The 224,139-nt window shown below is 43.4% G+C and overlaps 10 protein-coding genes across 20 annotated transcripts; 8 read left to right on the top strand and 2 right to left on the bottom strand.

The window, feature by feature from the left end:
* Positions 1-29,971: 29,971 nt before the first annotated feature.
* LOC308111047 (ras-GEF domain-containing family member 1C-like) lies at positions 29,972-50,735 on the top strand. Of its 2 annotated transcripts, XM_080465758.1 has the most exons (14): positions 29,972-30,321; positions 42,178-42,393; positions 42,583-42,705; positions 42,901-43,038; positions 44,822-45,043; positions 46,390-46,464; positions 47,140-47,238; positions 47,528-47,630; positions 47,737-47,816; positions 47,906-48,001; positions 48,103-48,198; positions 48,289-48,412; positions 48,548-48,620; positions 48,723-50,735. In XM_080465758.1, exons 2-14 carry the CDS (start codon positions 42,184-42,186, stop codon positions 48,745-48,747), a joined length of 1,464 nt encoding a protein of 487 aa, XP_080321884.1. In that variant the 5' UTR covers positions 29,972-30,321; positions 42,178-42,183; the 3' UTR covers positions 48,748-50,735. The 2 variants fall into 2 exon arrangements, with proteins under 2 accessions (XP_080321884.1, XP_080321883.1); XM_080465757.1 differs by having other exon boundaries at positions 30,262-30,321; positions 48,289-48,620.
* Positions 50,736-51,156: 421 nt separating this feature from the next.
* tmem126a (transmembrane protein 126A) lies at positions 51,157-52,768 on the bottom strand. Its single transcript, XM_080465863.1, has one exon. The coding sequence runs from the start codon at positions 52,658-52,660 to the stop codon at positions 52,043-52,045; it is 618 nt and encodes a 205-aa protein (XP_080321989.1). The 5' UTR covers positions 52,661-52,768; the 3' UTR covers positions 51,157-52,042.
* Positions 52,769-53,533: 765 nt separating this feature from the next.
* Positions 53,534-60,395, top strand: LOC308111102 (dual specificity protein kinase CLK4-like). Of its 4 annotated transcripts, none has more exons than XM_080465847.1 (13): positions 53,534-53,782; positions 54,864-55,024; positions 56,467-56,701; positions 57,301-57,397; positions 57,694-57,760; positions 57,878-57,994; positions 58,079-58,245; positions 58,340-58,434; positions 58,521-58,650; positions 58,730-58,812; positions 58,900-58,979; positions 59,070-59,160; positions 59,819-60,395. In XM_080465847.1, the coding sequence occupies exons 2-13, from the start codon at positions 54,873-54,875 to the stop codon at positions 60,008-60,010; spliced, it is 1,506 nt and encodes a 501-aa protein (XP_080321973.1). In that variant the 5' UTR covers positions 53,534-53,782; positions 54,864-54,872; the 3' UTR covers positions 60,011-60,395. The 4 variants fall into 4 exon arrangements, with proteins under 4 accessions (XP_080321973.1, XP_080321972.1, XP_080321975.1 ...); XM_080465846.1 differs by having other exon boundaries at positions 53,646-53,782; positions 54,864-55,033; XM_080465849.1 differs by lacking the exon at positions 57,301-57,397 and having other exon boundaries at positions 53,647-53,782.
* Positions 60,396-61,007: 612 nt separating this feature from the next.
* On the top strand, positions 61,008-177,605 carry col23a1b (collagen type XXIII alpha 1 chain b). The gene is made up of 30 exons (XM_080465864.1): positions 61,008-61,673; positions 62,201-62,270; positions 148,604-148,648; positions 152,592-152,626; positions 158,818-158,844; positions 158,959-158,985; positions 160,976-161,002; positions 161,676-161,702; positions 165,591-165,650; positions 167,410-167,526; positions 170,813-170,839; positions 170,979-171,005; positions 171,080-171,133; positions 171,237-171,296; positions 171,417-171,452; positions 171,555-171,632; positions 171,820-171,843; positions 173,817-173,861; positions 173,975-174,019; positions 174,108-174,188; positions 174,288-174,341; positions 174,472-174,537; positions 174,645-174,671; positions 174,755-174,814; positions 175,291-175,362; positions 175,456-175,482; positions 175,569-175,622; positions 175,930-176,016; positions 177,206-177,244; positions 177,523-177,605. Exons 1-30 carry the CDS (start codon positions 61,380-61,382, stop codon positions 177,523-177,525), a joined length of 1,695 nt encoding a protein of 564 aa, XP_080321990.1. The 5' UTR covers positions 61,008-61,379; the 3' UTR covers positions 177,526-177,605.
* A 6,054-nt stretch (positions 177,606-183,659) lies between these two features.
* Positions 183,660-186,914, top strand: rack1 (receptor for activated C kinase 1). Its single transcript, XM_080465860.1, has 8 exons — positions 183,660-183,940; positions 184,396-184,567; positions 185,257-185,404; positions 185,702-185,797; positions 185,969-186,079; positions 186,169-186,309; positions 186,502-186,612; positions 186,801-186,914. The coding sequence occupies exons 1-8, from the start codon at positions 183,832-183,834 to the stop codon at positions 186,864-186,866; spliced, it is 954 nt and encodes a 317-aa protein (XP_080321986.1). The 5' UTR covers positions 183,660-183,831; the 3' UTR covers positions 186,867-186,914.
* Positions 186,915-187,599: 685 nt separating this feature from the next.
* On the top strand, positions 187,600-190,673 carry nme5 (NME/NM23 family member 5; the record flags this gene model as incomplete). 2 transcript variants are annotated; one of them, XM_080465861.1, is made up of 5 exons in its annotated part: positions 187,600-187,759; positions 189,174-189,379; positions 190,060-190,160; positions 190,245-190,363; positions 190,465-190,673. In XM_080465861.1, 5 exons carry the CDS (start codon positions 187,640-187,642, stop codon positions 190,540-190,542), a joined length of 624 nt encoding a protein of 207 aa, XP_080321987.1. In that variant the 3' UTR covers positions 190,543-190,673. The 2 variants fall into 2 exon arrangements, with proteins under 2 accessions (XP_080321987.1, XP_080321988.1); XM_080465862.1 differs by having other exon boundaries at positions 187,640-187,759; positions 190,245-190,367; positions 190,465-190,526.
* Positions 190,674-191,696: 1,023 nt separating this feature from the next.
* hnrnpaba (heterogeneous nuclear ribonucleoprotein A/Ba) lies at positions 191,697-195,249 on the top strand. 2 transcript variants are annotated; one of them, XM_080465857.1, is made up of 9 exons: positions 191,697-191,913; positions 192,445-192,727; positions 193,154-193,322; positions 193,414-193,572; positions 193,656-193,787; positions 193,874-193,964; positions 194,080-194,238; positions 194,364-194,449; positions 194,920-195,249. In XM_080465857.1, exons 2-8 carry the CDS (start codon positions 192,477-192,479, stop codon positions 194,432-194,434), a joined length of 1,032 nt encoding a protein of 343 aa, XP_080321983.1. In that variant the 5' UTR covers positions 191,697-191,913; positions 192,445-192,476; the 3' UTR covers positions 194,435-194,449; positions 194,920-195,249. The 2 variants fall into 2 exon arrangements, with proteins under 2 accessions (XP_080321983.1, XP_080321984.1); XM_080465858.1 differs by having other exon boundaries at positions 191,855-191,973.
* A 794-nt stretch (positions 195,250-196,043) lies between these two features.
* phykpl (5-phosphohydroxy-L-lysine phospho-lyase) lies at positions 196,044-199,794 on the bottom strand. Its single transcript, XM_080465850.1, has 13 exons — positions 199,603-199,794; positions 199,404-199,522; positions 199,122-199,281; positions 198,958-199,032; positions 198,786-198,873; positions 198,580-198,696; positions 198,414-198,496; positions 198,098-198,320; positions 197,706-197,860; positions 196,951-197,040; positions 196,738-196,871; positions 196,559-196,603; positions 196,044-196,215 (listed from the first exon to the last, which is right to left on the bottom strand). Exons 1-12 carry the CDS (start codon positions 199,659-199,661, stop codon positions 196,560-196,562), a joined length of 1,347 nt encoding a protein of 448 aa, XP_080321976.1. The 5' UTR covers positions 199,662-199,794; the 3' UTR covers positions 196,044-196,215; position 196,559.
* A 422-nt stretch (positions 199,795-200,216) lies between these two features.
* Positions 200,217-206,007, top strand: LOC308111105 (protein FAM53C-like). Of its 5 annotated transcripts, none has more exons than XM_080465853.1 (6): positions 200,217-200,264; positions 201,236-201,402; positions 202,234-202,480; positions 202,582-202,642; positions 202,732-203,564; positions 204,338-206,007. In XM_080465853.1, exons 3-6 carry the CDS (start codon positions 202,397-202,399, stop codon positions 204,587-204,589), a joined length of 1,230 nt encoding a protein of 409 aa, XP_080321979.1. In that variant the 5' UTR covers positions 200,217-200,264; positions 201,236-201,402; positions 202,234-202,396; the 3' UTR covers positions 204,590-206,007. The 5 variants fall into 5 exon arrangements, with proteins under 5 accessions (XP_080321979.1, XP_080321978.1, XP_080321981.1 ...); XM_080465854.1 differs by having other exon boundaries at positions 200,249-200,788; XM_080465852.1 differs by lacking the exon at positions 201,236-201,402.
* Positions 206,008-207,071: 1,064 nt separating this feature from the next.
* ctbp1l (C-terminal binding protein 1-like) lies at positions 207,072-220,062 on the top strand. The gene is made up of 11 exons (XM_080465851.1): positions 207,072-207,151; positions 208,120-208,167; positions 208,542-208,686; positions 211,493-211,647; positions 212,526-212,670; positions 212,763-212,969; positions 213,119-213,333; positions 213,886-214,016; positions 214,865-214,992; positions 215,123-215,240; positions 217,969-220,062. Exons 3-11 carry the CDS (start codon positions 208,626-208,628, stop codon positions 218,153-218,155), a joined length of 1,347 nt encoding a protein of 448 aa, XP_080321977.1. The 5' UTR covers positions 207,072-207,151; positions 208,120-208,167; positions 208,542-208,625; the 3' UTR covers positions 218,156-220,062.
* Positions 220,063-224,139: the final 4,077 nt, after the last annotated feature.

Genomic DNA, 224,139 nt, shown 5'->3' with positions numbered 1-224,139 from the left:
GAACTTCATCAAATATTCTACAATAGATTCTCTTTTATGATTTTATTAAGCAGCCTGTAAAGTCTAAAGATGAAGATTAGGATGTGTAACAAAATATTGAGAAAAGAGCACAGGGTTAAAACTGAGGGTGAATGAAAGAGCAAAGTTTATGTAGTAAAAGAAATGGGAAGCTGTTGCTTTAATGTCAGCACACGAACGCAATCCCACTCACGCAGGGTGATTACCTGCTTTATGTGGAGTGGAGCCTCCACTAAAATGCCTCACGAGGACACGATGTACTTGCAACTTCACACTTCATTATGTGTGCTGCAGTCATACATTTCTCAATTCAGACTTAAACATTTCCGTGTCGTTTCTGGCTTTGACCTTATTCTCACTGCGACACTAATGGCGTATGAGTAAATGGAGGCGAAAACACATATTGCTGCAATTTTCTGCCGATCACAGCTCACTCAAGGCTGTTTGACAACATGAACTGATTCATAACGATGCTGAAGTGAACAGACTCCAAAGCAGGCGTGTATGCACCCCGCCATTAGATATTTACCTCCTGATCATAAGAGAGACAAGCGAGCAGTTGATTTCACCCCTGAAGCTTGCTGCCGCGGCTGTTTCGGCTCCACAGCTGCTGTACAGTACGTCGCCGGTGTGCTTAGGAGAGTGGGTAAACTAGACAGCGAGACTGGAAAGCAAAAGATGAAGCCGGGTGAAAGTAACGCTGAGAAGAGCCAGAGGCATATGCTGAGTGTCTCTATTTCACACCAATGTCTCTCTCAGTGGGAGGGCTGATGATCACATACCCGACTGTCTACTTCTGTGTGTGTGTGTGTGTGTGTGTGTGTGTGTGTGTGTGTGTGTGTGTGTGTGTGTGTGTGTGTGTGTGTGTGTGTGTGCGTGTGTGCGTGCGTGCGTGCGTGCGTGCGTGCGTGCGTGCGTGCGTGCGTGCGTGCGTGCGTGCGTGCGTGCGTGCGTGCGTGCGTGCGTGCGTGCGTGCGTGCGTGCGTGCGTGTGAGTGAGTGAGATTCCACACACCTACCTCCTCCAGCCCTGCAGGCACAGACAACATAAGCCATCTATAGAAAGTTCACTTGCTATTTAATTCATGCACAGTGGAGACTTGTGCTACAAATAACAATAACTAAAGATTCACAGAGCAATCATTTGCTTCCTTCTCCGGGTGGTAATTCCAGCCCCAATGAATGCTATGGGAAGCTTTTATAGTACACAAAAAGGGAGCCCAGTGCTCCATCTGTCGCACCCAAATCCCAAAGCAGCATCAATTCCTCCCTGACAAAACATCCAGGTATAAATAGGAAGAGTTTTACCTCCTGCAAGATGTGCTTATGAGTAAGGTGGGGGACCATAAAGCGGAGATTGAATAAGCCGAGGCTGTTCTTTTAATGTACCTGCTGCTGCAGGTACCCACATTCATCAGATACTCTTTAAATTCTCTCACACGATGACAGGGAATAGGCTCATTCAAGCTTACAGAGAATCCATATAAAATGAAATTCTCTTTCTCCTCCTCTTTCTATTTAGTCTCTCTCTCTTTCTGTGTGACACAGATGCTCTCTCTCTCTCTCTCTCTCTCTCTCTCTCACACTGCTCTCTCCTCCTAAATTCCACTCTTTCATATCCATGAAGGGGCTTTTTGAAGATTTAACGATTTGGTTCCTATCAGAAAATGTTTCAGGCAGAACAATTGAATTATTCTCTCTTTGCATCAGAGGGAGGGGGGGGGGATGAAGGAGGGCGATAATGTGTTTTTCTATATAAAGTGGACTCATTTTAGCGTTTGTTAAATGTGTCATTCGTTTTCACTTTGGTTGTAAGAATGAGCAGTGACAAAAAAAGAAAAGGAAAAAAAAAAAAGGGTGTCTTTTACTTTGTTTTTTGACTGAAAATATCGGTCCGCAAAATTGCACAACTGCACGAGGGCGCTCACGTTTTAATGTCACTCCGCATCTGAGCCACACTATTAGTACTATTGCTGATTATATAACTGTGGTGTCCACAGCTGCCTGTGTACACATCTGCTGTAGAGAATATTCAAGCCCATGAAGGTTGTTATTACATGCTGTGTGACTACAGGACCACCATCATTCACAGCGCCGTCGGTAAATTGTATCACAGCCCTTTTTTTTTTTTGCCTTGTTATTTGACAGTTTAGAAGCTGCAATATTACATTTGTCTTACTTGTTTTCTTCCCCTTCCGTCTGGCTCACCCACAGTTCCTCTCTCGGTAACTCTATCACAATAGGTCTTTTTTTTCCCACACGCTCACATTATCACCGTGGGGGGAAAACGTACGTTACTCACGCTGCATTCGTGGGTAACCTGGAGGCGGAAAAAAATTTCCTATTTCCCAGTGGGGGAAATGCATCTGAACTCGTTCAAGTGAGAAATTCCCTCCGGTAAAGTGGGACGTTTGGAAGACTTTAGAGAAGCTGATTTGACATCATCTCTCCATTTGTTGATGAAAGTTTATCTCTAATCTGCGCTGTGACAGCGGGGTGTGTGTGTGTGGGGGGGGGGGGGATGTATGGCTCGAGCAGGTTCAATCCTACACCTCATCCTGTCCACACGATGTCCTTGAGGAAGACACTTAAATTGCTCCCAAAGGATGGACTGAATGTCCTGCTTGGCAGCTGTCAACCACTGGTGTGTGAGTGTTTGTGTGCGAATGTGATTACCAACGCAAACCAGCTTTGGGAGCAGGTGAAAAAGCACTGCATTAGTGAAATTCATTTACCAGATTGATCTCTTATTGGCTAGACAGAAATGCCGTTTACTAACGTGTCATCTTCATTAGGAGTTTATTTGTTGTTCCCTTTGGAATAAGACGTTTTCAGACTGTGTTTTTTTGTGCAGTTGGCCTGCAGACTGAGAATGAAGAGTTGTGCTGGTAGGAGGAAGACTTTGGTTTCACAGTATAACAGCCTTTCTCTAATGTTTTGAGTATTTCCAGGTTCTGTTTTGAATTTTCTTGCAAACACATTTGTTTTCACAGTCAGTATCAATATACAGTATATGATAATATAATATTGTCAATGTCAATATAAACGTAACATATTTGAGTTGCAATACATTTTTGCCGGGTCCAGAAAAGCCCTGAAGAGATGTCTCATTTTCATTTTAATACCGTAATAGTTTTCTTCACTCCATGTGTTTTACATTTAAGGCCTCCAACAAATTTTCAAAGGGCATGAAGGTGCTCCGTGTTTTTTTTTGTATATTTCCCAACAGAAAGTTTCAGAGCAAGCTGTGATTGCTGGAGTAGCTGGAGGCATTATTTATTCCACAGCATTTCCCTCTTGCTCGTTCTGACTTTCTTTACACCATCATCAAAGCCCATTTTGTCACATTCAAGCAGCGGTGTCCTCTCGCTTTGGTCTCTTTAATTGCTCTCTGTGTTTTGTAAGAGGCTTCATTAAAGAAGAGGCAACACCCTGTCTCACACACCCATAATGACTATCCCCCTGGATCTTATTAGGCCTCGTTTTCACTGAATCAATGAGGGCCTGGAGAAAGATTACCGAGACTTCTTACCCTGATCACCCAGCAGTTAAAGACGAGATGTGTAGTCGTTATTTAACCATTAGATCCACATGGAGACATGCGAGGAGCGGAGGAGGCACCAAGTCAGCCAGACTACCACAGGCAGAGTGGAAGTAATGAGAAAGAGAAGGGAGACGGGCTGAGGAGACGGAGGAAGGCAACAGAGTGAGTGTCAAAAAGAAGGGAAGAAAAATCATCTAAATTAGCTGATTGAAGGGGAGCTGGAGGAAGAGGAAGATGAGGAAGCACACAGAGACGGAGAGCGTGGAGTATGTGGGCCAGGTCTCTCTAAAGGTTCCTGTCCCGTTAGAAAGGCCTCGCTGCCTCGTCTCTCAGAGCAAACCATGTTTGAATGGACTATTATTTCAGACAGTTTGAGTCCTTAAATCAGGATTTATAGCTTTTATGTTTAGAACTCCAAATTCGATTGAGCACATCTCAGTGTGTGCCCACTATGACAATGTGTCGGTCACTATTCTAAAGGACTGTGATATGATTTGGCCTGTCTCCTATCAACTCAGACAAAAGAGAAGTCTGCGCCGCCGCTCCTCTCCCTGACTTCCACCCTTGGTCCTCCTTCCTCCCTCGCTGCCAGCAGTCATTTCTCAACTACCCATTAACTGCACCAAATAGATGCCTGCAGGAGGAGAGGAAAAGGTCCTCACTCTGTTAAAGAGATTTCCTGAGAGGTGGGGAGAGGGGGAATCGGAAGGGGGGGGGGGGGGGGGGTCGGGCAACAATGAGAGGCCGATTAAAGAAAGGGGTGAGGAAGAGATGGCTTTTTTTTTTTAAAGGTAGATTGGAGGGGTACAGGAAGAGGTGGGTGGGATGGCTTTCAGTTTAGATGGAAACACAACACAGAAGATTCTTCATGACCTAGTTTTCTCTTGTCAGTCATTATGTTCCTCTCTGCCATTTCCCTGCTACTGGTCACTGATTACCTTACTGTATGGCCCCGTGTTCACTATGCATGAGGTGGCGGCTTCAATCAGAGCACTTCACTTTGTGAAGGAGGTATGCTGCAGCTTTTATTTTACAGGAGAAAAGAAAAGCAGAATAGGGCATGTATGGGAGAGAAAGTGCCCTTTTCAAGCTGTAGTCCATTGAAAGAGTGACATGAATAAGGTTGTTTTTTTTTTGTTAATAGAAAAAGGAAGAAAGATGATATGGTGAATTTCTGTCTACATTTTCAAGGAAATGGGTATCACCTTTATGCTTCAGTGCAGGTTGAGTGCCTTATGACTTGAACATTGTCAGATATTTGATTCTCCTCTCGGTAAAATGTGTCTCATTACAACTCAAATTCAAATGTCAACTCGAAATTGGAAAAATACATAATTACAGCTTCACTGAGTTGAAAATAGTAATGAGAAACATCTGTGGTGCCTGGGCTTCCTCTGGCTACTCTGGTTTCATCCAATAGTCCTAAAACAGGTTAAATGATCACTCTAAATTGTCTGTGTGTGTTTGTCCTGCGATGGACTGGGTGGTCCAGATTGTACCATAGTCGGTAGGGATCTGCTCCAGTGCCCCTGCAACCCCTAACAAGATGAGGTTTTATATATAGTGGAAGTCTGGATGGACGATATAGAAATGTCACCTGAACAAAATATGTCACCAGCCCATCCCCACGGCCACTCAAGCGTGTCCAACGTATTCTCCTGCCTCCACACATTCTGACAATATTTCCACCAAAGTTTTTTTTTTCAAGTCAGATGAAAGGATTAGCTCCATATTAAAAGAAAGTCGCTGAGGTCAGCAACTGAAAGCCCAGCGTACATTTGGTCTCCCTGAGTCATCGCCGTTTACATTTTTTTCTGCACCAGTTTCACACTCTTTTGTCATGGACTTCTCACAGAGGTATAGTTTAAATGATGAAATGCCTCTGGACCATTTCCACAGAGCTAGAAGTGAATATTGCTGGAGCATTGAGAGTTCCCTTAATTACAGCTAAGAAGCACAGCAGGCTTTTAGGCGAAAAGCAATGCCGGTGGCTTGTTTCTGAGGTGCCAATGAGAAATGAAGTCTGATTCCAGATGGAGTGACAGATTAATGTCGGTAAAAGTAGTAACAGTTTCACTATATTAACCAGATTTACGGCACAATTTGTACTCATAGACTTACATAAATGTCTGTGCAGTCAATAAATATAAATACTAAGAACAAGGGAATAACCACTGGGAATTTTGACCAGAAAATTTGACATAAATTATTGTCTCTCATATGTATTTTCCAATTATTGCCTTCAAATAGGGTGTTATACTGAGAAACAAATTAGAGGAATGGCAGACTTTGCAGTTATACTATGAGTGTAATGTAATTTACTTCCTCTTTCATTAGAAATTGGCCCTTTGTTTGTATTCTCTTGTTCCCCATAGTGTTGTACTTGTTTATGATGAAATAGACAGGACTTTACAGCTCTGGGTTGTTACCACAGCAAGAATAGTTCTTTCCTTTCCTAACGATGATCTTACTGTATGAAATAGCATTACAATGAAATATGTATGTTTTGGCCAACCTTGCGCCTTTGGAGACTGGTTAAAGTGATTCTTCCCAAGTCTTTATTTCACTGTTTTAACCTTTCCAGTAAAGTAATATAAGTGCAGATTGGGCTTCTCCCACTTGTCTCTGTCCTGTTCTGTGCTCCTCGACCTGAAACGTCGAGGTCTGGTGCTCCTATAAGGAGGCTCTCGTAGTCCAAGGCAACGTTAAAAAAAAACAACCCTGTAAATAAAATCTCTCGCCCCGGAGCTCAGAATGAATTTATAGATCGCTCATGCATCAGAAACTGGGACGTATGCACACCACACCACGCTGCACGGCTCTCTGGGTAATCTTGGCGGCTCAATCTGCTATCACCCTTGGGATGAAGTGGCGCTTCATTTTTCTAACACTGTCTAATGTAAGTCAGACTCACACATACACAGGCCGAAGGTGTGTGAGCACATACACTATATATGAGAGGTCAGGGGAGAGACCATCACACGGTGCTTCACCACCACACATCATCCTGGAGGCTGCGAGTAGTGTTTACGTTGAGGCTGCGCAGAGGTGGTTCGTGTATCGTTTGCGTATGAACTAGAAAGTGACCTCTCTTATGTTACAGTAGGAATGGATTCTCGCCAGGTGCCTACTTAACTATGGGACCAAAGCCTGCAGCGTCTGGGTGTTTGAAGGCGGGCCTTTCAACTGATGTACAGCCAAAGCTATAGAAAGCTGGAAATGGCCTGAATCTCGATGGAGGTCTGGGTTCGGACTCCAGACGCAGTTAGCCTGTCTGCCTCTGTTGCCCTCGGTGCTCTCAGCCTCCTCTAAACTCACAGACTGAGCACTGAATTAGCTCAGTGCTTTTACTTCTTCCTTGTGTTTTCAGTTGTCATCCACTCCTCTTTAGATAACCTTAAAACATTTCCTGTAGTCAAGCGTGTGTCACTGTTTTACATGTGCATTAATATACTGGTTTAAATGCTAAAAGCTTCCAAGATGTCCTTTAGGTGCTGGTGAATGTGGAATTATTAGCTGCATAAATCAACCCAAAACAGAGAGTTTATATCCCTGGCAGACACGTTGCTATGACAACTTAGCATGACTGAGGGATCGGTTCAAAAGAAACATCCATCAACTAAATGAATGAAAATGAATCAACAGTTACGTGACTCATAGTAAAGAGTCGGTTGAACTGGTTAGATGGACGTTTTAGTGTCTTATTTTGTCCGTGTAGGGTGAGGACTCATGACAGTAGTAGTGAAGTGAAGTCAAACAGAGAAGCAGGTGGTCTTTGTAAATCACCAACACTCGCAGTAATACTTCATTCTGTGAAGGCTGGCATACAATAAACACAGGATGTAGCGCAGTATGAATTCACCTGTGGTCATTCACAGTGGAACAATGGGGGAATTGCCGGCCGTGTGTGTGTGTGTGTGTGTGTGTGTGTGTGTGTGTGTGTGTGTGTGTGTGTGTGTGTGTGTGTGTGTGTGTGTGTGTGTGTGTGTGTGTGTGTGTGTGTGTGTGTGTGTGTGTGTGTGTGTGTGTGTGTGTGTGTGTGTGTGTGTGTGTGTGTGTGTGTCACACTTTTTGCCCCCCCCAACATGCATCCCCCACATCATCAAAATGTAATATATATGGAAGCAAAGCTGACAGATATTGACCAGCTCTGTGTCGGACTCTCCCGGGTCTTTCTGAGATAGAAAATGATCTTGTAACCGCCTCACATGTCTTCACCATTTCAATCTCTCTTCCTCCTGACTCTCACAAAATCAGTCTGTGAATGCCTCTCCCGCACACGTCCATCCCTACGCCCACGTCTGAATATTTGTTCTTCCTCCTCCCCGATGGCCTTCACCCCCACACCTCGTCTCTGCCAGAACAATCTTCATTGCAACTGTAACTTTCCAGTTTTCCAGAGAGTCGTCTGTAGTATTGACTTCCTCTGGCCTCCTCACTTGTCTCATATAGATTGTTTTGATGCAATACTAATTTGAAATCAGACTCTGTGCTCAGTCTTTACTTCTTGTGGTGAAAACTGTATCGTCACCAAAGAAAGGGTGGCCCAGAATAAAAGGCATGTTTGGGCTTTGGTCTTTGTGCTACTTTATTTACAGTTGTACTGCATAGTCACAATACAGCTGAATGACGGTCACATGAGGAGTGAAATCATCACTGAAAATATTTACACATTTAAGTGTATTTTTATTTTCGTGTTTTCCGAACATTGCCTAGCCCTTGTAAGTTTTTGATGGCAAAGTACAGAACATAGATCAGATCGTAAAATGTATTGCTCTCTATATACATACACTGAATTTACATGTCAAATGTCAAACGATAGGCCTTCCAATGCAAAAAAGTGTGACAAGTGCAATAGTTGCAGGCTATATATAATGAAATGTCTTTCTTTGTTTATTTCTACGGCATCGTTCAGATAAGGCTGCAGGCAATTTAAAGTGCTGAACAATGTTTAAATCATAGTAAATAATAAGGAACATCAACATGTTTAACATAATTAAAACACAATCACGAATAAATGATTAAAACATAAAAGAAAATGTGTCTGAATAGAGAGCATAAGCAAAAAGCAACAGCAGAAATAATTGCAACACATTATCTCGTCATGGAGTGACATGTCTACATTTCCTTTTATTTTATTGCCCATGGACCCAAAGCAGCATTTCCTAAGATTACCTTTGAATGTGAAATGTATGAGGAAGTCCGTCATTCAACCACAACATGTGTGACAAGAGTTTAGGTGGAATTGTGTGAATTTCATTCTGAGGATGTTAATGCTTGCAGCACTGTTTTGTGTAAATAAAGAAGCATATTCTTCACTGCCATTTGCAGTTTGTTTTGCACTAAAGATGTCAGTCATTTCCAGCTCACACAATTATACTATTTCACCAATTAGCAGATTTGTTAGTTTTTTTGTCTTCTTCTTTCTCTAACGCTCATTCAGCCTTTATGCCTCTGAGCTTCGCCGCCTCACTGCAGCAGATTGTTTCACTTAAAATCTCACGAGCAGGCATAGTATGTTTATAAAATACCCGGTGACAGAGTGCTTAATGACTTGGAGCTATTCACACGTACATGTCAGCTTTAGCATGTCAGCTAATTCATCAACTGTCACACCGCCACATCTAAAACCGAACCCCTGCCGGTTAGCTATTATAATGCTAATGGTGTGGAGTTGGATTAGATTGCTTTTTTTTTTTATTTTGGTCAGCTCGAGCGATTCTCTTGTTATGCCATAGCAGACAGCTGTATTGCTGCAGCGGCTCCGCTTTAAAGGCAATACGCCATCGACAGGCGATAAATGAGGCGGATCCAAGCTGCCTCTCATTTGTATGACAGGAATAAAGATGTCCCCTGCAGCGCTGGCAGTTCTAGCATCTCTCAGAGTAGCGGGCTAATTGACTGTAGATGGTCAATCTCGGTTCAGGACACCTGAAGTGTGAACGACACATCATCATCAGCTACACAAAAAATGCATTGTATTTGTTCAGAACTGGCAATATGTGTCTTTGTAACATGGATTCAGATGAGAAAGGAGCACTGAAAGCATCATTTAGCTTTAAATGAATGCAACACACTTTAGCACACATACTGTATGAGCCCCTCGGGGGAAGAGGCCTCATCACAGTCCTGATGGTCCGCCGATCAGAGATCAGTGGGAAACCACAGATGTCACAATGCTTTTTGACACACAACAGATCTATTTGTAGCCCGAAAGAAAATCCACTTTGTGCTCATCAAACATTAGTATATGCATTAGTATAATAGATGCAAGTAAACATGCGGCATTTGACCCTGCACTGCAGCCAGTCGATTTTCTCTTTGAAATAGCATACGCAAATTCACCATATAGGTTTTATAGCTGTTGCTCAGTTGGTAAAGCAGGTTGGTAGTTCCATTCTCACATCTCATGCAGTCCATATGTCAAAAGAAACATAAGTCACTGCTACTGTGTGGGTAAACGGCCAAATCTGCTGCTAGATAGATAGATAGATTGATAGATAGATAGATAGATAGATAGATAGAGCAAGCGTAATGTAATTTTTATATAATTTAATTTCACTGCAAACGTAATCATTCTCATGATGATGTCATTTACTGTGAGGCCTCCTGGCCCATAGATTTGGGGAATTGGAAATGCATTATACCATCAGTGTGTGTGTGTGTGTGTGTGTGTGTGTGTGTGTGTGTGTGTGTGTGTGTGTGTGTGTGTGTGTGTGTGTGTGTGTGTGTGTGTGTGTGTGTGTGTGTGTGTGTGTGTGGGCATGCATGAGACCACACACCGGAAACGTCAGCATAATGAACTGAAGTCTGATTATGACAAATTGGAGAGCAGAACCACGCCCCTCTGCACAATGAGATTAGCGAGGCATTAGAGGTGATGTCACATTTAAGGGCTTGGTGAAAGAAACGAGGGAGTCGTTACTGGTTTTGTGCAGCAGACACACACAGCACTCTAACTTATCATACATGATGTAGATTTGAATATTTTAACAGATTCAGGAGCAGATTTATGACTAAGTTCTGCCACCTAAATTAATTTTTTTTCATTCAGTAATAAATAGTTTGACATTAAGTTGAACATTACTTTTTTGCATTAGCACAATACTGACATTTGTACTGTCATCCATCATCCATCTTTTCACACTCATTGGCCTTCTGGAATTGAAATTCATCTATAATACCGAGAGCGAATCATATAATGAATCACACAGTTGTCTTGTGCAAACTTTTTGCTGTTGGTAACAAAATGTCCTGCTAAGTCGGCAGTCTGTCAATATTTCAGTAAAATATTCAACTTTTCACTCCGTGAGAGTGAAACAAATGTCGAGGTCTCAGCAATATCTGTTGGCACAGTGTCTTTATTTGTTGTTCCGACTAAACGAGAACAAAGTGAGTCTTGGTTTTCCCGTCTCACTTCCTCTCTCTCTCTCTCTCGTTCTGTGGCCAGACGTGTTTTTTTCTTTTTTATTTGTCATCATCTTTCACTGGCCAGACTGCGGTCACTCGCTGACCCTGGCCCTCCAATGGGGAGGGGTGCTGTGTGCACAAGAGATAATGTAATGAATTGCACAGGAGCACAATCAATTTAAAACATGAGCTATACAATCCCTCTCTCTTTCGCTGGTGCGTCCTCCCGCACGCACTCGCGCACGCTGCAGGTTTCATGCGATATGGAGGCTGTTTCCACTCAATAACATGTCCCTGAACAGCCTCCAGGCCTGCACAGCTCCTTCTGTACATCAACCAGTTCCCTGAAGTTAAAGGAGGACTTGTGTCTCACAAATGTTTGTTTTTTTGTTTTTTTTTTCAAATGATGGTCTGCAGGAATCTGCCTCATAAAATTAGCCTCCTAAGATGCTAAATGAGGATCGTTGTTTATGCTGATTGGAGCACATTTACATGAATGACATTGCAATATAGCTTAAAGAGAAGACAAACAAGGGTGCAGGGCATAGTTATCCACTTGCTGATGTGGGATGTCATGCAGGGAGCCGAACAGAGCGGAGACTAATCTTTCACCCTGGTGCAGTGCTACCAGCTGTCTCCCCAGCCCCAGGAATGAAGACAGATAATAGTCAATGGCTATGATCAGTGAGAGCGGGAATTCATTTGCGAGTGTAAGAGAGTGAAAGAGAGAGAGCGAAATAAAGAGGGCGGAGGGATGTGTGTGTGTGTGTGAGGGCTTGTATTACCCCGGTTGTGGGGACATAATTCTGTTTACGCGGTCCCTTTGACAGGACCAGCGTCCACTTTGAGAATGAAATGCGAGTCAATATAACGTCGTCTGTCATGTCGTGCTTTGCGTGCGTTGCGGACACACTCCAGCTGTAGAGCAGTGATAGAGAGGAGTGTGCCACGCTGCTTTTACAGGCCATTTCACCGGGCCCCTCAGTGAGCACAGCCCGAGCCTACAGAGATGTCACACAGATAGAGGCATCCATTCATGCAGCTCAAGAAACCCAAAGTAACGGATAAAGGAAAACATATTGGCTGCAGGGTTCAGAAATGTGGCTCGACTGCTGGTAAAATCACATTGCAACACCGCGGTGAGTCTTCATTATTACAAGAAACTGTGTGTTAAGGCAAATCAACTGTGAATTACTCACTAAAAGGTATGATGAGCTCTGTGTCTTTATAGCTAGAAATAAAACCAAGGTTGGGGCAATGCATGTTATGTATATATATATCTGTATATAAATATATCTATCTATCTATCTATCTATCTATCTATCTATCTATCTATCTATCTATCTATCTATCTATCTATCTATCTATCTATCTATCTATCTATCTATCTATCTATCTATCTATCTATCTATCTATCTATCTATCTAGATATACAGTACAAGCAGACACACATGGACTACAAACAATTTACAAACACTTTTTTAGGATGTGAGAAAAAATCCACAAAGGCACAGGGAGAACATGTAAGCAATCACTGCCATGCCTTTTTCTTTTGGTACATTTTATAAAAAATAAAGTGGTTTATATGACATTTAGATATCCATGCCACTAAAAACTCCACACAACCACCTTTATGTATCATATTATCCATGCAAGTTGATGTTGCCCGTTCATATGTATAATTCGGCGTTCCCATGTCATAAATGCAAAATATTTCCTCACTTATGATGCGTTCACTACCTTTTCTTTTCTTTTTTCAAATGTACAGTATGTTGGTGTTTCTCAGCGTAATCAAACTCAGTAATCCTCCTTGTAAAAGCACTGTGATGTACTGGTGGAATTATAATTAGTCTTATTGAGGCAGCTCTCAGAGCGCTTTTGTAAGTGCTGGCTGACGCCTTGGCAAAGATTCACGTGGGCCATCTGGGCCCATGTGAGGTACAACTGAAGCCATGCTACCAGTCTCCTTTTCATTATTTGTCCACTGATGGACAATAACAAGACTTTAAAAAATGCATTGTTTATGTAATTTAGTTTTTTGTTCTGGTGTTATTAGATTGGAATATAATCAAATCTAAGAGAAGAGCATAAAAGCACATTTGCTGCAACTGGATTGGCTCTCATTTATTTACCTAATTTTCTCTTTGTTTATCTGTAAAGCATTGAAAGATTAACTTCTCCCCAGCGGGATTTAATCCCCACAGGCAAACACGACTGGCAGAGAACAGGAATTTAAGCAGTTATGCAATAAATGGGATGTCAAACGGGAAGATGCCCTTTTTAAAATGCTCCCTCCGCTCTTTGAACCCGAGGAACATTTCAGAGGCCTGAATCTGCTGACTCATTACTGCAGGCAGGAAAATACTACACACTACGAGGATTCGGAGCCACGCATGCACGCGAGTGTACACGAGTAATCCCACAGCGCTGTCTCTGTCAGCCTCCAATCAAATTGAGCAGCCACTGCAGCGGACGGCACAAAAACAATTTAGCTGCCAGTTAGCTGTGGAAGTGGTGAACAACCATGAGATCACTGTGGCTGGAAGATTTGTCGAGGATCTGTCAATTCAGTTCTGAATTACAGACTCCCGCTCTCTGGGAATACGCACGGATAGATGCATCGTAGAGGGGAAGGAGCAGTCGCCTGGAAATTAGAGGAGCACGCTGACATCCGGAGAGAAACACTCACACATTAATACGAATGCACACCGAGTCACGGGCGTCAAAACGCATGCACAGATGATGAGCACACGTGCGTAAATACAGGGGATTCTTTGAAGAGGCAGCTACACTTGCACAAAACACTTGCACACACACACACACGCACACACACACACACACAATAACATAGCAAACACATGCCAGCGAGAGTGGGCTTTCAATAGTATTTTGGATAAGCTGCCCTGACTGATTGGTGTGGGTGTGTGGGTGGTGGTGGGCACAGAATCTTCAAAGAGTTATTGTGGAGTGATGAGATGGGCACGAAAACAAATCCTTGAGATGAGGAGTGTAACCTTTTGTGCCTCATCCACACACACATATACGTCCTCCATGCAACTATGACAGCTATGTTGTTATGCAATCAGCCTTGTTATTGAAGCTGTCAGAGTCTTAAACCGGCTGGAAAGATGCTCTCTATACATAGACGCCTCTTTCTGTTCCTCCTGCACCAGGCCTACACGCGCTGACTCACCGGCAGTCCCACACCACTCGTCTTAAAGATCGACAAAGTCACAGCTAAACTTAAGTGGCACGACTTTGACGGCTGCTTGAAAAGGCTTTGCCCTCTTATATGTGACTGTTGAGAAATATTAAAGAAAGGAATACTGGCACAAGGAGAAAGTAGTAGAAATGCAACGCTACACCGGCAACTACTGCTTCACAGCTCTTCACCATAGTAACCGCTCTGGTCTCTGCAGGAAGGTGGGCCATTGCTGCAGGCTGAGTGGAAGTGACACAAACAAATGACTTTGCTGGAACGGATCACACCAGAATTTTCTTTTCTTGGCCTGTTCATTTGCATTTCAAACTGCGTCCTCAGGATGTGGGTATTTCAGTAGTAAGATTGTGCATTGTATAAGAAATCATATCCACGGCAGTCACACAGAAAATCACAGTAAGACTGGCACGACTGCGTCCAACGATAAAGATCACCGCCGGGTTTATCTTATTAAAGGACGGGATATGTTAATAAGCCAATCAAACGATAGCTGCGCACCATTCAAATTATTTATCATGAGGGAATAGTGTGACGATCGTATGATATATATGGATTTTACAACTTTATCATGTTGGAGCCTTTAGTATGAGATGGGTTTTTATCATAATAATAAATAGTGAGAGTGGGACATGCACTGAGGTGAATATTTAGCAACACCTTTTATTACCGTACAACTTGTTCCAGCGCATTCAACTAATCCACCCACACACACACACACACACACACACACACACACACACACACACACACACACACACACACACACACACACACACACACACACACACACACACACACACACTCACACTCTCTCTTTGTACCAAGCAAGAGCTCGTCTTTTTTCATTCCTCCTTGGCTCCTTGTCATTTTCCCCACCTCAGCCTCCTACACTTCTTCTTTCCGCCTCAGCTTATTTCCACTTTTCTCAGTTCCCATGTGCGCTTTTTATTCTTAGCAATACAGTAACCACGGGTCCTCTCACGATGGCAGAAGTCAGATGAGTAACCGGTGGATGACAGCTGCATGTGCCCTGTGCTTTGCTGCACTGTCGGTGCTCGATAACAATGCTTGTGTATTTCAGATATTGAGACGTAACGGAGGAACTGAGGAACAAGACGAGGCTGCAGCTACGTTGTCAGCTCTGTCAGGCTGAGGAACAGTGAAGCTTTTTTTTTTTTGCAAAATGTTAATCCCAGCATGTTAACACACTCAATCATCAAACGCAGTTGTGAGGAGGCATGTTTGGATTTATAAGTACAGTCATTGAAGTTTGAAAGTACAGCTGTTTGCAAAAAAAGGAGTACTTGACTAACTGTTGTCATGGGAGAAAGTAATTACACTCACATCTTTGAATAATAGTTTGTGCCTTATATTTACAAATTACCTTATGTAATCTGTTTCACTCCTTGCAAAATCATAAATTCATACAGAGAAACATTTGGAGTAATATCTGAACAATTCAATCTGTTTTTATCATTCATTAATCTTGTCAAACCAAGGAGGAGTTCTTATTTATCTTTCAACTGAGACAGGGTTTCTGCATGCAAGTGACCAAAAAAACCAAAAAAGGTTCAACCTCACCAAATATTTAAAAATCAAACAACCACCTCCAAAATGAATTAGGTTCTGCTGGCATTGCAAAGAAGAACAGAAGAGCAGGTCGCTTCCCTCTACGTCCAGACCAACCACAAACTCACCCATAGCAAAGGAAACACGACTACCGGATCCACAAAAAAGGAAGTGAAAAGAAAACAATAGAAAAGACATCAGGTTACACTCTACCGCGACCCGAGAGAAACCAGAGGGACATCCTGCTCTATGGTAACGTTTCTTTATTTTTTTCATTTTTTTATATTCCTGTTTGTCTGGTAAATGTGCTTTCATCATAACTATAATCGTACAGGTAAATTGAAATGAATGTTTTTGACAATTAGCTCTTTTACCTTGAACAATGATCAACAGTCAGTATTTATAATGATCGATTTATCTGTTTCTGCCTTTGATGTTAGTTTTGGTAAACAGACAGGTAAAAACATGATTTATGGATGGATGGATGGATGGATGGATGGATGGATGGATGGATGGATGGATCCGCCATAAAGTAATTAGGTTGCCGAGGCGTATTCAATGAGAAGAATGCTGACGTGCTCCTCCCAGCAGTACACTGTCGTGCAGACAGAGAAAATGGGTGACTGCCTTTTTAGCTGCCAATCTGCGGGATTCTAAAATGAGACTGTAAGCAGGTGGGGGTAGGTATCCACAGAGCTTCCTTTCCATTAAAGTAATTAGAGGATAATCAGGACGGGGACACTGCTATCCCCCCTTTCCGCAGCCCTGACACAGACCTGTTGCTAGGAAACCCACCAGAGGGCCTGTAGGAAGACTATCAAAAACAAACAAGCCTTGTGCCTGATGATAAATTCCTTGCATTGTGGAAGGTATCACTCAATGATACACTGGCAAATGCAGACATGGTGATGTGATGGAGATGTTGAGCCTCCCCAGAGGTGGGAAATAATGCCTGGGGGTGTTAATGGATCACTTTCATTTCTTCATACAAGTGATTGCATTGGTTTTAGTGAGAAGCCAGGTTATAAAGGAAAATGGAGTCGGAGGCTTCTTTTGTGTCTCCCAACGACTGCTATTATATACAGTGCCCAGTGTGCATTAATCCCAGTAATAACAGAGCAGCATGCTGGTAATGATGAAGAAGAGGGGAACCACATGGGCTAATTATTACACACAATGAGACGAGAGGCTTCTTCACGCATCTTATCAATCTCGCCCTCATTCATACGCCTTTCGTTTTCTTTCTCCTCTTTCTTCCCCTCCCTCGCCCGCTTTGGTGTTCACAAACAGCTCTTCATGTTTCCTAATTACTGATTTTCTGTCATTGTGAGTTCTCCCAGTCACGTCGAGTGAAAAGTCTCGCGGATCTCGCCGGCGCCGGGATTTATGCAAGAACAGTGGGTGCAAAGCATGACAAGGGAGAAAGTGAAAGGCAGAGAGCAGGAGGAGTGACAGCATGCAGGGTGTGATGAAGCAAAGAGAGGACAGACTCCTGGAACAAAACAAACAAACAAAAAAAAAAGCCGTCAGCGATGTTACTGTCAGTGTGTGATTCACGTGAATTACAGCAACCACCGTGACAGCAAATGCTGCTTCATGTGACTCCAGATTTGTTTTAAGGTCAGACTTTTTTTTTATTTTAGCTTGGTCAGAAACTGCACCAGTTCAAACACAAAGTGTCACATATTACACTTATTACACAATAAATAGTTGGACTGTCCATGTGCCACACTGTAGAGGTACTCTTAGAGCGTCTCTCTTTGCATAATGCAGCACGAAGGATCACAGTCGTACACCCACTCAGTGCCCTGAGGACTTCTCAGCAGCTGTCATGACTTGGAGTGCCGCTCACATCATGACGTTCATGCTGCAGCAGGCAGTTTTATATAATAATCTATGGACTATGGATTCCCTCATAATGTGGAGCCATACATGTCATGGATGACCAATATAAGGGGCTCTGAAGTAATGGCTATAATGGGACGTCCTAATGCCCGTGCATGCCCCCTGCCTGGGTTTATCAAAATGAACGGTACATTTGGATTCTTTTCTGTCAGGCGGTTCACGTGTCTTTTGTCCCTCCATGTGATCTGTATGCATGAACTGTCTCTGTGGCACGCGGATGTTGAGGCATTTTTCACTGCAGAGAGCACATTTTCCCTCCACGCTCGCTGATGCTCTCAGAATTACTGATACGTGTGCTGCTGACTAGAAGTGACCAGGACAGTCGCCAGAATCTGTGCAAACGAAAATGTGCTTCGAGTGGTTCAAAATATTACCCACAATTCCTCACCTTTGACAATCCATTTTATCCTGCTGTCACTGCTGGATGCTGACAAAACCCCCTCAGGGTACAACAGCCACACCACAAGGGGAAGACAGAACATTGTTGTCCCCCCCACAGCACTCTAAAATATATTTGCTGGGATCAAACAGGAAATGTAATGATTCTTTCAATCGAAATCAAATATATTCATACATTGAATTGAATATATGTGTGGAGGGTTTGAATACCAGATGTAATGCATATATTTTCTGGATTTTCAGTACTCAACATTAAGTAAAGACTAAAAGTGTTTCAGTGCATCACTTACGTAGACAGATTAACGACGGGTTCAGAGAGATGAGTTGTTTAATACTTTTAAGGACCATAACATTCGTCTTGACCGATTATTCAGCTGACAGACATAAAAGACACTCCTCTTTAAATTCAAAATGGCAAAAAATGTCTAATGAACTTTAATTGCAAATGTCTAATGAATTGAACGCTGTAATTGTTTCACACCTGGTGTTGTCCACAGGGCTGAAGTCAGGAGGACAAAAGGAAGAGAGAGCATACCTCCCACCACAGCTGGTAATAATTATTATTACTTACGAGTATCTGCTGCACATTATATCATTATAGCAAGACTTTATCAACATAATGACATCTTGCATTTTTACCTGATATGATGGAGCCGTGCTAGTGGGGATCTAGAAGCAATCCTATACTAACTATAATATAATGGAGGGCCCCTTTACTGAAATCATGGAATACTTATAGGAGTGTCATGGTCTACATATGGTTACGGTTAGTTTAGGGGTTAACAAAGCATTAGAGAGTGTAAACTAACTCTGCAAGAAATCAATATAAGTCAATGTAATGTCCCCATGAGGCAGGAGTGTTAAACACATGGACCCAATGCCATAAATAGCCAATAAGGGGTTTGATCGGACTTACGAGATGAACTTGAAAAATGTACAACTGTTTGTTTTTTTTGAAAAGACAGCAGTTTATCAATAAATCGTAATGTTACTAATCAGCCATGCTGCTGTGAAGGCTAGTTACCATATACCATACCACATAGATAGACAGAATTAAATATGTACATTTGCATTTATTTTTGCCCTAAAACTGGAGCAGGAACCTTTGCCGTTATCAAAATTTATATGCCATTATGCAATCATGTCATCCTCTGACCCATTTAATATAAAAATTGGGCTGTATGTGGATCCAAAAATAAAATGTTTGACACTCCTGCTGGAAGTCTTAGAAACTCGCAGTGTTGGCGTGTGTATGTTTGTGTGTTTCCTTCTGGATCACAGGAGTACGTCGAGTGTCTCCAGTGAGACTTCCCCCTCAGTGCAGTAACCATTTCTAAGCATCCGGAAAGATGTTCATTACCCACCCGTAATTAGACATGTCACATACCTGCTGAACAAAATGTGTGAACTGCTGTCAGGCCCGACAGGATGCAGATGTGCGTGCATGTTTATCTACACGGAGCCGTTTTTAGCGCACACGTGCATGTCCGTGCTCGCAGAACCAATGAGTGTGTGTGTGTGTGCATGTATGCAGTGCCTCGTGAGTAATTCGACAGTCACACATGTCCACCTGGTTCTTCTTAATTATCACTGCCGACAGCTCAGCGTCTCACCTCGCTCCCTCATCTGCTTCTTCTCCAACACGTCTGGCTCCCAACAGGGAGATAATGTACTTCATGTCAAACAGCAAAAACAGAGTTTAGAGCAACAAAGGAGGCAGGGAAGACTTAAAGGATAAAACTGCTCAAATGCGCCAATGGGACTCAGTAACATCTCAGATGAAGCAATGTGCAAAGATGTAAAGATGTCTGGGACTGAGAAAATATTGTAATATAAAAAAAAAATACAATTATTATATTCCAGGGAATTTTCAGGTCTTTGGCAGACTTGCAGAAAGATATCTGTTACGTTCAATCAAAAACAAGGTTATGACCTGTGAGCACACATGACAAGGAAGTTATTTGTCAAACTTGCTCACACCTTTGAGTCATGTTTGTCATCCCTTCTTCAGAAGAGTTTCACTCTCTTATCTCCTCGTGGGAACTCACCTCCTTCTGTCAGGGAATCTCATGAATCTCATGAGTGTTTCCCCAGATTTTCTTTCCCCATTTATTTATTTTTTTTCTTTTGTGCTTAAAAGAAAGAAAAGCTCAATGTGTTTTATATATCAAACACTCGGAATGTGCAGAATGGATTTTAGATGCCTCTGCAAAGATCCAACAAACGACAGAGCTTTGGAGCAAGAAGCCGCCTCAAGAGACGACGGTGTGTTTTTCTTCCACCTCACAGGTAAAATCAGCAGACGGATGACTTTTCAAACCTTCGCTGGATGGGATGGACGGGATCCATTTGAGTAACAGGATTGGATGGGATCAGATCGAATGAGACCAGACTGGTTAACACTAAACTGGACCAGACTGATGTGATAGAATGAGACAGAATCTGATTAGAATATGTTTAGTGAGCTGAAAAAATACATGATGCGTATATTTATTCAGGTTAATCTCCCATTTTTATAAAAACAAAATTGTAAAAAAAAAAAAAAAAAAGGGAAAGGAAGTCAACAAGATAGGACAGGACAAGATGGGATGGTGCCAAATTGGTTTGAATTGGATCAGAGAGGAGAGAACAGATTGGAGGTAAACTAGATTGGACACCGACATCAGATCGACTCCGATCAGAAACGACAGCAGGTACATTTGTTCAACTTAACACAGAAGCTTGTGCAGTCATGTGCGAGTGTTCGAAAGCACCAGATAGACAGTCTAGCAGTGAGTCATTCCTCACACCTGGTTCAGTGTGATAGATACACACATTTGTTCAGGAGCGATCCGGGACTTGTAATCAGTACTTATGAAGACACGGGAGCAGATTATTAGACACCAGTGATTGTAATAATTGACTCAGATGGATGATGTCATTGCCTCCATAGGGAAACTGGTTTTGAGGGTGATGTCACGGGTTCCGCGCTAATCACGTCCAGTGTTCCACGTCGGTGTCTAGAAATCTCACCGGATTGGCAACAAGCTCAGCGCATGATGTCATCCATCTTGCTTGGCACTGGCCCAATTGTGCCATCGGCACTGCTTGCGTGAATGATGAGCTGCGCTAATGGCGACGTTGTGAGAGCTGATGCTTAGTGACAACGGGAAAGCCTGACAGAAGGAATGAAAGAGAGAGAGAGAGCGGCGAAAGTAGGGTCACTTTAGCCGACGGAGCGACTGCCTCCAGGCTGTTGTTTGACCTGTTCCAGCTGCCTTTTGAATCAGAGCCTCCTACCTATGATCGCCGGGCCGCCGAAGCACTAAACTTAAGTATCATGTGAGAGAGAGAGAGAGAGAGAGAGAGAGAGAGAGAGAGAGAGAGAGAGAGAGAGAGAGAGAGAGAGAGAGAGAGAGAGAGAGAGAGAGAGAGAGAGAGAGAGAGAGAGCACACACAGAAATATCCCCATTGTGAATCAAACGCAGGCCCCCACGCGCGCTGGCCTGCTTTTCATGTCAGCTAATGTCGCAGCGTAATAATAGTGCACAAGAGCACGGCATGACAGACTACGAGATGCTGCCACAGTTAGAAACATGGAGGACTCGCTGTGCACACTGTTTGCCTGCACCACTGTCATTTGTCATAGGAAATGTAGGATTGACTAAGATCTCACCCAGCACTTCTCTCTCTCTCACCAATCTGAGGTGACAGAGATGGAAACGGAGTGTTTCAGCAGAGAAAACCCATCTGTCACCGTGGCAACGGGAGCGGTGGGAGGGGTGTTATCCAGCGGAGACAGAGCACAAGCCTGTCAATCACTCCACCTCCTGAAGCGTGTGGTCGTAAAGTGAGAGGACGGAAAGTGGATCAATAAGAAGGAAGGAACAAATAACTTTACAAGTGGACCGAGATTGTCTGCCCGCTTTTGATTCACACATACCTGTCGGATAGCAATTGTTGACTCCACTGTATTCCAGCACATGAAATACTCTACCTTCTGTTGGCTATGACATTCTGTCATTATGACCCAGGGACGGAATTCTCATTCATTTTAAAACAAATTAGTAAACATTTTTGGAGCAGGAATACTTTCACTGCTCTTTTCAAGTATTGTGTTGAAAAGCAGGTCATATTTTCCAGATTGACACCGTCCATTCTTGCTTTTCCTCCAGATAAAGAAACGTCTTGAAAGTTATTTCTATAATGGTACATCAGAAAAAAAACAGCAGCAGTTGGGGTAGCCACAAAGTTACATTGATGACACGTCATTTTAACAAGGAAATACTAAATGAATAAGATAGATACTGAAAAACTGAAAATAAATATAAACAGGACAGTGATGAAACTAATTTCTTTGGGTTTTCACGAGAAGGACAAAGGGATGTTTTAACCTGAAAATCTTCAAATGCTCGAGGCAATAAATTCTTCATTTTAACATGAACATAAAAACGAGTTTAGATACAACCTGTAACCACAAAAACATTTGCAGCTGAGTTACAAATACAAGAACGACTTACAAAGTTAGAAAGTTCCAATCACATACTGATGATGAGCATATATATATATATACATTTCCACATCTTCTAGTCTATATCTGTGTGCTGATCAAGTTATGCTGTGATCATCTATTCAATTCACTTTGTCTTTACTTGTTTCCCATGTGAATCAGATAAAATTCAACTGCTGTCGAACTCGGCCTTCATCTTTCTTGTGAGGCAGTGATAATTTGTGAAGAGTGTCAGTGAGACGTGCAGTATATGCACAGAGCGTGCTCGGAAGCCTTGGAGATACACGATGGCATGAACCAAGGCTGTCAAAACTGATCCCTGCATCTTCACGGTGACCTTGTATGAACCAATCAGGCCTCTATCCTTTCTCTCCATCTCATGCTCAGCATGAGACATGACACATGTCAGAAACTGTCAGGGACAACCATGTCAGAGTAGCAATGATGCCCTGAAATCCCTGCATGCACAAACGAAACCCTGTAAAAAAAAAAAAAAAAAGAAGAAGAAAAAAAATCCCAGCATATCATGAGACTGCTTGACGAACAAGAGTACACATCTCCTCCCCTTAGTCTTGCTGAATATTGCAGCTGACAGGGATTTGGATCGGTTTTATTTGTATGTCTGTGTCTTTGATGGGGAGCGGCACAGATGTCAGCGAGAACATCAAGACACTCTTCTGTAGTCGGAAAACCTCCAAAAGCAAGACACAACCCTGAACATTCCTCAACTTTAATAATTTGAATATTTGAGACAGTATTTTCCCATCCTCTAACACACTTTATTTGATATAGAATGGCAGGTTGCTGGAGTCAATCCAGCAATTCACAGTATGAGGCGAGAGTCCTAACCTCTACATCACTGTGTTGCTCAACAAGGTGTCCAATTCCTAAAATACTTTCTAAGTTATTCAAGCTCTTGTCTATCAGAAAAAAAGCGTCCCTGACAAGGCAACACATTTTTTGTACATGGCCATGTAATTCCCTGATGATAATAATTTCAAAAAAATTAAATAAAAAAAAGCCACAGGCTGAAGATGGAATCCCATCTCGGGGCTTTTTGCTTTGGGTTGGCTGCAGACAGACAGACAGACAGACAGACAGACAGACAGACCCCGTCCATCCAGCAACTGAAGGATTAAGATTCCTGCTTGAAAAATCAGTGTGAGATTGAATGGCAGGTACAAACTATAATAACCCACAATAACATTGATTATTGTTCCTCTCTGAAGGAATGGTAGGGGGGAAAGTGGTGTGTGGGAGGGTGAGTCTCTGACTAGATGCTTGTCATCACATTCTCTTCTGGTTGCTAATGACAAGCAACATGCACAGGTGAGGAAAGAAAACTCAAGATGAATGAGCCCTCTCACTCTCACCCACACCCACAGACGTGGGAGATCAGAGATGTCACGCTGAATCATTCAGACCTTTACTAACAAAAACTGATTGTAATCACATCTTTCCTTGTTCCCTGTGTCTATCTCTTCTCTTCTTCTTCTTCTTCTTCTTCTTCTTCTCTGGACTGGAATGATTCAGCTTTGTGCTGTCAAAGATTTGTGCATTTCTCAGCGTTAGCAGCAGATCTTCAAAGACGTTTAGTCACTACAATCCCTGTGACAACGACTGGCCTTTGGATTTTAGCTCCTGAACCTGTTTCACAAGCTTACAGGAGGCAGAGGAGTGAAATATCACTGCGCTTTAAAAACCGTGGAGAGGAGCCGCTTCTTTTGCTCCTGGTTGTACAAGAAACACAGTCAGTTGAGCTCTCTTGATTATTCACACGTGTAAAGTACAGATAGCTCGTGTCTCGGTGCTCTGTACCGACACTGTCAACATGGCTTCGACTGTTGTCAAAGACCTGCGCATGACACTTGGAAGCGATGCCCTAGAAACCAAATATAGCATTGATTTAAGAGATTCCACTTGATTGGAAGAAAGTTTGGCATGTCAGTCTCTGACATGCCAGAGGAGAAGTTTGTCGAGTAACCCACCCATGGACAAAGTTAGCAGAAACATGTGACAATCTTTTATTCACACATATTTCAAATAAATTACCAACAGGTTTTTATCGACACAACACATGGCTGTGCATGTTTCACTTAGGTGATCTAATTATGGATGGATGGATGGATGGATGGATGGATGGATGGATGGACAATTAATCAGTTTAGTACAGTTTTCACACTCATTGTCAGTTTCAACAGGATTTATCATTTAGTAATAAAACTAGGAAATAACCAACATTCATAAGATCTTCTACTTTTCTGATACTTGTGTTGTTTGTTACACGTTTTTGCCTCGACTGTTCTAGTTCATGAAAGGAAAAATACTTTTTCTTTTCATTTCCCTTACATTATTCACTTAATTTACAAATTTACAATATCAACACTAGTTTGTCGCTTCGAAACACTTAATTATCTACATGTTAATTATGTTCAATGTGTCAGACAAACTGTATTGTGAGACTTTACCTCTTGTAGCGCTCAGCACACCCACCACAGTAAAATGTGTTTGTTTTTTTTTTTCTTTGTGACTTCCTCGAAAATATCTGCATGAAATGAACAAACATTATGTCTTTCTTTAGCTTCTGCTGCAGGATTTCCTGCACATGCTTCCTTAACTACATTCTGATATTGCTGATAGCATGTGTTTGGGACCAAACTGCAAACCGTCCCTATGTGAAATTCAACCCAACCACATATATTGTGTTTAGCTTTTGGTGCCTGTTCCAACAATATAATTTGAGGAACAACTCTTCAAGAACATTTGACCATCTATTTCAGAATGTATCATCACTCCTTTAATCTTATTTACGGAAACATTTTTTGACCGAGCTCCATTTATATGACATATTTTGCCATATTCAACATACATTCGATTGCATGCAGGAGTTGTGTCTTGTGCAATACTGAACTTTATTTCACAACATGTATGTTCAGGAACTGTTGCCGGAAGTTCCTATTATACAGTATATCAGCATGACAAAGCAAATAAATATGACGCAATGAATACAGATATTTGTTTGTTCAGCCATTCCCACAATCTTTACATTCTGATTCAGGCCACAGGCGTGGCAGCCCTGCTCACGAAGCAGCATCAAAGGAATGAAATCGGTGCTTGTTAGTTTAACTTAAAGCTGCAAACATGTTCAAATCCTTGGTTTTGAGGTTACCAAGGCTCAAATGACATTTCTTCAGTTTATCCGTCATTGATTAGACTGATGCCTCTCATTTGTCGTATATGTAGCCAATGAGTGCAGACACACTCTTTGATATCAATATTATTCATATTCAGAATTTATTAAAAAAAATTCCATGAATCATTTTAAACTTAAAATCCTTAAGTCCAAGCAGCATTCTCCAAATCTCTCTGAGTCTGAGCGACATGGATCATTTTACTTTATGCCAAAGATAGAAATCAATACATTGTGGTTTGATTTCATACTTAATCCAGTTTAGCACCTCTCTGTTCTCCCACTGCAACGTCTTTCCAGGTTAGAAACCACTGATATATGGAATCAACTTCAGATCATGCTGCCCTGACCTTCTCTGTCTGAGACTCTGTCTTCCCGGTCTTCTTGTGCGTCTCTCAGGCCTCGTTACTGTGTTTGTTCGCTTCTTATTACTTCCCAGATTTGCCTTCCCAAAGAAGAGGGCCTACAGCTGAGAGTGTCAGACGACCCTCCCTCTGCTCCTCTACTGCCACAAAGGAGCACTCTTGTTTTGTCACCTCATTCTCTTCATTCCCCTTTTCTGAAGGGGAGGGGGGGGGGGGTGCACAACCCGAACCATTCAGCGACAAAGAGGCGCCTGGAGACAGGAGGACTGATTGGCCAGGGTGGCAGACGAGACCTGGCACAAGTCTGGATCTGGCACTCAGAGCGCTTTGGCCAACTTCTCTCTTCACAAGAAGCAGTGGACGAACAAATGACAGACAGCAAAGGTCTCTCAACTCCCATCCTACCAAAGCCTCCAGGAATCTGTCCCGTCAAGTGTCTTTCTTTTCATGATGTGTGCATCTCTCTCTCTCTCTCTCTCTCTCTCTCTCTCTCTCTCTCTCTCTCTCTCTCTCTCTCTCTCTCTCTCTCTCTCTCTCTCTCTCTCTCCTCCCACTCATCCTCTGGCAGCTAGTCTGTCCATCCTGTTGTACAGAGAAGTGTTGCAGTATCACATTGCACTCTCCACCAGAAACCTATAACATCCCCTTGTTACGTTATGAATGCTTCTCTCTGAGCGTTAGAACCATTTTTCTGCTCGCGCTGAAACTAAGAGGGTCAAAAGCATTTGGCTTAAAACCTCATTTGTGTAGAATAACTTGTCGCCCCATTTTGACATGATTTATATTTGTAACAGATGCAAAACTGATTTCACTTTGTTTTGGTACACTTTCAGTGGCATAAATAATGAGTGTGCTTCTGGCAAGGCATGTGAGGCCCTGCAGGAGTGCCAAGGAAACAGAGTTGTGAGGGAAAAAAAAAAAAAAAAACGGGGTGGGGAGAGGGAAGAGGCACAAACAGAAGCAGGAAAACCTAAGAATCACAAGTCGCTGAGAAGCAGACAGGCAGCAGCGCAAAAGCAGTGGCTATGTCCTCAAAACAATAGTCTACAGAGAAATGTTGTGACATTTGATGATTCAGTTATCAGTATTTCTTCTCCTCGCTCTTCCTGTAAAACCTATAATGCTTGTGGCCTGAGCCCATAACTGAATTTGCTTAGTCACACGTCAAAAGTAGCTGCCTAAGTCTGTCTATAGCTCATCTCACTAAGTGCTGCAGTTTCTGTGAAGATAATTCTCGTGAACACAGCCTTCTCACCCAAACTTGATTATCAGTGCGATATTTCATCTTCACCTGTCAAGTTTATTAACGCCAAATTTCTGATGTGGTTCTCTCGTGCCAGCACCAAGCAACAGCTTCTGATACAGGCACGCTGTGGGTGTGATACATTGCATGCAAAAGAAAGAAGAAGAAGAAAAAAAAAAGTGTGTTGCACAGTTTGAACCATTGCATTGTTAATGTGAATGCTGAAATTTGCATCCGTCGGTGATGCTGTTGTGCTGCATGTTGTGAACCTGGTGAGGAGGGTGAGAAGCGGAGGCAGCGTGACACTTTTGAATGTATTTGTGGAAGCCGTCGCTGACATTTTAGAAAAGCTGGCTGGGAAGTGAACCATTGGTCATCGAGCAGGAGCAACACAACAATTTGGCGATGTAGTCACGAGCTGAAGCTCTGTTCAGATGACAAAAGTCACAAAGGCATAACGATCTCTGAGTCTCCTGAATATCTGAGGCACAGCAAATGAAGCTATCTCTCAACATGCTCTTAAACACATTGATTCCATAGCTCTGTTTTTTTCATGTCCGTCCTCCATATGCCGTTTGAATCATTGTTGTGTCAGTATGTGTGCACGCTGTGTCTGTATAAACCACGTATGTTCACACCATAACTCGGTGGGAAATCACCCTTCCATCTGGGGAAAATCATTTTGTTTCCAGAAGAATTGCCGTTTATTTCAGCATTTAGATCTTTCGGTGAAGGACAGGTAAATAGACTTCACTGGGCCTGTTCTAAAATAAACATTTCAATGATCACCAAAATCGTGAAACTAAACTCAATGTCCCATGCATCCAATTCGAATCAACACTCTCTTTATGAAGTCTACCAAAAGCAAATGTGTGAATACACGGCAGTCACTGTTCAACCTTCGTCATCGCAAGATGCTGCACCTGCTTCTTTGTGTATGTATATAAATACAGGAGGGAGATTTATCTGTGTCCTCTGCTGCAATGTCAGGCACAGATTTTCCCCTCATCCAGAAGGTCCAACAGCAGGCGAAGCCCCGGGGACATCAGCTCACGCAGCCCCTCGTGGCCCGACAAGGACCTTTATCACTGTGCATTTCAGCCGTTTAATTATTTCTCTGTGTGTTAGCCTCTCTGCTTCTTTAACTCAAACATTTACCCTTTTTTTTTTTTTAACTGACAACTCCGTCGTGCAGAAACAGAAACACGTGAGAAGCCAAGTTAATAACAAACAAGACCCCGCTCCCTCACCCATCAACACACATTCTCAGAGGTCTGTAGATAATCTCCTGGTTGTTCGAAATTAGGTTAATGGTAATAATTAACTTGAGTTAAAATAAAACCCAACATGCAACCTCTTCCTTATTGACATATTGAGAGATGACCATTCAATTCAAGGGTTATGCCAGTCAGGACAAAGTATTAGAAGAAGGTCTGCCTGGAAATTACATATGCAAACGACAGCTCATTTATATCTTCTAATATGCCCACAAGTGTAAAGCTACACTGATCTCAAGACTATCTATAATAGCGCGACTCATTAGAAAACCAAATAACTACTTTAAATATATTGAATTAACATTGTGCTTCTTGTATTTTGGTATTCAGTTTCTGACGTCTATATGCAATTTGGCCAACCTCAGTGAACAACATAGGCTTCATTGAGATTATTACTAGGTTATTACAAAAGAGGGTAAAATAGGTGCAGTTGATAGGATGAAATGAGACAGAAGCAGAAACACATGGAGGTGTTCGTGTGAGGGGATGAAAGGGTGACAAGAGTAGTACGTGGTTGTATCACTGCTGCTCAAGGCAGCATCAAACTACACACACTGAAGGAAAGAACAGGAAATACACACTGCCTTCAAAATAGAGGTTCTCTCACTGTGTACACGCACTCTCTCACACAGAACGTGCAACAATAATAAACACAAAAGCCTGAGTTTTGCATTACATGTGTCCGAGCACATGCATCCAGAATAACAGATTCAAATAATCTAAAAATCTGTTGCTTTTTTTCTCGTTTTGGTATTGGTTCTTTCAAAATAGGATTTTTTGAAATTGGGTTGTTTTAGATGACCAGCTGGATTTAGTTTCGGGAGTGTGACCAGGAGCCCTGATGGTGGGTTAGAAACTAATCCTGAAGTGGAGTAACCCAAACACTGGCTTCGTCTATAACGTTCCCTGCCTAAAACAATAGAAATCTGAAGAAAAGTATTGGGATTAAAAAGCCTTTATAGTGTGAAAGAGAAATGAGGAATTAGTTTCTCAAAATAAATCATTCATCCTGACAAATTCTTGAAACCATCGACGCTAAAATAGCCTTTTTAATTTTAAAAACTGTAGTTTTACGGGAAAAATTTAGGAGATCCGGTTCAATAAACCATTCTGTGACACAGAGCAGTACGAGGCAGTTCAAGATGGATGCATGATTTCCTAAAATAGGAACTAAATGAACGAAATTAGAAACTAAATCGGGTTTCGACGTGAAATCCCTGCGCTGTTGGGTTTTTCCACCTGCGCCCGGGGACTTGTTTTGAAAACCCGAAAGCGGAAGTCACGTTATTATGTGTGCTTGACGGGTGTGTGAGTACTCCGCCGTCCTCTCCTCCTCCTAAACCACTTGCTCCGAGGACGTGTGGATGTACTGTGCGGTCCGCCGTGTCTCCGTGGCGCAGGACGGGACGGTCGCCACGCCTTCAGGGACGCTCTTCACACGGCGCAAAGCTTCCGTCTGTTCCCTCTCCCCACCGGCAGCCACTTGTCCACCGCCAGAACATTTCATTCAACATCTGTCCACGCACAGCAGGCGTTTCCCCCACTTCCATCCACCAGGCTGCGCCCCCGGAGTCCGGCTCTGTACTTGTTCCGCGGATGCGTGTTGGACCTGCGGCTCACTGACCGGGGGAATTCCTGCTGATTGGAATCGGAAACACTTCGGATCAAACATGGGGATCAGAGTGTAGAGCTGGTAAGACGCGTTTCCCCGCACCAACTACCACATTAATTGATTCTGCGCTCACGCCCACAACCTGCGTGTCTTTGTGCGTCTCTGCGCTGGTGCGCGTCTTCTCCCGCTGGTGCGCATTTTTTTTTTCTCGAACGCACAACACTTGCTGCGTTTAGAACGCCGCGACGTCACATTTGGAAGTTTTTACGAGCAGTGGCGATGACGTCACGATGCTGAGGTGCCACTTGCGTCACTTATTTTTACTACGATAACAGCGGCGTGAGTCAGCGGTGTGTGGAGGGGAACCCGGCTGCTTTTACTGCGCCTTTTGCCCCAGACACGTTGAGAGGAGCAGTGCAGGGGTGTTTCCTTCACACCCCGGGGGCCCCGGGCAGGAGACACCCTGGGGTGCCCCCAACAGTCCCCCTGCAAAGGCCTCGGTCTGAAATTATCGCCTCCGTCTATTCTGCTTATTTTTGTGATTTTTATTTATTTAATTGCTTGGTTGGTCAGACACTCATCTTTGGGGCATCATCCCAACATGTTGCTGTCTTGGGTGATTTCAAAATTGTGTCGTTGGTATTGATGACTAGGACCAAATGTCTGTTGTCTCTGGAAGGCTCCCTTCTCGCCACAACACGGCAACAACAAGCAGGGGGATTCTTGACATATCTATCGTATTGTCATTGATATTATAAGCTGTCAGCTCTCTCTCTCTCGAGGGCGGCCCTTCCAACTATCACGTACTTCACCCTGTTGCAGTGCCTCGGCAGAGGACGATAGAGGTCTGACTGCAGGTGACCCTGTGATACTAAAAACACAGACTGATAGCTGACAGTCACCACGTGCTGCTGTTGTCGTGGACATGCTTCGGTGAACGTAACGCAACGCTTATCTTGTTTAGTGTTTTATGCCGTTACACAGCGACCGTGTAAACTTGATGCTGATTAACTCAAACACTGTTTTCCTTTTCTTTGAAATATTTGTGGCTGCCTTCAGAGACAGGAGTGGAACGAACAGGTGTGGCCCTGTTCACATTTTAAGCATGTTTTCTTTCCGCTGAAAACATCTGCATCATCCACTGAAGCATCCATAAGCAGCTTTTTTTTTTTACCCAACGGCAATGCAGCGGCTTCCCATTACAAACCAAACGGATTTGTTATCTCTCTCTTGCAGCTTCCTGCAAAGTGGATGGAAGTAAGACCGGTTCTGTCAAAAATAAATAAATAAATAACCAGTTGGGTGGGGAAAATTGTGGCTGGAGCTGTTGCTGCTACCAGTAACGCCGCCCGTGCTTCAGGCTTTCACTCCCACACCCCGAGCTCTACTCCGTGGAAATGAAACGATGGAGTAGCCATCATGTTTGTGTGACCACGCTCTCGCAGTATGGAGGCCGTATCAGCTGTTCTCACCTCTCTCTCCGTACGTGTCATGTCCTACATCTTCACTTCCTACTCCTGTTCAGGATGCGGAGATGTCCTACATCTTCACTTCCTACTCCTGTTCAGGATGCGGTCCTATGAAACGTGTGCTTGCTCACTCTCACCTTCATTGACAGAGGGCTTCTGAATGCACAGCTTATTCTGTGTCATGACTGCTAATGTAGAGCAGGGAGCAGTTGAACTATGCAAGTCAGTGAGCTGCTGCCGCTTCAATGTCCATAAGCGGTAAATGATTTTCCGTCCATTATTAACACCTTATGACATCGTATGGCAGCGATCAAAACCTGGTGCAGCTGTTTGTGCTGCTGATTCTACATTTCCCCCGATTCTGCTGACGTTGTCTGTGCCGAGCCCATAAAGCCCTGCTGCCCCGAGCGACAGAATGACTTTGAGTTGAAACAACGGCTTGCAGGTAGATGGAGGTTCCACAGCGATGAGTCAAAGGAGCAGGGGTCTGTCAGGAGCTGCCGGTAACAAGCGTGCAGGTACAGACACAGACCCCGACTCGTGTTCCTTCCAATTCAGGCCGAGTCTGCAGAGAATAACAGGTGTGCTGTTAATGAGGGCACCGGTCGGTTGGATGAGACTTGAAGCGAGGCGGGTTCCCAGAGAAGTGTGAATGGGAGCTGTCGTAAAGAGGGAGAAGGCAGGGTCTCTCTGGGGCAGGTGGACCGGGAGGTAAACACAGTAGCTGTTCGTCTGGAAGCAATGACTGCTTTATCACCATCACAAGGTTTATGGCTGTGTGTGTGTGTGTGTGTGGGGGGGGGGTGAACGCGTGTGTGTCTTGAAGGAATCATAGATCACACACTGTTCTACTTTACGGACATGGCGGAATTCCACTACGAGCTTGTGGCTGTGGAATTCAAGCACACAGCTACTACGTCTAATTGGTAAAACCTTCTGCTCAAGGAATTCCTACTTATGCGCTCATCGTCATCCCACAGGAACACTTTTAAACTTAATTCATTACCGAGTCAAACGGAATGAATACTGTTTGGCTGTTGTTGTTTTTTTTAATGTAATAGACTGCCTGTGCTTTTTTTCTTCCATTTTCCCATCAGCCACCATCTCAGTCATCCGAGTGTATTTCTCCCCATTTGGCATGAACACACTTACGGAATTTCCCACCACCACTTGTAGATCGTCAAGTATCTGTGATATGTCATTATTTCCCTTGACTTTCTTCACACCGTACGGAAACTACACTACTCAGGAAGGGCTGACGGGCCTTTGGATGTCCTTTGGCGGCACAGCAGCCTTGCCACTGACAACAGGGGTGATGAGACTGATCGCGTTGACAGGTCACGTCACGTCGGGGTTCGCATGTGGAATTGTTCAGGCTCGGCAGCCCGGACGAGAGAGAGAGAGAGAGAGAGAGCGAGAAAAGAAGAGTTTTGATGGAATAAAAGAGTGGAGGAAGTGTCACTCTGGAAACACAACAGGCATCTAATTACCTCCCCACAGGAGTCTTGACTCCATGGAAACGCTCGGCGCTGGCTGGTTGTCGCGGCCGCCACACAGCCTGCTTGCTGTCATATGGCCAAATATCGGCGGTCAATCGTGGATTTGGCAGGTTCACTTAAAGCAATGGAAGGTGATGAGATCCCTGTTGTAAACCCTGGATATCATTTATAGTACTTAACAAATTGTGTTGATAACAAAAAGTAGAATTCTTCAATTGTTGGTTTCAACTTACTGCTGGTAAACGTCTGCACAACAACTTAAGCTTAGAAAATGTGAGAATTTTTTTTTTTTAATTAGTCAGAAACCATATTTATCTACTCCCAAGTGTCCTGTGGAGTTATTTACAGCTCGTACGACCATGAAGCAACGTGTTTCATGGTCGAGGTCTTTTTTTGATCCACATGAAGCGCACAAAAAAGACTTTTAGTTTCAAGCTGGTTTGATAATGGAGGCAAAGAACTGCAGCAAGGCACCAGTGAGTGAAGTGGAGGGAGGATTCCAAAGGCTGAAGAAACTTGATGGAAATGTTGAAAATATTGGTTTCCCTCAGGAAAGACGCATCGAGATATTGAAAGCCGGATCGAAAAGGAAAGGATAAATGCATCATGAATGTGAGTCATTGCATGTGTGTGTATACAATCAGCAGTCATTATTCAGCTGTCACTTGGTCGAGCAAGTCGTCTTTCAACTGCAAGGCTGTGGGCTTGATCCCATTGCTCCCCCATAGGTTGAAGTGTCCTTGAGCAAGACACTGAACCCCAAAATGATCCCAATGGATGGACTGAGTGCCTTGCGTGGCAGCCGTCACCATTGGTGTGTAAATATCATTAACGATGGAAAACACTTTGTGGGCTGCTGACTCAGTGGAAAAGCTTTATACCAAAGTGAAATCCATAAAATCTTTTTTTTTTTTTCTTCTTCTCCCCCAGAAATTAAGTAAACAAGAAAATTAAGAAATATAGACCTGAAATAGAATGATCTCAAAATAGTAGCAAAAGTAGAGAATCATTTTAATGTGTATTTTGACCGACATCTTTCTTTAATCTTATGAAAACAGATGAGGCGTGTGAACTGATCAGGCCATAATGAATATACTTTGACATCAGACTTCAGCAGTGACACACTGCGTGGCCTCTGCCAGCGCTGGCCGTAATGAGCAGATAGATGGACGTCACTAGGAAAAGAGACAGTCCTAATGAAATTGGTAAGGCTCAAGTGTCAGCTTTGCGTCGGTTAACTTCTCAATCATTAGTTAATGGATGAATATTGAACAGGTCTGATTGGACTGGATTGGCTGCTGAGGTAGAAACACTGAAATGTTCATTTAATTCAGCTTTTCTGTTTGGATACACTCAATTGTTTCACTTCATTTTTCTTTCGTATTTATTTCCAATCACTTGGTGAGATGATGATTTGTCACAAGTGATGCTTGAAGTAAAATTTGGATTGGCTTTCACCTTGGCTGTAGCAATGCAGTTCATGACTGTGTGTTTATGTTAATAATACATTTATTGCATGTTTTTGTTTGGACAAATAGGTTTAGCAACCCATCTTCCTTTCTTTGGTTGTGGAAAAGTCTCTTTTGTCTGATTCCCTGGTGAAGGAACATTGTATGAAGGTCGGTTGTAAACTGGAATTTAAAAAAAAACAAAAAAAACACATGGCCGTGTTTTAAAGCATTATATGACCATTGTGAATGACAGATTTAGGGCGCTCAAGCCTCAGACATGTGTTATGTTCTCACCGAGAGCCCGTCTGTGTTCAGCACCAATTATCTCTAAGTAACCTGATGAATTGCCCAGACGCATCATGTCAGAGACCTTCAATTCATTTTAATGCTCCCATTTTCACTCGCAGCACAGCGGAGAAACGGGGGTGGAAGTGTATTTTCCACACATGTGAAGTGGTCTGAAAATGGAGTCGGTGCATAATGATGCTCCACCTTTAGGGTTGGTCTCAAAAACAGCACTTTTTTTTTTTTTTTTTCCTTTCAGGTAATGGTTTTTATGTAATGATAGTTTCAGTTCCATCTAAATGTAAATTTCAGTCAGTTCAAAGTTTGAGACCAGAGATGAGAAGTCTGCAGTTATCACTTGTGTGACACTCTTTGTATCACGCTACATGTTGATAAGTCAATTAAAGACAAAGTATAGCTGCGTCCTTTCATAACAGTTGGTCAAGTTTTTGTTTAGTTTTCTCCAGTGAAGAAATGACCTCACTTGAAATTCAGATGCACTTTGGCTTTCACAACCCTTTCCTAAGTACACACACAAACCGAAACACAAACACTTGCATGCTCTCAGCTGTGTCCAAACTCGCTCGGGAGTCGGGAATGAGGATGGGATATGCGCAAGCTGTCTTCCTGCTGCAGGATCCCAGTAAGCTTTGCATCGGAATTGATAGAGCCTGCGGGTGCGGAACAGGTGCCAGAATATCAGCGTGACCTCCGCCCAGACTCTACAGGGGAATTCCAATAAAAGGGATTTGGGGAGTGTGTCCCTGTTGAGCCCCGACTGGGATTCCCAACCGCTCTCGGGCGCTCGCCTCAGAGGGAAGCAGAAAAATGGGTGGGGAGGCGAAATGCCTCAACTGTAACTCAATGCTGTGTTTGGCTGCTGTGTGGGTGCAAGTTTGCATGCATGTGTTGTTTCAAGACACAATGAACTCATTTGTTCTCGGCTCCACTCCTCCTCAAACTAATACACACACATACACAGACACAGACACAGACACACGCCGTCACCCAAACAATCGTGCGCTGGTTTGATTTTTGTTGCAACGCGTGTGCGGTGACATGTGTGGTATTTTCGCAGCCTCTCAATCGTCAGCTGTGCCAGGCAGCCGCTGTGCAGCCCAGCAGCCAGTTTGGCTTTGCCCCTTGTATCTGGACGCCAATACACTTTTGGGCTCATGTAGAGACTGGGGATGATGGAGGAGGCAGAGGGCCAAAAAGCCCCCCCCCCCCATGCCACCAGCTCCCACTGGGAGAGCAAGCTGCTGCAGGGCCATCTGTACCGGCGTCCACATGAAAAAGTAGGGCGTGTATAGGAAGATAAAGAAGGAGGGGCCACGGTGGAGGGGACATGTGGAAGGGGAGTAAGAGGCTAGAAGAGGCGTTTGCTTTCTTTTAAGCTTGTGCTATCATCAGACTACTCCCTTTTTTTCTTTTTTTTTCCCCCCCAATAGTTGCAGCTTTCAAAGAACACTTGAGAAATTCAGGCCAGAGCTGCAATACTCTGTGGAGCCCAAAACAGTGTCAGGACCCAAAAATACACAACTATCAGCTTTTTTTCAGAGCACAGTCTGGAAATAGACACGGCGTGGAAATTATATCGCGTTAAAGGTGTCAACATGTGGATCCTGATTTAGATAGGAAGTGTTAAAGTATGGAAATGAGGTGTCGAGAAGGGAGCTGGGGAGTCACATGGCGAGGTTTGCAGAGGAAAAGATGAGTTCAGTGAGTCTGACGGCAAACAAGTTAAACACTCTGGGTGCCGAAATGCTTTGCGCTTTATCTAGGTTAGGATATCACTCTCTCAAGCATGAACGAGGATTTTTACTTTTGTCTTTAGCTTCTTATTTCTTTTAACGGTGGTCTCTAAAACTAGCATGTGACCATCCACCCAAAACCACGTGTCATGATCTACTTCTGAATTAGAAATGCAGTCGCGTCACGTGACGGTTTCACTTGCAGTGCGGTGTTTCTTGGTATTAGTATATCATCCTTTTTACTGAGAACATGAGCGAATCAGTCCCAGTGCCTCCCACATGAGGATGTGCAAGAACCGAAATAAAGTAGTGCCAGTGCCCATGAGCACTAACAAAAACCCGTGTGGAAAATTAGAGTTTATTTTTGCCTGCGTCTTTCACACTGGTTGCTTCAATCTTCTAAATATAGAATGCAGTGTATTTGTTTGAAAATGAGAACTGTACTTGCATACAAGGAAGAAACAAAAGAAGAGAATCCCTCGTCGAGCTTGTCAGAGATCAAGGCCTGCTGATGCAGGAAGGACTTGGATTGGCTGTATCGTTGGTTTAATCCTGAAGGACATGACGTGAATTTATTCAGGCTCGAGGGTAAATGCCACAGGCCGTACATAAAACTGTTGCACCTATTTCTTTTGCGATTTTAGAAGATAAAACGGGATTCTTGTTGACCCAACTTTCCATTCACGCCTACTTTTGAGAAATACAGGTCATTTTGAGCCCGAAGAACCTCAGTTCTTCTCCTGCGTTGGACTCAACTACACAGAAATATGTGTTTTACTTGATGTACAGTATGCGAGTTAAACATGTGGTATGTGATAATGCGGTTGAATATTGCGATCACAATATGATTTGTACGAAATGAAAATCCTCAGCTAGAAGATGTTAACATCTTTGTGGCCTAGGATTTATTATTCTGAATAATCTCTTATTCCTTACTTACAGCAATAGTGGCCAAGATGTATTTTTGCATTTTATTAAACAAACATTCAATCAGATTCACAGCTGCAGTTCCAACAAGCAGCATTTCAGAAGCAGTGCAGTTTTTTGACTTTGTTCTTTTTGTATTTTTTTTTTTTGTGTGTGTAAATGTCTGCTGCCCTTTGGTACTCCAACAAATGTTATTTTTTAATTAATCATAATTCATTACACTTTTCTTTCATATCTAAAATTGGCACTTCGGATTTTTCGAGCACAAATGCACATAATCTTCTACCATTCAGTCAATAATGATAAATGTTCACTATATTGTGCAGCCCAATTGATGACAGTGAAAAATAAGACAAAGTGGTGTCAAAGTGAGCGAAGCCATCAATCAATAATACAGCAATGACCCCAGATGGACTTTGAATAACTACAAAGATGCTACTGTACTCCATCTACCCCGCCCTCCCATCCCCCACTCTCACCCCAATGAAACCTTTCTTCTCCCCCTTTGACCCCTGACCCCATCATGGTCCAGGTCAGGTAGTGGTTCGATGTGCTCAGAATGGGCCTCTTCAGTCTTAATGGAGAGCCGTCTCTAATGCTGACTGTCCTCATCCTTTCACCCCTCAGTGGGAGAACCGATTTGTCAGCAGTATACACACACACACACACACACACACACACACACACACAGTCGGACACAGTATTGTAATGTTTGGTGAAACAGGTTTTACAGGGAACTGAAATGGAAATACAAACCAGTGGACAATGATTAACAGAGCGATGGAGCAGTTTGACAGCTTCAAGCTGCCTGCCCAAGTGAGGAATGCCATTATTTCAACAACACACAGCATGCATAAGCAGCGAGACGGTCAAGGGTGTCTGAAAAAGACTGTGTGTGTGTGTGTGTCCAGACGGGGCCATTCTGTTAATCATATAGAACAAAGAAGGTGGATCCCCTGATGGCTGCGATAACAGCCTTACAGAATCACAAGACACACACACACACACACACACACACACACACACACACACACACACACACACACACACACACACACACACACACACACACACACACACACACACACACACACACACACACACACACACACACACACACACACACACACACACACACACACACACACACACGCTGAGAGGGCCACTAACAATGACACTCCCCCAGCTGTCTAGACGGAGAGCCGGGCTGCCGTTGGCTGGCTGCTGGAGATCTCATGGGGGATTAGAACACACACCAGTACACTCACCTGTTCTCAGCTGCTTGTTTCTCAATGCATTTGTTCATGCAGCGTTGATGCAGTGTGACAGACGCAGAGGGAGCAGGGTGTATCAGGAGGTATGGAAACAAGTTAAACATAGAGTACAGCTCTGGGTGACTTCTTCACACTGGAGGAAAAGTGCTGTAAGCAGTGTGGGTTTAAAATAATACTTCTTGTTGTAAGAAGGTTCAGTCCGAGACAGGAAGGAAGTATTACTATTTTAGTTGTTGCATTCTGCGGTTATGAAACCTGTTGATGTGTCAGTGGCTCATGCTTTGTCCTGAAAGTTAAAGTGTTTCATTCCCTTCTTTTGAGTGATCTGGCTTGGCTATTGATATTGAATTAAAGGCTATAGTAACCCCCTGTCTCTTTATATTTATGATAGTTTAGTATATACACATAGTACTTGTGTGTTTCATCCTTTTCATGTGCATGCTTTGTCACTGCAGTTTTCTCTGATTTCGGCAGGTCACTTGTATTTGTGCGTTTCTTGAAAAAGGTACAATGATCCAAAACTGGTTCCATGGACGTTGAACTCTTGAACAAAAATTGTAAACAACCACTAGTCTCGTCCCACAGATTTGGTTTTCTCAATACGCTGTAATTTACTCCACTGCTTCAGCCTCTTCAAACAAACTCCGACTGTGGTCTGGCACACTCCCACACTGATGTTCCGTCATAGGATGTACACATCTGTAGAAGATTTACCTGACTGACTGCAGCTCTCGTTCTGTATTTCAAGTTCTTTTTGACTGATTGATGGAGGCGCAGTGCTGTGATGAAATAATGAATCCGAGCCAGCTCCAAAAATGCTGGAGGCAGGCGCAGAGAGAAGTAAGGGAAGTAGAGATTATCAGAAACGATAGAAGAAATCATTGACAGTGTGGGCACGTAGAATGAAACCAACAGTCACTCTTATACATGTATAAATACAGACTCAGAGACAGATGCGTGTTTGCATATTTGCATCCATGAACTGCAGAATTGAATCTCATAAACACCAGATAACGTGTTTTCTGTCAATCCTGACATATAGGAAGTTTCCTTTAGTGACCAAGGTTTTCCTGTTTGCGTCATTATTATAAAGGCATGTTGGATTTGTTCATTTCTGTGTATCAAGCCTGGTCTTCTCTGTGGACGTGTGCTGTAATCCAGTCAGAGGAGGTCACTGCAAGGACATCCCAGTCTTGTTTGTTTTGGATCCTAATCTATACAATGACAGTGAAACAGCTTAAATGCAATAGCAAGTATTACTGTTCTATTTATATCCCTTTTCCCCCCAAAATCGTCTGGTCAGAGAGACACTTTACTCCTCACTCTTTATATAAGTGTATGAGAGCCGTGTGCAGTGCAGGGCTGCGATCATAGCTCTGAGGGGCAGACACGGCCCGTCGGCCCCCGTTAACCACAACTCATATTAAAAGAGTTATGGCTGGGGGTGTCAATGGTGCAAGTAGGAAGGAAGGCTATGAAAACAGAGCACAGAAAGACAGATATCCCATCCCCCAGCCTTGTGTGTGTGTGTACAAGTGCATGAATAAGTGCTCACTTCAGGATACTGGTAAGAACAAAGGGAAACTGGACCACTCTCAGGAAACTTGAGACATGAGCTGCTCTTCTGCAAAGCACTGTGTGTTTGACCTTTTACCCCAGGGTCCCATGACACCGATTTATCGCGGCGGGACCTGAAAGTCTCCAAAGGATAAATGGTGGTAGCAAACCTGGAATAATATCAGTTTTAGGAAGGTGACTGATGTGGCGGGTGAATGCACATGAATTCTTCCGTTTAGTTTTCATGGTTTCTGTCCTGAAACTGTGCAAATCTTTGAAGCATTAGTTTCGAAGTACCTTCTGTAAAACTCTGCGATATATTGCATCTATAGGTAGGCCAGGGGGGTGTATGAGTGCATTGTACACACACTTTGTCCCAGCTCTGGCTGTTGTCTCAGCTCCAAACAAGAAGAAGAATGTGCAATGTTTACATCTGAAATAAGTTCCTGTGAGCTGCTCAAGGCCTCACCATCAGCATGTGGGTTCGGGGCTTTCTTATGATTCCTGCTGCCAGAGAGGATCCGAAAGCTTGAAGAGACGTGGTCATCCTCATGAGAGACGCGGAAAGTCACCGGGTTTGGTTCGTGATCGCAGAAGCAGATTGATTTTAAAGGTGGATGTAAGCAATCAAGACAAAGCATCACTGAATGAGTCAAATTATTGCTGTCTAATTGATTCGCTCAATATGAGCTGAGGTTTTTCTCTTGCAATTTTGCAACTTGAGCATGTGTTTTTAAATGTGATTAGTGATGTCAGTAACTTCCCCCTGAAGGATTCCAGTCGTCTCTGTTGCGTGTATCATCCCCTACTCATCTACTTTCTCTTCTTCACTCCTTTTCATTACCGCTGCAGCGTCGGCCCGTTGAGGGAAGACGCGCACAAGATTTTCTCGAACGTGTAATTCAAAGCACTCGTAAGACAAAGACATTCAGGGTCGTGATGGAGGCCATGCGATCGCTCCCGGGCAGCAACAGTCGGTCTCCACGGCGACTGACTGACCCATTTTTCTTTTTCCTCATCTGTCAGTGTGGGCGTGTGAGACGGGGGTTGGGAGGGACCCCGTATACCTCAATCACTGCAGTGGGTCACGGTGTAAACGTGTTTGTGAAAATGTGCTGGGAGGAAAAAGGATTTGATCAGAAAATACGTTTGTTTGAAGAGCAGATATTGTGACCACGCTTTGTTTGAATCTTCTGTTTGAGAGTGGAAAAACGCTGACCTTTTAGGTAATTTATGCCTCAAACAAAGAGACACTTGTTAAATACAAACTTTGTCTTTGGTACTACAAATACACTCAGAAATCTTGCCCTCTTTGCACACACAGCACAAGAATTCACCGGAAAAGGACACTTCACTCAAAAAAGTAAAACTCTCTCATTGTCATATTGTCCAAAAACGCCTTAAACGTTGAGAATCTTAAGCTTTCATCTGCGTCATAGAAGCGTTTTCTCCCCTGAGACGCCACAGAATCTGTGAGACTACAGATAACTCCAACTGGAGCTTAGCAAACAGAGGATCTCCTCCTATAAACCTTTCACTACACAAATAAACACTGGGACATGGCCAGTAAAGGCGAATTGACCTGCGGTGACCTGGCAGGAGGAAATTGTTCATTTTCCCTCCGACAACAAGTGTGCTGGCACCGAGTTTCCTTTTCACGCTGCCAAACCTGAATTCTTCCTTCTGTCCTCCTGACATCATTTTCTCCGTTTGTGTTTCAGTCAGGAATGCCCCAGACTGTGTGCTCAGGCACCATGTTTACCACTCCCAGTGGCTTCAGCCCTCATCTGGCCTGTGCTGAGCCTGGGGAGGAGGAGGAGGCCCCGCAGGAAGGTCCGGGGCCCGGGGCTTGTCTGGCCGACGGACCCCCGATCACCTCTGCCTCTCTGGACACGCTAATCCAGAACCTGGTGCCCACTGCCGATTACTACCCCGAGGTAAACAGAATTCTCCCTCAGTGACTCTGCCAGCCTAAATTCATAGTGACAGTGCTGCCATTTGGATTATTAACCCCATGTTTCCGTTTGAAATGCTGCTTCGCTTCCTTTAATTACAGAAAGCTGAAGTGTTTTTTTATCGATGTTGTGGAGGCGTCTCAGTGAATATCTCTTTCCTTCCTCTGACAGAAAGCCTATGTGTTTACCTTCTTGCTGAGCGCTCGTCTGTTCATTCCTCCTCCGGAGCTGCTGGCCAGGGTGTGCGAGCTGTGCATCAAGCAGCAGCAGCTGGATCAGAGCCCACTTGATATGGTCAGCACTGCACCACACATAAATACATATTCCTGCGTTTAAGCCACCCAGCTAATGAATGGGGATGGTATCGAGCACGCTTGTGTTCTGCACACCAGTGACCACTGATGCCAGCATTTTACGATGATGGTGTGTTGAACAGTTGAAGCTGCAAGTACAGGCAGCTGTAAACTCTCTTTGCTTTGTCAAAAACAGGCGAAAGTACGGAAGTTTGGGCCTAAGATCCTGCAGCTGCTGACAGAATGGACAGAGACGTTCCCGTTGGACTTCAGGGACGAGAAGATGGTCGGACTCCTTAAAGACATAATACACAGGATAGCCCCATGCGATGAGGTAAACAAAAGATCCATATTTGCACTGATATATTGATTCTGTTCTTTATGTTAAGATTTTTTGGGGTTCCATTTTCCATCTTAAATTAAGGAGAGAAAAACCTGCTGTTGTCAGTTTTTGCAGAACAGGACTGGTGATTTTGATCCACGGTGTAGCTGGGGCCGGTATAACATTTATAAACTGCAGCTTAAAGTGAGATATGCTCTGAAGGGGAGCTAAATTTAATTATCATCTCTGAATCTGCGGTGGATGATGGAAAGAGCCGGAGTGTCAGAGTCGGCTGAGCAGCCAAAGCCCAATTGTTACACAATCTAGCATTACAGCAGAGAGGAGGAAGGGATGTTAGAGGAGTGGCTCTATCCGCAGCCTCAAGGGAATGTGAACGGAGAGATGGATGGGTAGAATGTTGGCGGGGGGTGGGGGGGACATGGAGCAGAGACAATGGTTGAGGAGGCGGGGGGGTGATAATGTCAGAAGGGAAGAGGGGGACTAAAGGAGCAAGGTGAAGAGAGGACAGGGAGAGTGGAAGGGCAGGTGGTGATGAATGTGCTGCTATTTACAGCTGGCTGGGTGTGAGTGCATGTGTGTGCATACATGTGGGAGCTCTGGCTGTGGGTCATTTGTGAAGCAGACTGACCTCACGGCCCCCGTGAGCAGTCACCCGGAGGGAGGGGCATTGCAACACATTCCTGGATTCATCACTACTGCAGTGTCAAAACCTCCAGAATGTGGTTAAATACGCCTGAAATATTACATTGTAGTCCTAACTGTTGAGCTCATTAAATTCTTAATAACATCATTACATGCTGTCAGCATGCCTTGCCTTTGTGCTAAAAATAAAGATTTTGATTTGTACTCTTACATTTGTGGAGATTAAATATTCTCACTAATCTCTGGCCAACTACACAGCAGGGCAGCCACAATTAACACATATAAGAAGCTCTAAATAAGCCAAATACACTGGGCACAGGGCAAATTCACAGGAGTGTGAGGCGAGTTTAGCAGGGATGTTTAATGAGGGATCATATCATTTATTTATGCAATTGTACCACACATTGTTGCAAATATATAGACTTAATAGATATCATGACAGTCTACCAGTGGATGTTGAGAAATTGTGGCTGAAGTAGTAAAACTCCTGATAAATACAATTTAGCCCAGGATTAAGAAATGATGATGTTTTATTTTAAGTCGAACCATTTTTTTTTAATTTAATTTCTAACTCAAAACTATATTATAAGTTGAATTATGGTTTTTGTCATTACTAATAGTTAGCCTGGCGTTTCCATGCTGTGTAACAGTAGTCATGTGTGCATTCATATGATTTTACTTTGTTTCAATCACATAAATTAAAGATCAATAATGTCTTCAAAGTACTTGTGACTACACTAATGCAAATAGATCACACAAAAAAGTACAAATTTTTAAAAAAAAAAGTCAATCAGATCAACTTCTGAACTGTACAAAAATACATTTTTGTACATTTGTACAAAAGTAAAAATAATTTTTTAGCTTTATTGATTCATGAAGCAATTTGTAAGGCCTGGGGGATCATTGTGGAAACCATAGTATACCATAGCAGCTTCATCTATTGTTTTAGCTGTGACTAGAGCAGTCCCAACCTGGCAACCCCGAAGCTCTCTTTTTATTAATGCTCATCACCCATCTACACCCATTAATGAATTATTCAAAGAATAATCTCCTCTCCTCTCCTCTCCTCTCCTCTCCTCTCCTCTCCTCTCCTCTCCCCTCCTCCCCTCCTCCCCTCCCCTCTCCTCTCCAGGCGTACTGGAAAACCCTGAATCAGGTGCTGCAGAAGCTCACCCAGAGGCTGGCTCTGATGAGCCAGGGGGAAGAGAGCATTGTCAAGGTCTCCCTCAACGCCTCATCCATCGCTGACAAGCTGGTGGCCTTCAAGACCAAGCCCCCGCCCATCCAGAAGGACATGCTCTCCATCTGCAACGACCCCTACACACTGGCACAGCAGCTCACCCACGTGGAGCTGGTGAGGAGTGGGGAGGGCGGGAAGGAGGGCGGAGGAGAGACGAGCGTGGGTTATCCAGAGGTCAGGGAAAGAGATGATAATAAGGATGGACATGAGGGGCAGGAAAGATCTTAGACGGGGGTGCAGAGGCGCTTTGAATGGCGAAGCGTCAGTGGAGATTTAGTCCACATCGAGGACATAAACATGAAGTAAAAGACATCAAAATAGAAAGGAAGGAATTAGATGTGGCCTTGATAGATGAGTTCAAAAGAACAAAAAGAAAGATCGATGGAAGCCGGTTATAGTATAAATAACCTTGATTATGACTTCTTGGTTATTCCAGTGATAACTTATTTTAAAGAATGAAACAAAGAAAACGATATAGTGAAACGTCCATGAACAAAGGATTCAGCAGTGTCCCTCACGCTGCATGCATGGTGCCTTCAGTCTATTCATGTGTGTCTTGATGTGGACTTGGGGTGATTGTGTTTCTGCATGTGTGTGTGCGTGCCTGTGTGTGTGTGCATGTGTGCGTGCCTGAGTGTGTGTGTGTGTGTGTGTGTGTGTGTGTGTGTGTGTGTGTGTGTGTGTGTGTGTGTGTGTGTGTGTGTGTGTGTGTGTGTGTGTGTGTGCGCGCCTGAGTAAGCTTGTACCCTTGTCTGAGCAGTGACATCACCGCAGAAATCAGTGATGTGCCTCGGGCTTCAAACAAAGGAGATAAAACTGCTGTTGATATATGTGACCTGACAGCTTCACACTCTCGCCAACACACACACACACACACACACACGCATGCGCACACACACACACACTCGCACACACACAGTGGAGCGAGGGAGAGGGAGAGGCAGTTTTAGACAGGCATGTACAATGCACACATTTTGAACGTTACTTACTCTCAAAAGATATTCACCAACATGTTGTTACTGGTTCGAAAGAGATAAAAGTGATATGACTGTGCTGTCTGTGCAGCGCCGCTTTATAGCGCGGGCCGGGAAGCGTCTCGTGAGTCATTTTGATTTGCACGAGTGTGTGAGTGTGCAGCTGTCTTTTAATAGAAGCGAATATTGTCTCAGATGTCGCTTTGAGGAAATATGACTCCAATGAGTCATTACTTCCTCTTATTGATTGCCTTCCATTACCAAGATGAAAGAATTATGAATGGGACTCCCCCCCCTGTTGGTGCATGTGTGTCATGTAGTGTGGACATAAATGTTTACACAGTCAAGCTGAGGGACTTAATCTCACGTTGAGGTCAGATTAAGCCTTTAGGGGAAAAGTCAGATAAGAACTAGGATGCCGGCTTTGGTTAAGTCGCTACGAAATGAATGCAAGTCAATTTAATATCCTGAAATGTGTGTTTCCAGGAACATTTGAGTCACATTGGGCCAGAGGAGTTTGTCCAGGCTTTTGTTCAGAAGGACCCATTAGATGGAACGCAGGTAAGCATTTATGTTGTTTTCTTTCTGTATTTTTAAGAGCAACGAGGCTATAAGAATTGACCTTTAGGGTGTAGAGTTGTGCCGGAGCTATTCTAATGGCAGGTGCGTCCTGGACAGTCCATCACAGAGAGACAGTCCCACACACTCACGGTCACACCCACACGTGTGAGTTACAATCTAATCTCACGTGGTTCCGGACTGTGGGGGGAAATCGCTGTGCAGCCTTGTTGTGTTTCTGTGCTCCAACATTTGATCAGTCTGAATGCCACAAACACCTCCTCATTATTGAATATCGGAAGCTGCACAAAGCACAAAGAGGCATTTTCCCAATAACTGGTAACTGTGTTCACTTTGATTCCACAACCTCACTTGTTCAGAACAGTTTCTTTTCATTTTTGGCAGCCGTCTCATTAACGCATCTTCTCTCCATCTGTCCTTCCTCCGTTATTTGCTCTCGGTATCTCATCTCATCATTTTTTTTTGTGTTAAATTTCCGCTCCTAGCACACTGTCTTTGTCATTTACTCTCACACAGGGGGTCAGCCTGTCGACAGATAATTAGTAAAAGTAGAATTCCCTACGGCAGCAATTTTTTACTCAATCGTCGGTGTGTGTGTGTGTGTGTGTGTGTGTGCGCGTGTGTGTGCGTGTGTGTGTTTGTGTGCACAATCAACAGCCATGTTTCAGCGACCAGAAGAAGAAAACCACCAACCTGGAGGCTTATGTCAGATGGTTCAACAGACTCTGTTACCTGGTGGCCACGGAGATCTGCATGGTGAGTAGCACAAGATACTTATATTGTGGATTCAGTATCTAAACCATAAGGGACACTTATAACACTTATAACGAGAATAAAAACAATGTTTTACCTGAAATGTGAAAAGTTATTGGAGTAATATTGTCACGTTTCATTGCCATAAAGTAATGGAGAGATTTTAACAGGACATCACTGCCTCCTAGTGGATTTTTCTGTTATTACAGTCACATTCATTTGGGTTTTGGTCTTTAGAGAACGAAAAATATGGTCGACTGTTAAGTAAATCAATATAATCATTTTTGAACAGCCAGCAAAGAAGAAGCAGCGGGCCCAGGTGATCGAGTTCTTCATCGATGTGGCCAGGGAGTGTTTCAACATCGGAAACTTCAACTCTCTCATGGCCATCATCTGTGAGTCGTCTGCGCTACAGTGCCTGAGCACTTTTGTACTTGATATTTCCCTTCCTTCTTTCCTTCCTGCCTTTGTACCCGTTGTAAAATCTATCTCTTCTTGCAGCTGGCATGAACATGAGTCCTGTGTCACGGCTGAAGAAGACCTGGGGCAAAGCCAAGACGGCCAAGTTCTTCATTCTTGAGGTAAAACGCCGTCCCAGTGTTCTCTGCGGAGACGTACATGACAGGTAATGACTCCAAGCTGACGGCTTGTTTCCTGTTTGTTTTGACAGCATCAGATGGATCCCACAGGAAATTTTTACAACTACAGGACCGCCCTGAGGGGCGCCGCCCATCGCTCCCAAACCGCCAACAGCAACAGAGAGAGGGTGAGGCTGCCGTTCCTCTGACAGCGAGCTGGCTTCAGATTCGTCTGTGTCATTTCTACATCTGAACTCAATTTGTTTCCCGGCCTCCACCCTCTCCGCAGATCGTGATTCCCTTCTTCAGTCTGCTGATAAAAGACATCTATTTCCTGAACGAAGGATGCGCCAACCGGCTGCCAAATGGTCACGTCAATTTCGAGGTGAGGCTCCCTCGGTTCTCCACGACCTGCCTCGTTTACCGACGAGCCGAAAAAACAACCGCTCATCGTTTTTTTTTGTTTCTTTTGAAGAAATTTGTGGAGTTGGCCCGGCAAGTCGGCGAGTTCATGACCTGGAAGCAGGTGGAGTGTCCATTTGAGGAGGACGGAGCCATCCTGCACTACCTCCACACCGCTCCCATCTTCAGCGAGGATGGTGAGGAGCTGTTCCATCCATATGTGTTAGCCGATTCACGATGCCGCAGCAGGAACAATTACCAAAGGCCTCCTCCACCCACACCTCCCTTTATTATTAACCTCCTCTTCCATGTTGTTCCTCCCCCGTTCCCAGGACTTTATTTGGCATCCTATGAGAGCGAGAGTCCAGAGAACCAGGTAGAGAAGGACAGGTGGAAAGCACTCAGGTGAGGACTCATCAAACCGGACTTTGTTAAGGTCAAAGTTAATATGACGTCCCCCGTCCCGTCCCCTCCTTCATCAACTTCCCGCCTCTTTTCTTCCGTCAGGTCCAACGTCCTGGGAAAGACATGAGCCGCGGCGGCGGCTGACCCTCCGAACGACGAGGGAGCATGAGTTCTCTTTGCACTAAACCGGACTGTGAAGAAACCTAGCTGGTACTTAGGTGTTTTTCTATGAAATAAACATAGTGAATCAAAAGAAACATGATGAACAGGATTCATCAGAAAGAGTGTAAAGAGAAGAGGGAGAAAAAAAAGAGAGCGAGAGAGAGAAAACAAACATGTTACAAAACAGTGAAGTGAAAAAAGTTAAGCTAAAGAACAAAATGAGGTACAGTATGTTGGAGAGGGACACCACTTCCCCTCCCCCTCCCTTCGATGTGCGTTTGCTCTGTGAAAATGTTTACTACTAGGGAGAGAACAGTTACAGGGAAATCCACTTTATACAATGACGCCGTTTGTTGTTTTTGTATATGCTTCTCCGCCGACCCGTCCTCTCGTCCCCTCTCCCTTTTGGTCCAAAGTATTTAATTTCACTCTCCGATTTCTCTTTATTGTACTGTAATGACACTTCAAAATGAAGGGGCGCTGGCTAGCCCGTGTCAACCCGTCACATTTTAGAGGTCTAAAGAAGGAATGGCGACCATGGGGCGTGTCTGAGGAGTGAAAAGACACGACGCCTCCGGCATTTTATCTGTTCATCTCATTTCTACGTGTCCGTGTGTGTGTGCGTGAGTGCGTGCGTGCGTGCGTGCGTGCGTAATCCATGTGTTCATACATTCCTGTCTCTCCATATGGTCGCTGTCTTGTTCTGAATGGGTGTAGATACCTCTGTGTGGTTGATCTGTACCTATAGTATATGTTTATTTATTGTATTTTATTTGACAACACTTGATGGGTGGGGGACTGTGATCTGGGGTTTTTTTTGTTTGTTTGTCTTTTTTTGAAGTGTTTACTCCTTTTAAATTGTATTGTGCCATTAATGGAAGGAAACTACAAGTAACCGTCGCAAACAGGAGCCAGGCCGGGTGTAGATTGTGTACAGGTGACATTGACCCCGCATCTTTCTGCTCTTCAGGAAGTTTTTTTTTCTCTGACTGATGTTCAGTTGTTTGATATATTTATGGATATTTCTGTGCTGACAGATGTATAGTTTTATTTTGTAACTTTCCTTTTACTGAGTTTGGAGTCCAGCGGCATGCTACGACCGGCGTTTTTAAAGGGGCATTAGTGTTTCACCACCCTGCAACGACGACTACTGCAACACAGACTCCGCAGTGATGGCACATGGTGGCGTTTTGTGGAAGGACGGCGTCAAGATTTGGTTATTTCTGTCTCGCTTCTCATGTAAAGGGGGAAACTTGTGCCATACGATTCACTGGTTGTCATGACAATTCAGGGTCCCTTTGACTTGAAATGTGCTTGTTTAGTGGTTTTGTGGGATTGTCACTGAGTTTTGCTTTTGGCAGTTTTGTTGTGATTCCGGAGCCATTCTCGGCGGAGGGAGGAGGAGCAGGGTCAACCTGAACTTTGTAATTATAAGCTTTTTGAAAACGGTCTTATTTCGTTGGCTATTATTGATTGATGTCAGTGTTTTCTCCTCAGAAGCACCTTTCCCGCTCTGTAACAGACTTTAATTCTCCTTCCTCTTTTGCCACCATGGACTTACTTTCACTGCAGCCCATTCCTCAGATATGATTATTGAGAGCCAGAGATGTGATGTCAATTCTGCCATTCAAGGTGAAGACGTGTTTTAATGAACATTGCCTGTGCTGACTATGTGTTTGAAAAGACAATCGCCTACATGACATATTATCTGCTCTTTTTAACAGTGTTAAAGGACTGGCGAAGTCCCATCTTTGAATTTTTGCTTACACATACATTGTTATGGAATGTATCTGTGTTATGGAAGTAAGATGCATTCGGGGTTTTTTTTTTTGTTTGTTTTGTTTTACTTCTTTCCTGAGTGTTGAGGCCAAGCAGACACACATTTGGCTTTGACATCACTGCAAAACTTGTGACTGGTTCCTCAAGCCTTTAATAAAAAGTAAATCATGCTTCATCGCCTGTCTGTGGCTCACTTTGTTTTTAAATAAAGTACATCGTGTGTTTCAATCAAATACTTATTTTTTACTCTTTATTAATCGTGATTTATTCAAAATATTTAAAAGTTAAGACAATGGTGCCGGGGAAACGGTTGCTGCCCTCCTGTCGCCCCAGACGAACCTGTGAACTGATTCAAAGGTTTTATGAAGCCCATTAATAAAACGATAAATATAAACTGCAACTGTCAATATTTAATTACTGACTTATCTTATTTCGTTTACAATACTTGATTTCTACAAGACTAGTTACTCAAATCCACATGTATCAATAACAAATACCTCCGCAAATGGATATCGCATGTATTTGACTTTGATCGTGTTTTCCACTATTTTACAAAATGACTCAATTCTTTTTATTTTTTAATCTTTTTAATTCATTGTGTAGCTTCAGATAATTCCCTGTTTGGCTGTAATTCAGCTGATTGTTTGGAGGTTACAGGTAATAATTCCACTCCCCTTTATATTGAATGGCTTCTGTTGATGTGGCCTTTGCAGGTTTTCACGTGAAAACATTTGACACGTCCTCGTGAATTTTCACAAAAATCATACGTACTTTGTTAATTTTCTTTTATACTGTAGGGCTTTTTTTCCCCCCGCAAGGTGGTAGGAACAAAAGCAATGTTAGTTCTGGCCGGTATATGTCACACTACTAGAGAAACTCAAGTGCAAACCTCCAAAACATCAGATTAAAGAAATACTTCATTCTGTTCTTGCAGCAGAGAGAGAGAGAGAGAGAGAGAGAGAGAGAGAGAGAGAGAGAGAGAGAGAGAGAGAGAGAGAGAGAGAGAGAGAGAGAGAGAGAGAGAGAGAGAGAGAGAGAGAGAGAGAGAGAGAGAGAGAGAGAGAGAGAGAGAGAGAGATAACGAACGAACACAATCCTCTGTGGTTGCTCAGACCTGGACAAAGGCTGTGGCCTCATGTGTGCATCTTCTGCAGAGGCAGGCCACCGGTCCATCACAGGACAAACTCAGTCACACACTGCCACAGAAAGGCTGGGCCGAGGTTGAACCCACAACGCCACCGTGTGGTCGTCTCAAAATCTCATTTTCTCAACGTCAAATTTACCACATTGCAGTGAGATAACAAGACATTGTGACCAAATGATGTCGGACACTGACACAAAGCGAATGAAAATTGTTGAATAATCATGATAATAATGTTGCCATGCCAACACACAATTTTTGCAAAAGAAGCTTACACATTTTATTTCTGTGGAAATAAATTGATTCATGTTCAGCGTAAATATTAAAGGTGTATTTCTGTTCAGTCTGATAGTTCCTCTTCCTTTTGGCCAAATGTGATCTGAACCAATTTGCTGTAGATGTCCAGGTGCTTGGAGGACAGGTAGGTGCCAAAGAGGACCTGCAGCGGCAGGACGAACTTCATCTTCCTCAGGACGGGTCTGGACAGGTCCACAGAGAAGCGCAGCAGCGCGCCTTTCTCCGGCAGCGGCGCTGTGGAGTATCTGGACGCCAGGCCGGCGTTGAGGGGCAAGGCCATGAGGATGGGGTACACCCAGCCTCCGAACGTCCCGACCAGCGCGCCTCGCAGCAGGCAGCAGGTGGGACAGTTGAGGTCGCCGGACAGCAGCGGCTGGGACACCGCCGTGTTGTACAGGGCGTACGTGGTGAGGAACGGCAGCACCGCCATCGGCAGGCCGGAGGCGAAGCGCGCCTGGCTGACGTTCAGAGCTCTGCGGTATAAACTGTTGGAGACCAGGCCCGCCAGGGCGGCGTTTCCCCCGAGATACAGCGGTCCGTAGAAGAAGAGCTTCTGATCAATGTCAGGCAGCCGCTCGAAGTTCTTCAGCAGCATTTCGCTGATCACCACCCGGTTCAGCGCCTCTCCGGAGAGACTCGCCTTCGCTGTGTTTTCCGACATGCTTATTAAAGTCGGTTCAAAGCCACAACTCGTTTAAATTACTCCTAAAATGACAAGAAGCTGCCCAGGAGCAAGGACGCAGGGCGCAGACATGTTTTACCCAGGGTTCATAGTGAAAGTAGGGTTCTATTCTGCCCTGGGTACAACCTGACAGGCAGAGCCCCGCCCCCTCTTCCAAACTTTAAAAACAAACACACAGTATAAGTATGAGTGTGTGTGGTTGTTGATTTCTCAGTGTGTTTGCCCTGTGAAGGACATGCAACCAGTCTCGGGTGTATTCTGTCCATTGGCTCCAGCCCGGTGACCGTGAATAGGGTAAAGTGTAGAAACCCAGCTTCAACTCATTAAAAAAAAATTTTTTTTTAATGTTATCTTTCATCTCTCAAAAAGATGTCAAGCACCCCCCCCACCCCCCCCAAAAAAAATACAAAGATATGTCTCTTTCTCTTCTGATTTAATAGCAATGCCCTTTTGACTATTTATACCTCTCCCTTGTATTTCTTTTTATTTGTTTGCAAAACAAAGAAACAAAAAAGGATAAAGCAATATAGGAAATGGCTTCACCTCATTTCACATATTACAGTACTCATCCATTGTAATAATCTAAGTATTTAAACACCTTTCAAACCATTATACCAGGGCTTGATAGACTGGAAACATACCATAAGAATTTAGTGTGCCGGAGAAATTAAGATATAGCCGAAGCAAACAAAAATACTTATTCATTCAGACCTGGACTCTCTTTATAGAATTTATTGAGAATGTACCACTCACTTAACAACACTAATAATACAATAGCATCATATGGAAGACCAACTGGATTTGGTTGGCTGATTGTGACGGTTACACCTTCCGTCCAACCTTCGAACGTGCATATTCACAAATTTATTTGAAAGAAAATAAACACGCAAGGAGCTACCGCCCTCTGTACCTGACAGTCTGAGCTCAGGTTGAAAATTCCAGTGTTGAGTGGGCGGTGCGTCGCCATAGCATAGAGACTCTTGCATAAAGAAGATTCCAGACGTCGCCATCTTTGTACACGACAAGTCCGACTCGGTTTCCGAGTGTTTTGATCATAACCAGTAAACTTCCACTTTTGACCATCACAGGTGTTATTTGAAGGTAAGAGCAGTTCTCACAGTGAAGCTTATAAGCTGCTTATTTGCTTTTTCTGCAGTTATTTTGCCTCTCTGCTTTTTGCTAACATTAGCCACTTAGCTTCTGTGATGTTCGACGACTCGCCAACATGGCAGCCGTTTGTTCCGCTGTTGGCTTCGTCCCTACAACGTTATTTTTTTTCCATAGAATAGCGCCTTTTGTACCTCATCGGCACGGTGGTATTGTCTTCCAACCATCTAATCAAATCCCAAACTGCCTTTGTTCTGTGTGTAATGTGTTCGGCTGTTGTTTTTTTCGTCGATGGATGCAGCCCTGTCGGGTGTGTTTGCGGCCTTCACGCCCGCTGAGTCCATGTGTTGATCATAAGTTTCCGCAGGCCTGAAGTGAAAACGACCTACTCGGTTTTGCTAATCATATGAAATTAGGACATGTTAAAGTGTCTCAACAGCCCACCGTTGTTTTCTGCAAAAAAAACACAACGTAAATAAGTAATTTAAAATCTTGTTTTTTAAAGTAATTCCATTTAAAACGGTGCAATGTTGCATTATGTAAGAATGTATATATGATAACGTATTATGATGATTCTATACAAAGTGTTTATTTCCGGTGATTTTGCGTACCTGGTTTTTAAAGCTTCCTTGCGGTTGGTCTTGTTTGTTGACATTGAGCACGATAGTCATTACCACACACAGGTCAATGTGTGCACTTGTAAACGAGGTTTTATGTCGGCAGGTTTTAATCTTTACGAGCAGAAACCGCTCAAAACTTGTCGAGGAATGTACATGCCACAGTATTCTGTTTTATATCCGTGTGTGCTTCCTGTAGTAACTCATGGGCGCTGTACACAACCAGAATACTCTGTAAATCACTGGTTGACCCAGAAGAGTTGTTTGTATGCAAACTCACTGAGAGCCGGGATTAGTGAGATTAGTTCATGGTAAATGCAGTGCGACAAGATTTTTTAAATATGAGGATACACGTTTTTTTATTGGGTTTTTTTTAAAGCTTGCAGGACTTCTCAGTTTTTTATTGCACTTTTGTTAACTATTGTATTAGTACCTCACCATTTTTATTTTTTTTCTAGGTTTTGCAGATGCGTCACTTGAAGCGAATGCGTTCCCCTGACGTGTGGCTGGATGAGTACACCTGGGAAGAGAGAATGGCATTCCCCAAGAGGAGGAAACGAGACTCGCACAGCAGTGAGAGAGAAAATGGATCCAGAAGAACTGAGCGTCATCATAAAACGTATGAAGGGTAAATATCTGAGTGAAAAGCTCGGCATTTTGAGGTACAAGCATATTTTGCCCCTCCCGTTTTTGTCAGCGGGCCAGCTGCACAAGACCTTACAACTGTTAAAAAAAAAAAAAAAAGAACATTTAGTATAGTTAAATGTTTGTTTAAAAAGCAGATTAATTTTGCAGGGCTGCTGTAGCAAGTCACATCAGATTGCCATGTGGCTGGTGAGTGTATGGAAAAATCCATCAGTCTGAATTTTAGAAGGATAAAATTAGATAGGGCCAAAATTTGAAGTATAAACTACTGGCATGCCTTTTTGATGTGATAATCAGTTTTAGACTGAGTGCAGACAAGATATTTCAACAAGTTGTTGGTGTCTTGATGAGCAATTATTATTTATTTTATTTATTTATTTATTTTATTTTTCTACAAAGTGGCTACACAGCCCTTCACAGCTCACGTGTATATATTCAATTCTTTTTCTTAGACAGGTTGTTGTTGTTTATAGTCCATTTCGTACTTTGCGATTTAGATTGCAGAACACAAAAATAGTCCTCCGTGTGTGTATTTAACTTTGTTTTTAACACTTTTTCACCACAAGATTTCTTCAGTGTTGTGCAGTTCTAGCTTTCTGTTGTTATGGAATGCATGATGGCCCATGAGGTTTCGATTCAGTGTTTGCAGATCTGCTCTAATTTTAATCCTGTAGAGAGGCAGATTTGTCCCTGGATGACAACTGATACCAGCAGGGTGCCAAGGCCTTCTGGCTTTCTTGGTCTTTTTTAGATGCCTAAGAGTCAACGTGAGCAGATTTTGTGACGGTTATGTCAAAATTCTAGGTATTTAGTAGTAAGGCGTATATAACAACTTCAGATGTAAAAGGAATCTGTCGTTTTCTTGGATTTCTTGTTTTGGCCACGAATGGGTTAAGGCGTGACTCCAAATTTACAAGTGTAGAATCTCAGATTGTATTTCGCACCATCAGGTTGTGATGAAGATTTTCTGCAACTTTCAATATCTTCCACTCAGCTCTGCCAATGTGACGCCCAGTCATGCATACGACATCTCCAGGAAGAAAATACTTTATTTACCGTGAAGGGTGGTGTTTAAATTATGAAAAAAATCTAGACATTGACGGCTTTTCGTTGGTATCTGATGTTTTTATACTCATAAAAGTTGTATGTGTACGGTCGTAATTTCTAAATTACCTTCTCAACCGCTATTGACCACATGGCCAGGTGTTTGGTGTCAGGTAAATCAGTATGTTGCTAATTACAAATGTTACATAAAAGGCTCGGGGATAGGGTGTCAGGTAAAAGGCGGACCATTCGCACCATCGCAGCCACTCCTCATTTTAAAGCCTGACAACAGTGAAGAAACTGGGCCACATCTTACCTGACTGCCCTGTTGTGTTTTCGGTTTAACTGTGTGTCGTTTTTGTTTAACTGCAGGCATTACCTGGAGACCCGTAGTCAGAACCAGAGACTGGATTTTCACGAAGCCTACATCTGCGACCACAGATTTGACATGGTTTGTGATGAGAACAGTCGTGAAGACCTCTGCCGAGGCGAAGCTCTCGACTGGCACCACTACAGCAAGTCGTCTGGTCGCAGTGCGCGCAGCCGGCGAAGCAGGCAAAGGGACAAAAGGCACAGACGCAGCCACTCCCGACACGGGTCGCCCTCGGTACGAGAACATCCTTTTCTTCTTCCCCTCCCCTTTGTCTATATCACCAAATCAAAAGGGGTTGTTATTTAGCCAAAGCTTAACACCCATATCTTTGTCTTTTTGTATCTGAGACGTACTCCTCACTGTTAAACATTATTTCAAGTAATGACATGTAGTGGGCTGGGGTGGCACAGACTGTAAGGGGACCCAGTAATTGAGCTGAGATCTGTTTGGGTAGTGTTTTCCCAAGTAGAAAATTGACATGCATAGAGGGAGTAAACCCCATGTAGAAAAAATGCTATTCAATCACGTTCAGTTTTTTTTCTGTACTACTCTGAGAAAGTCTCTCATCTGAAAATCTTGTTGCCATGTTTTTCTTCTGTAACACACACTATGTGGTGGCTGCCGGCCTATTTCTCTGATGGGGCTGAATTTGAATTTGCTGCTCCGTCCTTCCGTCCATTCGCCTGGTGGTGTTACTGAACGGGCTGAATCTATCCACCCCTACACCTCCCCCCCTTGGCCCGGTTGAATGAATGACGATGTCGCGTTGTGGTGGCCTGGTGCTGGCTGATGGGTTATTGATGTGATGGCGGATTGCGGCGGGTCCGGTGCAGAGGAGGAGCCATCACCGCAGGAAAAGATCCAGGAGTGTTGAGGATGATGGCGAGGGTCATCTCATCTATCACAGTGGAGACATGCTGAGAGCCAGATGTACAGAATATATACCTTTTTTTTCTACTGTTGTTCACACTTTGTCTCTCTTCACTCTCTTGTCTGGTTTTTATTTCCAAACATTCATTTTTTTGAGCTATTTGGGCTTGTAGACGTAAATGTTTTGGTTAGATTATAGCTCTGTCAGTGTAACATTAAGTTTTGATTTATAAACAGAAGCCTGTTTTAAATTTGTTTTGCTAAAATGAGAAATGTAACAGGCAGTGAATCAGCAAAAGGGCAGTGCTTCACTTGTCAGTGCTTGACGTCTAACTTGAACTGTCTATTTCCTGTAGATGAGATTGTGTGCACACTAGGAGAGGGTGCCTTTGGGAAGGTCGTTGAATGCATTGATCACTCCAAGTAAGTATAAATAATCAAATGCACTCACGCTTTAAGATGGGGAATCTGTTTTGGGTTTTTTTAATTCTAATTTGTTGACTTTCTTCTCAAACACTTTTTTTTTCTTTTTTTTTCCAGTGACGGGGCTCGAGTAGCTCTGAAGATCATAAAAAACATAGACCGCTACCGTGAGGCAGCTGTGTCTGAAGTAAAAGTTCTTGAACAGTTGAAGTCTCTCGACTCTGACAAGCGATAGTAAGTAACCGATAACGACACGAGGAGCGTTTCTATGGTCGTATCCGTGTTCTAACAAGCACTTTGCTGTTCTTTCTATTAAAGCGCGTGCGTACACATGCTGGACTGGTTTGACTACCACGGTCACGTTTGCATTGCTTTTGAGCTGCTTGGCCTCAGCACCTACGATTTCCTCAAGGAAAACAACTTCCAGCCGTTTCCAGTCGAACACATCAGGCACATGGCACATCAGATCATTCGAGCCGTGCAGTGTGAGTATGACAAAGCCTTTTTAAAGAATATTGGGTGTTTTTGAGGGGAAAAAACTGCTCACAGGTTTAAAATGTATGAATTGTTTTCCTTCAGTTTTGCACAAGAATAAGCTGACCCACACCGATTTGAAGCCTGAGAACATTCTGTTCATAAATTCAGAATACGATATGGAATACAACCGTGATATGGTAAGTGTACTGAATAACTGAAGTTTTAATCTTTTCTTTCAGCCGTGTGATCCTCATAGTTTGTTTTTGTTTATTTTTGCCTTTAGAAACGAGATGAAAGAAAACTAAAGAACCCAGATGTGAAAATCGTTGACTTTGGTAACGCCACGTACGACCACGAGCACCATACCTCTGTGGTGTCGACTCGTCATTACCGCGCCCCTGAAGTCATTTTAGGTGAGTGCTGTTTGATTTGCTGCTCCCGAGCCTCTCAGACGGGTTAAGAATAGAGATGACTGGCGGACGTGTCTTTCAGATTTGGGCTGGGACCAATCCTGTGACGTCTGGAGCGTCGGCTGCATCCTCATCGAGTACTACCTCGGATCTACTCTGTTCCAGGTAGGGGGCAGCAGAGAGCACAGTTTGTCTCAATAGTCTAGTTGTTACTTTGTTTGATGAGTTATCATGTTTTGTTCTCGCAACCAGACACACGACAGTAAAGAGCATCTTGCTATGATGGAGAGAGTCCTTGGCCCGATCCCCAGAAACCTCCTGGAGAAAACCAAGTAAGAGCTCATGACTGTTCCAGCACACCTGGAATGACGGCTGGTTCCTGCAGCGAGAGCCCAGTCTGACGCTTCATTTGTGTTGTACAGGAAGCGGCGGTACGTTCACCGTTACAAGCTGGACTGGGACATGCACAGCTCCTCTGGGAGATACGTGAGGAAGCACTGTAAACCCCTGAAGGTGAGTCGACGTGTCGAGGCAGTGAGGAGAGACTTCCCAGCACGGAACTCTAAAGACTGCCACATGTGGCATGCACGTTCCAATATTTACAAACCTCTGTCATTACTGACCTCATGAACATCTGACGCCCTCTCAGCAGAACTTGTTATTTGAGGAAAGTTTATTAGAAATAAAAAAAAAATCATTCCTTCAACCCTTGATCTGCATTCCTGCCATTTTAAAGCCACGTGAAGATTCAGGAAATGATTCTGACTTTTTAAGCTGCAGGATTAATTTGCTTTGTAGTTTAGAGTGCAGCAATAACAGACATGAAGCTACAGATTATGGTTTAGAGGGAACAGAGGTAAGGATACTCATTTCCTAGAAAGTTAGTCGTCCTACATCTTTGTCCTCGCCTGTCAAAGTTTAACAGGCTACAGTTTGTCACATCCAACAAGGAGTTGATGGAAAGCATTTCTATGTGGACTTTCCAGGGCAAAAAAAAGTTTCTTTAATTTGAAAAATCATCTGTTAAATCAGCATCAGAAGTCTCGACAATTGAAGTTTGACTTTATCCCAATACTTCTCAGTGCAGTCTGTCTCTACATGGACTTTGTAAGTTATAATAGTTCACATATGTGACGTTAAATCAAAGTGACTGTTTTGCTTCTTCCATCAGCATTACATGGCATGCAAGAGTGAAGACCACCTGCAGCTGTTCGACCTGATAGAGAAGATGATGGAGTACGACCCGGCCAAGCGTCTCAGTCTGGAGCAGGCCCTGCGACACCCCTTCTTCTCCTCCTACCACAAGAGCAGCAGCAGCAGCAGCAGCAAAAGGAGCCGCAGCAGCAGCAGCAAGAAAGACTGAACTCCTGAACGTGACCTTTGTTACGACGCCCGACTCTCTGAGAGAGGTTGACTTTACTGACTGCATCAGTCCACTGCCCCGCTCCGCTGTGATTCTCAGTCTCACTCAACATGTTTCCAAGCATAGCGTGTTTTCCTGTAATAAATTCCTCAATGTCATGTTGTATTTATTTGCTCTCATTCAAAATGATTGAATTTTTTTTTTTTCAAAAAGTTTCTTTTTTGGTGATGTTTGTTTCTGGTGATGGTTGTTGTAGCAACTCTTAATTCTGTCTCACCAGTAATTGAAGATTGTAAAACAATTTGTACATAGTTTTGTTCACATCTCTATTTGCTGGTTATGTAAAATTTGGTATTCTGTATTTTCAATAAACATGACAGTAACACATGCGTTCCAGTGATTGGTCAAAGTAGGTGCAGTAGCTCGGTTGAACCACACGGTGGCAGTAAATAGCCTGTCAGGACTGAAGTGGTCTGAAGTGACAGTTCCGTGGCCATCAACACTTCACATTTACTAAAGCTTCATTTAAAACCCGCTTGTGAAATGGAGATCAGGCTGATTAAAGGAATAAAGTTGAGTTCTTTACAGAGAAAATACAAAAAGTGTGAAACACTGAGGAGAAAATATTTAAACTTGAGTTGATCCACTTGTATAATTATTCCCGCTTCGTGTATAAGAAGGGAATATTTGCTTAAATATGTTTATAGCATTATGCTCTTCATACTTCTCAAGTGCAGTTTTAACCTGCTTAACCCTTTTTGAAGTTTTTTGTTTGTTTGTTTTTAAAGTGCAGAATGGCTTCTTACAGCCGGATGAGCTATTTATTTAATTTTATTCATCGAATTGACTATTTCCCCTCCATCGTACACGAAAGAGCTTTTCTATCCCTGATTGGACGGAGCTGATCAGTGATCAGTGTCACTCAGCTGTCAGCCTGCAGCCTCCCACGTGGTCCGCAGAGCGGGTGCGTCTCAACCAGTTGAGCGTGCAACTTTTTAGGAGGACAAAACAATTGGACGCGTCGGTAGTTGCGCTTTCACGTGCGTGTAGGATACTCTCTAACGGGAAACCACAGACCTGCACGTCAGGAGGCGTCTCTCTCTCCCCTCTCACTCTCTCTCTCTCTCCCCTCTCTCTCTCTCTCTCTTTCTCTCTCTCTCTCCGGTTGGGGTCCAGATTACTCCCATCTGCGCTCCTTGTGAACCCGGCGCGCGCCGCCTTCAGCCTCCAACTCTAATTCAGTGCGTGTCGAGCCGTCAGACTGGTTTGTTGTCGCGGTATTCAAAGGGAGCCTGGTTATACTTCGTTCGTCACCAGATTCTGGTTATTTTTCCTTCATCACGAGGAGTTTGACTCAAAAAAAACCAAAATGGATAAAGACAGCGACTCCATCGCTGAGAGCAAGACGGCGTGTCAGTGCGCCCCGCAGTCGGTGGTCCAGCGGTGGATGCCAGGTTTTTCCATCGCCCTGTGCCTGCTGATGTCTCTGAGCTCCATCACCGTGTGTCTTCTCATGAGCTTCAAGACCTACCAGCTGGAGAACCGACTGCAGATGGAGATTGACAGGGCGTCCATCTTCCAGCCTCCACACAAGTCCGGACTGAACGAGGATGGGACCCTACCTTCAGATCTGAGAACCCCCATCGCAAAGTTCGTGGAAGAGGTACACGTCTCCTGTTCTGGATATTATGGACAGTTGTTGATGAATGCATGTTTTGTGCCTGCGATCATTGCGCGGAGCCACCGCTTCCATGTGCGTAAACCGTGCGTAATAATAAGGAACATGTGCAGAGAGATTTTGCAGATACACAAACAGGGCACTTTTTTTTTGGCAGCCGTACGCTAATTATTCCCTGATAAATTCCTTTTAAATGCAAGACCTCAGGGATCCTACTAACATGCAGCTGGCCAATTAGTCTGTGGTTATAGGTCTTTATGGGGTGACATGACCACTGATGATGAATACCAACCTGTAATCTATTCACAGGCACACAACTTGAGCGAACTCTCCTCAAATAGAGCAGCATCTCCTACTGTCTATGGTAGAAACAATGATTTGATGATGTTGGTTTTAGAGAAACATCCAACAAGCAACATAAAAACTGAGTCCCTATAAACTCTGCTGTTGCAGTAATAACCCACACATCAATGTTAACCTGTCGCTGCAATCTGTTTTTTGTGTGTTTGCAGAAAGTGGTGGGTCTGATGCCGAGATTACGGACAGCCCGGGATGTTGGCCAAGAGTGCTCCTGTCCTCCAGGTACCGTTCTTTGTAGCCTCACTGCCGTCCTCTGAAACAAACACCGGTCATCAAAAGGCGATCTGTGTCAGTCGGTCTCTCGTGCTTCAGGCAGCCCACAAACAACTGTCGGCGTCTGCTTGTGTGACCTTGTTCCTTCTTTGTGTGGAAGGTCTCTGTACTGAGACAGCAGGGCTCAGCCCTCAGCAGGTCAGCGGGGTTTGGGACGTCCAGCCTGCAGCCCCGTGTCAGAGGGGGATGCTCACTTTTATAGATGGAGCAGCCGTGTGCCAAGGCTGGCCACGTTTGGCTCGTGGTGTTGGTTACAGGCGTCGCAAGAGCTCCTGGGATGGAGAACATTGTGTGATGCACATCATGTTACACACGGATTCCCATATTAAGCTTGTCGAATGAAAGAAAAATCAGTATTCATGTGTTCTGGTAGGGCATGAGCTTCTTTTGGACTGAACTGCAGATCAGCTGTGTATTTAACGGTTAAAAAGAGCTGTTACAGCCCACCTATAAGTTGTTTCTAGATACCCCCCCTGCGCCTGCCACACCAGGTCGTGTTGTACTGAAGCTTGCATTCATGACATTCCTGTTTCAGTAACAACAAAAAAAGAAAAGAAACGAAAAACAATTTGCAGTTTGAAGTGGAATCTGGCCGTCATTTTCTTCTTGGACTCATGTCTTTCCCTATATTAGTGTAATGAAAACTTTACGCGGACGTTTTAATCCCTACGACGCTTATCTGCAGACCTGAGGGAATTTTCTTTGCGCGGCTCTTTGTCTCTTTCATCTCGGAGTCTGGGTGTGAGGAGCCTCTCACAACAAGAACAGGTGAAAGTGTTCACAAGTGGAATTTCTGGCCCACTTTCAACACATTCTGTTTTCCAGTCTGAGGTCTGCTGCGCTGGGGTTGTTCGCTGCTCTGCGAGAAGAAAAAACGAAAAAATGGCCGTTGAGCCTGTGAACTTACTTGGTTTGCTTTTTGGATGCAGACCCACTTTCATGAGTCGGCATATTAGAAATGATGGATAACTGATTCCAAGCTGATCAGAATTCAAATGCAGTGCACTTTTCTGCTGAATTTTCGTGTAATCGCCTCATCAGATGACATTTCCGTGTCAAATATTGCATCCAATTTTCCTGTCAATTTCACCGAACTGCTGTATAATCGAGTGGTTTTGGCGCTGACATGCAGTCCTTTCACAACCGTTCAGAAAGTCTATTTAAAGTCCTTCTTTGCAGTTCCTTGTCTCTAGATGTGGTGTGTGGCAATTTGAGGGAAACAAAAGGCTTTTTTTGTTGATGTTTATTGCGGGTTTGATTCAAGTGAATGCCCGAGGACTGTTTTCTCATTTCTCGGCAATTAGATTGCTCAATACAGACTTGTTAACATTTCTACAAAAAAATGTGTTTATTTCTAAAGGGAGACTTTCCAGTCAATAAACTTTCTCTTATTCAACTCCCAGGGGTTTGCATGTGGGTACGTAAAGCTGTGCATGTCACTGCTGTGAATGCGTCCGTATGCATGTTTTTTTCTTTCTTTCTTTTTTTTTTTTTTGCAGTTCACCTGCATTTTGCCAGTTTACAGTTTGCAAGTGGCTGCGTGTGTGATGCTTGTGTGAGTTTTGGTCCCAGGGCCTTTGAGGGGCCGACAGAGGCATCTCTCTCTCAACACGACACTGTAAGAAGAGACCCCCCCCACCCCCCACCCCCCAATCCCCCCTCCCTTTACCACCAACTACTCACCACCTGTAACTTGAATCTCTTACCATCAGGATCACAGGCCAGGGTATTTCTGCCTGTATGTGTGTGAGAGACACCTCACCACACAGCAGCGGTGGCATGTGTGCCATTAAAGCCGTGCCCTCTGCATCAGAGCGCTCGCCTTTCAACATGCATTTGTACAGGGGCCCAAGAGGGGGCAGCACCTGCGCAGCAGCACTGAAAACCATCATGTTGAGTATGCCAGAGTGATACTTCTGCTTCTTTGAGGTGGATTCAAATATTTTCAGGCATGTCACTGCGAGTTTCCTCTCTCGTCCCGCCAGTGGATGCAGCATTGTGACACTTTTATGCCCCACGTTATCGCTTGGACTGTCGTTAAGTTCTGGACAAACTGTCACCGGGTCCAACTCTGCTTACAAGCTTACAAGTGTTTGCAATTAACGCCAGTCTGTTCCCTCAACATACGGCCGCACACAACATATGCTCTCGCACGCGGGACATTCATGTTCGCCGGCGTTCATTACTTACACATGAGCACAACACCTCTGCGGTGCCTCGGCTAATTGGATTCATGTGGCGGCGGCATGTGTCCCATGCAGGGGAGAGTGTATTGTCATCTTTACAATTTGCATTTAAAGGCTGTTTAATGGGTCTCACACTGGCTGAGGGGCACAAAGTCTGCCCACACTTTGGCAGGGGGCGAGAAGTAACTGCCAGCCAGAAACACCCATTAATATCAGAGTCAGCAGTCGCTGCGGGACCGGGTGTTCAAAGCAGTAGTGGTAATGTTTGTTTTTTTGGGGGAACCGAGGATTTTTGTGGTCTTCGGTGGCGTGACCTTTTGAACTTTGAAAGCATGACATGACATGATCTTTGGAGGTTTGCAGCTGCACTGTTTCCCACATACAGACGCAGTTTTCTGTATTTTCTGTCACATGTGTAGTGCAACAATATTGGATGTTCACATTGAACTTGATGAACGAGTATCTCTGGCTGCATGATGAAGTAACACTTTTGAAGAGAAAACTGGACATCAATTTGCCAAAGCACAATGAGGCTGGTGTCAAATCACAAGCAGGTCAGTAGGCTGCCTGCGAACTGGCAAATCAGAGTTTTTGTTTCAAAAAATAAAGACAACCTAAATATTTCGGTCATTAGGCGATTGAGCCTTTCACAAGTTAGGACGCCCAGTCCAAATCTATATCTCATGCACACATTCACACTTCGACAATTTCTCTTGATAAATTCTATTTTAAAAACAAGTATTGTGGGTATAAAGTAAGTAGAGAAAAGTAGTGCAAGCACTGGAAAAACATGTCAATTCTACACTGAGTACACTTGCTATGAGGCGACGGGGCCTTCCACTGTATTATTGTGCATTAAACAGCAGTGTAGAATACATCGAGATGAAAACTGGGAAGAGCATAACAAGTCTTCTTCAATCATCCGTCCACTATGTGTACCGTGTTCCTGATCCGAGCTGTGAATCCAGGGGAAACCCTGCAGGCCGATACTCCATTGCAGGTCAAACGCAGAAAGGCAGACATTCACACTCACGCCTGCAAGAATTTATGAGTCGGATAACTTCAGATGCATAGTTTTGGAAGAAAGATCATGCCACCTTCACACAAAAAGCTTCCAACTGGACTTCATCGCCCCTTGAATTGAGAGTGCGAACAACTCCTTTTGTGCTTCAATTATTTATGATTAACATGTTTTCAGTTTATTAATTGGAAAAACATAGTATGGTGTCTTCATGGGCATTGTAGCCTGTTGGTTTTGATCATGTTAAGACCGTGTAATCAACCCCAACCCGTGGTGCTGCTGTATTTAAGAGGTCAGACCTCTGTCTGTGTAGTCGGATCAATTTCCATCAGATAAGAGCTCATTGATACGCAGGCCTCCTATATTGATGTGTTTTATGTGTCGTTTAATTAAGAAAGCATGCTGGACAGCTGGATTCCTTCACGCATTTGGAAAATCGACATGCCGGCAACACTACAGAATACAGAAAAAATAGATTTAAGTATTTCTTCTCGTCTTATAATCCGACAGATATTTTATTCCCCCTCATGTGAAACCTGGAAAAAGCCCACGTGTGCTCCCAGCTTGCCTGGGGATCAGCGACTCACCTCGGAGGCAGAGGGGAGGCTGCGTGCTGTCGCTGCCCAGCATCCTGCTCTCCCACCTGGAGGAGATGAGGAGCGGCAAAGCCAGCCGGCTTTTGGAAGATGGAGACCCACAATGGGGCCAAAGTACCCCCAGGGCTGCATTTTGTTTTTAAAGGTATAATAAATCTGACAGGAAGCTTGTAGCTACCTATACCATCTATCGCCACAGGAACAATACATACGGCATATAAGATCCATTAACGGCCATTTTAAAGCAATAAACTCAGGAAATTTGTTTTCATAAGCCGTCTTGTTTAAGATTTGTTCCACTATGGGCTGCAGCTACATTAAAAGGCCGGACCTCAGCACATAACTTGCTGCGTATGTGCACGTGTGAGCTCCTGCCCCTTTTAAACAATGTGTGTGTGCGTGCGTCTGTGTTTTGTGTGTGTGTGTGTGTGTGTTTTGTGTGCACACGTTTGTTTTGATGTCTGCAGGCACATGTTTTAGTGCCGCTGCCGCTGCCTGACTGCATTACTTTAAATTCACGGTTGAATGAAGTCCGTTATGAGGCGGTTATCCTGTGGCAGAAAAATCCAGGTGTTTTATTTCTTTATGCTGGAGGGGAAAGAGTGGCGAGTAAAATATACACTTTTGGAAAATTCGAAATGATTTCTGTCCCGCTGCTGTACGGAGTCAAGTGTCTGTGCACGCATGTTCGTGCTTTGAGGTTTTCCAGTGTTGGTCCGTCAGATGTTTTCTGTGGTATGAAACCGTCTCTTCTGAATGAAGATATGAGTCAGAACCAGACAAATCCAACTTCTAGTTGAGCCCACATTTAGTTGCAGAACTGAGTTTTGTCAGCTACTGCACTTGACAGTATGTACGTCTCATAATTTATACATCTGTTACATAAAACCGCTGTAGATGTAAATGTAAACATGGGCAATTGGTTCTCAAATAGTAGATGTGTAACGGTTCAACAAACACGGTGATACCTTGTCAGGATGGAGGTATCCCAGTATCCCGCTACGCCCCTTCCTCACGGTCGAACCTGCAGTGTGAGCCGTGTGAGCTTTGCATCCCCAGCTCACGCTCATCGTTCAACTGACGTGTCTGCAGTTCTCCCGTCCCGCCAGAGAGTCATAAATACGAGTGACTGTTCTTGGTAACTCCTGGTAAGCTGATCTTGGAAGGGTTGGACTGTGCTCAGTTTATTTGTAGACGGATGGAGGAAATATTTAGTTTGGAATTACTGTTGAAGTCACAGGCGGAATGAGAGAAAAGGTTGTAGATTTGGATTCACAGGTTGGATTGAGCAATACAGTCCAGTACCTGGTCTGTGGTGAATACAGAACACACATTAATGTCTTTTGAAGTCTGAAGCGAAACATTGCTTCTCACAAGGATTCATACCGATTTCCAGTGACGTCTTATTGCCCCTTATCACTAAGAGGAACCACACAAGTTGAAATGCATGGGCAACGCTGCTGCATGTACGTATGTATGAGTTGTTAAAATAGTAAAATGACTTGTACATGCTGTTAAAACAACAATTAAACACTCGATGTTAACCGTTGATAATAAGGGCAGCCATCTTGAAAAACAAAACACAGGGTCCCCAGAGCTGGCCTGAGTTTATCGTTACTGTCGTGGAATGATTAAACTCTGTAGTCACTTCAGTCTGAAACTCCCCAAATTTTTTAATTATTCCCAGATAAGACTAATTGATGAGGCCGAGCTTTCAGCATGTCACTCCAGCATGTCCAGTTTCCACTCACCTTCATGCTTACTGCTAATATAGCTAATAACCCCCCCCCCCCCCCCCCCCCCCCCCCCCCCACACACATGCATGTGCAGACTCCTCCCCTCCCTGTCTCTCATCACCTTTTTTTTAATAAAGTTAGCTTTGTAAAACCACAGTGTTTAACAACACAGCCAACATTCTTCCTGTTGAAAAATAAATAGCTGGACGCAGGCCGGCCATTCGCCAAGACGGGGAAATCCTCAAGGACTTGAGGAGTGAGCAGAGGAGCAGAGGGGGTGGGCACCGACGCCCCAAGACGTGAGGGACACGTTCAGCCACAAGGAGCTTTCTCAATCATAAAATAAAGCTGGATGCAATAACCAGTTGACTTAATATCGTCTTAGTTGTCACAATTTGGCTGCGGCCATTAAAAGCAGGAATTCATGTGAAGCGTATCGGGACTTATTCTAAAGGATCCATGTGTTTATGTTTTAGCATGAGATTGTAGGTCATCACCTTTTGGCTCGCAGCAGAAACAGTGGGAGAAGGAGCCAGCTATTGGGAAACAGCATGTTTATATTTATATCATTGTCTCGTCTCAGGTCAGGCGGAGAGCAGAGGAAGTACTCAGGCAAAGTTTTCTCACGTGCAGCATATCTCTGATGGCGTGAACCAAAACACGAGGGTTATTTCCTTCTGCAACATAAACCGAGAGGGGATGAGGGTGTTTTATTTATGTCCACTGGTGGACATAAATCTGAAGCACGTCCACATTTTGAGCGATATCGCACATTGGATGCGTTCACTCTTTAGCGCTTTACCAACACAGGGTCATTTGGAATCCATCCAAGCTGACGAGGGCCAAAGTCACAGTCCGGGTTGGGGTTTATATCATTAATGAATCCAATAACTATTGGGAAGGAATATTTTAACCATTAGAATTTTTATTCATTTTTTAACAATAACGATTCCAACAGCTCCTAAACTGTTCTGAAATCAGAAGTTTATCAATTTAAAGTCACATGGCATCGAGCTTACACTTGATTTAACAAGATCATCTGATTTACTGCTTTCCTGATGCTTCGCGGCTGCACATGAATTGAAAATGCCAATATTTTTCAGCAGCTCGGTGTGCATCAAAAGCATCAAGTGGTGAGTCAAACCATCGGGACACAAATCTTCAGTCTTGCATTACTTTAAGCGCGTCCCCGCAGAATTATCCACAGTGATCCTGGAGCTATTAAATCAGAGTACGGCGCTTGAAAGGTTGTATTTGTTGCAGTTGTGTCTTCTACCTAGTATTCATTTGTATATTCAAAGCCCCATCCTCTATACCTCTTTATTCCTCTTATGGTCGGGTGGCTGGAGGCAAATATCTTGCCCTTTACAAAGGATATAGAGATAACACTATAATAGATGTTTTGTCTTAAATATGTCACCCAGTCAGTCAGCATCACAGTATTTCAAGAAGATTTTCTCTCGGTCGTCGTATTTGCAGGATGAGCCGACACTGCCTTGAGAAGGAGGAGCTGTAAAAGAGGGCAGAGCAGCGCCAAATGTGGAAACTATCATGATGTTTTGTTTAATTACCACAAGTGGCAGGTGATGAGGAGAATAGCCTTTTAACGGTGGGGGCAGAGAAACTCTTTAACACCACCATGTGGCCTCTTGCTGCTGACGGCACCGCGAGGTCTAACAACCCCTCTCTGTGCCGCTCTGTGTGACTGAATCTCTTTAATAATGCATCTGATTTGACGGAGCAGCGAGGATCTGGGAGCTAAATATTGTGAATGTATGTCTTTTGAGGAGTAAAATAACGTTATCACTTCGGCGCTGCACCAGACCTGCGAGGCATTTAAAGAGGCTTTCCTTGTAATCCCGTCATCTGTTAAGATGTCCACAACGGATAGAGATTCAGAGAAACAAGTTTCCAGTGTCGGTGTTTTATGGGTCAGTTAATCCGTCAGGAATGTAGCGAGGCCGAATCCAGCTGCACGCAAACACACCTGGATTTATTGGACAGATTGCATCTCTGGAGCCGAACCCAGACAAACAGGGAGGCAGAGTTGGTGCAGAGGTTATTGTTTATCCTTCCATCAGCCCCAGACGCAGGGGCAACAACCTGGGTATGTCCCCCTCTCCCTGACTGGGAGCCATGGGGGCTGCTGGAAGTGTGAAGCAGAGCATAGGTGATCCAGATGGGATTGTTGTGCCTGAACGTGCCCCTGCTTATTGTAAAAGCTCCTGGACAGGCTCGCCACTCTCCCAGCACCTCTTTAATGAGAGCCAAGCTCATAAAACTGAGCCTGAAACCTTTGAACAAGCCCTCAGCATCACTGGTGCGTGTTATTCTGTCCTAGCAGGGAGGCAAGGCCATGCTAGAGCGTAGTGCAGGATACCTATCAACAACTTAACACCACCGCTTTGAGGGAGGGGCATATTTACATCTCAGGCCTGCTTTCTCTCTCAATTTGACCTCTTTAATGGCATCTTTCTTTTTCGTCCCTTTACTATTTAATTTACTTTTCTTTTTTTTTCTTGTGTTCTCTCTTCATGCAGCTTTCTCTCTCTCTCTCTCTCTCTCTCTCTCTCTCTCTCTCTCTCTCTCTCTCTCTCTCTCTCTCTCTCCCCATTCTTGTCTGTATTTATATTTCCAGGGGTGTATATGCAGGGCAGGGTCTGGGGTCTGGATGGTGTGAGTCTGCAGCACATGCAGTTTGGGTCAGTCTGTTTGCTGATTGTATACATTAACCCAAAGTTCAGCCAGGAGTGAGTGTGGAGGAAGGGTGATGGTTATCGCGCATACTGTAAACATACAATGAAGATATGCAGGTGGGCTTTTCACAGGGTGCGTCGGTAGTCCCACAGGTGTGTCTGCAACAGACCCGTTTTTTTCTGTAATTTATTCAATTCTATTTTATCCGGCTGTAATTTACTGAAATAGAAATGTAGATGACTTATGGAAAATGTATTAATTCTAAGATTTAAACAAACAAAAAACATCACTGTGGAATTCCTATAAATGCCTAAATGGACACCATGAAAAAAAAAAAAAGAAAGAAAGAAACTTTAGGTGGTAAAAGTTAACCAACCAAGACGTATGAGGTTGTTCTGCACTCATGTTTACAACCAGATGGAACGCATCCACGGCTTGACTTGGAACCACAGTGTCTCCAATTAAACCATCAAGTTGACTGTGTGTGAAACGGCCTGGGTTGTTGACCCAGTTTAGCCGTTTTCCAGTTTTATTCCTGAGCAGAACCGTAACAATGCCCTTCAACATTACCCCGTCGAAGTAGACTGGACCGCCGCTTGGCAACGCATGAACACCCCGGCAATGTCTGCCACTCCACCTTTGCATGTTTCTCCTTTTGTGCCAGCAGGTCCGCGGCCTCGCCGTGATAATTTGTGTTGAGCGAGTGCTAATTGGTGCATCGTGGTGGTGGACACTCACACACATCCTGACTTGCCACCATTAAATTGAACCACTTGGTTTTCTGTCAGGAGGGCTGTCGCTGCCGACACTGCCCGGGCCATATGGAGGCACAGATGGAGCGGGTGGGGGAGGAGGAATACGGAGAGACTAACTATAGTGAAATATACTGCACATGTTGAAACTTTTTTTTTTTATCAGCGTTCCATCTGTTTTTTACATGTTGAGCAAATGTTGGTGTGTGCCTACATTCTTGTGTTTGCATGCGTGTATGTACAACCTATGTGTGGGCCTGCATGTTGGCTCACCTCGTGCATGTGTGTGTTGTAATTCTCATGCATGACCGTGTGTGTTCCTCCATTTCTGCATACCATCCAACAGCCCATCTCCATTGCCCGCCTCTGTCGGGACTCCTTATCTGCATATTTGCTGTTCCACCCGACTCATAGGAAAATGAGTCCTGAGTGCATTTTGGGAGCCAGGAGAGTCTATCGCAGATGTCCAGCCAGGTTGGGTTACACGCGAGATATCTGGATTGAACATGTGGAGAATCTATCAGGTTTACCATCTCTTTCCTCTCATTCTCTCATTTTGTGTCTCCCTGCATTCAAATTTTGTTTCCCCTCATTTCTTTCCGCGACCTTTCCCTCCACATCTGGTCTTCCTGGAGAGTCAACACACAAACCCAGCTCTGCTACACACACACACACACACACACACACACACACACACACACACACACACACACACACACACACACACACACACACACACACACACACACACACACACACAGATGGATTGTATCCTGAAGGCGTTGAAGCATTAGATCTAATGCTCACTTCATTTTGTGACTATTTCTTTGTGTGTGTGTGTGTGAGGTACAAGCGTACTGACAGTGTTATGTTTCATGTGCCACAACACTGACAGACGTAAGCAAAAAGTAAACTTGAAGTCATTCAAACATTCACCCGAATGCACTCACGCATTTTAATAGCGGTGTTGCTGCTTTACTTGCTGTTAATACTTGTTAAATCAAGGCACTGTGGGATGCACATTTGGAACCGAGCAGGTCTTTTTTTTTTTTGCGGGGTTTGTTTATTTACTTGGAGAGTTTTCTCACGTCCATGTGGTTCTGATTGTGTGATTTGGAACAAAGACTGGGATGAGTGGAGTGAGTAGAGAGAGAGAGGGAGGGTGGAGGGAGGGACGGAGAACCTGCAATGTTACACAGATGAATGACAAATTTAAAACTCCATGTGACGTCTGTAGGTCAAATCTAAAATCACAATTAATTTCAGTGTCTCTCGTCACTTTATATTTTCCTCCGACTCGTCTCAATATACGAACGTGGTATCCTGCAAATACCATTTGGCAGGAAATGCTGCCTGCTCTGCATCAAGCCTCACTTTTTTTTTTCACATTACAAACAACAAGACATATGGGTGAAACCAAAGATTGAACAAAAAAAGTATGTATACGCAGCAATAACAGCCCAAATTGGCCCTTAAATAGGGAATCTGTTTATTAGAGACTATGCGCCAATAAGGAGACCTGACCCAAATCAAGCTGCTTATCATAAAACATGTTGTAGAGAGTCAGAGCCAAACCACCAGTCCACAAACCTCTCTAAAGTTGACTCAGTTGGAAGAATTGGCTCAATGCACAATGTTATCATGTAAGAAGCACAATTATTAACTCAGGCAGGAGAAAAGTACCCCCGATCAAATTAATACGCCCAATTGTGTGTGTCACGGGGTGTCAAGATGGGAGGTAGGATTTGAAGCGTGCTTGTGTTTCATGCCATGTGAGCTTTTCTACACAACACTGAGTCATTCCAGCCTCGCCGCTGCAAACTGACCGACTGCAGGAAAACGGCCCTGAAATGATGAATCTCGCAGTGTTTTCGGTTTCTAAACCACATTCGGCGTCTGCAACAGCTTTGATGTCGATGTGATATCCCACTGATGAGTGACGACCATGTGCCTGTAAACTTCTCCTTTATCCATTCTGTTTAGCGGCAGGATACTTCTGGATTAAATCACAGCCAAACATGTCTCCTTTATCAGACGCTTGTGCAACAAACAGAAGAATGATTTTGGACAGGGTTTGATCTGGCAGATGTGCACAAGGATTTTAGCTGCCTGCTACTATCTCTGAAGAGCCTAACTACTGTTATTTGCGGAAAATACTCAAAAAAGAAAACTTTTCATTTCATGAACTATTGTTTACCCTGGGACCTCTGTTGTATCTGGCACATTCAGCAAACAGAACATGCCATTGAGCTTTTTTAACAGGCAAAAGTCTGAGAAACATCTCTCCTGGCGTGTGGACACAGAAGCTCTAATTAGATCAGACAGATGTGAGAAATTGTCTGTCTGGCCCACCAATTAATTTGCTCAACTGATCTTATTTGGCCTAATCTTGCCTGAACTTTTAAACTCTCCTTTGTCACTCTATCAGTCTCTGTTTTCTCCTCAATCAGGAGGACAGACAGTGGTAAATGGAGCGTAAGTGCCCAGATGTTTATCTTTCCTGTCCAGGATTTTGCTCGGCGCAGGCTTGAACGCTCTGCATGGGCCTGCGTGGCTGTTTGATTGTACTCGTGGACAAAGTAGTGGGGAAACAAGGCACAGTGTGGTTTTTTTGTATGTGAGCTAAAAGTGGGCAGATGGGGTGACTGCTGGAGACCGGTGGGGATAAAAGGGTGTGGAAGTCCTGTGTGTACCCCAAGCAAACAGCCCAGATAAGATCTGAATGGAGGCGGCGCAGCTGGAAGCCTTCCTGCGTTGACCCCTTTCTCTGCCTCTCTCACATTCCTTCCAGCCCTCCGCTGCCCTCCTTCTCACTGTGTCCCCCGATTTTATTCCCCTTACATCTCCACTCCCACTTGAGCTCGTCCTCTCGCTCCCGACTCTCAGCCCGTCGGACCATCCATTATCTTTATTTTTCAAACAACATCCTCGTGTCTGGGGTTGCTGTAGATCGTTTTTCTCCTTCTGTGTGGCGTCTCCCCTTCTGTTCTTCACTTTACTGACCCCCCCCCCCCCCTCGTCGTAGCAGGACCTCAGTAAAGTGGGGTCACCCTTTAGCAAGTAATGCTGTGTCTTTCCTCTGTTTCTCCCCTGCACTTTGACTACCTTCATTAATATTGGCTTCTCTAAACTGACTGATCGCCTTTCATGTTTTCCCCTGGGCCATGTTCTAGACATGACAGTAGACCTAACATTTCAAAGGAAGGCCTCTCCGCTGGGGCATGTAAGGTTTTTCATTGAATTTACATGTGTGTGTGTGTGTGTGTGTGTGTGTGTGTGTGTGTGTGTGTGTGTGTGTGTGTGTGTGTGTGTGTGTGTGTGTGTGTGTGTGTGTGTGTGTGTGTGTGTGTGTGTGTGTGTGTGTGTGTGTGTGTGTGTGTGTGTGTGTGTGTGTGTGTGTGTGTGTGTGTGTGTGTGTGTGCATGTGTCTCCATGTTGGACGGGATGAAGACAAAGCAAAAACAGAGCAAAGCAGCTGTGCTTGTTATCTTTATAGACCTGATTTCATATCGCCAAGTGAAGTCATTACAGTTCACGTCGTTCATCAGGAGCCAGAAGCAGCCGAGTTTCTTTGTTCTGCTGCTAAACGACTTTATATGTCACATGAAAATAAAAGTGTGCGGGCGATAAGGGGGTGGAAAGTGAGACGCGGGTTAGAAATAGGAAACTCTGTCAGTCTGTGTTGTCTTGGAATGATTGTCGTGTATATTTAGCTCGGTGTGGATGGTGACACAAAGACAGCTGTTGTTGCCAGCTCAATTCTATTTTGGCCATGCATTGGTCCCTCCTGTCATTTTAACCAGAGCCATGTCTGTAAATATCTGTGCTGCTGACAGTGTTGAGGCAGAGCACACACTGCACAACTAAGATCCTATCTCATATTATTACAGCCCAGACTTAAGGGATCTTACAACTGAAATTAAGTGAACTCGGGCTCAGGTTCAGTGTGATGCTCAGGCATCACTGGTGCCGTTTATCCAGTTTCTAGTGTCCAGTAATAATCCTTGCCCATTAACCTCACAACCCCCTTGACCTTTTTGCAACAGTGGAGGCCCATAAGCTCTCCTGCTGTAAGCTTCAAACCCTAACAAGTCCTATTTAGTGCGTCCAACAGGAAGTGCAGCCTCCCCTCTGCCCACCTCCATCCCTTAAACCCCACCGTCCTGCCCAAACACAAACTCTTCTCCTGTTCCCTGTGGGAACAAACGACTACCAGAAGCCAGAAGTGTAATGAGGTGAAAGAGTCCACAAACACAGTGGTGATATATGAATGTCTGTGAACACACGCATTTATTTATAAAACACTTCAATCACTTCACCTCTGCCCTCAGTGAATAAATTCTTAAAGGTACAAATTTCAGCTCAACTTTTTACAGTTTTGTCTTTCCTGCATGCAGGCGGACTATTTTAAGGAGTAACAAATGTCAGCTTTGCCTGCCAACGCTGTGAAGACCGTAATGGTACAGTCACAAGCAAAAACTGCCTACACTGAAAAAAAAAGAAAAAGCACCCTCCATCAAAATAAATGCAAGGCCGTTGCTTTGCCCTATAAATACGTTTTCATTGGATTCTTGTATTTTTCATAATTGTAACCCACGTTGGTCAGGGACAACAGATGTAGCCCACTGGCTTTAAAATGTCCAGGTCAGATCTATAAAGGGTCTTTGGATGTTTAATTAAATAATTAAGTCAATGGAAATAAATTCTTGACTACATCTCATCATGTAACAGAGTATTTGGTATTGTATTCAAACTGTCCCATCAGCAAAGTAATATTGTGTGAAAATAAACATCATAGAGAAACATATCTTTAAGTAGGTGTGCTTTTGACTTAAAGACTCATGCGGAGTGAACATCGTCGTGAGACTAATCATATATTAACCCACGTCTTACAATGTGCTGCAAGAATGCAAAGTGGCACTTTAGCAGTATTCAAATTGAAATGTAAACAAATGTACATTACTGGTGGACGTTTGACATTATTCATTATGGCTTGAGGATGTAAAACTAGACTCTGCACCGCCCTTTATACAGTATGACTGAGGAGGAAAGAGGGCGAGTGGTCTTAATGCGGGGCAGAGAGTAACTGGGTAAGCAGCAGAATTGGAGGGGGGGTTGAGGTGGGATGTTGAAAGTTTCACAACAGGTTTGATCTGCATGCTTGAGGGGGTCAAATGGCCTCATACAAAAAAAAAAAAAAAGAAGGATCGGATGACTTGGCTTTTATGCTATTGAAGTTGTCCGTTTGTCTGTCACTCAGCTGGACTGTTTACAGGTCTGCCTAGTGTCACTCATCATTCACTTAGACACACACACACACACACACACACACACACACACACACACACACACACACACACACACACACACACACACACACACACACACACACACACACACACACACACACACACACACACACACACACACACGTCTTTATGCCTTTTGTGGAACTTATATTGATTTGCAGATTTACTATTTACGCCATAGCCAGAACTACTAGTTGCATAACCCCTCATCTTTTCACCAACATTGATCTACCAATAGCCTGACTGTAAATATGTTTTCACCTAAAAAATATATTTATTGCCATAAGAGAACTTTTGATTTTTGTGCCCACGGATGGGGTCAGTGTGCAATCAAGTGTAGGTCCCCACTAGTAGAGGAAAATAAAGACACGCACACACACACACACAAACACACACACTGCTCTCGTCCTTGCCCGTCAGACAAATGTCTGGCCCCTGGCCGATACACTGCTCAGCTGTGGCTGATGTTGAAATTGGACAAGAAGCTGTGTTGAGTTAGTCGAACTGTTTTTGGAACCATATTACACAAAACAAAAAAGAGCCTGAGGAGAACATCTAACCTGGTTACAGAGCGCAAACAAATAAGTTTCAATACAGGGGCCAGTATAAACAGGTATATGACTATGTACACAACGTCCCGGCTTACATGCCAGGACACATGCAAAACCATGTAACCGTAAGCGTATGCGATGGAGAAACACACTCATCCTTTCTGGATCCAGTCCAACAAACCCCTGAAGGCACTCGGCTCGCTGCCCCCAGTGTCCAGCGCACAGGCACACAAACACTGAGCTGACATTAACCAACAACCACAGGAGGCAAAGAAAAGAACCAGCAAACATCAGTGGTATCCCCTCCTGATCCCAATTTTCTTCTTCTCCCCATAGGGCCACAGAACAAGACTATTGTTGTCTGTCTGCTCTCTCTTCATTCCACTCCTCATTTATTGCTTTTTTTTTTTTTTTTCCTGTTCACCCTAAACAATTGTGCTATTCCCATAGTTAGGGTATCATGTATGATTGAAATCAAGCGTTGAAAAATGTCCCCCAACCTTACATTGGAGACCAACGGCGTGTCCTTCTCTCCTGCTGGTTGTGATTGTACGTGTGGTATTGAGCTCTTTAGTCTCTTGTACTGGAGTGTCACATTTGTTCTATGTGGTGTGGGATTGTGGTAACACTGAAGGAACGGGGGGCGGACATGCTAAAAAGGATTCCTCTTCAAAGTGAATAAAAACAGTCTTCAGAGAGCAAAAATCCTGTTTTCGTTCACATTTCTTTCACGCACTGACATAAACAGCCATGTGTGCCTATTTAAGGTGGACCGATGCTCCTGTCTCCAATTAGGTGTTTTCTGCAGGTGCAGCCCATGTGTGCAAAGTATGATGCTACCTTTGCCCCTGGAAGCGCATTCACACACTTGCACAGCGGCAGAAAAGCATCACTACCATACGCTTTGGCGAACAGAGTCTTCATCTGGCTGTCATAATGAACAACAGTGCCTCGTCCATTGAGGAAGAGCAGGAGACGTTTACGATATTCCTCTGAATGTCTGCAGCAGAGAGGGACCTTCTTTATGTGTACTGATATTATCAAAGAAGTGTAAAGTCAAGTCATAAATTTTGTGGTCGAAGCGCTTTAGTGGGACCATCACTGGTAATTCCTCATTTTATAGCCCTGTTAGTGTGGATCAGACAGACTTTTTTTTGTGTTGGAAGGATTGCCATGAAATTTTCTACAGACATCCGCTGACTTCATTTAGTGCCACCAGAAAGTTTACATTTGTGGTTTTGAGTAAAACCTCTCAACAGCAATGGGATACAATGTTATAAAAAAACAGATTCTGCTGTATTATGTATTTTTATTGTAAATATTAACACACTGCTGCAAAGCACACCAAGGTCTTGTTTAACTCATCGCACCTCCGTGTCCCAAAGTCATTGGAATCTTGGCTTTAAACAGTACATGACATCAACTTCCAATACTTATAATGTGTTTGCAGGAAATGGGAGGAGGAAGATAAATGTATCCACATTTGAAGCACATATTGATTGTTATTACTCTATACTGGATGTATTTACAGATTAAAAAAAAGAAATACAAGGATGTTTTATCAATACATTTTTGTTCTCAATACATGTGTACCCTTGTGGTAGAATTGTGCGAGCTTGCACACATTGGTGAAAGTTGGCATGCTTTAGCCCAGAATTGTGTGTATATACATGCAAACAGAGTTGTGTGTGTGTTCAAATTCTAAAAATCTCCCATTCTGGGCTATTTTCCAGTTAGGCTGATGCCTTTCATTTGAAAGAGCTGGTAAGTCTTTATCTGCAACTGTTCTGTTACATTGATGGTTTCGTACTGAAGCTCATCTTAATTTGTTTCTATGACCCTTGGATCCAATTCAGTTCTGAAAATGCGTCTATTAATAGAATGACTTGGTGTTGTCCTCCACATTTATTCAATATTTCTTCCTAAAATGAAATGATCATGCCAAGAAAAGTTTGCTTGAAGTGGGAATCTGTATTTTAACATAAAGGAAATCTTCATGATAAATCATACGATATAAAACATGGCCTTGCAGACTGAAGGCCTTCACAGAAACGTTACCCACTCTAAGAAACATAATCGAAGGCCTTTAAACACACGCATCATATTTTAACCACATTCAATCAGAACCTCATGTTTTGGGCCAGTTTTTCATTTATTAAGATGTAAGTTTAAATTGATCTCAAATCTAATCCCACTTCTACGGCCAAAGTCCTGCTTCGTCCTCGGTTCCTGTCGGTTTCTGCAGTCCTTTGTTAGGCAGAGCTGGATTCAACCAAAACCACCACTGTCACTTCGAATTGACGGGAATTCGGTTATTTGATTGGCGCTGACTCACTGATTCAGTCAAGATGTTTTCACTGTGGAGGACCGTAGCAGAACAACATCGCGATGAGGTTGCCAGCACATGACTTGACTCAGCTCACACCTGGACACCAGTCGACGAGGCTGGGAGTGCAATCACGCGCCTTTTCTTCCACCGTGTCTGCTGACTGTTCTCGCTGCTGTTTTGTGCTTTTTGTTAATTATTCCCTCTCCTTGTGTTCTCCTTACCTCTCCAAGTGAAGATACAGATGTTAAGGCCATTTGCTAGATTGTCTGCGCCAGAGACTGTGGTATAAACGGTGGACAGTAAAAGTCTCAGACCACTGTAGAACATGATCCTCGGTGTGCTGTTAACCATCAGCTGACCTCAGCTGATCCCTCTTTATTTTTTTTTCTCCTCCTCGCTTTTCCCTCATGTTGAATCTTCCAACCATCATCTCCATTAGTCTTTCAACATTCTTGACTCCTTCCATTTTTCTCTTTATGGGGATTTTAGATGTTTTTTCTAAAATATTTGGGGGTTTACTAATTTGATGTGTTTGGAAAAAGCAAGTGATCACTGGTCAAAGTCAAAAATATAATGGTACGCTAAATGACAGCATGGCATTCATGTCATGCTTGTGTGTTTTCCTAGCAATACTTGAGATAATACAGACTTAAATTGTATTGTCCATTATAGAAAGCCGCAATCATGGAATGACCCCGGTGAATTTAATCAAGTACTGGGAAAGATTAGTAGTCGGTTGAATCCAGATCTGCTATTTAAAGAGCAAGACTTTTCCACTCACTTACCCATCTGCTGACCCAAGCAGACCCTGATGTCTTTGGAAACATCACATTTTTTTTTCCGTTCATTTCCTCCGCAGCTCTCAGGACACTGAATACTCTGGGGCTCCCTGAATGTGAGCCCTCATTCACCCGTTATAGCCCACATGTGTCACCAGAGACACGCGCATTAGCCTATTAGCACACTAAATAGCCCTCTCTAAATTCCCCTGATAGTTTTAATGAAGCCACTTGCTCGGGGGATCAGAGCGGTGGTGTTAAATTTAGGCTTTCAATAAACTCCCCATATGTCCCACTATTGTCAGACAGCAGGCACAAGTGTGGTGTTCAGCTGGTGTAAACTTAGTACCCGATGATCACGTCCAGAGGCCGGAGATGAGCAGAAGAGATCATCACCTCGGCTCAGAGACGGAGAGCTGGTAATAGATGTGTTACTATAGCGAGGATGTATAGATAGACAAAGTGACAGACTGCTGGAGGTGTGAAATGAAAGCACCCGGTCCAGAAAGAAAGAGGAGGCAAATCCTGAGAGGAATTGTGGGGTTATGACCCCTGACAGGTGTGGAGGATGAATGGCATCATTGCAGGATTCATACGGGACGGATAAAGACGGCAGGGATTGGATGGAGTTGCCCACACATAGTGGAAAGAAGTTGCAGGAGCGTATCGCACATCAACACTTTGCCGATCCTGCTTCCTGCTTTGCGTGTGTGTCTTGGAGAGGGAAACATGTGTGCTCACTCTTAAAGGATCCTATAACATCCGTAGGCCAAGTACCTTTTACATCTCACTTTTCGACGATGGAACTTTCAATTATTTATTTTTTTCCTGTTCCTTGTTAAAATGTATTTTCCTGAACACATCCACACATCACTCAGCAAATCTGGCTTTTCCAATGTTTTCTCAGCTTCATATATAGTACTGTATATTGGACTTATGCTAATCAGAAGTTCACCTGCCAAACCAGAAAAAGACAAATATACTTCAGAGTTGAACATAAAGGAACTGCTTCACTGTCCGTGTCAGACTCCTGCTGCCGGTCTGTTTACGTTTTACTGGATTGAGCTGATGCAGACTCCACTCACACATGGAAGCACAGTTTAGGTGCTTACTGGTATTTTTCATTCAAGTGCAGCCATGCATGGCCATTTCTCCATCCTGGAAAACATCCATTCTGAATTTTTGTCACATTTAAGTCACAAGTTGTAAAATGGTAATTTTCTTTAGTCATTTTCACACTTTACAAAAGCTTGAATTATGCTGTATATAATTTAGAGACATTATTTAGATTTCTGCACTTGGATTGGCTTTGAGATGATTCATAGATGAAAATATGGTTATAGAACAAAATAATCCCTAATTCAGATAGGCTTCTTCCCTGAGGGGACTCCACATGCTTCATCTCTCAACTAATCCCTATTTGACAAATATGACATAACTTTCATTTAGAAAATGACAAGATGCAGAAATGAAAAATGAAAGTAGCTTTTTGAGTCACGAATATTTTGTCTGAAAAGTAATCTACGGCTGCAGTCAGATAATTGTTGACGGGAAAAAGAAGAAGCCAGATTCCTTAGTTTGATCTCTGTTGACTTTTTTGTGGTTTTCAAAACACGCTTTTGCTTTTGAGATTTTATGAAGATAAACATTATCACTGAATAGAACAGGAACATTGTGTATTTGCCCAACTAAAGTAGTTGAGATCATTGTGGTACTCTTGAGAATCTTAATAACATCCTTTCTTTGAGTAAATACGCAAATTGTGCAATTAAGGACAATTCAATATGCCACTTTTACTGTCTTTCGTTGTTCCACTCGCTATCTGGTGAATGAGAATGGTATTAAGTGAAAGAGGTCAGACTGGGTGACGTGAGCTGGTTGTGTTGAGGATCGGAGTGATGCATCGGGGTGTGGCTGCTGTTCGGCTTTTCATTTGTGGTTGATTTTTTTGCGTTGTGTGTGTGTGTGTGTGTGTGTGTGTGTGTGTGTGTGTGTGTGTGTGTGTGTGTGTGTGTGTGTGTGTGTGTGTGTGTGTGTGTGTGTGTGTGTGTGTGTGTGTGTGTGTGTGTGTGTGTGTGTGTGTGTGTGTGTGTGTGTGTGTGTGTGTGTGTGTGCTGCAAAAGATCTTGCAAATCCTCAGTGATGGAGGACAGGATGCCAGGCACCACTCGGAATGTTGGGAATGCTGGATGCCCTTTCACATTGACCTGTATTTGTTGTGTGTGTGTGTGTGTGTTTACGAGTGTGTGTGTAAGAGAGATAAGTGAGAAAACTGACGGTGTGAGCGAGTGTCCTTGAGGAGTGCACAAGCTCTCTTACAAACACCAGCGGCACTCTGCATTGACTAAACCTACGACCAGCCGGACTAATACGTTTTCCATTGCAGTTGTTGCAAATAGACTCTCATCATACTGAGCTTGTTTCATTTGAAAGGCACGTAACCTTTTACACCCGGGATTTAGGAAGAAACTAATTCTAGTATTTTTAATGAATGTCTCGCTCTATATTTGTCTGTTTATGCTTGAGCTTTTTAATTAAAGATTCTCTCAGGAAATCAAGATCAGCTTTACACATTAAATCTATGGTACGAAGTCGAGCTCACGTGTTAGGTGCGTAAACAAACCAAATATTTACATCCGGGACATTTCTAGTCCCTCTTGTTTTTCTTACAGTGTAATAGTTATCAAAACGGAGTTCAAAGCAGTCTGGGAGTGGACGTCGACAGCGACAATCTCCTCTGTGCATTTAAGGGAGCTGTGTTGCAGTAATTTGTCTCCATGATAAGTCTATCTGTTATTTATGCCCCTCGCGTGGTGAATGTGGGCCTTGTGTTTAACATCCGTCATGCTCTTATCAGAGCTGTTGGGGCTACGGCTTCCTGATCAATTGGCTGCACCCACTAAGTGGGCGCCATCAATTTGTTAAACCGACAATCCAGAGAAAGACGATTTTACTCATAAGAACAAAGCGGAGAAGCTCAGACGCGGGGCGAGTGCGTGCCGTGGCACATAGATCACGGTGGGGCGACGCTGAAGCTCTGCAGTGCCTTGCCCCGGCGGAGTGAAGGCCATGTTTGGAGCAGAGTGGAATGCTTTTGGCCCGTTGTTGTCCCGCCGGTCCCGCTGATGTGGTGTCAGGTTAAACGATGAGTCTGAATTGCGAGCATTCCCATCATCCCCTCCCTACCGATCAGCCCTTTAGTGCAACAGGATCATCGGCTCGCCGGCCATTATTGTCCCCCAAACTTCTTGTTCATCATATCGCCACAGGTATGCTAATCCTTCTGTCCACACACACTCATCAGATGTCAGAGGGTGTGAGACGGGAAGGACGCAGTCACCTTCTGTATCTTTTTTTCTTCTTCTTTTTTATTTTTTTCTATCAGACTAAAGGATAAACAAGTGGACAGACGGGCAGACAGACAGACAAACAGACTGAGCCAAGAAGCAGCAAATCATGTCCAAGGCATATTTTTGCAGCCGACCGACACAAAAGCATACCGTATTTGAAAGTTCCCGTAGCCGAAAACTACATGCGTACGCAAGTGTACATACATACAAGCTATTCTTGTCTGAACCAGTCTTCTGAAAGAAGTGCCAAGCTGGTTATGTTACACGGGGAAGGGCGGTGGAGGATTTGGGAGACATATTTTGAAGCTGGGTAACCTCTCGGTTAGTTTAATGTGACTGTCGTTGTTGTTGGCCCTGTACTGCATTACTGACTGCACATATCCTAATAGACTTCTGTCATTATGGGAATAATTATTCTGGTTCGGTGGAATGTGAACTGGGTCTGTGTGTGGCCAAGTTTCGCCCGTCTGAGATGGAGCTCGAAGTGCTGCGCTCCCCTCGGGGAGGTTTGTGTTGCCGTGCTTGTCTCTGCGTCTGCACACGCCGACGCTCCGGGCTGCTTGCGTTGGACAGCGCCGAGCTTTTAGTCACGACTTGAGTTTTACTGACATTTCTAAATGGCCTAATAATGGGGATGTGATTAAAAACAGGCCAGAGAGAGATTCAGATGAGCAGTTAACGGTTGAGAATTGGTGGAGATTAAAACCCAAACCTCTTTACACTGTGCGACTGACTGCAATGCTGACGAGACTTTATCCCGGCCGACTTTGTTTAGATGCATGTTGCAATGGAAAAAGCATTGATTTACTCGTCTGTGTGGTTTCTGGGCCGTGCTTTATAAAGTCCTGTGTCAACACTTGGTCTTTTTTCAAATTCCTGTCAGAAGCCTCAGGAATCTTCCCCACTGTGTCGCCCATTGCTTCTGACGAAAACCTTGTCAATGTGAAAATCAGGCCCACAAAAGCTGATTGGGTTCAGCTTTCTGCACAAGGCAGTTGTGATCCATCAGATATACAAGCATCACTACGATTGTGTCATTGTTGGATTGGAATAAAAAGGGAAAACTGAGGTTGACTGAAATACTTGACTGAGACACTAAGTCAGTTCAATCAAAAGAAGTCACTTAGGGTCACAGTGTAAAAGTGTTTTTGTCATTTATCTCCAGAAATGGCATCGTAGAGTGACATTTCTGAGAGAGGAAAAAAAGCCTGAAGTCCTCTCTAAACCAGTCCTGGACATTATGTTTCCCGCATGATTGTCACTGACCGCTCACATAATCATAAAGAGAAGATTTTAAAAATGCTGTATTGCAGAAATGCTTTACTTTTATTTTGACGACTTTACAAGCGTTTCCTCATACTAAACGAAAAATGATTCAGAATGTAGATTCTTTGCTTTGTGTCGTTTCTTCTTGAGAGATATGGTGACGATTGAAAACACTTATGCAGCCTAAAGTCTTCTTCTTTTTTTCATCACTTCGCCGACCTGTATGGAGTCCTGATTTAGAGATTGCGTGCGGAGCTGAAGTCTTTCTGAGGAAATCCCAAATTGTCAGCGTCGGTGCGGCCTGGCATGTTGCAGTAAAGCGTGTGCAGAGTGTGTTTGGCATGCAGTCGGTCTCTGATGCCTATCACTGTGATTAGGAGTGTCATTAGTTCCAGCTCTGCCAGCTCCAGCAGAGCCTGTGAAAACATGTTTATCTGTATAGAAATGCACAGTCCTTATTTCTATGACTTCCAAGGACCCCCGCATGGCGTTTTGTTCCGCCGCTGACTCACTGTTGGCCCTCCAAACCAAAGTTATTGTCCTTAATATGTGGTATTTGTGTTCTGGAGACTTGTTTCTGTCACAAAAAGGGAAGTGAAATCCCTGCAATGTGGACGCGTAAACAAACTAATGTCTCCACTTAATACAAGTCTACACACACACTCAGACTCAATGAAATTGTCTCTTTGCCACACGACAACAGATGGGGAACCAGGCTTTTTCACTCTTTTTATTTGTTATTTCGTCAGTGCGTGTTGTCCTTTCTCCGTGTTGCTATGAGTCTGTTTATTTATCACTGTTAATTGAACTGAAATCTATTTCTTCACTTACATTATTTGGACTTGATGTCCTTGTCGGGACAAAAAGCTAGGGGTAAGTCATTAAATACTTTGGTAGAGATGTGTTCTAAGAGCAGACTGAGGTTAGAGTATGGTTAGGGTTTAGCAAGTAGTAATAACAATTAGATTTCATCTGCACGAATTGAGTGTGACTCAATGCAGTGTCTCCTTAATGCATGAAAACATGTTTATGTGTGTTTTGCACAGTGGCTTTGCACGCTCGGGCCTGTTTGCAGTCTGTTTAAAATTTATGTGAGAATGAAAAACAATTTTAAATGCATTCATTTTGGAACTTGACTCTCTGCTTTGCTTTCTATAGGGAAAAGTTTACATTCATCCATATGAATGGACATGACTGCTGTGTGATGTCTGGTGAGGTTAGATCTGTGTACTTTTGCTGGACACACAGATGTTTGTGTGTAAACACTCTTTCTGCCCCAGATGGGAGTTCAAATAGATTCTCAAAGAAAAACCTGTTCGTTGATGCTTTTAATAGTGGATTTATGGATGGAGACTGTGTATGACGTCTCATTTGGCTAAGAGGGTCTTCCCATGCTTTTGGCCAGACTCTCACCGCAGTGTATCTTGTGTAAACTATTGAAGAGATTATTATTCTTCCATGTGTATTAGTTTCACAAACATCCCCTTTAATAGTATCCGACTCATTCACAGACCTTTTCTATTTTTTTTTAATTCACATTCTCACAGGTTCTCAGATTCACCACCTTTTAGCCCCTCCAGGCTGTGTTTTTTTAGTTTTGGGGTAATTTGCAGGAGTTTCCATGTATCCACGTTGTAATGTCTCTGTATGCACGACGGAATGCGTTTGAAGTATTGGTAGGAGGATGTTGCCCTCTGCTCCCTCGTCTCTCTCATGCTGTCTCAAGTGTGCTGCCCCTGCCTTTCTTGTGCCACCCCTCCACACTTTTCCTCTCCCTGCTCTAAAATGCACCTCGTGCCCTCTGCTCCCTGCACGTCTGTGCTTCCAATCTCTTTGCTGCGCTTTCTACTCCCATGGTGCCTCCTTGCCTCTAATCCTCAGGGTCCGACCCTCAGGTTGACCCGTCCCATCTTCTACCCTCTCGACTCCATCCTCACCTGGTGTCCATGTTGCCCCCTGTCGGCCTTCATCTGTGTCAGCGTCAAATTTCCTGCTATTATCAGGTCTTCTGAGAGTTCTAACCCTTCCAAACCCTCGCTGTGTCCCTGAAGCTTTGACAAAGTGGAGCTTGGCGGTGGGGGAAGAGGAATGCCTCCGAGGCTGGAGGTCCTCTGTTGGATGAGCAGTCAAACAAAAAATATGCCACTTGTGTTTGAGGGAAGGAAATAGCAATATTATGGTGTGAAGACAGATGGCTGCCACTTCTCATCATCCTCTCAAAAGCTTGACCTCACGTCTGGCGTCGGGGAAGGTGTACGCATGTTTGTGTGTGAGACATGCATGAGTGAGTGTTAGTTTTGTGAACGCAGAGGGTAGAGGTTGGATCCCTGCGGTGAGCTGTTTAGAGGAGCCCCCTTATTGGATTCGAAGGACATAAATTAATGGCCGTCATTGCAGATGTTGATTAAAAATAACTTTACGGATCATCTGTCATCATGGTCAACTCCATCTGAAGGCTCAAAGCATTATTTTTCTTTTTTTTTTTTAATCGTTGTTTGACTGTTGTTCTTGAGTCTTCATACTCATGTGTTTTACTAAAATTGCTCTGTGATGTTGAGCTGTTAAACTACAATGACCTTTTGGCCCGGTCCCCAAGAGAAAGTTCAATGCCAGGAATGGAAACATCACTCTTCTTCTGGGCCACACAGATGCAGGCAACCATCAGCACTGGTGGAAACAACTTGACATTTAAGTCTGAACAATCCTATTGAGAAACTGAAGCAGAAAGTTGCAACACGCTCTTTCCATGATGAGTTCTGAAGTGATCTGCAGATATCATTCAGCATTGTTTGACAGACTGAAACGTCCACCCCCTCATCGCGCCAGATGTCCCTCTTGTGAGGAACCCTTTAATGGAGCGTGAGAGTCGTGATGGGCAACACCCAAGTTGGTCTGGTTTGACAGAGTGAAATGTAGAAGCTTTGGATCCCTTATATAAGCCCATTAAGGAGAAGCTCGTGTGTGGGAAGTTTACACCAGAGGCACCAGCGGCAATTGAAGGCAGAAGGAGCTCTAGTTGTTTCCTATATTAAATATGTAAGACGACACCATTGTGTAAGATTTATGGAAGGAAATGGAACAGAACATTTCTAATTATGTTTTCATATGTGTGCAACCACCCCAAATTAGGGATTGCTGTTTCTGCTGCACCAAGATGAGCTCGTCGTGTCGAGAACAAGTCTCTTCTTCCATGGATCTCCTCATGTTTCCACAGAGGTCTCATGTGGACAGCCCAAACCAATCCTCCAAACAGTCTTTACTGATTTTGTGCGTTTGGCCACCATAAGGTCTTTTCATATCATCTGCTACGTCACTGCTCGATCTCAGCTCTTGTCTAAAAGTCAGGTGTCTGACGATGTGGAGACAATTGAAGCTCTTCATTTCTTTGGATTTTCTTTTGAAAATATTCCCCCGCAGACTTTGTCTTTGCCAACTAGTAGACAGCAACTCAACAGCCCCACCCACCCCCCACACCACCACTGCTGATGGATGAATCTCACACCAAGCGGAACTTTTGATATCTTCCTCTTCTTTTCCGAACATTCACTCCATCTTCAGCCTCCCTGGAGAGAAGCCAGGCCAACATGCTCCGTGTGAGAGAAACCGGGCTTCCAGGTGGGTGATAAGTGATGGAGCAGGGCGTGAGTGGTCAGGGTCTGAGGGGAACAACCCCAGAGACGCCGTCAGAGGTCAGAGGACATGTCAGAGGTCACGTGTGAAGAAAATGAAGAGAGACTGAGTCAAGCTCCTTGAGGTACCACAACACAGATGGTGACGGGGGGTAATAAGAGAAGGTATTGCGATTTTGCCATAACCTCGGAACCACAACCACCATGACCAGTTTTTTTGTTCTTTTTGTGGAAGTTCGTGGGAGCGTAATTCGCACACCTATAAAATGTTACACCTGCACTGATGAATCACTCGCAAAGCTAAAACACCCCACTCAAAACATAATGATAAAACGGAAAAGCCCTCTGACTGCGAGAATTGAGAACCATTAATCTTTCATGGAGCTCCAGCCAGAAAAATCAACATTACATAGGGTTGTACATATTTGGGGAGGCAGTTTATTTACTATGAAATTCAAACTCCAGGGTCATTAACTTGTATTATAATTTGTGTCATACACACTTTTCCATTTTGCCCTGAGCGTTGCTTAATGCAGTCTCGGTTTGGGACGTCAGCGGGTGGCAGGTGAAACTAATTAGGTTGTAAGTGTATTACTTTGTGCACAACTGTGTGTGACTGAGAGAGAGAGAGAGAAAGTGAGGAAATCCGTCTGAGATGAGAAGGAAGGAGTGTGCATGCATGTTAGTCCTCATGACTGATTGTGCAGGGCTTTTAGAATTTAGTATGCAGGATCAGAGGATCAGTAGAAATGTGGTCTTCAGCTGGGGGATGACCCCAAGCTGAGGTCCTGGAAAGCCTGCGGGGGGGAGGGGGTGGGGGGCAGCTCCTAACGGGGGTGCCTGCTGTCTCGGTGGGTGCTCTCTGTAAACAGCTCTGTTAGCCCGCTCCGACTCTATTCGCCAGAGGAATTAGTTTTTATTTCAAGAGTATAATAAAAGTGTTACTTTCAAGAACATGCAACCTGAGTTGAGTTAAGCACAGGAAGCAGCAAAACAAACCCAAAAATAACAAACAAGGGAACATAAATGCTTTCACAGTCTGTTATTCACATCGTCAAACTTGCGTGTGTCCCTCTCTTTCTTTCTCAGCGAGTTGGGTTAATTACCTCCTGTACTGCCTGGCTCCTCTGTACAATAAAAATCAAATATCTCTGCAGACGAGCATTTCCTGTTTGGCAGGACACAGACTGTGGAGATAAGAGCTATTTGCATGAAGATGGCAAACTAAAGAGCATGTAATTACTTGCAGGGAGCAGGAGAGCCCGGTCGGCATTTGTTTGCACCTGGGGGCACAGCCGCTGTCCTGATAGTGGTTCGGTTATCTCTGTGCCGATCCTTTGATTATGTTGATTTATATCATGCCGTCTTATCACAGATGTTGCACACCGAGGACAGTTCTCATGCACTTGGCACTGAGTGACAATCATTATACAGTTCAAATGCGATGATTTATTAATATTTATCAAGTAATCGACTGTGGGTTTTCCAGATGATGTACGGCCAGGGAATTTACTACCAGTGCAAAAGTGCTATATCTCAGTAATTAACTTGTTAGTTTGTTGAAAAACAGTTGAAAATGTGTTATTAATGAGCCTTTTTCTGTCTTTTGTTAACCAAACAGAGGCAAACCAATGGCTCCTTCATATGTCCTCACTCGGATAATATTACATCTTTACTCGGTTAGGCTGTGCAAAAACAAAATGTCATGACCTCGGACAAGCTGTTGTCGCCTCAGTCTTGTAGCGTTCCTACAAACCAGCTTTCATGCCACAGTTCCCCCTCTCACCATCAACCACAACACCACAGAGCCACCATCGACCCAGCCGTGCATTAGCACACGCTCACCTCCCAAAGACTGGACGACTTTCAAAGACACATGAGTATGATAATTTGGAGCTGTGGTTATTGTGTCAGATGAGACATGTTTGGGGGTCCGTGGAGATGTCTGCGCATGATAGGGTTTGAATATGCACCTCTCTTCTTCGTTGGTGTGCGTTTCTGGGTCAGGTAATGAACCGGGGGGGGGGGGCTCATGTGTGTCACTTCAAACAGTTTCTATGCAGTTATTGAAACCTCATGTCTCAGTTACATGTCCAGCATTCTTTCTTTCTGAGTTTTATATTGTATCACCATCAGTGAAAATCCAGATGTCAAGAGCTGCCTGAGAATATCAGCATTTTTCTTTTTCTTTTTTTTTTTGCTAAATGCGCTTTGCTAAATCTAGGAGCAATTTAGTGGAGAGTGCTGCCCTGTCATTCAGTGGCATTTCAGAAGTGGAAACACATTGAGCGTTAGATCAGAGATGGTTTCTGGCTTTCCTCAACGTACCTGAGATTATTCAGAGAATCATTGTTTTTAATTCATGGATAGGTTGGATTATGCAACTGGGGTTTGACCTTTTGTTTTAAAAGTAATTAAAGATTTTTTGCGAAGCCTGGACAATCGGATCACTTTGACCAGAGTGCATCCAAACCAGCAGCTGGCTAGATTATTGAGGATCTGATGACTTTTTCATTGGAAACACATTGGGATAGTCAGCCACGAATACAGTTTGGAAAAGTGTTCGTTATAAAAGAAAAAAACTCAAAAGGGAAATTTGAAAATACATTTTTTTTAATAAAACTAGCCAGGTCTACAGTACAAGTTGCAAAAACTTCCCATTAGCCTGTAAAAATGAGTTTATGATGAAAATGATGATATTAAATTCTAACATTAATAGTACATTATACAGGTAAATCCATCAGCTCATATATAATCAATTTTTAATAGTTTATTTTAATCAGCAATCTGACAGCAAAGTCTTTTATTTTGATTTTATCTTCCAGCAGGCCACATCCAGCCCAGATTACCTCTTATCTTACCTATTATCTCCAAAAGTACATACATTTTTGGTTTCATAAGTTGAAGAAGCAGGAAAGTTATTTAACACATTTGAACCTGATCTATTCTAATTACTGTGGTAAATGTAAAAATATGAATCAGAATCTTCATAAACGTACCAGCCATAATTTCTATAAATCTTTGCACTTCCTCATTTACAGTTGGACCATCTCGTTTTGAATATGAAATATTGTCGGCCCTCATCATCATCCTAGTTTATCTAGCATCCCTGATCTATGTGCTGTGACTTTCAACTTTGACATCAAGAGGCTGAAAGTAATATATTTACATTTTTGCTTGATAGTCTTCCTGGTATCTTATTGCAGAATCTTTTGGTCTCCTGTTAAAGACACTGAGCAAGACGTATTACTTTATGTGTATTCATTCTTCTCTCTTATTTAACCAAAGCCTTCTCAAATTTCAGGTCCATCCCACTACAGCTGAGGTTACGAAGCCGTGCCGTTGAGTCTGAGAACAATTTACATTTTCCTAATTAAGTTCCCTGAGCTTAAGTCCAATGAGTTGGTTGTATAAACACTTGCACATCAATTTATCTGTGGGATGCCAGTCGGGGTCCTGGCCCCCCACGGGAGTGTGTGCTGGTCAAAGGTGAGGGATCACTGTAGCAGTTTTATCACGAGGTTACTGCTGATAGCACCCAGTAGCATGACGGATCACCCGAAGCCGAAACTTTTTCCCTCCGGTGTACCCATCTCACTCCGTTTAAAGAAATCATTCCAGACCGAGATCTTTCCCACATCAACTGTGTACAGATTCAGTTCATCCAAATTCAAACAAATGGGATATTATAAATGTTTGTGTCTGTTCTGTTTTTAGTGGCAGATTTGCATTATACAGCCTTACCTAATACGCATATTTTATTTCATGGTGGCACTGCTGCTCACACACACAGAGAAACAAACACTCTGAGTGCTTTGGACAGTGTGTGCTCCATGTGTCAACCTTTTGTCTGCACATGCCTGTTGGAGTTTATGGAAATATAGAGGCGAAAGACATGAAATAGTTTCCTATCTAAGTGACTGTTCTTTGTTTAACAAAGATGAAATGAGGTCTAGAAATTGCAAAGTACTAATCCTGTGTGACAATCTAACAATCCTTGTTAGAAGGTTTATTTCAGCTTCTAGATAAACGTTAGGAGACATAATTAACCCACCTCATTGTTTATTGTGTTTTGGTTTTTTTTGCTTGATAAAAACAAGTTACAGTGTGTTAATGCGGGTTTGAAATTCTTTCCAGAATTACTGTTATTCTTTCATCGATGAAGATTCAATATGCAAGACCCTGTTAGCTGACTGGAGGTGGAAAATCAATTTTAAAGACCAATGCTGTGCTTTGAACGTCTGCCAGCCGCTGAATAAAATAGATGTGATTTGATGGTCCGATACATGTAGAGCTCATAAAACATTCTGCCTTGTTGTGTTCTACACTGGGGGGTACTTACAGAGCAGGTGGAGGTCTTCAGGCCATTAATATAGTAGCTTTTGATTTCAGAAAGAATGCATCTTATTCACATGACCATCAAAGTGAGTAACTTAAAGACAGCCACTATACGCCACCATTAGAAGCTAATCAATTGTATTTATTGTCTGGTACAGAACCAAAATGGCCCATGGATAACAATTCCAGCATCCCCAAATGTGCCCTCCCAGTCTGGTCATAGTTAACATCATACAAATACAATCATGCATCCCTACACAGTGTGTTCTATGAAGGCTTTCTCATGTTGAATTCCCCTAACAAACAGCACATGGTTTCTGTTTTCGAATCAAAAAGCTTCCCTCTCTCCTTCTGTCCGCTGTTGGACGCTGCGGTTTGTTTCCTCAAACTAACAGAAGGTCGGCTTCGTACAGTAAATGTGTCCTTCACAGGGTGAGCTTTGAATTGCCAAGTGACTGCTCGAGAATGTATTTCGTGTTCAGGTTACATGAGAAGAGATGAGATAAAGTCGGTGGGTAATGTAATGTCATGCAGCTTAGAGAACCAGGTGGAGGCAAAGCTCATGTCTTCATGACATCAGAGTCCACTCAGTGTGGAGAATTGGACTGCTCTTTCACCCCCCCCTCAAGTATATATATATGATATATACACATGAGCACAGAGTGAAATTCTCCTCGAGGCCTCTTCAGTGCTTCTTGCAAAAACAGGACAGTAATATGACTGTGCCTGAGAACACAGTCGAGACACTTCACACATTATCTGCATTCTGTCTCGCTCTTCCTCTTTGTCCTTTGGTTTTCGGACTTCCCGATTTTGTCTTCAGTATAAGTCACTTTGTCCTCCCTGCCGGGAGTTAATTTGTGAAGTTTACAGGACTCGTGAACCATGGCCACTGCTTTGTTGTAAAATATATAAAGAGAAACGCCCTGAAATCAGATCCGTCGCTGTAAGTGATAATCCTGTGCAGCTCGTGAGCCCACCCCTATAAAACCAATAGAGCAGATCCATGGATCTGATGTCCTCGCACTGTAAAAAGCAACTCACTGGTTCTACTTAATAAAATCTGTAACCCAGAAACCCTAAAATGAAGTGCTGGGCAACCTTTTTTTATTTGTACTACACTTACAAAAGATTGATTTCTATAATGTTGAGCATTCGTTGTCTTTTCAATTGTCATTGATTGTAGTCGAATTTAATAATAAAGTGGACAGGTAACTGGTTCAAACCATTTTAAATACTTTTCTGATGGAACATCCGAAGAACATCCGAAGAACATCTTTCCTCAGTAAGAAAATTACATACATGTACAACAGAAACTAACCAAACCATCAGTGCCTAAGTAACAGTGGTGCGATGGTGCATATACTGGTCATAAAATAGTTTTTATTCATTCAAGTCGCACAGACGTCAATAATAAGGAATAAAAGAAATTGTTCCGCCAACTTATCTTAACATGAAGCTGTCAAGTTCTCTCTCAGCAACACTTTATTTTGTTGCATTTGAAGCATGGTTAACAGCTTTGGGGAAATAATCCAAGCATAGCCGAACCTGGCTGTTTTGCCAGTGCACAGGAGGCGGCGGTGCAGAGGGCTGCGGCCTCGCTGATGAGGTTCACTTAGGATGGCTGTTAATAAAAGTATAGCTCCAGCTCCCACTGTGCAGCTCAGCAACAGTCTGGGAGAAAGTCCAAGTATCCCTTTGTTTTCTTTCTCTTTGGTGATGCGACTTCCATCAAATTGAGCGTGTTTGCATGAGCGTGTAGTTCCGTGTGTGCGTGTGTGTGTGCGCGAGTGCGTGTGCGTGTGCGTGTGCGCGTGTGCGTGTGCGTGTGTGTGTGTGTGTGTGTGTGTGTGTGTGTGTGTGTGTGTGTGTGTGTGTGTGTGTGTGTGTGTGTGTGTGTGTGTGTGTGTGTGTGTGTGTGTGTGTGTGTGTGTGTGTGTGTGTGTGTGTGTGTGTGTGTTTACTTGCGCAACATGTTGTCAGCGTGAGTCAAACTTGACAGACTCTGTGTCTCAGTCGCAGGCTGACTTGGGATGTAAATTTATGAATACTTTGAGCTGAATAGCTGGCAGCGTGCTCGGAGGAAAGACTTTCTGTTTTGGTTGGAGAGTCACACTCCCACAGCCTCATCCTCTGCCATAACTCTCTCACCCACGAACATTGGACCCGCGCTCTGTTGATTGCTGTTTCAAGAAGAGTTCCCGATAACACATTTGAGACGCTTGACTTTTAGAGTCACGTTTGCTATTTAATAGCTTTTTTTTTCTCAGCGATCTCGCCCTCCGCAGAAATTCCTCTGGGTACGGCCCAGATCTTTGAAGGACTTCAAAAATAATTTCTTTGGGATCTGGAGTTAAGTCATAACAGCTTGCATCCAAATCTCTGTTGGTGTAAAAGCGCTTGTGCGGCGTCGCAGAGGCTCTTAACCAGCTCTGAGACTTTTGGTAATAATTTTATTACAGGAAGACAAAGGAATGGTGAGCCCGAGGGCTTGGCAAGTGTGTGAAGGCTTTCAGGGGGCTAAGCCCCACTTTCAAGGTGCATCCACTTGTTTGGAAACAATGGTCTTAACGCCTTCCTGCCTCCTGCCTCTTCTTATTGCTGTCCATCTGATCTGACATCATTTGTCCTGCAGACAAACACGGCGTTAAGTCATGCTGTCTTGCTGACTGGATATAAATCCTGGCTCGCTGTTATCTGGATGCTCATTTCCTGCTCCTCACACCTCACTGCCCCGTCTTTAAACACACTCGCACACACTCAAACACTTTCACAGCGGGCCCAGGCGCTCGAGGAGGGAGGGAGATTAGAAAGCCAGCCACAGAAGTTAAAGGTTACCGAGTCTCCACCTCCTGGTGATTGTGGATGTGTGTGTTGAAGGTGCACAAAAGCGCGGCTTGTGTGAGCAAATGTGCTGCTGCGAGGGCCACGGAGTGTTGATGAGGTCTTAATCAGAGCGCTTACAGCCGGGGTTAAAAGGTCGCCGGGTGACTTTAGGTTTTGATTGAGCCCCTGGGAACCCGACTGAGCTCGAGGGCACGGAGGCACGGTGGCAGCGGAGGGCCACAGCACCATGACATGGCGGATTTCTCTCGGTCAGTGCACCCAACATGCTCCTTTTTTTTTTTAACAAACACTTGATTGTCCGCCACACACACTGACAATAGCCAGAAGTCTGTTATTATAAGGCAGGAAGAACCCACTGGGCAGCTAAACCAACTCTCACTCCGCAGCCAGCATCCCCTCACCCTGGAAACCCTCAAACTAAATCACCTTGTTGGTCAGCAGATTGTGTAATTATAAGGGAATGAAAGCAAGTTGGGAATGGTTTATTGGGGTTTCACGAAGAGTCCCACCCGTGCACTGTTTGATCTGACTCACATGGCTCTGGGGAGTTAAAATGTTTTATGCAGCAGGGCAAGATTTCTGGGCATGCTTTGTGTGTTTGTCATGGTCAAAGTGATCTAAAAATACCTTTGAGATTTCAGTCAATTTAAATTGACAATCAAACACAGCTACTGGAAAGTGGGTGGATCACAGCTGCCCTGTTCACATTTGTTTATTTCAGTGTTCAAACCTGCAAAAACTTTCCCTTACAGCCGAAGGTGATTTGTTATTGTGGCCTTCCACCCCCCTCCAGTCTGTTCTGGAAAAGAAATATGGGGTGGTTTCTGACCTTAAGCAAAAGAAAAGGGCAACATGCCACATACAGCTTAAATAAAAACTGACCACACACAAACCGTTCCATTGACAGAATATAGTGCCAGCGTGGAAGAGGAAATTTAAAAAGAATGAACAGCAGAAATGAAAGGTCACAGCATTTATCTGCAGTAGTTTTTTTAGACAAACTTTAGTGAAATCCCAGCGTGCTCATGATTACATCCTGAAAGGTGACGCCTCTATCACATTCGGAGTTACACATTCAGGCCTCACATGATCATCCCGTTGTCCTCTGGCTGCAGAATACCTCTGTGATGGCCTAATGGTCCTGTTTGGATTCAAAGCAGACATATTTCTTTTTTCTTTTTCTTCCAAGCTCTTAAAAGTTCAAGAAGAGAACTATAAAGTGAAATATGAAAGAAGTAAAGGTGAGGCTGAGGTCACGGTGGTGCAATTGCTCAACGGTTCCTGGTTTTCCTCCGTCCTGTTAAACGTCATGGGAGGGACAGCCGTAGTCAGAGCCAATCAATTTCTTTAAAGTCCAGTAAGTGTAGCATGTACTTAAGCTCGTAGTAAGTATATGGCAATGCATTTCTAAAGTGATGCACCAAGTCCTGCCACATATATCATGTGTATCCTTTAATACACACTATTAGCTCTGCGCCATGTTTCTTGGTGACGCTGAACATCTGTCGTGTCGCAGGACGAAGAATATTTGTAGCGGCTTGACCTTTTCCCAGGATTACCTCAAATTAAAGGCCTGTGTTTCTTCCTAATAAAAGACTAAATGTTTATTTTTAGTGTTTACATGTTCTTGTTTACCAGAGATTCGCCCAGAGTTTAAAGATAAATAGGTGGACGGGCGGCTGCAGATGAGAGAGAGTGAGTGGATGGCGGCACGCCGGCTGAACCGAGCCATCGGCTCACGAACACAATCTGCGTTTTTGGCTCCTGGGCTGATGACGCTAACGTGTTTATTAAGCCGTACCTTATTTACTGAGTTACTCGGGAGTTCCTGAAAACAAAAGGTCGGTTGTAAAAGTAGACTGTTACCTTCGGATGTCTACCTCAGTTCATGTTTTGATGTACAACAAGTCCGTGGGAACTCATGTCATCATCAAAAAAGTTCCTAATTCGGTGACAATAATCAGTTACTTGACATTTCTACAAAAAGTTGAGTTTGAAGCGATGATCATACACTCCTTGCTTTTGATGAGTCAGCCGTTCTACTCCCCGCCTTCTCTCACTTTCTGTTTTTCATCGGTCCTGTGAACATTTTGCTGTTGTTTCATCAAATGAGAGATGCTCACCAAGACTTTGCTGACGACGATGACGGCGATGGAAAACAGCAGTTCATGCGTTTCTTCATGTTTATGCGATTTTTTTTTTTGTTGTTGAAAAACATGTCACTTCTGACTTTCATCTTGTTGGGGGTCGCTTGCTGACATAATTTCAGTCTTTATTACATCTCTGGTTTTGGTCTGAGTTTGTTTAGGTGGCCGGTATTTCGTTTGTGTGTCGTGAAACAAACGCTGTCCTTTTTTTCAAGCTGCCAATCACCGTCCTCTTCCTGCTGTTTGATGGTGGTGCTGCTGGCGTGTAGGCCAAGTGGTAGAAGCACACCAGTCACGGGGTCGGCATACTCACACATGTGAGCGTCTGCAGCACTGCAATAAAACACACGCCGATGCATTTCATACTTCAGATTTGTGGGTCTGGAGAATCGATCGAGAGTTTTAGATGCCATGTGGAATGCCACATTCTCGCCATTTCATCAGGCATCGATGAACCCCGTTTCACTTTGCGTCGCGGTAGCATGGAGTGACTCTAATACAGTATGGCATGTCATATGAAGAATCATAAACATAGTAAAACTCTGTGCCAGTCAAGCAGCTGTGTTGGATTATTCAGAGAACTAAAACCAATAAATCCACATCGAAGACCATTACATTTGTCCAGGAGAATTCTGGCTCAGCCTTTGTATTGCAGTGCACCTCCTGCACGGGGGCCGTGCGCCCCGGCCCGCCGTGGCTCGACGTTAAAGCTGCAGAATGTGGCACTCGGTGATCACAGTCTGCCCGGGGGTTGGGCTGCAGGGTGTCTCTGTGGGGAGATTAGTGGCCTTCCGCTGGCTCAGTGCTCTCTGTAGGTTTTAGGTCCTGGCGTTGTCACAATAGGCAGGACTGCAACGCAAGAGCTCCTTTATTCAGCTCCAGTAACTGGGTGACCCACAAACTGGGGCTGGATGCATGGGAAGAGGACAGAAAGTTATGTGGGAAACTGGTGGCTGAAATGACATAACCTCCCAGATGATTGATAAATACCATTTGCCAGGAGTAGATTAGAAGGTCAGTAATCGTGTCACTTATTAATTGCTGAATGCTGATGTTGCAGTATATTGCTGAGAACGAATAGAGCAGGAGCATGTGTAACCTCTGCTCAGCTTGGAGATGAGAGACAGGCCTCCTCTCGGTGTTTTGGTTCTGTATCAGTTTTGTTTTTCCAAGAGGCACAACGAGCCACAGAAAGATCTCCATGCCGTCAGCTCCTTGAAGGAGAAAGGAAGGATAGAGGGGTTGATCAAGGAGGTGGGCAGGGGACAGATGTGATATCAGACTGTGATAAGACCGATGTCCAGTTTGTTCTGAGAAGAAGAATTAAGCAGAAAAGAGGACAATGGAGGAGATGAGCCGATAGAAAACCCAGAAATGAAAGCATGGGCAAAGGTGACTTGAGAGGAAGAGACAAGCTTCTGTTATTCATCTGCTCTTCACATGTGCAGCGTTTCTCACTGAATGTACCAGCTGAGTGGGTCCTCCAGGCATCCATAACCAGCCGCTCACTCAACGCAGCAGCTTGACTCTCTCTCCATCACCAGCAGACTGTGTAATAAAACCAGTGTGTTTTACAGAGACTCCGTCAGTCAGGTTCTCCCCCCCCCCCCCCCCACACACACACACACATACACACACTCTCCCACCTAATTATGTTGCAAACATTATGCCGGGCTGTTCAGGTTCAGCAATTTGTATGAAGCTTACGGGGGTCATGAAAAGACGAGTCATTTATTAGCTCTTTTTTTTTATTTTTTTTCATTTTAATTGACAACAGACGCTACGATACACAGATGTTTACTCCCATTAGCAAAGAGGTGCGGAAAAAGACGGGATTCTCTCACAGGCTCCAGCTGACCAGTCCCGAGATGCCGTCCTGGTCGGCACTAGAACCCCCGCTGGGGGGACATTACCAAATGAAAACAGGCCACAAGTTGATCCGTGTTGATTTAGCCCTCTGGGGAGCGGGAGGAGATGTGATAACGATCTTTTTGGGGTTTTGGCCAATCTCCATTGTTCACTGAGCCCGTGTTTGCTCGTGTTTGTCTGATAAGGCCAAAGCGACGGGGATTGTGGGGGACGGGGCTTCATCTCTTCACCGGGTCCGTCCATACTCGCTCAAGCGTCTGTAATATTCAGTATCGGGGTGCACAATATTCCGTGGTATGAACGATGGCGTTCTTGCAAAAAATACAAGCGAAGTGAGGAAAAGGTATAATAAGTGGGTACGGCGTGCGCATAATGCAGCTGCAGAACAAATTATCGTCAAGAAAAACTGAATTTGACTTGAAGTCTTAAATCACAACCTGTGAACTGATTGTGTGTAATGTAAATGAATCCACTGTTGTGTTTTCATTAATTGAACACACGTTTCTTGTATTAAAAGTATCCCTCATGACAATGAAAGAGTCCTGGAAAATGTTTTCCATCGTTTTATTGGATTTAATCATTATTGAGCGACATGAGTTACAGTGGATGGTGCGTCCGGGCCTGCAGTCACCACAGGACCACCACAACCTCGGGGCTCCTCCGCAGAGAACTGCTTTCATCTTCTCTCCTATGAAAGTAGTCCATTACCACTCAAAATTCCCACTGTGTTCCGCATAGTGATTTATCAAAACTGCGCCGGGGCAATATTTCATGAGTCCTATTAGAAATAACTACTTCAATTTGCCCTCCCCACTCGGCCGACAGACCGGTCATAGAAGACGGTCTGGAAAAGAGCCGACGTCCTCGGTTTCAGTACTGATGGATGCGCAGGCTGTGAGTGCGCATGTGTGTGCGTGAAAGCAGGCGCTCCAGAGCCGAACATAAAGTGTTTGTAACGAGAACAGCATGGCAGCATGAGAAGCAGCAGCGAGAGAGAGAGAGAGAGAGAGAGAGAGAGAAAAGGAGAGAACTATTAGCCTCTGCCGTTATCAGATAATCTCCAACAGGACGCATCCTAACTCGACTCGACAATCAATCACATCAGGTTGTTGATTTATGATAAATACTCTCAAGATAAAAGTGTTTTATTTAGGGAAGAAGTAGAGATTCTATCTTTTCGTAATTACAGATGTGTTGCCTCAAAATTCAAACAGAAGCAACTGAAAAACCCACTGACATTTCATGTTTGAAGAGATTTGCTTTTGGTTTAATTGCTTTAAATGCAATTAACTTCGACAGGATTTCAGCGACCTTGGCATTGTGTGTGCGTGTAATTAGGCCTTTAGACATTGGTATGCCCAGAAGATGTAACCATGTCAAATTGAAGACTCACCTATAACACAAGAATGAATAACAAGGTTTGGGACTTTGACTGGCTTAAGAAATCAACCCAATAAACTCTGATCAATGCATCACAAAGTTAGAAATTAGTTGACTTTGTATTTGTGCACGAGGGTTTGCGAGAGAGAGTTGGTGAGTTTCTGATCCGCGTCGTATCGTGTGTCTGATCTCATCATGCTCTGCTTTTTGTCACTTCCTGCCTCGCTCTGAACATGCCTTTCAGTCTGTGTCATGTATCTGCTCTGGTCCTCAGCTGCATTCGAGGTGCACAGGTATTGCATTAACATGATTCATCTCTTCTCAGATTGTTTTGTCAGGCTGTTTGAAGTCCAGGGATCTACCCGATCTTTGTGTCTGTGCTCCCTTAGCAACTCTTTAACCTCTCTTCCCCTGTCAATTCGAATTTCGGAGAGGATGCCTTAGGCTTTGGGCCACTGCGCGCCTTTTTGATGTTAAAATCGGAGTGCAGATCTCGGGTGATCCTCGTTGATCCAGAGCCTGAAATGCAAAAACTTGACAAGATTCTGACATTGATAAGCAGCACTGAAATAATCTGACTTTGATGAACCTCATTTTGATAATGTAACGTTGATGACCGTCAGAGGCTCCAGTTCACTCGAACGGACAGACACTGATGTTTGGCAGGAAGAACGGCCCTCAACGGGAGACTCAAGCTGGAAAAAGAGTGTGTGGAGGCAGAGATGGATGGAGAAAGACAGGAAGGAATGAAAGGGAGAAAAAGCGGGTTCTGAAAAACAGCATGAGAGGAGTCTGTGCCAATCTTCTCAGGCTGTTTAGAAATGCAACGCGATGTTTACGGTCACGTTGTTATTATTTGCAGGTGGAGATGTTGAGATCATCACTGTGTTGTTGTCTCCAAGCCGTCTTGTCAGTGAATTCCTCTTCGACCAACCAAGTCACTGTGAGAAAGTGCCTCTTCACCAAAGAATAACTTTCTTCTTCTTTAGCTCATAAATCAGTCGGCGACTGGAGTTTGGGTTAGAGTGGCCATTAAAGCGCCAATGTTCCTGATTAATGGATGATCTCTCGTGTAAAGTGCCATTGAAGCATTGTTTATGAGGTGGTGGAGGTTTCGTCAAAACAACAGAAATGGGTTTAGGTTATGGTTTTCTAGAGGCTCTCCACTATCCTCTGTCAGTGACTGAGAGATTGATGAGAAATGCAGCATCTCACCTGCTCAGCTGCCAAAAGGCGCCCTCTAGTGTCCAGAAACAGCCAAGAATTCCAGATCCTTGCACACACGTCCAGAGATCGATTAAGGCTTGGCAAGGATCCAACCCTTTACCATTAATGATTGAAGAGATTTTATTTCCTCCGCAGTTCTTGATCAATCAATCTGGAACCAGTTGTGTTATAATATCATATTTGCAGATTTGTGTGTGTTTAAGAAAAAAAAACTTGTGTGCATGTGGAAGGACTCTACAATGTGGTTAAGCTCCAGTACACCTTTGTTCGTCACTTTCACCTCATGCCACGAAACTCTGCAGGCGCCTTGTTATATTTTTCTACCTCCAGTGATTTTTTTTTTAAACTTAGATTGTAAAGATATACATATAAACTTTAAATTAAATGATTAAATCGTCATTAATTTGAGTCTTTACATATTCACATTTCAGCTGTGATCTTCCAGACATTTCTTCTGTAATTGCTCTAACGTGTTTTTGACATGAAGTCTTGAACTGTTGTAAAATGATGCACATAATTTTGTGTGTGTGCGTGTGTGTGTGCACTAATTAGTTGAAAGAGCAGATTTTGGTGAAGCAGAGGCGTTTGGTGGCTCGTCGCTACTTCAAGGAGTTGAGGTTAAAGTTTATGCTTGGTGGTTAACGGTACTGTATGACTGGGTGAAGGTTGAGGTCGGGTTAAGGGTTGAGGTGAGGCATGTTGCTGCAATAGTTAAGGTCAGGTTTAGCGGTTAGAAAATGCAAGCTGTCCGTGGAGGCGTTTTCCCAAGTGTGGAAGCACAAAAGCGTGTGTGTGATTTGTGGTTTGCAGGAGGTTTATTTTGACTGGAGCCCTGAGACACTGGCAGACAGCTGGGTTTGTCACTTTTGGCTCGCTCCAGACTCTGGAGCTCACACACACATCTGCACATGCCAACCTCATGCGTCCCGCAGTATGTGAGCGACCATTTATGCATGCTCACAGAAAAAAAAAAAATAATGATAATTATTTAACTGTTATTCTTTACCATTGACTATCTTTTTTTCTCTCCTTCTTCTATGTCTTCATGACGGCGTCTCCCTGTGGTCCACCTTCTTCCTTCCTTCATGTCAGGTATGTGTTTAGACTCATTTCTCCCTCTCCAATAGTCTGGGTCTCTCTTTATCACAACGCTACTTACTTCCGATTCTCCCACCACTGCCTCTGACTGATATGTTAAACCAGCACATTGTCAGGACACTCAACACTTGAAACTGAATGACCTCCATGTGTTCAGCCAGCGGTGGTATGGATTGTGGCACATTTGACTGCAGTGCATATATTACATGCACACTGACAACGTGCCAGTAAATATCATTAATCACAGTTGTGTTTTGGCTCTTGGACTCGGCCATGTGGAAGTGATTTCTGTGGCTTAAACACTATTTAACTTTTTTGGTCCGGCAATTCTTTTTACTCCTTCAGCAGTTTTTGTGTGTGATTCTTCTTCTTTTTTTTTTTTCCTGTTGTAGTCAGAGTTGCTCACAGGATGACTCGACGGTTATTCACTCAATCTAAAAATACATCACCCTCCTTGCGCCCACCCTACTATGGCCCATCCTTTTTTCTGAGAAACAGGCCGCTGTTAAAGGAACACACAGTATTTTTTTTTTCACAAGATTTTTGATTAAAAAATCAAATTCCTGAAAGGGATGCAGCGACCCCCTCAGCCCTCTTTAACCACCTCGAAGACGTATTAGCCAGGGAAGGATCCTGTGGTCAGGGCAGGACAGTCGAGGAGATTATGGTGTTTTGTGGCGAGGTTCAGAAGATGGGGGACAAGCGGAGGCGATTCATCCTGATCCACAGACTGATCTGTGAGTTGGCCTCCAGTGACTCATTCATTTATCGCATCCAACTTCACCGACGCGCCATATAAAGTAATAACTCTGCCAGATATTTCATCACCAGATTCAGCGCCACTGGTGATACGTATAATCACGTCCATCTGTGTTTTTATTGAGTCTGACTGAGTGTCAGTGAGTCAGTGTTGGAAACAGCGTCACCGTCCACAATGTCCATTATAGTTTGTTTTGAGATTTTTATTTTTTTTTATAAATCCATGAGAAACATGATACAGATCAGACAGGAGGTTACTGATACTGTTTATGTCACTACTGAGTATCAGGGTGTGATTTACCTCGGGGATGGGAGGGATCCACTCCCCTCTGGTCCTTTTCTGTTGAATTACTTCCATCTCAAGAGAGCCTTGACATCTAACTCCCTCTCACACTGATTAAAGATACCAGCAGACGCAACAAAACATATCTAATTAGTCTATTTTAAAATCTATGTGGGGATTTGCACATGCAAACATTTTGCCCTTAAAGGCCGTTTGGATCCATTGGCAGAAGACCTGGATTGGTCCTTCTATATATGGATGCAACTGTCGTACCTGTTACACTTTCAGTTTATTTTAACATAATTTATTTCCCTTAATTTAACATTGCATTCTGTTCTAAAGATATGAGTCTTGACCTTATCCTTTTTATATCATGATTTACTATAAAAACTTATAACAAATGAATTGTCACACTCTTCTTACGTTGCATGTTTGGAATCACCGTCATCACGTTTTAAAGTTGATTTTGAGCTTTGAATTGTACATAGAGAACTTACAATCCCACCTGTCGTCAGCTGTAACGGCTGTCTACTGTCTACTTTCTGTTTATACAATGATGGTTTCCCTTTAAACACTAAGAGGAAATGCTGGTATGTTTTGACAAATTTTCGAAATGCAACAAACGTTCACCTTTTTAATTCCTATTAATATTACTTTGAGATATTAGTATTCAGCTACAGGCCTCCATAGTAACCAAAGTTGTCACAAATACACACACACACACACACACACACACACACACACACACACACACACACACACACACACACACACACACACACACACACACACACACACACACACACACACACACACACACACACACACACACACATTCAATATTTTCAGCAAGAAACTAAGTTTACTTATGTAAAACAAATCACTCATTTACAGTCAAGCAACTGACTTGCCCTTTAATAAAACTCTATGATTCTGTTAAAAACTTTTTTTTTTCTTTCTTTTTTAAAACTGGAAGTCTTGGCACTCAGCCAACATTGCAGTATATTGATCTTCTCCCAATTCATTGAATCCTGCAGTTTCAGTGAGGATAACTGTTCCTATTCGATGCTTTGACTCTTTCACTCTGAACTGTCCTTATGGAGCTTAAAACAAGTCACCAGCCAGGAAATTATGAAAGCAGAAGAGAATATTCAGTATTCTCCAGAATGAGCTTCATTAGTGCAGTAATGAAGTACAAATACTGTTATATGCCACCTCCAGCAGTGACTGCAGCACTCGTGCCGTTTGCCACAGTCTGATGATGATGATTCTCAGTGGAAGTTCGCCTGGTTTCTCTGCACTTCAAAAGGACGTGCATACAGTACAACAACAAACTCCGAGCTCAGCACTTGGGACCGCTATTGGATACTGACTGTAGAATCAAAACAAACCCGATAAAGCAAATAGGACCCCCTTCCCTGGCCCAACGGATGCGTGTCGGGGAGGGGGGCACAACGTGGCCTGCTGAGGCGGGGGGGTCGCTTTAATGTGCTGGGGAAGCGTCATGCTGGAATGTTCTGTACAAACAAGCCTCAGCACACGTGTGTGTGTGTGTGTGTGTGTGTGTGTGTGTGTGTGTGTGTGTGTGTGTGTGTGTGTGTGTGTGTGTGTGTGTGTGTGTGTGTGTGTGTGTGTGTGTCCCTTACTAAACATGGTCCAGGTTTCAGATAGGCCCGGTATCGACCACAAACCCACATTGTGGTTGTCATAGAAAACATGCCTGCAGCAAATCTGAAGGTTTGACTTGACTTTTTCTTTTCTTGATTTTATTTTTTTTAGATTACAAGTCCTGCCAGATTTGTTCAACCTTTTCCAGTAGTCATATCGGTGACACAAATCAGGCATCATATCTGAGCGTTCCCTTTAGTTGCTATCTAAAACCGCACACTTTAAATTACCTTTTTTTGTTCCTACATCTTTTTTTTAGAATAATATGGATATTGACAATTAATTGTCAAGCTTAATGTCTTTCAACAAATTCTCAGATTAATTTATTGTGCATAAGATGAAAAGACATTCATACAGACAACCTCTTAAAATATACATCCATGTGATTTTTTGTGTGCAGATTTTAAGAGAGAATATTTCTTTCTGTAACTTGAAACTATTTCTAGATGACGTTAGTAAGGGAATCTGCAGATTCTCTGAGGTTGCAATCAATCAGACTAACTTTATATAAACATAAAGTGAACAGGTAATTTATTTAAGCAGGTGGTAATTACATAAACAACTGACTCAAGTGCTGTAACTGGGCAAAGAAAACATCTTTTAGTCAACTTTTTGTTTTCTGAAAATGAGTGAAAGTCCTTATCTGGGTTAGATTATCTTCGTTTTATGAAATATTGAAAAGTATTCAAAAGCTGTTGTTTGTGGCCTTTTGTATCCTGCAGGAAATCCGATCTCAACTCGGTTAACACACTTTCAAGTTGTGTGTGTGCGTGCGTGCGTGCGTGCGTGCGTGCGTGCGTGCGTGCGTGCGTGCGTGCGTGCGTGCGTGCGTGCGTGCGTGTGTGTTGGCGTTGCTACTTGTGTCATGCTGTGAGTCCTGCCATTTGTTGGTGAAGGACTTTGACTTCTTCAGACGCCACAACAACCAGCTTTGTGTGCCTCGTTGGCCTCATTGTGTAACCATCTGGTGAACGGTGGAAAATTCAGCCGCAATCAGATGAAGACGGCTGAAAGTGAAAGCTCAGTTTGAGTGTATTGAATAAAGGGAAACGTGTGTAAATGACCGAGTCCCTCATGTTGTTTGAAAACGGTCGACCATCAGTCTCTTTTATGCCTGATGGTAACCACGTTGATGGCCTTGCATGTCTAATTCTTGCCAAACACTTTAAAGCGAGGCCCTGCAGAGTCTGAGGGAATAACGTCTCTGAGACGCTGAGGAATGAAAGGGATAAAAAAGAGAATTTAATTAGAAACCTGCCCTTTACTAATGTCTTAATCTTCCTTATAAAAAATACATCAAACTGCCTGATGATTTAATGAACTCATGACAGGGAGGAAATTGCATCCAATGGAGGGAATGGCAATAAAACACAGTCACCATCTCATTTCTTCATCGGTGATAGGTTTTCCATGTGTAAACCTCAAACTGAATACAGTTGGGGGTTTTTTTTTTTAGATTAAAGCTACTGCTCCAGTAACATAATGTGCACGGGTAAATGGATTCTCTACACCGTTAAATGAGTACAGTCTGGTGTTGTTCTATAGTTTTTCTTATTGTCAACAAATCCCTAAACCAGCAAAGACGGTGTATTGTTATTGACAGAGCTTCCTCCGTGCCACAGACCTCCACTGGTTTCTAAAAACAGCCACACAGTCACACTCGATGACATCCTGATCCCTCAAACTTGCCAAATCAGTGACCCTAAATATGAAAACGTTCCCATCCAGTTTGCGAGACAAAAGCACTGTGCAGATGTTTTTTATATATTCTAACAGAATGACAGTTCTGTGTATACGCGCAGTCGGAACGGGTGGGTTTGAGGTTAGAGCCACTCGCTGACAGGAGAGACGAAAAGAATGAATTATGGACGAACACACTGTTGTTCTTTCAGAAGGCTTATGGATTACAAGAAAAATGCAGAACATCCATCCATCCATCTTCGATTCCGCTTCATCCAACTTGGGGTCACAGAGTACTGAAGCGGGTCCCAGAATGAATGGGAGGAAGGCAGCCTGGACAGATCACTGGACGGAGACACGCGCTCACATTTACATAATGTGCACTTTTAATGCGTTTTGTCCTAGAACATGCAAACTCCACACAAAGATCTAAGCCTGGAATTGAATTTCCACATTCTCTCTGTGAGGTGATTGGTGCAGACCAATCGGAAGGCTGATTGAAAGTCTTTAATAGAAGTAAGAGTAGAAGATGTTGTAAAAGTTTAACCTTGGTGACGAGGGTTAGTTTGATTTTTCCAATCGGGAAAAAAAAAACTGGTCCTATCCATCACATGTCAGGGATATTGAACAAACAAAAATACGACGCGAATTTAATCCAACATGCAGGTCAAAATGTGTTATAGCGTAAAACGAAACGACAAATTTTAAGTCGTTCATGCCAAAACATCCTGGTTGTTTAGCCAAGACGTAGTACGCTCCATCTGTGTGTAATTGCTGTCTGTGTCGGCCAACTCCCCTCATCAAACACACGAGATGTCCAAGAAACTTGTTTAGCTGTTTTGTACATCAAAATATCTTCAGATAGTTGTTGGACTGAAGCAGCTTTGCGATGTAAACCAAGTGTGACGGCGGTTGAAGAAGCAGCTTTTGAGCTTTTCCGCTTCTTCGTCCGTGGAGCTGACGCGACCTGCGAGGCTGCAAACTGCTGTTGTTTGCTTCCTTCTCTGCAAAGAATTCACCAAATATCCATTAAAGCGTCAGCAGCACTTTTCTCTTTAAATAAACCATCTGTCGATTTTCACCCCATCAGTTTGTACTACTCACGTAAATTCACCATTCAAGGTCTTTTATTTGTTGTTGTTGTTGTTGTTGTTGTCACAGTGTCAGATTACCAAATCTTTATTGAACCGATATCATAACTCGCACGTTCTTATCCTGCACAGGTATCCGTGAGAGTCGGCGTTGGCCGAGCGTGCAAGTGGTCCTGATTATTAAAGCGGGGAGATGTATAAAGGCGACTCCGCTGGCCGCGTAACGTGATACCGGCGGCAGAAAGGAATAGTGTAATCATGCGTGTGTTGATACAGAGCACACACAAAGAAAAACATCGGAAGGGACAAATTAACCTCAGTGACTTCATACTGATGTATCGGCTCAGCGGCTGCTTCAAACCACATGTTTCTGTCACCGCATGCGAGGAATCCCGAGTTTTTCCTCGCTAATGGCTTTATTCTGCCGTCTTCTCATAATGTCGCATTAAAAAAAAAAATTTAATTTGCATCCTGCTGAGGTGTCAGAGGCATCTAATCAGGCTGGACGTAGAACGGAAATAAAAGGCAAATTAAACTTTTTTTTTCCAGTGAATTTTTGAAATCTAAAAAGAATTCAAATTCGAATTGTCAAACTGAAACGTTTTGATGCTTTTCGTGCCTTTAGCTGTGCCCCGGTGAGCGTACTGGACTTTAGTGGACATCACTGCTGTGTCATATTACTCAGAACTCAATGATCAATTTGTTTGATTGTATGTATTTCTCATGTTGTATTTGTCTTTATAGCTACTTCTCTAAAATAGGTGTAGTGGATGGGACAGTTTTCATATTCATTTCATTGAGGAAACACTGCAGCACTCTCAATTATGGTTGTGAAAATCGATTCTATTACAATATCGGCGAGTACGTTATTGCCTTCATTACATTCAAAATGGCCAAAGTTATTAGGTCCATTGTCACATCACTGGTCGTTACACAAGACTGATCCAGAAAGAGCAGAAAAGAAACGTTAAGATGAAAAGACAAAAAGAGGCAGAAAAAAAAGAGGAGAGAAATAAAAACAATAAAGTAAAAAAATAAGATGAAAAGACAAACTAAGCTGTGTTTTAATAAGATGGTTTTTTTTTATTATCCACAATTACTTTTCTCTCTCATTCATTATAGACTGATCTCTGGCTCAGACATGGAGACATGAGATATAAACTTCAATATAAAGGCTTTCTTTCAGCTTTGTGCTCCTGTCTGCTCTACGTGGAGTCATTATGCCTTCACCCATACAGTAATTATTATCTTTCTTCGTTCTACTGTCCAGATGTATATTTTACAGGTTCATGGTGTAAGTGAAAATAAAATGTAGAGTGAGCAACAGTCAAGTGTGGCCATGTTCAAATGACAAATGTAGAGAGATGTTTAGAGATATATAGAGGAAGACCTCAACACCGATGGATGTGGTGTTAAAAGCTAACGTTGATTCTCATTGTGGAACCTGAGTTCACTAAAACCTACTTCTCCTCATGTCATCGGGTTCTTCTCTGTCATGTTTATTCGTGCAATATCCCGTCCTGATTAACTCTCAGAGAACAGAGTCCAGCATCAGAAGTGCGAGATGTAAAAGTCGAGCTGTCCTGAGTTACAGTGATGAGGAAACACGATCCCGGTTCTGCTGCAAGGTTTTTTGGGGAAATTTCATAAGTGGAAAAATGAGCCACTCTCCCATCTGCTCGTGCTCCGATGTGAAGACAGTAATGCGTGTATGAATGAAAGTTAAGCGATGTGATATTGTGAGAAAGGTGCGGGGTTACATTTTTCATATCTGTGAATGCACAGAATATGCGATGATGGAAATCCAAGCTGCAGGTCATTCAGTGGTAATACTGTTTGTGTGCAGTTTCACAAGAACTTTGACTTGTGTGCCAAGTGTGCGTCAACATTCGTGTTCCCCACAAAATCTCCCCTGAAATGATGTTGCCTCTAAAATGAGCGCAGCTGCAGCACAGATCTCTTTCTGCATGTGTCCCTTCTGTGTGCGCCAGCAGTCAAACACACAGGCAAACACTCGTCCGTTGCTGATTAAGACTCCTTGCTCCTCATTTGTCCACCACTCAAGGTAGACTTGATGACATATTACTTCCACGAACTACAAAGAGAGCTTTGGGTTGCAGGGGGGGGAGAAAAAAAAAAAAAAGATGGGGGTGTCAGGAGATGATGTATCGCCTTTATTTAGCAGGGACACATGGCCCATTACTGCTTCTTCCAGCCTGTTCCATCAACTTACAGCATAATGTGTTTCCAGGTATTCGTACACTAACTCGGGCTTTCTTTAAATGTAGATATTCGAGCCCGCACCGGCACGCCCACACCATCTCTTTAATGCTCAAACACAGACACACGGTCACTCAGTCATGTCAGCGAGACGCCCCCTTCAGGACTGTAAAAGACGGCACTTTTTCTGCGACGTATGCTGCAGCTTAAAAAAAAAAAATACAAAGACATTTGACAAGAAGTGAAGAGCATGAAAACTTAAAAAAGGAAAAGTAGGATGGACAGACAAATTAAATGAGTGCCAGGTAGTAAAAAGCAGTGGAAGTGGAAGCTGTGCCGCGCTGTGCCAGATTCCCATTAATGAGCGATTCAGCTTTGGCCAAATACAGCTGAGCCAGAGGTGACGATCTCACTTACTGCTCCCCGCTCGCACATCTCACTTCACTACTTCACTTTATTTGGAATTTACCATTAAAAGTGAGCTTTTGGAAGCTTTTATGTCTTTCAGTTAGCTGTGAAAACAACTCCAGTGGGTATTTTGTAAAAAAAACATTTAAGCAGTGACGAAGTACTTGTTAAGAACCCAAAAAGTTGATGTCATTTAACAAACCGCCAAAGTGATGGTTTAACAATCCAGGCTGATGACAAGGGTATTTGTGCCCTGTGTGTTTAAAATCAAAGTGAGATGAGATGAGCATCTCTAATATGAAGACTCCCCTGCATCACTCGACGCCATTTAATTTCAAAATCACTGTCGATGAAATGGAAAACCAGCTGTCCTGAATCGAATGAAACCGGCCGTCTGTTATAGTAAATATTCTTCTGTAATAGAAAATCCCTCCACCTTGACAAAAAGCATTTGTGATGTGATGAAACAGGTGATGGAGACAGAACACAGAGGCGAGCGACTGCCAAGAGAGATTTAGATCAGATCTATATGCACAAGTGGAAATGCAGTATTGGATCTGATACGTGACACATTTGTTCTGCACTTTGTCAGGTCCTCTGGTTCAATGTGATCCATCAGCTCTCCTTCAAACTCTGTATTTACATTCGTCTTGTCATTATCAAATAGTGTACAATTTGTAGTGTTATTGAGCTGGACTGTCAGGAAGCATGCATTCCCGATGATCCGCGGGGCTGAGTTTGTGCCAAACAGCTTTTCTGATTAATTTAACTAAAACATGAGTTCATGTGAGAAAATGACACACTATCACTCCTGGTCATGGTCTCCATCAGCATGCTCACACGCTGCTGTGAGATGGCACCAACCAGCATCAAACACCCACAGCTAGTGTGCAGGCGTGACTGACGTTGGGCCAGGAACTCGAGAATGTGCTGTTTGGCATTAATAGAGAAGTTTTTCCAGATTTTCCATGAGTGACGCTCACATACTCGCCCCTCACAAACGTTCTGCCATTTAAAAGGCAAATTATCCAGTTTTCCAACGGTGTAAGATTTATTGCCCAGACAAAAAATTCATAAATAAATCTTCCTTTTTTAATTATTTTTTTTTAAATCCCTGCTTCTGACCAAGTCATGAGCAAACCTATTAGGAGACATTCCTTTAAATTGCCAAGTTTCAGGTCAAGACGAGCTGGTTTTCGATCCAACACATCCGAAAGTTCAAGCCCAATCATTTAACCACTGACAGTTGACCATAGAGCAGCTAATGATTGAAAACCTGGATCTCAGATGTCAGTGATGGAGGTGGGTTGTCGTCCCCGAGGAGCGGAGACTGATGTCGGAGCATGTGCTTCAGTTTGATCCCCGTGTCATGCAACTCCTGTTCAGGCTACAGGTCACCTCAGCCCTGCCACCCCCCCTGCAGGGAGACGGCGACACCTGATCTGAGGTCCTGTCAAGCATGGTTAACTAACTCCACACCGCCGGGGCAGGAGCGGGGTCACTGGCATAATGGAGGGGGCTTTTATTTTCCATTTCTTACCGTTTTGTAGAATGGTCAAGCTGGTGGATAAAATAAAGCGTCACAAGGGTCTGTAGTGAGTCAGGCTCTTGGTGTTGTTTGCAGTTTATTGTCCAGTTTTAGCCAGATGTCGTTGACTTGTTGCAACCAGGTGGATTTAAGTTCTATCACATCCTCCCGCTGAATCATTATTATCTGTCAAGTTGTTTTTTTGTTCACTGTAAATGAGTGAGTCAGCCCACTTACTTTTTCCCCAGAGCTTCATTTTTTGCTTCAGTTGCTTTGATTGTTTTTCTCCGCTTCACTTTGAGCTTTGATTGGCCACAGACTCCCAAGTCCTCACGACTTTAAAAATAGAAAAAGTCTAATAAATGAGATAACTGTTTCTTATTTGTGTTTTTCGTGATCAAAGAATGTGAAAATTGGCCACAAACGTCAAGCTAATTCCAGTCAGATTGACCATTATGTGTGCTCTGTTGGCGTCTTTTAGTCCGTTTAGAATTTAAAAGCAGCGTTACCAGAAACTGCTAAACAGACACAGACTGTAACACGTCCAGGGTTCGGAAGCCATGCTAATGTGAGAGGTGTAAATGCCCTCTTCCCTAAACACTATTGTTTCCACTGATCTCAACCTGGAGCCATCATTAAAAAAAAAAAAGAAGTAGGGGACACTTAATACTGAACGTATGATTTGGATGCTGCTAAATAATTACAGCTTGTAGTCTTCTGCAATGAAAACCACCTGCAACTGACTGTCAGAAAGCTCCGCTCGGTCCCTGTTGGGCTGAGCCGAGTGTCTGAGGAAGAAAATGCAGTTTAAATAATGATTAGCGAGTTGAGACGGGGCTGATGTGTCTGCGTCTGTCTCTCAGCTTCTCTGTGACACAGCAGGAACTGTCTGGATGGTAAAATATGACAGCAGAGAGGCAACAAGGTGGCGAAAGCAAGAGAGGAAGAGAGAAGGAGTCTTTGGTTTCCAATTTATATTCCAGCTCATCTGTTGCTCTGCTGTCACGTTGGTGCCAACTCGCCCATTCTAACCAAGTTTGTTTCTTTGCAGTGTTTTGTTGAAGACAAAAAACAAAACAAGCCTTTTGTCAGCTTCATTTTTCTGCTTCATCTTTTCTGGCAGGCCTACAGAGGGTTTCCACATCAAATATTTTGGAATTTCTTATTGTGAAAGTACAAAAAAAAAAAAAAAAAAAGAGCTTTTGAGAGCGAAAGATTTTTATTACAGGGGAGAAAATCAAAAGTAGCTGTCAGTTTGCACAAGAGATCAGTATGTGCCTTACAAATGTGAGACAAACGAATGCATTTCTGATCACATCATATTCTGTTCATGAGACCAAACGTCTGACCTTTAGGTGCGCAGCCTTCGTAAGTGCCTGCACTGCATAAAGTTCAATAATCCCTCTGATTATTGTCTGCAGCTCCAGCTCAGTGTGCTAACCTGTGGTTTAATCGCTAAACACAACACACCCTCCTCCCAGCACTTCACGATCACTTCGGGGCCTGTCACGGTGAATGGGCCCCTTTCACCGGCTCAATAAAGATTCTCAAAATGAAAAACAATCAATGTCCACAATAGAGCTTCTGTGAGCAGCCAAGAAATGAAAAGTCATAACCTTCGTTTTCATAAGCTTGTCAGAGTTCGCTGTGCAGAGATAGAGATTAAAAGCTGCTGACATCTCCGGCTCCCGGGCGTACAGAACCAGCGTTATTCCTACAGTGGGAATTAACTCTATTAAATCTATCGTGGTGAATTAACCTCTTTCTTTTATCTACTTTTTCTTGCCGTCATGAATCCACTTTCTCCCCCCTTCAGTCATATCTCTGTGTTTTCCTTTCCTCTCAGCCGGACTGCATCTCCCGTGAGAGCGTGTCCTGAGCAGTTGTGATGAAGGAGATCAGCTGCTGGCTGCAGCTTGATTGTCTGCTTGACAGCTGGCCCTCGTGTTTATTTTTTTATTTATCTCGGCCGCCCCGGACTGACACATGCTTGGCTGCTCGTGACATCGGCGGGCCGGGACCGGTGAGAAAGCAGGGAGACAGTCGGACAGATGTCTGGACCTTAAAGCGTGTTTCACATCAAAAGATCACTTTGTGGGGAGTTGTTAGATTTGACACATCTGGATGTTATGGACTCATCAAGCAGGCGCGCATTCATGGTGTGTACTGTAAATACACACAATTGCACACAGATGAATACCTCAAACTGTGTCAGCATGAGGAAACACTTGAATTGCCTAATCCACAAACATGACAGTCAGGTTTTATCTCCATTGTCCTACAAAGCTCAAGGATGTTTCTTGATGTGGTTGCATGAGTGAGGTTGTTGCAGATGAGCTCGTCAAGAGCAACTCAGGTCGGTAAGAACTCTCCTTAATCAAGACCCAGAAGCAGAAGGGAAACTGCCGATGGAATAATGTCTGTCTATGTCCATCAATGGCATACTTGCTGCCTAATTCCTGAAGAAAGAGGCTGTGACATTTCTTTTCTTAGTTTGCAGAGTGGGACCATCTTCCAATCCCGAAGTTGGTGGTTCCATATCCCATCTCGTCCGTCCATATGAACCTAAAACTGGGGGATACGCATAGCAGCCATCAACATTGGCGTGTAAATAGTTGGATTGGTGTTGATTGTTGCTCAGCTCTCGTTTGTAGTTGCAGTGATGAAGTACTTTTAGGGAACATGAAACAACAGAAATCTTTGGAGTCCTTCAGAGTCAGTATTATTCACATTCCCTAGGCTGTTTAGGTATTGATGAGATTTTTCATGGAATATCCTTTAGAATTTTTATTCCTGTTATACTTACGGAAAAGGGAGAAAACAAATGATTTATTGTAATTCATCTTAAGTTGGAAGCAAATTTTCACTTCATTCAGCAGTTGCTCAGATTTGTCACCCAGAACTGCAATTGTCAAACTTGAAATCATAAAGGCTAAAAGCTAAACTGAAGTCACATGATTTTTTTTTTTCTTTTCTCTGGGGACCTGGATTACTAGTTTGAAGTTCGCATGACAGTGTATGAAATGTTTTACTCTGTGGTGGACAGACAGATTGACTTCTTTGGGGAAAAACAATGATCAAACCAAAAAGAACAGACACAACTTCTCTCTGATTCCACCGCCTGAGGCTGCAATACTGGCAGACCCTGATAAAAGCAGTCTCTTCTGCACCCGGGAACATCTGCAGTGAAGCAGCTTCCAGCTCCACTTTTCATGTGTTGTTGTCTGTCCGTCCTGAAGCGCTGCACCAGGTTTGTTCCACTGACTGGAACTGAAGAGGAGGGCAGGTGAGGTTGCGCGGCCTCCCGACCCCGTGACCCTTGCTGTGTCAACCTCCGGCACCGGCTCTATCTCCTTTAGCCGCCGACAGGATGCGGCATTTGCCCGGAGAGGTGGCTGTTTGTTCTGTGCATCTGTTCTGACGCTGTGACCCTGACCAGACATTCCCAGACCAGCCACACACCTCTGACCCTGCCCAAAGAGCCACTCCTCTCGCCGCTCCTCTTCCTCCTCACCTCCGTGTTCAGCCGACCTCTGCGATGGATACATTCTCACTAACCGAATTACATCGTCGCCTCGGGGGGGGAGACAAGCCAGTTGTAAGGATGGACAATCAATGACAGACTCATTCGACAGAGCGTAGAGAAGAGCTCATTGTCTTGTGTTTTTCATTATGTTGTGTTCCGGAGAGGTCCGACGGTGACGGTTATCATGATGATGGCAGAACCTGAAAAAAATGGTGGGAAAAGGACGAAACAAGAAGCTGTTAGTAAACTTCCTGCCAACGCTGAAGACCACAGCTGGCCTGCAGTCAAACGCTCTGCTGACTGACGTGTCAAAACAAGCTTGTCATCTCGTAGCTTTCAAAGCTTCAACAACGAAGATCGCTCTGTGCATTTCTTTGTCACATCGCTTGTGTGCTTTGAGCAAGAGCGCCACGGAACCTGAACGTACGTCTGCAGTTTCTTCAGTTCACACCATTGTTTGTGGTCTTCTGACTCATGGCCTCTGTCATTTCTTGTCTCTGGGGTCAAATGAAGAAGACAAAAGCCTCGTACAAAAGTAGACCCCAGCTCACTCTCCGAGAGGTATCCATCCTTTTTCATCACAGACCCTTGATTCTATCCTTCCAGCCATTGTTTGTGTTGTTCCCTCGAACAATACAAACCTCCACAGCCACCACAGGGCAGTAAAACCAGCCGCACTGTTCAACAGGAGAGTCATGAGTCCATTAAACACAACCAGATCAAAGCCCGGCGACCCGTTCTTGGAAATACCAGAGTTTCTTTATTATTTTACTTTTGTTACTGCTGAAATATAAATGGCGATGTTTATCTAATGTTCCCGTAATTTATCATGATGTCTCTAAACGTCTGCCGAGTGGCTGAGAATATTTAGAGGGATTGTTATTTGTTTATGTTTACTTTTTCGTGACCTGTCTTTCGGTCAGTGTTTTGTCATTCATTTTCCCCCCACTTTATTTTGGTTACTTCTTCTGTTTTGTCTGATCAGCTCCTCTCAGATACAAACGGACTGTCGCCGGCAGCTGGAGCTGCAGGATCAATGTGACAAGCTCACGTTGGGCATATTAATAAAAAGTGGAGCCCTTTTAGGTTCTTTCCACATCGTTCATGATACATTTTCTATTGGCCACAAAAAGTGAATTGATAGTTCTGTCTTTTTTTCCACAGATAACCTGTTAAGTCATGGTTTTTAATGACTACACGTCCTTGTCACACTTAGTGAGTTATTCTCACAAACTAATGCAGATTTATTGGTATCTATTATTCTTTGAGGACAATGATTAGTCGTCAAACAATATTTCCATTATCGTGTCATGTGTTTCTCACTTTTTTTGGAAATGAGTGAGAAAGCTGAGTGAAAAGAAAGCAAGAATTCCGTCTGCTCATAGATAATGATCAAATTGGAAAAGAAATCTGGAAAAGAAAACCTAACATTTCGTTTACGTGGGACATTTTGGCACTGACGTTTTTTCCACAGACAACAAATGAAGAGAAGCGTATAGTGTTAGGAATTATTTACACTGTAACTCAGTTTTTTTTATCTGATTTGGGCTCACTGGTTTGTTTTACTAAAATACATCCACAATTGAAGTTGTTTAAAGAAGTCAAAGTAAATCCAAAACTACAAGTATAATAAGGTAAGAACTCAATAAATTCCTTACAAAAAAGTTCTCTGGTACATAGTACACTTGTCTATAGATCCCAAATACCTCTAGAGATTGTCTTCATTCTTGAAATCTCTTGGTACCAAACCCAGCATTGAACCAAGTATTGATTTGAGACGCAATTATTTTGTTGGCAAAGCCCTTACGAAGCCTCAATAAGACGTCGTCAGGTCCCCACATACGACTTCATTGTCTTTAATAATGTGGACAGTAAATTAAATAATACACTTTCGTTATTTAGAGCAATGTCAATGCTACCTAACTGAAACAGATCAGTCGATGCTATCAATCACAAGCTTTACTGTACAGTCATTGGTTGATTGGAAATGGGGGTGGAGTCTAAGTTTATGAACTGATTCTCTCAAAGGGATTTGTTTTGTTACAATGTGACTTCAAAGGCTGAACTGGTGTTTCATTATTTTTTGGGTGGGAGTTAACACGTTATCTCGAGCAGGGATTTATCAGAAAAGTCTTCAGGGGGACAGTGGAGGTCGTACATATATGCAGAGACAGATGAGACAACCTACTTGTTCTGTTTCAGGGTTTTTTTCAATGTTTGTGTTGTTGATAATCTGAGCAGCACTGTCTCATTATAAAAAAAACAAAAACTAACCTGTGTCTGTTTAGAGCATCTTCCTCACTATCCACATTCCTTCATCCATCTTTTTTCATGCTTTCCCCCCCTCTGACGCATGTGTTAAATCCATCTTCTTGTTTGGTTTGGATCACACCCATATGAAACAAATCTGCAGGATCTGTATCCTCTCTGCTCACACCCGATCATGTTATCTTTATTTACGTCAGTATCTTAGGATTGTTTCTCCTCTTCCTTTTTTATTCTTTATTGTCATTTTGTTTTTGTGAATGACATTGGAAAGAAAGCAGAATCTTGCTTTGGCTTTAGGAGTCCAGAATCAACATGGCTGTTGTGGTGAGGCCGTTCAGACAGACCTAATTCCTCCACATGTTTTAAATATGAGTGAAGCCTCTATCTGATATATATATTTTTATATATTTTCAAGGAGGCAAATCATGCAGAACATCTGGTGATTTTCTTTTTCATAAAACGCCGCTCATGTCATGCACATTGATACAAGAAAAATGCAAGACCATGTCACATCGTTGCCTTGTAGAGGAAATGTTCTTTACTCTCCCTTTTCCCTCTTGTTTTGTCTCTACTTTTCCTCATGATTTGCTCTTATCAAACATGAAAGAGCTCAGGGACAGTAGTCAGGCCTCCGTGGTCTTGATGGTCACGGTTGACATTCACAGAAAACAGAGCCACTAAAGATAATATGGTCATGGTGACTTTCGCAGATGGCCCGAGCAAAGATAATCTAACGCCACCAAGATGTCTGGAATGGCCTCTTGAGTTTTCCCACCAGAGCCCCCTCCGGCCTGTAAGGTTCAATTCACTGGGGAGAATTAAAACTGATATCCCCCATCAAAGGAGCATTTCTCTCTCCAGGCTACGAAGAGCCACGATCTCCCAGCTCGCTTCATCTTAGTCCAAGGTATTGTGCTGGCTGGGACAAGGTACACGACCTGAGTCAAGTTGGGAGACAGAAGAAGGGCGGACTAGAGAGAAAGTGTTAGTTAAAGCAGAGTCTTGGCTTTCCTCTTCAGAGTTTACTGGAAGCAGCTGTTTAACTCTTTGCCACAGAGCGAGGCTGTTTTCTTCAAGGGCTTTGAGCTCCTTCTTTTGTGTGTCATAACACGGCTCACCGTGACGCTCGGCGATTGTTGTCAGTGCATCCAAGAGTGGATAGCAAACAGGAATTTGTCATAAGTCAGTGTAGTTTCTCCACAAAGTATACTTATACTTTTGTGTTTACAGCCTTCAAACTTCATGGGAACTGTTGCTCTGAAGAAACAACACAGGGTAACTAATTAGAAGAGTGTCCTCAAATTCCACTAACCTACTTTCAGCATTGAAAAAGACAAATTTATCATATTGTAAAATGAGCACTGCAGACTACTACTGCTTCCCCGAGAGACCAAATAAACATGAAAGCTTAATTAAATGGCGAAGCCCATTCATTGTGATCATTTGTTTGTTTTTTGCGTATGTTTCATGTGACAACATGTGAAACCACAAAGAAGCTGCGTTGCATCCATCAAGCTTTTCCATGCAGTGACCGGTTGGTTTCCCAGACTCGTGTCCTCCAAAACACATCTGAGGATGCTTTGTTTCATAAGAGCTGTTGATTTTCTTCAAACACTTACATCATGTAGCCTTTCTCTGTCCAATATGTGGCCTCTCCCTGACTGTCAGAAACTCTCTGCGGTCTCTGCCACTCATGCAACTCTAAAGGAGCAATTACCTTGGAGGCTAAACTCTTCGCTTTAAAATGTCCCTTAAAGCCATTAAATGAGGCATGGATCTTCACCTCATTATGGCCATTTGCTTGTCCTTGTTATGCATTTAGATTGCGTCATATGTTGTTTTTTCTTTGGCCTTTTGACTGATGGACAATAATGATTAAGTCATAACTGTTGTACAATGTCACTACTTGTTGTAATGATTACAAGCTGCCATTATCCTAATGAAATCTGAGCCTTGTCCTGTCCTCCATCTTTCTCGTTGTAACAAAAACTGACAGTGAACCTGCCCATCATGAGGAATGGAGGTTGAACATGCCTCATGTTTCTCATCTCTTTAGTGGGACCCTGGTTCCAAGATTGATCAGCAAAGAGCAGGAAATGACTCAGCATGTGGTGGAAATGTAAGAAAGGTCATTGAAGGGAATTGGCCCACCATAACTTTCTATAATAATAATCATGTCCACAATATTGGAAGTTTACGCAGGTGGAAAGTGTCCACCTCTGTTGCGAAATGGAAATGGATATGGATCAACAATGATGGACTTAGTATGTGTAGGGCAACCCTTTCCAAATATACAGAGCAACTCATTTCCAGCTCCCCGTTGCAGGGAACGGGGACTGCAGACCTTGTCCGCCCCGTCAGGAAAGTTAGATACATGCCACCACAGATCAGGCACCATCATCCACTGCCACCATCTCAAAAACACTGCAAATAAATGGAGGGTGGAAGCCTGAGAGGCATGGGAGAAATCATGAAAACAATGAGGGAGAAAACATGATGAAGAGATGATGACGGTATGAAGCCTGGAAAGAAATGGATACAGCTGAAGGGGAAGAAAATAAAGAAACACATCAATAAACTGAGGCATCCTTGGCCTGTTTGGGAGTGATTATGATGGGGTTTCTTTTGTTTGTTGATAACCCTTAAAGTAGCACTTTGTTTACCCGTCTTACCACATGGCACCGCTTGGCATTTACTAAAAATGTGCTGGCTCAAGACGGAGTTAGAACAAAAGGTAGACGGCGGGTCAGACAGCTGTCATTGTTGGTTTAGCATCTACTTTTATTTCACTGTTTTTGTATTAAGTTCCTCAGCTTTGTCTCGCTGGTTCTGTTCATCTCATTGTTATTGGTCCGTTAAATCCTTGAAGCAGAGGTGGAAATACGTTTCTTGTTTTAAATATCAAAGGAAATATTTCCAGTTTGCTCTCCACACTGCCAATGTGGCCTGATCATTTCTTTTGTTTATAACCTCTTTTCAGTTCAAATGTTGGTGCACACATGTTGCTTAAGTCCGTCTGAGTTGATTGATCATTATTGATGTCTGCTATTTAAAATGCAAGCATTCTCCGGCACACTCTCCTGTAACAGTCACAGCCACGTCAGAGAGAGACGGCAGCTCTCCAACTTTGACAACTCTAACCAGTACTGAACTGATGAAAACTTTGTAAGTGACTGTAACGGTTATTCATTTCCTAATAATAATCAGTTACTATCATGTTACTGCTCAAAGTAATAGTTTTACTTTGTTATAACGCATTTATCCCGACGCTGGTCGCCACATCAACAAGAAAATAGAAATGCGTTTGGAGATATTTCCTGGAAAAGCAGAAACTGTCACTTCAAATGTCTTGAACAAACAGGTTTTACTTCTTTGACATTTCTACGATATGCTTTTCAGATTTTAAACAAAAAATTTAACCTCTTTTTTTGATCCAGTCCACTACTTTTACCTATCTTTACCTGAATATTACGACTCTCATAAAAGTACTTTAAGTTTCAGTCTCAAAGAGGAAAAAAACTAAACAGTGACACTATTGTTTTTCACTCCTACTGACGTGGAGAATTTGGGTACTTCTGTCTCCAGAGGCGGCCGTAGTTATTTTATCTGTAACTTAATTTGCTCTGTGCATTTCGGCTGCCTGCTATCTGTGTTCGCCGTGGCGTCTTTGCAGGAGCCTGCAGTGACGTCATATCGTCTTTATCAGGAAGGGGCCCTGGGCACAGGACCACTGAATGGGCTCCTTTCTTCATTTCTACAAACTCAATATTACCACTAGACCTCCCTCGCTCCAGCGGTTGATGGTCTCATCTTTCTTGCTTTGTGTCCGCCACCCTCCCCACCTTCTTTTTTCTCGTGAGCTCTGTACTGCCACCACGCTGTCCTGCACACGCAAACATCCCCGGCTCTCGTCTCAGGTGGAATAATATTATCTTAGCAGAGTGTCCGTTAATCATGTGATCTTCAGCTTGGGACTGGAGTTAACCATCTCCAGACTGTGCTGCTACTTTGGAGGCTGTCGCGCCGCTGCTCACACTGTACTGCAGGTCATAATTAACCTGAGACAAAGCAATGACCTGTAACAAATAGACTGTAACACTAGAACCCCCACCCCCATGCTTGACATAGCATAGCACAGTACAGGCGGTGTGGCACGACCTGCTACAGTGAACTGGTGATGGCGAGGTCCTGCAGATGAAAACATGGTCTGGAGGCAGAGAAGAAGAATTCCAGGGAAGTGTTGCAGCAACAACCAGGGAAAAGTTTAAGAACTCCACTGAACGGGACTTACTGCTGAACGACATTTAGTGCCGTTGCCCCCCGGCGAGAATGAAGTGGACTCCAGCAGTCACATGGTTGGTTATTTATACAGCAGCTGCAGTGAGAAATACTTGGATTGTGCTGAGAGTGAAATGGTTACAAGAGCACCTCAAGGACAGCTGCCTGCTCAACTGCCTGTATGCTGTGGTACTCGTATATTACCTTCGCCAACAAAAGTTGGGGCAAATATTATGTATTTGTTCGTGTGTATTTAGTATGTATGTATGTGAGTATGTATGTTACCAACCTTTCACAGAAACTATTTACCCAAATGGCATGAAGTCTTCAGGGACGATTTGTCTTTATCCAAGGACGGTTCAAATTTAGAGAGCGATTAAGTCAAAGGTCACGGTGTAGGTCACGATCTGATAGTCTGATATTCCACATGATACAGTGACGTCATTAGCCTGGTTAGCACTTGGGGGTCAAAGGTTAGATATTAGGATTTATTATAGATGATGGATGATAGATAGCACTTTATTAATCCCCGACTGGAAATTCCACTGTCCCGCAGCTCATCAAGAATCATAAGAAATTTCTCCAAACACTCAACACACAAAAAACAAAACCGGACTCAGCTGCTCGGACTTGCGGCCACTCTCGTTGGCGCAGAATGATGACAACACAAAGTTAAAGGTAAATATTTATGGATATTGTAAAATGTGTAAGACGACACATGTTGGTGACACCTAGGGGCCTTGGAAATGACATCAATATGAAAAATGTAATCAGTTCCAATTAGATTGTCTGAAAAATTTGTTTCTTTTTTTCTATCCCTGTGATAAATCAACTTACCATAATGCGTTTTTAGAATCAAATTGGACTCTACGATTCAATGCTTTTTTTATTTGATACATGGATAGTAGATGGATGGATGGATGGAGGGATGGATGGATGGAGGGATGGATGGAGGGATGGAATCTTGCAACTGTAACTTAGTTCTTCAGCGACCAAACAGTTTCACCCTGAAAAGGTTCCAGAGACGGTTGCAGAGCCAATATGGGGGAAGTCGGAATACCGGGACAAGACAAACCCACGTACAGACAGACCATCCCAACTCCACACAGAAGGGCCATTAGTCTGGAATCAAACCAGGGATATTTTTGCTGCGAGGCGAGAGTGCGTTCAGTGTTCCCCTCAAGATGCTATAGATAAGATAACACCCCCCCCCCACAAGGGATTGGGTTTTCTCATAGGTTAAGTTTAGAAGTAGATCAGGATCCAAAAACTTCAAACTTGAATATTTATCTATTTATGTATGTGTCATAACAAAAGATTTGTTAAAAGCGTGACGCTTTAGCATACCATTCCAATGTGCTCTGGAAAATATAAAGCAAAATTCAATATTGAAAATCGGCAGGGGTCATGAGAAGACAGGGACCTACGAAGTAATGGAGCAGAAAAGCTCAAAATCCTCGTTCATGTTATCACTGTGCTTTTCTCACATGTAGTTGATTGGTTGTGCCTTCAGTAACTCTCCATAATCCTGTCATCCTTTATTCTCTCCTGGCCTAACTGCAAAAGAAAGATGCTCCCCACGGCTTTTAACCGTGCCGTTACCGCAGGTATTTTAACTGTGCCTGGCTTTGGTCTCTGCGCATTAGCTGCACATTCCAGCGGTGCGGATAATGGGAAGTTCTATTACGAGCTATTTGCGGCCACACTGTGGCGCGTTTCACCAGATTCCAACATTAGCCAAGGTTTTAGGCTCACTGGTGGGTGAAGGCTCCAGGAGGAGTGAAGGTCCGATGCTTTGTCTTCGTTTGTCTTGTTTGTTTTCTGTTTGTCAGCCCTCTTTGTATATTTGCACAATGTCATTACAGACCACCATGGGAATGCATGTTTGTTTACCGTCTGCGTGCATGTCGTGCACTTACACTTATCTGTGCTCGTTCAAGCCTCTGTGTTACACCTTCGCTGCGACACGGTCTCTGCGACCTATACTGTCCATGCACATGCGCCTCTGCGACTTTATGTGTGCGTGTGACCATTGAAGACCTTTCGGCCACTGCCGTGAGGGGTGGCCTGTTGACTCCGAGCTGCAGCAGGGGAGCTTCCTTCTCACTGGGTTATAGAAAGCAAACAAGCTAATCAGCTCCAGCACTCCGGCCCCATTTCAGCCTGGGCATCCATTCAGCCAGCCGGACGGAGGAGAGAGAACTGCGGCCGTCCTGCTGCAGAGGAGTTACAGTGAAAAATGTGTGTGTGTGTGTGTGTGTGTGTGTGTGTGTGTGTGTGTGTGTGTGTGTGTGTGTGTGTGTGTGTGTGTGTGTGTGTGTGTGTGTGTGTGTGTGTGTGTGTGTGTGTGTGTGTGTGTGTGTGTGTGTGTGTGTGTGTGTGTGTGTGTGTGTGTGTGTGTGTGTGTGTGTGTGTGTGTGTGTGTAGGTGTGTGTAGGTGGTGGAGGAAAAGGGAGCATGCAGATGTGCACCCGTCAACCTCATGAATTTGCTGATAGTCTGAACCTTCTTAACTCTTCACTGGCCACGTCCTGATTAGAAGATCTTACAACAGTTCAGTTGAAATGGCTCTTACACGCGGTGATTGACTGTTGTTTTATTAGTTGTTCCGACGTGTCGCCATGTTGCATTGTCCTCATCAGCTGCTGCTCTTGGGTTTGGTCCTTTTTGCTAAAACACATTACAGACTTTCAAACCATGGTGGGTTCAAGGATTTTTCTGGAGGGATTTACAATTCATTCATGACTTACAGAGAGTAGGATTTCATTGTTATTGGTGTTTTATGGGGCTTCACAGTGTTGGAATAGTTGAGAAGGTCCTTGGTTCAAGTCTGGTTTGGGCCACGGTTTACAGCTTCTAACTTTGCATGCACGGGTTTTCTGGTGCGTATGAAACTAAGTGATGTCTCTAAGTTGCCTGTAGGTGTGAATGTGAGCATGTGTGTGTCTGTGTGTGGTCGTCTGTGTCTCGTGTCTCTGCGTTTATCCTGTGATAAACTGGTGATTTGGCAAGATTATATCCACCTTCACCAATAGTCAATCGGGATCTGATCCACCAAGACATACAAAAGATGGATGGTGTTTTATACTTGTGTGTGAAGGACTCCTGCAAAAGATTTTCAATAGTGTTTTTTGGGGTTTTTTCCCCACTTATTTGCTTTATAATACCTGACAATAACACAGAGGTTTAAAGTCCACTTGTTTTTAGAGTTTATTCAGGTGATTTAATATATCCTCAACATCGTCACCCCCCCCCCCCCGCAAGACACACACACACACACACACACACACTCACCCTCTCCCAGCCACCCTTCTATTTCATTCATTCATCTATGTACTTTCATTGCCTTTTCACAAGTAAACAGAAGTCATATCCCAACCCTTCACCCCACCCCTGGTGTTTGTGTTGAGTGAGAGAGTCATTTTATACATCTGCTCACTGTGTACGACTTCAGTCAGTGTTGTAACATAGAGGAGCTGTAAGACCTAACAACGTAGTTTAATTGCGTGTTCCTGTTTGTAACATCAGGTGCACATTTAAAGTCATCTGTAAAGTTTTGTAAACACACTTTCGCCCTCCTTTTCCACCTTCGAGAACAACAAACAAATAAATCCTGGGCCTCCAATTAGCGTCAGTCCATGTTTCACAGCATGCACGCCTCGACGTCAGCCGACCTTTGTCTCACCTGACCAGCGCCAGGGAGTTGTAAAGAAGTGGCTTTTAGTCGGGTTGTGATTACCCATGATCCTCCTTGGCAATCCTTGACCTCGTGAGGGCCAGCAGGAGTGATCGGACAATAATTTATGTGAACCCAATGCTCCTCCGTTGAACTCTCTTCGTGGTGTCAAGTTGTGTCCGTGAATTTTGGCCCCGGCCATATCTCCTTCTGTCAACACTCTCACGCTCCACATCCTGGCCGCCCTGCACCGGGGGAGAAGCAGAGACGGAGGCAGTGAGAAAGAGCGATGAGCTCTGTGAGGGAGGGATGTAAATGCTTTACAGCAACGTTGCCTCTGCGCCTCATGACAGAGGCCATTTAGCAGCTCTGTTATCTATCGCTGCTCTTCTTCACTCAAGGCCTGGCCTCCACCCAAGACCAAACACCACACGCACCAGAGTACATGAGAACATCCATCAAGTGTTTTCCTCCAACAACTTAGATTTCACTGGAGTGGAGTCTGAGGGGGTGAATCTATCAACAACATGCTCATTCGTGATGGTCTCTGTACTTCTCATCTGCCTGTCGTGCTGTCAGTAGTTAGAGGTGAACAGCAGATGGTGTTGACTGGAAGTGAAATCAATTTGTTAATTTATTGTAGATTTCCTGCTGATGAAGCAGAACTCTTTGGATTGTTGGATGTGATTGCACTATATATACACAGGGGTCTTTACCTACTCATTTCTTTATGATGTTCTGAGAATGCATTCAGTATATTTTCACTTCTAGTACTTTTTGTAAAATCATATATTTCCCGATTATTTCAAATTCTAAATTGCCACATTAAAACATAATGGATAAAAAAAAAAAAAGCTGAGATTCTCTTTTACAGAATTCCTAATGATACTCGTTCCTTGATAAATATTAGTGTGTATCGCTCAGGATTTCTTTGTAAACAATTTCAGTGCTAAAAAATATATTTTTCCGAAATCTGTCCAAATTTCGTGTACTTAGAAAAAAAATTACTTGAAGCAACCCTGGACTTAGAAAGTTTTTCTCAGTGTTGTTGAACATATAATGTTGTTGTCTGTGCTCACTCACTGAGAACAGTACATGTTGTGCAAAACTGAATTCGTTTAGACTCGAGGCTCTGTGAATTACGTTTGTAATTACATTTGTGTATAGCTAATGAGGAAGTCTGAAAGAGAGACACACACACTATCCATTCATACGTTCAGTGTGTAACAGAGAAGCCCGCCGAACAGTCTTAAGTGGAAAAAGGTGAAGTTCCTTGCAACATGGATGCAGATTTCCACAACCATGAAAATGAAAGTCCTCACAGATGTCTGCGTATGGCTAACACACTCGTTATCGAATCAACGGCAGCCTCTGTACTGCCCCGTGTTTATGGCAGTGGTAACTTCAGAAAACTATTGAATAAAGGGAAATAGGCCTTCTTCGTTCCCCGCACTGTGTCAGTGTCAGATGGATTACCGAAGCATACAGAAAACACATCACAACACGCATGTGGTTCCACAACTACCTTCAGGGATTGTTGCACAGTGGCCCAAATCTGCAGTTTAGCTCAAACAAACATCAAAGAAATTGGAAGTTTAGACAACTTGATAGTCTGTGTGCCGCAGCAGAGGAAACTTCAAAGTCCGGTAATCTGTAGACATTTTCATGTGAGCTGCTCTTATTTGCCGTTACACGCACACCTTCCTCCTTTCTGCACCCGTTGATATGTTGCAGGACTGACACACCTGACTGTACATGTCAGCATGGCGTGAGTCTGTGCACACTTAACGAGCCAAGCCTGCAAAATCTGGTGGATTAAGGTGCGTGCATGTGTTGGGGTGTCTGGTTCTGTGTCCAGTGTGAATGTTTTCGGTGCGTGATCAGGAGCGCAGGTCCCAGACGTGCAGGTACTCGTGTCATTGTGGTGACTCATATTGTGAGGGACCAGAAAGGGGGGCGGGGGTGCAGGGGATACTGGAATCCCTTCAAAGTGAGTTGGTCGCTGTGAAATGAGCTGAGAGGACCTGGCCTGAGCAGATGAAAGAAGCGTGCGGTGAAAGTGGTACGTGACATGGCTCCGAGTGGAGATCTGCGTCCAAACAGCTTACACACCTACACAGACTGTGTGCGTGTGTGTGTGTTTGGTGAGGCTGTTTAGGAGAGTTGACAGCCATGATAATATGGAGATAAATGAGTATTTACAAAAGAACAAGTGCTTTTTGTGTAGAGTGCTCAATTGCAGAAAAGTGAGACAATAAGGAATAAATTATCCCAAAGATTACGTCAACATGAGAAAGAAACATCCCCACATGATTGTGTCCCTTTGATGTCCAAAAACTTCGTAAAAGACTGAAGATTTATGACATTTTTATCACTTATTTATGCTTCATTTGATTCCCGCATCTGGAAACATGGCATATTATTTCAACATGCAATTATTAGCAAAATGTGAGATTGAAGACAGACTTATACTTTGCGGATATCTCTCCACAGCAGACACTACAGTGTTTCTGTGGCCTGTATGTGTGGATATATAGTACACAGAGTGGATGTTTTCTTTAGCTTGTGTCACGCGGTGTTTACTGCGCATCGAGCAGAAGATACAGATATCGCAAACGTCATAGTGACCACCTGGTTGACCGTGCAGCTGCGACAAGCAACACCGGCCACAAATGCGACGGCGCGACTGTGAAGCCTGCAGAGTCGTAATGAGGGAATCCATCAACAACAGGGCAAAGAGTGCAGAGTCAGCAAGATGCAGGTGCGACTACATAATGTACCTTTTTTTTTTTTTTTTTAACAAGAGTGAGAGGAAGTACGAACTCTTATTGAAAGACCGGAAACCTTCTATTAAAGAACAATTACAGCAACTTTAAGTGATCACTCTTCAGGGCAATCATTTCTTGGTGAAAAAAACCCTGCAACTTAATGGAGATTACTTTTTGACAAATGTACATGCAAGATGATAAATAAGAAAAACCCCAGGCACCAAAACTAAATTATTTCCTTGCATTTACAATCCAGCTTTTCAGGCTCATTCTTGTCTTATTTTTCCTTTGACATGGATTCCCCAGATTTATCCCTCCTAATTTCTCTCAGCCATTCAGTCAGGCTTTGTATAAAGTCTCCTAAACACAGTGCGAGTGTTCCCTAACAGCTGGGCACGTCCCACTGAACCAGAGCACCATGGATGGCTGCTAATAACCCACCCTAATAATCCCTGCGTTACCTAATGTCTTTCTGCGTTCAGTGCCATTAAATACCCATCCATTATAATGCCAACAGTTACTGCTATTGTGACCATGAGTCCCAGAGGTGAGAGCAAATGTTCGACGCTGGCTGGTCCACTACGCAGTGGTGCTCATACCCTTAGGAGGCGATGCTGGGTGATTACTCAGGGTCCCACAGAGGTGAAGCCAAAAACAGAACTACCCCAGCAGGGCATCTGGTTAATGAGCAGAAGGGTTTTCCTGCTGGAGCCCCAAGATTGGAAAGATGGGAAATGTACACACTCGATGGATACTATACACACGCACACAGTTTCCATTCAGTCTGCTTCTCTTCGGCGCTTCATCATTTTAGGATAATTGAGTCACTTTATGCATTTATAAGTGTGTGTTTCCAGAGCTTGTGGTATAAATATGACTCTGTCACTTCTTTTGAACTATGAGATATATTTTATTTTAACTGCTACTTTTAACCCTCATTATGACTGTATGGCTTCTGCCCTTGTCTTGTTTGTAATTAAATGATTATACTGCTGCAGAATTACTGTGGTTCATAATGACTATTATGCGTACCTGAAGCTCTGTTTCTCAGCTTTTTGGTAGTTTTTGAATGTTTCTGAGATATCATAAATAGTAGAGAAGTTACGAGAGGACGAATGCCAGTTCTTGTCAAAGAATCAAAATGATAATATATAGATTTCTATGCTCTTCATTATTTTTGTTGTCTTGTCAATACATATCCATATAGACAAAAGTATATATTTTTTGCTCTAAATGTGCTTCATGTATTTTTTCTGTAATGCACTTGGTCTCTGATCTTTATCATAATCTGAGGACATTATATTGAATTACTCAATTTGCTCTAAAACTACTTCCTTCCTAACCCTAACATGATCTTAAAGTGTGTTCTCACCTAGAACTAAAATAGTTTCTGTCATGTGCAATTCATTGTTTTGTCCCTACAGTTTCACGAGTCCCTATTGTTCCCTGTGCAATCAAGCTGACAGCAGAATAAGAACATAAACACATACATGTGGCGTCTCTGCGCTGGTTTGCTCTGTGCTCCATTTCCTCCTCACAGTGGGGAGAACCTGCTGAGTGGACTCGTGAGACAAGTAGCTGAACGTTAAACACACATTTGGTGGCTTACATTAAAGTCAGATTTCCCTCAAACTGGCAAATTTGCCTGTAACGGAATTCATATGCTGTGATTTAAAGCAGCGGCTTCTGCTGCGAACCTGCTTGTACTTGTCATTACACAAGTGTTTTATCCCCGATCAGGTCTGCATGTTACGATAGCATGAGGCTTAGCAGTGCACGTCTTGATTATACTGCTCTGAATGGAGGGCCTAATTGGACACCAGAGGAGCTCCCCTGGCGGATGGCATGATATATACACCAGGGACTCTGGGAAATTTACTGGAAGCTATTAAGGAAACAAGACATTTCCGACCACAGGGAATGAGAAAAATGACTTAAAATAAGGGGCGGGCGGGGGGGAGTAAAACTCTGGAGTGTTCAGGACATGATTGTTGGGAGTGTGTGTGTGTGTGTGTGTGTGTGTGTGTGTGTGTGTGTGTGTGTGTGTGTGTGTGTGTGTGTGTGTGTGTGTGTGTGTGTGTGTGTGTGTGTGTGTGTGTGTGTGTGTGTGCATCGAGTCGCGTGCCGATTACAGGTCGGCTCAATAACCGCCTGGCGCTGAACCGTGTCGGCTCACGTCCCTGTTTCTGCACTGTCTTCTCCTGCTGTGAGGTAACCGCCTCTGACCAGTCTGCCCTCGCGTCCATATCATCAATCAATCAGTAGTTGTCATCGGGTTTTCATTTTAAACTATGCCTTCTGCTTGTTCGCCCCCCTGCGGCCATGTCTGCCTGCATCTTCAAACGGTCAGGGGTTTCTGCATGCTGGGGGGGGGGGAGTTACTGCAGACTGAAGAAAATACACAGTGCCTGTTTTCTGAGAGAACAAAGAAGTGTTTAAATATGAAAACCTGGGCCCTCTTGTCGCTTTCGGCTCCTGGTGGAGAGACTGATGGAAACTCTTCATTATGGCCGAAGAGTTACATGAAGCGTGGGGTCGAGGATAGTTAGCAGCACTTGAACGGTGGTGGAATCTGTAATGGCACCTGGAAGCAATTGTGTTTCCTCCCCGGAGGAATATTTATGCATCGCTGAATTATTCTAAGCATGTTCCCACTGTTTATTTCTACAATGATGTCTGGCGGCATGGCAGAAAAACCCATGCAGCCAGTCCAACCACTCTGAAAGTGGAGAAATGAAAATAACAGTTAGAGGTGTATGTTAAAAGTGCATCTAATGATAGTGCAAACTAAACTGTATCCCTCATTATATCTTTTTCGTGCAAATAGCAGCATGTCCAAACACTATTAAAGACCCATCGAAGCTTGATATATTGTTTTGGTGTTTGTCATTTTACCCAATGCTGTAATATAGGAGCCATGGGGAAATGAATTTGCTTGTGTTTGTGGTAACCGTCACGGGAACTGTCAAACATGAATGGAGAGATTCATTCCACTATATGAGCTGAGGTCTCTCTTATATGAATATTCAGTTTTTTAATTTGTGACTCACTTGCAGCCATGTCGGCCTGTCAGTCACTTTGTTCAATCAGGACTGACTTTGTTGTTCATGGATGGATTGCTGAAACACTTTATTCTGATAATCTGCATTGGTAAAAGAATAAAACTGGTGTTACTGGGCGCAGTTACTCGTACTTGTGATGATGTTTCAGCACAGTGGGGTTAATGTCAACCATGATGAGATGTATTTATAGCAATAAAATTAAAGGTGATTTGTGAAACTAGATTTGTGCTGATTGCCAATCTAACCATGTATTGTGACTGGAAGGGATGAACATCTTTCATGTTTGATGGACATCAGAAGTTATGACAAATGTGCAGTTGACCCCTAATGTAGACACTTGTGGCCATTCCAGACGACACTCGTGTTTTTCTTTTATTCCATCTTCTGATTCTCTCTGTAAACAGGATTCTGCAGATAAAATCCCTTCGATCAAAAGCATGAACATCTTTTATACGATCAGCATTTAATGATTGATTTGTATGAAGGTGACATTTCATGTTAACTGCAGTAGTAGTAGTAGTTGTGAACTTCAATGGAAAGTTTATCAATACGTCTTGATCATGTTAAACAAAATGTTGTTGTTGTTTGGGTTTTGTTTTTTTAAATCACTGGAGAAGTTGAGTAATTCCTGATCTTGTGGGACGGGGTGTCTGGTAATTATTAAATATGTTGATAATAGAAAAAAACTAAACTTTACTCATCCCTGAATAAGTCTAGTTGCCGCCTAGCTCCCTCTGTAGGACGTTCTTTGAATAAACGGAGATAAGATACACTGACGAGGGTTGGGCGTGTGCGTCAGGGGCTGAGTTGGGTATGTACCATATGTTGTGGGACGAGTGCTCGAGAGATGGGATCCCGGTGAGTGAAAGGTGACACTCTGACAAGTGGTGTTTATGGGAGCGGCGAACACGAGAGGACAACTGTCGGCCGCCTTGAATATGAGACAGACGATGAGAATAGAGACGGAGGTGTCTGATGTGCGAAAGAGAGAAAGAAAGAGAGGAAGACAGAAGTGGAGAGCCAGGCAGGAGGACGTGACGGGGACATGAGGATCCTCCTCAGAGTGACACCAGCTCTTGACCTCGAGGTCAGAGAAGAGGCTGGTGTGGGGAGACATAGTGAGAGGAAGCAGACCTCTCCGTATGATGGATCTCGCTCGGAACTTGGCAGCCACCTACCGAGTCGCAACATGTGTGTGCATTTTAATTTTTCCTATCAAAGCTCATCTCCTGTCTGTATTTTATTGGTCTGATGCATGCTTGGCAGCCATGCCTGCGAGAGAATGTGAATGGGTATGTGCGAGGGTCAGAGGTGGCCCGTGTTGGAGGAGAGTGGCAGATTTATGTGCTCCACCAACCTGAAGGCTGGAGGTCACATGCTGACTTTATTACACACCTTAAAGCAGCGGTACACACACACTTACACACACACACACTATCGGCCCACCGATGCCAGGATGTGTGTTGAGGACTGAGTAATAGATAAAGCAGGGAACGAGGTTTGCCTGACATGTGCTCGGGTGCCTGGGTGGAAACTTCCCATATGGGCCTCGAGGCCAGTCTATATAAAGTCTGATGAAGATGGAGGGCAAAGGGACATTGATCAGTAAAGAAACAAGCTTTGGACCCAAGATGAAAGCACACAGTTGGATCATGTTGCTCTGTATCATCAATATCTCTCAAGAGCAATGCGAAGCTCAAAAAAGCCCAGACAGGGATGGATGAGAAGATGAGAACCGAGAGGAGGAAAAAAGAAGGGAGAAGTTTCTCAGGGTCGTAGTGTTGCCTCGCTTCTGCTTTACTTTATTCATTCATTACCTCCCTCCCTTCTGCTGTCAGTGCCCGCAGAGGGCTTTTATCTTCTGTGGGCTGATTTGGTTATGAAATCCAAAACCTTGCAAGTTTACATTGTTTAGTTTTTAAACCATTAATTCTCATGTTAACCTTTGGTGTTCATTTCTGCTACTTAATCCTCCCTCTTTCCCTCCTTCATGTTCATTTATTTAAGACCTTTTCTCTCCTCAGTGGCACTAAGTATTTGTAAGCTTTGGCTGATTTAGAAAAATAAATTGGTTTTAAAGAGCTTTTTCTATCCTAAATCTGGTATCGTGTGTCTTGAACCGAGGAAATGGCTCATCAAGCTGTAAAAATCGATGCATTAAAAAAAAGACGTTGTGTTTTTACGAGGCTCTACGATCAACCGACTCTTCTTCCACTGTAATTTCTGACAGGCAAGACAGATAAGTCCCGCAGGGCTCCCAGCCAAGATCCGGGTCCTGTTTTTGCGTTTATTACAACAGGCAGAGTTTAAAACATTAAGTCCCCTGTTGCACCTTAATTTTCTGTAACAATGGATCTGGAAATGTCTTTAACAGAAGGTTGATTTAGAGGGGGAAATGTGCTGTAGGCTCCATTTGGCCTTATATGGTTTTGTTTAAAGCCCTACTGGCTTAGGTGGAGTCAGGTGTAAGCAGACAAAAGACCCCATTGTTGGAAAAACCCAGATAGTTAGTTTTACTATAAACCTTCTCCGACCGATTTATGGGGCAGGCACCGTGCCGTGGATAAAAATAATACGAAACCTTTTGAGAGCACTCCCTCTTGGAGCAGATGACAAGCCTCCTTAATCACTTTCAAAGTTACCACAAAATGTATTTCTTTTATTGACGTATCGCTTTACCCGCAACGCCCGTCGATCTGGTGCCACGGCTCAATCCAAGAAGCTGTCTGCTGGTCGGAGGTGCGTTACAACCACAAGCAGTTCCTTCCACTTGACCTGGCAGCCAAACGCTGAAACCTGAAGCATGTCCCGACGCCGTTTCAGTCCAACACATGAGGACGACTCCAAACCTCGGTTGGGCTTTGATTCCGGCTTGGCCTGAGGACGGCTACGGTTCAGCAGGACGTTTCATTAAGTCATGTTTTATGTTTTTGGGCGAAGCTGATCGAGAGTTTACATTGTTGTCAAGAAAGTCTCGGAGATGGCGAGCCGACAAATTAGGAAACTTGCTCTTGAACGGGTTTGGAGGGAGGCCTGTAACAGCAGGGGAGCAAAAGGCGGCTCAGCGTCCATATTGAGTGGAGATGGCAAATCCTATTTGACGTATAGTAAATGTATGTAAGAAGCATTTGAAGGTTACTGATTATGGACGATGCATTAGATGAGCTTGTGTTGAGTGAAATGAGCTGTCTCTCTCTCTCTCTCTCTCTCTCTCTCGCTCTCGCTCTCGCTCTCGCTCTCTCTCTCTCTGCAGCTGTGCTCTTCCGATCTGTTGCTCGGTGCCTCTTCTCTGCTCTTGTACAAGGTCGTTTCATTCTGACAGAGATGTGATTGGTGACCACTGCTAGATGGCACACATAGAGCGCCTCCATCATGTGCTCCCAGCTGTGTTTTACTTTCATTACTGCACTTGAAGGCAGTCGGTCATATCAGCTGTGTCAGCCGCAGCTGCTTTACACACAAACTAACGCAGATAAGGACACACACACACACACACACACACACACACACACACACACACACAACTGGAAAGACCTTTAAGGGGCCATCTGGGCAGAGAAATGTAAACTCCATATACTCCAGCAGATATACGTATATCGAAGGAGCTCTTATACGTGGCTGGTAGTTCAATGCTTGAATGTAAACTCACAACACACTGAAACATCATACTGATCCCAGTCCATCAACAACTGTGTTAAAGACTCGACAGCCATCCCAGCCATGTTCTGACTTCAGCAACCCGAGCAGCTGATTGGACCCAATATGGAGGCAGGCTATCGGATAAAGTGACGCATGACCTCCCTTCCTTAAAGTTCACGCTGGGGCAAGTCTGCACCTGCCACTGGAGCTGCTTCACAACACAACATGCAAGTACAGATACACCACGCTGCCCCACCTCTCACATCCCAGAGTAGTGGCTTGGTTTTATTTTACATCATGAACATCACAGCACGCAGAGCGGGAGGCGTCAGTGATGGCATCACATCTCGGGGGCACCACATGAAATGATACACCGCGAGCACACACCTGGAAATTCGACTCTTTGAAATAAACACATGATCATCTTTAAAAGATGGAGCTCATAACTCAAGTTTTAAAGGTTTGCGAGTGATCACAGAGGCGGCGGCAGCCGCTGACAAGCTGGTATCGGTCGAGCTGCGGCCGCTGACCGTGGCCATGTTGATATTCTGCCTTTGTCACAATGGTGTTCAAAATGCTTTAATGGAGTCCTCACAACAGTGTAGTGGTTTGCATTTTTGCCTCAAACCAAATATATTCCCTGCTCAAGTGTTTTCATGTTCTTCCTGCGCATCTCTGGATTCTAATTTTTTTTTACTCCTCCTACAATCCAGTAATATGCATTTCAGGCTAATTGGTGATCACAAATTACCTATGTTTGTGACCTATTATCAGCTCTCGCCACACTGAGTTGGATAAAGGGTCAAAGAAAAATGAATGAATGGATATGTGTTTTTAAGGATAAGTTAAGATGAGCACAGAGCTCAAGATTATTAGAGATTTTAAATCTGCTTCTCTCTCTTTAAACTGAAAAGATGTTAAAGTTGTATTAAAGACAAGTACGGTTGATTCAAATTTGCTTTGATATGCAATAATGCACAATACATATTGTAGATAAACATTTCTAACTATTCCACGTGACTGAAAAAACTGTACATGAAGGTAACTTGTCATTAAAACCAACTTTTAAAATCAAACAATTTCCCAAAAGTGATGCCAAAACTAAAGAAAACTTAAAGAGTCATATTAGGTCATGCATATCCTTTCACTGGTACTTTTCAAAGGCTGCAGGAATTCATATATGCAGCATATTGGAAACAGGTTTTGCATTGTTTCTTGTTCAATTGGATTCTGATTTTTTTTTTTACTTTTTCTTAGGAGGTTTGGAAACATCTCCGGGGCAAAGATGAAAAGAAATCTGCCACATCGCATTAATACATGTTGATGTATCATTGATTCTTTGCAAACCTGTTTATGTTATCATGCTAATAAGAGTCAATTATAAATGTAACATGTCCAGAGATCAGAGAGCCAAGACCCCCAGAGTGCAGCTCTATTTACAGATCTCACGTTCAGTTATTCTGACTCGAAAGGCATTCTTTTCTTTTTGGAGCCATGTGAATCTTACGCTCTGCACTGGGAATTTTCTTCATTCCAGATCCTCTCCTGGAGTAATCCAGCAGATATTTACTTTTGTTGAATCTCATTTACCAGACCTTGGCTCTTCTTTTCGTTTTATTTCTTACAGTTTGTTCACCTCCTCTGGAGCTGCTCCACATAATCAATCACACCGCTCCGAGGTTGGCTCGGGGTATTAATTACACAATAATGTTGATTCTCAGCCATCGCCTCTTCATCCACATGTATCAGGTGGCAATGGTGGCTATTTACTTAGGCCAGAATGGGTTGGCAGCAGACTGTACGCTGCACCATATAATTACTATCAGACCAGAATCAGAAGAGTGTTTGCAGAGAGAAACTTCGTCAGATACCTCAGGGAGATAAGGAAAGTGGAAAAATGATGTAGGAGGATGAACTACAGCTAAAGTGGTACAAATATGAATATGATAGATACAAAACAGGCTTTCTTTCTTTAAAAAAAATGTTTATTTTCAAATTAAAGCAGGCAGTGTTTTCACATATTAGTTTTTTTTTGTTTTATGACTCACTGCCTACATCCTGCCGTGCCAGCTCACGGTTATGTAATTAACCCCTGGACCACCATGTTGCCCATGAAGTGTTCAGCGCATGGCCGGGAGCTTTAGGATTTCATGCTCTCACCTTGGTTTCCAAAGGAGCTGTAATTGGCCTCTCTGCTTCAGGTTTCTAAAAATAGGGGAAATAAAGCAGGTGATGCACCTTTCAGAAGAAGAAGAAAAAGAAGGGATCTATAAATACTGGGAGAGATTTGACTGAGAGTTCAACTTCCACGTAATGCACTGAGTGGCAGCGATGGAATTTGTTTATAAGAACACTGAAAGATTGGTTGAAAGGGAAATCCTTCCTGTCAGGGTTAAAGAAAGATTAAAGGTCTCTTTTGAACACTCACACTATGTTTCCCCAACCGTGGTCCACAATGTGTCTTCTGTTAAGCAGACACACACGCACATGCAGACATAAACACACATATGAACGCACACTTAAATACTGCAGTCTTCATGTAACGTCTGGTTGATTATCACAGTTCTCTCTTCATGCCCACCCCTGGTCTCCATGCTCTGGTCCTCAGCTTTGCTCTAACATGTTCCAGAAAGTCAAACTAAAACCACATTTTATGAATGAATTAAGTATACCAAGATAAAAGGGCATTTTATCCGGTTACAGGCCACCATTCGAGGTAGACTGGCCCCGGACGAAACCAACACTTCAAAATATCCTTGTCAAATTACCACTGCGCACATTGATGCTGGTGACTTTTATCACATTAAAGGGAGTAACACTTTTATCTTTTGTCAGTTTTTAAAACTTTGTTTAAATCCTCTGAAAGGAAGTGGGATATTCTATATCTTCAAGGTGCAGTCTTGCCATGTTTGCACCCGTGCTCCGTCAGCTGACCCTCATCTTTTGTTAATCTTTGCTCTCCTCGAGTGCCAGTATGTGTTAACCCTCGTGTTTACGCTCCCTGAGGACTGGATTTTACACTTCAGACTTCCTGAAAGTCCCGGCAGCACCGGTGGCCCCAGTCGGATCTGATCTACAAACATAACCCTCCGTCTCACCACAGCATCGCACCGATGGCAGCGGTGCCCTCCATTTAACCACCTCTTCCATTCGTTATGGGGCTCGGTGATTCCCCACATCTGACGGTGGCGATTGGTCACAGGACCTTGGTCTGTCACAAGAGTCAAACATGGTGGGTCTGTTGGCGAACGGCATACCCAACACAGGCATACTTTCAATCCTGAGCTGAACCCACAGAATACATTCGATTATCCTGAGGTATCAGAATTCCTCATTTGCTTGCAAGCATGTTTGTACATTTAAGATCCTTCTTAAAGTATCCAAATCCCAGTGTCTGTGGTCACTATCTGTACAAATACAAGAAACACAGGAAACCAATATTCGCTCAGCCGAACCAGCATGAATAAACAGTGGGTATGAATAGGTGCAACTGAGAAGAGCTTGTATAATGGGTTGTCACGGAAAGGATTTGTCCTGAAAAAAGCACACAAATAGACACAATTTTCACAAGTTCCCAGGAACCCCTTTAGTTTTTAAATATTTACAATTTGCGACTCGTATATCACGCATTATATTTTTCAATTTTATGAAATACTGCTTTGACAATTACCCCAAAAAGTTATTTTTTTCCATCAATGTCATGATCACTGTTAAGAGCCAGGCAAGAAAAAAGAATTTGATGTGCCAGGGAATTGGTCAGCAAACCTGACAAGACAAATAACATGACACAAAATGGCATAGATGCTTATATCTGACTTTAATATGAAATGGGAAGGGAGATGGTGAGTCACAGGTGCAAAAAAATAAAGGCAAGAGGCTGCACTAAGTTGATTTGACCGTGTTTTTATTTCTAAAAAAACGAGGAGAGTTGGGCGGCCTCGGGATTCTTAAATGATGCTTGAAGTTTGTTCAACGAGGTCTTGTATTTCTCAGATATTTTCAGTATGAAAACATCTGTATGGATAGAAAATTCAATCATAAAACCAAATAATATCTCTCCAGGACCTAATTTAAGGTCAAGATGATTTATTATGCATGAAACCGTGTCCTTCATAATCAATGGGATAAAAATAACTTAAGAAGCAATGGTGTTCTGAGCACAAGGGATTACTTGACATGTGACAGAGTATCGTTGTCGTCTCGTCTGTGCTTGTCGATTAAGGTACATGCTTGAAAACTGAGTTTATAAATCTGACATTTTCATGTGTTCATCAAACCCCCGACAAACTCTCCAGACAGAACATACAGGGTGAACGTGTTCATGCACAAGAAGCCATTTGGTCGCTTTACATAATGATGAGACAATATAGTGTAAAGAAAACACAATGACGGTAACGCACACAGAAGTAAAACCCACTGAGAGCTGGAGCTTCCTTCATTTGGTTTTAACCAGCTATCATAGAAGAATAAATACAATATGATGACAGATTACTTTAAGATGTTGCTCGTCATGTGGAATACGGCATTTTGGGACGATTTCTGTGTCGGCTTGACCCAGAGAGAGTCATTAACAGTTCAACTCCAAAAGCTAAGATTATTAAGTACAAACTATCAAGTTGAATGTAAGAAACATTTTCCAGCTCCACCTCAACCTTCAACAACTCAACAATGTGATAAAAGAAACAGAGAAGGAGCCACGGCTGAAAAGATTTTGGATATGTGAAGGGTTCAATACAAGGGCAACAACACCGACAGTGGAGGGAGTCGAACGAAATGAACAGTGAAGTTCTGTTCAGCTCATTTCGGTCAGACAGGGGGCGTTTTCCTCAATGTGAATGAGACATGGAGTAGTTTGACAGAGTTCGTGATGGATATGAGCGCTGCTCCTCTCCATCACTTTCTGACTTTGACTCACCTCCAGCTGGAGCAAGATACCAATAACTGAGGAGATTTAGTTGGATCTTTCTCAGGTGAAAACTTTTATAATTCGTCTTGAAATCCTTTCTTTGCTCCAATGTTACCCAGCCGAGCTTTTCATTACCAAATGTGTCACTGATTCATCCAACATAAACACATTATTCGGGAAACATTCTGGGTTTTCTTTTTTTTTTTCTTCTCATTCTTTCTGCCTCGGCTCTTTTCCTTCAGATCCAGCTGGTAGCACCTAAAGATGAATCTCTTGTTTTGGGGCTGTTGAACTTTAAGTGCTTTGGTCTGCTCTGTTGTGCCGTGTTTCGCATTGGGGCGCAGTCGTTGCTTTGACTGCGTCTTTCTGCGTGTGGGGCAGACTCGTCTCTGCCTTCGCCTTTCATTAGGTGTGACGCACGTCGAATACCCAGAGAGGGCTTTCAGCGTCGGCCTGACGCTCGACACAAACCACCTGCCAGCCGGCTGACCCGCTGCAGAACACCACGTCTTCCTCGTCTAGATGTCTGCATCGCAAAAACGGATGCAATCGCGTTTTGACAGAGGCGACACACAAATGAGCCGGCAGAGATCACAGGAGACCTGATGAGCTTTTCCTCACTATTAATAAATGAATAATGCAGCCCTGTGTGTGCATGCACGCGATGCGTATTCACACACGCAGGTTTACAGCAGCACCACTCGGCCCTGACGGAGCGTGTCAAGAAATCTATATGATCACACTCCCCTGGGTGTGAAACAGGCGTCGGTTCCCTCACACGGTGCTTGCACCTCAAAGTAAAACAGGAAGGTCGAGTTTGGTGGAGATGTGGTCTTGGCGTCTCGTTTCTCAAATGTTCGATGAGCTTTACGTGATTACCACACCGCAGTTCACGCTCCCGCACCTTTCTTCGACCGCATTCTGCAATCTCGGAGAGAAATTTAACGCTTATATAGAAAGGCTTTATAGAAACAGTTTAATGGCTTTTCTTTAGATGTAATAATGAATGGATATTCTTGGGCTTTTTTGATTTAAAAAAAGAAAAGAAAATGTGTCACATAAATCCAAATGTGGGGCAGAATTATTCAAACAGTAACAATTTCTCTCTGAATATGCAAATATCAGCAAACATGCTGAATGACTGTAAAAAGAAAATGTACTTTTGACACGTTATCGTAAAAACTTAATCAGATACGTAGTGGTATACGGATGTGACTTCAATATAGCGAATTATTGAACGTTAAGCACAGACTTTAAGGTTGTGAGCGATGAATGATTTACATTATTGTCAGTGGAGTTTTGTCCGCAGCAGTCTTTGAGAACGCGCTCCGCTGTCTGTCTCGTTGTGTTTATGGAGGCAGTGATCACGGTCACACACACGACTGAGAAGATATCCAACATATTGCACTTGTTAACTAACCTCACCTTCCTCACGATAATAAGTGTGCTCATCTTCTTCTCCAATACACACTCAGTCATTCAGATTTGTTTCCAATGTTCAATATTCCTCAGCCCGAGATCTTCACTCTCATCTGTGGTCCCTGCAAATGTACCAACATTACTTATGTTGAGGAAGGGAGATTAACCAGATGATGAGCTAAAACTGAAAAAGCTTGGATGATCGGTTCCTTCTTGTCCCATTCTGGTCGACTGAACCTCGTCTGACCCGGGCACTGAAAGACGCGGGGCAGCTGGAGAATGAATCATCGTCCCGTGAATCACATCCGCTGTCTTTTTTCCCTTTCTGTTGGTGTTTACATCCACAGCATGTGTCCCCCATCTTACTGGAACAAAAGCTGGACAAACACAAGCGGATGATGACAAATCAGGAGGCTGAGAAGGAGCCGCTCGGTTTCGCGAGGAGAAGCTCACCAGCTGCCTGTATTTGTGCAGCAAGACAAACTGCAAGAAGGGGAGATCCTCATCATTGTGTCCTGTACCAGTGAAACGTTTCAGTGGGAGAAGGAGGCTGTCACGCCTTATTAGCTTCATATTTCATAGGATAGTTTACGATCAGTAATGTTGAATCAAAGGTTGTTGTTGTTTTTTTAAACATAACTTGTCTTTATATGATGGTACTGTCACAACCTGTTATTGAATGCAAATCTTTGTTGTGTGAATGTCTGCGTGCCGGTTGCTCTTCCTGGTGATGATAGTTATAGTGGATAAGCTACTGGCATTCCCATTCATAAGTGGGAAAAGAGGCACCGTGGAGACACGTCGCCTCCAGCTAACATGGAAGCCAGAAGTTAACCTTCACTTCTTGCACCCTTCCTCCCCACACTCAACTCCTGCCCCACTTCTCTCTTCCTTTCCACTAGATTTAATTTTCCCCCGGTTGCAGAAGGGGTATTTGGAGGCATGCAGTAGTGGGCGAGTGGAGGTGTGTGCTCGCGCGGTGTGTATTTTTGATGGGGTGTGCATTGAGAGATGGATGGATGTAGTTCCTCTGGTCATGCATTCAAAGTATCACATTCTGCCACTTTTTCTTTTTTTTTTTTTTTTTTATTGCTCCCAGTCCTTGGGTTAAACAAAATGGGGCCTTTCAGAAGCGAAGGTGGGCGCAGTGTTCCTCCAATCGTTTGCTTCATTCGCTGGAAGCGCTTTGTTTGCGATAAATGTCCCAGTAGCTAAATCAAACTGAGCTTAAACTATGAGAAACAGACTCCGTAGATGGAAAAAGAATGGCTGTGTGTGTTTTGTGTTGTCGACATTGAAGATGGTGTTGATGGTTCTCTTGTTTTTAAAATAAATTGACACATCTAGTAAAAATAGTGCCGAACAGGCGATCACCATTTTTCATCTGGAAGGCTGAATATTACTCCCTCTATTGGTCTGTAATCTCATTTTCTACGTTATTCTTGTTGTAAAAAAAAAAAGCAACAAGAGGGTGTACCCTGACTTTTCAGGGGTGTCACTGCGATAATAGATTGTAACTGAGGTATCCATGTTTTGCAGAAGCGTTTTCCTGGAGAATGAGCTGCATTAAAGACCAACATGTGGTTGGCTCGCTTTCAGCCTCCCCGTGAAATCCACGTAATTTAGAAAAAAAACTAGAGTGTATGTGAAGTTTGGGATACAGTGCTTCAAGCAAACATGCACGGTTATCTCCAGTTCACATTTAGTTCATTGTGTGTTTTAGTATTATCGTGCTGTTCGCAGGAAGTTCCTCACATATGTTGAGCTGAAGGGGTCCACTGCTGGACAGAGATCTACACACAGGATGTAGTTTTCTCTCCTCACTGTGATAGTTGTGGAGGTCCATCATTCTTTCTTTAGGGGTTTCTCAACACCTGTAACAGTGAAGGACGATCTCATCGTTCAGCACTTGTCCTCCCATCTCAGCAGCACTACAGGGGTTTTTTTGTCTGTATCTGTGAACTCTTGTTTTTTTTTCTCAATCTCTTCTGTCCACTTAATCCTCCCATCTGCTTTACATTGAGCAAACCAACCAATCACTTGAAAAATGTAAGTCTTGTTTTGAGGGTTTTTTTTTTGTTTTTTTTGACTTTGTAACATCTTCTTTTGAAGTCGATAACATTAAACCTCTAAAGAGAACGACATAGGTAGGAGGAGAAGTTGAGTTATTACGAGGACTGTCACTGTTTTGGTGCGTACATTTAGTAAAACATGATCCTCCAAACGATCACTTGCTCTCACTCGGACACGGCTTCTATCTTTGGTTCTTGTGAAATATTTCCTGACCCTATAATGTCACCGTGAGACAGGAAGTGAGCGCTGACACCAGCGCCACTCCATGGTTGTTTGTCTGCGTCTTCACGGATTCTGTTTTGGAACAGGAATCTACATTACTTCCACACATACTTTCCCTGCACGCCGCAGCGCTGCTGTTTTTCCCATCAATCCCTGCAGTCAATCCAGTTCTACATCAGCTTGTCATCACCCACCTCCAGTCCCACTCAGGACCAATCACACTCCCACATCTCAGTCACTCCGACGCCTGCTCCTTCAGCTTTTGGCGACCAACCTGCCGGCATGCGGACAGCTGCCTTTCATGGCTCAAATAAAGGTAGAGAAGGCACGGCCCGTGGTGACCCGTATCTTATGATGCATATCCCAGCCTGAATGCCCAGTGACCGTGGCAGTCCAAGGATTGTAAATGCAGTCATGCATCCACCCCGACTGATTTCCTCCACCTTTTTTTTTTTTTTTTTTAACACGAAACTCTCCTTGGCGTCACTGCCATCTTGTGACTTGATAACTTGCACGCATGGAGGTTAAGTGTCTTGGTTTTCTCCCATTTCATTTTTTCATCCCACTGTCTTTCCTCCTCTTTCCGCCACTCCCTTACACATTCCTCTCTCCCTTCTGTAACTTGTCAGCCAGCATCTCTCTGTCTCCATCCCCAGGGGAAAAACTCCAGTTCTATCTTTCTCCGGAGAGTCCTCAGTCCTATCAAACATCTCCGCACTGCCATTTTTGGCTGCTTTTGAGGCTGCAAAACAGGAAGTTGGGCCCGCTACGAAATATGGAGACTATTAGTCTAAATACTGAGGCTGGCAGAGCATGTGTTCGCCTGCATGTGAGTCTTGGGTTGGAAGGCGAAGAGGTGTTAAATGAGTAAAATTGTTCATAATCATAAATTTTAAATGAGAGTCAGAATGGAGGGAGCACAGCTGCATTCATTCTCCTTGGTTACATTTTAAATCTTTTTTTTTCTTTCTTTCTTTTTGCCAACAAAATCCCTCAGGAGCTAAAAATGGCAACATGAAGGAGATAAAGAACGCAAACAGCAGCCTGGGGTAAAATCATGGTTCAGTGGAACGCTTCAACCGTGGCCAAGCTCCAAACCGAGTTTAACTCTTCTTGTGCTCTTTCTAGAATTCTTCTGCTCAAAAGTCTTTAATGACTTATTGCTGCTGCATGGAGGAGGAAAAGGAGGATGAAAGTAGGGAGGGGGGGGTATACAGACGCAGGACGTGGAGGAGTATGATTGAGCGCTCTTTGAAAGGCCTGGCAGAGTCAGGAAGTGATTAGGCCGCTACAATAACGGCAATAATGACAATAGGGAAAACATGTATGCAGCCACAACCACTTAGCATCAGGAGCCGGGTATGGTTCCAATTTTATTATGAGAGCGGGGGAGGATGGGCACACGGAGGGGAGGACAGACGGATTAAGGTGTTACCACACAGGGGTTTCAGGCCATGCAGGCGGTTTACTTATTGCTTCCTTTGACATTTGTGGGGGTTTTTTGGGGTTGTTTTTTTTTTCATATCTTTCAAATGACGTGTGAAGTTTCCAGGGAGAATGAGGGTACCGCTTTCCAATCTGAAATTCATTCCTGGTACAAGGGGGCTCACAATTTCACAAACAGGTTGAAAGAAGACAAAAACATCCTGGCCAGAAGCAGAAGTGGCGACTGAAGCTATCATTAACTTTGTGCTGTTTAAAAGCGGCGCTGACTCATTTACAAACAAAAAGCCTGTGAATACCCACTATGTGGCTACATGAATTATATCATGATAGAAAACTGAAACAGAAGCCAAGGAAAAGTCAGTATCCTGACTGGTTCATTGTCCATGAGTGGAGGAGAAACAGGCCTGGTCAGGTTTGTGACAGTTGTATGACGTTACTTTTCAATTTGCATTCCAGCTTTTTACTATCGTTGAACTAAACCAGCGGTTCCCACACTTTTTCTATCAGACACTCCTTTTGGAAATACAAATATTTTCAAGGAATCCCTCCAGTCATTCACACACTTTACATTACTTCTCGGCTGCACTTCATTTTATTAAATGAGTCAATGATTCAAAGTGAATCCTTACAAATTTGTTCAATATGTATTCTATAAGAAAATGCCTTTGTGTGTAATAAGGAGCTTTTAAAGCAAAGCAGTGCTGCGGAGGAGAAAAAAAAGTCTAACTCAACCTAAAATATTAGTTTTTCAAAATGAAATTGATTCACTGTGAAATGAAATAGCTGTGTGCTCAGACCCCGTCTCTCAACACAGCCAGAAAGAAAATGTGGGGTTTCTAATCATGTTTCGTGTCCAATAGGCATTTTTGTCCCAATAGTCCTCCTCTCATGTCAAAGCCATATTATTTACACATTCTGTCTTGTATGCATTTTTACATCTGTTCTGCTTCAAATCCTCTGAAAACCCCAAAACAATCATCCTTTCATTGTGTCACTGCCATATCATCTGTATTTTATCCATTTAGTATTGAACGGTGAGTTTCGCTATGATGCAAAAAACTAAACCAAAGCAGTAAATTGAGCTGTCAGCTGTTTTGTTTTGAAATTGTAAAGATAAAAACATATGTAGTAACAGGGAAGTCCCCCCCCCCCCCCCCCCCCCAAAAAAAAAAGTACTCAATTACAGATTCCTAAAAAAAAAAAATAATACTGTTTACGGTAATGGTTGTACGTTTCCTGCAGTATGTTACAAAGCTATTTGATGTGTAAATTAAAAAAATAAAATAAAAGACGGACTAATAAAGCTGTAGATAAACATTCAATATGAGATAATAAAGATTTGTATTGTGATATCAATATGATTTGTGATAAATTAAGTCAAAGTTAATGTCTGTGTGCGCCGGGATTTGTTTTTAAGAACAGTGTTCTTTCTCTTGCCCCCCCTTTAGTTTACTTTGTGGTTTTTCTGTCTTTTTTCACTTGATTTTTGTGCTTTTTGCCACCATTTAAGAAATAATGTATACTGAGGCAAACGGGTGGCTGTGGATAGAGCGAGTCGCCCTTCAGTCACAAGGTTGCAGGTTCGATCCTTCATCTCTCCATATGTCAAAGTGTCCTTGAGCTAAACACTGACCCCCTCATTCCTTCCAATGGAGGAACTGAGCTCCTTTGCATGGCAGCTGCCAGTAGTGGTGTGACTGGATGAATGTGGCCAGCATATTAAAGGTACTGTCAAATCAGTTTCAAACTGAAATATGATCTATTGTCATCACAGTCTGAGGCCGTTTTGATTAGATCCATGAATGCACAGTGCATGAAAACATAATGTTCACTCAGTATTATGCAATTCATCTACCCTGCATGTTAATATTGGCGCTAAATCAGCAGTATATTATCAACCCCTACTGATTAGTCTTGATTCATGGTGGAGCAGCATGGCGTCCAGCTGCTTCCTCTCTGCATCGTCTCTTGGTTCTTCTCCAGCCTTTCTGCGGTTCTCTCAGTCAGATAACAGAAGCCCTAATACGGGAAAGGTGTGCTATAGCGTCATCGCTGCAGTTTCGGAGGAACTGGACTGAAATAAACGCCAATCATCATAGGCCTGATGTCCACGTGGGAATGTTTCGTGTGGTCCGCCCAAACTGAAACGATATACAGTTTGTTTCTGGATATTCCCTCCTGTCGGTCGATCGCTCACAGGGATTGTCATTCTGTGTTGATCTCAACAATTTATTGCTCTGTCTATGTTTCAACAGGGCCTCCGGGTAAACGTGGGCGGATGGGAAGAAGAGGGGAACCCGGTAAGTGACGCCCATCACTTGCTTTGTTGTGGGGGGGGGTTTGCCTCTTCTCTTGAAAACTCTCTCTTTACCACTCAAACACTCCTCTTCCTTTTCCCGGGTGACTGGGTGAGTTTGACCCGAGGACTGGTAAAAGCAGTGATCCCTGAGTCATGCCGATGGATGACGGGCTACAAGTGGCCCTTCTCTCCACCCCCCACCCCCACCCCCCCTTTCTACTCCCAGCGTAGCGCTAACTTTGGCCATGTGGTTGCACTAACTTTGCCCAGATGTCAGTCGGTCTCACTGAGCAGTAGCAGCTGTACTTGTGCAGGCCTAATGAGAGTCTCCTTCGCCAGCGTTGCTGCCCACCATTATGGTGGCGTTTTTCTATCCAAACCACATAACACTCGGCGGGGGAGACGCTTGCAAATCCTGTAAGGTTGTAATGACAGACGGGACGGATGCTCTACAAGTGTGACTCATTCTGATCTTAAATGTTTTTGTTTTAAGCTTCGACGCCATCCGATTGTGGCGCGACAGAATTAGCGGATTTCGATCGAAACCTGCCGGACTGCAGTTGTTGCAGGATGTGTGTCAGATGGTGAAATTTCCAGTCTGGCAGTGATTCATTGTTGACTAAAAGGAAAGCTCACCTGCAGGCATTAGAACGTATCACAGTAAAGTCGGTCATGAAGTCCTCATTTTCAAATCAGTTTTAATCTTCTCGTTATTTCATTGAGTTTGATAATGTTCAGCTGGATCCAGTTGTTTTTTAACAGTCATTGCTCAAGCAAGAGTTAAAATTGTCCTGGTTGGAACCTTTTTTTTTTTTTTCAGCTGCGCTTTTTGGTTTTTGGGGTGAATATTTACAACTGTGTTTTACAGTGTTTGTGGGATTTGCTTTTTGGCACCAGTAGTACCTCCTCCGGTTGTTTGTCTAGATTTGTTGAGCCAAAAAAAAAAAAAAAGGCATCACCAGACCTCCACCCCCAGTATGTTGTTTGTTATTTTATTACATCCTAATCAACACACATTATTTAAATCCTTCTGAGTTCTGTTATTTCATCGGGCAATCACCAGGTCAGCTAAATGTTAGTGGGTTTTCTCCGGGGTGGTGTATTTACAGCCTCTCAGCATTTCGTAGGAGGATTATCATCGAGAGGAGACTCACGATTGAGGTTGTGGTCTCAAAAAGAGCGCCAACTGTTTGTGCAACTCAGACTCCATAACCACATCATCCATTGAGATGGAGAGCAGCCTGTGACATTGTGAGTGAAGGGGGGGGGGGGGGGCAGATTACTCTGGGACAGCTTTTAACAAGACCAGAGCCACTTTTTTCCTTCAGTCACTCTGCAAAACAAATGAGAGTTGAGAAGAGAACAGAAGCGCAAACCTGAAAAACAGGAAGGAGGACAGACGGAGCAGTTAACTCTCTCTGCCGCCTTGTTTCTTCCGTCAGCACTCGCTGTTCTTTTTCTTCTTTTTTTTCCTCATGTTTACTTCATTCTTTCGCTCTTGTTCTTTTCCCTTCTCATTACACACCTGTCTGAGGCTCCGTGCTGGAAGCTGTGTGCCTCTGGAGCTGCGGTGTGTTTGTTTACCTAAGTGTCTGGGCCTGGCGGTCCCTGCCGAAGCGTCTAGACGCAGCCAAACTTGATTGGCTTGGTCTTCGTGCCTTATGAACCCCAACACCTCTCTCCTCTTCTTCTCTTCGCCTCCTCGCCTCGAATGCATTCATCTCCGAGTTTCTCTCTCTATTGAATCAAACAGCCAGTTTCAGGGCACCCATAAGTTCTGGTTGTGCCTTTTTTCGTGTGTAAATAGTAACAAAACACCACAAATGTCACACTTTCTTCCTAAGAGGGGTCTGCTTTCAATCATGAGCTCAGGCTCATGTATGTCTGGTGCTTCATCAATGCTTATAGGCTGCGTTGTAACGCAGTTACCCAATCACACAATTCTGCATCATGATCGTTTTTAAATTCAGATCAGATACATGTAAAACAAAAATAACAGTAAAACTATTTCATGGCAAAACAGCCCTTTCGCTCCGTTGTGTCTTTTATTTGTGTGTTCGTCTTTGGACTTCCAAGAGTATTTTTTTTATATAAGACTATTCCATTAAGACAAAGGCCACTCAGACTGAGAGGAGCTCTTTGATCATTGCTGTTGTTTCTTGTTAAGCAATATGAAAAGCAGAATGTACATAATGCCTGCTGCGGCTCAACATAACAGCATTTCAATCACATCTGAAAAGCTGCGGCCAAAAAATATCTCGCCGACATCTATTTTTTTTTATTTTTTTTTTTTTTTGTGCTTTAAGGAGACACAAAGCACCAGCACACCCCAACCTTCTCATTCCCTGTTTGTCCCTCCTTCAAAATACACAAGTATATATAAAAAAAAAAAAAACTCAGCCTGACTTCATATCCTAATGCAAAACATGACCTATCGTCCAGAAGTCTGTTTATCATAACGGGCACACCATGAACTGCATTGGCAAGAAACTTTAATGAGCTTGTTCTGCACTATATTCGAGTGTTTAATCACTGTCACCAACTAACGAACCACATTGCATGTGCATGTCTTCTGTTGCATACCACTTTTTCAGAGGAATTGATTGCTGTACAAACCAGAGGTTACTGTAACTCCCCCGCGCTGTGCCTTATGGTGCCAGTTGAGATTGTAAAAATCATTATTCTTCTAATTGATGTTCTCTCTTTTCTTTTTTTTTTGCAGGGCTTCCCGTAAGTACAATATCATCCCATCCAGGTAGTATTGAAGTCGGTGGAAGTTAAACAGGAGTGTGTCGCTGTGGGCTGTACGCTATCCAACATACTGAAATATGGTTCAGCTGTAATTCTTTCACTCACGGCGGTTAAACACAAAGACACACACAATCTGACACACCCTCGCAACCGCATGCATGCGGGGAGCGCACCAATAGATGGACCACCTAGTGAGGGTGTGTGTGTGTCATGATGATGGTTACAGCACAGTAGTGACTTATTGGTCATTCTCCTCGCTGGGACTGTAACTCCTACTGACATCCTCACACACTCAACAGATAAAACACACACCGATGTACGTCACGTATAAACATCTGTTTCCTTTCCATTTTGTATCGATCGGTGTTTAAATGTGACCTTCCTGTAACAGAATTTTAAGATTTCAAACTTTATTATTCAATCGTTTGTGAATTGTTTGGACACATGTGGCTCTGATTGGATATGCAGAGGTGGAAATGCTGTAAAACGCACCTTAATGCCGTTTCTTTTCCCAGAAACTTCAGGTCAGAACAGTGTGTCTAACTGATGTTCTCAAAGCCCGGTGCAATGGTCAGATTCCTCAAAGTCGTCCGTGCATCTGGTTCAGAGTGTGCATGAAACGATGCATAATTTCTCTTTCCCGAACACGCCCTAATTCTTGCAGTCCACACCTCGTAAAGCTGATGGGACGGTGTTGTAATGCAGAGCCACCTGCTGCTTCACAAAGTAACATTGTGTATGTGCACTTTTTCCTGAGTCGGCTATATTGGCTGGAACATTTAAGTTAATGGGAAACAACTGAAACAACTTTCTGTCATGTAAGTTGATTTCCGTGCAGGCACAAAAATTCAATATGGCTCTTTTATCAAACTCGATGCAAACAATCGACAGAAAGATTCAGATAAGATCAGATAAGATCAGATCAGATAAAACGTCAAGCGTTGTGGTATAAACATACGACTGCATCTTTATAAATTCCCCCTTCAAAGAGAGCAACTCAGTTCACTGGAGAATGAAACATTCTGTACATATCAGAATAAACGCCAGCCTTTTTAGCATTAAGCACTTGTCTCCATTCAATACAAAGGGCAAACGGATAATAAGCTGACCTGACGAGTTAATGTGTGTTGATGTGTGCAAGCTGTTAGTTCATGTTCTGATCCGTCTCAGTGCTTCATGCTTCAATGTCTAACCTCACCAGGGCAAGGCTGGACGGGATGGATACCCGGTAAATTTGATTTTTATTTACCCTATCACTCTTTAATTCACCCAATCATGTCTCCCTTCAGAAATCTTTCTTCGGAGTTCTTTTTTCAACAGCTTTTCTTCTTCTCCTCCTCTCTGCTGTTTTTTTTTTGGCTACAATCATCACCTTGTTGCTTCTATACTTTATCAGCAATGATGTATCCTGCCCCATGAATGAGAGGATTTTAGTATTACCACTACTGAAACACAAACAGAAGCTGTTCAGAATTTAAAGATCACATGAACATTGAGCACACACTGAGACACAAGCGTGCATTTGTGTAAAACCACAGTTTAAATCGAGCGTCGCAGCCGAAAATATGAACCGTCTATCCGCCAGACTACTGAAGCATCCGTAACTTCCCAGTGTGAAGCAGCTCGCTGACTTCCAGCAGTCGGAGCAGCCGTCCCTCATGTTACGCAGACATACAGCAGCCTCTAGTGTTGGCTTCGACCCTCACCTTTGCAGTTCACAGGGCACAATTGAGGACGTGTATGTTGCTTCTTCGTGGTATATAAGCTGCTGTCTGGTTGCCGTGGTGACCACCGGTGTCCCCCTCGATGTAATGTTGCATCTGTGTGTGTTGTTTCACGTTGGAGTCGCTGGGAACTGTAGGGACTGGGTCTTTCCATTTCCCAGGCAGATTCTCATGCAGTCCGTCTGCCTGGCAACGGCTCAGCCTCTCTGACGGGAAATGCCTGCTGCTAATTACACGCAGGTGGGCCCAGACCACAGATAAGTGTGTGCACATTTAGAGTTCGTTGGCCTGTGACTGCGTTCATTTTTGTCACCGTCGTCATTACAAATTGCAGAGTTGTGGCTCGTTTCATTCTCATTTCAAGCCGCGAAACATATTTCTCACTAAAGGACATGATGTTGTGTTTTAAAACTTCATAATGTGATTAGTCCGTCTCGGTAGCCTTTGAACTTTTACGTTTGCATGCTTTGTCTCACTCCAGGTTGTCATTTTTGGTTGAATGCTTGGCTTCCTGGTGTTTCTCACATCTGATATTGTTAATTTGAAACTGTCATACAACCTGCAAATGTCATATAGCCATTATATTGTCATATAAGAGTTTTACATACTTTTTTTTTTGTTGTTGTCTTAAATAGTCAACATTAATCTTTAGTTCTAAAAATGGGTGTGTTATGAAATGGGTAAATAGTTTTGCTCTATTCATTCCTTTTCATAATGGCTTCTTACTGAAAACATGAATACTTTTACTCAAAATGCGTTTCCAGGCTTGTACTTTTGTACCTTCATATCGACTACACTTGTGCGACGAAACAGTTTTATAAGTGAACGAAATTTGTTTGCTTAGTATAACAATCAGCTTCCTGCTATGTGTGGGTATGACATCTGAGGAAGCTGCGTGCATGAAGTTAGTGTAAAATAAAACCCAACTGATTAATCATTGTGGCAGTGAACATCGTTTCATTCAGCAGAAGTGATCGAACTTCAAATACCGAGGCAGAAAGAGGGCTGCTCTTCCTGTTGGGGAGCAGTGTTTGTCGATCTGTCTTCATATGTGTGTATTTGCAAGGACTCTGTCCACCTACCCATAGCTCATGTACATCGCCGTAACAAAGGCCAGAACCGTGGAAGTGGTCAGAAGCCCCGGTGCATGCGCAGGCGTTTTGATATGTTTTCGCACCAGTAACTCCTCTCAGATGCGTACGAGGATACACGAGTGAGTGGAGGCGGTTACTGTGTCAACTGTGTCGGTCCGGAGACCAGCGCCAAAAATACTTCTTACTTTCTTCTCATTGTTAAAACAAACAAAGAGATCACTTTCCAGAACTTTTTTTTTTTCCTCTTTCGCCCTCGTCTTGTGTCTCTCTCAATTAAAGAAAGTACCACTTCAAGCTAGTTTCTACACGCAGCAGCCAAGAAACTGTAACTGAGCAGATAAGGCAGCATGAACATGACGACTCCAGTCGTTTATGGAAGCTAAGGGCATTTTCTCATGTAGTTTTCTCTCAGGACCTTTGGGTGTTTGGGCTACTATTATGTCTAATATTGCACTTTTTAAACAGTTTGCACTTATTTCATAGCATTAGGTTACTATTTACTCAAAAGAACCAAACTAATAACACAAAATAAGTTTGCTGTTATGTCTTGCCGTCTTTATTATTCTAAGGTTGGGATGATTAGTTTGTCCCTGTTAACAAAAAACTAGATTAAACTCTCTATTTCTAAAGAAAACAAAGTTTTTAGAGTGAATTATCTCAACTAATATCAGTTATACTGATGTGTTTCGTGCAGCAAATATAGTGTTTTCTAATGTTTACTGCAGTGAAACATCCAAATATTTCTGTGTATTCTGTAGCTACTGTGTGCCTTAACTCAGGTGGCAGACACATGTCAGCCTTTCCCCTTCCAGTGGCTCATCAGTAATACGATAAACAGTGTAAGTCGAAATGCGGTTTGCGGTTCTTTAAAAGCATAACAGCGCGATACATGTGTGCGAACGTGCCACCGTGTGTTTTCTCCCCTGATCTCACCCCAGTCGCTCTGCTCTCATAAATCACGGCTTCAAAAAAAACCCGAGTCTTCCCGCTGTCGAACAGTCAAGAGTCACGCAGACTGACAGGCCAGCGCTGAGGAGTAAACACACACCGGCTCATTCATATGCTCGGTCGCCAGCGCGCTCGGGCCACGAGCGTGTTTATACGAGAGTGCCAGTCTTTGACAGACGGCGGACCTCGATCAGCAGAAAAGGGCCAAGTCCTTCATTGTTCAGGCTTCCAGGCTGCTGAGCACAGATTAAAGCCAGACAGTCACCCAACAACATGCCACTAATTTTCGGTCCCAAACACGCAGCCCTCTGGTATGCTTTATTGTGCTCTTGTTCTGCTTGGAGCCCGTGTCTTTTTCTTTTGTTGAACAAAAGAAAGGTCTTTTGATAAGTCCGTGACAGAGACTTTACAGATTATGCCAGTGCGAAGCCAATGTTGAATATTGTGGAAGAAACAACCCCTTCGTACCAAGCTAATATTAAAGACGGGGTTTAATAGGAAAACTAACAGCTCTCCCCTCGTCTTCCTTTACTTTTACATGGCAAGAAATAGACTCGTTGCAGTTAATGTGTGCGACACCTTCCCATGTGTGCCTGTGAGATGTCTGCTCTGATGTGCAGACGCCATCATTTCATGGAACATCCTAAACAATTACACCCCACTGGATAATTACCAGTCTGCTCCGCGGGGAGTACAATAAAAACAGTCAAGGCACCCCCTCGCCCTCTTTCATTGGGATCGCACACACAAAAAGACACACATGCGCGGGTCTACGCGCAAATTCACACATATGCAAAAGCACAGACATGGGCCCTCCTGCAGGCCCAGTTATTTTCCAGAAATGTGTTTAAAAGCCATCTAATTGGTGGGAATGTGAGTCGAAGCTTTATTTCTTTTCATCCGCTGAGAGATGCTGCAGAACGAGATGGTGCTGGAAGTGCACATAAAGAGACATTATTTCATTTTCCCCCTATGTTTAGTTGAGGTTTCAGTGGTAATCGCTGGCCTATTTTCTCACTTTTTCTCAACATTAATCTCTCCGTTTTTTTCTCTTTAATGTTCTATGATCCTTTCTTCCCTTTATTCTGCAGCCTGATCCATTTGTGGTGCGAGATGAAGAGATTTTAGCGGAGGGCCCTCACCCAGACCCTCCAAACCTTTCCCTACCCCCAGCTTTTTCTGCTTTTATGTGAATTCCAGCTCTTTTTTTTTTTTTTTTTTTTTTTTATCTTGCAGATTTTATTGTAGACTTTACTCCTATAGTGCAGCCATACAAAACTGTATGTAAAAAAATCTAGAGCCCATAACATAAACACACATCAAAATCCCCTGGCTTCGATATTTCTTTTTTCCATTTGACCCCAACTTGCCAGTTTTGTGCCTTGTTTTCACAAAGGTTTCTTCCAGCCTTTGCTTTTGATTTAAATAAAGATCATATAGTTCAAAGTATCTTATTATCTCTGGAAGAGCTTCCTGGACTGCTGCTTTGTTGGTTGGAATTTGGCTCCAAGAAACTCTGATGATTCATTATTCTGCTCTGGATGCAAGTGAGTGAGTAAATTAGTCGAACATCTTATACGATATAATGTCTTTTATGTGAGCTATCAGATGTCTGAAGTTTTACTGCCGGGCATAAAGCTTTCACACAAAATCGAAAAGACAAACACGGCAGCTTTTACCTGCAGTTCACAGGCCACCGTGTCGCTTGTTAGCGGCCATAAATCAGTCTCCCTCTCTGCCCCGGGTTCAGACTCTGCAGCAGCCGATGACCTCACATTGTGCAACTCGTCTACTCATCCTGACAAATCTTGAAGAAGCCCGGTCCTGATAAACGCTCCCAGATGCAGAGATATCCTCACATGCACAAAACACGCTCAGACACAGTGTGTACACCCGCGCATTGATCCAGAGATATGGCCGACAGGAAAAGCTCTGCGAGGTGTTTGTCGGCTCATTGAAATTCTCCCACGTGTCTGTACGACATGATAAACACAGCATGCTCCGTTTATTAGAGAAACTACAACCTTGTGCTCTGCCGTGTGTTGACTCCATTGGAAGACATAAAGAGCAATATATAGATCTTGACACTCGTCAACTTTGAACAGTGAAGAGGAAATGATTGCCTTACAATTGGTCCCAGCGATCAGTCTCAGACGCCGACTGCTTACTTCACAAGGGTCCCTTAATAAAAAGAGAAAAGGTGGCCTCAGGGTTCTCACTGTACTTTTAATAAATCTCCCACGCAGACCGACCGCTTATGTACTTGACGAGTTTATAGCCACATTGGCCTATTGTTGGATTAAAGCAGGGGCGGCATGTGATCCTATGAAAGGATGATGGGCCGCGGCTCCACTCGTCACTCGTGATTTTTCTTTTCTGAGCAGCCCTTCGTCTTTACGCAGCCACGGTCCATCCGTCAGAGCGCCCTGTGATGACACTGCAGTAGGTTGTTTTTTTTTCCACGCAAGAATTAAGGCCAGAGAGCGCCCACGTGGGGCTATTAAAGGCAGAAATGAGAAACAAAATTGTGGAGGAGATGATGACTCTTAATGACAGCTTTCAGGCAGCAGCGGCACCGAGACAGTGAAGAGTTGAGCAACCCGCAGCTCTGGGGATCCTGTAAAAACTGTTAGCTTAACACTGAGTATAGTCGTTAAGGAGGAAGTCAACATGAGCTTTTACCACATACATCACATTAAAGTGTTTTCTGGAAAGCTTGATCCGAGAGCCAACAGTTTCTTTATGCCCGAGTAGGGATCCAGAGGTTTGTGCCTTTGAACCGCTGTTGCTTTGCAGGGAGGTTCGACGGCTGCTCGGGTGTTTTTGTACTCGAGGTAAACAAAGTGGACAACTCCAAAGCTGCTTCTCTCACCAGCATGTTTGAATAAGGTATTCCCTCAGTGGCTTGTGTGATTATCTCGTTACCACACACACACACGCAGAATCTCTTGTTACATCAAAATTCATCTGGATCGAATCAACCCGCAGATCATCATGTAGACTTTTTGATACCTGAGTAAATTTAATCTGCAATGACCAGGAAAGGTTTTCATATACGAGTCCTACCTCTGCTCACCAAATGGAAATGGGGCAGGATATACTTCTTTTTTTTCTTTTTTTTATTTCCTACTTTTAACGATGAACTTTGTCTGTTCTTCTGTGTTGTTCTGAAACTCACTTTTGGCTTCTTTGCTTTAAAAGCTTGACTGTCTGAATCCACTTAATTGTTTTCTTCCCCAAGCTAAGATATGGAGACAAGATTAAACCTTATGAAATACTAATTAGCAAAAGCCGGTTTATGAATTTTTGGTGGGGGACGATTGTCTCGGCAGTGGATTTAAAACAAATCGCGTCTTAATGAGATTCTTTGTCCACAGCAGAGGCAATTATTAAAACCAGTCGTTAGTGTTTTGTAAATACTTTTTTTTTTTTTAAGAAGGCCTAATTTTTGTTCCTGAGATAAAGATGGACGGCACCTTAATTTCTGCAACCTGAACATGGAATACATTTCGCGTATAACTGTCAAAACGCAAGTGGATGCAAATATTTTTAAATGTTTTCAACATGTCATTTGTTTTCCTTGGGGGGGTGGTGTGTTATGTCCCAAAGGATTTCAGATTCTAACAAAATCTCTTTCTTTTGCTTTATTATAGGGTCCTCTTGGCTTGGATGGCAAACCAGTGAGTACCCAACCCTTCTAAAAAAAAAAAAAAAAGAAACAAAGGGAAATTAGTGAAATAGTGATTGTGGTTTAAGCCTTTTTTTTTTTTTTTTTTTTTTTTAATTCTTTCCAGGGTTTACCGGGCCTCAAAGGAAGCCAGGTACACCATCACACACCAGCAATCGTGATTAGGTTTTCCAAAAGCATTCAGCAATTGTACCCAAGGAAACCCCTTTTTTAAAGATTCGTCTAACAATGAATCCAGGTGGGCGTTTGGCCTGTGAGACAGGTGACGGTTTGCTCTACCTCATCAATCATTTTTACTGTTCCTAAGGGACCCTAACAAGTGAGTAAAAATCCTGCGGTAGCTATCGAAGTTCATGTTCCACCGCTTAAGTTATCCCAGGGCTCACAGCCACGAGGGAGTCATGGCTCAACTGAACTGTGCGCTGAAAATCCCCTTTGTAGTCTCATCCATCAACCTTCCACTGAAACCCTGCTGCCCTCCCAGGCGCGCCCAGGTGTGCCGTGGAAACAGGCAAACCAGAGCCAATGGGTTACACACCATTGGGAAATGGGGGCGAATGAAGTTTATAACCCTCAGCAGAGGCTCTTTAAAATATCAATGGAGTCCCTTTCCAGCTCTGCCCATCTCCACGAACGCTTCGCCCAGAAGAGAGTCGAGTGAAACGGAAACTCATCACGGAATAATGAGGCCTGTTTGGATTGTTTCTCTCCAAACACCATTAAACTGTTGGTTCCTGCTGAAGGAGATCTCAAGCTGGGTCTTTCCTTTAACAGGAGCCCTCCTCCATCACTGGGGGTCGACTGTAAAGTTACCACAGGTGTGACACAGACCTTTTGACCACAGTTGAAGTCAGTTTCCAAAAGCTGGAATGTTGAAAATGAACAATCTACATTCATTGATGAAAATTTTAGTTTTTTCAGCATCAAGACTGTTTTCAGCCTAAACGAATAATGAATTAAAGCAGGGTTTTTGTGGTATTTTCTAGCCTTTTCCTTGCTTATCTGAATGCTTGGACGAACTGAGAGCCTGGGAAACTGCTTGAGAAAGTGTCCTTCAAATGGTTCAGTTTAAGTAGAAACTCTCCCTGAAGTTTCTGAAAAAGTGAAGAAATGGGGGAATACTGGCCTGAAAGGAAGCTTCCAGCTCCTTCACGTCTCCTCTCTATGAGCTGAAGCAGTGAGCAGCACAGGAGATAATCTGCACTCTGTCATCACGTGGCCCGTCACATTAACAAAGAGCTGATCCTCTCCACCAAGCCTTGTCATCGGTGTTGTCGTCCTGAGCACAATTAGAGCTCCGGTCTAGACAAGCTGGCTGCCAGACAAAGACAGGCATCGCGGAAGAAGGCTACGGGTTATAGACTGCGGCAGATTGAGAGACAGGGGACTGAAATATTGCAGGCGCAGAGGAAATGAGTGCATCAAATACAATGCTTGATGAGTGGAAGTATAGACTTCGAACAGAAAATTAACATGAGGGGCAAGAGTCTGCCTGCTTTTAAAAAGACAGTGATTTAGATCAAAGATTGTTGATGGCAGGTTTAACCCTCCTTCTCTTATTATCCCAGCCTGAGAGGGCCTGCGGTCTTCCTCCAGCTTGTGGTACGGCCACATTTGGCATCCTGCTGCCGCTTGTCAGCTGTTAATAGACACAGAGACGAAGGAGGCCGAAGCTCATCTGCAGGCCTGGTGTTCATGAGACAATGTCAAACTGTCTGACACAGTGGGAATAAGTGTCCACAGAAATGTTTAGGATCTCGTTTTTACATCTGAAGCAGCCAAAGAGTTTCCTTCCTCCAGTCACACTTGCTGGGGAACAAAGGAGAGTTTTGACTTCAGTTTTATCTCTCAGCAGAAAGGTTTTTATCTAAAAAGAGGAAAAATCTAAAAAGGTGTCACATGGCACTGTTGTTGGGCAATATGCTCAGGCTAAAGTGAATTATGATTGAGCAGTCTCAACGGCTGGACAGCATCAAGGGTTACCACGGCCTCGCTTTTGCAGTTTGATTGAAAGCTCCCTGCTCAAACACAATTCAAGATAAATTGGGCAATGATGTATGTTTGTCACACGATAGCAGATTTATCTGCACTGACCGTCTCTAATTATCTCCTCGCTCCTACAGGGACCGGCCGGACCCAAGGGAGAAAAGGTATGCTTCAACGGACAAGTCAATACGCTGTGTAGACATATTCACATTAATTCTGAAAGTGTGAACATGTTGGCGCACTTACCTTCATCATCACCCTGACACTTTTATGTTCCCGCTGCTCATCCATCCAGCCAGCTATAGATTACATGTTGTCCTGCAGGGAGCTCGGATGTTCCTTCACATTTATCCGAGCACTTAGCACATTTACAGGCCAGGTTTTGCTGCTCTGTGCACCTCCGTATAGACATTAGAGCTGCTGCTGGTGGCAGAAGAGGATCGTCATTGTGTGTGTGTGTGTGTTTTTGCGCACACAGCATAAATGGTCCAGATAAGCACGACCACAAGAACAATATAGAGTAACTGCAGTAAACGGCATCTGTCAGAGCAGGAATCGGGCCGATTTGAGAGATTGCTCTGACGAACAATATTGAGGTTTGGAAAATTGGCTCCTTTGCATTTCCAGCATGTACACTCCCAGTTTTACTGAACCGATCTTGTCCCGTTTTTCCAGTAAATGTCAACATCCTGAGCTGGTTTGGGGATAAATGACCTTTGTGTCAGTTCCTTTCCATAGAGAAGAGTTCATTTTAGGCCTGTCTGGAACTGCTGCTGTACATTAGCTGTTGAATGACTGATACTGTGTACTAATACTCATACTCTGTCTTTCTCACAGGGTGACCAAGGAGACATTGGGCCAAGAGTAAGTTTTGTTTTCCGTTTACATTTTAAATTGGTCCTCCGTTATTTGCCTTTTCTTTTTCTTTTTCATTACAGCTACAGGAAACAAGAAATATTTCAAACATTTTCTGTTTTATACTTCGAAAAATCAAATATACTTTATCCCTAAATATTGAAGCTATCATTAAAGATCCTTTTCGGTTTTCAATCTGAGGCTATGAATATGCTTAAAAAACGATAAATGCTTAAATCTCTTCAGTTTATATGTTTGATGATTATAGTATTATAATTTACAAGACCATTTATCTATGTATAGGGATTTCTTAGATTCAGCTGTATTTGCCGCACTTAGGTATTTCCAGTTGATATCAAACACTCATGCAAGGCGCACACAAGCAAACTACACTTATCTTTAACACCGACGAGCGAGTGATTTATCAGTGCACCTGAGTTTGGCATGTATGAGGACGACCAGAGGAAGACTTCACAGAAAAAGAAAAGCGGCTGAGATCACAAATTGGAAATTGAGTGTGACAAAACAAAATATTTGATCAGTTCTGAAAACTCTCATCACAGAAAGATGGCCTTTAAATAATCCAATTAAATTATGTTCATGTTCAATATATGTTTGCTCTGTGCGGTATTCCCAGGAACTACGGCAACAACATGCTCTCACTCCTCTGATGAGGTTCAAGTTGGCCGCGTCTCCAAAGCCTATGCTGAGAAATGATATTATTAAAGAACGATGGAAATACTTCGACCTCGCCATCAAAAGGGCCATCGAGTCTCACCCAAACTGTGCTTTCTTAACATTTACAGGGAAACCTCACTCTGCATCTGGTCTATGTTGTCTGTGCTGCCTTTTCACGTGATATCATTCCTCCCACCATAAGATCTATGTAATTATCTCTTGCTTCTTGCAGCATGGTTTGAAAATAAGCCCCCTGCGCTTTACATGCTCGATGGTTTTCATTCTCTGTACAGTCGGGTACTCCATGAATCAGTCATGTTTTTTTTTTATGATGCTGGAGTATAAAGTATCAGGTCAGATCGCTGCTTTACATGCAAGACAAATGTAGATGAGAGCCAAAACTCCTGTTATTTGTATTTTTCTGTCTGTAAGTTTGACATGAATGCTTGGTTGATTTGGCTTCGACTGCCAGAAGATACTATACAAAATTGGGCTGTATTTTGTCGAGCATTTCGTAATGTTTGTTTCTGGTTTCACTTATTTAAAAAAAAAGAATACACACACACGCACACACAAACAACAAGTTAAATGCATTAAATGCCCTTTATCAACAAAATGTATTGCATCATTATACGATGTTACATACTGTAGATATTCTCATCCATTTTTAATTAGGAACCAAATGTGTACATAATGGCGAGGTATGTAAATGTTCTGGCCTGCAACCACACAAATCACACAGCCTACACTCGGAACCTGTAGAAAACAAAAGTTGTATGACTTTCTGTTACTTTGCAGTGTCATGGAGATACACTTGTGTCATATATCTCCGTCAGCACAGCCCACCATCCAGCCAGTGTCCGGCAGGCTGTAAGTCAGCTGAACGGGGAAAGGCCCATTAAGATCCGTGCACCGAAAAGAAAGAAAACAGCCTTGACTGGCAGGAGCTGTACAGGAGTGGCTTTTTCAACTTCGAAGCCACAGAACTAAATTCATGGGGCTGTCAAGGCAAATGAAACACTGGAAAAAAGTAAAATATGAGCACATATACCCTTTAAAATCTCCACAGAATGGTGACATGAATACATATACCAGACATAAACTGTTAGCAATCAATTTCTGTATTGGCAACTGCTCGTTGTATGAGGTCCAAAGCTGTGAATGTGAAGCACTTTGGCTTTCAAAATATCCACACAGGCTTCAAATCTTTTTGTAACCACTCGCTGCTTGTCTTCATTATCCTCAGCATTTTCTAGCAACTTTTCCACTAATGACATGGAATAATATTCACAAACTGGATGTGCACTCGTATGGCTCCTCAGACTTGTGCCGTGACATTATTGGCATAACAGAGTGTGTAAGAGTATCGGAATGAAACCACCAGGGGCTATTGTTTTATATCAGAGCATAAATGGGGTGTAAATCTGACGGCGTTACCCCATGGAACAGCGATCGCGATGTGGTTTCAAACATAACAGATTCCTGATTCCTATCAAGGCGTGAACTATTTGATCTCCCTGCCTGTGCTTTCAGTTTTTGAGGTAATCGTTTGCGCTGGAATTAAATCTTTTTGGCATTCTGTGTTACGTAGTTCCAACCGGTAAATATTGCACTTGGCTGAGTCTCCTGCTGCTCTGATGTCCTTGGATAAGTCGGCAGCCTCCGAAACCTCAGAGTATCACTTAGAGACGTAAGCTTAGTACAAAACAAAGCCGGCTTCTAAAGCTACTGTACTTGTGAATGAGGTTTGGCCCCTTTTGAATACATTTAATACAGGAATGGTCAGACACGTGAAAATGTTCATTTTGGGGTTTCAGTTTTCAAAAAGCTAATTAATTTACTTTCGAGTTTACTCGGCTTTGTAAAAGTTTGTGCAATGAGAGGCTGAGGATCCTGTTATCACTCTGTGATTGTACACTCGTTCACCTTTAAACTCCATGAGAGGACAAGAGAACATGTGAAACCGGAATACAGCCATGAATCTCTGTCAATCTGCGACTTCCGATCGATCCGTCTTTGCTGGGTTTAATATGGTCCCACGATCCATCAGCAACACGGGATAATGGGGGGATTAAAACAAAATCAGATGTGGTAGAACCACCAAACTGGTGTGACTAAAGGTCATCCATAGTGAGGCATGTTTCGCCAAAGTAAATTCCATCAAATGGGATAAAGCTGGTAGCCATTTCTACGAGCCACACTGTCAAATCCATATAGATGGCACTGACGCTGCATGTTTAGGTTTGTCTGGCGGCGGGAGCGAAAGACAAGACATGATGGGGGTTTCATCCCCGGCCAAATCCTTCTTTTGCCTTCCCGGGGCAGCAACAGAAAACACATTATGTTCTGAGGTTGAATGGCTGTCTGTCCCTGTATCAGCCTCAGGTCTGATGAGAGCGAGGTAACAGGGAAGTCCCCTGTGAGACCCTCTGTTCTCTTATGAGATGTTTAAGGAGCATGTGTGTATGCGGTCTTCATGGTGGGAGCGGTGTGAATGAGTGAATGTGACAGTGGACAGAGAGCGATGCACGGGCGAAAAAAAGGGGGTGGTGGGGGAGGCTCTGCGGTGTGGATGAAACCTCAGCTATCCATCGCTCGCCGCAGCCCGTTAACAGGAACCTCTGGAGTCAACCAGCAGCTCTCCTCCTTTCTCTCCCCAGCGTCCCCCTGCTGTTACCCCCACCCCACCCCCACTCCACTCTCAGATCTTCTCTCCACCCTCCATGTGTGTTTGAGGGAACTCATCCAAAGAAGCGGCACAGTGCTCCAAGCTCTGCGGCGGCAGACAAACTCAGCTCCTTTCAGCTTGACGGACAATCAACACATTGACTGTCTGTTGAGTGGCCGGAGCCAAGCCACCTCTGTTTGTTTTGCTTGCTGGGGGAAGGATGGGAAGGCATTAAGTGAAACACACACATGATTAAATGTGTTTGAATGGGGAAAACCAAAATATAATTTCCTTGAAAGGGCAAAACAGTAAAGTTACTGGGCGTCACTTGTGTGTTTCATGAAATGGACATGACACGACGTGCAGATGTGGCAGATTTGGATTTTCCACCTCATGTGGTAAATCTGTACAATCCGAGGTGATCCAATGCTTCAGCTCTGCTTATGTTAAACCGTGAGGTTGCAAAGGTTTATAGTCAGTATCTTGTCGAGCTGTTCATGTTTATCTGATGCTGGATTACTCACCTTAACCTTTGTTACTCCTCTCTCCAGGGTCCTCCTAACTACAGCACATTTGCAGGTCTACACAGTAATCAGATTCTCGCTCTTAAGGTTTGTCCCTCCCGGAGAAATTGGTCGTCAGTGCTCCCAGCAGCTGCCCCTTGTCTGTCCGGCTGCTCTCCTGTCCCTGTCCTTGCAGAAAGAAGCGCCAAGCACCTCTTTTGCTCTCTTTTCTTAACCCTGCAGCTCCTGGGGCTCCTGAACCTTGATCTCTTTCTTCACACTGCAGTTGCAGTTGTAGTAAACCATTCTTATGTGTCTCTTTCTTTTCTGTTTGTTTTTTCTTATTCCATTTTCTCTTCTTCCTTCCAATTTCTTCTTTTCGCCATTGCTGCACGTTAGATGGTCTTCCCCCGATATGACCATGGCTTTCTCTCTGGAGAGCAGTCCAGCAGCTTTCAGAGACGTTTTCTGAAGGTAGACCGCAGCTAAAAGGCATGTGGGCTCTTTTAACACTTTAACCAGCCTTTTTATTTTTGCATGCACGCATGACCAGCTTTTCATATCTAACTGACTTTTTCACCTTGGCCAGTCACGTCGCAATCAATTAATCTCAGCCTTATTTATCTCCATCTTCACAGTGTATGCTCTGTTTTATTACCATGATTGATGGAGGGGGGAAATTGTGAAATAGTTTGTGTCTAAAATCCTAAATCATCCAAAACTTTTGAGGAAAACATTTTGTAAGACCAACCACATAGTTTGGACATGTGTGCTTCTATTTACAAAGAGAACAAACAAACTTAGTCTCTTGATGGCTGTTTTGTTGGGCCTAAGACAAATAGAGATTAAATAATAATAAATTCGAGGATGTCTGTTGTAACATGGCAATAGGAGTTTACATTTTTAATAATGTGCGATACAATATCACTTATCTCGAAAACAAACCATAGTTCACCAGATGTAGGAGTGGCAGGATGCAGAGGAAGCGTGTGACTATAAGAAGAAGGTGTCTTTGATAAGTGAGCCAGGTTTTTTATTAGCTGTGAAGACAGATGTACTTTTCAGAAAAATACAACCCTAGTACAAAAAAATAATGCCCGAATGATATTCAGTGTGGAAAACCAAAATAAATGTTGCAGACGTAAATAGACAAGCTTCCATTACAAACTATTAGCATGAGCATGATCAACAGTTTTGTCTCTTTGGTTAAAGAGATTAGAGATTAGATTAGTCCTCCTGACAGCAACACGAAAGATTAAAAATCATTCAAACTAACTTGTATCCAGAGTCGCTGATGATCTCGGCTGTTTTGTTTGATGCTGACTTCTGCATGACTGACAAAGAGTGCATCTCCCTCGAGGGAGGGCATGCAGTTGAAAATACCCCCACTTTAATCGGGACTGAATAACTGAAACCAAAATAACGTGTGCACACCACCACTTGACTCCTAACTAATTGATGTAACTCGAGCTGAGCTGTTTGCTGAGGAGGATTATTCAACACGAAATCACACACCGCTGCAGTTATGAATCAGCCAGTTCCCAATCGTGAGAATCAGTTATTAGACTGACTATTTGTCATTTGAAGAGCTGGATAAAATGGAAATCTGTATTTACATCACCACAATGGCAGAAACATCACAATCGCAAAGAAAAAATGTTTATCATTAAGTTATAATTATTGGATTTTAGGTTTGATGATTATTTTTGCCACCATCTCAAATGCATTGTCACTAAATGTGAGACTTGTTTTCACACACTGTCAGCCTCAAGTAATGCCTGTTTTAAAAGCAGCTGTGCTTCTCCATGTCTCTATATATTGTGTGACTGTGTCCTGATGTTTCTATCTCCTCTGTCTTTATCGTCAGGGTGATCAGGGCCAGGCTGGACCTGCTGGTCCCCCGGGTCCCCCAGGTCCCCCCGGACCCCGGGGGCCCCCTGGGAACACGGGCAAGGACGGACCCCGAGGCCCCGCAGGAGAGCCAGTAAGAGCAATCTGTAGCAATGCCAAACATGCGCAAAACAAAGCTTTCACACGGGTCAACACAAGGTTTTCACTGCTCTGACTCTCCTCCTCCATCATCTTCCCCTTTTTCTCACCAGCATAACAAGGTTGAGCCACAAAGAGCGTGGTCACTGAAAACACCTCAGTCATCAAGGCCTTTGTTACTCTTAACTGTGAACTCCAACCACAACAGTGGGACAGATTGTAGCACATGTTCCTCTGTACGACTGCTGTGTGTGAATGTGCATTTTTCTACATGTATTGCGGGAGGGGGGGGGGGGGGGTCTGCGCAGTAAATTGCAATAAACCCACATTCCCATTATTCCGGGTTTGCCAGTGAGCTGTGGCTTACCTTAAAAAAAACTCCCAGAATAGCAACCGTACTCCTGGCCTCATCTGTTTTGTGTAAGCTCGTGGCCGCAAAGTTCCTCCAGTCGCCCCATTTTCTCCCCCCCCCCCCCCCCCTTCACCCCCCCTCCTGCCTCAACTGTATGGCTGTACACTGCTGAAACAGATATGGCACTGCGGCAAGTTCACGGGCAGTTTGCCGGTCTCACCAAACAATAGGGTGCTCCTCAGCCCCAGGCTGTTTTTGTTTCTCAAAATTAGCTTTCTGGTTCCCAGAGGTTATTTTTCATATACGGTTGCAGGTTAGAAAAGCTGTGGTTATTCAACTGAAGAGAAAGAAAACTGCAATTTTTGTTTTTCTAAGTGAGGGAATTTAAGTTCTCGGTCCCTCCAGTGGAACGGGAGAACAAGGGAGTCAATGTGAGTGACTTGACTATGACTGTGAAAGTTAACACGAAAAGCAGGGTGGATGAAAATGGGGGCCCAGCTCGTAACCCAGTCGATTGCACTCCTCAAGTTGATTGAAGCCGCTGCAAGACAGCAAAACAAAACAGCAGAGCACAGAGAGCTGCTCCATGTTGAGGACAGATGTCTGAGTGGGTTGAGCAGGAGAGCGTCTGGGTGTCCACAGACCCTCAGTGTTTACCTCTGTGATGTAGACACAAGTGGGGATAAAAAAATTTAAAAAAAGAAAATGGCGATCTACCAAAAGCCCCTCTGCTTGGAGCGAGTGGATTTACAACGCGTCGATTCAAGAAGTTGTCGTTTATAATTTGAACTGCAGCTGACACTTGAACCGCCAATCATCCATCCCGCTCGGCACACAGGGTAAAAAGGAGGAACTAGAAATTATTTGCAACGCCGATTTGTTTCCTGCTGCTGGGAAGGAGAGATCAAAAGATGAGAGGGAGGTACATGAGGTGAGAAGAGAGGTTAAAGGGCTGCTCGAGGACTGAGATAAAGAAAAAGACCCACAGAGCAGCGGAGCAGATGAAGATGACAGTTAGTATGTGCCGAGAGAGAGAGAGAGAGAGAGAGAGAGAGAGACAGGAAGAACAGCAGCTGGGAAGCATCTAAGACGCTTCTGCTCTTCACTGTGAAATATGATGACAGAGTGGAAGGCTAATAACCTCCTATTTATATCATGACCTTATTACTTCGCTCTGACCGATCAAGTAAACACCCCGACTTCTCCACAGTGTGCGTGCAGTTCTGGTGATGTTTTGAGGTTGATTAAGCATGAGTTATGACAAACGGAAGAGAAATTCTGCAGCAGATGAATGTATGTTTGTAATATCTGTAATATTGAGAAAAATAACAAGCATTGTTGCGGCCGTGTTTCTTCCATACTGAGTGACCTGGGACTTAAACCTGATTGAGCACTAACCCAAGGTTCCTGCAAGGAAAACAATGAATCTTTAAATATTTTTAGGTCAGACTATAGTTCTGGTTGGGGTAAATTAGCCAAGTGTAAATTTGCAGGAGATTAATGTAAGTCAATGTGTCGTCCACGTAAGGTACGGAAACATGCGTGCATGCGTGCGTCTGAGTGAGAGAGCAGCATTAAACAGAGAAATGGGGACCAGAAGAACTGTCTGCCAGGAATGACTTCATAGCAGATGTGCAGTCCACCTGGCCCCAGCAAACACCAACAATAGGTCTGTTTGCCTAAATAAGTCAAATGACAAAGAGTGAACGTGAGACAAACCAGAGTGTTTGTGTTTGGGGAAGTTCTTTATACGCAGACCCCTGCTTCAGATTAATCTTCTGCCAGGTCCTAAAGGAGAAAACGCTCCTTTCAGAGCACATGCGTGGTAAAATAAATGGGAAAAACAACACAAAGCATCCTGACAAATTATTCTAAAAACAGTCACCAGAGTCTGAAAGTCTCTGGAAGCCTCATCGGGGTTTTTTTTTTTTTCTGGTCGCTGGTGTTTTGATGATGTTGGTGAACTGTGCCATCCAACAAAATCACTCACAGTCGCTGCGCTGCACTGAGATCTGCTGATTAGAGTAACTGGAGCTTAAAATTCACATAATTTTAATGCTCATCAAACAGATTTTGAAACCAGGGTTGGCTTTGCGGAGGCATATTTGTTTTCTAGTTTCCCCCACTTATTTATTCATTTACTTCCCCCATCTGTAAGCACTTCATGCTCGAAGGATAAACAGCATTTTGAGGGGTTTTAAAGTCCCTTTTGAGCACACTTGTGATTATTATAATTCAAGCAGAAGGAAATGTCATATTGTAGTACTAAACTTAATATACTGCTTTGCTCCCTCTGTTGACCTCATTAGATTACTCTTGGTGTTATAGCTGTTGGAGGGTTCCGCCACAATTTATGCAACTGCAAACACAAACACAGGAGATGAACTTGGTGTGAAGTGAGGTGACAAATTGGAGAAGAAAATTGATATTAGAGCCATAGATCGATGAAGACTTATTCTTGTTCACAGAGCCTCTTGTAAGATTGCATATCACTGATTTCAATGTTTAAACAGATGCCGTGTTTTGAAAAGCTTCAGTGAAATTTCTGATTAAGGCTTCAAATCTTCAGACAAGCGGCCACAACTGTAAATAACTGTGGAGGAAAAATCCCTGGATGTGGGAATCGTCACTTTCATCAAGTACATAATGACCTCACTTTTACCATCAAATCTAAATACACTGAATAAATGTTTCAAGATAATTGGATTCAAGTCTTTAATAACCTACAAGCCATATGTGTGTGGTTGTAGTTCATGGGGCCAGTTTCTGTATGATATTTTTGTGGCTCCCGTCATTGACTAAACAGATACTGCAGATGGACTGCCTAGTATATTTTATCCAACAGTGACATCTAGTGGCCAAAGTCTGAAGTGATTGGATCTGAATTTGCGCATCAAAATGTTTTTTGTTTTTTTTCTGTTCTCTTTAGGGTTTTCCAGGTCGTGATGGTATTGAGGTGAGTGTAGGTCGCATGTATGTTTTTTCTTTTCACTTTCCAAACGACGTGGTGCCAATTTCTTTAGTTTAGTCACATTCCTGGGATAGATATCTGTTTTCTTTTCCTCAACTAATGAATGAACACATTTTTGCCACAGGGATCACAGGGATCACCAGGGAAGCCGGTGAGACTCTTCAAAAGATCATTAGTCTTCATCCTAAATTATTTTCACACTGATCAATTCAATTATGTGTACAGGGAGAAGAGGGAGAGCCCGGCTATCCAGGACCTCAGGGTCCTCCGGGGACAAAGGTACAACACAGCTTTACATCTCAGCAATCAAGTCTTTGATATTAACTATTTTTGTCCTCCAAATGACATTGAATTTTTTTTTTAATTGTTATTATTGCAACAGGGAGAGCCAGGTTTTGCAGAGAAAGGAGAGAGAGGCATGGATGGGCTGCCAGGACTGAAGGTAGAACATAAATGTGAAAAACCCCGTTTACGTGATCCTGAGACAAGATATCATATACTGTTGCCATGAGGTCGTAAAAATTTATTGCCGGTCATAATCCGGACTTTCTGCTTCACGCAGGGCGACAAAGGAGAAGTAGGAGATCAGGGACCGATGGTATGTTTGTTTCTCTTCGAGTCAATCAGCTGCAATCTCTCTAAATGCATGGAATATTTGCATTTTACCGTATATCTTATTATTTCATTATGTCTGCTTCAGGGTTATCCTGGAGAGAAAGGCACCGCGGGCTCTTCAGACATCGCCGACTTCAATAGAAAACTCCTAGATGCTTTCCAGGTGAGCGGTATGAACGTGTCCATGAGAGCAGATTTACGGTTGAATCGTATCTTCCATGAAGTATTCATTGCCCAGTTTCACCGTTCACATCGAGGTCAGCTTTCAACAAGCTGGGAAATAGCAGGTTTGGGTTATTTCCTCCTCACACCCCACAAAACTCAAAATGTCCACGTTTCTTTTCTGACAGGCCATCAACACCATCAGCGTCTCGGTAACCTGCCGCTGTGGCTGCATGGTTTTGGCGGTGTGATCAGTGACTAACACCAGAACGCAGACTTGCGTGAGCACAGACTTTGCGTGTTTCCACTGCACAGCTCACCTGCCTCAAAACATCAGATCTGCTTGTTTTTGTAGATGCCCTCGGCCCAGAGCCTGAGACCTCAGCTGTATTGGATGTCACTGTCTGGGCCACATCTGAAGAAGCATTACCCCGCACCCCCCACCCCACCCCACCAGGCTCTCCCGTGTGCTCATTTGAGATACAAAGCACAGCAAATATACTACATCTGTGCGATTCTATCAGATAATACATAGCCTTAAGAGACACACTTGATCATGCAGAAAAAAAATCAACAGCCATTGTTACTTTCTTTTCAAGTGTCTTTTCATGCTATGTATCCATGCGTCTGAAGAAAAGCAGATACTGAAACCTGCTGGAGGGCAGCGTGGGGCGTTCTTCTATTTGTATATCTGCACATAACTCACGAGATGCACAACGGGAATGCATTAGAAAGGATGAGGAGGCAGCTCCTCCTCGTCGGCACGCTCTCTTCAGACACAAGACACTTGCATGTATTGTGGTACCGGCTACTGACAGATGGCTATCACTGTGGTGGTGTGTGCATCTGATTATTTTTCTTATTAATTGTGATTTGCCACCTAACTTGTTTATTGATTTTTTTCCTTGTGAAGAGTTGAGTTTTATCTGTATTCAAATATTGATGAATTTTGTTTTAAACCCCGTTTCACTGTCATTTATTTTACGGCTTTTTCAAAAGCAATCCGTCTTCCCCTTTCAGTGGTTGAATGTCAAATAGCTGCAGTAAACATCTGTTGGTCTCCATGGCTTTAATAGAGAACAAACAAAAGAGTTAGAAATTGGAAAAAGGGATTTGTTCACCTCTGGGAGGCAACATGGTTTCCTTTTTATTATTACTTCAAGATGGTTGAGACCTTCAAAAAGAGACGTAACAAGTGTGACATTGTGATTGCAGAGATGAAGGAAGATTTAAGAGCGCGCTCCATATCATAGCATGGACTGAAAACAGCGCACATCTGTGCATGCTAATCTCCATCCAGTGTTACATAAAGTCCCACGGATGTTTTTGCTTCTTCTCCTTTTGAAGAGGCCTCATCTTGTATCAGACCAGTCACCCCAATGGAAAATGATGCCAGGCTTTTGTGGAGCACAGACAACGTTCAGCACTGTTTAATAATTTCTGTAAAATTAAATTGCCATCAGTTCTGTTTACCGACAGCTCTGCATTGCGCAATGTAACATATTTAGTTTAATCCAGTTGGGGACGAGGATACATTTCCCGTTTCTGTTGCATTGTGATGAACAGTGAAAGTAAACAGCCGCATACAGTGTGTATCACATGTCTGAGTAGCTGTATGGAAAAGACAGATTTAATTAAAGTGGAAGTAGTATCAGTATTTCTATATATACAATAGGTTGCATGACTCCTTGAAAGTTTATGTGAACAAATGGAGGAATCTAGGTCCTGCTATGGAGAGTTTAGTGTGTGTGTGTGTGTGTGTGTGTGTGTGTGTGTGTGTGTGTGTGTGTGTGTGTGTGTGTGTGTGTGTGTGTGTGTGTGTGTGTGTGTGTGTGTGTGTGTGTGTGTGTGTGTGTGTGTGTGTGTGTGTGTATAGTACATGCATTTCGGTTCGCTCTCTCTGTTTGACCAGCTTTGACTTCTACTGCCTGACTCAGCTGTTGTCTCAAGAGAACGTTCTAAAACGGAACAATTATTGCTCTGCAGACATACGTAGTGAACACCTGTTATAAGAGGATCGGAGGAGGGTAATTCCTGGTTGGCTATCTTAATGGGTTTCCATGTGACTGACTCCCTCAAGTGGTGTAAAACAGTGGTTGCGAGTTTAAAGTGTGGTAGATGAGGAGGACATGTGATTGTTTTTCTTTGTATATTTACATGCTGATATCAGTCTGTTCATCTTCAGGGCCCACCTGGACCACCAGGACCCCCGGGCGCCACAGGAGAGAAGGTGAAACTTGAAAAACCTCCCCCCTCTTTTTGTTGTTTAATGAAAATCTCTGTTTATTTCTTCTTTTTTTTTTTCAAATGAGTGAATCTGTGTCTTTTTTTTTTTCTGATTAGGGTGAGCTTGGTTTACCCGGGCCAGCAGGAATTGACGGGGACCAGGTACAGCAACACTGGAAACTCTTTTGAGGGCCTCCAAGTTGCTTTCACCGCTCATACTTATCTTTCATTCTTGCCTGGTCACCTCCAGGGACCCACAGGGGACGTCGGTGAGATGGGACATCCTGGTGAGAGAGGAGAGAAGGGAGAGATGGGACTCTCTGGACCTGCTGTGAGTGGCGACAGGAAACGTGATGCTTCCATGCTTCACACAGTGCAAAAGTTGAACAGAACAAGAAATCTGAAAAAAATCTTTCTTTTTGTGGGTCAGGGTTTGGATGGACATAAAGGGGAGAAAGGCGACTGCAGACTGGAGGACAACCTGGTCAGTGGAAAACACTTGTGTATATATATATATATATATAATGCAGCCTCAAGCAGGCAGGTCTATCGATATCAGACAAATCTGGGCATGTAAATGATGCTCCTCCTTTCCCGTCATCCATGGTGCTCAGGTTCAGATGATTTCACAGCCTGGTCCGCCTGGCCCACCAGGGGTTCCTGGGTCCCCCGGGTCCATGGTGAGTACTTACCCCAGCGCTCCCATCCCAATTGAAACTGGTCAGATTTTTGGGGGGGGTTTTGGATTTGAAGCTGTGACGTACTCACAGAACACAATGTCTTTCAGGGACTGCATGGGATGCCCGGTCCTAAGGTAAGCGTTTCACTGTTGGTGGGATGCATCAAAGGCGGTGTGCCTGGTTATTTGGTACTCAATATCCCTGTTGTTTAACGCAGGGGGAGCCGGGAATGTGGATCAGGGGGGAAAAGGGGGAGGCTGGTGCTCCTGGACATAATGTGAGTAATACCTCTTATATTGTCATCATAAGTGCAGTGGTTTTAAATGTCCTCCCTTAGGGGGTACCGAAGAGCTTCATGGGTGGCGCTGCAGAAGGAGAAACGTGTTTTTATGCCTGAATTTGATATTTGACACGGAGACATAAGCTTTAGTGCAAAACCATAAGGGTAACAACATTAATAGAATATACAAAGACATTTCAGGTGTCAAACTAAAATTCTTTAACTACCACATTTTTGCTTTTTATTACCTATTCAACCAGCTATTGATAACGAAAGCATACCTGACAGTTTAATGTAAAACTATTATGAAGTCTGACATTCAATCTTGAATTATTTCTTGGCCTGAGACAGATTGCACAGTTTGACAGTCAGGGGAGGGCTCTGTGATCGAGCCTCATCGTCCCGCCCCTCTCTTAATGTGACAGTGTTTGAAACCGCATTAAAGCCATGTTGACTTTTACCTTTGCCTGCAGGGACTAGATGGCCTCCCGGGTCCGAGTGGGCCTGCAGGGTTAGTGGGTCTCCCAGGGGCCAAGGGAGAAAAAGTAAGAAAGAAATTACCTTCATCACTCACTAAGTGTTATTGTTTGTCAGCGGGAGATCATTTTTGTGACTTTAATGAGTGACTGTGTCCATAGGGAAGACCGGGAGAGCCGGGACTGGATGTAAGTTATCAACTCACACTTTAAATAAATTGTATTGTATTGTAGTGCAGCATGCATCCAGTGTGTGTGTGCACCTTTCCGTGCAGGGTTTCCCCGGCCTGATGGGAGAAAAAGGTGACCACGGGGAAAGAGGAGAGAAGGTGACTATATTTACAGTATTCATTCATGACTGGGAATCATCACGGACCCAGATAAAGACAGGCCCTGTGTTTAGCGATTAAATTGTTGAGCCACTGGTCAGTGGCGAGTTGTAGAGAGCCGTCGGCTGGAGGCTGTCTGAAGAAGGAGGACGTGTTTACCATCATTTCTAAAGAATAGGGAGCAGGCACTGAATCTGCAAGGAGGTTCAATAGACAAAGATAGTGAGACTAAAACTGAATCCAGTTAAAGTAGCCGGGCAGGCTTCTTTCAACCATGATTGTATATATGGTGCTCTTCCTTGTGCAGGGTGACCGGGGCACCGTAGGGAAGAGAGGTCTGAAGGGCCAGAAGGGAGAGCAAGGCCCACCAGGCCTCGACCAGCCTTGTCCTGTGGTACGTCACCGACACACACTTACACTTTTCTTTCACTTACTGAGCTCAATGAGCAGACCAATTTTAATTTCTTGTAAAGATGGTTACCAAAAATTAAAAGTTAAACCCGAGACTAGACAGATGTGGCGTCCATGCTGTTTCTCAACAGACAATCCTCGGGATAGGAATGATAAAAATCAACTTAGACTTTTTGTTTTTTCTTAAATAAAAACACACGGTGCTACAGAAAGAACCCAGAACCTTTTTTTTTTTTTTTTTTCCATCTGTTGCTTGGCATATCATCCATCTGTCATGAACACACCTCAATGAGCCTTTCAGATCAGACCAGGTTCATCATTTGACTCTGTAAAGGAGGTGTGCTGATCTACAGGATGTCAATATGAGACACGCGCGGTTCTGACAAGTTAAAATCCCGACTTTGAAATTAGGCTCATGAAAGGTTTTTTCTTCTTCTACTCTTACGACCGTCTCCATGTCCTCCTTTCATCTGGTTATTTAAATGTTTATCTTCTTGTGTGGGAACATTTTTATTCCGTTGACTTTTTTGTTGTATTAAAAAAAAAAAAGCTTTTTTCTATTTCACTCTTAGCATTATCTCTGTCATTTCCTCTTCTTAATGCTGTCCTTCCATAACCGGCCGTCGCCGGCAGGGTTGTGATGAGACAAAAGGTCCGACTATAAAGGAAGGACTGTCTCCTCCTCAAACTCCTCTTCCTCCCTCGGGCCCTGAGCCCCCCTGTCCTGTGGTACAGTATCTCTCCTTTCTTCTTCCACTTCTCTCTCGACACGCCTGTTATTGTCTCAAACGCTGTGTCTCCTTTCAATTCTGCATGTCTGTTCTGTCTTTCATCAACCCGCCGGTACTTCATGTCTGTCTTCTTTATTATTCACCTTAAAAACAGGCATTTACTCAGAATAAATGCTTTACATTGCTGCCACTACAATATATTCAGATATATTGCTTTTAGTATGGCGAATACAATTATTTCCCATTAGATATAAACATTACATGGAACTGAGAGCTAGTATAAATGAGAAAAATGTTATTTGTGATTTATATTTGTTATTTCTTTAATAATTCAAATCTAAATTCTCAACTGTTGAACGTGCATAAATGTAATGCGCAGCGAAGCATAAGTGACTTGAAAAATTCAGGCTGTTTAAATTCCTCCTTGTGCTCGTCCTGTAGGGACATGATGGACTACCCATACCAGGCTGCTGGCACAAGGTGAGCAGATACCGACTCACACATACTGATGAGATTATAGCCCAGCGATGATGAAACAGTCAGGGAATGGCTAACACTGTTAAGGCGCCGACATAAATACTCAATTTACAATTGTTGACTCTGATTTGATGCAGGGGCATTTTGTGAGTATATTGCAATGTGTGGAAGCTTGTCATTGTGCAGCATGCATAACCACCATCAGCAGTTACTTGCTGTGATTGACTCGTCAGTGCAATATGTGAATTCTAATCCGCGCTCACTGTTTTTTCTTTTTGCAGTGATGACTAACCAGCAGCATGGAATCTGTACATATTGATATGGTATATATTGCAACTGAATACTACACCAACAACTCTGCTCCCTTTTTTTTTTTTTTTTTTTTTTTTTTTTTTGTGTGTAAAATCTGATTATATAATATATTGAGAATTTCAGAACAAAGACATTTTTTGAGTTGCTTTTGGAGGGACTGAATGGAACTGGCAGCGGGACACTTTGATTTGGAGGAAAGTCCAGAGGCCAGTGCTGCAGGAGAAGACTGTTTTACTAACAAAAGCTGACTTGTTGCCTGAATTTAATCCTGACCAAAGAACGGGAATGACGGTGTGTGCACTCACCCAAGCTTAAGGATTGATGGACGTTCCGGAGGCTGGACGTAACTTTCTGACCGACTGGGGAGTGTGTTGTCAGTACTCTCTTGTCCTCTCTCTGTTTTCCAAAAGGAGGAAATGGCGAGGCAGAAGCTGAAACGCAAGCGTCTCTCTCAGCCCTGAATGGATGCAGGGCCTGGTGGAGAAAGGACACATTAGACAGGCGGAGGTCACAGGGGGCATGTTGCTTTGACGGAGCAGAGTTTACCGAGTGATGCCCCTGTGTCATCCTGAACACTCCTGTCATGGAAACTCTCCAGGAGGGGGCGACAGATCACTGCTACTACCACAGAGGGAGGGCAGTCCTTTTGCTGCTCATGTTGATGCTTGGTAACCAGCTGATTTTTGATTTTTGATTTTTTTTGAAGGGGAGTCACTGATGTCACTGGCACATAAAGAAGGGTTTACTGTGCAGACACCTTGTTATTGGGAGTCCTCTGAAATAATATCTGCACGATCATAAGGAGGCAGTTGTTCCTCAGACGGAAAAAATAGGTTTTATGTGCCATAAGCAGTTTCTCCATCTTAAAAAGCCTTTCAGAAATATCGATAAGACTACATTTTCATGGCTTACATTTGTGACGATGGTAACCTGTGTGTTGTTTTGTTTTATTTTGGCTTACATATTCTTTTCACCAGTAACATTTTGCATTCCTGTGCGCATACTTGTTGGATGGAGTAACTCGCTCGCAGAACTCAAAGGCCAGATTTGAAGGAACCATTTACAGTATTATTGATGAATCAGTATTTCAGCTGCTTTGGCAAATGCCTGCCAGTAATCGATTTAGACCGGGGGTGTCAAACTTTACAAAATTTCAGTTCAGGGGCCACGTTCAGCCCAAGATTAATCTCCGGTGGGCTGGACCACTCAGAAATGTGCCTATTAGCATATAAAACACGAAAAATACAAAAGTTTCAGCTTCGTTTTAGTTGAAAACAAATGACACATACATTATGAGGGAGAATACACGTACAAAATAGTTTTTGAAAAACTTAATTTAGTAAAAAAAAAATAATAATTTTAAAGCGCATATTCAAAACCCTGGTATATTGTTTTCAAAGGCTCATTCTAGTGTCATGCATTTCTGACATTTGAAAAATTTTGCATTTAAAATAGCGCATCTGGGGAATAATCTAAAATCCAGTGTGTTACAGTACATTTCTTCTCAAGCTTTACTATTTCTGCAAGCTTGAGCGTACGTGTTTTAGCAAATTCTGAAATTCCTTCACCGTGGGACAAATAAAGGAATATCTAATCTAATCTGAATTCACCCCCAAAGTGCAGCTTTGATGCTAAAGCTACTTTATTAGCAATAAGGCACCGAACTTTCAGCTCTACCCCTGTGTAATTTCTGCTAAAAGACTAAAAGAATCCAATTCTCATTAAATAAAGTAGAAACAACAACTTGTTTTATTAAAACATATATTATTTTTCCTTTTTGATTTTTTAAAATTTGAAAGGTCATCCCCTGGGCCAGATGAAGGCCCTCTGGCCAGCCAGGTTTGGCCCCTGGGCCATATGTTTGACACCACTGATTTAGACCGATTTCTAATGTTTTAATTGTGGAAGAAGACATGCTGTTCCCAGTTTATCTGGACAACAGTAAAAGTGTTTGCTGCTGACCTTAATTGTGTGTTATTTGAGATTTTTGTTGTTGTTTTGTTTACTCAGTTTTTAAGTCATGAACTGAAGGGCTAACATACACCAGTACGACGTTTGAATCATATATAAACAGAATAGTTTCTTTGGATAATTGCTCATTTGTTATTCAGCAACATTTCGGTTTATAACAGCCAGCTATTTTGCCTTTTAAATCCTTTAACATGTGTGATTTTTTTTTTTTTTTTTGTTATCTGAAAAAACATGTTTCTATCAAATGAGTCCTTGGTGTGTTTTTAAACCTAATACATTTTTTCTCAGTTTGGACAAATTGCTGTTTAAATAATCTTCTTTTGCCTAATGTACTTGTTAAACTCAAACCATGTGCTGAGGTATATGTTCTTTAAAGAAATAGGATTTGTACTCACTGGGGTCATTATCAACAGATACACGTTCGTATTATTACATTTAAGCGTTTTTGTATTTTTGTACACATACTGGGTTCATTACTTTACATGCATTTTATACTGGTTGTTTTTCTTCAATACTCCTCTATAGACTGGCTGTTGACAATTACGAATTATAACAAACACTGTCATATCTGTACATTTCAATCAGGGTAGTTTTGTGAACTTTATAGTTAGGAGAAATATCCACTCTGTGGATGATCCAGCTTAGGCCAGATATCGCTGCAGAGACAGATCCTGATTAGGTCTGAGCTAAAAAATAAATAAATAAATAGAACAATCTCTTATCGGTTTTACTTTTGCAAGGATCATGTATTTTCTACTTTCATAACTGCATTATTCACATCGAGCATACTAACTTCTGTATCAGTGGAATAAGTTCATTTCTTTGACTTTTTAGATGATTGAAAGAAAGGTGCTTCATGTGTTAAACCTACAGAGTGCAGCTCATTTAGCTATTTACAGGTACTCTGAAAGCTTTCTGTAACACAAAGACTTGTAAAGGAGTGGCATATCATTATATTCTGACCGCAGAGGCTCGGCTGCCATTCTTTCAGCAGAGGCTGATGGTTATCTGCCTTGTAACATTACTGTACGTGTTTATTTCTTTAGCAGATTCTATCAGTGTCACTTATGCAGCTTAATGGAGAGACCACAGGGCAGTGTCTGGAAAGACCTCCGGGTTTGAGCAAATCTTCGTACCACAGTGTTAGCTTTGACTTTGTGAGAATGTGTTTTTAATTGTGTATTTGGTTGTAAGAGATTTAAGCTATTTTTGTAATTACTTGTCTAATTATGTATGACATGAAATCTGGTCAGCTAAAACATGTAGATGGAAATGAACTTGGTAGCTTTATGGTTTCCTGTCATTAAATCATAACCCTGTCAAAATGCTTTGTTTCCTTCTGTTGAGGTTTGTGTATTGTCACATACATTCAAACTGAGGGAAAAGGAAAATGTCCACGTATCCATGACCTTTGTTACGCTCTTATTTTCTTGGTCAGTCCATTGAGGATCTGATTTATTTATTTATTTATTTTTTTAAATTGACCATGTGATCATATTTTAAAATGACTGATGAACTAGACCTTAAAGGATTTATCCATCCATCAGCTGGCTATAGGCAAAGACGAGTTACACTAGATAGGTTACCAGCCTACACAGGGCAATGACGCAAGAAATAGAGACTCCAGAGCTAAACTCCAACTCAAATTGACAATATTGTATGATGAATACAGGCTTTCCATTGTCCTTTTGAGGTATTTCGTCAAAACTATTGATAAATGTCCTTTTTTCTTTTAAATATGATTTCCATTTGTAGATTTATATTAGATTTCAAAATGGCCTGAAATATATTAATAACTGCAGCAGTGGAATAAAGATTAAGGAAGCAAGATTGAATTTGGAGGTTTGCTGGTTAGAAGCTCACTGCCCACAAGTTACCACTGTTGGTCTACAAGCAAGAACTGAAACTCCAGCCTGCTCGACGTGCTCTAATGAATGAAACCGCTGGAACTCATAATGCACTGAAATAGGTCACCACTTACATAAATTGTAAAATCATGGTGGTAAGTAAACTGTGGTGGTCATAAAAATATTGATGCCCTGTCCACAAACATTAGAATTAATCATAAATATTAATTGTCTATTTGGAACCGCAAATATCCGTGGAAAATGCTCAGCGAACGCCAGAAAGTCAACCTGCTACTGAATGTGCCAATTGCATGTGCTTCTAATTTCCTAAACTGTTCCAAACAAATGCATAATTTGTTCATTGTAGCATTGGCATATGTTTGCCATTGTCACAGAGTGAATGAGTTCATTCTTTCTGGGGCTGAACAACAGTTTACACAACTAATTGCAAGTGGTCCAAGCAATAAACACTTGAGACTCGTTTACCAAGTCTGAACATGAACACAAACTGTTTGATGGTTTTATTGGTAAATACTGGCAAACATTTAATGTCGTGTGTGTGTGTGAATACCAAAGCCAAGAACAGAATCTGTTGCTACGAGACGACAGGTCTTTGCTAAATCCGACATATTTATGGGAACCTCGTGAAGAGATGGCTAGTTGGTTAATATACACTGTCCCGTCCAAATATACAAATAAATAAAATGAAAGGGAGTGCCGCCGGCTTGTCAAGATGCTCCGTCTCTTGATCTCTTGAAATGTGCTGCTTGTAAAATTGTAAATATAAAATTTTTAATAAAATGCAAAGGCCAGTAACATAGATATGAGTATATAAGTTATATATACAGTAGGTTAAAGCAAACATAATATACTATGTCTGAGTGTCCCAGGGTGCCCAGATCAGCTTAAAGACCACTTATTCCATCCATCTTCAATAGCCTGCCATTTTATCCAACTCAGATTTGAGACTGACAGTCGCACACAATCACATTCACAGTTTTGAGGCCCCAGGTGTTTCGACCATGGGAGGAAACCCACATACACACGGGTAGAACATGCAAACTGTGGTAATTGGAGGCTAATCTGGAGGCAAATGATCCTGAAAATGCACGAGCATGACGTCGAAGAACAAGTGGGATTCATCAACACTGATGACTTACTGATGTGCGTACGACACACGTACGTTTGTTTGATGATTACAGGTTTTTATTTCTGTACTTGTGCCCATTCTGAATTTCATTCATAAGATAGAATTTAAATAATTCTGTAAGTATTGATGATAAACGAGGCCCAAGATTACCCAGAGGAAACACACACACTCAGCGAGAACATGCAAACACAATATTTGAACCCATGACCTTTTTGCTGCGAGACGAGAACGCTTACCACTGCTCCATAATCTCGACCCTTCAACTTGAAACGCATGTTTCTTGGCTGCAGGAGGAAACAAGAATACCTGGAGAAAACAAAGCCAGGGAGAACATGCAAACCCCCCCGACCAGAAACCTCCGAGGTCCAACTTGGACTTAAACTACAGACGTTATTTATCGCTATTTATCAATCCATCATTTATATAGCACTTTCCATAGGCAGGGCAAGGCAAATTTATCTATAGCATCATTCAAACATGAAGCAATTCACACTGCTTTACAAAGAAATGAAGGAGATACGTTAAAACAAGGTGACTAAAAGATGTGAGTGTGTCAGCAGTCCTCTGGTATTCAGGAACTTTGTTCCACAGGTAAGGAGCATAGGAAGTGAAAGCGCCTTCAAACTGTTTACTTCTGACTCTGAGAACAATAAACAAAGGAGAAAAGAAAAGAAGTAGAAGAAGTTTTTGGGGAGGGGGGGGGGGTGTTGTTTTATTTTGTTTTGTTTGTTTTGTTTTTCAAAATTACTTTATTTGCGGAAAATATGCAAACAACTAAAAGTCATTAAAGAACCATAAATAATGGAAGAAGAAGAAGAAGAAGAAGAAGAAGAAGAAGAAGAAGAAGAAGAAGAAGAAGAAGAAGAAGAAGAAGAAGAAGAAGAAGAAGAAGAAGAAGAAGAAGAAGAAGAAGAAGAAGAAGAAGAAGAAGAAGAACAACCAAGGCTGCAGCTTTCAGAAGAAAAGCATAAATTGTAAATTTCTTTACATGTCATATAAAATTTTTTTTTTGAATATTTTCAGTAATAATAATAAGTAATTCAAAGAAAAAACACACATCGCCAAGCAGTTTATTCTTTTAAAATTTTCCGTATCAAATCAAATGTATTCGAAAGTATTTTTTCACATCGGCGCTCTTTGTCCACATATCCCAGAATGCCGTGCGGCCTCCCTCACCCCTTCATAGTTTTTGTATCCGGGTCTGGACTTCCTTTTCCTCTGTGCCTAGATGCGATGAGGACCTAGGTCTTCCCGGACCTGTACAAAATCCAAATCCATCCTTGAAAGAGGCACCACCGAACCGCTCCAAAATGACCGAGCAGATGACAGTGAGGGGGACCCTGAAGGGCCACAATGGATGGGTCACCCAGATCGCCACGACGCCCCAGTACCCCGACATGATTCTGTCCGCGTCCCGAGGTGAGGCTTCCGCCGCCGGCTCCGCCACACGGCCTCACGCTGGCTGCTAAGCAGCCGCTGCCCGGCACCGGGCCTACAATTTAAACCACCGTGTGGGTTAACTCAGGTGAAGAAAACGACCCAACAGCCGCTAAATAAAAGTAATTATTCGGGGTTTTTTTTCCACACGCAGTCAGCTCCGTTCTGATCCGCTAGTTAGCATAGGGAGCTAACCTGTTAGCCGCTCCACTGACACGTATTTCCTCCCAGGTTGCAGCAAATAAAGGCTCAATGTGCGCATTCTGCATCGTTTGACTTCAAATGATCGTAAACCGAACCTGGATCACACTTTTGATTTTATATTAAACCTGGAACTGTGCTACCCTAAGCTAGCCACACATGCTAACCACGAATGTAAGATGGGCTTTCTGTCTGAAGTTAAAACTAAACCGATCTGTTGCTGCTTGTTTTCCCAGACAATAGCATCATCATGTGGAAGCTGACCCGTGATGAAACCAACTATGGCATCCCCCAGCGCAGTCTGCAGGGACACTCTCACTTTGTTAGTGATGTTGTCATCTCCTCGGATGGACAGTTTGCACTGTCTGGCTCCTGGGACGGGACCCTCCGCCTGTGGGATTTGTCCAAGTAAGTAATTGGACATCTCTTCATGCAACTCGTCTTTCATTTCTTTTGCTTAAATCCTAGTTAAATAAAGCTCAGTCTAAAGTCTAAACGAGTCTAGTTTGGCATAGTGTCGTCGGGAGAAAGCACATCGCCTAACCTGCCTGTGTAAAGCAGTGTCCTTTTTAATAAAATCATCCACACGTTATCATTTTAACAGCAAAATCTACAGTCCAATTTACCTGAGTGGCTGGGAGGACTCCTTGGGAGTATGACTTGTATGCCTCTGTGTGGAGAGCTGCAGTTTAATTCCACAAATACATTGTGATTTATCAATTTGTTGGCTTGTCAGATAATGCAGCGCTTCGATTTCACATCTGAAATTACTTAACCACAGAAAATATTGAAATCAAAGTAACATTAACAGTAGAATTGCTTGTAAAGTTGTTGAAGTCTGGACATATGGACTGACCTTGCAGCCGTAAAGTTTATTTTCCGATGATACATTCCTTTCTCATATTGAATTTTGATTGACTAGCTTCTGTCGAAGACAAACGACTGGATTCTTTTCAAACACAAAGTTCATGAGGAAACTAGAAATCATCAGGTTGATTCTATTCAGCACTGAATCCGTCCCTGCTCTGTGTCTTTCATCCTCTGTTAAAGTACGAGGCAGTTTTTCTTATTTTAGATAAATGTTTGTATTTCCTCAGTGGAACAACCACCCGCCGGTTTGTTGGGCACACCAAGGACGTTTTGAGCGTGGCCTTCTCCGCTGACAACCGCCAGATTGTGTCTGGCTCCCGGGACAGGACCATCAAGCTGTGGAACACCCTGGGCGTCTGCAAGTACACCATCCAGGTGAGCGCCAAAGCTTTGTCAGAAGGAGCTGTGGAGTAGGTCGAGTGCGAGGCCACACATCTTAAGCCACCTTTTGAAATTGCGTGGACGTTGGTCAGTGCAACAAGTAATTAGTGAAAATGTTGCTGTACTTTATTGAAGAGTTGGTTGTGATTGACTTGATGGTTAAGTGATTAATTAGATTTAGTTTAGGATTCATGTTAAACTTTTTTCCAACGTCTTTTGGCAGTAATATTCGCTGAGAACTTTGAAGTAATCGCTTGTTTAACGTGACACTTTTGCCTCTTTTATTTGCAGGAGGAGAGCCATTCTGATTGGGTGTCCTGCGTTCGCTTCTCCCCCAACAGCAGCAACCCCATCATTGTGTCCTGCGGCTGGGACAAGATGGTCAAGGTGTGTAGTTTATAACTCGGTGGTTCCTCTCGTGATTGAACTTTGACCAACGAGCCTGTATTAAGTGGCTCCCTTGGTTAGCTGAGTTTTGTGGTTGATGGCCGCAATCCGTACTGCTCAGTGATGACATTATTCATGCAAACATAAATGTAACATGATGTTTGCTGCTAGGTGTGGAACCTGGCCAACTGCAAGCTGAAGACCAACCATATTGGTCATACCGGCTTCCTGAACAACGTGACTGTGTCTCCTGATGGTTCCCTGTGTGCATCTGGAGGAAAGGTGAGTGTTTCTGGAACTCCTCAGAGGGGCCAGTATTGTTTTCTATTGACCATGGAGATGTTTGATGCCATCGGTTCTCTTCTATTCAGGATGGTCAGGCTATGCTGTGGGACCTGAATGAGGGCAAACACCTCTACACCCTGGACAGTGGTGACACCATCAATGCCCTTTGCTTCAGCCCCAACCGCTACTGGCTATGTGCCGCTACTGGACCCAGCATCAAGATCTGGGTAAGATTCCACCGTGGTGCATTAGATTGTGTTTGAACTAAAACTGCAGTGATGGAAAACTACATTGCCAGTCTGTATTTCATGATGATAACAGAGGCTGTTTCTGAGCTACATCTTATAAACTAATGTGTGCAGTGTTTTCCTTCCTTCCTTACTACAAGTAACTGGAACAATTTTGTTTTTACCATCTAGGATCTGGAGGGCAAGATCATCGTTGATGAGCTGAGACAGGAGGTGATCAGCACAAACAGCAAGGCTGAGCCTCCACAGTGTACTTCTCTGGCATGGTCTGCCGATGGACAGGTACAGAACACTCACCACAGATGGCTGTTGAGTGTTGAGTGTTACACCCCGATGATTACAACCATTCATTTTTTATCTCTGATGTCCACTGGTGACAGTCCTGCAATTATGAGGGGCATGCAACACCAATGATGGATCTCACGTTTTAATAGCAGATTTTCAGTCACGGGTGTTCATTTCTGTTTCAGACCCTGTTCGCCGGCTACACTGACAACCTGATCAGAGTGTGGCAAGTCACCATTGGAACTCGATAAGAGCCACTCTTAGAGACGACTTTGAATAAAAGACTGTTTTGAAAAGACTGTGTGCCCTCTTGATCTCCACATTATTTGATACAAGTCTCCATTGAACTTATTGTGGAATGAGAACAAGCTTCATATAACTCACATGTACAGCCTAAAACGAGATAATTTGAAGATGTGTAAAATTTGGGGAAACATGGTTATGCTTTTTTTATTTATTGGTCTTAAATGACAACATTTCTATTATTACATACATAATGTAAAAACATTGTAATTGATCAATTTAATTTGTATCAAGAAAAAATGTTTTGTCACTTTAAAAAAAAAAAAAAGAAATCCAAGTCCAGAGTACTGAGAAGGGGGGGGTTCATCTGTGCAAAGAAGACCTTGGCCAGCGGCTGTGGGTAGAGGGGTGTTTGACCAAGGCGGAAAACCAGCCAGGTTCATCAGTGTGCCAGGCATGAGTGACATCCTGAGGTAACGGGGAATTCCTTTTACTTCCTTCACCAGTGAAAGTTGGTAGGCTTTTCACAAAAAGTGCTTGTCTGATTTGCAGGCAATTTTCACAGTAATATAATGGTATTAATAATGCACTCATCTATTAGGTTTTTTTTGTTGTCTCATTATTGGTGGTAGTATTAATTTGTGTTTAATTAGCCAACTTAAGCGCTCTCATTCACTGGAATGTTACTTTTATTTTGAAATCCGCTTGTTTATGCCCTTACGGTAATGCTAGCTTGACGGTGCTTTCTAAAGTGGGGGCTTGACACCAGCGTTTCCTCAGGATGGATCAGATTCCAGGGATTCATGTAGAAAGGACTCTGGCCATCATCAAGCCGGACGCCTTTCACAAAGCTGAAGACATCGAGGACGTTGTCATCAAGTCGGGCTTCACTATTCTGCAGGTTGGTCAAAGTGTTTATGTGATCTAAGTGTTGGTTGCAGACTCTCTCCAAATGAATTGCTCTTATTGGCTGAGGTGCAACATGTGCCTCAGTTACAGGGCGAAGTAATATACAGGAAAAATGGTGATCGGTTATGGCGACAACTGAAATGTGTAACTTTATTGACATTCGAACGGCAAAAAACAACCAGCACGGTAAACAACTGAAACGCACAGCTACAACAAGTAACCATGGCAACGGCCAAACACGGTCACGGGGAGCATTTTCCCACGATCCCCTGCGCCCCTCCATCACTCCACAGAGGTTGCACCTTGCGAATATATTCATTAATTACAAACGATCCGATGTGTTTAACTCCCTTGTTGAGGCATCGGCCAGTCTAATGGCTACAGACTGGTCTGGCTTCCTCTGTACATTTGGGGGAAATGAGTTTCTGGCTAAAGGTGGTGTTGCTTTCCATTGGATGTCATGGAGAGGGTGGAGGTCATTGTTTCTTGTTGCATACAGTTTATGCACAGTCGTCATGTCTGAAACAGCTGCCAACCCTTTCCCATTCAGCCTGGTGCAACCAAATACAGTGTGTAGCAACATTCTCAGAAAGCGTCTTTGGAAAGACTGTCTGACAGCTGAACTCTGCCGCAGGAAGACTAGTGAGGCCCCAACACCGAGGATGAAACCGAGACGACTACTTTATTGATCCTAGACGAAATTCAAAGAGTCAGCCACACAAAATGAATCAATTCTGTGATAACATACACTAAAATAACACCAGCTTTCATACCAATATGCACAGGTGACTGCAAGACAGATGAGATGTTAAAAATAATTTTTTTGCTTAAACATCAATAAATTCACCACTAAGAAACACATTGCCAGGTTAAATAAACATAAATAACACTACCATCCATCTATCTTCTGTGACGGACATTTCACCAGTCCATCTCAGGGTAAACTCAGTGCGACAGACAATCACAAAGGCTCACATTTACACATACGTACAATTTGTAAGTCACCAATGAACCCAAATGTATGTTTTTGGACTGAAGAAAAAAAAAAACATATACAGATAGAGAGGAAAAAATCTAATCCGATCTCTTTACTTTTTATCCTGACATTTTTTATACCAATAGATACAAAGGAAAGAGAGCTGAGGACAGAGAAGAAAAATACCAGTAACACTCTGAATGATTACCCTTGATGTAAACTGTAACAGAGCAAGGATTCTTACAAAATAGATGCATAAGAAATAAATAAGAAATACGTTTATCACATGTATTTATTATAGTATTTGCATCTGCTTAAGTTTATCCATCTTGGTACTTGAGTAGAGCAAATGTTCTTTCTGGTAACTGTTCGTTGGTTCGGCTCCCTCGACAACGTTCCACTGAAACATGTAACGTCGTTTGTGTTGTAGAAGCGAGTGCTGCAGCTAAGTCCTGAGCAATGCAGTGATTTATATGCAGACCAGTACGGCCAGCCCTTCTTCCCCAGCTTGACAGCCTTCATGAGCTCTGGCCCCATCGTCGCCATGACGCTGGCTCGTAACAACGCCATTGCCCACTGGAACTCCATCATCGGACCTGCTAACATCACCAAAGCCAGAGAATCTCATCCAGAATGGTCAGTGTTGTTGTGCTCATGGTGTAAATATGTTGTCGAGAGAGTGATCCTTTTGTTTCTCACAACTTGGCACAGCTGATTGGGAGTTCTTACAAACCACAACTGTGATCTCGCCTATGAAAAATACATTACATCTGCAATTGCTCTACAAGTTTGTTTTTTTTAACTACATTTGACATAATTCTAACTGACTTTCATGATGCTGTTGATCATGTTTGATAAATCATACACTTTCATGCAAGTGTGTTAAACAATACATGACATTCGTAATCCCTAATCATTTGGAACTGCGGAAGTTATAGATAATAGACATATTGATTACATTGCTTTTAGCGGGGGTCTTTCACCTTTTTTAAACTGAGAACTTCTTCAAGGTTATAGATCAATATAAAGGAATACTTAACACCAACCTTGTGGAGCACTTCCAGTTCCACTTTGACTAACAATGAATAAGTCATGTGAAGAAGCTCAAACAGCTATTGACAATGATTCACAGTGTTTTGATTCTGTGTTTCGTAGATATTGCGATTTGCATTGCTTAGTCATGCCGTTTGAGCAAATAGCCTAGTTTTGCTATAACTTGGTGTAAAAGATTGCTTCTTATGTGATGAGCACTGACAGTTCTGCACACTGACAGCTTCGACACAAGACGTAAGTAAATACGTTCTGCTTTTCCTCAGCCTTAGAGCAAAATATGGTTCCTCAGATCTGGAAAATGCCGTTCATGGCAGTAAGTCACTTGATGGGGCCGTGAGGGAGATTAAATTCATGTTCCCGCGCTGTAAGTCGTTCTTACACATGCACATGTTGCTATAGAGAGAAATTGTCTTGACCACTTAGGATTCCAAACGCTTTCTTCCTGCAGCTGTAATTGAGCCTTTTCCTTCAAGTGAGGCACCGGAGGAATACCTGGGAAGGTGTGTGAACCCAGTTCTGCTCCGAGGACTCACAGAGCTCTGCAAGGAGAAGCCACTCAACCCCTGTGTAGGTGCCCATCCTCAACTTATCTACCACTATTCAATAGCCACTTACTACTTACCTTTTAATACTGGTGTTATTTCTAATGGTACTTATGCCTCCAACAGATTTGGCTTGCTGACTGGTTGGTCAAAAACAATCCTAATCATCCTGAAATACAGGAATATGGGAAGGAAAATGAATAAAAAGCAGCATGAGGACAAAGAGGAGATCAAACAGCGCCAAGTTGTTTTTATAATTATTGCTATTATTATTAAAAATGTATTTGTTCAGTACTTACTAGTATGCAATAAAAAATGATTTTACTGTGCCAATCACATGTCTTTCTGCTTTGTGTTACATATGACACCATGGAGTAGTGATTAGCAATATGGCAGAAATGTCCCGGGTTCCAGTCTTGCTTGTATTCCGCCTTGCTTGAATACGCATGTCATCCGTCTGCATGTGTTTTCTACTTTCGTTTCTTCCAAAAACATACATTTGATGCTAGATGGCTCTAAAACTGCCCTTATGTGAATGTGGTTGTCCAGTTTATACCCTGCCTTCACCCAGGATCAGCTCAGATTGGCTCCAGCACACTACAACCCTGAATTAAAGTTAAAAAAAAAAAAGAAATTGATAGAACATGGATGGATCTCGTCTCTGTTCATTTATGTGCTTTTGATTTACCTCCCCATTGTTTACTGCACAACGCATGGCGTGAAGGTCTTCCTAGAGCTGCTCATGGTTTAGGATTTGGTTAGAGGATTTACATTTTTATCAGTCAAACTTCCACTGGAGTTTGGAAGCCCAGTGAATGTCTTTGAAAGAAAACTTGTTTTTCTGTCACCAACCTTTTTTTTTTTTTACTTAGTCACTTTTATTCCCTGGCCTGCTTCTTATTATTTTTCATTCTCAATGTACTGTATATGTTGTTTGCACTTTTTATTATTTCATATTCTTGTAATTGCACTCGTAGATCTATTTATCTGATTCTGTAAAAAAAATGCATTGCCTTTCGGATTATTAAGTGTTGAGTTTGAGTGTGGAAGGCGTGGGTTCGACTCCCAGTTGGTGCAGAAGGGTGTCCAATGCAAAAATTGCAAGTTGCAATGACTTGGCAACCAGTGTAAAAAAAAAATAGATAAAGAGATATGAAAACGTATTATTATTATTTCACACGTCCTCATAGATTGCAGTTCTGTCGCGTTGATATGTCCAGTGAGTCCATGTGAGTGTACGTACACACACACACACACACACACACACACACACACACACACACACACACACACACACACACACACACACACACACACACAGGGGCGAAACGAGTACTCCGAGTTCCTTCCTGTCCTTTGAGGGCGTGGACCTCTTCAATGAAAAAAAAAAAAAAGAGCGAGAGAAGCGGCGGGCATTCGATTGGTGGAGAGTTTGATTGACAGCAGCAGCGGACCAACCAGGTGGCTCCTCCGCAGAATTGTCGTTTTTTTCCGCCGGTTCTAGAAAACCAACCACGAGTTGTGGTGCTGTGGGAGAATCCATCTTGAAGAGAGCTCTCCGGTTGTGTGTGACCAGTAAGCAGGTTTTTTTTTGTACTTCCTTATTCTGGTTTTTTCCCCCCGTTAGATTGTCACGTAAGTAGCCCGATTCGTGTAGGTTCTTTGTCCGCGCAGCTGTTCGTCCGGGTGCGGATCGAAGGAGAAAAGTGTGTGATCGTGAAATCGCGAGGCCCGTACGGGCGATGTGAACGGTTTACAATTACGTAACGAGCGGATTTCAGTCGCTCTCCCCGGGTTTGGTTTATCTGCGTCCACCTCATGGCCACAACAGTCGTAATCTCCTCCGTGGGTAGAAATGTACTTCAACATGTCGTTGGGTTGCCGTGGCTGTTCTAGTAAACGATACCCCGTTTACCATTTCCCGGCAGTCGGCAGCGGCGGCTGTCGTTAATGTATGGATCGTGCCGGGCAAAATGGTGGGAAAAGCACGTATTGGCATCGCGTAAATGGCGAAGCATGTATGAATGGTTATATAACCACCGGGGATTTACCGACTCGGGTGGTTATTCTTCTTTCTTTTTTTCTTTCTTCCCGATGTTGCATCAGGTCTAATCGTTCAAAAAAAAAAAAAAAAAAAAATGTCTGAGGCTGAGCAACAGTACATGGAAACATCGGAAAACGGCCACGAAGCCGACGATGACTATAACGGAGCCGGCCTCGCCGACGAGGGGAACGACGGAAACGACGGGAACGAGGGGAACGACGGGAACGACGACAGCGCCATCAACGAGTGCGGAGAGGGCGCAGGGCCCGACGCCGACGGAGACTCGCAGAACGGCGGCACCGAGGGCGGACAGATCGACGCCAGCAAAGGCGAGGAGGACGCGGGGTGAGTGCACACGACGACACCGAAATAAACCCCGTGATCGGAGCTGCCGGTTTGCGGTGTCTCTTTGTTTCAACCGGCCTTTTGTTGGCGCCATGTGCATAGCGGAGGGGGGATGGGCGCTCCGGCGGGGATTAAATGTAACGCGTTTTGCTTTATGGAAGGAGGAGAAAAAAAAATGAGCGAGAGAGAGGGAGGTGGTGTTGAGGTTTTCAGTTTATCGTGTTTAAAGAATCTCGAGGCTGGAGCGGCTGCAGGCTGCCCCCTATGCCACTGGGTCAACAGATGTTCGGGAACAGTGTGTACATAGTGTATATTTACCCCCCTACCCCTGCCGGGCGCCACCCCCACCTCCACAATATGAAGCCTGTAGGAGAGCTGCTGCCTGGGCCGCTCAAAATGTCTCTCCCTCTCGCTCTCTGTGCTCAGGAAAATGTTCGTTGGTGGTCTCAGCTGGGACACCAGCAAGAAGGATCTCAAAGATTACTTCTCTAAATTTGGCGAGGTGACGGACTGCACCATTAAGATGGACCAGCAGACGGGCCGGTCAAGAGGCTTCGGCTTCATTCTCTTCAAAGATGCTGCCAGCGTAGACAAGGTAAGTGGGGAGTGACGTTTTAATGTTAAGTGTTCCGTGGTCTTCCAAAGATTGGTGAGTTCCATTCTTCCCGATGCTCTCTCCCCACCAGGTTCTTGAACAGAAGGAGCACAGGCTAGATGGCAGACAGATTGACCCTAAGAAAGCTATGGCCATGAAGAAGGATCCAGTTAAGAAAATCTTTGTCGGAGGCCTTAACCCTGACACTTCTAAGGAAGTCATTCAGGAGTACTTTGCGACTTATGGAGAGGTACTGCATTCAACAACTGATCAGCGACCTAAGAGGCCATCGAGTGTGAAATGTTGACGGCTCTGTGCTTTCCTCTGTGGTAGATTGAGACCATCGAGCTCCCACAGGATCCGAAGACGGAGAAGAGGAGGGGGTTCGTATTCATCACGTATAAAGAAGAAGCTCCTGTCAAGAAGGTTATGGAAAAGAAGTACCATAACGTTGGTGGGAGCAAGGTAAATGCTGAGCACATATTGAATTTTAGCTGACATGTCTGAATCGTGTTTCACACTTCAATGTGTGCTTTTGTGTATCATCACAGTGTGAGATTAAAATAGCCCAGCCCAAAGAGGTCTACCTGCAGCAGCAGTATGGTGCCCGTGGATATGCAGGACGCGGTAGGGGCCGTGGAGGTGAGCACTTTGTGTATTGGTGTATGCCGGCAGAATCTGCGCTCAATAACAGATTTGACTGTGTGCATCTGGTCTGCTGGAGGTATATGACAACGCTCTCACCTGTTGTTTCCAGGCCAGGGCCAGAACTGGAATCAAGGCTACAACAACTACTGGAACCAGGGATACAACCAGAACTATGGTTATGGACAGCAAGGCGGATACGGATATGGCGGCTATGGCAACTATGACTACTCTGCTGGTTATTACGGCTATGGGGGTGGCTACGATTACAGTAAGCGATAAGTGCCCCCAGGGAAAGAAAAAAAAAAAAAAAAAGAAAGAAATGAGCGAAACTTTATTTTCTTGGTCCTCCTTGTTGTACAGAAGAACTCAGTCCCTTTTTCTCTTGTCCTCCAGACCAGGGCAATACAAGCTATGGGAAAACTCCAAGACGTGGAGGCCACCAGACTAGCTACAAGCCATACTGATCACACATAGCGCAGGTATGCATTTTTGCATCATCCGTGGTAGTATGAGAACATAGCTGTAACCATTAGTGCCTTTTGACCCCAACAATCTTTCATCTACTCTAAATCCATTCAAGCATTGTGGTGGGGTTAGGGTAGGTCGTGTTGTGGGGTCTGTGACCATTCGAGATGGATTCATTCCACCTGTCAGCCATCTTAAGATGCATCTTTGCTAAGACTTACTTGATCAGTAAGGATCGAGTTGGTGGTGGTTGAGAACAGAAAAAAGGGTCGTTTCACCTTTCACTGGGGTGCTAGGTGTGCTAGCTAGCGGTCGTGTCCCTCCCCCCCCTCCCCCTACCCCCCCTCCCCCGCTCCGCCCTCAAAGTGTGTCTGTCCATTCACTGACGTGTCAAACTCATTCATGCACCTGTCTGTCTGTGTGTAACTGCATGCCACGTTTGGTTTATTCTCAGTAACGTTAAGCACCGTGTTTTTCTCTTAAGGTCTAAAGTAAATAAGAAAAAGAGATCCATGGTCTGACCACAGCGAACATGGGCTCTGGCTTTTCCTTTGGAGTTGGCAGAAATTTGGACTCATGCTCCATTTGTACAGATCAAGTGAGGAACTGGGGAAGCAAATGTCACTTTTCCACTTTTTATTTTATATTGTTTTGTGTCCATTTACATTTCCAGTGATGGAAGTGTTATTTTTACTGTACTTTTTGGTACCTTTTTGAATCTAATGTATTGTATGGTTGTATTTTTACATGTCTACTGGATTTTCGAGCAGGAGCAAGAGCTTTTAAAGCTCATGAATAAAACAATTTAGCTTTTTTTTTTTTTTTTTTTTTTTTCTTTTTCTTTTGGTGTTTCTAGATCTTTAGTTATTTTCTCCCATGCTGAGTGTTGGATGCGAGTTGCATGGCTTCAGATGTGGGGTGAGGTAAATAAGGGATTTAAACTAATCAAAGGTTCTTTGTAAGCGTGTCAAATGAATGTTTGCAGATGACCTTGTAGACGAAGACAACCAGCATTTTTTTTTTTGTTTGTTTTGTTATTTTTTCTGTTATTTTTGTTTTTGTTTTGGCTTTTAAGGAGATTCTTCCCCCATCTTGTCTGCAATTTTAAGTGGCTTTACTAGTGTAATTCAACTGAACGCAAGCCTGTTAATGTAAGAGGGTACCCCCTCTCTCACTGGAAACTCATTCCTCTAGTGTCTTGGGCAAATTGGTAGAAATAAACTTTTGGTTTATATTACAAATGGATCTTTTTGTTATTATTTGTAAAGATAATGTTAAATGTTTTGTACTGTTAAATGGCTTGCTTGTTTTGTCATCAAGTAATGTTAACATCTCTACGGATGCCTCTTTGGGAAGCTGTGGGCGAAGGCTTCACTGCCTGCAGGATAACTGGCTGAGTGTTAATACCCACCCCACTAGATGTGAAACTGCAATTCTTGAGTTCATTTTAATGATTGTGTCCAGGAGTTAAAAGAATGTGGTCCGGTAAGTGATTAACTCAACCATCATGTGTCTAAACAATACAGAGCCAATCAGTATTAAGAGGGGGCAGGTTACATGAATGTTTGCTGTTAGTGGGTTTAAAATAAAAGAAAGAAGAGAAAGTCTAAATTTAAAAATGTAGACAGTTTATTAGGTCTTTGGTATAACAGAGGGTCAACTAGCAGTGATTTCACAAGAGACCGTGTGCTGTAGTTGGCATCAGTTGTTTGCACCCAATTGGCCGGTTATCATCTGAGAGGTTACTGCATCTCCCAACTTGATTTAATCTGGCACACATCTGGGGGGACAAATATAATGACATTTAACTTTCAGGTTGTATACAGCAGTGGAGATGTCTCAGTACTATTATCTAAAACTCACTGTCACCACTTTGTCCCTAAATTAAATCAAGATAGATGAGATAAAGAGAAACTATAGCAATGGCCCTTCTAATAAACAAAGGGGGAACCCTTGGTGATCAGTACCGACTGGAAAGAGACAACACGTTCTGCTGACTGGAGTGAACTTGTTTGATCTGCTGGAGCCTCAAGAATATCTCATATCTCTACCTCTGAACTTGATGAATGTGACCACCTGACAATGTCTGATGCAATTAAAGGTTTTCTACAGGTTTAACAAACCTTAGATGTCTTCCTTTTCCAGTCTGAGATCATTGGCTGTCATGTCTGTGAAAACAAGTAACCGGAATAATCTGTTCACGCTCAATATATGAATGGGTGAAATCACCAGGTCCAGTGTGTTACCAGAATTCCACAAGAGTTTGTGTATTGACTACAGAACTCGAGTTAATGCAGCTGACCTGTAAGTATGCGGTCGATGCACTGTACCACCAGCTCCGCGTCCTCCAAGCTGAAACACATCGGAGGCTTAAACTTCAGGACACTTTCCCAGGGGCCATCAGTGCTGACACAGATCTGATGATCCATCTTCAGCCTAAGTTTAGAGGGACATGGACGTGTAAGCGCATTGTATTCCATACGTATCGTAAGGGAAGCTCAACATTAGTCCACACCTTTTTACCACCCACGCGGCTGTTTTGGTCGCCGGTGTTCTCTTGTCTCGGTCTGTAACCAGGTCGATTCCCACAAACAGTCCAACTCCTCTGGATACGAGGACAAATGTGAGATATCAGAGGAGCTTCTTTAAATATTGGGACAATCTAGTAAAAATGTGCAACAAACAGTTTTACAAGGTAACGTAAAAATAACTAGAATGTCAGAATACTGATCATATAAACATACGATCTATGAGATGATTAGGAATATTTCAGAAATTATACATCAGTTTCACAAGCTCAAGCCTGCTGCTAAATATGCCTTCAAAATACTTTTTTTTTTTGGTTACATTTCCTGAGAAGTACTGGCCCATTGGCAAAGCACTGCATACCTATCCTTACATGTGTTTTTGATCATAGCCCAGACAAAAGAAATTCTTTTCTGGGAGTTTTGCTGAGATCAAGCACAGAATAGACAACGAGCATAATTATCTTATTAAAAGTTGTCCAACCAAAACATTAGTCGAAAATGTGAATTAAGCTCAAAACGTCATGAAAGGGGTTTAATCAATCCAAATATCTGTAGGGGTGTTTCAATGGTGTGAAAGAGGACTGTAAATAAGGTGTGTGATGATGGTAGGACTGCTGACATTACTTTGTTTGGCTGATTTAAAGGGACTTTTCTGTCATTGAACCCAGAACTGAATAAGTTTATTATTACTCTGATTTGCTTCACTTTGGAGGGTTTGGTGCACTGCTCACAGCGTCCTTACCGGACATCTCCAATTATTTCATGCCGCGCTTGTAGGTTTGCCAACAACTCTTTGAGATGTGCGCCCACTCTGGTGGCGTTTCCTCTGAGGTCCTCCTCCTCTATCACATCAAGGACCGCCAGGCCGATTGCACAGGACACTGGATTCCCTCCAAACTGCATGAAGTTGGTTAAGAAAACATTCAGCAACAACACTGGTTGTGTAATGGCAACACATTGAGGAGTGACTGAATCGCTTTCAGTTAACAAGGTTAAACCCAATTCCACATGAGTCAATTTCATATTTTGTGTAACTCACATCACACTTCTCAATGTATAAGTGTGTCAATACTCGATTAATTTCACTAGTCACCATATGGGTGAGCTCCAAATAAAAATGTGCAAAGTAGTTACCGTATTGAAGTACTCCACACCATTGGCTGTGAAAGCTCCTGCTATCTCTGCAGTAGTTGCCACACATGCCAGGGGATGCCCGTTGCCCATTGGCTTGCCCATCGTCACAATGTCAGGACAGAAACCTCCCTGAAGCTGAAAAGCCCAAAAGTGACTCCCCACACGTCCAAAACCAGTCTGCACCTCATCTGCCACAAAGACACCGCCAGCAGCATGGACATACCTGTGAAGAGAGTGATGCACCATGAAAATGCTGTGTACATAAGGCTGGACAAATTGGGAAAAAAAAAAAAAAAGTAAAAAGGTGACTCCCTACTCTGCAACCTTTGCAGAGTATCCCTGAGGTAGGATGATTTGTCCTCCAACGCTGGGCAACGATTCAGCGAAGAATGCACAGATCTATGGAAAAAGTGTGATTTATTAAGTTTATCTGATAGTATGCCTAATAGTAAGTCTTCTGATAGCAGCGTGGATAGCCGTACCTTGCGGCCTTTCCCGTGCACCTCGTCTATCAGATCTTTAACTTTATCAGCGTAGGCTTGGCCCGGGTTGGGATGATCTTCCCTGTAGGTGCCCCTGTAGGTGTCTGGTAAGGGTGCCTGTGAAAATGAAACACACTCTTTCAAATAAGCAGCAGGTAACTGCTGCCCAGGAGTTGGTGTAAATATGGCTGCTTAAATTTACAGACCACATGAACCCATTTTTTCTGTCCTGCGAGTTTCCGGAACTTGTAAGGACTAATGTCGATGAGGGACATTAGATGCCCATGGTATGCACTAGTATAGAGGGAGAATTTGTTGTAATTGACAAGCATGGTATAGCCAGAGGTTACTCCTGCTGTACCAGAACAGGACACTTACTGATCAAGCACAATGACGTCTCGATGCTGGGTGTACTGCTGTGCCAAGCGTAAGGCAAGGTCATTGGCCTCCGAACTGTGACACACACCAGACATGAATTCACTGGTTGCCCCTTCTGGAACACTTCCATGTGGGTTGCAGTGGTATAAAATAAAAAAACTCACCCAGAGTTGACAAAATAGAAAACACACAGTTTGTCTGGCAGGGTGGAGGCCAGACGGTCTGCATATAGGACCATGTTGTCATGCAGGAATCTGGTGTTGGTGTTCAGGAGCTCCATTTGTGCTGCTGCAGCCTTTGTAACATTGGGATGGCAATGACCCACTATTGAAAACGGAATCCACTCATTAGAAACGGTTGCCACTAGGTGGCAGGAGTGCGTTGGAACAGTATTTTATTAGTTGATCATAAAAAGTGTACTAGGAACTGAATAATAAACATTGTACCATGGTGGACGTTACTGATGCAATCCAAATACTTCTTGCCGTTTTCGTCGAACAAATATTGTCCCCTGGCTCTGAGTATTTTCACGGGGTCATCTGAATAAAACAATTTGCACGATTGCCTGTGTGCATATAAAACAAAACGTGTCAACACATCGTTAGCTAAAAACAAGAGAATACCAACAGACTTAATTCGACATACCCGATCAACCTCTTCCTCATTGCGAAGGTGTCTTCCTTCTTAAGTTTTTCTACTGCCATTCTGCCTTTCGTGTAAACTTTTCTGACAGTTGTCGCTGAGGTAAAAAAATCATTAATCGAGAGAAACTTGGACAGGACGTGCTCCGCCAGCCTTACAGCTGTACAGCTTCGTTATAACACCCACCACGCATGCGTCAGTCACATGACCGCTTCAAACCCGTCAATGTCCACAAACATGTATTGTGTATTTTATGTATATCTTGCTACTATTAGTAGTCTTTTTAAAGTTTTGTAATATGTGAATAATACAGAAAATATGAGTGTACGTTAATAATATCTACTATGTCCAGAAGTATGCCTTTCGCTTTATCTGGCATGTTCTAACTGTGGGACTACAGAAGAAGATAAAGACGCGTAAAATACGCGTGAACATGCTTTTTGTGACTTAACCTGACGTTTGAAAATACTTATATAAATACTCCAAAATAAAAGGTATAGGCTAAAGAAGCATTCGATTGTTCCTCTAACTTTCAAAAGTAAGGATTGTATATTAACACCCACCCGTATTGGTATCGCCCAAAGGCTATAAATACTGCTTTAATCTGCCGTCTATCCGGTTCACTCACTGTGCAGCTTCGGTTGCTAAGGAAACGCTGAATGCAGGTAATACATCAGGACAGCTGTAGCATGCTAGCTGCAGACAGGCTGCGTGACCGAACTGACGCCACAAGTCATTCAGATATGCACCGTGTGGCCACACTCGTCTTATTTATGGACCGACCCACAATTTGTCTTTTTTGGACGAATAATGGCCGTGGCCGTCTGCAGTGACACACCAGCGGCCGACAGCAGATAGGACGAGATGACTTGTTATCCTATCAGCGAGCTAACACCACCGGCTAGTCACTCCGTACTTCACGGGGCTGCATCGTGTTGCTGAGCTCGCTCACGATTTGCTAGATAAAGTCGGTATGTAACTTAGCCAGCCTTTTCCCCTGTATTTAAATTTTTTACGTTTTGCATTGTCACTGACACAGCAGCCCCGCAGCTACACGTCGGTGATAACGGGTTTTTGCAGACGATCACAGACGAGGGTTTTTTTTCCTCCTAGTTAGAGCAATCTGCGCAACAACGTCTATAAGCTGCTTGTTGGGTCGGACGGTCAGTGAAGTATCCTCAGGTCATAAGTAGGTAATTACCTAATAACCCTCATCAGTGCTTTTCACTTGTCATGTATTGCTTATTGATTGAAAGCATCATCCAGTCGTATTATAAATGTGACCAGGCCTTCCTAAAAATGTGTAGTTGGAAGTTTCTTTTGTGCGAGCTGGTTGTTTGACAGCATTGCTTTTAATCATTCTTGGATTTCAGAGGTTTGAAACGGTGACTGCCACTACAAGTTGAGTTTTGCCCTGTGAAGTAGCTTGTCTGCTTGCATGTGGAACAAGGCTAGCAATGTAGCACCATGAGTGCCACAAGGAAGAAGGCCCCAAAGGCCACTTCTCACTGCAAGTCCTGAAACAAAGTCTCTGCTATGAGTTTGATTTCAGATATTGTTCATTTGTTTACTTGTGACTAAGAAACATATCTGGGAAATGATACATGCTATGTGGTAATATTTGTGTCTGTTTCAGCTTTAAATGCACTTCAGCCTTTGCACTTTTTCAACCACAGTGCAAAGGCTACAGGGCCATGTTCCATTTTCACACAGCAGACAGATCTGGGATTGTGTGGTGTCTGATTGTATCTTCAATTTGAGATGTGCATATCCCTGCTGTGAAAATGAGCACGGTGATCTCACGTGAGTTTTGGGGATTCACTAACTTTGAAAGTTAAAAGTTATGTCTGTTATGTGTGCTTGCATACAAAGGAAATATCCTTGGTGTCTGTTTTTACTGAAATGCACACACAACTGTCGTTTGGCCTACTGATCTCGGGCTATATTGCCATTTTGGATTTGCCTCAGTAATATAAGTCCTTGAGACCTGGTCTCTGTTCTTTTGTCCCTGTTGCAAAGATACTATGGCATGCTTCCAACCCCTTTCCCATTCATTTTTCACACACTTCCCCCATCCTTTCCCTTTTAGGCTCTCCCTCCCCCTGCCCTCTTCACTACTTTCACCTCCTGTCATTTGAGTTTATTGGGCCTGGCTGACTAGATTGCATTTGTATTGCCCCAGAGGTTTTTTTTCTTTTTCTTTTTTTCCAGCACATATATGCTGCATTTCCTTTGAAATGACAAAAGTTCACGTTTGAAGTACCAGTAAAAACACAGTTCACTTCACATGATGAAATGAGAAGTCCTTCTTTGTTCAGTCTCCTTGTATGCTCTTTGGCTTTGTGAACATAAACATGTTTTTCATGCATGAATGAGGCAGCCTATGGATCCCATGGCTGGGTCACATATAGAAAATATGTGCTCGGTGTGGAGACATCATCTTCTCTTTTTGGCCTTTCCCACACACCGTTTACAGCATTTTGAACTTTTTAATTCACAGATTTGACTCTCTACAAGAGTCACATGTTGAAAAATTGCAGACTTCACTTTGTGCAACCTCCAAACTGCTGAATTCAAATTTCACTTGGTCACCAACGCTGTTTCATTCAGATCTGTCGTCGTCTGTCCTCCTAGGTCTCATGGAGATTATGGTGGCATAGTGAGAAAGCTGGTCCGTCTGGCTGGTTGAGGTGTGGAGGGGACACCGCAAACCACGCCAGGATTCTTACGGATACAGTTCACTTCACACTGCAGATCTCCTCATCTACATGCCTCCCCTTGAAACATAGCTACAACTATGGTGACACTTATCACAGAGCAGCTCCGCAAGCAGAGTCTGGAAGAACCGTACCACAAGTCTTTCTCATTCAATGTGAACGTGGTGAGTTTGATACCAAAGTTTATTAATCTAGCTGTTCTGTATTCTTTTAATACAGTTGTGTTGGTTCTGTATTTGAATTTAGGTTATTATATTTGTTACAGTCATTGCCTGCAGTGGGCTCCAGTCCCACTGTCTCATGGAGTGGTTGTAGAACACTACAAGGCAAGTTCACTGAATCAAGAGCTTCATTTGCACCAAGCAGGAAACCCTGTCTCATTTATCTTATTTATTTATTTATTTTTCATTTTCAGAGTCCAGCTTTGCTACACACCCTCCATCCAAAACGAGTGTTTTGGATGATTCGTCTGGACTAGACTCGATATGGCCTCCTTCACTCTCTGCAGACCATTTCCAGGATTCTGAGGTTCCTTGTAAAGATAAAGCTTTCCAGAGTTCACCTCCGCCACCACCTTCAAAGCGCCACTGTCGGTCCCTTTCTGTTCCAGAGGATCTGTCTCGATGCCGGTCCACCTGGCATCCTAGTGCATCGAAGGTTTGGACACCTGTCAAACGCACCTGTCATAGTGGAGGACTGTCCAGTTCAGGCTCTGGAGCCAGCTCTTTGCCACTTTGTGGTCCCAGTTGCTCCTTCACTTCTTCCTCCATACACTCATCTTCCAGCCCGACCTTCTTCAGCTTAGCGCTGTCATCCGACTCCCCTTTATCATGGGGTTTCCCATGGGACCCCAGCGACACACTGAAAGGAGCCTGTTCTGGCTCGTTTGCTACTCCTTCCTCCTGTTCCTCTTCACCAGCCCCACTGGTTCCTCACTCACTGCTGCAGCGCCGGTTCTCTCTCTCCCCCGTGCTTATTCAGAATGCCTCTGGGATGCCCTTGCCCCCTCAGCCCTCCCTTGCTTCAGTTTTGACTTATGGCTGCTCTGGTCTGGAGCATCCAGCTGTGTGTCAGTCCCCCACCTCAGCCTGTAGTACACCATCCTCTTCGAGACGCGGCCTACACCCTGCACTGCCACGATGTCACTCACAACCCAGCGACATGCGCAAGCCTCGGTTAAAGAGGCGCCATGACCCAGACATTCTGCCCTGCCCCAGGCCAGGTCTGGACTTCAGTAAAATGACACAGGTGAGTCGTAGTAAGTCACGCACCAAGTGTGACGTGTGCATCAAAGTTTTCCTGATCAGTCATGAGTCTTCTGTCACTGCATCATTCCTCTTTTCTGAAAATAACCTTTCAAATTCACAAATGGCTAATTTTTATGAGACTGCGCTTATAAATAAGCCTTCACTTACTTTGCCCGAGTGCCACAGCTCCATGGCTGTTTAGCTAGGAAACAAGTTGCAGATCAGCTTGCTGTTTGCTCTTCTCAGGTGGTTTCATGCATCATCAAGTAAGTTCAGTGGAAATACATTTTTGGAAATTACTGATGCATACTAAACACCACAGTAAAATCAACATGTGCGACATGCATGTTTCAAGAGACTGACTGGTTGAAATGTGATAAAACTGTATTCATGCTCTACAACTTAACATATCTGGCCTAAATGATGGTGAATGAGAGCACTGGGGAAAATGTGGGCCAGGAGAAAGAGCATGGCTATTTAAAGGAACGAATCTCCAAGCACATAGATAATAACATCTTAAATGTTTCTATTTATCACTAATGATAAATGATTATAATTTGCCCCTTCACCTGATATCCTGCAGCCTAATGCACATAGAGTAAGTGCAAAGTTTTGTTCATTGCAGGTCCGTATACTGCCTTGAGTTTCTCTGGATTTGCCTCAATAAACCGATCTTGTTCTCTAAGCAGTTGTTAAAGCCAAGCGAGAGTTCATTGCGGATCTTCTTGCGTTGGAAACAGCATACAGAAACCTTCCCCCCCCCCATCTGTGCAGATGGGTAATCACGAGGGCTCGGTGGGTGCGACGGGCGGCTGCATCGTCCCTGTGTCTTCCCAGGCGGACCACCGCTCGGCCTTCTCCCCCGCTGAGTTCCTGGGACGAGCCAGCATCGGACCACTGAGCGAAAGCGAGGAGGAGGAGGATGAGGAAGAAGAGGAGTTAAAGAGGACTGTAAACGACGGACAAAAGATTGTCTTTGAAAGAGACTGTACAGAATTGGACTTGAATCTCATCGAAGAGAACTGACCACTCCTGCATTCATAACCTTGTTAAGCACACGTGTAAGGCTTTGTGCTCTCTCCTGCAGAGTGAGAGAGAGCCTGCTGCCCTCCTGAGGCACATGTTCAGAGTTCATAAGTAAGAACCAATCAAGTAGGAGCTAGTATCAAATGACATTGCTATGATTGTAACACTTGAGCTAGTTCAACCTTCAGCAATCCACAAAAAAAACAAAAAGAGAAATCCAGTGCCTGCCTGTTCAGCACTCCATGGGGAAATGTGCATGAGCAAATAAGCAAGTTTCCATGAGCAAACAGGTCGTATTTGATATTAAAACGAGTCTTAATTAGCATTGGTTTGCATCTTGATAGTCTTACATATCATCCAACACCTCTATATAAGAGAGTAAGCAGAATGTTCCTACCGTTTCTATTTTCATGATGTACACACTGAAAGCCAATAGTTAAAAAAAAGAGGCGAGCGGTCACTTCTCTGCACCATCAGACACACGACGACGCTGTTGTGTTCGAGTCTGTAGATGTGAGCTGCCGTTAACGGGAGACGAAAAGTTGCCATATGCATGCAACATGCTATCGGAGGAGCTGAGAAAAGCCCTTGAATCTACGTTCAAATTGTGCTTTGGGTTTTATGGGACACATTCCAGGATTATCTGTACTTTGCTGAAGTCCTTCAGCTCTTTAAGCGCTGGTGTCCAGTTCTGTCCTCCTGAACTCCTGGCCTGACTGATCGAAGCCCTCCGGCTCCACATCAACAGGTTGTTGTTAGCTTTCTGCAGAGCTTTGCGACAGGCCTTAAACTTGCATTGTTGCTGTCAGAGCACCAACATGTCAAATCCACACGGGGCAGCAGCTCTGAAGACACTTTTACTGCTGTTCGTGATTCAACCGGCTCCTTTTGGGGAAAAAAATAAAACCTGCATAGTTGATGGGAAGCTGTTCCTAACTATAAAACTTCCCGTAATCGCTTGAACGTTAGCACATCTGGTCCACAGTAATACTGATGATACTGTTAACTGACCATGCCTTAAGATACAGAGTTCCTGCTCCTCTGCTCTTCTCTTCACAGCCAGACATATTTGCAATCCTCATTCGCACTGATTCAGATATTTTTCGAACATGGGCTACAACACTACGATAGTCTGTTGAATAGCTAAATCAGTGCTGCAGCGTGACGCTGCATCGCACAATGTAACGTGGTTAGAGTGAGCACGCACGTCCAGCCATTCCTGCGAGTGTTTGCAACAACAGCGCTGGTCATGCTGATGGTTTGGTGGCCTTCAAGAAATGATTTTTTTTTTTTTTTTTTTTTCATGTGTTCAGATGGAATTAAACCTGTTGCACAATTTATGTACAAATAAAATTTAATAGAATTATTTTTTTTCTTCCAAAAAGCATCCTGGCTTACTTTTTATAAACTGTACTGGGTTGTGGAAAAGTGTCCTGTTGTCATTTCACATGCAAAGTTAGAACGTATGAGTTTAAATTGTTTTGTTTCTTATTGTGTGCGCACAGAGAGGGAGCACAGAAACCATGCATCCTCCTATCAAACTTTTATTTAGCACTTTCCATACGAAAACTAAGTAGTAGTGGGATTATGCACAAAGTCATATAGAAACCCTACAATAGTTATTTTCTCACGATCACCAATAAACATGTTTACAGTAGAATGTGTTGTCTGTGAGGAGCTGGACACAACTGAGGAAATCAATTAAAACTAAACAGATTTCAAGAAATGATTAACAACTAATCATCAAATAGATTATGATTCATAAGTACTGTACATTGAAGCAGAAACACTTTATCAATGCCAAGGAATTTATTTTTGCAGTGTTGCTCCACATAGAATAGAACAAAATCTATATGGAAATAGAATAGAAAGTTAAAATATCAAGATAGGATAAAAAATGCAATAAGTAAATTTAAATATTAATATGTACAAGGCTTAGCAGTGACTGATAAAAGCATGGAATTGACAGAAAAACTAACTTTACCAAGAGGAGTTATAGTGTTATTGCCGCAGGAAATGAGGGGGGGGGGGGTTCTGGAGCCATGATCCCCCTCTAAACCAGAGGAAACATGCAAAATCCAAGTTCAGACTCAAACCGTAGCTTATGAGGAGAGATATAAGTTCAGAAATGTGAAGTCGAATTAATGAGATTCCACTTCAGGATGATGCATTAACTGTTAATGATGTTATCTAATTCATCCATGAAGTACCAACAGAAAAAAAAAAAATTATGGCACATGTTTGTCTCCTCCATCTTAGTTCTAAACTTTGCTGCGTGTGTCAAATCATGAAAGCAGTGTTTCCCCGGTGATCTGAAGTTTCCCCAGCAGGTAGAAGTTTAGGACTTGTTGCCCTCGCGGAGCAGCGTGTCATTTCTCGGTGGATCCTCCGTGGACGGGGAGGGCGCTCCTTCCAGTCCGCAGTTGCAGTTTCGCGGACCGTCTGACCCCCACGCAGAGCAAAGCCACTTCCTCTTTTGTCTGCTTTCATGGCGATCGGGAGAGAGGGAACACCACGGACACACGCACACTGTCTCAGCACTCCGCAAAGAGTTTATTCAGGGTAAATTATTGACATTTTCCGCGAGATTCGAGCACCGGCGCGCACGTTAGACGCGACCGAATACAATCCGCGGGGTGATTCCAACTCTTGTTGAAAGATAGTTAATATTTTTGGAGCTTTTGGGTGAGATATTTCACATTGTAGCGCCCCTCGCTGATAACAGATCGGTGGAAACGGGCTCCCCCTCCTGCAGCTCTCCCACTCGGCGGCACGCGACTTAACGGCGCTGGCGAGCTAACGGTAGCCGCGCCGCGAGCTGCTCATATAGTTGTGGAAATCGCCTAGATTGACCAAACTCCTGCGTTAAAAGAAGCCAAACAACACCGATTATTGTGTGCATTCATTAACGGCCTCTTGTTTTGATCTTTTGCCACTTGTGGTCCTCAAATGTTTGTTGTTTGGGTTCGCTAGCCTCTTCGGCTAGTTAGCTGTTAGCCGCTCTTAGCTTTAGCCTGCGATGGAGAAGTTAATGTCAGTTTTGAGAGCCTGCAGTGTGTAAACCTCAGAGTTATATGCACTCAAACGAGTTGTTTGCGAAAGACGAGAGCAGGAATTCGTCACTATAAGTTTCCCAGCGAGTGTGGAGATGTTTACCAGCGAGTTAGCTAGTAGCATTGTGAGCTAACGAGTTAGTTAATGGTCACTTGTTCGACTCTTATTTTTACAATAAAGTTATTATTAATTCACTTCTTTACAGTAGCGACTAACTAGCGAGTATCTGTTTAGCCGTAAGAGATTTCACAAGCCTAACTAAAGTTGCACATAAAGTTTGAGACACTTTGAATCGGCAGATCGTGTAAGGTGAAGTCTCCATGCAATCTGAGCTAGTCCTAAAACAAGATTTGAAAAGTAATCAACTTCGAACAGAACTAAAGGATGAATATGAAGTTGTCATCTGTATCTTCAAAATGTCAGAAAGAGTGACAGTATCTCAGTCTGAAGTCATCGTGTTGTTGTTTTGTTTACAGTGTAAACTGATTGACAACCTGAGTGGCACAACACACATCGTTCTCTAGGTGAGTGTCACCAAACATTTCATTAAATTCTACCAAGTTCTGGGAGTTAATGCCTTAAAATCACTTTACAGAAGTTTTAAGGAATGACACGTTTTCAAGTTGGACGCTTCCTATATGCTTTTGATTTTAAAAACTCCACACAAACATGCTGTGCAAATGTGCCACGAAGAATGTTTTAAACCTATAATTCAACCGTATTGTTTTTCTTAAAAAGTTTTTGATGCATTGCCATATCTAGTATTTATTGGTCTGCTAACTTGCATGTTTACTTTTATATGTTCATTAATATGTACAGTCTTTTTTTTTTTTTTTTTTAAACAATTGAAGTGTGAGCTATTGCTCTTATCTGACTGGATTTTCCATCTTTTGTGCAGGTGACACTACGAGGACTTTGTTAAAGGGGCTCTCCTCGCACTCGGATCTGTTCTTCTCTGTCCCAGGTTGAGACTAACTGGTCTATGGCTCTGATGGACAAGCACAAACAGGTTAAGCGACAGAGGCTTGACCGTATTTGTGAGGGTGAGATATGATACACACACACGCACACACTCCCAAGTTGAAATGTGAAGAGCCCACTGTGGTATTCATGACAGAAATGTGCTTGTTTGTAGTTGACATAAACAAATTTTTAAGATTGATACTACATTCTTGGCTGACTGTTATTGAAACATTGGCGCTTTTCTTCTGGTCCGAAATTTGAGTCCCAGGTGTCGTGAGTAAGCTCCGGTTAATACTTGACACTCAGGGTGTGGGGACCTGGTTTGAATCCCAGTTGCAATCACTGAGTTACTTTTTACTGAATTATGTAAGGAATATTTTAGTGGGTTTTTTTTAGGTTATTAGTATGTGGGTGGCATTGTGAATATAGCTTCCTGAAGTTCTGATCAAAGTTTTCTCTGACCTGATGGAGACCCTGGCTCTGTGAGAGTGTGCAGTGCTTGATATGTGCTGCATTTCATACTTAAGATCAGAGTGAAGTTTATTCTTCTTGGTGTGTGTGTCACAGTGAGAGGGGTTTTATTCTGGGAAAATGTTGATTGGAGGTTGTGGTGATGGAGCTCAGACATAAAGAGGCGCTAAAATGGAGGGAAGAGTCTGGGAGCGTCTCTGGAGACGGGTGAGAGGGAGAGGACAAGGTGAAGGGTCGCGGCCGGCTGCAGGGAAACGGGCCAGCTGTCTCTTTAAAAAACGACAACAGCTCAAACCGCCTCCGGCCTGCGCGGCTCCGGCTATGCTAATGAGGTTAGTGCTGGTTGGCCGGCTCTGAATGGCGCCGCCTGTGATTGGCTGGCGGCCGTGGGGGAGGGGCTGGGCGTGGATGACAGCTGGGATCGAGTCGGCCAAGAGCAGGCTGGCGAGAGAGGGAGGAAAAAAAAGAGCGAGAGAGAGAGGAAGACAGGCTGACACACTTCATAATGCAAGGTTAGGCCCGGTGCTCGTGTGCGTTTTTTTTTTGTTTTTTTTTATTTCTATTTCTGTGTATGTTTGGATGTGTGCGCGCGGTGTGTGAGAGCGGCCGGCGGCTCGGGTGTGGTGCGGCTGGCTGCCTGCAGTTTCCCTTTTATGTTCACCAAGATTGGCGTCGCAGCCGTTGAAGGAACTGAACGACCGTGTGTGTGTGTGTGTGTGAGAGAGAGAGAGTGTGTGTGTATGTGTGTGTGCGTGTAGCTGCGTCTGGGTGGAGTACTGCTGCTTGCTGCATTATCATCGCTGGCTGCCCCTCCCCCCTCACCTCTTACTCGAACTACAGCCAGAGGGAGAGCAGAGGGAAGGAGGGAGTGAGGGGAAAAGAAAGGGAGAGGGAGGGAGAATGAATGAATCACTGAATGAATTGTATTGTGTGTGCGGCCATGCTCTTCTCGTAGGCCTTGGGTACTGCCATGTCCTTTGCTCAAATTACTCTCTGTGTAGGCCTGCTTGGATATATGTTTTTTCAGAGGGGGTCTTTGTCACGGGCCCTCTGGGTTTCCAACATTGTGAGAGACTCTTTGTGCTTTCACCATGTTGCACTAGACACGATAGCATTCTTCAGCTAGCTGCAGTGGTTGTACTTTGTATAGGAGCTTTATACATATAGATTTATATATATATTTATTTTTTTGTCCCGTGTGCATTTTTTTCCCCCCTCATGTTGGGAAATGCTCAGACGTCAGAGGAAGTGTTCACAAATATTTGCTTTCCACCCTCGACTACCAGCTCCTTTTCCTCCGCGGTAGTCTCACAATTGCGTCCTGCCCACAGCCCGAGTAAATGTTCCAGCTCGTCACACTCCCCCACCACGACACACACACACACACACACACACACACACACACACACACACACACACACACACACACACACACACACACACACCTGTCACCCAGCAGGGGCCTGATAGTGTGTACTGTGCATATCTAGAGGGAGTACAAATCTAGAACTGCTGCAGAGATGAGGACAGACTAGGAAAGGTGTGTGAACCGTTTCACTGATATCAATATGAAGCAATAGAGAAAAATGCTATTTTAAAGGTTTTTTCTCCAGGGACAGCTTATCTGGATCATACAGGAGAAATTTGTGTAAATGTGTATTTAACAGAAAACAGGGACTCCTCGTGTCTGAGAATTTAGGTCATGACTCGAACCCCCACCACCTCCTCCCATACACCCTGCACTTTTCTCCACCCCCCCCCCCCCCCCCCCCCCCCCAGCCGCCATACTCCATCACCTCTCCTTTTGCCCCCCCCCCCCCCCCCCCCCCCCGCATGTCTGTTGCTGATACAGTAGGCAGGTCAAGTTCCCAGATCAACACTAAACCAAACGTCTCCCGCTCATTCATGGCCGTCTGAGCTCCCCCACCTCTAAGGAGCTGAGTACAACAGGGATGGACCTGCGCGCATATTAGTTACATGGTTTCCTAAACGAGCTCCAGTTTATCACCAAATAGGCCAGAATACTGGACGCTCTCCATGCGCCAGCAGAGATTTGATTACACGTTACTTTTGTATCACTCGTCACGCACATCATCGGAGTCGTCCCCTCAGGCTGCTTTTAGATGTGTTGGAAAATAGGGGGAGTCAATAAAGTCTGACTTATTGTCTAAGAAGCGAGACATTTAGCCATATGCCTAATGGGATTTTGTGTCAAGACAGTCAGATGTAGGAAACGGTCGAGTCACTAATGTTCAGGTATAATTTATTGTCTTTGAAATGCATGTGCTTCGTGGCCGTGCATCCCGAGTGTCCTCAGCAAACTGTCTGCAGCCTGAAACACGCCTCCAATGTCTTCTGCTCTGTAGTTTCATTGCACACTTGTTACTGACCAGTGTTTCTTACTGCTGTACTCAGGTATCCGACCCCCCATCCTCAATGGACCCATGCACCCGCGGCCCCTGGTGGCCCTGCTGGACGGGCGTGACTGCACTGTGGAGATGCCTATCCTCAAAGATGTGGCAACTGTGGCTTTCTGTGACGCCCAGTCCACACAAGAGATTCACGAGAAGGTAGGAGAGAAGAACCGACTTGCACTATGACACAACTCCTATTAGTTTGTCCTGTGAACTACATCTTGTTTTGTTCAGTTAATGACTGCTTTTATTCAGACATTTTTCTATATTGAGCATTATTTCAACTTCTGTCACTTCTTGTCTTTCTGCTGTAAATGAGGTTATGGAGGGCTGGGCGTCTGCTCACTGTAAACAGCCAAGAGTTGTTTACTAGTGTTTGTCTTGAATTAAGATACACAGCATTAATTGAAGGTCTTTTGTCATTTGCGTGTTAACACATGCAACTGTTGTGTACTCACGACCAGCTGCATCCTTGATTAAAAAAGCCTGAAGAGTAATATCAATCATCAGCAATCTTGTCAATAGTTTATTTGATGTAATAGATATATTCGGCAGAAGCGTTCGGTATCAATGGGTTTGACAGCCTCGCAGGGGAGAACATGCAAACTTGTCACCACTTGGATTAACCTGCATTTAAGCTGAAGTTCACCTTATAGTTTCGGTCTTGATGTTTCACAGTTCACGCAGACTAAAATATAGCTTTATACACACATGCCAGTGAAACGTATGTACTCGCTTTTTACTTGTAGAGGTAAAAATATATGAAGCTTGTAGTTTTTGACCATCTCCACTTAGTGTTTATCTCACTCTGAGTCGGGTTTGAAAAAGAACGTGGTCACAAATTCTATCAAAGGGATGTTCACAGCACTTTATCTGTAATACGGTGGAAACAGTATATCACAATATGTCCAGTTTTTTTTCTGGTTCTGTCTTTAACTTTGCAGATTTCCATTTTTTTCTATTATCTTTGGCAAAGACACTTGGTGAACTCTCTCCATCATACAGAGTCTTTCAACTTTCCTTGTCTTTTGCAGGTGTTAAATGAAGCAGTCGCTGCTCTGCTGTACCACACTATAACTCTGTCTAGAGACGACCTGGAAAAGTTTAAAGGCCTACGAGTAATTGTCAGGATCGGCTCCGGCTTTGACAATGTCGACGTCAAAGCAGCTGCTGAACTTGGTGCGTAGATTAACTTTTGCTTCTTCCGAAGACTCAATTTGCGAGAAACAAATGTTTAAAGGAGACTTAACTGTTCCCTCCTTCCCTTCCAGGCATTGCCGTCTGTAACGTGCCAGCCTCTTCTGTGGAGGAGACAGCCGACACGTCTCTGTGTCTGATCCTCAACCTGTACAGGCGGGTCACCTGGATGCACCAAGCCCTGAGGGAGGGGACCCGTGCCTCCAGCGTGGAGCAGATTAGGGAGGTGGCTGGAGGGGCGGCTCGCATTCGAGGCGAGACACTGGGCATTATTGGTCTCGGTGAGTGTAATTTCTGGGCGGAATTCAAAAGTGAAGTTTAAAGTGTTTTAGTCCGTTGTCTTTGTTATGCTTCAACAATATACCGTTTCCTGATCAGCCACTGCACCACAGCAGCCGTTTCTAACCTGCCATGTCCTGTGATCTTTCAGGGCGCGTTGGTCAAGCGGTGGCTCTGCGGGCCAAGGCGTTTGGTTTTGGCGTGATCTTCTATGACCCGTACCTGCCGGATGGCGTGGAGCGCTCCCTGGGTCTGCAGCGGATGGCCACCCTGCAGGATCTGCTCATCCACTCGGACTGTGTTTCCCTGCACTGCAGCCTCAACGAGCACAACCACCACCTCATCAATGACTTCACCATCAAACAGGTCTGTACAGGCAAAACAGATTGAAGTTTTTACCTACACCTGCCAACATGTATTTCATACTTTAGTGCCTCTGAGGTTAAACATTTGACCCGGCCCAGGCAACGTTTCAAACTGTAAATAGGACAAACATCATGTTAACTGAAATTTTTGATATTGCTACTTCTACTGATTCCTCTGGGAGTCGTATTTTTTCTGTGAAATTAACAGAAACAACTGGCAGGGTGGTGCAGTGGAACTTATTTACCACCTTCCGAAGCACCAGCTTTTTTTTTGTTTTGTTTTAACAATTTCAGTCTGAAGAAATTCACGGTTGCATGAGGGATTTAAGATTGCACTTTGGAATGGGTTTTGTTCAAAGTGCAATACATGTAGCAATCTTCATAAAGTAACTGAATATGAAGACTTATTTTAGATATCTTTGTACCTTTGCACCATGCAGAATTTTTTTTTAATGACAAATGATACAAATCCAAGCCGGTTGTACTTTGTTATAAATTCACAGCCTTACCCTCCAGCTCTTTTGAACAAAGCCATTCTCTTCCTGTGTTATAGATGCGTCAAGGAGCCTTCTTGGTGAACACGTCGAGAGGCGGCCTGGTCGATGAAAAAGCACTGGCTCAGGCCCTGAAGGAGGGTCGGATACGAGGAGCTGCCCTGGACGTCCACGAGACGGAACCTTTCAGGTAGAGAGAGGCAGAGTGGCTCACAGCGGATCGTTATAAAAAGGACTTTTGTAGATACAAAAACTCCACAACCGACTAAAGTTTCATTGCTGGTCGCCTGAATTCAGCTACGCTTCGATCCTTTGATAAATTAAGAAAAGCTTTTGTTCAACAAAAAGGCTGAAATAAGGACTTGAAAATAAAAAGGTTCAATGTGAAGCATTTGTTGTATTTAGGTTTCACTTGCCCATCTGAAAAACTTTCCAGTCCATGATAGGAACTACCTGCCACTTTGATAATTCCTCCATGAGCCAGTTTACTGGGCTAAAAATCAACGGGGAAGATTATTCTAATAATCAAGTTTGAATCGTTTACGTACCCTTCAGAAATGTGAGCTTTAATGTTTCAGTGTATTGGATGTCTTTCAGAGTTGAACATGTTGATGCCTCCAGTCTTGATTAGTTGTCTTGCAGCTTTTAATTTCATTCAACAAATTCATGTCTTCACTCTTTGTCGACTTTGCGCTGCTGCATGTTTGTCTTCTGCTCACATTGTGAATTCTGTTTTCTGCGACAAAACAAATCAAATCTGAACACATGCGCAAATTTAAAAGGACAAATTAAATCAGTCGAATGTGTTTACATGCACTATAACAGTGCAAGTGTTTGGCGAGGAGGGGGTCCGCTCATCAAACCGATTTCTCCAGCAGATACTGTTGTGTGTCGAGTCTCATCACACTGCTTAAATGAATCGCTGCAGAAATCTAATGATGAACAGGTTTTTAGTTTGATTGTATATAAGCTCATTGAAGAGAATCAGAGCCACACATTAACACTTCTTCCAATAACATCCTCGCTTCTTCTCAACAGCTTCTCCACGGGCCCTCTGAAAGACGCCCCCAATCTGATCTGTACTCCACACACATCTTGGTACAGCGAGCAGGCCTCAGTCGAGGCTCGCGAGGAGGCAGCCAGGGAAGTGCGCAGGGCCATCACTGGTAAGACGCGTCCACTGCTAGACCAGAAAGTGGTTGCAAATACTCTAAATCCATCAGTAGCTCAGATAACCCATTAAAACTGTTGTCTGAACCTTGAGGAGGTAGTAAGAGGTCTCTTGTTTCCCTGCAGGCCGTATTCCTGACAGCCTGAAGAACTGTGTTAATAAGGAGTATCTGATGGCAGCCTCTCAGTGGCCCAGCATGGAGGCAGCCACTGTTCACCCAGAACTTAATGGAGCCACCTACAGGTGAGACCAAATAATGCTCTGGCTTTGTGACCCACCCCTCAACAGCTGCGTTTACATGGTCACTTTTTTTGTCAGTCTGATCGAATATTTTCCGATTCTAGGATCAGATTGTCCCCTTTAAATGACCACTGAATAAAGTAGTCGCAATGTTGCGCCGGTTTATTTGCACCAGGATATGACCGGATTCATTTCAGTGGATCAATCCCATAAGGCTTTGCACTGTGACGTTTTTCTGGTTGTGACATACGCACAGAATCACACAACTGGCTTTACCCGTAAGTCCGCCAGTATAAATAGAATGAAACTAGAGTGATTGCGCTTGTAGTGCTTCTTTAAAAAGAAAATATATAATAATTTTTTGGGGGTGGGGGGGACTGCAACATGAAAGAAACTCAAAATATAATCGGGAAGAGATGAGCATGGGCCGATTTCTTTGCGTGTTGTAGCATGGATTACCCTGCTACCTCCCAAGGCACGTGTGTTCAAGGTTACTTCATGACATTAGTTGAACTGATGTCAGACGTGAGCGCAAAGCTGCGGCTGAAGGAAGTAACCTGATGTGCCGTTTACACGGACTATGATCGGTTAAAAAACCCGACTACACCACCTTCTATGAGCCGATCGTAATTTCAATCAGCTGGTGCAAATATAATCAGACTGAAACGTTTATATGGTGCAAATATAATCAGGAAAGCAGTTAATCGGATTACTCTTGGTCTATGTAACTACAGCTAGTGACAAACAAAATATTGTGCATAGACAAATTTTGATGTGAAATGGTCATCGGCTTGCATTACAAGACATTAATGCCAGATATATTGTCCAGCTCAAGGCTTGCAACCCACCTAAAACATCCCGGCGAAGCCCTTTTAGTTCACGAGCCTCCAGCTGAGAATCACTGATGTAAAAGATGTGAACAGACATGAATTACCAGAATTGGAAAACGCACGTGGAAATTCTGTTGTGTTGCTTGAATTGTACTTCTTTATCACTCTGCAAAGCTTTTGCAGCCCAACTTGTTTATAGAGACATGAATTTCATTTTCTAAACTAGAGTTGTTAACACACGTTAACAGCTTCTCAATTCAAACACTGGTAAAGCAACACAGTCGTGGACAGCGCAATGGTACAACTCTGCCAAATTGTCAGATGTTTCCTGGTTCCGGTGTCATATTAAATATTGGAATTTACAGGCACATGATTTTAAAAGTGACCATGTAGTTAAAATTGTCGGACGCGCCCCAAAATCTTACATATTTACAGTTTTTGGAATTTAGTTCCACCCTTCTCACTTGCACAGTAGGTTTTCTTTTAAGTAAAGGCTGGTTCACATTGCAGGATTGTTGAAACCTTCAGATTTAGAGACCACACACTTGATGATGACAAAAGACAGATCGCACAAGATCTCTCCTCTGATCTTACAGTGTGTGGTTTGAACTCCGGAGCTCACCGCGCACTAACTGATTACTCAGCAGAGTATCGGGTTCTTCATGCTCAATATTCCAAATCTCGCGTACTCAAACATGACTTCAGTGTAAAGAAACATTGCATGTACATGTAAACAAACATGTCACAAATCAACCTTGGGCCTTTCTGATGGCTCGGGATTTTCTATTATTGCTGTAACTTCAGGATTAACACTGGGTTTTCGTACAGCGAAGCAGATTCACTTCTTACCAGAATTAATCACCTCGGTACTCCGAATGTCTAACTCTGGAGCACAGCCTAAAAGCACCGTCTCCTGACCAATCAGATCTCTTGGAAAATGACCTGCTTATTTGAAGAATATCTTGAGGTGTGTGCATTGTACCGCCCACTTGGGGTACTCGGGCCGGTGGGGTCAGAGTGTTTAGAGCGCTCTTTATATTAAGTCAAACTGATTGATCACAGTGCCATGCAGGTTCGTTTATATTGTCCAATGAATTAATATCGTATAATCTCATGAAGTCACGCATTAACAAGTCGGGAATTTTCTGGCTTTGGCTGCAGCAACAGTGTTGCTTTTAGCCTGGGTGGCTTTTACACGGGTACACGGACATTGCACACCGTGCTGCTGGGGTCTGCTTGGAGCAGCCCACACACGACAGGATTTCTAGTCGCAAATATTCAACATGTTCATTAGCGGATCAGACCAGACAAAATCACTCTTAACACACAACCCAGGAAAAAAAGACACTATGTTTGCAAACATCCAACAATCGGGCCTTTGCTCCCGATTCTCAGGAGGGGGAGATCGGGACAAAAATCGGCCCTATTGTTCTGTAGTGTGTACCAGCTTTAACTGAATGTGGATTTAGAATGATGACAAACTAGAAAGGGCTTTTACTGACTTAACACAATTCAACTTGCCAGTGTTTGAGACGAGCGTCTTTAAGCTGACTGCTCATATATTTTCTTCAGGTTTTACAGCCGCAACATAAAAGGCAAATACAAACAGCCAGTCACTTGGTCACTGTTTTTGTATTCTACAGGTCATACAGAGACAAATTATAGTGAGGAGTGTGGCATCTCTAAAAATACAAGTGGTCATCATTAGAATAATAAGAGCTACAGGTTTTTGTGTTGATCTGCTCTAAAGAACTTGTTAAAACCTGATCGGGCAGCTGTCACATCTTGCAGCCGCACCCTGCCGGAGAAGCAAACTGGCATTTTATCTGAGCTGGGTTTTATTCTCTCCCCCTCAAGCGGAGTCCCCTGACACATAACGCTCTGTCTTTGGCGGGTTTCAGATTTCCTCCAGGTCTGATCAATGTTGCAGCAGCAGGGGGTCTCCCCGGAGCCGGCGCAGGCGTTGAGAGCCTGGTTTCAGGAACCCTGGCGCACGGTATTGCCCCCGTCTCCCACCCCCCTCACGCCCCATCCCCGGGGCAGCCCACCAAGGCTGAAGCCGACAGAGACATCCCCTCCGACCAATAGCCCCCTCCACCCGCCGCTGCCAGCACATTCCGTCATCTCTGGAAACCACCCCCCCCCCCCCCCCCCCCCAAGGATCAGACGCAACCAGACCCTCCAGTACATCGGCAGCAGCAGTTTGACCTGTCGTGGATCTACAGTCTTTTCTCAGATCACACAACCAGCCCGGGAGTGACCGATCCACTGCTACCCCCATCTCACCCACTCCCCCCCGAACACACGCATCCCTCCATTCCCATCCCTCCATTCCCATCCCACCCATCATCCCGTCACCCGACCTTCATCCCCCCCCACGTCAGCAATAACTGTTCTCAAGGATTCAAAGATTGGATTGGTTTATTTCCTTAGTTGGCTGTTGTTTTAATGAAAAGTTGATCTGTTGTGGTCGTAGGTGATATTGTTTATAAAAGATAGCATTTTTCTGACGTGAGGCTTGTCAGTCTGCCGCCTCATGCGCTCCGGTTCTGCCGGCCGGAGACGCGTGGGCAGAAAGGTTGGAGCCCCACTTTGTACATTAATGGCTCATGTTACTGCTCTTTTTTTTTTTTTTTTTCTCCTTCTTTTTTCTTCCCTCCCGCCACCGTTCTTACGACGGTGGATAACGTGTACTGAATTAAACCGGATAGATTCACAATCAGTCCTCCCTGTCCTCGCTCCCCTCAGCCCACTCATGCCCTTATCTCTCCCCGGCACCGTCACCAGCTTGCTCAGCAGAGGGATTCAGAAAACTGAACAGTGTGAAGCTCTGACCCATCAAAGTGTGTTTGATCTGCTCTGCTCATATTTAAGTGTTAAACCTTTAAAGGGGTTGCCCGGTATCCTTTAACTCTTCCTGCTGTCGTCGTATAGTTCATCTGAATGGTCATCCCAGTATCGACACATGCTGTGCCACTTTGTGGATTATCTTTCCCCGAGACAAAAAGCTTAGTCGTATCAGATGGCATCAGAGCCCATTGGTATGAATTTCCATCACCTGCCAGCAGCCGAGGTGTGTGTGTGTGTGTGTGTGTGTGTGTGTGTGTGTGTGTGTGTGTGTGTGTGTGTGTGTGTGTGTGTGTGTGTGTGTGTGTGTGTGTGTGTGTGTGTGTGTGTGTGTGTGTGTGTGTGTGTGTGTGTGTGTGTGTGTGTGTGTGTGTGTGTGTGTGTGTGTGGTGTGTGTGTTCTCCTCGTAGATGCAATTTTAGCAGCTTTTTCATGCTGGGGGAGGGAAAAAAAAAAACACCAACATACCAGAGGTCTTTCTGCCAGCAGATGGCGCCATTTGGCCAGCTGAGTCTGCAGCTCATCTCAGTGAAACTTTTAGCTCTTGGGATGAAGAACACGATCACACACTGCCAAAATCTTAAACTCAGCTGGGAAGCAGGGATCGACTACCGCCTTATTGTTTGAAATCATCTCTCGTCCCTAAAACCACCCTGCACCCTCCCACTCCTCTCGACTCTTCGCCCACTGTCATGCCCCCCCCACACAAATTCACTCATGAACCAGTATGCTCCCGCCATTTCCTTCAGCCGTGAGGGAACTGTAGAGATTCAAAACCCTCGAGGAGCAAAGAGACAGTGGTTTTGCATGCTGGCTTTGTTAACGACAGTGGTGTGTGTGTTTTTGTTTGTTTCTGTGTGTATGGGTTGTGCGTTTGTGTGTATGGAGTGTGTGTTTCTGCGTGTGTGTGTGTGTTTGTTTGTTCTCTCACCCTGTTAAGATAACAAGTTGTTGTCATTCCAAAGGAATTGTCCCTAGGAGTAACTCTTAAACGCTGTTGCCCTGGTGTCAAGGGAACACCTTTCTAGTACCTCAGTAACAGATATTGAATGTACCGTGCATACCCTTTTATTTTTTGTACAGATTTTCTAGATACGTCTTTACTATTCTTTACTAGAAGGGTTGTGAAATTGTAGCAGTAATGAGACAATAAAAAAAAAAAAAAAAAAAAACACCCCCGGGACATGATTTGACAGAATCTTTGTAGTTTGGATAAGGTCACTGAATACTCAGGCTTCAAAACCAATGTGTTTCTCTTTGCCTTTTACCTTTTATTTCCTTGTGGAAAAGTCAGCACAATTCCGCTTTCCCCATTCGTAGACTTCAGACTGTAGTTGATGTGTTTCGACCTCCAGCTTACTGACATTTGAAAATTGACAAAAAACAAAAGGCGGTCGTCGTGGTCTGCTCTTTTTCTTTTATTAGAACAGTAATAGTAGTAGAAGCTGTTTTGTTTTTCATTTACCCCCCCCTCCCCCCCTTCACTGTCGAGCTGCTCTATCTATAGTGCATGTGAGGTAATTTTTTTAAGGAGAAATACTATTGCCCCTGTTACCCAACCGTAACCTCCTCTTCCTCCCCGTCCTTGAAGGTGTTTTCAACCCGAGTTGCCATTTTTGTCGTGGTCAGTTTCCAGTGATGTACAGTTCCCCCCCCTTCCCCCCCCTCCTCAGAGTCTATGAGAGACATGGAGCATGTCTGTGTCCTGAGAAGTTAGGCTCCTCTGTCATGTGATGAGTATATATTTTTGAAAAAAAAAAAATAACCCCCATAGTTCGGATAATGAGCATAATAGTTATCTTAAATTTTGCTGTTGATGATGATTATATATATATTTTTCAGTTCAGCAGTGCACTGTTAATGAAAACCATTGTTTTATTGTAGGATTTCATTTTTATGGATATGCTGTCTGTGTTCTACATGTTGTACTGAAACATTTCAGAGAAAAACAAAAGCCCCTCCCCCTTTGGTTTTTTTTTTTCCTTTTTTTTTTTTTCTTGTTTTTTTTCCCCTCCTCTTTTGGATTTGTCGTATCCCACCTGTCCTCTCCACCTTCTCTCCTGTGGGCCTTACTTCTTCACTCCCCGTAACAGTAGCTGTTATAGAAAGACGCCATGGAACCACTCACTGCCTTAATCCAGTTGACCACAGCAGGTGAAGTCGGGAGACGCACCCAGCCGAGACGAACGGGCCACCATCCAGTCCGCGCCGCGAAAAAGCCCCTCACACCCTGATCAGCCTGTACCGACTGCACCCTCCGTCTCTCTCTCTCTCTCTCTCTCTCTCTCTCTCTCTCTCTCGCTCTCGCTCTCGCTCTCGCTCTCGCTCTCTCTCGCTCTCTCTCTTTCCTTCATTTTGTGACGAACCACATTTAGCCTCGCGTGGACAGTTTGAGCTCAACTCTGCATAACTCCAGCGCGAATCCTCACAGTGTCATTATCTTTGTTCTGGAAATGAGTCGAACCTGCAGTGTGTGTGTGCGTAGGCAAAAACTTTAAAGCACAGTGTGTATGCTCATAACACGACAGCTGATATTTCACTCTTGGGTGTGAGACTCCTCCCGACCCCCCCCCCCCCCCCCCCCCCCCCCCCCTCCCAGCGTTGCCACCCCCGGGGGCTCGTGAAGCCTCCCGCTCGCAGCCTCCCGGCGGGGTGGGGCGGGGCAGTTGGAGGAGGGCAAAGCGGACAGTGGTGTGGCCTGTCGACATAAAGCAGAAATATACGGTGAGAGTCGGTCACTTTTTCTCTCTCAGGGTTCAAATGCACACATATCCTCCAGCAGTCGCCCTCTGTGTCGTGTCCCTCATCCAGAGTTTTCTGCCTCCCGAATGTAGAACAGCCTCCTGTGTCTTCTTCTTTTTTTTTTTTTTTTTTTTTTGTACACTCTCCCTTCGTTGCCCCTCTTCTGTGCACAGGTCTGAACTGTTTTTTTTTTTGGTTTTGTTTTCTTGGCTTTCTTTTTTAGCACTGACATCTAACCATCTAACAAGGAATGAATGAATGTTTGAACGTGACTGTGTGTAATGTTAAAATTGGGAAATGTATTTTTACAACATGTGAACAATTTTTTTTTTTCCACTCACTCATTGTGAATTGATTTTTCTTTTTTTGTTTTTTTTTCCTTTCACCAGACTGCAAAAACAAACAAAAACAAATGGAAAAAAAAATCTCCTGTAACTAGGCTCCTAAGCTTTATTTTTGTTTTGTTTACTTTTTTATTAGAAACAATCATGTTTGTGATGGTAACTTCCAATGGTAAACTCCACACCGTATTTTAATAAAATCTTAAAAATTAAAAATGTGCTTTTGTTTTTCCTCTTCCTTTTATTTGTATGTTGTTGTGGAGCTGTGCTTACAGCAGCGGTCCCCAACCCCTGGACCAGTACCAGTCCATAGGTCGTTTGGTACCGGGCCGCACAGAAAGAATAAATAACTTACATTATTTCCGTTTTAATTATTATCTGAGTCTGAACAATGCTTTATTCTGAAAAATGACAGAATTGTCTGTCTATGACTCGCGCTTGTTTTGGTCACGTGATACATCAGCGCTAATATTAAATCCACAAGCCAGCAAAATTAAAAAAAAATAATAATAAAAATAGACGTCTCGAAAGTTTCTTTGCAAAGAGGAAAAGGCCCAGTGAGGAGACAAAACAATAACATACAAGTACACAGTGGATTCACGTTTATTATTATATGTTAGTCGTGTCATTTTATTTTGTTGTGTTTATCCGACACACCTTAAAGGCCGGTCCGTGAAAATATTGTCTGACATTAAACCGGTCCGTTTCGCAAAAAAAAAAACAATGTTGGGGTTCCGTTGGTTTACAGGACGTCCGCCATTTAGAGAATTGTTTACTACCACAGTTTGGCTGCTCTTTTATATGGCAACAGGGAGTTATGCAATACCAGATTGGCAAAGTGTGTGTGTGTGAGAGTGAGATGCGGGAAAAGGGTGCTTCTGTGTAGGCCTCCAGGGCAAAGAGGGGTGGGAGGAATTATCAGCCTCACAATTGCTTCCACGTGCACGAAATATGAAGTGAGGGCTGGATTGTTGGGTGACTCGATGGCATTTTTGATTCTCACGCGTAAATGTGTCCACACTGTTGGTTTGTGTGTGCGTCTCCGCCACGGTTATATTTGAACTGCCCATATGAGCCCAACAACAATGTAGTAGGGCTGTTAAACCTGTGAGATGGCCTCCGCACTACGCTCAGTGATTACCTCATCTTTTTCCCCTTTTTTCCCCACCTGGCTCCTGAAACATTGACGTGAGCATGTGATTGACGGGAAGACATTTTTCAGCTATCTTGGAGGTTGGTTCGGTTCGATGTCTCACAGATTTACAACAGCACTACTTCATTGTTGTTGGGCTCCTGTGGACAGTTAAGATATAACTGGTAAACACACACAAATATATATATATGTGTGTGTGTATATGATTTATCTGTACTCAAATGGAAAAAGAAACTTCCTTGTGGGTGTAATACGATTCAGGAGGCAGAAAACGTATAATAAATCAGATTACTTTAAAAAAAAAAAAAAGTTTCCCAAAATGTGTTTTTGTTTTCACTGTGATTGATTTGTGACTTGTTCAGGGTGCTTCTACGCAGGGTTGACTGGGAACAAGATACTAAGTCCTATAAAGCGGTACAGAGGACTGATGAAACTTTCAAACTTTGTAAACTACAAATAAATGTGTTTACATTTTTAAAAATGTTATTTTAAGTTTTTGAAAACTTGCCGATGCAGGCCTTTGCTTTGATACGAAGGTTGTATTGGTCATTTTACAGCTAGAATCTATGCAAAAGAACAATAAACTGAGTTTATTCCTAATTTGATTTCAGTGTAAAGAAAAAAAAACCAACAACTTATGTCAACACGGTGCCGATTCACTGGATAAACGTCTGATTTCCCGTGTTTTGTCAGTAAACCCATTGTGAAATGACATCAGTTTATTAAACATAATTGTGCTTCTAATATTTGAAGTGATCATGTTTGAGCGATAGGCCTGGGTGAACCTGCTGAGGCCACAAGACAAAATGCCACCGAACTGAGTCACGCCGAGGCTCACTGACCACATTCCAGGAACACATGGAATAACAATATTTTGACATGCTGGTGTTTTAAAAAAATAAAAAAAATAAAAAATTTAAACAAATGATGGGACTGTATTTACTGCATGTTCTCCATGTTTGAATACTGGCACGCAAATCCTTTAGTCT

The sequence above is a fragment of the Lipophrys pholis genome, assembly GCF_963383615.2.
Source record: "Lipophrys pholis genome assembly, chromosome: 6".
NCBI lineage: Eukaryota > Metazoa > Chordata > Actinopteri > Blenniiformes > Blenniidae > Lipophrys > Lipophrys pholis.
The sequence above is the reverse complement of the archived record's forward strand: the minus strand, read 5'-3'. Positions and strand labels throughout refer to the sequence as shown.

What these genes read in the sequence shown, in the direction of transcription:
- col23a1b (XM_080465864.1), top strand. Translation starts at nt 61,380, where the DNA reads ATGGATAAAGACAGCGACTCCATCGCTGAGAGCAAGACGGCGTGTCAG. An exon ending in CAGGTCGTGATGGTATTGAG is followed by an intron (nt 170,840 to 170,978) that starts GTGAGTGTAGGT and finishes TTTTTGCCACAG; the next exon opens with GGATCACAGGGATCACCAGG. An exon ending in TCGACCAGCCTTGTCCTGTG is followed by an intron (nt 176,017 to 177,205) that starts GTACGTCACCGA and finishes CTCGTCCTGTAG; the next exon opens with GGACATGATGGACTACCCAT.
- LOC308111105 (XM_080465852.1), top strand. Translation starts at nt 202,397, where the DNA reads ATGGTGACACTTATCACAGAGCAGCTCCGCAAGCAGAGTCTGGAAGAA. An exon ending in TGGTTGTAGAACACTACAAG is followed by an intron (nt 202,643 to 202,731) that starts GCAAGTTCACTG and finishes TTTCATTTTCAG; the next exon opens with AGTCCAGCTTTGCTACACAC. An exon ending in ACTTCAGTAAAATGACACAG is followed by an intron (nt 203,565 to 204,337) that starts GTGAGTCGTAGT and finishes CCATCTGTGCAG; the next exon opens with ATGGGTAATCACGAGGGCTC.
- phykpl (XM_080465850.1), bottom strand. Translation starts at nt 199,661, where the DNA reads ATGGCAGTAGAAAAACTTAAGAAGGAAGACACCTTCGCAATGAGGAAG. An exon ending in ATGAGGAAGAGGTTGATCGG is followed by an intron (nt 199,523 to 199,602) that starts GTATGTCGAATT and finishes ATATGCACACAG; the next exon opens with GCAATCGTGCAAATTGTTTT. An exon ending in GAAATAATTGGAGATGTCCG is followed by an intron (nt 197,041 to 197,705) that starts GTAAGGACGCTG and finishes CCTCGTATCCAG; the next exon opens with AGGAGTTGGACTGTTTGTGG.
- LOC308111047 (XM_080465757.1), top strand. Translation starts at nt 42,184, where the DNA reads ATGCCCCAGACTGTGTGCTCAGGCACCATGTTTACCACTCCCAGTGGC. An exon ending in GGATAGCCCCATGCGATGAG is followed by an intron (nt 43,039 to 44,821) that starts GTAAACAAAAGA and finishes TCTCCTCTCCAG; the next exon opens with GCGTACTGGAAAACCCTGAA. An exon ending in GACAGGTGGAAAGCACTCAG is followed by an intron (nt 48,621 to 48,722) that starts GTGAGGACTCAT and finishes TTCTTCCGTCAG; the next exon opens with GTCCAACGTCCTGGGAAAGA.
- rack1 (XM_080465860.1), top strand. Translation starts at nt 183,832, where the DNA reads ATGACCGAGCAGATGACAGTGAGGGGGACCCTGAAGGGCCACAATGGA. An exon ending in CGCCTGTGGGATTTGTCCAA is followed by an intron (nt 184,568 to 185,256) that starts GTAAGTAATTGG and finishes GTATTTCCTCAG; the next exon opens with TGGAACAACCACCCGCCGGT. An exon ending in CATGGTCTGCCGATGGACAG is followed by an intron (nt 186,613 to 186,800) that starts GTACAGAACACT and finishes TTTCTGTTTCAG; the next exon opens with ACCCTGTTCGCCGGCTACAC.
- LOC308111102 (XM_080465846.1), top strand. Translation starts at nt 54,873, where the DNA reads ATGCGTCACTTGAAGCGAATGCGTTCCCCTGACGTGTGGCTGGATGAG. An exon ending in GAATGCATTGATCACTCCAA is followed by an intron (nt 57,761 to 57,877) that starts GTAAGTATAAAT and finishes TTTTTTTTCCAG; the next exon opens with TGACGGGGCTCGAGTAGCTC. An exon ending in AACCTCCTGGAGAAAACCAA is followed by an intron (nt 58,980 to 59,069) that starts GTAAGAGCTCAT and finishes TGTGTTGTACAG; the next exon opens with GAAGCGGCGGTACGTTCACC.
- ctbp1l (XM_080465851.1), top strand. Translation starts at nt 208,626, where the DNA reads ATGGCTCTGATGGACAAGCACAAACAGGTTAAGCGACAGAGGCTTGAC. An exon ending in CAAAGCAGCTGCTGAACTTG is followed by an intron (nt 212,671 to 212,762) that starts GTGCGTAGATTA and finishes CTTCCCTTCCAG; the next exon opens with GCATTGCCGTCTGTAACGTG. An exon ending in ATGACTTCACCATCAAACAG is followed by an intron (nt 213,334 to 213,885) that starts GTCTGTACAGGC and finishes CCTGTGTTATAG; the next exon opens with ATGCGTCAAGGAGCCTTCTT.
- hnrnpaba (XM_080465857.1), top strand. Translation starts at nt 192,477, where the DNA reads ATGTCTGAGGCTGAGCAACAGTACATGGAAACATCGGAAAACGGCCAC. An exon ending in ACTTTGCGACTTATGGAGAG is followed by an intron (nt 193,573 to 193,655) that starts GTACTGCATTCA and finishes CCTCTGTGGTAG; the next exon opens with ATTGAGACCATCGAGCTCCC. An exon ending in ACGCGGTAGGGGCCGTGGAG is followed by an intron (nt 193,965 to 194,079) that starts GTGAGCACTTTG and finishes TGTTGTTTCCAG; the next exon opens with GCCAGGGCCAGAACTGGAAT.
- tmem126a (XM_080465863.1), bottom strand. Translation starts at nt 52,660, where the DNA reads ATGTCGGAAAACACAGCGAAGGCGAGTCTCTCCGGAGAGGCGCTGAAC.